The sequence below is a fragment of the Oncorhynchus mykiss genome, chromosome 12 (assembly GCF_013265735.2).
Source record: "Oncorhynchus mykiss isolate Arlee chromosome 12, USDA_OmykA_1.1, whole genome shotgun sequence".
Classification (NCBI taxonomy): domain Eukaryota; kingdom Metazoa; phylum Chordata; class Actinopteri; order Salmoniformes; family Salmonidae; genus Oncorhynchus; species Oncorhynchus mykiss.
In genome coordinates, this window is record NC_048576.1 from 62859063 (window position 1) to 63147420 (window position 288358).

The following is a 288358-nucleotide window of genomic DNA, read 5'->3' on the forward strand; positions in this document are numbered from 1 at the left end:
TACTATCAGAAATCATTTCAAATACTTGAGTTGTGCTTGATTGAGCGTGCTTGGCTCAATGGACCAATGCAATAGGCCGGAAAACAAAAACCCTGCCCACTTGGCACTCCAGGCTGGCTAGAGTGAACGGTCAAAGTATTTGAAAGATTTCAAATCATATTTGAACCCACGTCTGTTATCATGCAGTGCCATCCTTGTCTGATGTCTCAAGCCAAAGTCTGCACATCTACAGCCGTCTCAGGCATAATGAACATGAAGCTCCGTAAGGGCCATATTTAGGGGGATATCCGGGTGATGAAAAATGCAGAGAACTGTATTTGCAGTGTGTACATACACCTATGTGTACAGGCGCTCACACACACACACCCTCTTCCCCCCACCACTATAGACACCTGTTTCCAGCAGTCAGTGCTCCCAGCCTGTCCTCTCCAGGTCCGGGGGGTGAAGGGTCATCTAGGATCCTCTGGATCTGGTACTCTATCTCTCTAGGGGAGAGGAGACGCCCCGCCTTGTAGACCCACAGCCTGAAGTAGCGCCCCCGGTGGTAGACAGTCACAAATTCACTGTCCTGCCAGTGCTGCAGCACATCTGGAGAGGAGACACACGTCGAGAGAGAGAGAGAGATGCAGAACACTACGCATTTGTATTTTATTTCACCTTTATTTAACCAGGTAGGCCAGTTGAGAACAAGTTCTCATTTACAACTGCAACCTGGCCAAGATAAAGCAAAGCAGTGCGACACAAACAACAACACAGAGTTACACATGGAATAAACATGTGTACAGTCAATAACACAATAGAAAAAAAAAAGAGTCTATATACAGTGTGTGCAAATGGCGTGAGGAGGTAAGGCAATAAATAGGCCATAGTAGCGAAGTAATTACAATTTAGCAGATTAACACTGGAGTGATAGACGAGCAGATGGTGTGTAAGTAGTGATACTGGTGTGCAAAAGAGCAGAAAGGTAAATCAAAACAATAAGGGGATGAAGTAGGTAGATTGGGTGGGCTATTTACAGATGGACTATGTACAGCTGCAGCGATCGTTTAGCTGCTCAGATAGCTGATGTTTAAAGTTAGTGAGGGAAATATAAGTCTCCAGCTTCAGCGATTTTTGTAATTCGTTCCAGTCACTGGCAGCAGAGAACTGGAAGGAAAGGTGGCCAAAGGAGGTGTTGGCTTTGGGGATGACCAGTGAGATATACCTGCTGGAAGCGTGCTACGGGTGGGTGTTGTTATTGTGACCAGTGAGCTGAGATAAGGCGGAGCTTTACCTAGCATAGACTTATAGATGACCTGTAGCCAGTGGGTCTGGCGACAAATATGTAGAAAGGGTCAGCCGGCTAGAGCATACAGGTCACAGTGGTGGGTGGTATAAAGGGCTTTGGTAACAAAACGGATGGCACTGTGATAGACTGCACCAGTTTGCTGAGTAGAGTGTTGGAAGCTATTTTGTAGAAGTTGTAGGATCGGTAGGATAGTCAGTTTTATGAGGGTAAGTTTGGCGGCGTGAGTGAAGGAGGCTTTGTTGCGAAATAGAAAGCAGATTCTAGATTTGAGATGTTTGATATGAGTCTGGAAGGAGAGTTTACAGTCTAGCCAGACACCTAGGTATTTGTAGTTGTCCACATATTCTAGGTCAGAACCGTCCAGAGTAGTAATGCTAGTCAGGCGGGCAGGTGGGGGCAGCGACCGGTTGAAAAGCATGCATTTGGTTTTACTAGCATTTAAGAGCAGTTGGAGGCCACGGAAGGAGAGTTGTATGGCATTGAAGCTTGTTTGGAGGTTAGTTAACACAGTGTCCAAAGAAGGGCCAGATGTATACAGAATGGTGTCGTCTGCGTAGAGGTGGATCAGGGATATATACAGAGACAAGAGTCCGCCCGAAAATTGAACCCTGTGGCACCCCCATAGAGACTGCCAGAGGTCCGGACATCAGGCCCTCCGATTTGACACACTGAACTCTGTCTGTAAAGTAGTTGGTGGACCAGGCGAGGCAGTCATTTGAGAAACCAAGGCTATTGAGTCTGCCAATAAGAATACGGCGATTGACAGAGTCGAAAGCCTTGACCACTTTTATCAATGGCGGTTATGATATCGATTAGTACCTTGAGCGTGGCTGAGGTATACCCTTGACCAACTCAGAAACCAGATTGCACAGGGGAGAAGGTACGGTGGGATTCGAAATGGTCAGTGATCTGTTTGTTAACTTGGCTCTCGGAGACTTTAGAAAGGCAGGGCAGGATGGATATAGGTCAATAACAGTTTGGGTCTAGAGTGTCACCCCCTTTGAAGAGGGGGATAACCGCGGCAGCTTTCCAATCTTTAGTGATTTCGGACAATACGAAAGAGAGGTTGAACAGACTAGTAATAGGGGTTCCAACAATGGCGGCGGATAATTTTAGAAAGAGAGGGTCCAGATTGTCTAGCCCAGGTGATTTGTACGGGTCCAGGTTTTGCAGCTCTTTCAGAACATCTGCTATCTGGATTTGGGTGAAGGAGAAGCTGGGGAGGCTCGGGCAAGAAGCTGCGGGGGATGTGGAGCTGTTGGCCGGGGTTGGGGTAGCCAGGAGGAAAGCATGGCCAGTTGTAGAGAAATGCTTATTGAAATTTTCGATTATCATGGATTTATCAGTGGTGACCGTGTTACCTAGCCTCAGTGCAGTGGGCAGCTGGGAGGAGGTGCTCTTGTTCTCCATGGACTTTACAGTGTCCCAAAACTTTTTTGAGTTAGAGCTACAGGATGCAAATTTCTGCTTGAAAAAGCTAGCCCTTTGCTTTCCTGACTGACTGCGTGTATTGGTTCTGGACTTCCCTGAAAAGTTGGATATCGCGGGGACTATTCAATGCTAGTGCAGTACGGATGTTTTTGTGCTGGTCGAGGGCAGTCAGGTCTGGAGGGAACCAAGGGCTATATCTGTTCTTAGATGTCATTTTTTTTTGAAAGGGTGCATGATTATTAAAGATGGTGAGGAAATTACTTTTAATGAACAACCAGGCATCCTCTGACGGGATAAGGTCAATATCCTTCCAGGATACCCGGGCCAGGTCAATTAGAAAGGCCTGCCCGCAGAAGTGTTTTAGGGAGCGTTTGACAATGATGAGGGGTGGTCGTTTGACCGCGGACCCATAACGGTGGCAGGCAATGAGGCAGTGATCGCTGAGATCCTGGTTGAAAACAGCAGAGGTGTATTTGGAGGGCAAGTTGGTCATACGGTTTCCTTTATGGTCGATGCTAACAAATAAAGATTCCAAAACTGACTTTCTTTTGTGTGTGTGTATTACCAGTCTCCTCTCCTGGAGTGCGAGTAGTGTTGAACATCCTCTCACACTGAGCTGCACAGAGAGGGATGACTGTACCTGGAACACGACTCTGAGAGAGTGAGTGAGAGAGAAAGAGAAGAAAAAAAAAACTGTTCTGTAGTTCGCATTGTTTAGCCTCAAATGCCATTCATTTCATCCATGACAATTTGAATTTATTTTACCTTTATTTAACCAGTTAAGTCAGTTAAGAACAAATTCTTATTTTCAATGACGGCCTAGGAACCTAGTGGTTTAACTGCCTGTTCAGGGGCAGAACGACAGATTTGTACCTTGTCAGCTCGGGGGTTTGAACTTGCAGCCTTCCGGTTACTAGTCCAACGCTCTAACCACTAGGCTACCCTGCCGCCCCATGAGAGAGAAAGAGAGAGGAAGTGGAATATTCAGATGCATAGTTCCTTAAAAAAAAAGACCACATCAGCGGAAAAATTCTAGAACTCGATTAAAGGTCCTTCAAATGACACTTTCACACAGTTGCTTCGATGAAATAGCCAACTAATGAGTAAATATACCAAAACAACCCATGTTCAACTTCAGTATCCTTCATAAAGTAGGAATTGAGAAAAGGAGGATAATGAAGAACTAAGAGAAAAGGGTGTTTAACAAAGTTGGCTGGCTATTATTCATTAATTTATTTGACATATTTGTTATAAGAATAATTATTATCATCTATTATTAATGTATATATTTGTTGTTGTTATTATCGGACTCATAACTCAGTGCTCCAGTTTGGTAAGATACTGTAGCATTCCTGTCACCGATGTCAACAACACCAAAGATTATGGATATTCTAACAAGATGCATGTCTCTCCACCCTAACAATGGGAGTTGTTTACCACAAAGCTGCACGCTGGGCTTTCTAGCTCCCACCTATCCTTTCTTTTGATTGGTGGACACATCTCACTATTGCAATACTTTTTTGAATATTCAATGAGGGTTGTTGACGTCAACCGCATGTATTCAATGGAGAGAGATGTTATGCTACTAGCCTCATACCATGAATATGCATAGCCATCGAGACCAGTCTGATATAAAGTGTTTTTTTCTCAAAGTTGCCGGGATATCCCGTGTCCTACTTATATCAGTACACTCATCACAACTTAAGCGTCACGAAACTTCTATTAGATTTAATAAACCTCACGTAGCAAATATGCCATACATTTGTTCGTTGACCAAATTCAACACTCTCATTGACCTCCAAACAAAAATCCCTTGCTTGGTGGGCAAAACAATGAAAAAAATCGCCACCTGCTGGAGGGAGACAGATTTTGCGCCGAATTGGGTCTCTCTCCTCCTCTCTGACAACACCCACCCACATCTACAAACTGACACAGTGCTGTAAACGACAGTTAGACAGAATCAGGTTTGACCAGCCACATAATGACTTCAGTTCTATTCATATAAACTATGTCTGCAGCAACAGCAGTCCAATACAGACAGTTAGGGGAGTCTCACTCCTATTCCAATGGGTTCCCTGGATTGTTAACTTGATACATTTTCCCAGAATAATAACGGGCATAACCAGGTCAGCTCAGTACAGCTTAGTAGTTAGAAAAGGGTAAAGCTCTTCACACTGTACAGTGGGTATAGAAAGTCACCACCCTCTTTCAAAATGTTCACCTTTTGTTGCCTTACAGCCCGAAATGAAAACACATCAAATCAGACTTTTTCCAGCTGCGAATTACACTTAAAAAAAAAAAAAAGTACTAGTAAAATATCCTATTTGGATAAGTGAACACCCTCCCCTGAGTTAATACTTGGTGGAACCACCTTTTGCTTGAATTACAGCCACGAGTCTCGTCGAATACGTCTCTACTAACTTTGCACACCTGGACTGCGCAATATTTGCCCATTCTTCCTTGCAGAATTGTTCAAGCTCAGTCAAATTGCATGGTGACCGCTCATTGACTGCAAGTCATTCCACAGATTCAATGGGATTTAGGTCGGGCTCTGACGAGGCCACTCAAGGACATCTACCTTCTTGTCCTTCAGCCACTGTACGGTTGCTTTGGTGATGTGCTTTGTGTAATTATCACGTTGCAACGTGAACCGTCTTCCCATTTCCAACTTCCTGGCAGAGGGCTGCAGGTTCTCCTGCACTGCTGAAGAGAAACACCCTCACAACAGGATGCTGCCACTGCCGTTCTTTACTGTAGGCGTGGTGTTCTTTACCGTAGGCGTGGTGTTCTTTACCGTAGGCGTGGTGTTCTTTACCGTAGGCGTGGTGTTCTTTATCGTAGGCGTGGTGTTCTTTACCGTAGGCGTGGTGTGCTTTACCGTAGGCATGGGGTTCTTTGGGTGGAAATATGTATTGGGTTTTCGCCAGACATATCATTTTGCATTCAGGCCAAAATGTGCAATTTTTGGTCTTATCTGACCACAGCACCTTTTGCCACTTGGCCTCGGAATCTACAATGCTCTTTTTTTTCATATCCATCCCCCGACTTTCCTTAACTTTATCTCGTAGATCTTTTGAAAGTACCTGTTCCGCCCAGTTGTAAAGTGGAGTCCTCTATGAACAACTGGTTTAATTAAGAACTAATCAAAGTCACTACAATTAAATCACAGAAGTAGGCTTGATTTGTGATCTGGAAGTTGGTTGGTTAAACCTCAGAAAGTTTGGGGGGGGGGGGTTCACTTATCCAAATAGGGCATTTTACTGTTTGACTTTTAATAAATTCTCAGATGAATTCCCCCCCCCCCCCCCCTCACTTGGATATTGTGGGTTAAATAAAGCTGTAAAAAGTAACATTTGATGTGTTTTCATTTCAGGCTGACTGTAAAGGCAACAAAAGGTGAACATTTTGAAAGGGGGTGGTGACCTTCTATACCCACTGTACATGTGTACTAGTACTGGTAGCAGGACTCACAGGCGTTAGCTGCTCACTGTTGACCTTGCGTCGGTAGAGCAGCAGAGCGGTGATGGTGTTGCCGGCCCTCGCTGCCTGGATGGGAGTGGGAGTCACATACAGAAAGTCCTAGTGGAGAAGAGGGGTCAGAGATGGAGGTGAGAGCGAGACAAAAATAAAACAGAAAAGGGAGTGTGAGACAGAGACAGACGAGTCAGCGGGAGGGAGAGTCAGCGGGAGGGAGAGCCAGCGGGAGGGAGAGCCAGCGGGAGGGAGAGCCAGCGGGAGGGAGACAGACACAGAAGAGACAGACAGACAAAGGTAAGGACATGTGGCACTACAGCAGGTTTCTGGGGGCAACATTTCCAGTATTTCCGGAAGTTGAGGAATTCCTGCCCCAGCCCTGTCTCAATAAGCAAATAGAGAGGGGGCAGGTGAGGGAGAGGGCACTCTAGGCTTTTGGACGGTTGGAGAACTGAAGGTCTGAGAACTGAAGGCATGAAGACGGGAAGCATATGTTGCGGGAGAGAGAGATGAAGAGTATCACATAGACAGTATAACAGTGCATTTAAAGTTTACACAGAGTATCCCAAACATTAGGAGCACCTTCTTAATATCGAGTTATACACCCTCAACCCCCCCATTTTGGCTTCAGAACAGCCTCAATTTCCAAAAAGGATGCTGGCCCATGTTGACTCCAATGCTTCCCACAGTTGTGTCAAGTTTTTTGTCTTGCCCATTCACCCTCTGAATAAAAAACATATACATCTCACTTGTCTCAAGGCTTAAAAAAAAAAAATATATATATATATATATATATATATATATATATATTTTTAGCCCTTTTTTCTTCCCAATTTTGTGATATCCAATTGGTAGTTACAGTCTTGTCCCATCGCTACAACTCCCGTACTGACTCGGGAGAGGCGAAGGTCGAGAGCCATGTGTCCTCCGAAACACGACCCTGCCAAGCGGCACTGCTTCTTGACACACTGCTTGCTCAGAAGCCAGCCGCACCAACATGTCGGTGGAAACACCATACAACTGACCACCGAAGTCAGCATGCATGCGCCCGGCCCGCGACAAGGAGTCGCTAGAGCGCGATGGGACAAGGACATCCCGGCCAGCCAAACCCTCCCCTAACCCGGACGACGCTGGGCCAATTGGGCACCGCCTCATGTGTCTCCCGGTCACTGGGTCTGTAGTGACACCTCAAGCACTGCCTTAGACCGCTGTGCCACTTGGGATGCCCCAAAAAAATGTTATTTAACCTGTCTCCTGCCCTTCATCTACACAAATTGAAGTGGATTTAACAAGTGACATCAATAATGGATCATAGCTTCTTTTTCTTTCTTTTTTTTAAACATTTATTTAACTAGGCAAGTCAGTTAAAAACAAATTCTTATTTTCAATGACGGCTTAGGGGTTAACTGCCTGTTCAGGGGCAGAACGACAGATTTGTACCTTGTCAGCTCAGGGATTTGAACTTGCAACCTTCCTTACTAGTCCAACGCTCTAACCACTAGGCTACCCTACCTACCCTTTCACCTGGATTCACCTGGTCAGTCTATGTCACAGAAAGAGCAGGTGTTCTTAATGTTTTGTAATCCCAGTGTATATCTATAGAGTATCGTGGGAAGAGCTGTACCATGCCATAGTAGTTGCTGTTGACCATGATGGGGCCTCGTCCTCGTAGGTAGATGTACTCCTCCCACCAGTCACTCACCTGACAGACAGACAGAGACAGAGAGAGAGAGAGAGAGAGAGAGAGAGAGAGAGAGAGAGAGAGAGAGAGAGAGAGAGAGATTAGAAGTGAAATCCTTACACTACAACAGCTATGAGCCTAAGTGAGTGAGCGAACTGTGGATGTGTTTGTGTGTGTGGGAGTGAGTGAGTGAACAAACAGTATGTGTGCAGCAGTGAGTCTACTCACATAGTTGGTAGCCCACAGAGCTTTGAGCTTGAGATAGCGCTGCAACCTGTTCCCCAGACTGTTCTCAAACTGAGCTGCCAACACAGTCATCCGCTGGAACCCCGGGCCACTCAGCAACGGACGCACTGACTCCAGGTACTAAGTGAGAGAGACCCACCACACACCTCGGATCAAACAGTGTACTGTGGTGTCTTCATTAGTTGTACGCCATAGCAAAACGTATAGCACCTTAGCAAAACATTCTGCAACGGAAACCATTGACTCCGAGCATCAATTTGGTTTGCAACAAAAACAAGAGAAGAAGAATTTTGGAAGTATATATTGGAAGAATTCAGCTAGGTCCTTCCCAGTTTCATTCTGTTTGCCTCTGTTTGATTCCACTCTGATTCAGTCCATCCTATTTAAAATGGCCAAGATAAAAATGGATGTTCAATCGTTGTCAGGTTTCAGGTGACAACCAGCCATTTCAATTATTCAAACTCAGGTTGGTTGTTGATCATCGCTAGACAGCCATTTTCAAGCAGATTTAAGTCAAAACTGTAACTACGCCATTCAACGGCAGGAATATTCAATGTCGTCTTGGTAAGCAACTCCAGTGTGGCCTTGAGTTTTAGGTTATTTTCCTGCTGAAAAGGTGAAAGTCTCCCAGTAACCACATATCCATCCACAGTTATGTGAGTAAAGTCACACCGTATTAAAAGCCCCGACAGCTGTGATAGAAACAGGAAGTTTCACAAAACAAAATCGGATACAACGCTGACACAATTTGTTCGTTCGACACGGCGACATCTTTGTGTCTCTGTCAAATGAATTACGCGAGAAATGGCGGTGCATGTGTTGCATTGGATTTGCCCCAAACATAATGCTTTGTATTCGATAAAAAGTTAATTTCTTTGCCACATTTTTTGCAGTATTACTTTAGTGCCTTATTGCAAACAGGATGGATGATTTGGAATATTTTTTGTTGTGCACAGGCTTCCTTTTTACATTGTCACTTAGGTTAGTATTTTGACGTAACTGCAACGTTGTTGATCCGTCCTCAGTTGTCTCCTGTCACAGCCATTAAACGGAGTAACTGTTTTTAAAGCTACCGCTGGCCGCATGGTGAAATCCCCAAGCAGTTTCCTTCCGCTCCAGGAAACGGAGTTAGGAAAGGCGCCTGTATCTTTGTATTGACTGGGTATATTGATAAACCATCCAAAGCGTAATTGATAACTTCAACATGTTCAAAGGGATAAGAATCCTGTTAACCACTATGATTGCACTTATTGAGTCCATGCAACTTATTATGTGACTTGTTAAGCACATTGTTACTCCTGTACTTATTTAGGCTTGCCATAACAAAAGGGTTTGATCATATTACTCCAGTGCTAGCCTCTATACACTGGCTTCCTGTTAAGGCTAGGGCTGATTTTACTGCTAACCTACAAAGCATTACATGGGCTTGCTCCAACCTATCTCTCCTATTTGGTCCCTATAGTCACAAGACGCAGGCCTCCTTACAGTCCCTAGAATTTCTAAACAAACAGCTGGAGGCAGGGCTTTCTCCTATAGAGCTACATTTTTATGGAATGGTCTGCCTATCCATGTGAGAGACGCAGACTCAGTCTCAACCTTTAAGTCTTTACTGAAGACTCATCTCTTCAGTAGGTCCTATGATTGAGTGTAGTCTGGCCAAGGGGTGTGAAGGTCAATGGAAAGGCACTGGAGCGATGAACCACCCTTGCTGTCTCTCCCTGGCCGGTTCCCCTCTCTCCACAAGGATTCTCTGCCTATAACCCTATTACGGGGGCTGAGTCACTGGCTTACTGGTGCTCTTCCATCCTGCCCCTAGGAGGGGTGCGTCACTTGAGTCACTGACGTGATCTTCCTGTCCGAGTTTAACGCATCCTCGGGTTCGTGCTGTGGGGAGGTTTTCGTGGGATATACTCAGCCTCAGTCTCAGGGTAGTAAGTTGGTGGTTGAAGATATCCCTCTAGTTGTGTGGGGGCTGTGCTTTGGCAAAGTGGGTTGGGTTATATCTTGCCTGGTTGGCCCTGTCCGGAGGTATCGTCAGACGGGGCCACAGTGTCTCCCGACCACTCCTGTCTCAGCCTCCAGTATTTATGCTGCAATAGTTTGTGTCGGGGGGCTAGGGTCAGTCTGTTATATCTGAAATATTTATCCTGTCTTATCGGGTGTCTTGTGTGAATATAAGTATGCTCCCTCTTAATTCTCTCCCTCCCCTCCAGGAGGACCTGAGCCCTAGGACCATGCCTCAGGACTACCTGGCCTGATGACTCCTTGCTGTCCCCAGACCACCTGGGCGTGCTGCTGCTCCTGTTTCAACTGTTCTGCCTGCGGCTATGGAACCCTGACCTGTTCACCGGACATGCTACCTTGTCCCGGACCTGCTGTTTTCAACTCTCTCTACCGCACCTGCTGTCTCTAACTCTGAATGCCCGGCTATGAAAAGCCAACTGACATTTTCTCATGAGGTGCTGACCTGTTGCACCCTCTACAACCACAGTGATTATTATTTGACCCTGCTGGTCATCTATGAATGTTTGAACATCTTGGCCGTGTTCTGTTATAATCTCAACCCGGACAGCCAGAAGAGGACTGGCCACCCCTCAGAGCCTGGTTCCACTTTAGGTTTGTTCCTAGGTTCCTGCCTTTCTAGGGAGTTTTTCCTAGCCACCGTGCTTCTACATCTGCATTGCTTGTTGTTTGGGGTTTTAGGCTGGGTCTCTGAACAGCACTTTGTGACATCGGCTGATGTAAAATGGACCTTATAAATACATTTGATTGATACATCTGATTGGTTTAATACTTATTGACTCAAGACATTTCAGCTTTTCATTTTTAATTAAGCTTTTCTTTTTTTAATCCATTTTGACATTATGGGGTATTGTGTGTAGATCAGTGACACAAAATCTAAATTGAATACATTTTCAATTCAGGCTGTAACACAACAACATTTGGAAAAAATCAAGGGGTGTGAATACTTCCTGAAACCACAATATCTCTGCCACTAGGGTAAACTGGGCACTCTTAGGTTGGTTATGCGTTTTGGGGAAGCGGATCCTGGATCTGTGCACACTCACCCTCTCCAGTGTGTCTTTTATGGGCGGGACAGGCAGGCAAGGAAGAGAGGTCTGATAGCTGTACAGGAGAGGCTTCCTGCCAGACAGCAGACGCACCAGGGTCTGAGATGAGATGAGATAGAGATAGAGATAGAGAGAGAGAGAGAGAGAGAGGGGGGGGGGGGAGTGGGAGAGAGAGAGAGAGAGAGAGAGAGAGAGAGATATAGAGAGAGAGAGAAGAGAGAAGAGAGAAGAGAGAGAGAGAGAGAGCATCAATGAATCTACTAAAACTACAACCACAGTACAAACAAATATTTGTTTTATTACTAAACCCAGATAGACCACAGCCTGTCGTTTCCAATGGGAACAAATGAGTCATAGTGGGCAGAACAAGCAAGGAGGTTGGCAGAGCCAAGCACGAGCTAGCGAGATCCTATTGGCGTTTTCTAGAATGCGTCTGCATGTTTCCGTTAGGGAACGCCTCCTCTGTGAAGTGCGCGTGTGCAATAACTCAATTTGCCTTTGCACTCCTAAACAACGCAATTTTTAAACACTTTGGCAAAGGTTAAAGTCTACAAAACTTAAGTCAGCTCTGTTCATAACAGATTTTACTTTTGGGAACAGAAACTGTACTGGCAAATGTTTCATCGATGAGAAAATGTGCAGAATGTCAGCCAAAAGTTTCCTCATTGAGCGAGAGAGAGAGAGAATACATAAAATGAATACATTATAGTAGTAGACTGGTTGTCAGTGCGGCTGCAGGTCTGCGAGAGACTCCAAGAAAACATCACTGGATAAAAGAAAAACAAGTAACAGGGGGGACCTCTATTGGTCAAACGGAGAAGATTACAGCCCTGTACTGGCATGAGTTTAAAGAACAGGCCCTGACCCATGTCAGCCAGTTATTGTCATGAGAGAGACGGCCAGTCTCACGGTAATCGACTGTTAATATAATCCGCTCACCACCATATTTGGCAGACGAGTGGAAACGCCAAGCGGATGCTTCACATGTATATGTCCAGCTGAAGACATTTGTCACATTGTTCCCGTCTGTGGTACAACTGCAGCTACTTCTCCTGTTCATGCTTTGGCCACCGCGTGTACCATTGCCACAACAAATACCATGACCAGCGTTTACAATATCACCATTATTCCATCCCGTCTATATCTACACTACTACAGGGGGGGAAAAAAAGGAACAAAATGCTAGAGTGAGAAGTTTCCTCATTAAAAGGTCTCCACCGTCTCTGGCATAGCATACATACCACCCAGACTTTGGTGGTGGTGGAGATGTGTCCGTGCTGCTCGAACATCCAGCGGTGGTAGGAGAGCAGCAGCTTGAGACAGAACCTCAGGGTCAGGATGAGCGACAGCCACAGCAGGGTACTGAACACCAGCACTGACAGCATGGTCTGGCCCTGGACACTCAGAGAAAGACTACTGGTGGGTGGGAGAGGAGAGAGGAGAGAGAGAATACCGACAATGAATGCATTATAGTAGTAGACTGGTTGTCAGTGCGGCTGCAGGTCTGCGAGAGACTCCAAGAAAACATCACTGGATAAAAGAAAAACAAGTAACAGGGGGGACCTCTATTGGTCAAACGGAGAAGATTACAGCCCTGTACTGGCATGAGTTTAAAGAACAGGCCCTGACCCATGTCAGCCAGTTATTGTCATGAGAGAGACGGCCAGTCTCACGGTAATTGACTGTTTCATTAATATAAACCACGTTTTGCATCTCCAGGCCTCCATTACAAGCCAGTGATGCGGGCCTCTGGAACACCTAGATCTAATTCATTCATTGAATATACAATGTCACAATAAATCCATTATTTTATTTTTGTCAAGTCTAAAGAAACATTATGATATGAAGAAAATGTATTTCCGAAGAACAGAATATGATCTGGCCTACTGTATGTTATCTGGCTGTGCTCCATACCATGGGCTGTAGGCGTGTTAATTAAAATCAGACAAGATGTGCTTATAAGTCCCGTGCCATTATTTTGTATCATATGATTTTATAGTAAGAAGAATATAATTTAACTTAGCTGAATAAAATAGAAAGGATATTTGTCCTGTTCCGGAGCGCATGAGAAGCGGCTATCTTGAGCGTAAAAGTGACCATTTGAAACAGGTCCTGTCCTATACACTATATTCAAACCTTAGAATGTCTTAGAAATCAAAACATTTATGGGCTGCATGGTGCGACTATAGGCTATTGATGATTTGAGAAAGTAGAAAAACAAAAACAACTTGTGCTCTGTTCCTTGCCTCAGGCTGTTCTCTCAAGTGAACATATTTTCACCTATAACGCTATTCTCAATTTAATCTCGTCTTTTCTAATACGTAAAATATGTGTTTCGATTTAGAATGGCCCATTATTAAATGGGCAGGAACAGGGGGAAAAATAAACACACACACACATAATGAATGTTATCATGGGAGGAGGGCGCAGGAACGTGAGTTTACATACAGTGGGGCAAAAAAGTATTTAGTCAGCCACCAATCGTGCAAGTTCTCCCACTTAAAAAGATGAGAGAGGCCTGTCATTTTCATCATAGGTACACTTCAACTATGACAGACAAAATGAGGAAAAGAAATCCAGAAAATCACATTGTAGGATTTTTAATGAATTTATTTGCATATTATGGTGGAAAAAAAGTATTTGGTCAATAACAAAAGTTTCTCAATACTTTGTTATATACCCTCTGTTGGCAATGACAGAGGTCAAACGTTTTCTGTAAGTCTTCACAAGGTTCACACACTGTTGCTGGTATTTTGGCCCATTCCTCCATGCAGATCTCCTCTAGAGCAGTGATGTTTTGGGGCTGTTGCTGGGCAACACAGACTTTCAACTGCCTCCAAAGATTTTCTATGGGGTTGAGATCTGGAGACTGGCTAGGCCAATCCAGGACCTTGAAATGCTTCTTATGAAGCCACTCCTTCCTTGCCCGGGCGGTGTGTTTGGGATCATTGTCATGTTGAAAGACCCAGCCACGTTTCATCTTCAATGCCCTTGCTGATGGAAGGAGGTTTTCACTCAAAATATCACGATACATGGCCCCATTCATTCTTTCCTTTACACGGATCAGTCATCCTGGTCCCTTTGCAGAAAAACAGCCCCAAAGCATGATGTTTCCACCCCCATGCTTCACAGTAGGTATGGTGTTCTTTGGATGCAACTCAGCATCCTTTGTCCTCCAAACACGACGAGTTGAGTTTCTACCAAAAAGTAATATTTTGGTTTCATCTGACCATATGACATTCTCCCAATCTTCTTCTGGGTCATCCAAATGCTCTCTAGCAAACTTCAGACGGGCCTGGACATGTACTGGCTTAAGCCAGCAGGGGGACACGTTTGTTACTTTGGTCCCAGCTCTCTGCAGGTCATTCACCATGTGGTTCTGGGATTTTTGCTCACCGTTCTGGTGATCATTTTGACCCCACGGGGTGAGATCTTGCATGGAGCCCCAGATCGAGGGAGATTATCAGTGGTCTTGTATGTCTTCCATTTCCTAATAATTGCTCCCACAGTTGATTTCTTCAAACCAAGCTGCTTACCTATTGCAAATTGAGTTTTCCCAGCCTGGTGCAGGTCTACAATTTTTTTTCTGGTGTCCTTTGACAGCTATTTGGTCTTGGCCATAGTGGAGTTTGGAGTGTGACTGTTTGAGGTTGTGGACAGGTGTCTTTTATACTGATAACAAGTTCAAACATGTGCCATTAATACAGGTAACGAGTGGAGGACAGAGGAGCCTCTTAAAGAAGAAGTTACAGGTCTGTGAGAGCCAGATATCTTGCTTGTTTGTAGGTGACCAAATACTTATTTTCCACCATAATTTGCAAATAAATTCATAAAAAAATCCTACAATGTGATTTTCAGGATTTTCTTCCTCATTTTTTTCTGTCATAATTGAAGTGTACCTATGATGAAAATTACAGGCCTCTCTCATCTTTTTAAGTGGGAGAACTTGCACAATTGGTGGCTGACTAAATACTTTTTTGCCCCACTGTAAATGGTAAAGTGAGTCAGCCATAACTATAGCCAACTAAGTCCAGGATGTAGCTTTAATAAGTGCATAGGTCATGTGTAGTATAACATTAATTATAAACTGGGTGGTTCTACTCTTCCTCCCTAGGACAGTGTATGATGTAGTTACCGCACAGGGAGAGGTAGTGAGTAATATAGCTAGTTACCTGACGGGCAGGTGCTCCTGGATTTTGGCAATGAGGCCCATGGAGGGGTCAGAGCGCATGTACATGGTGGCCAGGATGGCTATGACAACAAACAGCCAGGAGGAAGGGCTGGCAGGGTACACCCCTTTGATCACCCTGTTCTGTCACCACAGAAGAAGAAGACCACGGTGTGAATATACTGTACATAGAATATGAAATGGTAGGACTGGTAGAAAATAGAGAGGTCAGTGTACTGGATACTTGAAGACCAGTAGAAAAACAGTGTCAGTATATAGGATGAATTGGATATGGTTACCTGAGGAATAGTAAAGAAAGTAGTAAATATGCATAACGATGAAAGTGAAGGTGATATAATGTATATATACTGTACGTACACACACACACACACACACATTAATTCAAGGGTTTTTCTTTATTTTTACTATTTTCTACATTGTGAGCTGCATCAGATGACCTGGCCTCCACAATCACCCGACCTCAACCCAATAAAGATAGTTTGGGATGAGTCGGACCGCAGAGTGCAGGAAAAGCAGCCAACAAGTGCTCAGCATATGTGGGAAATCCTGCAAGACCGTTGGAAAAGCATTCCAGGTGAAGAGAGAATTCCAAGTGTGTGTAAAGCTGTCATCAAGGCAAAGGGTGGCTACTTGAAAGAATCTCAAATATATTTTGATTTGTTTAACACTTCTTTTTTTGGGGGGTCACGATATGATTCCATGTGTGTTATTTTATCGTTTGGATGCCTTCACTATTATTCTACAATGTAGAATATAGCAAAAACAAAGAAAAACCCTGGAATGAGTAGTTTGTGACCAAACTTTTGACCGGTACTGTATATAAATGTCAAGGACTGGTTTTAGAGGAAGACCTGGCACATACTGAACCCTTCATCTCAACATTACCCAATTCAAACTCTTAAACATGCCTGAGGCAGGAGTCTGAAGAGGAAGTGTTGCACAGAAAAAAGGAAACAATCCAACATTGGAGTTGACAGACAAAAACTTGAAGAATGGGCGTGGCTACGCTTCAAGTCAACGGCTCATGACAATGTCTGAGCATGCACAGGGGCACCATAGCAACCCGGTTGGGAGGCGTGTCGGAGTGAACACGAGTTCAATACTTTTGACGTACATGAAGGCCTAGCCATTATTGAGTCGCCTTTGCTTGTAAATATCATTTGATATCTGTTGATTTAAATGTGATTTTGTCCGTATGTAATGATTGCTGCAAAATGAATTGCCTCAGAGGACATTAAAGTTACCTAAACTAGTTGAGCACTACAGCATAGACAACATGAGGGAAGTGACATTGCATTAAAAAAAAAGCCATGCGACACAACTTCACAAAAAAAAAAAAACACTCATCAGCACAGCTGTACAGTGAGCAGAGCAAAATACTGTAAGTAATGTACTAACAAAAAGGTATTTGTTGACATATTTATACATCAAAGTCCAGCTCGTTTCCCTCTGCATCAGGCTCTGTAGCACCTACATATTGCATTTCACAGAACATGAACACACACATGCATACATTCTCTCATACATAGACACACACACACTCATGTTGTCCTATATACACTATATGTATACAGTACCAGTGTCAAATGTTTTGAACACCTACTCATTCAAGGCTTTTTCTTTATTTTTACTATTTTCTACATTGTAGAACAATAGTGAAGAAATCAAAACTATGAAATAACGCATATGGAATCATGTTGTAACCAAAAAAGTGTTAAACAAATCAAAATATATTTTAAATTATTAAAAGTAACCACTCTTTGCCTTGATGACAGCTTTGCACACTCTTGGCATTCTCTCAACCAGCTTAACCTGGAATGCTTTTCTAACAGTCTTGATGGAGTTCCCACATATGCTGAGCACTTGTTGGCTGCTTTTCCTTCAATCTGCGGTCCAACTCATCCCAAACCATCTCAATTGGGATGAGGTTGGTGATTGTGGAGGCCAGGTCATCTGATGCAATACTCCATCACTCTCCTTGGTCAATACCCCTTACCCCACCTGGAGGTGTGTTGGGTCACTGTCCTGTTGAAAAACAAATGATAGTCCCACTAAGAACAAAGCAGATGGGATAGTGTATCGCTGCAGAATGTTGTGGTAGCCATGCTGGTTAAGTGTGCCTTGAATTCTAAATAAATCACAGACAGTGTCACCAGAAAAGCACCATCACACCTCCTCCATGCTTCACGGTGGGAACCACACATGCAGAGATCATCCGTTCACTTACTCTGCATCTCACAAAGACCAAAAAAATCTCAAATTTGGACTCATCAGACCAAAGGACAGATATCCACTGGTCTAATGTCCATTGCTCGCGTTTCTTGGACCATTAGTAGTGGTTTCTTTGCAGCAATTTGACCATGAAGGCCTGATTCATGCAGTCTCCTCTGAACAGATAACATTGAGATGTCTGTTCCTTGAACTCTGTTTTGCATTTATTTGGGCTGCAATCGGAGGTGCGGTTAACTCTAATGAACTTATCCTCTGCAGCAGAGGTAACTCTGGGTCTTCATTTCCTGTGGCGGTCCTCATGAGGGCCAGTTTCATCATAGCGCCTGATGGTTTTTGCGACTGCACTCTTTAAATTTTCTGAATTGACTGATTTTCATGTCTTAAAGTAATGATGGACTGTCGTTTCTCTTTGCTTATTTGAGCAGTTCTTGCCATAATGTGGACTTGGTCTTTTACCAAGTAGGGCTATCTTCTGTATACCACCCCGACCTTGTCACAACACAACTGATTGGCTTAAATGCATTAAAACTTGTTGAGGATAGGGGGCAGTATTTTCACTTTGGATGAATTGCGTGCCCATAGTGAACTGCATCCTACTCTGTCCTAGATTGCTAATATATGCATATTATTATTACTATTGGATAGAAAAACACTCTGACGTTTCTAAAACTGTTTGAATTATGTCTGTGAGTATAACAGAACTCATAGGGCAGGCAGTCTTCCAAACAAGAAGTGAAATTCTGAATGAGGTTCAACTTTGACATCACCGCCCCTTCCTTTCCCAACAAGATATGGATCTGGTAGCACTTCCTACGCCTTCCACTAGATGTCCTCATTCAGTAGAACGTGGAATGGAGCTTTTGTTGTGAACTTTGACCGAATGGGAGGGGAAATAGTCACGGTCTTGGCAGAATGTAATTTCCCTGTGGCGCATTTCTCTGTGGGTGCCACCGTAGTTCCATTTGGCTGCAGCTGAAAACGTATGATCCGGTTGGAACGTTATTGGATATATATGAAAATAACATCCTGAAGATTGATTACCTACTTAGTTTGACCAGTTTATTCGACCTGGAATATATCTTTTTGAAGTTTTTGTGCGAGTTGTCCTGGACCAGCGTCAGTTTTTGGGCACGTGAGCTGAAAGTGGTAGCAAATGCAGCTAATTGAACACTAGTATTGGACATTATGGATCAAAACAACGATTTATTGTGGAACTAGGACTCCTTGCACTGCATTCTGATGAAAGATCATCAAAGGTAAGGGAATATTTATGATGTAATTTCGTATTTCTGTTGACTCCAACATGGCGGAGAAATAGTTTTACGTCTGAGCGCTCTCAGATTATTGCATGGTAGGCTTTTTTCGTAACGTTTAAAAAAAATCTGACATAGCGGTTGCATTAATAACCAGTGTATCTTTAATTATATGTAGAACATGTATCTTTAGTCAAAGTTTATGATGAGTATTTCTGTTATCTGGCGTAGCTTTCTATAATTCCTCCGGATATTTTGGAGTCATTTCTGAACATGGCGTCAATGTAAACCGAGATGTGTGGATATAAATATGCATATTATCGAACAAAACATAAATGTATTGTGTAACATGTCATCTGATGAAGATTTTCAAAAGGTTAGTGATTCATTTTATCTCTAATCCTGCTTTTGTGACTATCTTTGGCTGGAAAAAATGGCTGCGTTTTTCCTTTGATTTGGTGGTGGTCTAACATAAATATATGTTGTGTTTTCGCTGTAAAACATTTAAAAATCAGACATGATGGGTAGATGAACAAGATGTTTATCTTTCATTTGAGGTGTTGGACTTGTTAATGTGTGAAAGTTAAATATTTCGAAAGAATATTTTTGAATTCCCTGCGCCACCTTTTCAGCTGAATGGGGGGGTGGAGTTCCCCTCGGGGATCGCCTTGCCATAACAGGTTTTAAGGACAGAAATTCCACAAATGAACTTTTAACAAGGCACACCTGATAATTGAAACGCATTCCAGGTGACTACCTCATGAAGCTGGTTGAGAGAATGCCAAGTGTGGCTATTGTAAAGAATCTCAAATAGAAAATATATTTTGATTTGTTCAACACTTTTTGGGTTATTCCCTGATTCCATGCGTGTTATTTCATAGTTTTGACATCTTCACTATTATTCTACAATGTAGAACAGAGTAAAAATAAAGAAAAACCTTTGAATGAGTGAACCATTATCATGCACTTGTCTCTGCACAGGTACAGGGGGGAAAATACATGTCATCTATGCACGTAAATAGCAAATTGGAGGACGTGTTTAACGTGGTTCATTTCCATGCCAGCCAGGCAGGCTATACTCCTGTTGTAAAGTGGCTGTAGGTAATAACACAAGGTACGTTCTGAGCAAATATTGTAAGAAGTAACACACACTAAGAAAATACTGCAAAGTTGCCTCTGCACCATTTTGTTATCAAACACACACACCCCACAACTACCCCCCCCCCTCCCCTCTCCCCCTCGGTCCTTCTTTACCCTCATGCGGCTGATCCTCTTCTTCCAGGAGCGCAGGCCAGAGAGGTAGATCTGGGTTAGGGCCTGGTAGGAAAGGCGCAGGTCGATCCCCTCGGGGGTGATGGTGAACTGGAATGCCACTGCCTGGTGGGCCTCTGCCATCGCTACGGAAACAGGACCAGAGTCACATACAATCATCTATTAAACAGGAAAAGTTACAGTTACAACTACAGCACCATCAACTATAGAAACAGGACCATACAGTTACATAAAATTATTTTTTATTTTATTTTAAAAAATGTCATAACGCAATCATTGTACCAATACTTGCTTCTACTTCACCATTTTTTTTTTTTTAAATCGCATACAGAAGAAGTTATCATGTTTATTTGCAGCCTGTAGTACCCTTCAACTTGGGCTACTCAATGAGAGAGGGCAGCACTGAGCTAGCTTGCAAAGTCACTTCCTGGAGTAGCTCAAACTGCAGGTGCAACATTTCCAAAAACTCCTCCACGAAGCAAGATGGTGACATGCTAAAACGACACTTTCCGATGTTCAAATGCGCCACTGAGACCCCACATAGGAAACAATGGGGCGACGTCAATTGAGTCCCCTGACAATAACAATCCACAGATGATGAGACGATCTGTCTGTGACATTTCAACCATAATATTAGCATCTATCCAATAGGGTTCGGGAAAATACCAAGCATCTCGATACTTGTTAGGACACAAAACACGAAGCGGATGTAACTTCATTAGGAAAACAGCCCTGATGTTGGAAACAAACACCATTATGTTGTCATCCAGAGTCGCATGTATTTATTTTCCAAGCTGTAGCACACTATTTTACAGACAGCAGGTTTTTAAAGGACCAAAAGGGTTCGGTCAGCTCCGTGATACATTTTTGCCCGTCAAAAAATGTTGTGATGCTGGTATTGTCACAGCCTTTATCGAAGAGAAAGAAAAAACATTGGCATGTTCAATCAAGTGCCCACTGATTGAATCAAGTTTTGGTGAACGGCAATGTGCCGCTGTTCAGTATTAGTCTATTATCCAATACTTTCAGATCTACATAAAGAACCTGGGTACATTAGGTCTACATGACTACCTGTCGGTTCAGTTCTAGTCTCGGTCATTCCTCACATGGTTGAACTGGATCATTTCCAAACGTCAAAGCTATACTGTACTATACTGTAACTGTGCCCCGAAAAAAAGATGCACAGATGTGTGGGGGCACACACACACACACACACAACAGGGGTAAAGTTCACTGGTACAGCTTGCCACTGTTGTGTGACGGTTCACATCATACCAACGTGACTGAACCGATTCCAGTTGTAATAGCTACACACTGACACACACACACACACACACACACTGCCATGTACACACTGAACAAAACACACCCCTGCCATGTACACACTGACACACACAACATTGGCCCAGGATGTGATGGTTGACCAGCCTCCAGTACCCCGTTGGCCTTCAACTTGGGCAACTCAATGAGAGAGGGCAGCACTGAGCTAGCTTGCAAAGTCACTTGCTAGAGTAGCTCAGAGAGAGCGAGAGAGAGAGAGAGAGAGAGAGAGAGAGAGAGAGAGAGAGAGAGAGAGAGAATGTGTTGGAATGAACAATGCATATTTCTCCCTTCACTCTGATGGGGTTTGCATCTCTCTCTTTCTCTTCCCATATGTCTCTCTCACAACCAGAGAGAAAGGGACAGTAAGAAGAGCGAGAGAAAGAGAGAGAGAGAGAGAGCAAGGAAGTAAGAAGATTGAGAGGAAGAGAGAGAGAGGAAGTAAGAAGAGCAAGAGCGAGAGAGATTGAGAGAGATAGAGGGATTGAAAGAGTGGGTGTTTAAACTACGTGACACAGTAAATGACAAAGAATCCATGCACACACACACACACGTAGAGGTGTGCACACAGTCAGAAATACACAAAGAATGTGCAAGTGACACACACACACACAGAGAACAACGACAATCGAGGTATTGTGACAATGAAGGAGAGGATTGTTGTTCAGCGTAAGAGTCTTCCATGCTCAGGGCAAGGCAGCTGCCATGCCTCCCGCTCCTCTCCTCAAGTGAAAGACTCCCTCTCCTCTCTGCAAGTGAGACTACATGCCTGCCCTGCATCCACAAATCCTGAACAGGTTCAAACATTGATTTCACCAGCGTCCAAACAATCCAGATGAGTTACTGAGTTATTAGTCTACCTTCGCAAAGTCACTGGGGATAGTTTCAGAGAACACTGGTTCAATACGGTGTGTATAGCCCTCCAGCTATAGCTCTCTAGGTGGGGTGTTAAAAGCTTTACATGGTAAACAGCACTGAGTGAAACTATGGAAATACAACTATTGAGTAGGCTACGTTCCTCGCAAGGTGGTGAAACAAGTTTCAAGTTGACAAATAACCTTTGCACTCAGTAACCTGCAAACGGGCGTCTTGGAAATGAAATAGTATGTGGTAAAACAGGTTTGGCGTGATCATTGGGAGAAAGGAAAGAACTCGCTCTGGGAGTTGACTTGCACGTGAACGCGATGGTACAAATACACAATGTTACGAAATCACAAAGCGCAGACTCCAAAACAGCTGGAACATGTGGTGCACGCACATTCAGTTGTTTATACCGCATGTTAATTGATAATAAATGAAATCAATTAACTAATTAACTGTCTGTGTGTGTAGATCTGTATTATACAGAATATAAAGGATAGGTCTACTTTCTCCACCTATATCTGATTGCAGTGACATTAATTGTGCACGAAATGTAAGCCAAGGGAAGATGTATTTGACCATTTAGGGCTACACAGTCGCCCATCCACTTCCTGCTTGTGAGTAGGTCTATCAGCAAAGACATCTCGGTTACGTTATGACGTTTCTACAGGAAAACTACAGGTCTACTTAGGCCCTAGCCTACTTGTAGCCAATAGTCTAATCGTATGCAACATTCCTAGAAACTAGGGAATTATCATATGTTTTAGCCAACTATTATTTTTGTTGCAAACAGTGGTGGAAAAAAACACCCAATTGTCAAACTTGAGTAAAAGTAAAGATGCCTTAATAGAAAATGACTAATAAATGTAAAAGTCACCCAGTAAAATGCTACTTGAGTAAAAGTCTAAAAGTATTTGGTTTTAAATATACTTAAGTATCAAAAGTGTAATTGTTAAAATATACTTATACTATCAAAAGTAAAAGTATAAATCATTTCAAATTCCTTATATTAAGCTAATCAGATGGCATGACTGTAAAATATATATGCTTTTTTTTTTTACAGATAGCCAGGGGCACACTCCAGCACAGACATAATTTACAAACAAAGCATGTGTTTAGTGAGTCCGCCAGATCAGAGGCAGTAGGGATGATCAGGGATGTTCTCTTGATAAGTGTGTGAATTTGACCGTTTTGGGTGTCAGGGAAAATGTATGGAATAAAAAGTACACGATTTTCTTCAGTAATGTAGAGTAAGAGTAAAAATATTCAAAAATATAAATAGTAAAGTAAAGTACAGGTACACAAAAAAAATACTTTAGTACTTTAAAGTATTTTTACTTAAGGAGCCTTATATTACAGGCCCACTTAGACAAATGAAAAGTAGGCCTATAACAAAGCAATTAAAAGTTATGTTTTTACCTAACGACTCTATATATTCTTTCACCTGGCTGTTAGAAGTCCAAAAACATGCAACACTCATGATGCACTGACAAAGTAGACTACTGTTCCATTGGGATAAAATATATTGTTTAATTACTGTATCGTATATTCGTCAGAAACTGTTATGTTCCACGCGGGGTTGGATAGGTTACTTTCTAAATGTAATCCGTCACAGTTACATGTCCAAAGTTGTAGCCAGTAACGGAACTTCTGGATGACCCAAACTCAGTAATGTAATCTGATTACATTCAGTTACCTTTTAGATTACTTTCCCCTTAAGAGGCATTAGAAGAAGACAAACATGTATGTTACCAATTGAACGACATCTATTACAGGATAAATCAATGTTAAAGTTTGTTTTCATGGGTTGGTTATGTAGGCTTCTTCTAACCCACCACTTTTTCCTACATATACTAGTATGATTAAATGATAACTTCACATTAAAAACCAACGTCTATCAGAATTCCAGTCATGCCGTGATCTTCAAGAGGAGGATTTGGGAATATGGAATTATAGATGAGCCAAATTGTTTTACCTGAGAATAACCTCAAAACGAAGGACTTATTAGCCAGCCCTACTCTGTTGTTTACGATTTTGTTTTCATGGAGGACTGATGGCTCATTGATTAAAGTTGAAAAATAAATGCTGCCCTCATGGAATGGCATGCACTACTGAAAAGTGCTATTTACATGTGAAAAATGAATGCCATTTGCTATAGGCCTATTGTTTACCTTTTTGATGGTGACACTTTGATATCTTGATAATATGCAACAGTTTAAAAAGGCACAAATAGCTAAATGAGAGGCATTGTGATTCACATTGGGACGGCAGGTAGCCTAGTGGTTAAAGCTTTGCTGGATCGAATCCCCGAGCAGACAAGGTAAAGATCTGTCGTTCTGCCCCTGAACAAGGCAGTTAACCCACTGTTCTCCGGTAGGCCGTCATTGTAAATTAGAATTTGTTCTTAACTGACTTGCCTAGTTTAAATAAAGGTTCAAATATTTAAAAATGCGCCGTAGACTGCTGTCATCGTAGACTGCCGCCTCCAAGTGTTTATTCAAGTTGGATAATCTTTGGATGCCGATAGTTTGGCCTACACAGGTGGGCAGCGGCGCCTACTCTTTTCCAGCGATCCATCAAACACATTTGGTGTGTCATCATAATGGTCTCTGACTTGTGGTCAGGTGGCCCAAATGTAAACCTGGTCCAAATGTAAACCTTTTTTCAATGCTGATTTCAATGTCATTGAGAAAACAGAAGTGTCAAATATTATTTTTCGCAACATCCTTTCTGAAATGAAAAGTAATCCTCGAAGTAATCTAGTTTTTCAAAAGTATATGTAATCCGATTACAATAGTTTTGCTGGTAACGGATTAGTTACCATTTTTGTGTAATCCCTTACATGTAATCCGTTACTCCCCAACCCTGGTTCCGCGTCCCTTCGAACGAATGGTGGGTTCATTCAATATCGCACATCCATCGCTCGCTACACACAAAAGTCAACACACTAACTAGCAGCAGTGCACTGAAAACCACGCCCAAGGAAAACCACAACGAGTAGACAATAATGTAATAGAAATACCTGTATTAGTCTTGAAATGTCTTGCCGTAAAAGCACCCCAAAGGAGTTATTCAAACACCGAATCTCTTCTTTTTTTTTTTTGTTACATCCAACCACTCCTTTCACTCTCAGTGAAAACAGACTGGAGTAGGTGGGCAGCGGCGCCAGAGAGCCACATACATGGATGACATCACTCTCACAACCCCGCCTCTTTTTTTGTGTGTCACATGGGACGCGGTGAACACCCTTTCCGAGCGCATTTACCGATTGAGTCAATACAGTAAATTATCAATCAATATTACACATCCAAAAAACAGACCCGGGATCTGTCGTGTCGCTACACAGTGTAGTCTACATTTGGCAATATATATATATATTATTTTTTTTTAAATACTATTTTTGCTAAAGAAAATGCAGATGTTGAGCACAATTTATGGTCAGTAATCCTAATTAATAGAAGAGTAGGAATTGAGGCAGTTTCTTAACTTCTGATGTAGTTTATTGTTCTTTATTTATCACAGGCAATAATAATAATAATCATAATAGTGCACTTTCATTTTTTATTTTTTATATAATACAGACATTTCTTATTTAATCCTCCTCATCATGTTGTTTTCCCCCAAATTTCTGTTTTGAATTTTTAAGAATTGTTTTGTTCTACTGTGTATGAAGTGGGGGGGGGGGGGGGATAACAGTTTTACAATCTTGGAATGATCAATAATGATGACAACAATAATCATATTGTGAGTACAGGGTGAATAAAGAATCAAGACATGGTTTCATACTGTATACAATGGACAGACACATGGGGAGGGGTGTGATTATATAAGGATGGGCTGGGGTTGAGGTATTTTCATCTGGATAAGAGGATTGGGGGGGGTGGGGGGTTCAAGAAGAGATACAAAGAGATAATGAGGGTGTAGGAAGGGGGCAAGGAGGGGGTTGAGTTGGTTGGAGAGAGAGGGGGCCTTTTGTTGTAAGATTCACCCGCAATGGGGGTCAAACTTCTCCCCCTCATCCCATCATTTACTTTGAACGGTTATTTACACACAATGTCTAAGAAGGGTTTCGCTCTAGTTGTATCTCCAGACAGTTTTTCCCCTAGTTTCCCCTAGGCGGGGCGTCCAAGCTCTCAGTAACAGCAACGTCCAGGCCCTTTGGCCTCAACAACGCCAATTGAAACCAATAGAAGCCAAACTCTTTTAGACGTGGAGCAACAGAAATAGGCAGGGAGAGGTTTACCCCACCTATACAAAAGGTAGGGGTAACGCTGTCTCCCACTATCCCTCTCTGGTTTAAAGCACAGGGTAATGGAGAATGAAAGACTGTGGGGTCGTCTTGTGTCACATCTCGCTCCCATTCACATGACCCCTGACCTAGCATTAGAATGTGGCGGGGAGTAGGATGAGGGCTCGGAACAAAACGGACAGGTCGAGCAAATATAACAGGCATGTACCTCCCTCCGTACGCATCATCTTAAGGCGCCAAAACTCATTCCTGGCTATGCAAACTCTTACAACTACTATTCTGTGCAGGACGGTGCTGGATTCATATGCCACCTATATTAATGCAGTAAAAAAACAAAAACATTCAGTCATCACCCCCTACATTGCTTTCCAGTAGTGTCATGCAGCATTTCATTGGAGACTAGCTCGGCCAGCATGGTTACACATCCGCCATGCTGGAAAGGACAATGTGAAAGGAAAATATCCAAGACAGCACAGTACGGTTCGAGTCGGCACGATATTAGGAAAATGGGTACATGATTCCTGCCAAAAGGCCTTGAGTGAAGGGTGTGAGCTACAATGAGAGGTGAGCTACTAAAAGTCAACAAGCCATAATCGTGTTCTTTGCTGTGTTGGAAGGGGAGCAAGACGAGCCCCAGGTCAGGAAATAGAGGAAGACTGCCTCCCACTCTTTTCGTATTTCATGGTAAATGGCCGTTTCACACCAGGGAAGTATCCAGTAGACAGAGAGTACGCTAAGTAAAGAGTTACAATAACCTACTGTTCTACGTCTCCTAGCTACAGAACCGCCCCTGTTTGCTGTACGAGGAGTTGTGTGCTATGGTAGCAGCGTGTTGACTCGGACTGATATGAAGTGTGATGATGGCTGATGGGGACGTGGTGTGCCCAGTCTCAGTTACTGTGTCGTGGTCACAGCGGTCACGTGAGGCAGGGTGAGACTGATAATAGGGGCTTAATGGCGGTGGCATGAAACAACAAGGTGTCGACTGATGACGAGGGACTAGAGAGAGACTAGAACGAAACCTGCGTTTACTTTTGGTGCTCTTTGCAAGGGGAAGGGGTACGTGGGGGGTCGTAATGAAGGAAGTGGGGGGCAGTGGCCAAGGGCGAAAGGGATGGTAGGGGGAAACCACAACGTGTTTGGTGTCTTTTAGGACAGTGCGTTCCAATGTTAAGGTCCAGTTTTTAATTGTTGTTGTTTTTTTTTTCTCTGAAAGAACAGGAGGTTTTCTGTTTTTGAAGGGTCCGTGTGTGTGTGTGTGTGCGAATACTGTTTGTGTTCTGCACGTGGGGTTGGGCCCTCAGTCAGTGTTTTTATGTGGCGTGTCCATATCTTTGTCCTCTTAAGTAACAACATTCTAGCAGAATGTGACAGAGAAGGAATTGGAGATTACTACCCCCCCCCCACCCTTTCCTGCTCTCCTCTGCTTTTTCAAGTGTCTATGCAATCATTTTTTATTTACTTCATGAAAGATTTTCATTTTTATTTTTTTTTGCCATCCCAGAAATTCCCAAAGCATCAAATCTATCCTTGGCTCATTTCTTAAAATGTGTTTTGTTTTTGCCTTGTTTTGTTGCTTTAAAACTGGAAATGATCTTCATTATTACCAAACAAAGACAAATCAACAATAAAGACACAACATCAAAAAGGATCTGGAAGGATTTTTGCAGCATTGGTTTCTAAAACATTGAGGAATGATTGGACAAGAGGTTGTTTTCTGTCCTGCTCTGGAAACGACGGTTCAATCTGGTTTCTCCTGCAAGCAGCCATTTTTGTCCGTTTCAATGCTGTTCCAATATTCCAACAGAACTTTCCCCTCTATTCTTGTCAGCATCTTCCCTTTCCACTTTACAATATATAAATCAACAATTAAATACATAAATAAATATTAAATAAATCTATGACAAATGAAATAAAATACTTTTACAATAGTGTTTTTTTTCCGTTTTTGACATTCACTTGGTTAGCGTTATCCTCCATTTTGTTGGCGGCAAACATCAAACTCATTTGCGCTCAAATCACATAAACAAAAGGAAAAATGAAACAAAAAAACAAAATGGATTTCATTATTTTTGTGTGTGGTCTGTTTCTTTCCTCTCCTGGGAATGAGTGTGCATCAGTTTCAATGTCTTTCTCTCTGTCATCCTTAAGACAAAGTCTCTCTTTTTGTTTCTTGAAATGAGCTTTTCCACCTCCTCCCCTCCCTCCCTCTTTCTGCTCTCTTAACAGAACAAATCCGTCTAGGTGTCTAGGGCCTTTTCAAAAGCCGCATCATTCAGTGCCCCATGTCGGCCATATTGGGAACGTAAGGGAGGGAGGGTTGGTTGTTTTCTGTCGAAGACAATAATGGATGTGGAGGGCTGGGTCCAGTCCTCGCGGAATGAACACAACTGATGACGGTAACTTCCTGTGAACCACAACATCTTCATCTGAGCACCTCATTCTGAGGACCTGCTGAGGGCTCCAAATTACTCGAACGATTCCAATTATGTCGTTCACTCATCTGTTTGAAGTCTCTCCGTGTTCCAGATGTCAGTCGTAGTGGGAGGGGGGGGGGGGGGGGGGGGGGGGGGGTGCGTTGAGACATTCTTCCATGCCTTGTCCGTTCTTTTTCTTCAACTTGGGTGATATCCGTAGAGATATCCGTTTGCTGAATCCTCACTTCAAGGCAAGATGGTTTTCATAAGTTTGTTTCAATTGTATTTTAGGAATCGTACAATTGTGCTGTTTCGTTATGGAGACAAACAGGTATTTGTCTTTATTTTGTTCAAATGGCTGTATTGACGTCTTTGGAGCGACTTGGATGAAAAGATGCAATCGGACGCGTCACTCTGATTTTGATGCAGTCTTCCTCACCCTTATCTTCAATTCTACCATGTTTCTGTACCATGTTTCTGTACCATGTTTCTGTTCCAGGTTTCTGTTCTGTTCTCGTAACTTATCGTCACTGAGAATCCGGTGAAAGGACCCAACCTGTCCGTTTCCCCGACCGCCACTAAATTGACTTGACCCGTAATATTTCACTCTCACTGACCCCCCCCCCCCCCCCAAAAAAAAGGATGTTGGGTCAAACTTAAAAGTGGATCCACGCCAACTAGGAAACGCTGTTATAATTATTATTTCTGGAATTCCACAAAGGTTTTCATCTTATTGGTTGTAGACCGGATAACTTAAAAAAAACATCTATTTATCCTTTAACCATTCGGAGCCTGCCTTTCCCCGTACAAGTCTTCCTGATTATTTTACTGGCTCCATATTGTTGTTGACAGTTGCATGATGTGTTGTACTTCAAATGTACACTTAGACATTTTTCTGATCTTGGCTTCTCTTCTGAAGCAAGTCCATGAGTGACACTGCGTTTTCCTCTCGTCCTCTCTTTTCTTTCTTCTATCTTGGTGGCCAACTATCTGGTCGGGCCCGTTTCAGGTTGAAGCAGTGGTTTGTGATGATGATTGCTGGGTCAGGTGGTTCGGTAGATGTGACGGTGGTAGTGGTGATGGCGGTAGTGGTAGTCTGAGGGGTTTTTGTCTGTGTTGTTCTCTAATGTCATCCCTCTCTAACGGTCTGCCCTATCTTGTTCTGTTGATGTCTGTTTCCACAATGTTCCCTCAGGGCTGAGACTGTGTCCCGTTGGAGGAAAGGAGTCTGGTCTTGTCTTTACCCGAGCCCTTCCTCTGAAGCACGCTCCCGCTGCCCCCTATCCCTGCGTCACCACGCTCACACTTCTCGCCCCGGTCCCCGCCTCCTTCCGAACGTCGGGAGTTTTGCCGGGTCGGGGTGCCGGGCGGACGCGAGGTCAGCTGCCCATTCTTCTCATCTGAGGAGAAAAAGAGTTAAAAAACATGAGTTTGATGAAGACATATATAAATAAATAGTGTGTGTGTGGTGTGTGTATGTGTGCATGTCTGTGTGTGTGTGTCTGTGTGTCTGTGTGTGTCTGTGTGTGTGTGTCTGTGTGTGTGTGTGTATGTGTGTGTCTGTGTGTGTGTGTGTGTGTATGTGTCTGTGTGTGTGTGTGTATGTGTCTGTGTGTGTGTGTGTGTGTGTATGTGTGTGTGTGTGTGTGTGTCTGTGTGTCTGTGTGTATGTGTGCCTGTGTGTGTGTGTGTGTGTGTCTGTGTGTGTGTGTGTGTGTGTGTGTGTGTGTGTGTGTGTGTGTGTGTGTGTGTGTGAGGGGACCAACCAGCCAGTGCCTGCACAGATGGCTGATCATGAGTACTAAGTAGCTGGGCTTGAATCGTTTCCACCACTCTCTTGAACCTGCGACTTGGACCTAAGGAGTCAGACACAATAAGTTAGTAGTATTTGTACCATTAACATCAGTGATTTTACTGTACACATTAGCCATGTGAACACAGAAATAATAACTTTCGTATTCATTTTTTTATTCAGACCTTTTCTGCTGTTACAAAGCGTTACATTTTGTCGTTACTCGGTCAAGGTATACACTGCCCCGCATCAATATGGGGATGACTTTAAGATGAATTACCTACATGTATAATGAGTTCTGTTTAACTGTCTCCTGACAGTTTTGTGGTATATGTCAGGGATATTTTAACAGGATAAAATATAGGACAAAATCATGCCAAACATTGGTTACCAAACACCGACTACACATTTTTGCAAATGAAAGTCTCATAGACTAAATTAAACTGTAACTTCAAGCGAATCATAACTTCCACTTAAATCACATTTTCACTTGAAAATCCTACTCCCATTGACATCAATGCATAACTAAGTGGCAATTTGCCTTAAGTGGGTAGCAAGAACGCTTTAAAAAAAAGGTCTTAAACCTGTAACACAAACAAGTCTGGGAACCACTACCTGATATGAGAGTGAACGTCACGCTGTAGATGCCAGTTTCCCTCTTTCCTTCCCTCTCGGCACGCTCCCTCTCTCTCTCCCTCTCTCCCTCAGAGAAGGCGATGTCCACCTGGAACTTAACAGGCTTCTGGAAGACGGAGGGGCCACCAGAGGACTTATACTCGGCTCTGAAGCTGGTCTGGGAGATGACGCTGTGACTCAGAGACGGGATCTGAACAGATGCAATGCAACAACACAGCATTGGAAACAAGAGGTGGAAACCGCTTTACACGGCTTACAAGACTTTCCATCTATTGTTTATGTGTTCATGTTTTATGGAGGTGGTTGGTGTATCTTTGTATCATGGCTGTGCAGGCCTTTCACTGAAAGTAGGTGAAGGTACAGAGTTAAAGAGAAGGAGTTAGAGAGAGAGAGAGGATAGATAAAGAGAGAGAGAGAGAGAGAGAGGATAGATAAAGAGAGAGAGAGAGAGGATAGATAAAGAGAGAGAGAGAGAGAGAGGATAGATAAAGAGAGAGAGGATAGATAAAGAGAGAGAGAGGATAGATAGAGAGAGAGGATAGATAAAGAGAGAGAGGATAGATAGAGAGAGAGAGAGGATAGATAGAGAGAGAGAGAGAGGATAGATAAAGAGAGAGAGAGGATAGATAAAGAGAGAGAGGATAGATAGAGAGAGAGGATAGATAGAGAGAGAGGATAGATAGATAGAGAGAGAGAGAGAGAGAGGATAGATAAAGAGAGAGGATAGATAAAGAGAGAGAGAGGATATATAAAGAGAGAGGATAGATAAAGAGAGAGAGAGGGAGAGGTTAGATAAAGAGAGAGAGAGAGAGAGAGAGAGCGAGAGAGAGAGAGGATAGATAGAGAGAGAGAGGATAGATAAAGAGAGAGAAAGGATAGATAAAGAGAGAGAGAGGATAGATAAAGAGAGAGAGAGAGAGAGAGAGAGGATAGATAAAGAGAGAGGACAGAAAGAGGGAGAGGGGATAGATAAAGAGAGAGGATAGATAAAGAGAGAGAGAGAGGATAGATAAAGAGAGAGAGAGAGAGAGAGGATAGATAGAGAGAGAGGGGATAGATAAAGAGAGAGAAAGGATAGATAAAGAGAGAGAGAGGATAGATAAAGAGAGGATAAAGAGAGAGAGAGAGAGGATAGATAAAGAGAGAGGACAGATAAAGAGAGAGAGAGGATATATAAAGAGAGAGAGAGAGAGATAGATAGAGAGAGGATAGATAAAGAGAGAGAGAGAGAGAGGATAGATAGAGAGAGAGAGGATAGATAAAGAGAGAGAAAGGATAGATAAAGAGAGAGAGAGGATAGATAAAGAGAGAGAGAGAGAGAGAGAGAGGATAGATAAAGAGAGAGGACAGATAAAGAGAGAGAGAGGGTAGATAAAGAGAGAGATAGGATAGATAAAGAGAGAGAACGGATAGATAAAGAGAGAGAGGATAGATAAAGAGAGAGGATAAAGAGAGAGAGAGAGAGAGAGAGAGAGAGGATAGATAAAGAGAGAGGGCAGATAAAGAGAGAGAGAGGATATATAAAGAGAGAGAGAGAGGATAGATAGAGAGAGAGGATAGATAAAGAGAGAGAGAGAGAGGATATATAAAAAGAGAGAGAGGATATATAAAAAGAGAGAGGATAGATAAAGAGAGAGCGAGGATAGATAAAGCGAGAGAGAGAGAGAGAGAGAGAGAGAGAGAGAGAGAGAGAGAGAGAGGATAGATAAAGAGAGAGGACAGAAAGAGAGAGAGAGAGAAAGAGAGTTGTCCGAGAGAGATAGAGAGAAAGAATGAGTGAGGATAGAGGATAGACAGAGATACTCACAGACAAGAAGGCGTGGACTATATCAGCTTTGATGGAACTAAGCGGTTTGTCTCTAATGACAACAAATATCTGTTCCTCCTTTTCCAGGCTGATGAAGTTCCCAAACCACGACTTCTTGGCCAGCCTGCCATTCAGAAGCATTTTTTAAGTCACACATTCATATTTCAGCCATGTCAAATAGAGGTGCTTATAACAATTTCTGAACACTTATAAGCATGTGGAATGACTTATTCAAGGAAGTTGATATAAAGTGTTCCCGAAACATGCGGCATCGAAACGTGTTACAGGCTAGCAGATACGATAGCATTTCACATGACAGGCAGGACAGGATATAGATAGACTAACTGTGTGTGTCTAGGATTATCTACTTACTCTGGGCTTGATTCTGGAGTTAGACTGGACATGTCCTCCGGTGTTGGAACTACAGGAGAGCAAAAGGAGAGAGATGGAGAGAGAGAGAGAGAGAGAGAGAGAGAGAGAGAGAGAAAGAAAGAAAGAAAGAAAGAAAGAAGAAAGAGAGAGAGAGAGAAAGAAAGAGTCAGAGGGAGAGAGATGGTGAGTTATATATCGAGGGGAAAAAGAAAAAGAAGGAGAAAGCGAGAGAGGGTGAGGAGGGAAGGACTAGAGTGGAGAGAAGTAGAACTTGATGACGTCACTTGACGAGGTTCAGTTTCATTGATTTAATGACCAATCTGTCTAATACATTTGAGCACCGTATAGTACAGTACGGTCCTTCTGCAATGGTAGAAGAGACTGTGGCTACTTTGAGGACAGAATATGCACATACTGGTTACTTTAATAATCTTTGCATACTGTTTTACCCAAATCCTCTGTATATACTGTATTCTAGTCATGGCTCATTCTATATACTGTGCCTTCAGACAGTATTCACACCCCTTGACTTTTTCCGGCCTGAATTTAAAATGGATTTGGGGTTTTCACTGGCCTACACACAATACCCCATATTGTCAAAGTGGAATTGTGTTTTTAGACATTTTTGCAAATTAATTAAAAACATGTCAAGCTGAAATGTCTCGACTCAATAAGTCATCAACCCCCTTTGTTATGGCAAGCCTAAATAAGTTCAGGTGTAAAAATGTAAAAAGTGAGCAAAAACTCACATAATAAGTTGCATGGACTCACTCTGTGTGCAGAAATAGTGTTTAACATGATTTTTGAATGACTACCTCATCTCTGTACCTCACACATACAGTTATCTGTAAGGTCCCACAGTCGAGCAGTGAATTTCAAACACAGATTCAACCACAAAGACCAGGGAGGTTTTCCAATGTCTCGCAAAGAAGGGCACCTATTGGTAGATGGGTTTAAAAAAAAGCAGACATTGAATATCCCTTTGGGCATGGTAAAGTTATTAATTACACTTTGGGTGGTGTATCAATACACCGATTGAATGTAAAGATACAGGCATCCTTCCTAACTCAATTGCCGGATATGAAGGAAATCGCTTAGGGGATTTCACCATGAGGCCAATGGTGACTTTAAAAACAGTTACAGAGTTTAATGGCTGTGATAGGAGACAACTGCGGATGGACCAACAACGTTGTAGTTACTCCACAATACTAGCCTAATTGAAGCCTGTACAGAATAAAAATATTCCAAAACATGTATCCTGTTCGCAACAAGGAACTAAAGTAATACTGCAAAAATTGTGGTAAAGCAATTAATTTTTCAGCCTGAATACAAAGTGTTGTTTGGGTCAAATCCAATAAAACACATTACTGAGTACCACTCTCCATATTTTCAAGCATAGTGGTGGCTGCATCATGTTATGGGTATGCTTGTAATCGTTAAGGACTGGAGAGTTTTTCAGGATTAAAAAAAAGAAACGGAATGGCGTGAAGCACAGGCAAAATCCTAGAGGAAAACCTGGTTCAGTCTGCTTTTCACCAGACACTGGGGAATTAATTCACCTTTCAGAAGGACAATAATTTGAAACACAAATCTGAAACTGGAGTTGCTTACCAAGAAGACAGTGAATGTTCATGAGTGGGCGGGTTATAGTTTTGACTTAAATCTGCTTGAAAATCTATGGCAAGACCTGAAAATGGTTGTCTAGCAATGATCAACAATTAACTAGAAAGAGCTTAAAGAATTTAGAAAATAATGATTTACAAAAAATGTCTAAAAACATGTATTCACTTTGTCATTATGTGTTATTATTGGTAGATGGGTGAATAAATAATATATTTCATCCATTTTGAATTCAGGCCTTAACATAACAAAATGTAAGTCAAGGGGTATGAACACTTTCTGAAGACATTGTAACTTCTACTGTACACACCTTTCCTATTCATATACACACATATATATTTATATTCCGGACTCTTAACATTGCTCATTCTGAAATGTCTTAAATTCTTTCTTACACACACTCCCCCTCTCTCTCACCCTGCAGTTTGCGTCGGTGGAAGCGTGGCGAACCCAGCAGGTTGTTCTTGAAGGAGTTGAGGCGTGTCCTCCAGTGGGCGGAGCTACTGGCGGCCATCCCCCCGCTGCCTCCGGGGCTGGAGGGTGGAGTTAGGGAGAGGGATCCGCCCCCGCCCACACCCCCGCCGCCTCCCTCCGCCCGTGAGGAGGAGGAGGAAGAGGAGGAGGAGGGAGGGGTGGGCGGGGGGTGCTGGGGGTGGTGGACGGGGGTGCCCAGGGGGGTGGGGAGTGGAGACCCCTGAGGGGTGACCTGTGGCACAGGGGCAGAGTTAGGATAGACGCTCTTAGTGACCGACTTAAAGACGGAGGGGGCGGGGAAAAAGAAGAAGCGAGGGATGGGGGAGGGGATGGGGGAGGGGGACGCAGAGGGGGGAGCTTGGAGAGGTAGTGACTTCATGGACTGGAGGTGAGTGCGATCGGAGAGCCCTTTGGAGGGCAGGGTCTGGGTTTTGGGGTCGGGCACAGTCATCCGTTGTGACGGCCGGGGAGTGGTGGCACTTCCTGGTTTGGGGTCTTTGGAGTGGGTGGTGGAGGCGGAGGTGACTTCTGATTGGCTGAAAGTGAAAACTGGGCTCTGATGGGTGGGAAGACAAAGGACGGAGGGACGGAGAGGAGGGAAGGAAAGATGAAGAGAGCAATGGTCATGAGTTATGATTTATGAATATGCTGTAGTCTGATTGTACTTACATTTCTAATTGTAGAGATGCTGTTATTTCTCTTATTATGTTAATTCAATAGGGTCCATTTTGAATAAAGGTCCAGAGACCCTTTCAATTTGAGGGCTAATATGTGATCCTATCGGTCTGTGTCTCTTGTGTGCTTCTAGGCCCTTACTATTGGTGTGTGTGAGTAAGTGTGCGTGTGTGCGTGCGTGCGTGTATGTGATGGTATCTATGGTGTGGGTAATGGCTCAGAATGGGACAGTAGTGAGGGTGATGGACAGTCTCAGAAGAACATTTACAGTTACAGGAACACTTCAGTTCATTACAGAGAAACACTATCATATCACAGTAGCTGTGCAGTAGCACATTTCACCGCGAACAAAGATAGGTAGTCTCATCTGCATGTGAGTTCGGCATATCAAAGATATACTTATGTACAGAAATATACTGATATTACAGGTATGGTATTTTATCAATTCTACAGTAGAACCACCTCTATAATAATCATCAGGTGGTGTAAATGTGTGTCTTTTTGTAAAAGAGTTGGCCAAGCGTGACTTACCCTGGGACTGCTGAGAGGACTTGACGAGAGCCCTGTTGAAGCGCCACTGACTGAACGAGACCTGGAGGACAAAAATACCAGTATCAGACAACACCGGTACAGTAACACATAGCACGGTCCCCCTTATGGGAAAAACCACATGTGATCTGGCCATAGAGAGGCTTTTATTCTCTATTTTGGTTAGGCCAGGGTGTGTCTAGGGTGGGCATTCTATGTTCCCTTTTCTATGTTTTTGTATTTCTTTGTTTTTGGCCGGGTATGGTTCTCAATCAGGGACAGCTGTCTATCGTTGTCTCTGATTGAGAACCATACTTAGAACCATACTCTTGCCCACATGGGTTTTGTGGGTAGTTGCTTTCTGTTTTGTACCTGACGGAGCTGTTTCGGTTGTTCTTTTTTTGTTACTTTGTATTTAGTGTTCAGTTCTATTTAATAAATGACGAACACGTACCTCACTGCGCTTTGGTCCTCACCTTCTTCCACCAACGGCCGTTACAGATCTTATGTCAAGTTAATTTGACAACATGTGACTACATGTAAAAGCAACACGTGATCGCATGAAACGACACGTCACAACGTTTTTTTCACGTGAAAGTGCAAATTCCGCATGTGAGGTGAAAACATGTTATTCTCCTCACGTGTGAAAAGGTGGTGTCAACACGTGAAGTCTATGTCGTACACATGTGAACGACTGCCCTCACGTGTCTCTCATTTCTTCCATGGAAAGATGTCAACTCAATTTCAGCTTCACAATTTTTTTTGTTAAAGGGAAGCGGGGAAATGGTATGGGGGTTTTTTAAGGTCAGTGGTTCGCTGTTGAGCTAAAAACGTGTCATTAAAAAAAAGGTATAAAAATCTTTCATCTATGACAATATTTGACAAAAATCACTTAGTACGGACTTATCAATACATCCCCAGATTGGATTTGAACTCACAACCTCTGGATTTGGGGTTCAGCTGTTCTTGCTGCTGCGTCACAAAGTGTGTAGCATTCTAAGAAGTCACATACACATTCATTACCTACCTATAATACATCTCTGCACACAGGAAAAATAGTGCCATCTATACTGCTATCTTAGCTACGGAGGACCGAGCTCGCCCCAATTCTCATCGACAGGGCCGGGGTGGAGCAGGTTGAGAGCTTCAAGTTCCTTGGTGTCCACATCACCAACAAACTAACATGGTCCAAGCACACCAAGACAGTCGTGAAGAGCACGACAAAACCTATTTCCCCTTAGGAGTCTGAAAAGATTTGGCATGAGTCCTCAGATCCTCAAAAGAGTTCTACAGCTTCACCATCGAGAGCATCCTGACGGGTTGCATCACTGCCTGGTATGGCAAATGCTCAGCCTCCGACCGCAAGGCACTACAGAGGGTAGTGTGTACGGCCCAGTACATCACTGGGGCCAAACTCCCTGCCATCTAGGACCTCTATACCAGGCGGTGTCAGAGGAAGGCCCTTAAAATTGTCAAAGACTCCAGCCACCCTAGTCATAGACTGTTCTCTCTGGTACCACACGGCACGTGGTCCCGGAGCGCCAAGTCTAGGTCCAAGAGGCTTCTAAACAGCTTCGACTCCCAAGCCATAAGACTACTGAACATCTAATCAAATGGCTACCCAGACTATTTGGATTGACCCCCCCACCCCCTTCTTTTACACTGCTGCTAATCTCTGTTATTACCTATGCATAGTCACTTTAATAACTCTACCTAAATGTACATATTAGCTAAATTACCTCGACTAACCGGTGCCCCCGCACATTGACTCTGTACAGGCACCCCCTGTATATAGCCTCGCTATTGTTATTTTACTGCTGCTCTTTAATTATTTGTTACTTTTATTATTATTTTGGGGGTATTTTTCTTAAAACTGCATTGTTGGTTAAGGGCTTGCAAGTAAGCATTTCACTGTAATTCAGCGCATGTGACAAATACAATTTGATTTGATTTATCAGTTTATCTGACTATTCTCTCATCATTGATTTAATTGATTTATTTCAGTAATCTGAGGGTTTTCTGTATAGTTGTCTACTGTAGGTGAGACATATTATTCTGTTTTAAGGTTACTCCTGAATATAAATATTATAGTTTTTCTTGAGTACAAAGCTGAGATATACTTTGAAGTCCAGTGTAGGAATACAGGTGAAATCAGTCATTGACACAGACATGGTGGAGTAGCAGGAAGATAGTAATGCCATGAACCAAGAGGTTGTGAGTTCAAATCCCAGGTGAGGACCTAATGAATAATAATTACTGTATAAATAAACATACAAAATGTAATCAAGTGTGTCAAATATCTAAGTGGAAAATACTGCAGCAATTTTGTCACATTCCGGGGACATCCTGTCCTGTTTGCAGGGCATAATGTGAAAATTTGAATCCACATGTGAAAGGTTATGTGATCATGTGAAACTTCACGTGAAATATCATCACGTGAAGTGTTCCAAAACCACATGATTTCACATGTGCAGTAGAATTTTGCACGTGCAAAACATGTGGAACTTTCACAAGTGAAGTCATCAGACAACACTAGTACAACAACACAAAGCACGAGTGTGTGTGTGTGTGTGCCTGTGTGTATGTATGTGTGTGTGCGTGCATTTGTGTGTGTGCATATTCGGTGTGCGTGTGTGTTTATTTGTGTATATATCTACGTCTAACCTCTGGCTGTGTGCGGAGGTGTCCAGCGCCCTGCGCGTGGGTGTTGGGGAGCCCTGCTCCGTCACACTCAGCACCTCCAGGCTCTTCCTCTCCGGCCGGCACCGGCCATGACGGGTCAGCATGGGAGAGTCCACCCGCTTCCTAGGGGGATCTGCTGGGAGACCTTAGAAAGGTTAGAATCCAGGTCTCAGAGGTACACAGAAAGATTAAAGCACCTCTAACCTACGTTATTTAAAGCACTGGTGCATCAAAACACAAATATGTCGGGAGGTTTTGACATGCTGACGTGTCGGACAAAGAAACCGCAGACCTACATGAACTTGTTGTAAAGTTTTGTCACGGGACTTTTATTTAGAAAAGTTTCATTGCAGGACTTTTATTTTGAAACAGACTCGCCAGATGTTGCTTACTGTCGCTAGCTTCACAGATACCTATCAGTAAGTCAGGGTTGGCTAGAAATAGAATGTTCCAAATTATTTCTGAGAATGTTATGTTAGAATAGAATATGAATCGAATGTCTCTGGGAGAGATCAGAGTGTCCAATAAGTGTCGGTTAGGTTGTTGATTCTTTCTAATATATGTTGTCTAATGTTGTCTAAAGGTTTTCTTTCTAACCTATATCGTTCCTGGGCGGCAGGTCTTCATCCTCACAGCTGGGGTAACGCTCTTTCCTGTCCAAGAGGAGGTAGTAGATCATCTTCTCCTGGTTGTCTCTGAGAAAACGAGAGAGAGAGAGAGAGAGAGAGAGAGTGTGAGAGAGAGTGAGTGAAAGAGAGAGCGAGTGAGAGAGAGTGAGAGAGAGAGATAGAGAGAGAGAGAGAAAGATAGAGAGAAAGAAAGAGAGAGAGAGAGATAGTAAGAGACATTCAGGGATTGATAAAGACGGCTAAATCAGAACTAGAGCATAATGTGAATGTGAGAGTTGGCGAGACAACAGTAGAAGGAGAAGGAGCCATTGTTTATATCTGTGGTCGTGTTAATGCTTTGCCAGAGTGATGTAACATTTGACATGCCAAAAAAGCAGATTGGTCAGTCAATAGAGAGAGATTGTCTCTTTTTGCTGGAATATCACAATCAGTTCCCCTATCCCAATTGTTTTTATTTATTTTACCTTTATTTAAACTAGACAAGTTCTTATTTTCAATGACGGCCTAAGAACAGTGGGTTAACTGCCTGTTCAGGGGCAGAACGACAGATTTGAACCTTGTCAGCTCGGGGGTTTGAACTTGCAACCTTCCAGTTACTAGTCCAACGCTCTAACCACTAGGCTACCCTGCTGCCCCACTTCTCCACAAAGTCCTATTTCCTGGGTTGGATTACCTTTACTTCTCCAGAGAGAGACAGAGAGAAAAATACTAGGATAGAGAAAGGCAGGAAAACACTAGTTGGGAGAAGGGGAGCGAGAGAATATATAGAGAGAGGCTAGTAAGGAGGAGCAGAGTGAGAGAAACAGAGAGATAGAGAATGCTGAATGGAATTGACAGAGAGAGAGAGAGAGATAGAGAGCGAAAGAGAGCGCGAGCGAGAGGAAGAGAGAGAGAGATCAATAGTTCATTTCCACAGCAACCAGTGAACGGTGACACTACAGGGGCCACATCAAGGGACACTCACACTGGAGGTCCCGGGTCAGCTTTCCCCGGTCTCTCAAAGCAGCCCCGATAGTACTCACTCCTCACACTGCAGGTCCTGGGTCAGTTTCCCCCGGTCTCTGAAGCAGCCCAGCGAGTGCATGCTGTCCAGCACATCAGGGTCCAGCTCGGTCAGCGACACGATCCTCTTCACACACACACGCCTGGGAGGAGGCTGCTCCGGGCACGGCTCGTTACGACCACCACTGGCAGGGGGAGAGATACGGAAAGGGGGAAAAGCGAGAGATAGAGGGAAAGACAGACGGCGGGGAGAGAGGTCGGATGAGTAGAGAGTTCCGTGAAAACGGACACATACACGAGCAACATGTAAGAACTATCCAACAGACTGTCTTGGTTTTAGTCTCCTGTTCGGAGAGAAGAAGACGATGATGAAGTGGTGAGAGACAACAGAGTACAACGGGGTGAGTGTACTTACAGATACCAGGAGTGTTTTTGTATGGCTTCTAGCTGTAAAAGAACACAGACGCAGCCAGTTAGTTACCCACACAGTACGCCTACTATGTCTAGTCAGTACCGTGAGTCTCTCTCCTCCCCTCTCCTACTACGTCTAGTCAGTACCGTGAGTCTCTGTCTACCCCTTTCCTACTACGTCTAGTCAGTACCATGAGTCTCTCTCCTCCCCACTCCTACTACGTCTAGTCAGTACCGTGAGTCTCTGTCTACCCCTCTCCTACTACGTCTAGTCAGTACCGTGAGTCTCTGTCTACCCCTCTCCTACTACGTCTAGTCAGTACCGTGAGTCTCTCTCCTCCCCTCTCCTACTACGTCTAGTCAGTACCGTGAGTCTCTATCTACCCCTCTCCTACTACGTCTAGTCAGTACCGTGAGTCTCTGTCTACCCCTCTCCTACTACGTCTAGTCAGTACCGTGAGTCTCTGTCTACCCCTCTCCTACTACGTCTAGTCAGTACCGTGAGTCTCTCTCCTCCCCTCTCCTACTACGTCTAGTCAGTACCGTGAGTCTCTATCTACCCCTCTCCTACTACGTCTAGTCAGTACCGTGAGTCTCTGTCTACCCCTCTCCTACTACGTCTAGTCAGTACCGTGAGTCTCTGTCTACCCCTCTCCTCCCCTCTCCTACTACGTCTAGTCAGTACCGTGAGTCTCTGTCTACCCCTCTCCTCCCCTCTCCTACTACGTCTAGTCAGTACCGTGAGTCTCTCTCCTCCCCTCTCCTACTACGTCTAGTCAGTACCGTGAGTCTCTCTCCTCCCCTCTCCTACTACGTCTAGTCAGTACCGTGAGTCTCTGTCTACCCCTCTCCTCCCCTCTCCTACTACGTCTAGTCAGTACCGTGAGTCTCTCTCCTCCCCTCTCCTACTACGTCTAGTCAGTACCGTGAGTCTCTGTCTACCCCTCTCCTCCCCTCTCCTACTACGTCTAGTCAGTACCGTGAGTCTCTGTCTACCCCTCTCCTACTACTTCTAGTCAGTACCGTGAGTCTCTGTCTACCCCTCTCCTACTACGTCTAGTCAGTACCGTGAGTCTCTATCTACCCCTCTCCTACTACGTCTAGTAAGTACCGTGAGTCTCTGTCTACCCCTCTCCTCCCCTACTACGTCTAGTCAGTACCGTGAGACTCTCTCCTCCCCTCTCCTACTACGTCTAGTCAGTACCGTGAGTCTCTGTCTACCCCTCTCCTCCCCTACTACGTCTAGTCAGTACCGTGAGACTCTCTCCTCCCCTCTCCTACTACGTCTAGTCAGTACCGTGAGTCTCTATCTACCCCTCTCCTACTACGTCTAGTCAGTACCGTGAGACTCTCTCCTCCCCTCTCCTACTACGTCTAGTCAGTACCGTGAGTCTCTGTCTACCCCTCTCCTACTACGTCTAGTAAGTACCGTGAGTCTCTGTCTACCCCTCTCCTACTACGTCTAGTCAGTACCGTGAGTCTCTGTCTACCCCTCTCCTACTACGTCTAGTCAGTACCGTGAGTCTCTGTCTACCCCTCTCCTACTACGTCTAGTCAGTACCGTGAGTCTCTCTCCTCCCCTCTCCTACTACGTCTAGTCAGTACCGTGAGTCTCTATCTACCCCTCTCCTACTACGTCTAGTCAGTACCGTGAGTCTCTGTCTACCCCTCTCCTACTACGTCTAGTCAGTACCGTGAGTCTCTCTCCTCCCCTCTCCTACTACGTCTAGTCAGTACCGTGAGTCTCTATCTACCCCTCTCCTACTACGTCTAGTCAGTACCGTGAGTCTCTATCTACCCCTCTCCTACTACGTCTAGTCAGTGCCGTGAGTCTCTGTCTACCCCTCTCCTCCCCTCTCCTCCCCTCTCCTACTATGTCTAGTCAGTACCGTGAGTCTCTCTCCTCCCCTCTCCTACTACGTCTAGTCAGTACCGTGAGTCTCTCTCCTCCCCTCTCCTACTACATCTAGTCAGTACCGTGAGTCTCTGTCTACCCCTCTCCTACTATGTCTAGTCAGTACCGTGAGTCTCTGTCTACCCCTCTCCTACTACGTCTAGTCAGTACCGTAAGTCTCTGTCTACCCCTCTCCTACTACGTCTAGTCAGTACCATGAGTCTCTGTCTACCCCTCTCCTAATACGTCTAGTCAGTACTGTGAGTCTCTCTCCTCCCCTCTCCTACTACGTCTAGTCGGTACCGTGAGTCTCTGTCTACCCCTCTCCTACTACGTCTAGTCGGTACCGTGAGACTCTCTCCTCCCCTCTCCTACTACGTCTAGTCAGTACCGTGAGTCTCTCTCCTCCCCTCTCCTACTACGTCTAGTCAGTACAGTGAGTCTCTGTCTACCCCTCTCCTCCCCTACTACGTCTAGTCAGTACCGTGAATCTCTGTCTACCCCTGTCCTACTACGTCTAGTCAGTACCGTGAGTCTCTGTCTACCCCTGTCCTACTACGTCTAGTCAGTACCGTGAGTCTCTGTCTACCCTTGTCCTACTACGTCTAGTCAGTACCGTGAGTCTCTGTCTACCCCTCTCCTACTACGTCTAGTAAGTACCGTGAGTCTCTGTCTACCCCTCTCCTCCCCTACTACGTCTAGTAAGTACCGTGAGTCTCTGTCTACCCCTCTCCTACTACGTCTAGTCAGTGCCGTGAGTCTCTGTCTACCCCTCTCCTCCCCTCTCCTACTACGTCTAGTAAGTACCGTGAGTCTCTGTCTACCCCTCTCCTCCCCTACTACGTCTAGTAAGTACCGTGAGTCTCTGTCTACCCCTCTCCTACTACGTCTAGTCAGTGCCGTGAGTCTCTGTCTACCCCTCTCCTCCTACGTCTAGTAAGTACCGTGAGTCTCTGTCTACCCCTCTCCTACTACGTCTAGTCAGTGCCGTGAGTCTCTGTCTACCCCTCTCCTCCCCTCTCCTACTACGTCTAGTCAGTACCGTGAGTCTGTCTTCCCCTCTCCTACTACGTCTAGTCAGTGCCGTGAGTCTCTGTCTACCCCTCTCCTCCCCTCTCCTACTACGTCTAGTCAGTACCGTGAGTCTCTGTCTTCCCCTCTCCTACTACGTCTAGTCAGTACCGTGAGTCTCTGTCTTCCCCTCTCCTACTACGTCTAGTCAGTACCGTGAGTCTCTGTCTACCTCTCTCCTACTACGTCTAGTCAGTACCGTGAGTCTCTGTCTACCCCTCTCCTACTACGTCTAGTCAGTGCCGTGAGTCTCTGTCTACCCCTCTCCTCCCCTACTACGTCTAGTCAGTACCGTGAGTCACTCTCTTCCTCACCCCTCTCTCTCTACCCCTCTCCTCCCCTCTCCTCCCCCGTACCGTGAGTCTCTTGTCAGGGTTGACCTGGATCATTCCTTTGAGCAGGGCCTGGCAGTCTGGGGGGATGAAGTGGGGCATGTGGAACACCCCACTCTTCACCTTCTCAAGGAGCTGGCGCAGGTTGTCATGGTCAAAGGGTAGAGCTCCCTACACACACACACACACACACACACACACAGGAGAGGAGAGAGGGGAGTTACAGAGCGAGAGACATTGAGGGGAAGAAAGAGATGGAGGGAGAGGTTCTTACCACCAGCAGTGCAAAGAGGATGACTCCACAGCTCCACACATCTGCCCTGCGACCGTCATACTTCTCCCCCTGCAATGCAAGAGGATGGCAGGACACTCAAGGAGAATAAAACCGATCCACTGTTCATTCATGCAGTACAGAGACACAGAGATTGTGGGTGTACGTCTGACCTCCACAGACGCACAGAGAGAAGGGAACTTACTCGGATAACTTCTGGACACGCGTAGTGAGGAGATCTGTCATCGTTCAGAAGAAAGAAAAGACAGTTCTTAACATGTTTTATTTATTTAACCAGGCAAGTCAGTTAAGAACAAATTCTTATTTACAATAACGGCCTACCGGGGAACAATGGGTTAACTGCCTTGTTCAGGGGCAGAACGACAGACTTTTACCTTGTTAGCTCGGGGATTCGATCCAGCAACCTTTCGGTTACTAGTCCAATGCTCTAACCACTAGGCTACCTGCCGTCCCCAAAATACTGTACGTCTTACACACACACACACGCAGGAACACACACACACTGTACTCACCCACAGCTGGTCTCTAGCAGGCTGTCTCCCACCTGTAGGGAAGCCATGCCGAAGTCAGCGATGCGGATGTTGTTCTTCTCATCCAGGAGCAGGTTCTCAGGCTTCAGGTCTCTATGACTACACACACACACACACACACACACAGGTTAGAGAAACAGGTCTGTTCTCTTCATTGACGTTTTTCACCTCTCTAGAGTTTAAACTGGATTGATTTGACATAGTGGCTGTATATATATTGCTCTGACCATATAGAGTGACAGTGTACAAACAGACTGACCAGGTGAATCCGGGTGAAATCTATGATCCCTTATTCATGTCACTTGTTAAATCCACTTCAATCAGTGTAGAGGAAGGGGAGGAGACGGGTGAAATAATAATTTTTAAGTCTTGAGACAATTGAGACATGGATTGTGTGTGTGCACCATTCAGAGGCTGAATAATGGGCAAGACAAAATATTTAAGTGCCTTTGAACAGGGTATGGTAGTAGGTGCCAGGTGCAACAGTTCCAGTGTTCCAAGAACTGCAAAGCTGCTGGGTTTTTCACACTCAACAGTTTCCCATGTGTGTCAAGAATGGTCGACCACCCTAAGGACATCCAGCCAACTAGACAACTGTGGGCATTGGAGTCAACATGGGCCAGCATCCCTGTGGAATGCATTCAACACCTTGTAGAGATCATGCCATGATGTACTGAGGCTGTTCTGAGGCCAAAAGGTGTAGGGGGGCAACTCAATATTAGGAAGGTGTTTGTAATGTTTGGTATACTCAGTGTATATACTGCATTGCTGTAGTGTCTGACCATATAGAGTGACTGTGTACATATTGTTGTATACAGCATATTACTGTAGTGTCTGACCATATAGAGTGACTGTATATATTTCTGTAGTGTCTGACCATATAGAGTGACTGTGTACAAATTGCTGCATACAGGATATTGCTGTAGTGTCTGACCATATAGAGTGACTGTGTACATATTGTTGTATACAGTATATGACTGTAGTGTGTGACCATATAGAGTGACTGTGTATACACTTCTGTAGTGTCTGACAATATAGAGTGACTGTGTATATATTTCTGTAGTGTCTGACCATATAGAGTGACTGTGTATATATTTCTATAGTGTCTGACCATATAGAGTGACTGTGTATATATTTCTGTAGTGTCTGAACATATAGAGTGACTGTGTATATATTTCTGTAGTGTCTGAACATAGAGTGACTGTGTATATATTTCTGTAGTGTCTGACCATATAGAATGACTATGTACATGTTTCTGTAGTGTCTGACCATATAGAGTGACTCTGTATATACTGCTGTAGTGTCTGACCATATAGAGTGACTGTGTATATACTTCTGTAGTGTCTGACCATATAGAGTGACTGTGTATATATTTCTGTAGTGTCTGACCATATAGAGTGACTGTGTATATATTTCTGTAGTGTCTGACCATATAGAGTGACTGTGTACATACTGCTGTATACAGTATGGTGCTGTAGTGTCTGACCATATAGAGTGACTGTGTACATATTGCTGTATACAGTATATTGCTGTAGTGTCTGACCATATAGAGTGACAGTGTACATGTTGCTGTATACAGTATATTACCGTAGTGCCTGACCATATAGTGACTGTGTATATATTTCTGTAGTGCCTGACCATATAGAGTGACTGTGTATATATTTCTGTAGTGCCTGACCATATAGTGACTGTGTATATATTTCTGTAGTGTCTGACCATATAGAGTGACAGTGTACATGTTGCTGTATACAGTATATTACCGTAGTGCCTGACCATATAGAGTGACAGTGTACATGTTGCTGTATACAGTATATTACCGTAGTGCCTGACCATATAGTGACTGTGTACATAGTTCTGTAGTGCCTGACCATATAGTGACTGTGTACATAGTTCTGTAGTGTCTGACCATATAGAGTGAATGTGTACATAGTTCTGTAGTGTCTGACCACATAGAGTGACTGTGTATATATTGCTGTACTGTCTGACCATATAGTGACTGTGTATATATTTCTGTAGTGCCTGACCATATAGTGTCTGTGTACATAGTTCTGTAGTGTCTGACCATATAGAGTGAATGTGTACATAGTTCTGTAGTGTCTGACCACATAGAGTGACTGTGTATATATTGCTGTACTGTCTGACCATATAGTGACTGTGTATATATTTCTGTAGTGCCTGACCATATAGTGACTGTGTACATAGTTCTGTAGTGTCTGACCATATAGAGTGAATGTGTACATAGTTCTGTAGTGTCTGACCACATAGAGTGACTGTGTATATATTGCTGTAGTGTCTGACCATATAGAGTGACTGTGTATATGTTGCTGTATACAGTATATTATTGTAGTGTCTGGCCGTATAGAGTGACTGTGTATATATTTCTGTAGTGTCTGACAATATAGAGTGATTGTGTATATATTTCTGTAGTGTCTGACCATATAGAGTGACTGTGTACATACTGCTGTAGTGTCTGACCACATAGAGTGACTGTGTATATATTGCTGTAGTGTCTGACCATATAGAGTGACTGTGTATATATTTCTGTAGTGTCTGACCATTTAGAGTGACTGTGTATATATTGCTGTAGTGTCTGACCATATAGAGTGACTGTGTACATATTGCTGTAGTGTCTGACCATATAGAGTGACTGTGTACATATTGCTGTAGTGTCTGACCATATAGAGTGACTGTGTATATATTTCTGTAGTGTCTGACCACATAGAGTGACTGTGTATATATTGCTGTAGTGTCTGACCATATAGAGTGACTGTGTATATATTTCTGTAGTGTCTGACCATTTAGAGTGACTGTGTATATATTGCTGTAGTGTCTGACCATATAGAGTGACTGTGTACATATTGCTGTAGTGTCTGACCATATAGAGTGACTGTGTATATATTTCTGTAGTGTCTGACCATATAGAGTGACTGTGTACATATTGGTGTATACCGTATATTACTGTAGTGTCTGACCATATAGAGTGACTGTGTATATATTGTTGTATACAGTATATTACTGTAGTGTCTGACCATATAGAGTGACTGTGTGCATGTTGCTGTATACAGTATATTACTGTAGTGTCTGACCATATAGAGTGACTGTGTACATATTGCTGTAGTGTCTGACCATATAGAGTGACTGTGTATATATTACTGTAGTGTCTGACCACATAGAGTGACTGTGTAGATATTGCTGTAGTGTCTGACCATATAGAGTGACTGTTTATATATTTCTGTAGTGTCTGACCATATAGAGTGACTGTGTACATATTGCTGTAGTGTCTGACCATATAGAGTGACTGTGTACATATTGCTGTATACAGGATATTGCTGTAGTGTCTGACCATATAGAGTGACTGTGTACATATTGCTGTATACAGTATATTGCTGTAGTGTCTGACCATATAGAGTGACTGTGTATATATTGTTGTATACAGTATATTACTGTAGTGTCTGACCATATAGAGTGACTGTGTATATATTGTTGTATACCGTATATTACTGTAGTGTCTGACCATATAGAGTGACTGTGTACATATTGCTGTATACAGTATATTTCTGTAGTGTCTGACCATATAGAGTGACTGTGTACATATTGCTGTATACAGTATATTGCTGTAGTGTCTGACCATATAGAGTGACTGTGTATATATTACTGTAGTGTCTGACCATATAGAGTGACTGTGTATATATTGCTGTAGTGTCTGACCATATAGAGTGACTGTGTATATATTGCTGTAGTGTCTGACCATATAGAGTGACTGTGTATATATTGCTGTAGTGTCTGACCATATAGAGTGACTGTGTACATATTGCTGTAAACAGGATATTGATGTAGTGGCTGACCATATAGAGTGACTGTGTACATATTGCTGTATACAGGATATTACTGTAGTGTCTGACCATATAGAGTGACTGTGTATATATTGCTGTATACAGGATATTGTTGTACTGTCTGACCATATAGAGTGACTGTGTATATATTACTGTAGTCTCTGACCATATAGAGTGACTGTGTATTTATTACTGTAGTGTCTGACCATATAGAGTGACTGTGGCAGAAGTCCAGCGCTGAGATGATCTGTCTGAAGAACTTCCTGGCCTCTTTAGGCGTCAGTCTGCCCTTCTTCACCAGGTAGTCAAATAACTCTCCTCCTGAGACATGTTCCAACACCAGATACCTGGGAGGGAGGGAGGGAGGGAGGGAGGGAGGGAGGGAGGGAGGGAAAGGGAGGGAGGGAAAGGGAGGGAGGGAGGGAGGGAGGGAGGGAGGGAGGGAGGGAGGGAGGGAGGGAGGGAGGGAGGGAGGGAGGGAGGGAGGGAAAGGGAGGAATCAAATACTGTATGTTTCAGCATATAATAATAACAAACTAATTCCCCCACTGTACATGGTCATACTCTCACACACTTTGATGTGTACATGCTTAAACATGTATAGGCCTGTTCATAATGTCACACGTTCAGTACAGCACCAATTATCACTCACACATACGTGCGCGCACACACATACACATGCATGCACACACTCACGCACAGTATATTAGTATATTATTATATTATTGAGTTTTGGTATAGTAGAAGAGACAGGCAGAAAGAGAGGGAGAAAGAATGTGGGTGAGAAAAGAGGATAATATACTTACAGGTATTTGTTATTCTCATAAACATCATGCAGCTTCAGCACATGAGGGTGCTCTATTAGTTTTAGTATAGCTATCTCCCTCTCCACCTGGAGACAGAGAGAGAGAGAAAGAAGAGTTACGAACAGAGAGGAGAGAGAGAGAGGAGTTACGAACAGAGAGGAGAGAGAGAGAGAAGTTACGAACAGAGAGGAGAGAGAGAAGTTACGAACAGAAAGGAGAGAGAGGAGAGAGAGAGAGAAAGAGAGAGGAGTTACAAACAGTGAGGAGAGAGAGAGAGAGAGAGGAGTTGCAAACAGAGAGGAGAGAGAGAGAGAGAGAGAGAGAGGAGAGTTACAAACAGAGAGGAGAGAGAGGGAGAGAGAGTGCGAGAGAGAGGAGTTACAAACAGAGAGGAGAGAGAGAGAGAGAGAGAGGAGGTACGAACAGAGAGGAGGTAGAGAGTGAGAGGAGTTACGGACAGAGAGAGAGAGAGGGGGGGGGGGTACGAACAGCTAGGAACTAGAGAGAGAGAGGAGGTACGATCAAAGAGGAGAGAGAGAGAGAGAGGGGGGGTACGAACGGAGAGGAGGTAGAGAGAGGAGGTATGAACAAAGAGGAGAGCGAGAGAGAGAGAGATAGGAGGTACGAACAGAGAGGAATTAGAGAGAGAGAGAGAGAGAGAGAGAGGAGTTACGAACAGAGAGGAGAGAGGAGGTATGAATAGAGAGGAGAGAGAGAGAGGGGGGGTACGAATGGAGAGGAGGTAGAGAGAGAGGAGGTACGAACAGAGAGGAGGTAGAGAGAGAGAGAGAGAGAGAGAGAGAGAGAGAGAGAGAGGAGGTACGAACAGAGAGGAGGTAGAGAGAGGAGTTACGAACAGAGAGAGAGAGAGAGAGGGGTTACGAACGGAGAGGAGGAAGAGAGAGAGAAAAAGAGAGAGAGAGAGAGAGAGGAGGTACGAACAGAGAGGAGGTAGAGAGAGGAGTTACGAACAGAGAGAGAGAGAGAGAGGGGTTACGAACAGAGAGGAATTAGAGAGAGAGGGGAGGTACGAACAGAGAGGAGAGAGAGAGGGGGGGGTACGAACGGAGAGGAGGAAGAGAGAGAGAAAAAGAGAGAGAGCGAGGAGGAAGAGAGAGAGAGAGAGGGGGGAAGCACGAACAGAGAGGAGGTAGAGAGAGAGGAGGTGAGAACAGAGAGGAGAGAGAGAGAAAGAGAGAGAGAGAGAGAGAGAGAGAGAGAGAGAGAGAGAGAGAGAGAGGAGGTACGAACAGAGGAGAGAGAGAGAGCGAGAAAGAAGAGGTACGAACAGAGAGGAGGGAGAGAGAGAGAGAGGAAGTAGAGAGAGAGGAGGTACGAGAGAGAGGAGAGGTACGAACAGAGAGGAGAGAGAGAGAGAGAGAGAGAGAGAGAGAGAGAGAGAGAGAGAGAGAGAGCGAGAGAGAGAGAGAGAGAGAGGAGGTACGAACAGAGGAGAGAGAGAGAGAGAGAGGAGGTACAAACAGAGGAGAGAGAGAGAGAGAGAGAGAGAGAGAGAGAGAGGAGGTACAAACAGAGGAGAGAGAGCGAGCGAGATTGAGAGGAGATAAAGACAGCAGGAGCAAGTCCGGAAGCGAGAGATAGCAAGAGATCGATAGAGAGCGAGCGCCAGTGAGCGCATGTGACAGAAAGAGCTTGTGAACACACAGTGCATAGCCTATACACACACCTCTTCTACCCCAGAAGTAGAATACAAAAGAAGAACCAAAGAGGAAGAAGAAGCTGATGACATATTGGATGTCAAACTACATTCATTATTAACGACAGCACGCTGGCTGGTCTATATAATGTGCTCCTACAAATGCCTAATAGCAGGCTCATGGCTCTCTCTGTAGGCTACTGGACCTTCAGAAGGACAGACTCTGAGAGCCTCTGAGTCCCAATTGGCACCTTATTCGCCGTGAAGTGCACGCTGACGGGGAATACGGGTGCCATTTGGGACACAGGCAGCTTCTCTGGGCTCATACCTTCATGAGGACAGACTCAGACAGCTTCTCTCGGTTCACAATCTTTATGGCCACCTTCTGTCCCGTGATACAGTGGACTCCCAGCTTCACCAAACCTGAGAGAGAGAGAGAGAGAGAGAGAGAGAGAGAGAGAGAGAGAGAGAGAGAGAGAGAGAGAGAGAGAGAGAGAGAGAGAGAGAGAGAGAGAGAGAGAGAGAGAGAGAGAGAGAGAGAGAGAGAGAGAGAGAGAGAGAGAGAGAGAGAGAGAGAGAGAGAGAGAGAGAGAGAGAGAGAGAGAGAGAGAGAGAGAGAGAGAGAGAGAGAGAGAGAGAGAGAGAGAGAGAGAGAGAGAGAGAGAGAGAGAGAGGGCGGAGGAGGAGAGGAAATGGGGGGAGGGAGAGAGGGAGAGAGGGAGAGAAGGAGAGAGGGAGAGAGAGAGAGAGAGAGAGAGAGAGAGAGAGAGAGAGAGAGAGAGGGCGGAGGAGGAGAGGAAATGGGGGGAGGGAGAGAGGGAGAGAGGGAGAGAAGGAGAGAGGGAGGGCGTAGGAGGAGAGGAGATGGGGAGAGAGAGAAAAGCTTTGAGTTTGTCTCGTTCGTTTTGATTCTCCTTTACTTTCAACACGGCTCCATTCTCATTCACAACAAGTGAGCCAGAACCCATACAGGGGACACGGGTGGAGCATGGCCTCGCCCATACCATATCTACTTGACTAGGCAGAACCCAATGGCCTAATTCAGCGACTGCAGTCTACGCCGTCCTGTCTATGGTTCAACCAGTTCAATCAAACTAAGGCTACACCAGCCTGTTCTCAGCACTGACATCCGATACTCGCCAAAACCTCCACAATAAACCAAGCAATTTCAGTCTTCTCCATCGATGTCCATTCATGCCAGCTGGTCAGTCTACACAGGTCTGAACGAGTCTACCGAGGGACAGATTCCCAGACCAGGATTAAGTCTACTCCTAGATTAAAAAAGCTCCAGTGGGGAGAGAGTGTTGTTTTAGTCCAGGAATAGAGAACAGGCTCAATCTGAGCGCGGTACATCTGCCCTTATTAGATCAGTTCAATCTGCTAGTCCAAGTCTCCGCTGTCGAGGGGCCTACTTTACTCTGGCCTCCGCCTCCGTCACTTCGCTCCAATATGAAGGTATTTACCAGACACAAATGAAACCTAATCCTGGATTTAAAACGCTGTTTCAATGGAGAATGACGATTCCCTTTAGCCCTGGACTAGGCTTAATCTGTGACCGGTTAGTTAGTTAGTTAGTTAGTTAGTTAGTTAGTTAGTTAGACTTCAGAGCACCAGGAGATTAAAGATACCGAGATCGGCCAGACTGTGTCCAACCCCTGTACTGTTACTGTCAATGAGACGCACGCCTCAGAGACACATGGATTCATTCCTGAAGGACACAGACACCATACACAAACAAGCAGACAACACGCACACGGCTACTCTCACAACAACAAAAAAAAACATTACATGCAACATCATACACACGTAAAAGCTGTGATCGCATGCTTGACATTACTGATCCCGGATATTTGCAAATGGCAAGACTATCGGGGCATATCGGCCCGTTCGTGTGAGTTGCTTGCACTACTGTGACATACATCACATACACACACATATTAATACTGAGGACATCATGTCCAGGCGCACATAGAGCGGACTCTTTAGACAACCAATTGTATTTCTCGGCCTAATATACATCAATAGTTACAGACGTGACTATTTTAATCTACCATGCATTGATAATAACAGCTTTTGCGCATGGTGATGAGTTTAAAGGGAGCGGTGGAAGTACACTTACCCGTCTGCCCCTTCCCAAGGGTTTTCTCCAACCGGTAAGGCCCGACGTATTGGGCCGACTGGCCTACGGACAGCTCCTTGCTTGTCATGATGTCCGTGCGTTGAAAGCGAAATGATATGATGATAAGGAGATCAACTCACAGTTTTTTTCAGGAGGAATGTATAGCTGTCGGTCCTGGCGGCAGAACGGCTCCGCGGTAATAACATTACAGACGCCTAGCGATGTTGTCACAGGGAGGAATGGAGAGAGCGGTTGTAGTCGTGATGACAATATCGTGGCCTATAGTCTCGGCAGGGCTACTCCCGTGCACTTGCCCTTTTCTATGCGGCTATTGCATACATTTTCCGTCATATAAATTCGGTAAACTCAAGTTTATTATCAACGACCGTGAATTGACTAAACAGGAATGAAACAAGGGGACGTTAGAAAGTGGAAGAGGGAAACTCGTACGGAGATTTTGACAGGTGCATATTTGAGAAGTCCAAAATAACGGAAGTTATTATGAATTACAATTATTATTAACAATAGACGTAATAAATGTGTCCTATTGTTCATATTGGTATAGACAGATAGATGTAAGCAGCTGGAATAGCCTATCAAAAACTATTTCATCAGATAGGCTCAATTTAACGGCTAGATTGCACACAATTCTGCACCTCATAGCCTACACCCGATGCTGTCATAAGTGATCCTTATAATAACATAATAACGACATTTGTAAAGAATCTTATCATCGTAACATATTTGTGTCTTCCTCCACCTCTTTTTGTCTCATTTTGGTATGTAGACTATCTCTGCTCCGTCCTTCAGGCTATATGAATAGTAATTTTCCGTTATAGCCTCAGAGGGGTGGTTTTCCCAATATCCGGTGCACTCTTCGGATTATCCCAGGGCCTGGTATCAGGAAATAGAGGGTAACAGAGCGTCAAAACAGCCACCCTGCTATCCGCACCCGTTCGGACTAGCCTAGACTTCTCTCAATCTGTATTCCCCCAGTCAACGTCTGTCAACAATTTCACTTTGCGTTTCTGTTCAGACCAAAATGTTATTTTTCTTTCGAGAAATAATCGTTTTCTCTATTTATGTGAAACGCTCGATTGGATGGTTGTAATACATCGTGGTTCTACAAAAAAAAAAAAAAAAAGCATATTTAGCTGGCGTAGTACTCTCCTCCCTCCCTCTTTCTTTCCCGTGCACTCTCCCCTCCCTCCCTCGCCGTCTATGGACATATCACACCATCCCCGCTCGCGCTCCTGTCGCGGCTGGTTCCAAGAATCATCCTTCACCGGCGTCCTTGTGCAGAAAGATGCAGCTTCAAAAGCGATTCGAAAAATATCTGCTTGTCTGTCGAAGTTCTTTGCATCCACAATCCATCACGGGATAGCCTCCCTTCTGGCCGCAAAAAAACACGTTATTTTTTTCTCTCTCCCCTCTTCTTCTCCTCCTCATACGATACGGCAGCATCAGCATCCGGGTTCCGTTCCGCCCCCCCCCCCCCCCTTCTTTTCTCTCCTCCACCCCATCCTTTTCCCCCGTCTGCCTCTCCTTAAAATATGCTTTCCGTCGCCTCCTGTTCGCTCACCTACTTCTGTACTCAAACACACCAACTTTTGAAGGGCTGAGGGGGAAACACATGAAAATACCCTTTCCGACATCTAATAGTGTAAAGAAAAGAAGATGCACTTGTTGTTGAATGTTCTTGTAGAATAGTATAGAATAACAAACCGATTAATTTACTTCCTTTTAATAGTTTTTGTACGTCCCTCTTTGGTCCATTTCCACGTCTTTCTTATTTCATCCCAGGCAACACAAAATGTAATACGGTCATTTACAAGTGTTTAACTAAAAGTATGTTTCTCTTGATCTAGCCTATTGATTGGTCAAATCAGACAGATATATATTATTCATCTCACGCGTGTCTAGTTTCTCTCATTAGATGCATGAACAGTCTTAGCGAATGGATACCAATAGCCATTAATAATAGGCTAATAGGCATAGCATGTTGCCACACCGTCATGCAGTTCCGCGTTTGTACAAAGGGTGTAGTACTTGCTCATAGCGCTGACTTGGCAGAAAGTAATTTACAATATTAATTTCATTGCATGACTTAATGAGATAATTTTTTATTGATTTATTGGCCCAATTGTTATTATTTGAGATGATGGACTTATTATTAGTGACACAGTGGATCGTTTACAGTGTGTGAATATAATGATACTTTGTGTGAAATACATGGACTGACAACATCAAATTCCTACCTATACCATATGGCCTGTATACGTTTGAGTGGGCAGAAGGTGCACATTTATTTTTACTGCAGTTCTCTTCATAACCACCAGGAGTCAGACTATATGAACAGGCAGATGACATGAAGGTGTAATTCAGTGGTCACCAAATGGTCGATCTGCAGTTGATTCAGAAGCCCTGCGCACCAGGGCTGCATTCCCAACACGAATTAAATTATGGGGCGTTTCAGGTCCGAAGAGAAAATAATTGTACACTCGCAGACCCCGTTAAAAACGAGGGCTGAGGGGCTTACGTTGCAAACTTCCCTTGCTTGGCTAATCATTTGGACCGACGACAAATATGGCCACGGGGATTCCCCCAAGGGCTGAGGGTTTAGGCCCGAGGGCTGTCTACTTTGAGTTTGAAACGCAGCCCAGGTAGGTAAAGTGTCTCCATTTGGAACCATTCAATTTGTCTGAAAACACAAACTCGCCCTATCAGGCGAACCGGCAGATCTGTGGCTAAATCGAGTGCGCCTACTGTTGCTGGCCAATTGGATTGCTCAAATCACCGTGCCAACAGCTTCGAAGACCCGGCAACAGCGAAGTTTGATTTCATGACTTTTAAAAACATGACCAGAGAGACCGTCAAATAATACAGCAAATAGCTGCTGTTTTTATGAGTAAGTTTTGATTCGGCACTGTAAACACAGTTATTAATCACTATTACAAAATATAAAACGGCAGATGCAATGGATGAGTAGCCAAGTGTATAGATAGCCCAGCGTTTGTATTATTGTATTGTATTGTATTATAGCAGCTTATGTCTATTTTAATATCAATGAATATTTCACTTTCTCTGGTCATAGATGCGGCTCGAGTTTCGCCATCAGGTGGAAGACGGTGTCCGCTCTTTGCTCAGTCTAACGGGAGGAGAGGAACCGAAGGAGAGAGCAGTGACCGTCAGAGGTGGACCCTCTGCTGCTATCTCCCTACCTCCGCTGAGACTAATGCCGTGTTCAAAACTGGGCATTTTTTAAATCTTCTACTTCAGTGCGTTCAAGACAACTGGGTTCTCGGGAGAAAAAAAACTAGATCAGACTGGGAATAAATAGTTTTGAACGGTCATCCAACTCGGAATTTCAAGACGGAAACTCAGGCATCTTTTCTAGAGCTCCGCAAGGCACATCAGTCCGGTAAAATAAAAAATGGTCTGAGAAGAACATCGCTGGCATATATGGCCAATATGCTGTGTTAATCCGTTAGGCCTACTGCACAAACCGAATTCCTACAGAACTGATTGAGTTTGAGTTTATTTTTTACAGGGACAGTGCACATTAATCAACGTTTCAGTAAAAGTGCCGGTTTTAGTCAGCCTGCTAATTTCAACCGCAGTCCCTGGGCAGGTAAAAACAATTACAATATAGACAATCATTGAGCAGTGAGCACACGCAGAGCAACATAGGACAAGCAAGACATAGCATACACGCAGAGCAACATAGGACAAGCAAGACGTAGCATACAGATAGAGCAACATAGAACAAAAAGCAGCAAGACAAAATTCATAAAAGCAACAAAGTGTTTCCACACCTCACAGACAACAGACAACATGGAAAGTGGCAATACACAGCTAGGGATTATGATCACAAACCTGATTGACCTTTAGCAATGTCTTCATGCATTTTGTGAAAGTGTGATAGGTGGTGCAGTTATGTGTGTCTGGTGGCATAACTGTTTTATTAGGTTAATATAAATAATATGTAAGTCATGTTTTGAGGTTGGTGACCACTGGTGTAATTGATTGAAGTCTTCTTATTCCCTGTGTATCCACAGACAGTAATAAATTAATCCTGTTAGTGTCTTTACAACGAATCCTTCTCAACAACCGATAGAGTTCAGACTGTTGACCAGTCAGGTCAAGCAGCAGGTAACCTAGTGGTTTGAGCATTGGGCCAGTAACCAAAAGGTTGCTGGATTGAATCCCTGAGCGGACAAGGTAAAAATAACTGTTGTTCTAGGTCTGAACAAGGCAGTTAACCCATTGTTCCTCGGTACGCCGTCATTGTAAATAAGAATGTGTTCTTAACTGACTTGCCTAGTTAAATAAAGTTTTTTTTTTTTTAAGCTTGGTGTAGGCTACTACTATGTGCCCTAATAGACCAGCGGGGAGCTTAAAATGGTACCTACCACATACACTACCACCTCCCAGTAGGGCTGAGCAGTATACTGTATTTTACGATATACCAGTATTGACGCATGGATCGGTTTGAGTTTTTACTTGACCTTCTATAACGGTATTTGAATGTTTGGTTTGTTATATGTGATAAGCCGTGTTTAACGTCCATTTTTATAATTTACTTCGCTTACTTGAGTCATCCCTCTCCGCTCTCCCCCTATGCCGCTTTCCACACAGAACTAGCCCCGCCCCCTGTCACTCAACGAGCGCATGTGTTGCGCTCAATCTGCACCGTCAATGCAGCGCATTGCAACAATGTTGTTTTCGCTTTTCCCTCTTCATATAAATCCAGTAGTATTCTATAATTACACTATTAGTATGTTTCTTACATCTGCAAACAGCTAGTTTGTCTGTTCTTAGCAAGTTGGGCCTACATCTTGTTAGCCGATAATGCTAATCGCTAGGTAGCTAGCTAATACATGTACTGAGTCGGAGCAAACATAATTACTTATACAGCCTGATAATAGCAGTGATGATGTAGACCTAAATCAGCATGTTGTTTGCGCAACAGTACCTTCTAAATCAAAGAGGAATACAAAAAGCATTAATGTGTTAGCTACATGAACTAGCCAAGTGAAAACACACAATGTAGCCAAAGATTATAGGGTTCCCTAGGAAGCATTTATCAACAACTTGGTTCCTAAAAAAAAAACATTTTGGTTCCTACCCTATCACAATAACTCCTCCCTGGCATTTTCATTCGCCTTCATGTCAAACAACACTATTCAAAGTGCCCACTATCATATTCTAACTATGAATTAGAATAATAATTATATGTCCATGATTCCAACATTTCACCTAAGTTTTTGCTCCAAATCACAAGTCAAATGGCTATTGCAACATTAGGTACAAAATACGTTTGAGATTGTTTGCCCATATCGTGCAGCCCTACATGGCAGTGTGGAAATGATCTCAAATGAGTGCAGGAAATGCAGAAATGTATGAAAATGCAAAAAAATATATATATTGGGTTGAAGTTGAATTGAACAGTATAAAACAATCAGAATGGAGAAGGACCCATTGAAATCATGTAGAATGTATGTGTTGCCACCCCGAGGTCATGCACTACTTATAAAGACATTTTAGAAATGTTATAGTTTAAAAACATAAAATATCGTCAACATTTCTTTAAAATAGCGTGATATGATATTTTGTCCATATCGCCCAGCACTACCTCCCAGTAACGTGGGCTCCCCGCGTCTTTATCCCCAGTCAAGTCAAGCAAGTGTACTACTGTTTACCCCTATCCCTTTTAAAGTCCCGGGGGAAAGTTGACCAGCGGGCGGTTTAAATGATATTGTAATGAAACAGCAGGGAGCAGGTCTCGAACCCTCGACCTTCTAGCCCGAGGTCTGGCGCGCTATCGATTGTGCCGCAAAAGCATGCTCGTGCGGCAGAGTCGATTTCGTTACAGTATGTATCCCCGTCCACATAGACCATCCCACCCCTTCTCAACGCCCCCTTCCCATATGCCTCCCTGACACATAACTCTGGGATGAACCGAAATATCTCCTCCCTCAGTAAAATTCCATTCAGGCATAGGAGTCCCACTGAAGATCCAGGGGTCCAGTGAGGTTAGAGTAAATATGTCTGGATTGAGCGCTGTCCTACGGGGTATACGAAGCAAGTTAGATCTACTCAGGTTTTTTTTAAAGCTAACCAGCTTCAGTTAGCTTCACCTTCCAATTCAGGCTTCATCCTTACTACGACGGTGGATATTGCGCGGCCACCTGCCGCTAACCCTAGCATGTTGCACATGGCTAATCAAACGCCGAACTCTTCGTTGAGACAATGCTGAAACGTCAATCCATGGGCGAGTCAGTGCCACATTTTAATTTGTGCCGTAATTAAAACGAATCTTTATTTTATTTCTTATCCTTAATGCTGACTTGTCTGCTTATCAATGCACACCTTTTTTCCCCATTCCTTAAGTCATACTGTGCGTGAAGTTTAAAATGTATTCCGTCATTACTACATTTGCAAAGTTATATATTGTAAAAAAAAAATTACACAAAACATTTGATTAATACAATATTGAATCAGTCTTCCTCAAATCAAGGGTAGATGATGCAATCTTTGCAAGAGGGAGGCAATCTGATTTCAAATGGTTCTCAACTCATGGTCCAGACATTTCATTCAGGGTAAGTGGAGTTAGCCTGCCCCGGAGCTGGTTAGTTCTGAAGGATATGTTGCCATAGAAATTTACCTGGCTATCCCAAGTTGACCAAAGTTGCCTTGTTAACTCCTCAAACCTGTTTCATAGGATACCCCTCAGGGTGAGTGGTTTGTGTGTCAGGAGGGGGGGGGGGTAGTAAAGGTATGTTCTTTCACATGGAACATTCCGGGGAAAGAAGTTGTTACACACACACACCCTCTATCCCTCACATGCAAGTACAGTCCCACCACCTACATGGCAATATCTCCTCTCCCATACAGTTCACACATGCATACTAACCCTAATCCATAGCTAGTGTTTCTCCTTTCTCACACACGCCGTTCAGAGCATTTAACTCACATTTACAGATATCAAATCACAAGAGATAGTCTAAGACTTCATGGTCTGGCGTCCACATGTGGCGCTCCTAGTTATGTGTTGTGCTATGTCCCACTGCCCAGCCCCCTTCACACTCATACCTTCCTTACATCACACATTCCTTGCATGCGGTCCCATCTCTCTCCCCCATCAGCTGTCTGATTCTGGAGCCCCGTGGGTTAGATTGACACTTTCATGTACTCACACCCCAATTATCCTTGGAGTCTACTCACACACACACCATAGAAAGTGTGTGTCATACCTTCCTGAACCCAACCTCACCCACCTCTGGGCCTTCAGCCAATCTGCAGGACAAACACATATGCACTTAACCCTCAATGTCAGGACCCATTGATCCTGTGCAGTGTGTGGCCGAGTCAGTTCTACACCCTTTTCCAGAAGTGTACTTGCACTTTTCCCCAGCATGTTTTTAAAAGCATATGATTGGTACAAGCATTAGCTGGAGTCAGTTTACACCATTGCTCAATCCATACGAGAAAGAGCAAGTGTACAGTTGTGGAAAATGAGGATGCAGGCTCTGTGTGCCTAGTTCAGAGTGCGTTCATGTAATCCGTGAGAATTAAGAGTGCATCAGTCGCATTTGACAGATTAAGGCTTAACTGCATTAGTCAAATTAAGGGTTTATATCTCATCTCCTGGTCCTTTAAACCCATTACAAAGAGACAGAATAGTCCCAGGTTCAAACGCTTTCGGATTAAAGAGTTGAATCTTAAAGTGCAAAGAGCGACGACGTCTTCAAATTAGACACATTCACCAGCTTTTGATGGTCTGAGCCCGTATTCATGAAGCACCTCAGAGTAGGAGTTGTGATGTAGGATCAGGTCCCCCCTCTAATCTTATTCATTAGGCACTAAGGCAAAACTGATCCTAGATCAGCACTCCTGAGAAGCTTTATAAATAGGGGCCCTGGTCTGCAACAGGTCTAAAAACCCAAAGCCATAGCCCAATTCAGAACATGAAACTGTAGAGACGGGCTAGCCGACAACGGCAGGATAACAATGAGCACACTTCAGTGGGGAAGAGGTCTGTGTGTCGTGACTATGACAAGAAGCTGCCATGGGGGAGGGGAGGAATCGTCAGTGGCTCGTTTCACCTAGTTCTTGATTACCGTGGTCTTGTTTTGACTGATGTCACATCTATGCTAATATGGCTCAAATTCGCTAGCTAGCCAACCAGCAACTGTAACGATGTATTTAAGAGACAAGTGCTCATTAGGTTTTCAATAAACATTGGAGACTAAACAGATTGTTGGCATGGAAACTAAGCCAACAAAGTCTGTTTTGCCCCATAGTTTCGCAAGCGTCGCTTTTGTTGCTCAACAACCAACCTGTTGACGTTACAAAACCTGTTCAAAGAAACCAGAATGACATTTCACATCACATTTAAAAAAGAGAAGCAAAGCAAGACGCAAAATGTTATACCAATTTCTTTTAGACTTTATTATTCCATTTTAAATGTATGCATCTCAAGTGGACAACTTACATAAAACCCAAGGGCTATCTGGGAATTGTCTACCAATGGATGTACTCAGCCACGGTGGGAGCAGGGGATACAAATCGGAAGACACCATTTAAACTTCGAGGGGGGGGTAGGTAAGAGGTGGAGGGTTTCTGCCAGGCGCCGAACACCGCCAGTATCATTCAGCCCAGTGCTCGTTGTGCAGAAGGGAATACTGGTAAACATGGAGGACTCAATGCAGTGGACCTGGAGAGAGAGGAGTGAGGGAGAGAAAGTGTGCAGGAACAGAAAAGAGGGGGAGAGAAATTGGTTTCAGTCATACTGGCTTGACATCTGCCTTCCTGGCTAGAGTGGATAGACTGGCTGGCACACCATAAGCCAGGTCCTGCAGGCTATTCAAATCAAATTGTATTGGTCACATACACATGGTTAGCAGATGTTATTGCGAGTGTAGCGAAATGCTTGTGCTTCTAGTTCCGACAACTACCTAATACACATAAATCTAAGTAAAGGAATGGAATAAGAATATATATAAATATATGGACGAGCAATGACAGAGCGGTAAAGGCAAGATGCAGTAGATGGTATAAAATACAGTATATACATATGAGATGAGTAATCCAAGATATATAAACATTGTTAAAGTGATTAGTGATCCATTTATTAAAGTGGCCAATGATTTCAAGTCTGTATGTAGGCAACAGCCTCTTATTCAATTCACATTCCATGAGTGTGCCCCAATATTACAGAAAGTCCATTACTGGACAAAGGTTGGCTTTAGTGTTTTAGGAGTCTTATCAGGACACAGTGACTGCATGTGAACTTACATTTCCTGTGAGCCTAGCTCCTCCTCACGACGCCTCCGCCACACTCTTCAGACAGGCTGCAAACGCCTCCATCAGATCCTTACAGTCACCGCCCTCCTTCACACTGCAGAGAGAACACAACCACATGGTTAGGACCTCTGAGGTGGGGGACCTTGGATCCTCTCCTCCAATGCTAGTAACAGTTTGACAGATCTTTGAAGCATTTAGATAGGTTGGCATTGAGCTCAGCACCAAATGATCCCTGTTAACTCAGCTAAAGATGTTTTGGCGTCAAGCAGTCAGCCCTGAAGTTTCCTGGTCCTACCCTGTCCCAGTATGACCTTTTCTAAACAATGTTGGCATTCCTCAGATTGACTTGGTTCAGACTGGTCATACAGACAGACACCGCCCTCACTAAAAGGAGGAGTGAACTGGTTACATAGGTAGAGAGTGTTGGCAGACTGGTTGAGGGAGATTATTTCAGGAACTCGGCACCAAACTGCGGGCAGACACTGACACAACGCATTAGGGTGATGGGGCGAAAGGGAGCGAGGGAAAGAGGGCGGCGGTAGCGAGAGAGAGATAAACCCATCTGTGAGGGAGAGCGGACATCAGACGAAAAGTACGGGTAGGAGGGCAATGGTCAGAGACTGCAGTAGGGGATGGATTGACTGACATGGCTGTCTGCAACCCCACACTACCTCACCAGGGTGCATTTCAGGGTGCCCCCCCCGGTTCCATGCCTCCTCCCACCCCATCCCCTTGTCACTGGGCTGATCTCTATGATGTAACTCACAGCTGGTTTCTGCAGATTAAAAAGGTTTATGCAGCTGGTTGCTAGGGGGGGGGGGGAGAAGGGTCATTTGTGAATCTGTAGTGTGTGTCAAGTCACTGAATGCATAAGAGTACGTGTGTGTTTGGCAGAGGCATGGGGGAGGGAAGTGATGCGAAGGCAGCAGAGATGACCCAACAGCAGCAGCACAGAGGACCTGGCCCTGAGGCTGTGTGGCCAGATAATCCATCCACCATAAACACCCCCTGCTTTTACCACATAGAGGAAGTGCAAAAAAACAGATATGGCTGGACCAAACCTATGAGAAGCAGGAAGGGGGGGATAAACCCAAAACAGGCAGCCATTTTAATAATGAAATTACATTGAACTGTAATGGAGGGAGGGAAGGGAAAGAGGGATGGATAGAAAGACATTCATTCTGCCACTTGTGGGGCACAGCCCGGGGCCTCGTCAACCAAACCAATTAGGCTTCGTTATATAATGCTGCCTGAACAGAACATAACTCTCCTCTCTGTCCGGCTTCAGCGCCACAAATTATTGGGGGAATCCTTTGTGAATGAACCAAGGGGATAACTTTTGGGGTTTGAATATACTGTACATAAAAAAATAGTTTCAAGTTAAAATCTTGGGATTGAGTGATACACATGCAAGAGTCATCTGCCGCAGAGTGTTACCTCTGGGCATCATAGAGGTTGCAAAGGCAGCGAATGGTGACATCACCGTGATAGCGATCACACAACATGAGGGGGGTGGGAGGCATCAGTCACGTTACGGCACCGCCCCCATTTTGGCATGGCAATGGGCACCGACCACTTTAAGGCGCATCACAGAGCAAGTTAAAGAGGGTAGGATAGGGTGGCAAGGGCTGGGTTTGTATGGAAGGAAGATGACCGATCAGGTGGTTGGACTGGTGGAAACACAGCCTTTAAAATCATGAAATTAAGATGTGAATTATTTAAGGCAGTCGGCCGGCCACTAGTTGTGCATGGGTGAGCGGTTTGTTTATTAGCAATTGCTAATAACCCGTGAATTATTTAGGGCTGTCGGCCAGCCACTAGATGTGCATGGGTGAGCGGTTTGTTTATTAGCAATTGCTAATAACCCGTTCGATTTAGATACGTTTCTGCTTATAATGTCCAACATTTTGGTAGACTGTTAAGTCAACTTGTCTGTAATTAGATACATGCAGCTTCTTTTCTGTCATTAAACAGTTGAAGTCAGAAGTCATTAAAACTTGTTTTTCAGCCACTCCAAAAATGTCTTGTTAACAAACTGTAGTTTTGGCAAGTCGATTAGGAGAGTAGTTTTTCCAACAATTGTTTAGACAGATTTCACTGTATCACAATTTCAGTGGGTCAGAAGTTTCATACACTAAGTTGCATGTGCCTTTAAACAGCTTGGAAAATTCCAGAAAAAGATGTCATGGCTTTAGAAGCTTCTGATAGGCTAATGGACATCATTTGAGTCAATTGGAGGTGTACCTGTGGATGTATTTCAAGGCCTACCTTCAAACTCAGTGCCTCTGCTTGACATCATGGGAAAATCAAAAGAAATCAGCCAAGACCTCAGAAAAAAAAAAATTGTAGACCCACACAAGTCTGGTTCATCCACGGGAGCAATTTCCAAACACCTGAAGGTACCACGTTCATCTGTACAAACAATAGTACGCAAGTATAAACATGGGACCACGCAGCCATCATACCGCTCAGGAAGGTGATGCGTTCTGTCTCCTAGAGATGAAAAGTGCAAATCAATCCCAGAACAGCAAAGGACCTTGTGAAGATGCTGGAGGAAACAGGTACAAAAGTATCTATATCCACAGTAAAACAAATCCTATATCAACGTAACCTGAAAGACAGCTAAGCAAGGAAGAAACCACACCAAAACCGCCATAAAAAAGCCAGACTACGGTTTGCAACTGCACATGGGGACAAAGATTGTACTTTTTGGAGAAAGGTCCTGTGGTCTGATGAAACAAAATAGAACCGTTTGGCCATAATGACCTTCGATTTGTTTGAAGGAAAAAGGGAGGCTTGCAACCCGAAGAACACCATCCCAACCGTGAAGCACGGGGGTGGCAGCATGATGTTGTGGGGGTACCTTGCTGCAGGAGCGATTGGTGCACTTCAAAAATAGATGGCATCATGAGGGAGGAAAATTATGTGGATATATTGAAGCAACATCTCAAGACAGTCAGGAAGTTAAAGCTTGGTCACAAATGGGTTTTCCAAATGGACAATGACCCCAAGCATACTTCCAAAATGGTTTAAGGATAACAAAGTCAAGGTATTGGAGTGGCCATCACCAAGCCCTGACCTCAATTCCATAGAAATTTGTGGGCAGAATTGAAAAAGTGTGTGCCGAGCAAGGAGGCCTACAAACCTGACTCAGTTACACCAGCTCTGTCAGGAGGAATGGGCCAAAATTCACCCAACTTATTGTGGGAAGCTCGTGGAAGGCTACACAAAACGTTTGACCCAAGTTAAACAATTTAAAGGCAATGCTACCAAATATTAATTGAGTGTATATAAACTTCTGACTCATTTGGAATGTGATGAAAGAAATAAAAGCTGAAAGAAATAATTCTCTACTATTATTCTGACATCTCACATTCTTAAAATAAAGTGGTGATCCTAACTGACATAAAACCGGGAATTTTTTTATTTGATTGAATGCCAGGAATTGTGAAAAACTGAGTTACTGTATTTGGCTAAGGTATATGTAAACTTCCGACTTCAGCTGTATGTTACCCTAAGACTAAATACATCCTTGTTCACCAGAATGTCATAAATCAATATAATGAATGCTTTAATCTGGTTGACATTGGTAAAGTTCTGTAATCTCTGCATCTTTTGCAGAGCAAAGATGTTTAGGGACCGGGGAGAAATGACATTAAAATAAAAAGTGAAAGACTGCGCAAAATCTCCAAATCAGCTGTTTGATCAGTTTCAAGGGAATATACTGAACCAAAATATAAATGAAGCATGTAACAATTTCAAAGATTCTGAGTTTCAGTTCATGAGGAAAATCAGTCAATTGAAATAAATTCATTAGGCCCTAATCTATGGCTTTCACATGACTGGGAATACAGATATGCTTTTGTTAGTTACAGATAACTTCTTTTAAAAATGGGCCTCATTATCTCATCACGGTATTTTTGTGCATTCATATTACCAATCTATGAAATGCAAATTGTGTTAGTTTTCCACAGCTTATGCCTGCCCAATACCATAACCCCACCACCACCATGGGGCACTATTCACAATGTCGACATCAGCAAACGTCTTGCCCACACAATGCCATACACATGATCTGTGGATGTGGGGCCAGTTGTACGTACTAACAAATTCCTTAAAACGTGGTTGAATAGGCAGCTTATGGTAGAGAATACATTTTGCCTACATTTGGTGTATCATTTAACTGCAAGAAATGCTTAATTCTGCCAGAGTTAATAATATTCAGGCTATGTAAGAGGTTATATACCTATAGTCAGTATCCATATTTAAATTTCCATTTAACCCATCTGAACAGTAGGCTTCAGTTCAGTTGACGTACCATATGCTTATTTAAAGTCCCCATCTTTTGACTGTCAAATTTGTATAGCGCCTCACAATCAAACAGCATCTGCCTTTACCCTTCACTACATCTTTCCCTTGTTAGTATCCTAAAGGAACTCCTGCGCAATTCTGAGTATCAATCAAGACTGCAGAACTCAGACTAAAAAAAAAAGCATTGGTTTGGAGTAGAAGTCAACTGATTAATTAGGGCCGATTTCAAGTTCATCAAAATCGGTAATCGGCGTTTTTGGACGCCGATTACATTGCAATCAATGAGGAAACTGCGTGGCAGGCTGACCACCTGTTACACGAGTGCAGCGTCAAAAGGACCTTGTGGCTGCAATGAGCCAAGGCAAGCTAGCGTTAAACTTATCTTATAAAAAAAAAAAAATCTTAACAATCACTAGTTAATCACTAGTTAATGCTTGAAGCACAGCGCTGTTTATGACTTCAAGCCTATCAAATCCCGAGATCAGGCTGGCAATACTATAGTGCCTATTAGATCATTCAATAGTCAAAGCTATATGAAATACAAATGGTATAGAGAGAAAGTCGACGCGTCATAATCCCTATAATAACTACAACTTCTTAACTGGGAATATTGAACCACCAGCTTTCATATGTTCTCATGTTTTGAGCAAGGAACTTAAACATTAGTTTTTCTACATGGCACATATTGCACTTTTACTCTCCAACACTGTTTTTGCATTATTTAAACCAAATAGAACATGTTTCATTATTTAATTGAGACTAAATAGATTTCATTTACATATTATATTCAAATAAGTGTTCATTGTTCATTCAGTATTGTTGTAATTGTCATTATTACAAATATATAAAAATCGTCCGATTAATCGGTATCGGATTTTTTTGGTCCTCCAATAATCGGTATCGGTGTTGAAAAATCATAGCTAGGCTGTCCCAATGGAAAATAAGGGATGCTTAAAAAAGGGTACCAAAGCAGGGGGAACCATCCAGACCAGTACACTAAAGAAAAGAGAGTAGGGACATGAAACCAACATCATCCAGTTTGTGAGCAGCGCCCAACATTTAAACAGCTTTGAAGTTGGTTACTGGGCCTGTCTGAGTGGGGAACTAAGAGTGACCTAAAGTCACGACACGGTGAAGAGTTCAATGGCATTGGGACGCCTGCGAGTGAACAACTATGGAGGGAACTAAGGGAAGGCCCACAATGACAGGGATATCATTCTAGGACCAACACAAAACATTGTCTGAGTCTCAAATGGTTCACTGGGCTCTGATCAAAAGTAATGCACTATATAGGGAATAGGGTGTAATCTGGGACAGAATAATTATCTACAGAGCAGGAGGAGAAGAAAGATCAAAGCTGTGATAAAAATAAAGAAAATAACTGCAAATGACTTGGTTGGTTTCCAGCTGGAACCCCGTTGTAGCTACGGGGTCTCGAATTGCATTGACAGTGCATACCATCCACGTAAACCATACTTTCTGTCAAGCAGAGCAAGCACACACACGTCTACATACAAGCCATAGGCCAGGGTCTGTGTGGAAGGCTAGAGTGTTGGCTTACAGGTTACACACAGTTAAGGAAGACTACCAAAGTTACCACAGAACCACATTTCAAAGTACACAGCAGGACCCATACGGGGAGCAGACATCCTGCAACATTTTAATGCTTAAAGGGGCCGTTAGTTATCCGAGTCACATTCACACAGCTAACTTCTAGGTCTCCATGTCCTGACTATGAGATACACTACATACCGCGGGTAACAGGGAGGTCAGTAAGGCCCCTACAAAGCACACAAACACCAGGTTCAAAGGTCAGTCAATGCAGGTTCTAGAATGATAAGGCCGGGGGACACAAACTGAGCTCAGTGCTTTCCAGGGAACTTGTTTGGCCCAGTGCCAAACTGACCCCTAGACCCTACTTCTGTGTACTTCTGGATAACCAAGGATTATGCAGGTGTAACCAACATGAAATTTGTTTGAGTTTGAAGCCGTCAAGGTGACTCCAACAAATCCATGTCTTTCTAGGTGACATGTCTTGGGCACGTCAAGCCAGCCAAGAAGGCTGCAGTTAGCTGTGCATATAAGTTTATACAGTACGTTTGCAAGTTCCAAGGGAAGTCGGCAACATGATTATGATCTACGGCCATAGGACCCGGACATGGTATCCTGGACGTTTACACACCAATCCATGCATGACTATTTATGATTCACGAGTGGAAGCTCAAAATACATCGTCCTGGTATAGATTACTCAGTCAGCCCTCTGGTACTGCTAGCTACGCTGCCTTCAGCAGGTCCACTGCCGTCACGTGGGCCAGGTTACAGTACCATTTGGGCTCGTCGATGACAAAAAGCCCCAAGGACCGTGAGGTAAACAGTAGAACCCCCGGCCTGTAGGTTAGCAGTACAACCGTTGCCTGTAGGATTAACAAAGTGTCCTGAAAAATTGCACCAACACAGCACAGGGCCCTTGACTCATTTTCAAAGTAGATGTGATTTACTGTGGCATAGACCAAAGTGCTGTACACTACAAAAAAAATATAATAATTATAAAAAGAAATTGCAATATATGCCCTTGACCCAAGTGTTGAGAAATCCTTCATCTAGTTCCTAATGCAAAACGTACAAATTATAAAAGTATAAATGCTGAGGTAAAAGGGCACTTGAAGCAAAGTGAACTATAGTAAAGGCCTACAACATGCATCAACACTACACTCCATTCATAAAAGGTGCCATACCACAAACACAGGGAACTTAATGCAAGGACAATTCAATTCACCATGACTCAAGACCGCTATAGGCCCACTGAAAATGTTACTAAAACAAAACTTTACATCCAGCAGCCAACCTAGCCCATCCCTAGCATGCCCTGCAACCTACCACACCCTAAACCCTTATCTCATCCCTCACACCCATCGGGCAGGACGTATCTGGCCTATACAGCCTGAGACACTCCAGGCCCTAGCCTATCCTAGCCTAGCCTATCCTAGCTCCAAACCCTGCAACAACACATCCAAATACAACACCAAGGGTCAAGACGCATCTTGGTTTTGGTGCAAAGTCAATGTGAAGATTGACAGAGTTGAAAACCGCTGAAGGCTAGAGTAGACACGTTACATCAGCCATCGAACCAGGCTTTGACATTGCACTGTCATTGAGCCCTCACACACAAACACCCAGGTCTCCTGTGTCTACGCATTTCTAGAGATAAAACCAGCAATAATTTCACTCTGCACTAATCTTGCAGAGGGAGGACGGGGGGGTGCACACCTGTCGGGACAATGAAGCAGTGAGTTAGCGACGGCTAACGCTCACTCAGCGCGCTGTTGACACAGCAAGGCCAGGGAAGCTGAGCGGGGACAGACATGGCAACATAACGAGGGGGGTGGAGTGGGGCAGCGAGCGGGAGAGAACATGACGTAGGCAAATTCCCTGCCTTCGATCAGGCGTGTGCGAGAGAGACTGCCGTGCTTTGACCCCCAAGACCCCTACGTGCGGACCCCCCATTACACTACAATAGGACCCCCCACTCTCCTAACGACAATTTAAATTCAGTTACATTTAGAACATTGGAATTGGGATTCTTGCATCACCATGCACTGCATTACCCAACTGTTCCACCATTTTATCATGGCGCAACACAAGGACGCCACACGACATCAGCTCATCATGCACCACTTTAGCCTATCTCTAAACCTGCAAGTGACGGAGGTGGGGGGGATTCCACTAGCCGCTTCAAATAAACACAACTCGACACTGAAATCCACTTGGATACACTGGGAACCTCCAAGTGAAATGCACTTGAAGCACTGCGGCTTTGCCATGTCCATCCATGGCTTCCAACTCATTGGATGGACATCCCGGAGACGTTGGCCCCGGTGGCAATGGAGGACACGAACAGAGAAAACCACATCTGTCCGTACGGACACTCACCATTTGTCCAGGTCCGCCTTGATGCTTGCACATGCGGCAGGGACAGGGGCCTCAGCCGGAGCGGCGGTCTCGGAGTCTGACATGTCTGTAGAGTTGCTGTGTGTGGGAGTGTCTCCTCTGTACGCCTGTGGGTTGAGTGTTCCAGAGAGGAAGAGAGTGAGAGGAGAGGAGAGCAGAGGAGCGTGTTAGTGGGAGGGGCAAGTGAACACATGAGGGGAGGGGAGAAAAAGTAACGGGGCAGGACACATGTGAAAATAAGGGGCAGCTCAGTGACCCAGACAAAGTTCAGAGGGAAAATAAATCAAGTGGAAAGATGGAGTAGAGTAGAGAATAGTTCAATAGACTAAAAACGACACTTCAAATACCATGAAATGCCAGATGGATACCCTTAATGTTCATGTAGGCCTAAAATTCATTCACCAACGATGTGGCAGTTGGCAACCCATACCGACAACCGTCGATTAAAGCAGCGGACAAAGCAAAAGTACAATTTTGCGCGCACTTCGCAACTGTTGCGCACGTTTCGCGGCCCGTGCGCGCACACGAATATGGAGCGCTGAGCGCATCAGAAGGAAACATTTTTAAATCCATCAAAGCGAAAGGATCCCTGCACGACCCATGGACGAGTGCCACCTACTGGCCTGTTCAAGAAATGACGCACCCACTGTAGTAAATGCCCGAAAAGGTCACCCCAAATAATGATGGATAACGTATACCTCAGTTGGTAAGCAAAGCACGACTCCTACAATTAACCTATAGCTAAACTTTTTTTTAAAAACGAAGATTATAACTACTAGTAGTCCATACAATAGTTTTTTTTTAAATCAAGCATGTTTAGGCTATGGAACATAATGGGCGTGTTTGAGTGGTAAAGCGAAAGCAACCGACTGCCGAGGAGTGAAGTCAGGGAGGTGCATGTGAGAAATCCGAAAGTCAGACACTAATGTGGTTTTCAACCAGCAAGGCTCAGATCATTGTTCTTTATAATGTCGAAATAAACATGGCTCCAACCGCCACATCACACACAAACTGAACTGGTATGCGTGTGCATTGTACAATCAATGACAGAGAGAGACTAAACTATCACATTAAATGTATACATATTATCCCACTGTATAGCCTACGTGAAGTTAGTTCCTGTTTCAGTCTGGTCTTTGGTCACGTTGACTTGGGTCAAACAAACATCCTAATGATTGGTTGACAATAAAGCCTCCCACAATGCAGGTGATGGATGCAGGATGAAGTGCAGAAACTTGCAGTCACATCTTCATGACCTTTGATCATATGATTTCTGTAAAGCTCATGCAGTCCACTTGTCAACACACTTAAAAGCGGTGACCAACGACGGTCCCCGACCAGACAAAAGCGATCTGCTCGAACGCTCCCAATTTCCTCGGCCAAGGCGGCAGTGTCAGTCAGGCCCAATTCGCGCCCTTGCATGAACAGATCTATGGGGTTCTCAAGGGCACGGACATACAACCGTCATACAAGTTGTTATCTTCAAAGGCTACCGGCAGAAGTCAGTGCCATAGTTTGATAGCCAATGTTCAGTAACCAGCCACGTGTTTATAGAACATTAAGTAACCAAACCATTTTCTCGCCAACCATGAACAGTTACGAACCCATTTAATATTAATCGAGCCTGGGCAAGGATGCGAAATAAATCCAGATGAGTAGCCTACATCAAAGTAGACTACACATGTACAGGGTGGGGGAGACTACGGAAATTCATTTCAGTTCGTGTTCAAACTCCGTGGTAAACTTTCATAAAACTGTCATTATTTGGTTTTATATTACTCTGTATATTTTTTTTTTAATTGTTCATACATATTTTAAATAACTATCGTAATTAATTCAAACACACTACACTCCGAGGACATACAGCTAATACAATTTTTAGTGTGCACATTCTGCTACGCAAAAACCACACTCATTTTAAGTATACAAAGGCTAATAGCATTGACTCTATGTAGGCTACTACACAATTCGAAACGCACATTTACTGTCAAGCATTTGCATTTTGGCAGCTGTCATTGCGACCAGTCACATAAACCAAAAGCCTAACCACAGGTAACGTAACGGCTCGCATATCAGAAGAGCCGAATCTATTTTTTAAAATATATATTTTTTTAATGAACAATCAAAAGATTTAAATGAATAGAATTAACGAATTCAAAGAACGAAAAAATAAATACAATTCTATAGGCCTAAATGCTCAAGTGCACACACGTTCTTTCTGACTGTCTGCTCAGAATAACAGCCTCACCTGTTGTTCCTGTCAATCAGACACACCGAGCCAACTCCCTCACAGTCACACACTTAGCAGCAGAGGAGAGAGAGGAAGGACAGCTGTGAAAAAAACAGCTGGAAAATGAGTCGGAAGCACAGTAGCATTTGGATGCATTCTAATAATGTAGACAATGTTAGAGCACAGTGTAGAATTTTCCAAAACATATCCTCATATAAAGCCAGTTCTACGCACAACCTACACCAGCATATGTGAACTGTGCACCCAACTGTGGAGCTAGCTGTAGCGGAGCTTCGAGAAACTAGCGGGTCCTGCTAGTGATAGTGGTGGAGCCAGCACCTCCACACGTGGAGATGTATCCACTCAGTCAAGTCGGCCTACTCCGCGACCCACACCAACGCAGTCTTCTATGGACCAGTTTATACCAAAGTCCATGTCTGTATGGCAAAACAAAGCCAAAATGATATTGAATAGGCTAAAATGATTGCCACCGATTTCCAGCCATTTTCGACCGTGGAGTCCCGAGGTTTTAGAAATTATAGCAATAGTCTAAATCCAATGTACACAGTTCCAAGCAGGAAAACCCTTTCAAAATCACTTATTCCACAACTGTACAAGAGCACACAGGTTTCAGTGCTGGAAAGAGTCCAAAAAGCTACTGCAGTTTGCCTTACCACTGACTGCAGGACATCAAGGGTAACCACTTCTTACACGTTGGTTTCATGTCACTTCATTGAAGATTTTTTTATGTCTAGTTTGAGTTCAGCGACAGACACAACTCAGAGAACTTGGCAGAGGAACTGTTGAGAGTGGCAAGAGAATGGCAAGTAGATGGAAAAGTGGTCTGTTGTGTTAGCGACAATGCAGCTAATATAACCAAAGCCATGAAAATGTTAAAATGGACCCACCATTAATGTCTTGCCCACACAATCAACCTGATTGTAAGAGATGCTCTGAAGGTGATGAACCCCACTGTGGACAAAGTGAAAGCAGCTGTGGAATACTTCCACAGGAGCACAGTAGGTGCTGAACAACTAGTCTACACAACGCCAGATGGGGATGCCTGAGCTGAGGCCTAAACAAGACTGCAAATACAAGGTGGAATTCAACATTTAAATGTTGCAGCGGTTTCTTGAGTCAAAGGATGCCATCATCGCTACCCTGGCCATTGTCAATGCACCTGTTGATGCTCTGACCCAAGAGGAATGGGAGGTGGTGGTGGAGGGGGTGTGCAGAGTCCCGGAACCCTTTGAGCAGGTCACTGTGGAGATCAGTGGAGAGAGGTACAGTAATCAGTTATTACTACATCATTATTTAATACAGTATTATATATGTATATGAGCAGTAGATAAGAGTGTAGTATCAGTAGACAAAACATGAACCTGAACCAATAAGTTACTGTTCTCTCTTTTCAGCTATGTGACAGCCTCAAAAATGATACTCCTGGTTAAGGGTCTGCAGCGAATCACAGCCAGCCGCCAGAGAGAAGCAAATGTAACAACAGGACATGTGACAGAGTTGATGGACACCCGATGTTCAACAATAGACAGAAAGTTCCACAGAATGGAATATAATCACATGCTATCAGAAACCGCTGCACTTGACCCCAGGTTTAAGAAGTTAGCCTTCAGTGATGCCCGAGCGATTGATGAGGCTCATCAAAAAATAACCTCAGCAGCAGGGAGGGACAGCCCCAGCAGTCATCTGGCTCAGGCACCAGGGCAACAGGACGAAGAGGGAGCAGATGGAGTAGAAGCACCAGTAGTAGTGCCACAAATGTCTGCTGTTTGGATGCTGTTTGACGAGAGAGCAACTGGGGATGCAGCACGAAGGAGTCCCTCAGCCATAATGGAGGGCCGATCCTATTTGGAGGATCTCCTCTGAGCTGGCGAAGAACAAGGCCTCTGTCTACCCAAGGCTTACTAAAGTCATGACAGGGAGACTCTGCATAGTGGCCACATCCGTTCCCTCTGAGAGGGTCTTCTCGAAAACAGGACAAATAATTACTGAGAGAAGAAAACGCAACAGCCCCTCAAAAGTGAGGCAGCTTGCATTACTGAATGCAAATCTCTAATAAAAGCAAAATATGGTCAGCATTGCTGTGTGCTGCTGGTTATAACATGGAAATAAAGAAGAGAGAGAGAAAAAGGGACCAGTTTAATGTTTTAAGTGGGATGCTGCAGATTGGCACATTATTTATTTTTGTATTTTATTTCACCTTTATTTAACCAGGTAGGCTAGTTGAGAACAAGTTCTCCTTTACAACTGCAACCTGGCCAAGATAAAGCAAAGCAGTGCAACACAAACAACAACACAGAGTCACACTTGGAATAAACAAACATACAGTCAATAAAACAATAGAAAAAGTTTATATACAGTGTGTGCAAATGAGGTAGGATAAGGGAGGTAAGGTAATAAATAGGTCATAGTGGCAAAATAATTACAATATAGCAATTAAACACTGGAGTGATAGATGTGCAGAAGATGAGTGTGCAAGCAGAGATAATGGGGTGCAAAGGAGCCAAATAAATAAAATAAATAACAGTATGGGGATGAGGTAGTTGGATGGGCTATTTACAGGTGCAGTGATCTGTGAGCTGCTCTGACAACTGGTGCTTAAAGTTAGTGAGGGAGATATGAGTCTCCAGCTTCAGTGATTTTTGCAGTTTGTTCCAGTCATTGGCAGCAGAGAACTGGAAGGAAAGGCGGCCAAAGTAGGAATTGGCTTTGTGGGTGACCAGTGAAATATACCTCCTGGAGCGCGTGCTATGGGTGGGTGCCTCGTGCATGTCCATTAATAGCTCCTATAGATTCATATTCACCACGAGAGGCTCAACTCTAGTTCTAATTAAATTACCATTAACTGCCACCCAATTACCTTGTCCTGCAGCGGGACTGGATTTCACCGGAATGAACAGGGACTTCAGTTCAATGCATAACTGGAACAGGAACACCAATGTACTAAAAGCAGTAGGCGTACACTACACATAGTACACTACACTACACATAGTACACTACACATAGTACACTACACATAGCAGCAGTGCACCTCTCAGACCCTCTTGACATGAGAGTTACATGTACATAGCCCGTGTTTGAATCAACGAGAACACCTTGGAGCCTAAGCTTTTACAAAACATACAGAAACTTGGTCGAAGTCAGCGCATGGCTGTTGAAGTGTATTCCCAGGGCATCTGTTCTTTCACCTCTGTAGGTGATAGCTGTTCTTCCTCTGTCCATCCAAAGCCTTCTGCTTGTTACAATGAGCTACATAGCAAGGACATTACGGAGGCCGGAGACAAAGAGATCATGGTGGCACACAATAAAAGTATCCATCGTGCCAAAACTGACCACAGAACAGCTTTAATCCCAGTGTAAAGTATCAAATCCCATCTATCCGTGCAGATGTCTGATCGTAGTCTTGTGTGACAGCAGGTGTATTGAGGAATTGCGATGCTGAAGCCTCCAAACACCTTCAACGGTTTCCTAAGGTACCGGTGAATGTGATCCTATGGACAGAGGGGGTGTGTTGCAGTTGGGTCTGTGTGTTTGTGTCTGTGTCTCTGTGTGCACTGCACTACAGTAACGTATAGAGTGCCATAGAAGCCCTGGGGGAGGTAGTGGACTTTCCTTTACACAAACTAAGCAGAGCCAACCCCTTTCACTGGAGAGAGAGAATTCACAAAATGGGACAAACACCAAATTGAGACTCTGCATGCAGAATTCTGCAAAAATGTCCTCTGTGTACAACGTAAAACACCAAATAATGCAGAGCAGAAGTAGGCCGATACCCGCCAATTATCAAAATCCAGAAAAGAGACGTTAAATTCTACAACCACCTAAAAGGAAGCGATTCCCAAACCTTCCATAACAAAGCCATCACCTACAGAGAGATTAACCTGGAGAAGTCCCCTAAGCAAGCTGGTCCTGCCTCTGTTCACAAACACAAACAAATCCCACAGTTCCCCAGGACAGCAACGCAATTTGACCCAACCAAATCGTGAGGGAAAAAATATATAATTACTTGACACATTGGAAAGAATTAACAAAAAAACAGAGCAAACTAGAATGCTATTTGGCCCTTAACAGAGATTACAGAGGCAGAATACCTGACCACTGTGACTGACCCAAACTTAAGGGAAGCTTTGACTATGTACATACTCAGTGAGCATAGCCTTGCTATTGAGAAAGACTGCCATAGGCAGACCTGGCTCTCAAGACAAGACAGGCTATGTGCAGACTGCCCACAGAATGAGGTGGAAACTGAGCTGCACTTCCTAACCTCCTGCCAAATGTATGACCATATTAGAGATACATATCTCCCTCAGATTACACAGATCCACAAAGAATTTGAAAACAAACACGATTGTGATAAACTCCCATGTCTACTGGGTAAAACACCACAGTGTGTTGTCACAGCAGTAAGATTTGTGACCTGTTGCCACAAGAAAAGGGCAACCAGTGAAGAACAAACACCATTGTAAAAACAACCCATATTTATGTTTATTTATCTTCCCCTTTGTACTTTTAACCATTTGCACATCGTCACAACGCTGTATATATACATAATTTGACATTTGTAATGTCTTTATTCTTTTGGAACTTCTGTGAGTGTAATGTTTACTGTTCATTTTTATTGTTCATTTCACTTTTGTACATTATCTATTTCACTTGCTTTGGTAATGTTAACATATGTTTCCCATGCCAATAAAGCCCCTTGAATTGAATTGAGAGAAGTTGCAACAACCCCTTTTAGAAAGAGAGGGAGAGCAGAGGAGGGATAAGGACAGAGAGAGATATGATAGGCGCAGAAAGAGATATGATAGGCGCAGAGAGAGATAGAGGCTCTGCCAACCATTTTAGGTGAGTGAGTGAATGAGCAAGGGAGAAGAAAAAAAGCACAGTAAAGACAACTCTTTGAGGAAGAAAAGGAGGGAGAGAGAACAAGAGAGAGAGAAAAGGGTGGAGAGAGAGAGGCACCATGGTTAGATTCCACATGGGCAGGATATGACAAATAATTGTTTTGTCTTGGTAGGGGAGGAGTGTTTCAGATGGTTTTTCAGGTCCTCTCTCTCTCTTTCTCTCTCTCCCCCTCTCTCTCTACCCCACTACCCCTCACTCTCTCTCTACCCCCTCACTCTCTCTACCCCCCACTCTCTCTCTCTCTCTCTCTACCCCCCACTCTCTCTCTCTCTCTCTACCCCCCACTCTCTACATCCCTTTCTCTACCCCCCACTCTCTCTCTCTCTCTCTCTCTCTCTCTCTCTCGCTTTGTTGTCTCTTCACACCCTCCCTCTAATCGTTTTGTTTTCCTCATCTTTGTGGTTTCATCACTGGTTTGCATAAGATCAGGCTGGCCAACTCTTCTTCAGGCTCCTACAGAGATCACATCTACCTGAGTCTATCATCCATAGCCACACCCCTGGCCTGAAGCCACATCCCCCATTCCTCTACTCCACATCACATCACATCAAGCCAGCACAGCACAAATACAGCCACACCTAGAATTATTGTTTTAGTAACAGTAAGCAGTGGAACATTTTGAGAGAAAAAGACAAGCGAGAGAGAGAGAGAGAGAGAGAGAGAGAGAGCGGAGGAGGAGAGGAGATGGGGGAGAGAGAGAGAGAGAGAGAGAGTGGGGGGTAGGGAGAGGGATGTAGAGAGTGGGGGGGAGAGAGAGAGAGAGAGAGAGAGAGAGAGCGGAGGAGGAGAGGAGATGGGGGAGAGAGAGAGAGAGAGAAAGAGAGAGAGAGAGAGAGAGAGAGAGGGGGGTAGAGAGAGGGATGTAGAGAGTGGGGGGTAGAGAGAGAGAGAGAGAGAGAGAGAGAGAGAGAGAGAGAGAGAGAGAGAGAGAGAGAGAGAGAGAGAGAAAACAGTTTGGGAGTAGTTTTGTGTTCAAGTAGGGGTTGGTAAGGAAAGGGTTGGTAAGGAGAGAGAGCCAGTGGGAGTTACTTAACTCCAGGGGCACCTCTAAGGGGAAGTAAATTACAATTAAAGTCAGATGTATAGGTCATACTAGGGGGGAGAGGAGGAGTGTTTCATGTGTGTGTGTTGTATGTGTGTTAGTGTTCCTGTGTGTGCGTGTGTGTGTGTGGTTAGAAACAGCCACTGTGAAAGGACGACGTAGGGGGAGGGTGTCAGCCAGCAGCAGAGGCACATGGGTAATCTATAGGGTGAACGTCCATGCGGTGAGACCGGTTGTTGCACACATGTTGTCTTTGTGTACTGAAACCCCATATATAGGACCTTGTGTTTATCTCATAACCACCACCCACAGGGCTGGAGAGCAACTTGTGAACGATACACTAAATAGTCTACCCTCCATGCATGCACCATATAGACGCCTGCACACACACACACACACGCTTATACAGGGCACACACATAAAATAAAGCTATATACCTTAAATTCACACACACATAGATAGCACACATAAGCATACATTCGTTCTCATGCCAAACACACACACTGCTCTAGATTCATAAGGAGCAATGCTCTGGCTTGATGGCTTTCTATGAGCTTTCTATCATTTATTCACCAATAATGGCAGTTTTAGACCATTTCTTGAGGACACAGGAGCCCTTCAGTGAAGTTTAGGCCTAATAACAAACATATGAATTCTAGCCTGGGTCTCTCTCTGTCTGGAGAGAAGAGCAACCTCTGCTGGCTCAATAAGGTGTGACAGTCCTGAACAACTCTAGCCCAGTTCATGGAAAAGATAAATAGAATTTGTGCCATTAGGCTGGATTTGAGCCCACTGTGACACAATATATCGGTGCACTAACTGCATGCATGCACCATATAGACGCCTGCACACACACACACATGTAGATCATGTTTTTATTTAACTAGGAAAGTCAGTTAAGAACAACTTCTTATTTTCAATGATGGCCTAGGACCCGCTCAGGGGCAGAATGACAGATTTGTACCTTGCCAGCTCAGGGATTTGAACTTGCAAAATTTCGGTTACAAGTCCAACGCTCTAACCACTAGGGTACCCTGCCGCCCCATTATTGAAGATAATGTATTGATGTCAATGGGATGAAAATTCTAGACTACATTTTTATTTAAAAAATAAAAAAATACAAATTACAAATTTAACAAAAAACAGCCCTGAAACGAAACGTAGGCTGAAAATAATTTGCACGTCATCTTATAGGAAAAGACTCACAGAACCACCTGAAATCACACATTCACATTTGGCACTGCAAGCGCAACTATTTCATACTTTGACAAAAACGACGACTTATTGACTTACATAGTTGTGCAACACCATGGGGAAGCGTTGGCCATCGTCTTTCAGCCGGGAAATGTGGATTTCTAATGGTGTGGGCGTTTAACGTTCTCAAAACGGAAACTATTGGTTATTTTAAGGTAATTACAGTGTCTTCAGAAAGTGTTCACATCTGTAACGGTTTTCTGTATGTGAAGGAGAGTCGGACCAAAATGCGGCATGTCTATTGCAATCCATGTTTAATGAAGTAACACACTAAACACAAACACTATCAAAACAATAAACTTAACGAAAACCGAAACAGCCTATACTTGTGTAACCTAACACAGAACAATGACATCAGGACACTAAGGACAATCACCCACGACAAACTCAAAGAATATGGCTGCCTAAATATGGTTCCCAATCAGAGACAACGATAAACACCTGCCTCTGATTGAGAACCACTTCAGACAGCCATAGACTTAGCTAGAACACCCCACTAGCTACAATCCCCATAAATACACACCACATACAAAAACCCATGCCACACCCTGGCCTGACCAAATAAATAAAGATAAACACAAAATACTTTGACCAGGGTGTGACAGAACCCCCCCCCCTAAGGTGCGGACTCCCGAACGCACCTCAAAACAATAGGGAGGGTCCGGGTGGGCGTCTGTCCATGGTGGCGGCTCCGGCGCGGGACGTGGACCCCACTCAATCAATGTCTTAGTCCCTTCTCCTCGCGTCCCTGGATAGTCCACCCTCGCCGCCGACCATGGCCTAGTAGTCCTCACCCAGAACCCCACTGGACTGAGGAGCAGATCGGGACTGAGGGGCAGCTCAGGACTGAGGCAGCTCGGGACTGAGGGGAAGCTCAGGAGTGAGAGGAAGCTCAGGAGTGAGAGGAAGCTCAGGCAGGTTGATGAATCTACCAGATCCAGGCTGGCTGGTGGTTTCGGCAGATCCTGGCTGACTGGCAGATCCTGGTCGACTGGCAGATCTGGAAGAGTCTGGTCGACTGGCAGATCTGGAAGAGTCTGGTCGACTGGCAGATCTGGAAGAGTCTGGTCGACTGGCCGATCTGGAAGAGTCTGGTCGACTGGCCGATCTGGAAGAGTCTGGTCGACTGGCCGATCTGGAAGAGTCTGGTCGACTGGCCGATCTGGAAGAGTCTGGTCGACTGGCCGATCTGGAAGAGTCTGGTCGACTGGCCGATCTGGAAGAGTCTGGTCGACTGGCCGATCTGGAAGAGTCTGGTCGACTGGCCGATCTGGGAGAGTCTGGTCGACTGGCCGATCTGGGAGAGTCTGGTCGACTGGCCGATCTGGGAGAGTCTGGTCGACTGGCCGATCTGGGAGAGTCTGGTCGACTGGCCGATCTGGGAGAGTCTGGTCGACTGGCCGATCTGGGAGAGTCTGGTCGACTGGCAGCTCTGGCTGCTCCATGCTGACTGGCTGCTCCATGATGACTGGCAGCTCTGGCTGCTCCATGCTGACTGGCTGCTCCATGCTGACTGGCAGCTCTGGCTGCTCCATGCTGACTGGCTGCTCCATGCTGACTGGCAGCTCTGGCTGCTCCATGCTGACTGGCTGCTCCATGCTGACTGGCGGCCCTGGCTGCGCCATGCTGACTGGCGGCCCTGGCTGCTCCATGCTGACTGGCGGCCCTGGCTGCTCCATGCTGACTGGCGGCCCTGGCTGCTCCACGCTGACTGGCGGCCCTGGCTGCTCCACACTGACTGGCGGCCCTGGCTGCTCCACACTGACTGGCGGCCCTGGCTGCTCCACACTGACTGGCGGCCCTGGCTGCTCCACACTGACTGGCAGCTCTGGCGGCTCCTTGCAGACTGGCAGCTCTGGCGGCTCCTTGCAGACTGGCAGCTCTGGCGGCTCCTTGCAGACTGGCAGCTCTGGCGGCTCCTTGCAGACTGGCAGCTCTGGCGGCTCCTTGCAGACTGGCAGCTCCTTGCAGACTGGCAGCTCTATGCAGACTGGCAGCTCCTTGCAGACTGGCAGCTCCTTGCAGACTGGCAGCTCCTTGCAGACTGGCAGCTCCTTGCAGACTGACAGCTCCTTGCAGACTGACAGCTCTATGCTAACTGACAGCTCTATGCTAACTGACAGCTCTATGCTAACTGGCAGTTCTGAACAGGCGGGAGACTCCAGCAGCGCTGTAGAGAAGGAAGGCTCTAACAGCGCTAAACAGGCGGGAGACTCCGACAGCGCTGGAGAGGGCTCCGACAGCGCTGGACAGGCGAGGCGCACTGTAGGCCTGATGCGTGGTGCTGGCACTGGTGGTACTGGGCCGAGGACACGCACAGGAAGCCTGGTGCGGGGAGCTGCTACCGGAGGGCTGGGGTGTGGAGGTGGCACAGGATGGGTTAGACCGTGAAGGCGTACTGGAGATCTTGAGAGCGGTGCTGGCACAGGACGTGCAAGGCTAGGGAGGTGCACAGGAGGCCTGGTACGTGAGACTGGCACCATCTTCACCAGCCGACTAACACGCACCTCAGGACGAGTATGGAGCGCTGACCCAGGTGCCATCAAATCCCCGACACGCTCCGTCGGGCGAATTCCATGTTTAAAACACCAACACAGCAACTCCCTCATTTCTCTCTCCTCCAATTTCCCCATTAACTCCTTCACAGTCTCTGTTTCGCTCACCTCCAACACCGGCTCTGGTCTCCTCCTTGGCTCCTCACGATAAACAGGGAGAGTTGGCTCAGGTCTGGCTCCTGACTCTGCCACACTCTCCCTGAGCCCCCCCCCAAGAAATTTTTGGGGCTGACTATGGGGCCTCCGTCCGCGCCGCCTTGCTTGCTTCGCAAACTCCATTCTCCTATATCCTTCCGCGCACTGCTCCATCGAATCCCAGGCGGGCTCCGGCACTCTCCCTGGGTCGACCGCCCACCTGTCTATCTCCTCCCAAGAAGTATAGTCCATACTGTACTCCACTTTGGGCTGTTCTTGCCTGTTGACACGCTGCTTGGTCCCTTTGTGGTGGGTGATTCTGTAACGGTTTTCTGTATGTGAAGGAGAGTCGGACCAAAATGCGGCATGTCTATTGCAATCCATGTTTAATGAAGTAACACACTAAACACAAACACTATCAAAACAATAAACTTAACGAAAACCGAAACAGCCTATACTTGTGTAACCTAACACAGAACAATGACATCAGGACACTAAGGACAATCACCCACGACAAACTCAAAGAATATGGCTGCCTAAATATGGTTCCCAATCAGAGACAACGATAAACACCTGCCTCTGATTGAGAACCACTTCAGACAGCCATAGACTTAGCTAGAACACCCCACTAGCTACAATCCCCATAAATACACACCACATACAAAAACCCATGCCACACCCTGGCCTGACCAAATAAATAAAGATAAACACAAAATACTTTGACCAGGGTGTGACAACATCCCTCGAATTTTTCCACATTTTGTTATGTTACAGCCTGAATTTAAACTGGGTTAAAATGTGATTTTATGTCACTGATCTATACACAATTCCCCAAAATGTCAAATGAATTAAAAATGAAAAGCTGAAATGTCTTGAGTCAATAAGTATTAAAACCCTTCGTTATTGCAAGCCTAAATAAGTTCAGGAGTAAAAATGTGCTTAATTAACAAGTCACACAAGAAGTTGCATGGACCCACTCTGTGTGCAATAATAGGGTTTAACATGATTTTTTGAATGACTACATCATCTCTGTACCCCACACATACAATGATATGTAAGGTCCATCAGTTGAGCAGTGTATTTTGAAAACAGATTCTACCACGAAGACCAGGGAGGTTTTCCAATGCCTCGCAAAGAAGGGCACATAATTGGTAGATAAAAAAAAGCAAACATTGAATATCCCTTTGAGCATGGTGAAGTTATTTATTATTTATTTATTTGATTTATATTATACTTTGGATGGTGTATCAATACACCCCTCACTACAAAGATACAGGCGTCCTTCCTAACTCAGCTGTTGGAGAGGAAGGAAACTGCTCAGGTATTTCACTGTGAGGCCAATGGTGATATTCCAAAACATGGATCCTGTTTGCAATAAGGCACTAAAGTAAAACTGCTAAGAATTTGGCAAAGAAATTAATATTTTGTTTGGGGCAAATCCAACACAACACATCACTGAGTACCACTATTCATTTTTAAAAAACATGATGGTGGCTGCATCATGTTATGGGTATGCTTGTCATCGGCAAAGACTAAGGAGTTTTTTAGGATAACATTTTACAGAATAGAGCTAAGCACATGCATAATCCTAGAGGAATACCTGGTTCAGTCTTCTATCCAACAGACAAATTCACATTTCAGCAGGAAAATAACCTAAAGCACAAGGCCAAATATACACTGGAGTTGCTTACCAAGACAACATTGAATGTTCCTGAGTGACCTAGTTACAATTTAGCCTTAAATCAGCTTGAAAATCTATGGCAAGACTTGAAAATAGCTGTCTAGCAATGATCAACGACCAACTTGACAGAGCTTGAAGAATTTTAAGAATAATGCACAAATATTGTACAAATCAGGTGTGCAAAGCTCTTAAGAGAGTAAGCCAGAAAAATTCACTACTGTAATTACTGACAAAAGTGATTCTAACATGTATTGGTATTGATATAGATATTTCTGTATTTAATTTCAATACATTTGCAAAAGATTTCTAAAAATACGACACGTGTAAATTCATTTGCTTAGGCAAAACATATGTATTTGTTTTATTGTGGCATGGTGTCAGTGAGATTTGAACCTATTTGCTCTCTATCCATGGAATTAATCCACTATGCCACCAGAAAAACATGCCATGTTTTTTTATCTCAGAAAAAGCTGTTCATTTTTAGTCTATTCACACAGACTCTGTTTCAAATGAAACAGGCCCTTATTAAGATCAGATGTGGCCAACTAATGGACAAACTTAACACATTTAACAAGATATAATTTTTTTGTTGTTGTTGATGCCGAGAACGGAATGTATACGTTTTAAATACTTTAAAAAAAAAACATTACTAAGGTTTTCTTCAGTTTTTTTATGGAAAGTTTTCTTAAAGTTCCGAGAACATGACTTTAAATAGAACCATGAGGAAACCTGTAGAAAATGTATTGCTGAAGTTCTGAAATTCCCATAGAAGAAAAGTGTTTGTTAACATTCTCTGAACAATTTGAGAACATTACTTTCAATAGAACCATGAGGAAACATTATGGGAAGGTTGTATGCAAAATAACCATAGGACCACTACGCTCTCACCAAATTCTAAGAAACACATGGTTCTCAGAATGTTATGTGCCAACTGGGGTGTGCTTCACAACGGTAATGTTACTCATTCATTGACACATTGGCATCATTGATGCTGATAGGATGTGTGTGAAGACAGTAATGGTACAGGTACAAGGTTGGAATTATGCACTGACACTTGAGGTTTGTCCTGTAAAGATAATGGTCTGGGCTAACATTTTAAACACATATGGGGTCATCTAGGCTGCCTGTGTGAGCAACTAGGTTTGAACCCAGGTAATCTGTGTGCAACAAGACTGTGCTAGCCTGTTGAGCTAAAGTCTAGGCATTCGCTTAGGGAGATAACACAAGTCTTCAGGACTCAGGAAACTGAAAAGTGCTGCATCAGATGACCCAGCCTCCACAATTGTCTGACCTCAACCCAATTGAGATGGTTTGGGATGAGTTGGACCGCAGAGTGAAAGAAAATCATCCAGAAAGTACTCAGCATATGTGGGAACTCCTTCAAGATTGTTGGAAAATCTTGCCAGGTGAAGCTGGTTGAGAGAATGCCAAGAGTGTGTAAAGCTGTCATCAAGGCAAAGGGTGGCTACTTTGAAGAATCTCAAATATAAAATATATTTGGATTTGTTTAACACTTTCTTGGTAACTACATGATTGCATATGTGTTATTTCATAGTCTTCACTATTATTCTACAATGTAGAAAATAGTACAAAATAAAGAAAAACCCTTGAATGAGTAGGTGTGTCCAAACTTTTGACTGGTACTGTATGCATTTTTGAAGGGCATTTTTACTTTTAATTAGACAGATAAGATTTAGAATCAACAGGGGAGACAGATTAGGAGGAGACAAATTTGGGAAAGATGGAGAGGGGGATTGAACCCCAGGTTTGAACTCCAGGGTTGAACCCCAGTACCAGGTTTTCCTGTATGTGGGCCTGCATAAAGGATTGTTGAGAGGAGTTACATCGCTGTGGGAAAGTTTGTGTAAGTCACCCCGTGATTGGTGGGACTTATTCAACAGTCATGAAGAAGCTTCCAGATCTAGACCAGGATCCAATATTGTAGTCAGCCTTCTGGAATATTCTTAGAACATTCTCGATGTAGCGGAGGTGAGTCGGACTCACGTTCTTGTGATGAGGTAGCCCTGCCTGCGACTTCAAAACCAGTGTCACCATCTAATGCATTGATATTCATAGTCGGAGTCCCTGCAGTTGGGTTGCCAAATGTATTTATTTATTTTGGGAACAAAACATTTACACTACAGATTATTGTATGGGACAATATACAAACGTTTTTGAGAAAGATCATTTGACAAATGTAATTTTATTGAGTAAAGGTATTTATAGGTTTCTTTTCAATTTGATAAGAGATGATAATGCAATTAATAAAAGGTTGTGTCATTAGATTTGGAGTGGAGTTGCAAGAAATTCTGGTGGGAAAAAAAATGAGGTCCCTGCTGAAAAAGTTTGACTACCAATGCTCTAATGGTTAAGATGTTAGTTACCGAGCGGGAGACTGGGGTTCAGATCTCAGGTCATCAGTGGCAGAGATGGAAGGTATTACATCACCACACATACTAGTCTGCCAGAGGACAATAGAATGGTTACTTTGCTCTCTGTTTTATATTTTTGTCAGCTATTTAATTATAGACAGTATATAGAAGGGAAGAGAGGAGCTGGTAGCAGTGATTCCTGGATTCAAACCTACCACATGCGGTCACGAGCATACGCGTGCTGATAGCAGTGGTGTTAACCACTAAACCACTCCAGTCCAGGCCATGTGGAAAGATTACTTGTATGGAATACAAACTGGGTGGCAGTGTGGCTGACCCGAGGCTCATTGAAAGTGGTTTATTTGTATTTACATTTTTTGGGGGTGTATTTTCTCTCCAATTTCGTGATATCCAATTGTGAACTTGACGAGAAAGGCGAAGGTCGAGTCATGCGTCCTCCGAAACATGACCCGCCAAACCGCGCTCCTTAACACCCGCCCGCACCAATGTGTCGGAGGAAACACAGTTGAACTGACAACCAAAGTCAGCCTACAGGTGCCCGGGTCACCACGAGGAGTCGCTAGAGCGCAATGAGCCAAGTAAAGCCCCCCACCTGGCCAAACCGACCCCTAACCCGGAATACGCTGGGCCAATTGTGTGCCCCCCTATGGGACTCCTGGTCATGGCCGGTTGTGACACAGCCTGGGATCGAACCCGGGTCTGCATTGACGCCTCACGCACTGCGAGGAAAGTGGTTTTAGTGAGAGAGAATGAGACAGTGCAATAATGATATGATAAGAAAGATGGTCATTTATCAAATTTAGCTGAATATACCTACAGGGTGCCGTGAACACTGGTTACACTGGCCAAACTAAAGGGAAGAAAGAGCCAACAGCACACTAACAACACTATCAAATACTCAGCTAACACTATCAAATACTCCGCTAACAACACTATCAAATACTCAGCTAACACTATCAAATACTCCGCTAACAACACTATCAAATACTTCGCTAACAACACTATCAAATACTCTGCTAACAACCCTATCAAATACTCTGCTAACAACCCTATCAAATACTCTGCTAACAACCCTATCAAATACTCTGCTAACAACCCTATCAAATACTCTGCTAACAACCCTATCAAATACTCTGCTAACAACCCTATCAAATACTCTGCTAACTACCCTATCAAATACTCTGCTAACAACACTGTCAAATAAACAGCTAACAACAGGAAAAAGACCAGATGTGGTGCTCTCTCAAATCTGGGAATAACACATGACAGTTAAAGAGGCTGTACAGAATTTCTGACAGAAACAATTAGTAACTTAGCTTCCATTGTGTACTGTGTATTCAAGTTACACGAATACAGACGATCCCACCTTGTAGGACGAGTCAATGATTCCATTCAAAACTCATACTAAATGGAATCTAATTGCCCTTCAACCACCCCCCCAGCCCCCCTCTCTTTTTTCCAAAAGCTTTTATCCACCTCACTATCTCACCTTAAAAAAATACCATGGGTATTGATGAGTACATGCCTAAGGGACAGACCCCCCCCAAAACAATGTTTCTCATTAGTGATCAGGAGAGAACTAGTTCTGAACAATACGCACAGTCACCAGACTTATGCATTCACAAATGAAGAAGACAAGGGCATTATATAAGGGGGGCGAGAAGGAACAACAGCCAAAAAGCAGGAGAAGAAGGACAAGAAGATAAGGAGAGAACCGAAAAGAAGGAAAGATGGCTCGCCGATCCCAGGGTACCAAACTCCACTTAGCAGGTGAGATGAAATGTGTGTGTTTAGTCCGTGTGTGAGTTTTTGATGGAGGCAAATTGACTAAAGCCAAACCTCTCTCTTTCTCTCTCACCTCTAGTTCTGTGTCTAGTTGTGTCCTGTCATGCCATTGGCCTTAGTGACCTAATGGAGAGAGCTTCCCAGCGATCAGACAAGCTTCACTCACTCAGCACTTCCCTCACCAAGGACCTGGTCAGTAACAACCATCCCAGCTAGCACATTTGGTTCCTTGGAAGTTGTGGGAACGTATGATTTTGGTTTCACATTGGTTGTGGGAACGAAGTCATACGTTTCCTGACCGGTAAAACTGAACGCTTTTTAAATGTTCTGAGAACAGAGGTGAAAATGTTGCCTTTTCTGGGAACATTCATCTTTAGGTTGCAGGGACGTTCAGAGAACATTTTTGCTCTGGTTCCTTGAAAGTTTTCCTGGGAGGTTTTATTAACGCTCTGAGAACTAAAATGATAGGTTATTTGTAGGATTTTGAATAACTTCCTTAAAACTTTCACTGAATATTTCAATAACACTTTCAGATTATTTTGGGTAAACTTTGTTTTAGCTCCAATCCCAGATGTGGCACATGGAAATGCATTTCCTTTGGCATTCATCATGCAGTACGTTTCAAACCTATAATCATCCGTCCTCTATCTGTGGAATTTGTCCACTGCACCACCAGGATGGAGATAATATGCCATGTTTTTTTTTACGCATACAACGCTGTTAATTTTAGTCTATTCAAACAGAACCCATTTCTAAAGGAAACAAGCACTCATTAAGATCAGGTGGGGACAATTAGTACGCGCAGCAAACCCACCTGAACATGATTTTAAATAGACCCATGAGGAAACCTGTAGGAAACGTTATGCTGAAGAACTGAAATGAACATTCTCTGAACTATTTGAGAATATTCTCAATGCCAAACCAGTTTAAGAATGATAGAACATTTCAAAAAGGAAAATTAAATGTAACCACGTTTGAACTTTTAGGAAACGTCCTGTTAAAGTAATGAAATACCAAGAAATTATTGTTTTTTAAAATTCAAATCAAATTTATTTATATAGCCCTTCGTACATCAGCTGATATCTCAAAGTGCTGTACAGAAACCCAGCCTAAAACCCCAAACAGCAAGCAATGCAGGTGTTGAAGCACGTTGGATAGGAAAAACTCCCTAGAAAGGCCAAAACCTTGGAAGAAACCTAGAGAGGAACCAGGCTATGAGTCCTCTTCTGTCTGTGCCGGGTGGAGATTATAACAGAACATGGCCAAGATGTTCAAATGTTCACAAATTACCAGCATGGTCAAATAATAGGTCTGGGACAGGTAGCACGTCCGGTGAACAGGTCAGGATTCCATAGCCGCAGGCAGAACAGTTGAAACTGTAGCAGCAGCACGGCCAGGTGGACTGGGGACAGCAAGGAGTCATCATGCCAGGTAGTCCTGAGGCATGGTCCTAGGGCTCAGGTCCTCCGAGAGAGAGAAAGAAAGAGAGAATTAGAGAGAGCATACTTAAATTCACACAGGACACCGGATAAGACAGGAGAAGTACTCCAGATATAACAAACTGACCCTAGCCCCCCGACACATAAACTACTGCAGCATAAATACTGGAGGCTGAGACAGGAGGGGTCAGGAGACACTGTGGCCCCATCCGATGATACCCCCGGACAGGGCCAAACAGGAAGGATATAACAATAAAACAATAATAATTAAATAATTAAATGTGCTGAGAATGTTCCAAAGCCAAACAACTATCCTGCACCATTCCCAGAAAGTTGTGAGAAGGTTAATAACCATGGACAACCATGCACGTGTACTTGGATCTGTGTGCGCATGTGTATCTGTGTGTATACCTGGTCTGTTTGTGTTCAAGATGTATATATCGTGCGTTACATTATGTTCAGAGTATTGTGTCAGAGCATGTTCAACTTGAGTTAACTTTATGACCACTTTTGTGCCGTTCTCTCTCTCTCTCTCAGGACTCTCACTTCCCACCAATGGGACGAGTGATGATGCCACGCCCGTCTATGTGTCACACCTCCTCACTCCAGACACCCAAGGACAAGGAGCAAGCACTCAAAGTATCGGTCAGTAGAGCTCTGTGCTCTCCTCACTCATCTCTTTCACCTCTCTATTTAGTTATAATCTCTCCCCCTTCTCTCTTTACCCAATCTACCTGCTTGAGTACTTCATTGATAAAATCTACAGCCCTGTCCAGCAACAACATCTAGCACCTAGGCACAGATCTGAGAGGATTGGAGAGCTGGGAGCAATATGCATCCAGCAGTCTTAGATTAGTGGAGTCGTGGAGATGAAGGAAAGGAGACAAGGAGAGGAAGCCCCCTAACTCAGATGTACCCTTCCTCTCCTCTCACTCTAGATTTGTCTCCTCCCTGTGGTGTATCTATGTTAGTATTCACTCCGTTCTAAAAGAGCAGCGCATTTAACAACCTGCACAAGGCCTTCCTTGACTAAACCCCCAATGCCTAGTCCCTACTCCTACTCCCTGTCATGCCCTGACCTTAGAGAGCCTTTTTTATGTCTCTTTTTGGTTTGGTCAAGATGTGATTTGGGTGGGCATTCTATGTCCTTTATTTCTATGATTTGTGTTTCTATGTGTTGGCCGGGTATGGTTCTCAATCAGGGACAGCAGTCTATCGTTGTCTCTGATTGGGAATCATACTTAGGTAGCCCCCTCCTCCCCCCTCCTTTCAGTGTGGGTAGTTGACTTTGTTAGTTGCACTATAGCCATCTTAAGCGTCACGGTCGTTTCCTTGGCTACATTTTCTATAAATAAGAGGAATATGTACGCTCACCACGCTGCACCTTGGTCCGCTTCTTATGATGCTCCCCTTCGTCGAGCTTGATTAAGACCTTTTGTGTTGGAGCGTTGCACTCAGTAAAACTGCATGAGCATTCTACAGCGTGCAGGATCTATCTTTCTTTCATGACTGTGTTCGTCAGGAGAATGAGCTGATCTCCCTGGCTCGCTCCCTCCTCCTGGCCTGGAACGATCCCCTGCTGCTGCTCTCCTCAGAGGCGCCCACTCTGCCACACCCCTCCAATGGCGACATCAGCAGTAAGATCAGGGAACTGCAGGACTACTCCAAGAGCCTGGGAGATGGACTGGACATAATGGTCAACAAGGTGGGTGACTCATGCTGTGTATCTGTTTTTGTGTGAAGCATACCAAACTGTTTATGTACTAGTGGGTTTAGTTCAACAATTGAACACTGTGTGCAAGGTGACAAACTTGTGGCACTATCTTCTGCTTTAAAAGAAAATGTATCTTTCTCTATAGATGGGACCCTCCTCCCAGTACATTTCTTCAATCCCCTTCAAGGGTGGAGACCTCGGCAATGACAAGACCTCCCGCCTCATCAACTTCCACTTCCTCATGTCCTGCTTCCGCAGGGACTCCCACAAAATCGACAGTTTCCTCAAGGTCCTTCGATGCCGGGCCACCAAAATGCGACCAGAAGCATGTTAGGAGAAAATGGCAGGCATTTTGGTTCTGGATTGTTCCATTTTCAAACTGATAGTGAAAATGGGGTAGCCATTTGAAGGAGAATTCAGGGGATTGTTTGTTGAGTTTGATTTTGTGAAATGACTAATGCTGCCATCTACATCACATTTGGACTATTCATTGACTATACGTTGTATTCAACCTGTTATCTGAACCACATTTTACCATACAACTTAAGGTTGTTTTATGTTCGGTAATGCATTTCATCAAAAATATGCAACCTAATATTGGCACTTATCATATTCAATGATTTATATAGATAACAAAGGATCCCTCCAAGTCATTCTTAGTAGATACAGAGGGCTGATAGTTGACCAATGACCGTCATGATAACATTTTAGAATATGATTTCTCAAGTCACTTATATAACTTCTCTTATACTATACACAATGTACTGTTTCACTAAATACCAAATAAAATCTTTATTGCATTATAAAACATGAATACTTGCAGTCCAACCAGAGCTGTAGATCACTTCAAACCGTGAAACAGGGTTCGAACTTTCTGCGGCCCGTCTGTGTGTCCTTGTTATTACTGTCGGTGTATGATGAGAGAGATGTGAAAAGCTGACTCCTCTCCTGGCCGCTCCGTAACCTGACACCTGCTCGCCATATTTGACAGCTCTGCTCTAGTCAAGAGGATGAAGCAAAACCAGAGCGCAGCCTACCGTGCCAGCGCGAGTTGACATGTCAGACTATGACGTGTCAGTGCAGCAGCTCAATGATCTGTGTGCCAACGGTGACGGTTACTACAGCATGCCAATACACCGTGTCGTCGAGGTGTTTCCCCGAGAGATATGTTGGAAACGCATGCGTTTCATTTGCGTGAGTTCAATGTGTCAATGAAATGTTCATTCTAAACTTTATAGATGGGTATAAGGCTATTTGATCAACTTTGGTCTTGGCAACACTTATCTGAAGCATAGCCTAAGTGCATCCACACTGATTGTACAAAACATTAAGAAAACCTGCTCTTTCCATGACAGCCTGACCAGGTGAATCCATAATCCCTTATTGGAGGTCACTTGTTAAACCCACTTCAATCAGTGTAGATGAATGGGAGGAGACGGGTTAAAGGAGGATGTTTAAGCCTTGAGACAATTGAGACTTGGATTGTGTGTGCCATTGAGGGTGAATGGGCAAGACAAAAGACTGAAGTAGCTTTGAACGGGTTATGGTAGTAGATGCCAGGCACACCAGTTTGTGTGTCAAGAACTGCAATGCTGCTGGGTTTTTCACACTCAATGGTTTCCTGTCTGTAATTTGAGGGCATGAAACAAATCTATTTAAGCCATTTTTAATTCAGGATGTAACACAACAAAATGTGAAATAAGTCAAGGGGTATGAATACTTTCCGAAGGCACTGTACCTGCCTGTATACAGTACCACTCCAGGTTCGTGACAGTTATGACACCTACGGTACTTTGTTGCACACGAGTTGGTGAAGTGCAGGCCGATGGAACAAAACACTTTGAGCGATAGTGTCTAGCCACCTCTTTCTTTTAAAATAAAACAAAGATGGGAAGGGTAAGGTAACAGTGTATTGTTGTGGCGTCCGCCTCTGGATGAGATCAGTGGAATAGAATACAATGCATCACAGTACATGACATTATCGAGCGAAGATGATGAAGAAGGGCTTTTGTGGTCTAATGGGATGACTCCGTTTCAACACGATCACTCTAGGGATGGTTGCAGAGTCGACTTCAGAAGAATCAATTATTTTAATAGATTTTTGGCAGCGTGCATTTAGAAACTGGAAATTTAGTTGAATTCAAAATGCAGAATTGTCTCAACTTAGAAATAAATTAAATACATTTTGATGCAACATTTTATCCCGGTATGTGATGTAATATTTTATCCTTATTTGTTGCAATATTGCATCCTATTAGTTGATGCTATATTGTGTCCCGTTCTCTCTGACCTCTAGCCCCTCTCCCCGTCCCTCAGGTAAAGTGTATGTCTACTGCAGAGAGGGCTACAGCCGCTCCCCGAAGCCGGTCATCGCATACCTGATGCTGCGCCACAGGATGGACGTTCTCTCCGCCCAGTCCATGGTACGACTGAAGAGAGAGATCAACCCTAACAACGGCTTCATGCGGCAGCTGTGTCGCCTCAATGAGACGCTGGCGGCCGAAGGAAAGTTCTAGAACCAATTCCAGTTTTGGCCGGAGGGGGTTTCTTTCCCTTGTACCCTTACCTTACAAGTATATACAAATAAACAGACACGTGAAAGTGTGTAGGTATTCAGGACATCTGAAAAGTATGTACCTGTAGATGTACACAGACACACACATTCACTGTCTGCCATCCTTGTTTTGTAGGCTGGCTCAAGCATGACTTGTCCTTTGATTTCTATTCAGACAGGCATTGTATACAAGTGGATCCTCGCACTCCGGAACAATGCTGCTACCATTCCTACAACTCCCCCTCAGTCTCTCTCCATCCAACCTTGACCCAATTCCTTCAGTCAGTCACACTGCCAGTCTTGTCTAGCCTCTGTGCTGTGTAGCTTCCATCTACTCGTCAAGGTGATTTCTAGCGAACCATTGAATGGTTATGTTGTCAGGTTTGCTTTTCCTCCTGTTCCATCGAGTGTCTAAAAGAGAAATAGTTCTCATTTTGTTGTAGCATGTATTTTTTTTTGCACACATTTATGAGAAACTGTGTGATGGTTAACATAGTGAGGCCTACAGTCTTACTGAGATCATGCTATATTCTTACACACACACACACACACACACACACACACACACACACACACACACACACACACACACACAAGGACTAAACTAAGACCCCTGGCCAATTGTTTGTATGACAGACAGAACAGATGGGAGTGGGAGGACTATCATATGTGAGCTTCCCATTGCCAGTAACACAGATCATGTGAAACACCAAATGAATGATCTAGCCAATTCACTGTATTCACCGTTTTTTTATGTTCTACGATGTAAACACTGCAAGAATGGTAAACACTACCAGATATTTGGTTACTTCTTAGTTAGAGACTTATGTAGTTAACCTATGAACTGTATATTAAAATGTACAATTTTGATGTCTTATTGTATGTAGGCTATGAAATATGATTGAAGATAAACAGAAATGCATTTGTTTTTGTATCTGCACGTGATTGACGTGTTTTTCTCCATTACTGAATCTTTATGCAAAGTAAGTGCTGTGTACATATCGGTTCTTGTGAGCACAGAAGCGCAATTTTTACTGACAAACACTGGTCCGTGCACTTTGTCCCAAACAAGGTCCTGTCGTTGTTCTCTCTTTTCACGATACAGCGCCATAGGGCTCTGGTCAACGGAATAGGGCGCCATTTGGGACAAGCCTAAAGATGAGCTTCCATCATATTGTCGTCACCCGTATTTTTCAAACATTGCAGATGAAGGGGAGGAGACGAGCAGAGGGCAGTAAGTAAATTAAGTCATTTGGGACATTCATCAGTTTGTCCTGGTGAGGGCGCTGTGGTAAGATGACAAAAGAGCAGCTGCATATTATATCTCAGGTTTAATAGTTTGCGCCAACTGAACATAGTCAAACTGTTATTTAGCTGTTTTTGTTTAATTGCCTGTTTTGTTTGAAAGAAGAAACCAGAAATTACAGATAGTATTTCTTATTTAGTTTGGTTGTTATTTTTTCAAATTGTAATTCTTCAGTGAATACCAGGTATACTGACAATACTTAAACAGTTGTGGAGAGGTTCTGTTATTGACCAGCATGGTATGGAGTCCACTATACCTTTATGAGAGCAGCAGAATATCAGGCTGGACAACATTTGGTGTTCTCCGTCTGTATCAACTGGGGCTGGCTCTGCTGATACTCATGTAATGCCTGCATACCGTTAGGAATGGGATAGGATGAGGGTAACTGGACCTGTATTCAGCAAGCGTCTCAGAGTAGTGGTAGGTAACAACACACCCGCCACGCTGATCCTCAACACAGGGGCCCCTCAGGGGTCTGTGCTCAGACTCTGGGTTCGCGCCCAGGCTCTGTCGTAACCGGCCGCGACCGGGAGGTCTGTGGGGCGACGCACAATTGGCCTAGCGTCGTCCGGGTTAGGGAGGGATTGGCCGGTAGGGATGTCCTTGTCTCATCTAGCACCAGCGACTCCTGTGGCGGGCCGGGCGCAGTGCGCGCTAACCAAGGTTGCCAGGTGCACAGTGTTTCCTCCGACACATTGGTGCGGCTGGCTTCTGGGTTGGATGCGCGCTGTGTTAAGAAGCAGTGCGGCTTGGTTGGGTTGTGTATCGGAGGACGGATGACTTTCAACTGAAAATTTGTGGGTAAAACTGAAAAAGCATGTGTGAGCAAGGAGGCCTACAAACCTGACCAGCTCTGTCAGAAGGAATGGGCCAAAATTCACCCAACTTATTGGGTCAAAACATTTCACCCAAGTTAAACAATTTAAAGGCAAATACTAATCTAATCTGACCCACTGGGAATGAAATAAATAATTCTCTACTATTATTCTGACATTTCACATTCTGAAAATAAAGTGGTGATCCTAACTGACCTAAGACAGGAATTTCTTTACTAAATTTCTTTACTAAATGTCACGAACTGTGAAAAACTGAGTTTAAATGTATTTGGCTAAGGTGTATGTAAACTTCCGACTTCAACTGTAACTCTGCAAAGTTGGTTTGCATTGGAGAGAGTCTCAGTCTTAAATCATTTTCCACACACTGTCTGTGCCCGTATTTAGTTTTCATGCTAGTGAGGGTTGAGAATCCACTCTCACATAGGTCTGTGGTTGCAAAGGGCATCAGTGTCTTAACAGATTGAGGTGCCAAGGCAGGATACTCTGAGTATCCCGCCCAATCCAGAAATCTGGCGGTGGCTTCTGATTACATTCAATTTTCACAGAACCGCTTGTTGCAATTTTGGTGAGGCTCTCTTTGTTCAGATATCGCTAAGTGGACTGGAGACAGGGCATGAAAGGGATAACGAATCCAGTTGTTCGTCTCATCCGTTTCGGGAAAGTACCAGTGTAATTGTGCACCCAACTCACTCAGGTGAATCGCTTTATCACATTTGACATTGTCCGTAAGCTTGAGTTCATTTGCACACCAAAAAATAATTCAATGATGGAAAGACCCGTGTGTTGTCCTTGTTATGCAGACAGAGAAGAGCTCCAACTTCTTAATCATAACCTTAATTTTGTTCCGCACATTGAATATAGTTGCGGAGAGTCCCTGTAATCCTAGATTCAGATCATTCAGGCAAGAAAAAACATCACCCAGATAGGCCAGTCGTGTGAGAAACTCGTCATCATGCAAGCAGTCAGACAAGTGAAAATGGTCAGTAGAGAGAACTTTTAGCTCATCTTTCAATTCAAAACATGTCAATACTTTGCCCCTTGATAACCAGCACACTTTGGTATGTTGTAAAAGCGTTACATGGTCACTGCCCATATCATTTCTGCATAGCGCAGAAAATACACAAGAGTTCAGGGGCCTTGCTTCAACAACGTTAACCATTTTCACTGTAGTGTCCAAAACAACTTTCAAGCCGTCAGGCATTCCCTTGGCAGGAAGAGCCTCTCGGTGGATGCTGCAGTGAACCCAAGTGGCATCAAGAAACAACTGCTTGCACACGCATTACAGTACCACTCCACTATGTCTCCCTGTCATGGCTTTTACGCCATCAGTACAGATAAACACATCTTGACCACCAAAGTCCATTTGATGTCACAAAGCTGTCTAGTACTTTAAAAATATCCTCTCCTGTTGTCCTGGTTTCCAGAAGAGGATGTCTTCCTTAATTGGCCCCCCATAAACGTACCGGACATATACCAGGAGCTGTGCCAGGCCCGCCACGTCTGATGACTCATCCAGCTGTAACGCATAGAATTCACTGGCTTGTATTTGAAGCAGTAATTGTTTCAAAACATCTCCTGCCATGTCACTGATGTGTCATGAAACAGTGATGAAGGCATTGTCTGTATCCTGTTTTTGACCTTTTCCCCCAGCATTGTTCCAGCCATATCCACGGCAGCAGGAAGAATTAAGTCCTCCACAATAGTATGGGGCTTGCCTGTCCTAGCCACTTGGTAGCTCACCATATAAGATGCTTCTAGCCCCTTCTTAATGTTATCTGTTGCTTTTATAAGCGTCTTACTACTCAAAAGTAATTCATTCCCGCTCCAAAAATTCCTGTGGCTTATTTTTCAAATGGGCATGTTTTGTTTCTAAATGCCTGCGAAGGCATTTCATCGAGTTGTGAGATAGTACTTTTGCACATATCACACACTATGGCTGAGGAAAGGCACTACTCCCAATATAAGTGAACCCCAAATCAATGTAATTCTCATCATATTTGTGCCTCTCCGATGGTCCAATGTCCCTGTCTGTTGTTAGGTGCTTTCCCGGGTAAGGGGGCAGTAGCTCTTCGGCTGCATCAGATTCACATCCGTCAGTGTCCATGCTAGCTGGGCTAACAACAAATGTAGAATTACTGATGCTAGCATTGGATGTGCTTGTGGAAGCAGAACAGCTTGTGTTGTCATCAGGTGCAGGTGTAGTACTGCTGGTAGTAGCAGTACTACCTACCAGTAGAGCTGGTATGTGTCTCTATGGACACAAGCCTTTTTTGAACCATTTATCCCTTTTCGAGCAAACGGAATGTAGCTGCTGGCTACATAAGGACCGTTAGTGAAATTCCCGCGAGAGAGTAACGGTTAATGTGATTGATGTTAATTATTTGACTAGGCTACCTGTTTTTGACATTGTGTTATTTCACTGAACACTAGATTATTTTAGGCAGTGAAACGAGGCTACACAGGCGAGAAAGAAAAGAAAAAAAAATCACCCAAATGTATCACCCCGTTGGAAAATGTAAATAACTGTTTGAAAACGTGATTTCTTGTTTGTTACATCAACATAGCTCAGGCAGTAGGAAGCTCTCATCCATTTATATGCAGATGATAATCTTCTACACAACTGGCCCCTCCCTGGATTTTGTCTTAAAACGCTCTAAAACTAACTTTTTAGTGTCCAACAAGCTTTCTCTGCACTTAAACTTGCTCTGAACACCTACAAAACAAAGGTCATGTGGTTTGGTAAGAAGAATGCCCCTCTCCCCACCGGTGTGATTACTACCTCTGAGGGTTTAGAGCTTGAGGTAGTCACCTCATACAAGTACTTGGAAGTATGGCTAGATGGCCTTCTCTCAGCACAAAATTACATCTAGACTTGGTTTCCTCTATCTTAATTGCTCCTCTTTCACCCCAGCTGCCAAATTAACCTTGACTCAGATTACCATCCTACCCATGCTAGATTATGGAGACGTAATTTATAGATCAGCAGGTAAGGGTGCTCTCGAGCGGCTAGATGTTCTTTACCATTCGGCCATCAGATTTGCCACCAATGTTCCTTATAGGACACATCACTGCACTCTATGCTCCTCTGTAAACTGGTAATCTCTGTATACCCATCGCAAGACCCACTGGTCTTGTTGCTCATTTATAAAACCCTCTTAGGCCTCACTCCTCCCTATCTGAGATATCTACTGCAGCCCTCATCCTCCACATATGACACCAGTTCTGACAGTCACATTCTGTTAATGGTCCCCAAAGCGCACACATCCCTGATTCTTTTCAATTTGCTGCAGTTAGCGACTGGAACGAGCGACTGGAACGAGCTGCAAAAAAACCTCAAACTGGACAGTTTTATCTCCATCTCTTCATTCAAAGACTCGATCACTCTTACTGACAGTTGAGGCTGCTTTGCGTGATGTATTGTTGTCTCTACCTTCTTGCCCTTTTGCTGTTGTCCGTGCCCAGCAAATGTGTGTACCCTGAGTTGTGCTGCTCCATGTTGTGCTGCTGCCATGTTGTTGTCATGTGTTGCAACCATGCTATGTTGTCGTCTTAGGTCTATGTAGTGTTGTGTTGTCTCTCTTGTCATGATGCGTGTTTTGTCCTATGTTTTTTTTTAATTGATTTTTATTTCTAATCCCAGCCACCATCCCCGTAGGAGGCCGTTCGCCTTTTGGTTGGCCGTCATTGTAAGTGAGAATTTGTTCTTAACCGACTTCCCTAGTTAAATAAAGGTTCAATAAAACTCGGGTCTGAAAATGTTGGAAACATTAACTTGCTTGACCTTGCTGTAGGTCTGTTACTGTACCTGCAATATGCTTAGTAGACTTCACTAGACAGTTTGCCATCTGGCTTTGTGATAAAACAAAAGGTTGTGGTTGAATTATTTCTGCCACTGTGTCTTCTTATCGTCTCGGCCTTTAGGCCTACAGTATATATCACGGTGACAAGGCATATGAATTAACATGTTGTAGAGCAAACACCACAATTATCACAACACATATGGCCTCGGCTTCCCCAGTGATTCTACCCATGCACCGCTACTGCTTATGTAACACCGTTTTGCATGTGTGTGTGTGTAGAGGGGGTTGGGCGGTATTGTTGTATGAGGCGTGAACGGCAGGCTATTTAGATTTGCAGAGTGAAGGAACTCGTGCTTGAATTAACCTGTGCCCAGGCACGTGCGCAAACACTGTACTGATGCCATGGACACTTCACTTTACTCAAACACTGGTTTCATTTTAACTACAGTCTCATACAGTACCTGCAAGGTTTCTAAGTGTGTGTTTGAGCACTAAGTAGTGTCCTTTTTTAATGTAATGCAATTTGATGTGTGTGTGTATATGTGAGAGCGAAAGTGTGTGTGCGCTATTTTTGTGCCCTTGTGGTGCTGCAAGCACTCTCCTCTCCTGAGCAGAAAAATCTGTAATGGATGTCTGAGTGAGGCTGTCAGCCTGTGTGTGTGTGTGTGTTTGCATTACTCTGTGAACTCAGATGTTTGCAATCTGTCTGACGTGGTGAGGAGCCGAGAGAGCAGCTCTGTTTGCACAGTGAACAAGGGCAGGGAGCGAGGTGGGAAAGACAGGCTGGTGATTGGTGGAGAGGAAGACTGCCTTTATGACATCATCTCCTCCACAACAAATCTAAAGCAAACTCCCACCGAGTTCACAGGGCTGTACTTACTCAGGTTCAAGTTCAAAACAGAACCTGTATCAAGACAGATAAATACATACTCTTTATTAGATAAATATATTGCGAATAGACTAGCCCCAACTACCATACAAATATATAATTTTAAAACAAAACCTAATTTTATTTACAACTGTGCTGGTTGATTGTTTGGACCAGTCAGCCCAACACATATCGGACATAAGATAACACCCTCCATCAATAGAACATATGCAACGTGAACAGAATACTGGCTTGAGCAGCTGGTAACAGCAATCACATTAACTGAATTGTCTTGTGTGTTTGTGTCGTAGTAGTACACTGCTTGTACAATCCAATTTGATACTTAATTATTATTATTATTTTTTTAACATTTTAGTCTCTGACGACAACCCCTGAATTTTTATTTTGACTAAGAACCTTGGCACATTATAGCCACATGGGTTAACAACAGTAACGTTTAAATAACTGTAATACTTGTAGGACCTAGGCTGTGAAACCCTGATTACCGCATGAGGACACAAGAAAATAAGCAACGGCCGGTCTTGCGACCGGCATACAGAGAAGACCAGTTTACAGAAGCACCCAGTGCTTTCACTTGAGCTAAAATTGCGGTTTTATAAGAGAAAAAGTGTCAACAAGCGGCCATCAAAATGGAGGGGGAGAAAAAGATGAAAAACCACTAAAGTGCATCAACTTGCATAGTTATAACAAATGCTCGTCTCAAGCAATGATACCATAGGAAGAGATCATCTGTCCAAACGTTATGATTTTGTCGGCCATCTTGCACGTATCAAAGCCCAGTTAGGTGGCGGATATGGTGTAGCAGTAACACTCAACGCACGCCGGAGACCTGGGTTCAACCCCCGAGTCGTCCCTTCCAACTTCCTCCCTTCTCTGCCTCTGTATCACATTGTCATTTCTAAAACTCTTGGAATAAAGCTTGAAAAAAAGCTTAAGTTAAACACACTGAGGGGTACTGAATCTATAACCCGACAACCTACGGTCACATTCACTATCAAAACCTTTCTCTAAGGGAAAACCAAAATGAGAACTAATTAGAAAAGTAATTATATTAGGCTACCTCGATTTTTGAAACAGCATCTCCCGTTTTGTGCCTTCGTTAGGAACATGACCATAGCCGTGGGACGTAGGAATGCTGAACGTGCTGCAGCATCAACTGGTACATTTCCAAAATCAAATAATTATTCAACTAACCAAAATGAAACAAATAGTCCTGTTTGTACATAGGCCTAAATAAATACAATTATTCAAAATACTACACCAGAGAGGATAATGTAGCCACAGAGGATCAATATCTTAAAAAAAAAAAATTTAATAGCTGTGAATTGCTTTAATCACAAGCGTAGCAGTGTGCTTAATATCAAACCGCTGATTTTTAGCTGCTGTTTCCTGACAGCCGCAGCGCCACATTGGCCTTATATTTCAGAACAGTTTTGAAATCAAATGGTTATGGCTGAAAAGAGAAGACTCTAAAATCGATCTGTAGTTAGGCTACCAAAACCAATAGGCTCCCAATATTGAGAGACCAGCGGAGCGCATCTGCCATTAACCGTGAGTGGAAGCTATTCCCAGAAGCCCAGGCTTCACTAACGTCATCATTGGGGAGTTTGTGCCTCTGAATTATGATTTTTTAAATTTTTATATTTTGATTGTGTATTTTCTTTGTGTATTTCCTATGCTGCCTTGATTGTGTAATTGCTTGTCATGCAGGGCTGCCTTGGAAAAGACACCTTGTTCTCAAAATGGGACTCCACACTGCCTAAATAAATTACACTAATAGCATGTCAAATGAAGCAGATTTCCTGATCCCAAACCCCCGGCCTTTCATGATCACTTAGGTGAAAACAAAATCCTTTGTTCCCGGTCAGTAGATTCCAAATTCAAAAAGGCACTCGCACATCTGAGCTATCTTTGTTGGAGGTGCATGGTAACAATTGAATAAGATGAGAGAGGGAATAAATAAATAGCCCGCACACTGCTCTTTATTTATTAAGCTTTACGTATCGACCTTCGTCAGAGGTGACAAAGGCCTCGAGGCCGATAAGTAAAGCTTAATAAAGAGCAGTGATACCAGGAAGAGCAGTGTGCGGGTTTCCTCTTTTTCATCACCCTGTCAGTAGACTGAAATCACAAGACTATGATTTATGTACGCAGGCTATTCAATTAGCACAGGCAGACCAATTCCTAACTTAAACATTCAGATTGAATGCATATTTAACCATTGAAATTGGACATTCATGGACCAGGGTTTGGAGATCTGACACTGCATTGAGACAGAGCTTACTGCGTCAATATGACAAGAGTATAAAAGTTGTGTTTACCCCAGCTTGAGCCAATCGCGACACTAGATTGATCCGCATTCAACACTGTCATAGACACACCCACTTACCTCTCATCTGCCCAAGACAAGGCACAAACACAGACAGTCAAAGACGCGTGAAGGAACAATGGTTTGAGTCTAAATAATCATTTATTAAAGTGAAAAGGTCATTGTTTTCTTATATACCTGAGTTCAACCACCTCCTGCTGCTTTCCACTCCACAATGACTGCATGTGAAAGTGTGCACGGGTTTGAGTGCAGGCTCCAAATTGTCTTATTTTACTTGTCTTTTACTAGGATAAATTCTCTGAAAATAGATTGGCCTATACTTTAGATCGCCTGGTGTGTCTAAACGTGATACCTTTGCTGATGGGACCTTCCAAATGCCCCTGTCACCATATTTCAGTCATGCCTTCTACGGTATCCAAAGTGACATTCAGAATGGACTTCCATTTTGGATCTACCTGGGGAATTTCAGGCATCCTCGCTAATACTTAGACTATTTGTCACCTTTTGGCGCGACATATGGCATGTTTGAATACAATGTGCTGGGGGGGGGGGGGGGGGGGGGGGGGGGGGGTATATAAAAAACAGTGAAATCACATTTATGTCTAGGAGCAATGTAACAAGTGGTCACAACCACATCCCACAAACACAACATTCTGTAGCCTCCGTTCACCCCTCTACATAACATTGAGTCAGACCTGAGTGAATTTGTTAACACATCTACACAGTTTGTCTCATTGGAAATTGCAGACGTTTTTCATTTTTAATCAGAACCAATATGCTGCATACAAATGGTTTCCCCAATCCTGGTCCTTGAGTTGAGTATAGAAACCTCCCCATCCCATCTCCAAATCAGACATGCTCTACAGTACACCATTCAACTGGTGGGAAGAGCAGATAACTGTTCAACTGAAAAAACTCAAGAGGGTCATTCACTTGTCAGCAATAATAGGGGCAATACCCTTGCCTTGCCAACCCAAAGACCAGGATTGAGAAACACAGGAGTAGTTCATGGACTGCTCCCTCTGCCTATACAGTGTTCGCTCCCAGCTAACCCACAACCTCCCATTCTATATACCCTACTTGACTAATGGTTACCATTGGAAATGGACAGGAAATGGATGAGTTACCAGACTGCTTTCACTTATCTGGTCCTTTCAGATTAGTGTTCATGAAGGTAAGCTGAGAGAAGAGCAAGCACATAGTTAAATGGCCGATTTCAGAAAAATAATTGGCTCAAGAGCAGGTTGAGGAAGGGAAACGTACCCAAGTAAGAAACTGGACATTAACAACTTTTGACGTAAGTAAGTAACTTTTTAACAACACAAATAAAGAGCTCTGGGATGCCACCATCTCTCGATGTATGTTTTTTGTTGTTGTCATAACCTATGAAACCAAAAACAATTGATTGGTGAGTGTCTGAGCGCAAGAGCCACTATCGCATTCTGCAGAGCAGCAATGTCTATATGATTTGTCTAGCGTTAGAGGTACTGACATAGCCTGCCTCCAGACCGGTTTGTTCCATCTTGCCAACTGTGATAATGACCATAGGAGTTTACAAGACAGCCTGATCTGGGACCAGGCTTGGTTAGGCAGTTTTGAGGGACATAAACAAGAGTTATAGACATAGATCTTGTTGAGCTACATTTAATACTGAGCCAGGACATAACATCCCAATACACACTATGCAGAGGGAACCTCACCTAAACATCTCCTGATCCTGTGAGTCTATCTGAGCCTATTGGATTAAGTGGTTGTGAGAAACTGCATGATGTCAGAGCGATTATCAAACGCCTAAAATACCGCTTGAATTTAAGATAGGAACTGTACATAAAACGACACTGTCAAGAAGCTTCACACAAACGATGTGAGCGTACGATGCGGCGGCTGGCTATCCATGCATGTGAACCACAACTCCTTTTCATTCCGTTTCCAACTTCATTGTCTGAGGTATAAACAGTTGTTTAAATCAAAAAAAAAAAAAAAAATGGTTTCTGTTTTGTAATTTTTTGATTTTTTTTCTTTAAAAAAACATAATATTCCTGTTTACATTAAGACAGACAGACGGGCAAATTCATGGGTGACGTTTCCCCCAAGCTCTCAACTAAAGGTCCTTATATATAAGCAGAACACAGATCAGTGTTTTAGGGGCGTCTTCCACCTGGGGCGAACAGTACAAACCAGCTGAGATCAAAGTGAAGTTTCACGAAGACCTAGTCTGCGTCAGAAATAGGGGGTCATTTGGGACGCAGCCCGACACTGCACAGACGTTCAGAAAGTGTCTACAGCTGTTTGTTTTACACAGTAAAGCATCATATCAGTCAAGCGCCAACAACACAGACATTAACTTAGAAATTAAATCAAATGCTAAACAACAAACAATAATTATTTTAAAAAACAAAAAAAACAAATATCCAAGTTGTCTTTTCTTTCACTCCGTTTCTGGGCTTTCAGTTCTGAGTCTCTTTCTAAACAAAAAAAAAATCTTTATTGAGACCAATCTGACAGACAAACAGTATTTCAACCCAGAAGTATGACATCACAAATATGCAGAACGACACTTATTAGTGCACAACATTTTCAGTCTGGGACTTCTCCATTTCATTTAGTCTTTTTTTTAAACATTTTTTTTACAATCCTCACAACGACATATCATCCATGTACCTGGGCTTTCCGTTCCTCTCCAAGTTCTCAAAGTGCTACTTTTGGTTGGGGTTCGATTGGATGTTCAGAGGGGAGCGAGACAACCATGTTGTGGGGAGGAAGGGGTTATGGGGAGGTTAAAGCAAGTGAGGGCAAAGCATGAGATTGGCATAACGGGGAGAGGGAGATTGGGGCTAGTTTCCTGGACCCAGATTAAGTCTAGTCCTGGACTAAGAAGCATGTTCGATGGAGATTCTCCATTTAAAAGAGGTGAATGGGTGTCAGGGTAGAGATGTGTTGAGTTCCAGAATGTACATGATATCCCTGGTTTAGTAGTGTGGTTAGTTAAGGTGGTGCAATAGGAACAGTGTGGATAATGGGAGGTGTGGGGGTAGCGTGGAAGGACATACCTAAGCTAACATTTGTCGGTTGATTGTATCCACACTGTCCTGACACGAGGATGGCTAGCGAGAGCCTGAGGATCGATCTGCTGTGCTGGTGCGATTGATGGTGTCTGAAGGCAGTGTGCTCTTCGATGCTGGTGAGTCTGATTCTGTGTGAGATAGCCAGTGGTCCCTAGACTACTGACAATGTGGGAAAGCTCCCTTCTTCGACATGTTGTTAATCACGACCCCTCTGGGGAACATTTCCATGTCGTTCACAGCTAAAAAGCCAACCCTCTTCTACACCTGATCCAAACCAACCGTCTGGTCAAAGCCTGGCTCGTTCACAGTGACAAAGAGTTGATTATCATTATGCTGCATATTGTTTTATTTAAGTAGGAAAGTCACATTGAGATCGGCATCTTTTTCAATCGCGTGCACGTGTTTGAATGACGTCCTATTTTCCATACAGTTAACAGCTTCTAGGTTCCTTTAAATCCCCTTGTGGTAATACTGAGAGTGTGTGTGTGTGTGTGTGTGTGTTGTGACAGAATGTTAGGCACCGGGCTGAAGCTAGGGATTAGGGTAAGGAGAGGGGAGGTATTGTATTAGGAGCGATGGTGATCTGGATTGTATCGCAACACGGCGCATATATAGGGAAAATACAGGGGGAGACATCCCTTTAGTGCAAAACAAACAACTGTCAATGGCTTTGAAGGAGTGGAGGGGGACATGTAGAGAAAGCGCAGAGCTGGCTGGGTGTAGGATTGGATGTGTGGAGAGGACAGTCAGAGAATCATCTCAAAGGCTTTGTGGCTCTCTGGGGCAATCCTTTTTCCATACTTTAGGAGAAAGAGGGTTGCTACTGTGAACGGTGCTGTAAAAAGTACATTATGTGGCAGGTTGCATTGGCTGGGCCTCTCATTCTTGTCTCGTCTCTGGACCTGCCACATTGAGAACCAGGGTATCCATCCACAGGTGAATACTACTGAATTGAGTTAGAGATTAGAGTATGTTTGTTTACCACAATAACAACGTCTACAATAACAATGCTTTGGCCCATCCATCAAGTTCAGTTGGCTTCCAAGGTGTACAGTCTGTCTTTTCCTAAGAAAGAAAGTTTCCTTTGAGTTTGTCAGACACAGAATCTTTATTCCCGCCAGTGGGTTTGTTGTTTGTCTTGAACATAGATAGATGGGGGAATCCATTATGAGACTTGGTCTTGTGTGGTAAAAATACTTCAAAAAGAAAAGTGTAAAAGATAAAGACTGCTATGCATGTTGATCTGCAGCTTTCTCCCATTTCATGGGGTCTTACTGAACAGGGTAGTAGGGGGACCAAAAAGGTCCATATTGGCAACTGTGGAAGTATATGTGTTTTGCACTCAGAGGGGCATCTACACTGACATGAGAGGCGAGGTAGAATCTGTCAGTTTGGAGGTGGGGCCTGTGGTGTAACCACCGGCGAGGTAAGTGACACCTCTCCCCGTCTCTCAACCAATCCCACATCAGAGGGGGCGGGAGTCCTGTGTGATGGGCAGGGCAACATAGGAGACACACACAGTCTGCAACCAGGAAGTGCAGTGCAGTCCAAACAGGAGATGTAGTGGAGGTTTGGGACAGGTGAAGGTTTGGGACAGGTGGAATGACAACCTAGGTGAGGATCAACTCACCTCAACTGTCATACGAGGTAAAAGAACAGCAAACTATTGTTTTGTGTGTACACACAGAGAGAGGTATGTATAGATGAGAGGTACCCATATACACAGGCAGAAGGTTATGCTTACTGTATGTATATATATATATATGGTTAAAGAGGTATGGCTGTATTCAGGTAGACAGGTATGTATAGGATGAGAAGTACATGGAGGTAAACCAGTGGGTATATAATGCAGGTACAGAGGTATATGTGCATGCAGGTAGACCGGTGTACTGTATACATGCAGTAAGGTATACAGTACTTGTATGTATGAGGGTAAAGGGTTGTGTATATACATGACGGTACACTTGCACCTTTGCACAACAAATTGGATATTGTTTGTATCCATTGTCATAAAGGGAGGTTTATGTGTCACTCTGTGTAAGGGAGGTATGTAAGGTACAGGGAGGTAGGTTCACAAGTACACGCCTTGGTTAGGAGGAGTTTGGGCTGCACATCAGGGGGTGGAAGGTGAAGAGTTCAAAAGGGAGAAGTGTGGGGGAACACTTGGTGACTGTCCCAGTGGAGGACGGTGAGGAGGCCGAAGAGGGGAGCAGGTTGGAGGGTGGAGGCTCTGATGGAAGCTCGATTGTGGGACAAAATACAGCAGCTATCTGCCCTGCTCGAGTGACGGGCGGCTCTGAAAAGCTACGTCAGTCCCATGTATGAATATGTGTGTCTATAGCAGTGTGTGTGTGTGTGTGTGTTAGGTGAATGTAGATGTACATCAGTGGCTTTAGGTGTGAGGTTTGATTTTGTAAAGTAATTGTCTGTGAATGTACGCATGTATATGTTTGTCTGCCTCTCAGAGCAATTGCCTTCCACTAACACAGAGCTCCACCAGTACCGCTACCCCAACCAGACCTCAGGGGTTTGGGTTTGCATACATGTGCACCTGGTGTATAACAACACAGGAGCAGAACACCGCTCAGGGCTGCTAGCCTCTCTGTTAGATAGACGCACAGCGCAGTCAGAGAACCACACTTTAGGAGGGGGGCCCCACATCCCAATTCAAAGTGGGGCCCAGCAGCCACAAGAGCGGCCAGAAACGAATCATCAAAACGGCTGGCTACGCAAAAGAAAGCCTTTGGTTTTCTGAGACTTTTTTCTTGGTGACTATCCGTGTTGCTGGTGGTGGTGATATTGTGTTTCACAAAAAACAAAGAAAGCGACCAATTTCTTTACCCTTTTTCTTTTCCCCTAATAATTCCCCCCTCTCTCTTCCATCTCTTCCAGGTCAGAAGTCAGTTCATACTTCCTGGTCCTCGAAGACCTCCAGGAAGAGCGGAGGGAAGAGTTCGTTGGGACACTCCACCTTCATGTGGAGGAAGCGGCTGGCGTGGCACGCCCCGATCATCCTCAGGTCCGTTACCTTCATCAGCAACTTGGGCCAGAAGTGGGGAATGTTGTGCTTGCGGTGGTTGATGTAGTGCTCGAAGGCAAGCAGGTACGTCTCCTGGCACTTCTCGATCTTATCTACTGACGTCAGGCCCGAGCGATCTGAGAGGAACGCACAAATACATGCCTTTTAAAGACCAATAATAATACTAGAGAAATGGTAGATATTGAAGCTTGTTCATAAAATGTTACCAACATAAGGAGAACTTCAGTGTGTTCATACAGCTGTTCTTTGTTCATAAAGATGTTATGTCTGTTCTTAAAGTGGTTATGATCCTGATGTCCTTCCATTGATTGACTGTTTTGTTTGTTTATAGAGCAGCTGTGTCTGTTCGTTAAGATATTATGTCTGCTCATAGAGTTGTTATAACCTTTCCACAGCCTCCTGGACCCTCACCTGAGCTCATGAGGAGCACAGCCTGCAGCAGGGCCACCTCCGAGTCGTCCAGGTTAAACTGTGCCAGACTCTTGCCCAAATCAAAGATGGCGTCCGACACCACGCCCAGCCCGCCATTCTTCAGCTGCTCCCTCTTCACCGCCATCTCGCCGCTCAGGGTAAGCGTCTCGCTCTCTGGGTCATAGCGCACGGCGGCACGCAGCGACATGATCTCCATACAGCAGCCTTTCAATAGGATGATCTGGTCCTCACAAGGCAGCTGGAGGGAGGATAGGAGAGGGAGACTGTTAGAGTGTACACCAAATAAACACAATAATGTCATCCCATGGCAGTGAGGGGCCTGAGAGGAAACCTATAGTCAGCTGCGGTAGATTGCACTAAAGGTCAAGACACACACACACACACACAGAGATATACAGTCATGCACACTGCAGTCCTCACAAAGCAACTATAGGGCACATGTACATTATACACACATACACAGCCTGGGAACAAACTGAAAGATCCAGTTACTAAATATCCAGTAATTCTAGCAGCTACCACAACATTATTCCTCTGCTGGCCAGTGAGACTGCGTTGATGTTTATTTGTAATGATAGTCCAGCTACAGATTACATAACTGGTAAATCACAATCTTTCGGGACTGTCTGTCGGGGACCGTGGATGAAGGTGAGTTCTGTGCACCCTAGTCTGAGTACTGTGTGCATGCGCACGCGTGTGTGAGAGAAAGTGAGTGAGTGTGAAACAGCAGCATTATGTCCTCATTATATAGCATATTGAGTCATATGCAGGAGGCAGTGGTGAATATACAGTATAACAAGCACGCACGCAGGAACGAACAGACAGACACCATGACAATAAGTTCTGCTGAAGGAGGAGAAAGAGGAGGTAATCACAGTCAAGTGTGTGTTGATGAGCCCCATTATAGACTCACAGGGACAAATGAGGACACAGGACAGAGACACACAGGAACTTACACACACACATGCACAGTGCTTTAAACCCACCTCTGAGAACATGGGCAGTTTTTTGGCAAAGTCGACGACGCGTGTGATGGCAGGGGTGATGATCTTGGTGAACTCGCTGAAGGCCTCCAGGTCTACCTTGTCTCCGTCTGGGGTGGGAACCCCGGGGGACTGACCTATGTCCTCAGGCTGGGGAAACAAAGATGATGTCTAATGAATAGTCCCACCGGGCAAACAGTCAGATCAACCAACATCCACATCTGGTTTGATATTTCATTTCGGTTGTTCACCAGACCTGGGTTCAAATGTACAGTGCCTTGCGAAAGTATTCGGCCCCCTTGAACTTTGCGACCTTTTGCCACATTTCAGGCTTCAAACATAAAGATATAAAACTGTATTTTTTTGTGAAGAATCAACAACAAGTGGGACACAATCATGAAGTGGAACGACATTTATTGGATATTTCAAACTTTTTTAACAAATCAAAAACTGAAAAATTGGGCGTGCAAAATTATTCAGCCCCTTTACTTTCAGTGCAGCAAACTCTCTCCAGAAGTTCAGTGAGGATCTCTGAATGATCCAATGTTGACCTAAATGACTAATGATGATAAATACAATCCACCTGTGTGGAATCAAGTCTCCGTATAAATGCACCTGCACTGTGATAGTCTCAGAGGTCCGTCAAAAGCGCAGAGGGCATCATGAAGAACAAGGAACACCAGGCAGGTCTGAGATACTGTGGTGAAGAAGTTTAAAGCTGGATTTGGATACAAAAATATTTCCCAAGCTTTAAACATCCCAAGGAGCACTGTGCAAGCGATAATATTGAAATGGAAGAAGTAATCAGACCACTGCAAATCTACCAAGACCTGGCCGTCCCTCTAAACATTCAGCTCATACAAGGAGAAGACTCATCAGAGATGCAGCCAAGAGGCCCATGATCACTCTGGATGAACTGCAGAGATCTACAGCTGAGGTGGGAGACTCTGTCCATAGGACAACAATCAGTCGTATATTGCACAAATCTGGCCTTTATGGAAGAGTGGCAAGAAGAAAGCCATTTCTTAAAGATATCCATAAAAAGTGTTGTTTAATGTTTGCCACAAGCCACCTGGGAGACACACCAAACATGTGGAAGAAGGTGCTCTGGTCAGATGAAACCAAAATTGAACTTTTTGGCAACAATGCAAGACGTTATGTTTGCCGTAAAAGCAACACAGCTCATCACCCTGAACACACCATACCCACTGTCAAACATGGTGGTGGCAGCATCATGGTTTGGGCCTGCTTTTCTTCAGCAGGACAGGGAAGATGGTTAAAATTGATGGGAAGATGGATGGAGCCAAATACAGGACCATTCTGGAAGAAAACCTGATGGAGTCTGCAAAAGACCTGAGACTGGGACGGAGATTTGTCTTCCAACAAGACAATGATCCAAAACATAAAGCAAAATCTACAATGGAATGGTTCAAAAATAAACATATCCAGGTGTTAGAATGGCCAAGTCAAAGTCCAGACCTGAATCCAATCGAGAATCTGTGGAAAGAACTGAAAACTGCTGTTCACAAATGCTCTCCATCCAACCTCACTGAGCTCGAGCTGTTTTGCAAGGAGGAATGGGAAAAAATGTCAGTCTCTCGATGTGCAAAACTGATAGAGACATACCCCAAGCGACTTACAGCTGTAATTGCAGCAAAAGGTGGCGCTACAAAGTATTAACTTAAGGGGGCTGAATAATTTTGCACGCCCAATTGTTCAGTTTTTGATTTGTTAAAAAAGTTTGAAATATCCAATAAATGTCATTCCACTTCATGATTGTGTCCCACTTGTTGTTGATGCTTCACAAAAAAATACAGTTTTATATCTTTATGTTTGAAGCCTGAAATGTGGCAAAAGGTTGCAAAGTTCAAGGGGGCCGAATACTTTCGCAAGGCACTGTATGTGCATTTAAGTATTTTGTATTTATATACTTATTTTCTGTGCATTTGAGTATTTTCAAATAATGTGGCAGAAATAAACTACTTATATTTGAAGTATGAAACTATTTTTAATTAGTAAGCTATTTGTAGGAAATCATTTAAGAATTTTTAAATATTTGTTTCTAAATACATTTTTTCAAAAAACCCTAGGACCAAACAGACCTGGGTTCAAATGCATGGAGTATTTCATTATTTGTACTAGAAATGTATACGAGTACTTTCACATACATGTCAAACTTTCCAAGTGTATTTCCAAATACATTCCAATATTCCACTACCTGTATTTTCAAATATACAGTACAAGTCAAAAGTTTGAACACCTACTCATTCAGGGGTTTTCATAATTGTTTACTATTTTCTACATTGTAGAATAATTGTGAAGTCATCAAAACTATGAAATAACACATGGAATCATGTTGTAACCAAAAAAGTGTTAAACAAATCAAAATATATTTAGATTTTTACATTCTTCAAAGTAGCCACCCTTTGCCTTGATGACAGCTTTGCACACTATTGGCATTCTTTCAAACAGCTTCACCTGGAATGCTTTTCCAACAGTCTTGAAGGAGTTCCCACATATGCTGAGCACTTGTTGGCTGCTTTTCACTCTGCGTTCCAACTCATCCCAAACCATCTCAATTGGGTTGAGGTCGGTTGATTGTGGAGGCCAGGTCATCTGATGCAGCACTCCATCACTCTCTTTCTTGCTGAAATAGCCCTTACACAGCCTGGAGGTAAGTTGGGTCATTGTCCTTTTGAAAAACAAATGATAGTCCCTCTAAGGCCCAAACCAGATGGGATGGCGTATCACTGCAGAATGATGTGGTAGCCATGCTGGTTAAGTGTGCCTTGAATTCTAAATAAATCACAGACAGTGTCAACAGCAAAGCACTCCCACACCATCACACCTCCTCCATGCTTCAGATTTGGACTCCAGACCAAATGACAGATATCCATTCCTGTCAAATATCCATTGCTCGTGTTTCTTGGCCCAAGCCAGTCTCATCTTCCTATTGGTGTCCTGTAGTAGTGATTTCTTCGCAGAAATTTGACCATGAAGGCCTGATTCACGCATTCTCCTCTGAACAGTTGATGTTGAGATGTGTCTGGTACTTGACCTCTGAAGCATCTATTTGGGCTGTAATTTCAGAGGCTAGTAACTCTAATGAACTTATCCTCTGGGTCTTCCTTTCCTGTGGCGGTCCTCATGAGAGCTAGTTTCATCATAGTGCCTGATGGTTTTTGTGTCTGCACTTGAAGAAACGTTCAAAGTTCTAGAAATTTCCCGCATTGACTGACCTTCATGTCTTAAAGTAATGATGGACGGTTGTTTCTATTTGCTTATTTGAGCAGTTCTTGCCATAATATGGACATGGTCTTTTACCAAATAGGGCTATCTTCTGTATACCACCCCTACCTTGTCACAACAACTGACTGCCTCAATCAAAGCCAAGAGTGTGCAAAACTGTCATCAAGGCAAAAGGCGGCTACTTTGAAGAATCTCAAATCTATTTTGATTTAACACTTTGTGATTGCATGATTCCATGTGTTATTTCATGTGATGCACCGAGTGAGTGATTGAGTGAGTGTAGTGATGCACCGAGTGAGTGAGTGTGGTGTTGCACCGAGTGAGTGAGTGAGTGTGGTGTTGCACCGAGTGAGTGAGAGAGTGAGTGTGGCGATGCACCGAGTGAGTGAGTGAGTGTGGCGATGCACCGAGTGAGTGAGGGAGTGAATGTGGCGATGCACCGACTGAGTGAGTGAGTGTGGCGATGCACCGAGTGAGTGAGAGAGGCGATGCACCGAGTGAGTGAGAGAGGCGATGCACCGAGTGAGTGAGAGAGGCGATGCACCGAGTGAGTGAGAGAGGCGATGCACCGAGTGAGTGAGAGAGTGAGTGTAGCGATGCACCAAGTGAGTGAGAGAGGCGATGCACCGAGTGAGTGAGTGAGTGAGTGTGGTGTTGCACCGAGTGAGTGAGTGTGACGATGCACCAAGTGAGTGATTGAGTGAGTGTAGTGATGCACCGAGTGAGTGATTGAGTGAGTGTATTGATGCACCGAGTGAGTGATTAAGTGAGTGTAGTGATGCACCGAGTGAGTGATTGAGTGAGTGTAGTGATGCACCGAGTGAGTGATTGAGTGAGTGTGGCGATGCACCGAGTGAGTGAGTGAGTGAGTGTGGCGATGCACCGAGTGAGTGAGTGTGGCGATGCACCGAGTGAGTGATTGAGTGAGTGTAGCGATGCACCGAGTGAGTGATTGAGTGAGTGTGGCGATGCACCGAGTGAGTGAGTGAGTGAGTGTGGCGATGCACCGAGTGAGTGAGTGTGGCGATGCACCGAGTGAGTGAGTGTGGCGATGCACCGAGTGAGTGAGAGAGTGAGTGTGGCGATGCACCGAGTGAGTGAGTGAGTGTGGCGATGCACAGAGTGAGTGAGGGAGTGAATGTGGCGATGCACCGAGTGAGTGAGTGAGTGAATGTGGCGATGCACCGAGTGAGTGAGAGAGTGAGTGTGGCGATGCACCGAGTGAGTGAGATGGTGAGTGTGGCGATGCACCGAGTGAGTGAGTGAGTGAGTGAGTGTGGTGTTGCACCGAGTGAGTGAGTGTGGCGATGCACCGAGTGAGTGATTGAGTGAGTGTAGTGATGCACCGAGTGAGTGATTGAGTGAGTGTGGTGTTGCACCGAGTGAGTGATTGAGTGAGTGTAGTGATGCACCGAGTGAGTGAGTGAGTGTGGTGATGCACCGAGTGAGTGAGTGAGTGTGGTGTTAAACCGAGTGAGTGATTGAGTGTGTGTAGTGATGCACCGAGTGAGTGATTGAGTGAGTGTAGTGATGCACCGAGTGAGTGATTGAGTGAGTGTAGTGATGCACCGAGTGAGTGATTGAGTGAGTGTAGTGATGCACCGAGTGAGTGATTGAGTGAGTGTAGTGATGCACCGAGTGAGTGATTGAGTGAGTGTAGTGATGCACCGAGTGAGTGATTGAGTGAGTGTAGTGATGCACCGAGTGAGTGAGTGAGTGTAGTGATGCACCGAGTGAGTGAGTGAGTGTGGTGATGCACCGAGTGAGTGAGTGAGTGTGGTGATGCACCGAGTGAGTGAGTGAATGTGGTGATGCACCGAGTGAGTGAGTGAATGTGGTGATGCACCGAGTGAGTGAGTGAATGTAGTGATGCACCGAGTGAGTGAGTGAATGTAGTGATGCACCGAGTGAGTGAGTGAGTGTAGTGATGCACCGAGTGAGTGAGTGAGTGTAGTGATGCACCGAGTGAGTGAGTGAGTGTAGTGATGCACCGAGTGAGTGAGTGAGTGTAGTGATGCACCGAGTGAGTGAGTGAGTGTAGTGATGCACCGAGTGAGTGATTGAGTGAGTGTGGTGATGCACCGAGTGAGTGATTGAGTGAGTGTGGTGTTGCACCGAGTGAGTGAGTGAGTGTAGTGATGCACCGAGTGAGTGAGTGAGTGTAGTGATGCACCGAGTGAGTGAGTGAGTGTAGTGATGCACCGAGTGAGTGAGTGAGTGTAGTGATGCACCGAGTGAGTGATTGAGTGAGTGTATTGATGCACCGAGTGAGTGATTGAGTGAGTGTGGCGATGCACCGAGTGAGTGATTGAGTGAGTGTGGCGATGCACCGAGTGAGTGAGTGAGTGAGTGTGGCGATGCACCGAGTGAGTGAGTGAGTGAATGTGGCGATGCACCGACTGAGTGAGTGAGTGAGTGTGGCGATGCACCGAGTGAGTGAGCGAGTGTGGCGATGCACCGAGTGAGTGAGAGAGGCGATGCACCGAGTGAGTGAGTGAGTGTGGTGTTGCACCGAGTGAGTGATTGAGTGTAGTGATGCACCGAGTGAGTGATTGAGTGAGTGTGGTGATGCACCGAGTGAGTGATTGAGTGAGTGTGGTGTTGCACCGAGTGAGTGATTGAGTGTGGTGTTGCACCGAGTGAGTGATTGAGTGTGGTGTTGCACCGAGTGAGTGATTGAGTGTGGTGTTGCACCGAGTGAGTGATTGAGTGAGTGTAGTGATGCACCGAGTGAGTGATTGAGTGAGTGTAGTGATGCACCGAGTGAGTGATTGAGTGAGTGTAGTGATGCACCGAGTGAGTGATTGAGTGAGTGTAGTGATGCACCGAGTGAGGGAGTGAATGTGGCGATGCACCGAGTGAGGGAGTGAATGTGGCGATGCACCGAGTGAGTGAGAGAGGCGATGCACCGAGTGAGTGAGTGAGTGAGTGTGGTGTTGCACCGAGTGAGTGAGTGTGGCGATGCACCAAGTGAGTGATTGAGTGAGTGTAGTGATGCACCGAGTGAGCGATTAAGTGAGTGTAGTGATGCACCGAGTGAGTGATTGAGTGAGTGTAGTGATGCACCGAGTGAGTGATTGAGTGAGTGTGGCGATGCACCGAGTGAGTGAGTTAGTGAGTGATTGAGTGAGTGTGGCGATGCACCGAGTGAGTGAGAGAGTGAATGTGGCGATGCACCGAGTGAGTGAGTGAGTGAATGTGGCGATGCACCGAGTGAGTGAGTGAGTGTGGCGATGCACCGACTGAGTGAGTGAGTGTGGCGATGCACCGAGTGAGTGAGATGGTGAGTGTGGCGATGCACCGAGTGAGTGAGATGGTGAGTGTGGCGATGCACCGAGTGAGTGAGATGGTGAGTGTGGCGATGCACCGAGTGAGTGAGATGGTGAGTGTGGCGATGCACCGAGTGAGTGAGTGAGTGAGTGTGGTGTTGCACCGAGTGAGTGAGTGTGGCGATGCACCGAGTGAGTGATTGAGTGAGTGTAGTGATGCACCAAGTGAGTGATTGAGTGAGTGTGGTGTTGCACCGAGTGAGTGATTGAGTGTGGTGTTGCACCGAGTGAGTGATTGAGTGTAGTGATGCACCGAGTGAGTGATTGAGTGAGTGTGGTGTTGCACCGAGTGAGTGATTGAGTGTGGTGTTGCACCGAGTGAGTGATTGAGTGTGGTGTTGCACCGAGTGAGTGATTGAGTGTGGTGTTGCACCGAGTGAGTGATTGAGTGTGGTGTTGCACCGAGTGAGTGATTGAGTGTGGTGTTGCACCGAGTGAGTGATTGAGTGAGTGTAGTGATGCACCGAGTGAGTGATTGAGTGAGTGTAGTGATGCACCGAGTGAGTGATTGAGTGAGTGTAGTGATGCACCGAGTGAGGGAGTGAATGTGGCGATGCACCGAGTGAGGGAGTGAATGTGGCGATGCACCGAGTGAGTGAGTGAGTGAGTGTGGTGTTGCACCGAGTGAGTGAGTGTGGCGATGCACCAAGTGAGTGATTGAGTGAGTGTAGTGATGCACCGAGTGAGCGATTAAGTGAGTGTAGTGATGCACCGAGTGAGTGATTGAGTGAGTGTAGTGATGCACCGAGTGAGTGATTGAGTGAGTGTGGCGATGCACCGAGTGAGTGAGTTAGTGAGTGATTGAGTGAGTGTGGCGATGCACCGAGTGAGTGAGAGAGTGAGTGTGGCGATGCACCGAGTGAGTGAGGGAGTGAATGTGGCGATGCACCGAGTGAGTGAGTGAGTGAATGTGGCGATGCACCGAGTGAGTGAGTGAGTGTGGCGATGCACCGACTGAGTGAGTGAGTGTGGCGATGCACCGAGTGAGTGAGATGGTGAGTGTGGCGATGCACCGAGTGAGTGAGATGGTGAGTGTGGCGATGCACCGAGTGAGTGAGATGGTGAGTGTGGCGATGCACCGAGTGAGTGAGATGGTGAGTGTGGCGATGCACCGAGTGAGTGAGTGAGTGAGTGTGGTGTTGCACCGAGTGAGTGAGTGTGGCGATGCACCGAGTGAGTGATTGAGTGAGTGTAGTGATGCACCAAGTGAGTGATTGAGTGAGTGTGGTGTTGCACCGAGTGAGTGATTGAGTGTGGTGTTGCACCGAGTGAGTGATTGAGTGAGTGTAGTGATGCACCGAGTGAGTGATTGAGTGAGTGTAGTGATGCACCGAGTGAGTGATTGAGTGAGTGTAGTGATGCACCGAGTGAGTGAGTGAATGTGGTGATGCACCGAGTGAGTGAGTGAATGTGGTGATGCACCGAGTGAGTGAGTGAATGTGGTGATGCACCGAGTGAGTGAGTGAATGTGGTGATGCACCGAGTGAGTGAGTGAAAGAGTGTAGTGATGCACCGAGTGAGTGAGTGTAGTGATGCACCGAGTGAGTGAGTGAGTGTAGTGATGCACCGAGTGAGTGATTGAGTGAGTGTATTGATGCACCGAGTGAGTGATTGAGTGAGTGTGGCGATGCACCGAGTGAGTGATTGAGTGAGTGTGGCGATGCACCGAGTGAGTGAGTGAGTGAGTGTGGCGATGCACCGAGTGAGTGAGTGAGTGAGTGTGGCGATGCACCGAGTGAGTGAGTGAGTGTGGCGATGCACCAAGTGAGTGAGGGAGTGAATGTGGCGATGCACCGAGTGAGTGAGTGAGTGAATGTGGCGATGCACCAAGTGAGTGAGGGAGTGAATGTGGCGATGCACCAAGTGAGTGAGGGAGTGAATGAATGTGGCGATGCACCGAGTGAGTGAGAGAGTGAGTGTGGCGATGCACCGAGTGAGTGAGAGAGGCGATGCACCGAGTGAGTGATTGAGTGAGTGTAGTGATGCACCGAGTGAGTGATTGAGTGTGGTGTTGCACCGAGTGAGTGATTGAGTGTGGTGTTGCACCGAGTGAGTGATTGAGTGAGTGTAGTGATGCACCGAGTGAGTGATTGAGTGAGTGTAGTGATGCACCGAGTGAGTGAGTGAGTGAATGTGGTGATGCACCGAGTGAGTGAGTGAGTGAATGTGGTGATGCACCGAGTGAGTGAGTGAGTGAATGTAGTGATGCACCGAGTGAGTGAGTGAGTGAGTGAGTGAGTGAGTGTAGTGATGCACCGAGTGAGTGAGTGAGTGAGTGTGGTGTTGCACCGAGTGAGTGAGTGTGGCGATGCACCGAGTGAGTGATTGAGTGAGTGTAGTGATGCACCAAGTGAGTGATTGAGTGAGTGTGGTGTTGCACCGAGTGAGTGATTGAGTGTGGTGTTGCACCGAGTGAGTGATTGAGTGTGGTGTTGCACCGAGTGAGTGATTGAGTGAGTGTAGTGATGCACCGAGTGAGTGATTGAGTGAGTGTAGTGATGCACCGAGTGAGTGATTGAGTGAGTGTAGTGATGCACCGAGTGAGTGAGTGAATGTGGTGATGCACCGAGTGAGTGAGTGAATGTGGTGATGCACCGAGTGAGTGAGTGAATGTGGTGATGCACCGAGTGAGTGAGTGAATGTGGTGATGCACCGAGTGAGTGAGTGAATGTGGTGATGCACCGAGTGAGTGAGTGAAAGAGTGTAGTGATGCACCGAGTGAGTGAGTGTAGTGATGCACCGAGTGAGTGAGTGAGTGTAGTGATGCACCGAGTGAGTGATTGAGTGAGTGTATTGATGCACCGAGTGAGTGATTGAGTGAGTGTGGCGATGCACCGAGTGAGTGATTGAGTGAGTGTGGCGATGCACCGAGTGAGTGAGTGAGTGAGTGTGGCGATGCACCGAGTGAGTGAGTGAGTGAGTGTGGCGATGCACCAAGTGAGTGAGGGAGTGAATGTGGCGATGCACCGAGTGAGTGAGTGAGTGAATGTGGCGATGCACCAAGTGAGTGAGGGAGTGAATGTGGCGATGCACCGAGTGAGTGAGTGAGTGAATGTGGCGATGCACCGAGTGAGTGAGAGAGTGAGTGTGGCGATGCACCGAGTGAGTGAGAGAGGCGATGCACCGAGTGAGTGATTGAGTGAGTGTAGTGATGCACCGAGTGAGTGATTGAGTGTGGTGTTGCACCGAGTGAGTGATTGAGTGTGGTGTTGCACCGAGTGAGTGATTGAGTGAGTGTAGTGATGCACCGAGTGAGTGATTGAGTGAGTGTAGTGATGCACCGAGTGAGTGAGTGAGTGAATGTGGTGATGCACCGAGTGAGTGAGTGAGTGAATGTGGTGATGCACCGAGTGAGTGAGTGAGTGAATGTAGTGATGCACCGAGTGAGTGAGTGAGTGAGTGAGTGTAGTGATGCACCGAGTGAGTGAGTGAGTGTGGTGTTGCACCGAGTGAGTGAGTGTGGCGATGCACCGAGTGAGTGATTGAGTGAGTGTAGTGATGCACCAAGTGAGTGATTGAGTGAGTGTGGTGTTGCACCGAGTGAGTGATTGAGTATGGTGTTGCACCGAGTGAGTGATTGAGTGTGGTGTTGCACCGAGTGAGTGATTGAGTGAGTGTAGTGATGCACCGAGTGAGTGATTGAGTGAGTAGTGATGCACCGAGTGAGTGATTGAATGTGGTGATGCACCGAGTGAGTGAGTGAATGTGGTGATGCACCGAGTGAGTGAGTGAATGTGGTGATGCACCGAGTGAGTGAGTGAATGTGGTGATGCACCGAGTGAGTGAGTGAATGTGGTGATGCACCGAGTGAGTGAGTGAAAGAGTGTAGTGATGCACCGAGTGAGTGAGTGTAGTGATGCACCGAGTGAGTGAGTGAGTGTAGTGATGCACCGAGTGAGTGATTGAGTGAGTGTATTGATGCACCGAGTGAGTGATTGAGTGAGTGTGGCGATGCACCGAGTGAGTGATTGAGTGAGTGTGGCGATGCACCGAGTGAGTGAGTGAGTGAGTGTGGCGATGCACCGAGTGAGTGAGTGAGTGTGGCGATGCACCAAGTGAGTGAGGGAGTGAATGTGGCGATGCACCGAGTGAGTGAGTGAGTGAATGTGGCGATGCACCAAGTGAGTGAGGGAGTGAATGTGGCGATGCACCGAGTGAGTGAGTGAGTGAATGTGGCGATGCACCGAGTGAGTGAGAGAGTGAGTGTGGCGATGCACCGAGTGAGTGAGAGAGGCGATGCACCGAGTGAGTGATTGAGTGAGTGTAGTGATGCACCGAGTGAGTGATTGAGTGTGGTGTTGCACCGAGTGAGTGATTGAGTGTGGTGTTGCACCGAGTGAGTGATTGAGTGAGTGTAGTGATGCACCGAGTGAGTGATTGAGTGAGTGTAGTGATGCACCGAGTGAGTGAGTGAGTGAATGTGGTGATGCACCGAGTGAGTGAGTGAGTGAATGTGGTGATGCACCGAGTGAGTGAGTGAGTGAATGTAGTGATGCACCGAGTGAGTGAGTGAGTGAGTGTGGTGTTGCACCGAGTGAGTGAGTGTGGCGATGCACCGAGTGAGTGATTGAGTGAGTGTAGTGATGCACCAAGTGAGTGATTGAGTGAGTGTGGTGTTGCACCGAGTGAGTGATTGAGTGTGGTGTTGCACCGAGTGAGTGATTGAGTGAGTGTAGTGATGCACCGAGTGAGTGATTGAGTGAGTGTAGTGATGCACCGAGTGAGTGAGTGAATGTGGTGATGCACCGAGTGAGTGAGTGAATGTGGTGATGCACCGAGTGAGTGAGTGAATGTGGTGATGCACCGAGTGAGTGAGTGAATGTGGTGATGCACCGAGTGAGTGAGTGAATGTGGTGATGCACCGAGTGAGTGAGTGAATGTGGTGATGCACCGAGTGAGTGAGGGAGTGAATGTGGCGATGCACCGAGTGAGTGAGTGTAGTGATGCACCGAGTGAGTGAGTGAAAGAGTGTGGCGATGCACCGAGTGAGTGAGTGAGTGAGTGAGGCGATGCACCAAGTGAGTGAGGGAGTGAATGTGGCGATGCACCGAGTGAGTGAGTGAGTGAATGTGGCGATGCACCAAGTGAGTGAGGGAGTGAATGTGGCCATGCACCGAGTGAGTGAGTGAGTGAATGTGGCGATGCACCGAGTGAGTGAGTGAGTGAATGTGGTGATGCACCGAGTGAGTGAGTGAATGTGGTGATGCACCGAGTGAGTGAGTGAAAGAGTGTAGTGATGCACCGAGTGAGTGAGTGTAGTGATGCACCGAGTGAGTGAGTGAGTGTAGTGATGCACCGAGTGAGTGATTGAGTGAGTGTATTGATGCACCGAGTGAGTGATTGAGTGAGTGTGGCGATGCACCGAGTGAGTGATTGAGTGAGTGGGGCGATGCACCGAGTGAGTGAGTGAGTGAGTGTGGCGATGCACCGAGTGAGTGAGTGAGTGAGTGTGGCGATGCACCGAGTGAGTGAGTGAGTGTGGCGATGCACCGAGTGAGTGAGTGAGTGAGTGAGGCGATGCACCAAGTGAGTGAGGGAGTGAATGTGGCGATGCACCGAGTGAGTGAGTGAGTGAATGTGGCGATGCACCAAGTGAGTGAGGGAGTGAATGTGGCCATGCACCGAGTGAGTGAGTGAGTGAATGTGGCGATGCACCGAGTGAGTGAGAGAGTGAGTGTGGCGATGCACCGAGTGAGTGAGAGAGGCGATGCACCGAGTGAGTGATTGAGTGAGTGTAGTGATGCACCGAGTGAGTGATTGAGTGTGGTGTTGCACCGAGTGAGTGATTGAGTGTGGTGTTGCACCGAGTGAGTGATTGAGTGAGTGTAGTGATGCACCGAGTGAGTGATTGAGTGAGTGTAGTGATGCACCGAGTGAGTGAGTGAGTGAATGTGGTGATGCACCGAGTGAGTGAGTGAGTGAATGTAGTGATGCACCGAGTGAGTGAGTGAGTGAGTGTAGTGATGCACCGAGTGAGTGAGTGAGTGTAGTGATGCACCGAGTGAGTGAGTGAGTGTAGTGATGCACCGAGTGAGTGAGTGAGTGTGGTGATGCACCGAGTGAGTGAGTGAGTGTGGTGATGCACCGAGTGAGTGAGTGAGTGTGGTGATGCACCGAGTGAGTGAGTGAGTGTGGTGATGCACCGAGTGAGTGAGTGAGTGTGGTGATGCACCGAGTGAGTGAGTGAGTGTGGTGATGCACCGAGTGAGTGAGTGAGTGTAGTGATGCACCGAGTGAGTGAGTGAGTGAGTGTAGTGATGCACCGAGTGAGTGAGTGAGTGAGTGTAGTGATGCACCGAGTGAGTGAGTGAGTGTAGTGATGCACCGAGTGAGTGATTGAGTGAGTGAGTGTGGCGATGCACCGACTGAGTGAGTGAATGTGGCGATGCACCGACTGAGTGAGTGAGTGAGGCGATGCACCGACTGAGTGAGTGAGTGAGGCGATGCACCGACTGAGTGAGTGAGTGAGTGGTTGAGTGTGGTGATGCACCGACTGAGTGAGTGAGTGGTTGAGTGTGGTGATGCACCGACTGAGTGAGTGAGTGGTTGAGTGTGGTGATGCATCGACTGAGTGAGTGGTTGAGTGTGGTGATGTGGTGATGTACCGAGTGAGTGATTGAGTGAGTGTGGCGATGCACCGACTGAGTGAGTGAATGTGGCGATGCACCGACTGAGTGAGTGAATGTGGCGATGCACCGACTGAGTGAGTGAATGTGGCGATGCACCGACTGATTGAGTGAGTGTGGCGATGCACCGAGTGAGTGATTGAGTGAGTGTGGCGATGCACCGAGTGAGTGAGTGAGTGTGGCGATGCACCGAGTGAGTGATTGAGTGAGTGTGGCGATGCACCGAGTGAGTGAGTGAGTGAGTGTGGCGATGCACCGAGTGAGTGAGTGAGTGTGGCGATGCACCGAGTGAGTGATTGAGTGAGTGTGGCGATGCACCGAGTGAGTGAGTGAGTGAGTGTGGCGATGCACCGAGTGAGTGAGTGAGTGAGTGTGGCGATGCACCAAGTGAGTGAGGGAGTGAATGTGGCGATGCACCGAGTGAGTGAGTGAGTGAATGTGGCGATGCACCAAGTGAGTGAGGGAGTGAATGTGGCGATGCACCGAGTGAGTGAGTGAGTGAATGTGGCGATGCACCGAGTGAGTGAGAGAGTGAGTGTGGCGATGCACCGAGTGAGTGAGAGAGGCGATGCACCGAGTGAGTGATTGAGTGAGTGTAGTGATGCACCGAGTGAGTGATTGAGTGTGGTGTTGCACCGAGTGAGTGATTGAGTGTGGTGTTGCACCGAGTGAGTGATTGAGTGAGTGTAGTGATGCACCGAGTGAGTGATTGAGTGAGTGTAGTGATGCACCGAGTGAGTGATTGAGTGAGTGTAGTGATGCACCGAGTGAGTGAGTGAGTGAATGTGGTGATGCACCGAGTGAGTGAGTGAGTGAATGTGGTGATGCACCGAGTGAGTGAGTGAGTGAATGTAGTGATGCACCGAGTGAGTGAGTGAGTGAGTGAGTGTAGTGATGCACCGAGTGAGTGAGTGAGTGTAGTGATGCACCGAGTGAGTGAGTGAGTGTAGTGATGCACCGAGTGAGTGAGTGAGTGTGGTGATGCACCGAGTGAGTGAGTGAGTGTGGTGATGCACCGAGTGAGTGAGTGAGTGAGGTGATGCACCGAGTGAGTGAGTGAGTGTGGTGATGCACCGAGTGAGTGAGTGAGTGTGGTGATGCACCGAGTGAGTGAGTGAGTGAGTGTAGTGATGCACCGAGTGAGTGAGTGAGTGAGTGTAGTGATGCACCGAGTGAGTGAGTGAGTGAGTGTAGTGATGCACCGAGTGAGTGAGTGAGTGAGTGTAGTGATGCACCGAGTGAGTGATTGAGTGAGTGTGGCGATGCACCGACTGAGTGAGTGAATGTGGCGATGCACCGACTGAGTGAGTGAGTGAGGCGATGCACCGACTGAGTGAGTGAGGCGATGCACCGACTGAGTGAGTGAGTGAGTGAGGCGATGCACCGACTGAGTGAGTGAGTGAGTGGTTGAGTGTGGTGATGCACCGACTGAGTGAGTGAGTGGTTGAGTGTGGTGATGTGGTGATGTACCGAGTGAGTGATTGAGTGAGTGTGGCGATGCACCGACTGAGTGAGTGAATGTGGCGATGCACCGACTGAGTGAGTGAGTGAGGCGATGCACCGACTGAGTGAGTGAGTGAGTGAGGCGATGCACCGACTGAGTGAGTGAGTGAGTGAGGCGATGCACCGACTGAGTGAGTGAGTGAGTGAGGCGATGCACCGACTGAGTGAGTGAGTGAGTGGTTGAGTGTGGTGATGCTTCGACTGAGTGAGTGGTTGAGTGTGGTGATGTGGTGATGTACCGAGTGAGTGATTGAGTGAGTGTGGCGATGCACCGACTGAGTGAGTGAATGTGGCGATGCACCGACTGAGTGAGTGAGTGAGGCGATGCACCGACTGAGTGAGTGAGTGAGTGTGGTGATGCATCGACTGAGTGAGTGGTTGAGTGTGGTGATGTGGTGATGTACCGAGTGAGTGAGTAAGGCGATGTACCGAGTGAGTGAGTAAGGCGATGTACCGAGTGAGTGAGTAAGGCGATGTACCGAGTGAGTGAGTAAGGCGATGTACCGAGTGAGTGAGTAAGGCGATGTACCGAGTGAGTGAGTAAGGCGATGTACCGAGTGAGTGAGTAAGGCGATGTACCGAGTGAGTGAGTAAGGCGATGTACCGAGTGAGTGAGTAAGGCGATGTACCGAGTGAGTGAGTAAGGCGATGTACCGAGTGAGTGAGTAAGGCGATGTACCGAGTGAGTGAGTAAGGCGATGTACCGAGTGAGTGAGTAAGGCGATGTACCGAGTGAGTGAGTAAGGCGATGTACCGAGTGAGTGAGTAAGGCGATGTACCGAGTGAGTGAGTAAGGCGATGTACCGAGTGAGTGAGTAAGGCGATGTACCGAGTGAGTGAGTAAGGCGATGTACCGAGTGAGTGAGTAAGGCGATGTACCGAGTGAGTGAGTAAGGCGATGTACCGAGTGAGTGAGTAAGGCGATGTACCGAGTGAGTGAGTAAGGCGATGTACCGAGTGAGTGAGTAAGGCGATGTACCAAGTGAGTGAATGAGGTGATGTCCTGAGTGTGAGTGAATGAGGTGATGTACTGAGTGTGAGTAAGAGAGAGAGACATATTGTACCAGTACTCCTTCTGTTATGCCTGTTTTCGAGGCTGTGGTTATCAACACCTCAGACATGCACTGGATCAATCCATTCTGAGCAGATCCACATCAACTTTACTTTCAACAATAGAACTCTTCATACTGCGTCTCATTTGCCTGGTTGCCTGGCAACAACTTAGTCTCACTTAGCCCTAGCCTAGCCAACTTTAGATTAGCCTAGCATCTCACCAGGAACTTGCGTTTCTGTTTCCAGTGGGAGCCCTGCGCGTTGGTGTGGCGGTGGGCCTCTGTCACATGGCGAATCAGCTCCCACTCCGAGCTGTCGGGCTCCGGACGGGTCTGCAGTGTCTTCACAATCTCGTCTTTCTTCCTCTTCTCCCGGTTCTCCTCAATCAGACGCCGCTTGGCAACCCGCTTAGAGTCGTCCAGCACCACTAAGGACACAGAGTTGTTTTGTGAACCTACTGTATTTCAGTACTAAATGTAGAGGTAATGGGAGTGTAAAGCAGTGAGAAGGTAGGTGTGATATATATGATTGCCACTCATGGTTACACACTCATGGAATGTGTGTGTGTCACTCACAGTCCATGGCCATGCCAACTGCGATGCATTTCCTGAAGCGACACAGTTGGCACTGGTTCCTTGTGATCTTGTCGATGATGCAGCAGCCATCGTACTTACAGGAGTAAGCCGGGTGAAGGTTCTTCTGGATGGTGCGCCTGAAGAAACCCTGTGGACATTGGTAGCGTCAACTTAGTTACGTCAAAGTACGTTATCAACTTAATGACTAATCAACCACGTTGCTAGTTTTTTAGCTTAGAGACTAAGTTGACAAAAAAATACAATTGGTTCTGCAATGTTGAAAATCCGATGTGTGGAGACCAAAGTTTTTTTTTTCAATTTCAATGCATTTTAGAAGAAATAGGGAACTTTTTTCTTTAAGAAAAGTGCAAGGGTGGCAATATATGCTATTTGGACAAAATTGTATACATTTTTTAAATGTCACTAGTATAATATGTCAATAATTTTGCAATAATTCTCGATAGTTAAATCAGAAATAACAATAACTCATTTGATGCATATACGAAGGAAAATCAGGTTATTCCCTAGTAGTTACTGTGGAATGCCTAGGTCATATAACATTTGACCAAACCAGTCCTTGAAGTCCCACAGGCCAGTCATGGGCCATGTCTCTCACCTTGCAGCCCTCGCAGGTGATGCAGCGGTAATGGTAGCCGGTGGCCTTGTCTCCACATACCACACACGGCTCATCCTTCTCCAAGTAGCTGGGGATGTATCCTTGGACAGAGAGGCTCAGTGCTGAAGGAGAGATGGAGAGGAGGAAAAGGAGAGGAGGAGGAAGGAAGAGGAGGAAAGAGGAAGAGTAGAGGAGGTAGAGAGAGTACAGGAGGAGGAGGGGAAGCAAAGGAGGAGGAAAGACAGTGGAAGAGAAATGAAGAGGAGGAGGGAGGAAGAGGGAGTACATGAGGAGGAAGAAGGAGGAAGAAGAGGAGGAGGGAGTAGAGAAGGAGAGAGAGCAGAAGAAGAGAAGAAGGAGGAGAAGTGTTAACACAGGAGCAACAAAAGCACATGTAGTGTGTATGTGTGTGTGTTTGATTAGGTCTGTGTGTTTCCTGTGTGGGCACACACATGCACACATACAGTTTAAGTCAGAAGTTTACATACACCTTAGCCAAATACATTTAAACTCAGTTTCACAATTCCTGACATTTAATCCTTGTAAAAAGTCCCTGTCTTAGGTCAGTTAGGACTACCACTTTATTTTAAGAATGTGAAATGTCAGAATAAGAGAGAATGATTTATTTCAGCTTTTATTTCTTTCATCACATTCCCAGTGGGGCAGAAGTTTACACACACTATTTGGTAGCATTGCCTTTAAATTGTTTAACTTGGGTAAATTGTTTTGGGTAGCCTTCCACAAGCTTCCCACAACAAGTTGGGTGAATTTTGGCCAATTCCTCCTGACAAAGCTGGTATAACTGTGTCAGGTTCGTAGGCCTCCTTGATTGCACACGCTTTTTCGGTTTTGCCTACAAATTTTCTATAGGATTGAGGTCAGGGCTTTGTGATATCTACTCCAATACCTTGACTTTGTTGTCCTTAAGCCATTTTGCCACAACTTTGGAAGTATGCTTGGGGTCATTGTCCATTTGGAAACACCCATTTGCGACCAAGCTTTAACTTCCTGATTGATGTATTGAGATGTTGCTTCAATATATCCACATAATTTTCCTGCTGCCATCTATTTTGTGAAGTGCACCAGTCCCTCCAGCAGCAAATCACCTGCACATTATGATGCTGCCACCCCCGTGCTTCACGGTTGGGACATTGTTTTTCGGCTTGCAAGCTGCTCCCCCCCTTTCCCCCAAACATAAGTGGTCATTATGACCAAACAGTTATATTTTTGTTTCATCAGACCAGAGTACATTTCTCAAAAAAGTACAATCTTTGTCCCCATGTGCAGTTGCAAACCATAGTCTAGCTTTTTTATGGCGGTTTTGGAGCCGTGGCTTCTTCCTTGCTGAGAGGCCTTTCAGGTTGTCGATATACAACTCGTTTTACTGTGGATATAGATACTATTGTATCCGTTTCCTCCAGCATCTTCACAAGGTCCTTTTGCTGTTGTTCTGGGATTGATTTGCACTTCATCTCTAGGAGACAGAACGCGTCTCCTTCCTGAGCAGTATAAATGCTGCGTGGTCCCATGGTGTTTATACTTGCGTACTATTGTTTGTACAGATGAACATGGTACCTTCAGGTTTTTGGAAATTGTTCCCAAGGTTGAACCAGACTTGTGAAGGTCTACAATTATTTTTCTGAGGTCTTGGCTTATTTCTTTTGACTGTCCCATGATGATGTCAAGCAAAGAGGCACTGAGATTGAAGGTATCCACAGGTACACCTCCAATTGACTCAAATGATGTATATTAGCCTATCAGAAGCTTCTAAAGCCATGACATCCATTTTTTAAAAATTTTCCAGGCTGTTTAAAGGCAGTCAACTTAGTGTATGTAAACTTCTGACACACTGGAATTGTGATAACAGTGAATTATAAGTGAAATAAACTGTCTGTAAACAATTGTTGGAAAAATTCCTTGTGTCATGCCCAAAGTAGATGTCCTAACCGACTTGCCAATAATTTGTTAACAAGAAATGTGTTGAGTGGATGAAAAACTCCTTTTAAATCACTCCAACCTAAGTGTATGTACATTTCTGACTTAAACTGTACAGTATACACACGCACATACACACACCACTCTGACCTAATATCACTCCAGGGGAAATCCTAAAGTCACTTACTTTCAAGTCCTCAGAGCAGAGAACCACATTTACCGCATGGCGGTGCCAAGACCACACAGCTGAAACATATTTATTCCTGACAATTCTAACTTGGAGTCCCCTCTTTGCAAACGACCTACTTAAAATTAAAATTATTCTCCAATTCATCCCCTGAAACGCGTGCCTGCGTCTTTGTCTAAAACACTGAAAGCAATTTGGCAGATACTCCACATACTGTAATACACCATATGGTTTAAGTAGAGAAAATAAATACTAACCATCTGACCACCTAGGAATGCTGTCCCGCCCTCATAAAAATAAAAAAAAAAGCTTTATAGAAGGGTATCCAAAGTATGTGGCTGAGTGGCTAGAGTGTAAGTGCTTAGAACAGCTACATGATACAACCATTTGTAAATGAGCATCGACTTGTCCTTAACTGAGGAATGGTGGCCAATGGCTTTGTACACAAACTTACCAGACATGCTCTTCACCGAACATGTGCTGTTCTTTCTCTTCCTTTTTGGACCATCAGGCCACCTGGAGAGAGAGGGAGGGAGAGAGACAGAAACAAAGAGAGACAGAAACAGACAGACAGAAGGGTAGGGAGAGAGAGGAGGATGGATAAAGAGAGTGATAGAGACAGAGGATAGATAGAGAAATGGAGAATGTAACTTTTTCCAATCGAACACACAACCAGCACCTTTAAATAACATTCCACCAACCAATCTGCCCTGTAACTAAAAATCCCAGCACCAAAACAAGACCACTACAAAGCAGGGCAGCCATACAAATCTCTTCACAAGCCGATTACCATTTCATTGACAGGACAAACTACCTCCCATCCCCCGAACAACATATTATTCTGAAAATTGCCTAATGCTATTCAGTTACTAGGCTCACAGTAACCTGGTTCCTATATGTAATCCACATGACATGACCATTTTAGTGACCTCACAAAACATACACCAGGCATACAACATCTGGACTACTGCCTGAAAAGACATGAGGGAGAGGTACTGAGGGAGAGCGAGAGTGTTAGAGAGAGACCATAGAAACAGAGGGGAGAGCTAGAAAGAGAAAGGTGTGCAACTGGATCACAAAACTCACTTCCACTTAGAAAACTGAGGTTTTTCCTAGCACACGATACACACATTACCATCAGTTGATACCCAATGTTACAACACATCTATTTGGGTATTTCGGTTTCATTTTAACATCAAAGTCATTGACGTGTGTTGCTGCTCCCCTTAGGAGGCTGACCACTGTACTCACGCTTCCTTTCACAAGATAAGCTAATCGCGGAATCAGGCTGCTTTCATAAGGACATGTTTTCTTGGAATCAGAGAGCTCTTTCACTTTGCTGGACGAAGTCCCCGTGTCTTTCTCTACGCATATCCTCTCTGACATGGTGAATGTGATACGGTCACTCCCTAACACCACCTAACCACCACCATTCGCCCAGCCTCAAGTGTTCTGTGGAGGGTACAGCGCCAGGGCATTCATTTAACCACACACGCACGTACAGGCGTCACAAGAGACTAATTCCCTTGACACCATCATTCGTACATGTATGACAGTTTTACAGATCAACTTCCGTCAAGCATCCTCTTAAATTGTGCTTCATCTAAATGACTGGTCTATCGTTATATAACATCAAGTTACAGTTGGAGTCATTAGGATTGGCTTAGCACATTGCCTTCAATGTGAGTTCAGTGATAAGAGATTCTCCGTCCTCTCTCCTCTATACTCCTCTACTTGTCCCCTCTCTACCCCTTTTCTCCATTCAATCTCTCTCCCTCTCCCGGTCCCCGCTCCCCTTCTCCATCAGAGATATGTTAATCCCAAAATGGTCTCTCCTCCTTTTCAAATGTGATGATGCAATCTAGATTGTCTTCCATTTCTTTCACAGTAAAGGTGCGCTTAAAGCAAGAACGTTCAACTACATTTCAAATACACTGTGGTCAACTTGGCTTTTGCTGTCATAAGCTCACACACACAGAGACACACACAGAGACACACACAGAGACACACACAGAGACACACACAGAGACACACACAGAGACACACACAGAGACACACCTGTTGATGCAATAGGGCTGCAGAATATGCATGGCTGTCGTCTGTATATCCCCCTGAGAGATCTGTATAGTATATCTTTCCAGAGCGATCCTCTCGGTACAGTATCTGGGATGCTGTGATGTTCGCTGGGTGCTTCAGCCCTCAGTACTCTCTCTCTCACTCCCTCCTTTTCTGGCAGGGAGTACGTTACTTTGCTTTCACTTCCCAACCTCTCGCTCGATGCTTCCCCCTCTCTCTCTCTCGCTCATGCTTTCATCTGTTGACGACCCCCCCCCCCCCCCCCCGATGACAGCCAATTAGTGATAACTATCACCTCATGTGACAGAGGTTTAGAAGACACCTCTCCCTGTTCCATCCCTTCTCAAAATCCCTCAGTCCTCCTCCTCCTCCTCAGAATGACTTGTTCTACAATCCCAAGTCACAGAGGCTTTGCTTATATAATCATGGAGATTGTAGAATACAATGGGACCCACAGCTAACATGTTGTGACTTTATTATGGTAACACTTGGTAAGTATTCCAGTGAGCTACATCTAAATGACTGGTTGTCTTTTAATGGTGTTACAAAGGAAAATAAAGATAGGTAAATGTGTTTGTTTGATCAATAATATCAATGGGTTTAATCAATGGCTCTTCGTTTTCAGTGTTTTGAAGCTCACTGCCGGGTTGAATTTAGGGAAACCACAAACTGAAACACAAGCAGATTTTTATATACACACTGAACAAAAATATGACGCAGCGTGACAATTTAAGATTTTACAGAGTTACAGATCATATAAGGAAATCAGTCAATTGAAATGAATTAATGAGGGCCTAATCTATATATTTCACACGACTAGGAATAAAGATATGCATCCATTAGTCACAGATACCTTTCAAAAAAAAAAGGAAGGGACGTAGATCCGAAAACCAGTGACCACTATTTGCCTCCTGCAGCGCAACATGTCTCCTTTGCATAGAGTTAGTTAGCGACATGGGGACGAGCATTATGCTGAAACATGAGGTGATGAGGCGGATGAATGGCATGACAATGGGCCTCAGGATCTTGTTAGGTTCTCTCTGTGCAACAACGGCTCAGGTGCGAAGTGGTAGGTCACACAAGCTCACAGAACGGGTCCGCCGAGTGCTGAAGCGCATAAAAAAAATTCTGTCCTCGGTTGCAACAATCACTACCGGATTCCAAACTGCCTCTGGAAGCAACGTCAGCAAAAAACTGTTTTTCAGGAGCTTCATGAAATGGGTTTCCATGGCCAAGCAGGCGCCCACAAGCCTAAGATCACCATGCGCAATGACAAGTGTCGCTGGAGTGGTGTAAAGCTCGCCGCCATTGGACTCTGGAGCAGCATAAATGCGTTCTCTGAAGTGATGAATCACGCTTCACCATCTGGATGAATCTAGGTTTGGCAGATGCCAGGAGAACGCTATCCGCCTGAATGCACAGTGCTGACTTTAAAGTTTGGTGGAGGAGGAATAATGATCTGGGGCTATTTTTCATGGTTTGAGCTAGGACCCTTAGTTCCAGTGAAGGGCAATCTTAACGCTACAGCATACAATGACATTCTAGATGATTCTGTACTTTAATTTTGTGGCAACAGTTTGTGGAAGGCCCTTTCTTTTTTCAGCATGACAATGCCCCCGTGCACAAATCGAGGTCCATACAGAAATGGGTTGTCGAGATCAGTGTGGAAGAACTTGACTAACCTGAAATCAACACCATCGAATATCTTTGGGATGAATTGTAACGCCGAATGCGAGCCAGGCATCAATGCCCGACCTCACTAACGCTCTTGTTGCTTAATGGAAGCAAATCCCTGCAGCAATGTTCCAACATCTAGTGGAAAGCCTCCCAGAAGAGTGGAGGCTTTTTTATAGCAGCAAGGGGGGGAGGACCAACTCCATATTAATGCCCATGATTTTGGAATGAGATGTTTGACGAGCAGGTGTCCACATACTTTTGGTCATGTAGTGTAGATATAAACCACATCAGGGAACAGGACATACTTTTTAAGGCCTTACAGTTGCTTAGATACCTTTATATGTAATGGGTCTAGTCAAGGTTTAAGATGGTTGTCAAGACGTATCAAACGACTGACTGGCCAAACATTTGTTTCTTCACTGTACCTTTCATTACATTGAGATCAGGTTAACGGTCAGCTGGCTGGTTCCTTTTCACAGATCCTCTTTACCTTATGCATCTAGTCCTGTCCCTGAGCTACCTATTCACTCATAAGTCCGGTGTGTGTGTCTGCCTATTAACTAGGCTGGGTTCTTGGACTGCACAGCTTTCGGTAATCAAGGCTGTGATGACACACACTGGCATCACTGATATGACTAGTAGCTGATGTCACTATCTGGCTGTGATGTGCTCTGCGATAAAGTAAACCATGTTAAACATTTAGTAAACTAACATGCATAAACATTACAATATTCTCTCGGTCACTGACCAGCCCATCAGGTCAAACATTTGTCAATAAACGAGCACGCACGTGTACACGTGCACACACCCACGGACACACGGTGCTAGGACGTCACCCTTGCAGGAAAAAGCTTGTGAATAGTAAACAGGCTTGTTGTTGCAATTCAGAACATAGTGTTTGAGGACCGAGTCTGATGGGAAGACAACCTGGTCTCAGAGCATTGTGTGCATCAAGTTAAAACACTGACCCCATTTTACAGGACACGTGAGGTCATAGTCTAGGAAGGCAAGTTGAGTATTGAGAAATGTAATTATTTTACTTCACTTATCTAGATAATAGATATGAATATTCGATAATGCATTATCTAAAGCAGGGCTCTCCAACCCTGTTCCTGGAGAGCTACCGTCTTGCAGGTATTTGCTCCAACCCTAATCTAGCGCACAAGACTAATAATTAGCTGGTTGATAAACTGAAATCAGGTTAGTTACAACTGGGATTGGAGCGAAAACAGACAGGAGGGTAGCTCTCCAAGAACATGGTTGGACAGCCCTGATCTAAAGTGATGCTGAAAGAGTATATTGATCAATGCATGAAGTTACTGTAGATACCGACCCTAAAATCAATGTCCACTTGTACCTGAAGTTAACGAATAACAAAGGTTTGAATTTGAAACAGCTTGAGGACTCTTTGGTTCCGTTGTTGATCTTCAGAGTGGATAAGCAAGGCCCCTGAATAGATTTGAATTCATCACCGCTTCATTCTTTTTCACACTCCTTATTAAATTAAATCTGGTAAGTGAATTTATGTGGTGGGCGCCAAACCTCCCTGAGAAGAGAACTCTAGACTGCTGCTCTCTAGAGTTAATCCTAATGTGCACACACGCATGGGCACACACACAGTAGCGGCGTCGCTGTGATTGCCCCAGGGCTCTTGTGTGTGTGTGTGTGTGTGTGTGTGAGAGACCAAAAAGCTGAGTGACTCAGAGATCACAGGGGGGGGGGGGGGTGCATGAGGCAGCTCACACAAGGACACGTGCACAGACATCCTCCACACACACACAAAACAGCAACTCACACACACACAAACATACACAGAGACATAAATAGCGACATGCCAGAGACAATCCCCTGCTGGCGTCACATATTGATGTGTCCTGAGTTGTCCTGAGTTTGCTTTCCTGCCATTCCATCTGCCCCCACACTCCTAATCCTACACTCTGTTCTGTTAATCCCTGCACAGTGGACACACACACACACATAAACACCATACACCTTCACCACATCCTCTGTAGTATAGACCTATAACCAATACATCCCTTCACTAACATATAAAATACAGTACATTCGACACACACAGATTTAACATCTAACGTGTGCATTTCTCTACCGCCGTCTGTGCTCATTTAAAAACGGGACTCCAATTCGCTGGATAAATTCAGCATCTTCACATTTAATGAGAAGGAAGGCGCCGCGCATGTGAGCGCACGTGTTGGGCAGGAGGCAACGCTTCCCTACAACTCCCTCTACATTCCTCCCCTCATTTTTACATTGTGTTTGCGGTAGATCCATGGTGTGGGTGCGTCCATGCCAGTGTTTGTGTGTAGAACACCTCTTTACAATGACAATGGTGAGACATTTGCTTCGTCTCTAGATTTATACATGAAATTGCATTATATAACGTCTAACTCGTCCTCTGAACATAGGACACACTTGTATGCAATCCCCAGAGGCAGTGTTAAAAAATAATTTGGGATGAACTAAGTGGTGTATTGTGTATCTGAAATGTTATGGACAAACCCACACACAGAAATCCCGCTCGTACACACCAGGGAACAGGGAGGAACATGGACTGACCGTTTCTCATCTCCCTCTGATGAGTTGGGGTCCTCGACGTTGGAAATGGGCTCCATTCACCTTAATTCCATCCAACAGCCAATGAGCGGAGACTGAGGGCGGGCCCCAACCTCACTAGCCTGCTCAGCATTCGCAGTTGGCCCCGTCAAACGACGGCCATCGATGGACGGCAGCGGTGAAGCGTTCCCCGGAGATGGTTGTGTGGAACATCGGCGGGGCAGGCCCACCCCTGGTTCTAGAGGCTAGCACGTGATGTGCTGAGAAGAGGAGACCCAGCTGAAACCTGTGAGGGGACAAACAGAGAAATTAGAGACATAAAATATACAACATATAGTAGGGAACAAATGCATTATGAGACCACTGGTAACCTTTTATGAATTTATAATAGCTGTAATATCTAAAAGGTTTATTAATAGCTGATCAATTCTACTGAAACCATTCAACTGAAAGGATGGCTTTCAAATGTTTTGGAGAGCAATAAATAATTCATGACAGTTGTCATCCCCTCTAGTTAAATACACTGAACAAAAATATAAAACGCAACATGTAAAGTGTTGCTCCCATGTTTCAGGAGCTGAAATAAAATATCAAAATGTTTCCATACTCACAAAAAGCTTATTTCTCACATCTTGTGCACAGATTTGTCTACATCCCTGTTAGTGAACATTTCTAATTTGCCAAGATAATCCATCCACCTGACAGGTGGCACATCAAGAAGCTGATTAAACAGCATGATCATTATTACACAGGTGCACCTTGTGCTGGGGACAAAAAAGGCCACTAAATGTGCAGTTTTGTCAGACAACACAATGCCACAGATGTCTTAAGTTGAGGGAACGTGCAATTGGAATGCTGACTGTAGGACTGTCCCCCAGATAATTTAATGTCGTTTTTCTACCATAAGCCGCCTCCAACATCGTTTTAGAGAATTTGGCAGTGCGTCCAACCGGCCTCGTAACCACATACCACGTGTAACCAGGCCAGCCCAGGACTTCCACATCCGGCTTCTTCACCGGTGTGATCGTCTGAGAACAGCCACCCGGACAACAGATGAAACTGGGGAGCATTTCTGTCTCTAAAGCCATTTTGTGTGGAAAAACTCATTCTGACTGGCTGGGCCCGGCTCCCCAGCGGGTGGGCCTATGCCCTCTCAGGCCCACCCATGGCTATGCCCCTTCCCAGTCTTGTGGCATCCATAGATTAGGGCTTTTTGTGAATTTATTTAAATTGACTGATTTCCTTATATGAACTGTAACTCAGTAAAATCTTTTTTAATTTTGTATTTATTTATTTCACCTTTATTTAACCAGGTAGGCTAGTTGAGAACAAGTTCTCATTTGCAACTGCGACCTGGCCAAGATAAAGCGTAGCAATTCAACACATACAACAGTGTTCCACATGGAATAAACAACACATAGTCAATATTACAGTAGAACAAAAGAAAACAAAAAGTATATATACAGTGAGTGCAAATGACGTAAGTTAAGGAAATAAATGGGCCATGGTGGCGAAGTAATTACAATATAGCAATTAAACACTGGAATGGTAGATCGGCAGAAGATGAATGTGCAGGTAGAGATACTGGAGTGCAAAGGAGCAAAATAAATAAATACCAGTATGGGGATGAGGTAGGTAGATAGATGGGCTGTTTACAGATAGGTTATGTACAGGTGCAGTGATCTGTAAACTGCTCTGACAGCTGGTGCTTAAAGCTAGTGAGGGAGATTTGAGTCTCCAGCTTCAGAGATTTTTGCAATTCGTTCCAGTCATGGGCAGCAGAGAACTGGAAGGAAAGACGACCAAATGAGGAATTGGCTTTGGGGGTGACCAGTGAGATATACCTGCTGGAGCGCGTGCTACAAGTGGGTGCTGCTATGGTGACCAGTGAGCTGAGATAAGGCGGGGCTTTACCTAGCAGAGACTTGTAGATAACCTGTAGCCAGTGGGTTTGGCGACAGGTATGAAGCGAGGGCCAACCAACGAGAGCGTACAGGTTGCAATGGTGGGTAGTGTATGGGGCTTTGGTGCCAAAACAGATAACAGATGGCACTGTGATCGACTGCATCCAGTTTGTTGAGTAGAGTGTTGGAGGCTATTTTATAGATAACACCACCAAAGTCGAGGATCGGTAGGATGGTCAGTTTTACGAGAGTATGTTAGAGTGAAGGATGCTTTGTTGCGATATAGGAAGCCGATTCTAGATTTAATTTTTGGTAAAATCTTTGAAATGGTTGCGTTTCTATTTTTGTTCAGTATAGCTACAACTCAGTTACAGGAGGTATGACTAAAAGCTGGTGACAGTGCAGGCCATGTGTGTATGAGAATGTTCTAGAAACCATTTGTCTAGGAAACTTTTCCTTTGAGCTTTTCTGGAAACCGCGTCCTGAGTGAGCGGCTAGTCCCTGGCTAACGGATTTACAATGCTTAGCCTCAAAAAGCCACAATTCTGAGTTTGTGTTGCAGCCCAACTGCAGTCCCTCAACTTGGTTAACTTTCATAGATGGCGCTATGGAGCCAAGGACTGATAGCTCATGAAATCAATATGATAATACAAATAAATATTTTAAAAGCTATACATAGTTTCTACACAAAATCAAATGACAAAGAGTAAAACAAGCTTATATTTTGGTTTATGATAGTGTAAGACAGTTGAACTAAGCTCATGTGACTTTAATAAGTTATATTCTTCAAGAATCAATGGGTTTGTATCTTCAACTGAAATGACCAATGAGCAGCAGTAAATATCCCAGATTGCCCCTTTAACCTATGTTAAGTGTGTGTCCTGCCTGTGTTGTGTGTGTAAACTGGTTTGCCTGCATACAGTGTCACGGTCAGACTTGTGTCATCTAGGATCAAGGTATTGCGCAACATCACACGTCGACTCAATATCCAATGGCTCCATTGCTGATCAATGCATTAGTCAAACACTGAACAAGCTAATGTTTAGTGACCTATACCTAATTTAATCAATGCTTTGAAAGAGATGAAACATCTGGAATGGAAAAAGGGGGGTGTGGCAAGACAGGTTCATTGAGAACACTGGACTAAATATATGTATGTATGTATGTATGTATGCATGCATGCATGCATGCATGTACGTACGAACAGTCGTGGCCAAAAGTTGAGAATGACACAAATATTAATTTTCAAAGTCTGCTGCCTCAGTTTGTATGATGGCAATTTGCATATACTCCAGAATGTTATGAAGAGTGATCAGATTAATTGCAAAGTCCCTCTTTGCCATGCAAATGAACTGAATCCCCCAAAAAACATTTCCACTCATGTCAGTGATTCTCTCGTGACAGGTGTGAGTGTTGACGAGGACAAGGCTGGAGATCACTCCGTCATGCTGATTGAGTTCGAATAACAGACCGGAAGCTTCAGTTATGGCTACCTGCACGGAAACGTGCCGTCATCATTGCTTTGCACAAAATGGGCTTCACAGGCAAGGATATTGCTGCCAGTAAGATTGCATCTAAATCAACCATTTATCGGATCATCAAGAACTTCAAGGAGAGCGGTTCAATTGTTGTGAAGAAAGCTTCAGGGCATCCAAGAAAGTCCAGCAAGCGCCAGGACGGTCTCCTGAAGTTAATTCAGCTGTGGGATCGGGGCACCACCAGTACAGAGCTTGCTTAGGAATGGCAACAGGCAGGTGTGAGTGCATCTGCACTCACAGTGAGGCGAAGACTTTGAGGATGGCCTGGCGTCAAGAAGGGCAGCAAAGAAGCCACTTCCCTCCAAGAAAAAGATCAGGGGCAGACTGATATTCTGCAAAAGGTACAGGGATTGGACTGCTGAGGACTGGGGTAAAGTCATATTTTCTTATGAATCCCCTTTCCGATTGTTTGGGGCATCCGGAAAAAAAGCTTGTCCGGAGAGGACAAGTTGAGCGCTACCATCAGTCCTGTGTCATGCCAACAGTAAAGCATCCTGAGACCATTCATGTGTGGGGTTGCTTCTCAGCCAAGGGAGTGGGCTCACTCACAATTTTGCCTAAGAACACAGCCATGAATAAAGAATGGTACCAACACATCCTCCGAGAGCAACTTCTCCCAACCATCCAGGAATAGTTTAGTTATGAACAATGCCTTATCCAGCATGATGGAGCACCTTGCCAAAGAGCAAAAACATCAATATTTTGGGTCCATGGTCAGGAAACCCCCCAGACCTTAATCCCATTGAGAACTTGTGGTCAATCCTCAAGAGGTGGGTGGACAAACAAAAACCCACAAATTCTGACAAACTCAAAGCATTGATTATGCAAGAATGGGCTGCCATCAGTCAGGATGTGGCCCAGAAGTTAATTGACAGCATGCCAGGGCGGATTGCAGAGGTCTTGAAAAAAAAAAAAAGGGTCAACACTGCAAATATTGACTCTCAAATATTGCATCAACTTCATGTAATTGTCAATAAAAGCTTTTGACACTTATGAAATGCTTGTAATTATACTTCAGTATTCCATAGTAACATCTGACAAAAATATCTAAAGACACTGAAGCAGCAAACTCTAGAAATTACTTTGTGTGTCATTCTCATAACTTTTGGCCACGACTGATTGATATAGATATAGTAGATCTCTACTGTATCAATGTTGCAAATGAGATTACTGGTCAGGACAGCTCTACTAAACAAAGACAGAAAATAGACCGTTTCCCCAGTAATCACTTCACTTCTGTTGCTTTGACAGTAGATGGCGCGTGTGTGATTTCAGGTCAAGCCTTGCTCACTCTCCATAGAACATCACTGCCGGGAGAGAGACATGGAAGATTTGAATTGACCGTTAATTTGAGAAATTTACCAGACCCATATTCGTTGGGTGCGTAACCCATTAGGGCCGTCTACTCAGGATGCTCAGAATGTCATCAATCACATTTAGATTATGGTAATTCATCTTAACAGAAGTCAGGCTATCAGCGTGTCTCCCACATTACAATGTGGGCTGGAGGCAGAAGGCTATGCATTTTGAAAACAAAGACAATTGTTTGAAACCTGAATGTTTTACTACATGAAGAGTAACGAAAATACACAAGTGCCAATTTAATTCCACTAAATTATGCAAATGGACCTATAGACTTTTAAGTATGACCATCAAATGTATTTCCATCAGCGAATTAACAAAGTTTCTCTCCCATTTAATGTGGATGGCAACAATTTTATTTATTAGCTTTTCATATTTTTTTTTCTGGCCAAAATCTGTCATTTACCAACTAACGGAAACATTGACACACACACAAGCGATGCGCGGGTTTGACTCGATGTCCGCGTGGCGGGCGGGTTTAAGTCATGAAATATTGTGTGGATGAAGGACGGGCGGGATGAATAAAAATAAAAATGCATTTAAAAACCCAGAAATGTATTAGTCTTGTGCAATTCATATCTGTAGGCTACATTGAGGTTTTTCTTTCATTCTTTTTTTATCTGGCGTTAGGCCCTAAAGCTTAGGCTACGCACTAACTGTAGCAGTGTAATTGCCAGATGCTTTTGGGAACTCGGGCAGTTCAAAAAGAAGTAAAAGACAATACAAGTAAGTTGTGTCTAGTAAAAGTTTAATGCCGAGTGCAGGAGTCTCTCCATTTACAAACATCAGTATCAAACCCATCTGTCAGTCTGGACTTCATCACATCATCTTACAAAGTCTCCATGTGCTGGCTCCATAGATGCATCTGTGAACACATACACTGTCAATGTTCTATTACCAATGGCAGTTAGGATAGGTGATATCTGACAAACAAACAGTTTCAACAGTTCAGACTAAACCTACCTAATTCTGGTCTCCCCATCGACGACCGTTGGTGATACTGGTCGGTCCCACACAAACACAGAGCACTGATTTCCTTAATAAATGGTGGTTATGATTACGATTTGGAGGCACAGTTGAAAAGGTAACGCACTGGATTAATTAGAAAATGATTGCAGTCATTTTGTCAATGCGTGATAAATAAGAGGTGTGGCTTATGAGTGTGAGAAGAGGGTCAAATTGCATGTCTCACACCCAATGCATGAGAGTTGGCAGCACCGCCTCAGTCATCAGTGCAGTAACTCGGTCCAAGCTAAATCTAGGTCATCACTTCATACCACAGCCACAAAGTCATACAGGGCAACCATTTCTACAATTAGCTTTTAAACCTTAACCCTAACCTTAACCACACTACTAACCTTTAACCTGATGACTAACCTTAAATTAAGACCAAAAAGCTCCTTTTTGTTTTCATGAATGTTTACGATATAGCCACTATGTGGGTGTGGTAACTTTCTATGCGTTACAGATGTAGACTGACTCTAGCGCCAAATTGTTGTTCCTAGTTCACTGTATTAGTCAGACTCAAACCTGAGTTAACTGCCACCATTATTTTGTTTTGCCCTAGGCAATACAAATTGTATAAGCTACAAATTAACTTGCAAATCCAACTTGTAGGGTAGTGTTAGCTATCTAGCCAACATGACCTAGCCTGTAGCTAGCTAGCTAGCTAGCTAGCAGTATCTGGACAATACACAAACTTGTATGAGCTACGACCTAAGTTGCAATGCGGTAGCTAGCGCTAACTAAAACGTTAGCTAGCCTGCCTCGCTAGCTAGCCAGTAAATGGAACAATATTTTTTATGTTGCACATCTTTAAGTTGCCTCAAATTATTTATATATGTTTTATATGTATTCATACACTTTATAGTTGGTTTGAGTTAAGTCATAGAAATTGCGATATTGACCTTGTCCCATGTACGTTGGGTAATACTGATGGTCCTAAATAGCCCCATAGGGATATCGAATATCTATCCAAATTGACCATGGGAATTAAGATCTGGTTGCAAGGAGCTGCGCTCCGAATTGATGATTACTTGGATGCTGCCAGCTGTGGGCATGATTAAAATAATAAACTCGACAATTTATCTTCCAACACTAGTCTTTCTGGCTATTGTTTCTCAATTATTTTATATTCTTTTCACTAATCCCTAGCCTTTACATGTCTCTTCTGTTCACATTTCTTTCTCCTCTCAATTACTATGCTGTGATTTATTGCTGAGAGAATTACTAATATTTCGGTGTACATGCCTCGGGGCAGGGAAATTTAGTCTACTGAGTATTACCGAGGCAGAAATTTCATACATTTTCTGTCTGCCGATCTTTCTGACTTGATTAATAACTAGTTTATTTTCTTTCCTGCTTAATTGCATTCTCTCTGTGTGTCTTACTCTACTGCACACACACACACACACACACACACACACACACACACACAGGGGCAAAAAAAGTATTTAGTCAGCCACCAATTGTGCAAGTTCTCCCACTTAAAAAGATGAGGCCTGTAATTTTCATCATAGGTACACTTCAACTATGACAGAAAACGAGAAGAAAAAAAATCCTGAAAATCACATAGGATTTTTAATGAATTTATTTGCAAATTATGGTGGAAAATAAGTATTTGGTCACCTACAAACAAGCAAGATTTCTGGCTCTCACAGACCTGTAACTTCTTCTTTAAGAGGCTCCTCTGTCCTGCACTCGTTACCTGTATTAATGGCACCTGGTTGAACTTGTTATCAGTATAAAAGACACCTGTCCTCAACCTCAAACAGTCACACTCCAAACTCCACTATGGCCAAGACCAAAGAGCTGTCAAAGGACACCAGAAACTAAATTGTAGACCTGCACCAGGCTGGGAAGACTGAATCTGCAATAGGTAAGCAGCTTGGTTTGAAGAAATCAACTGTAGGAGCAATTATTAGGAAATGGAAGACATACAAGACCATTGATAATCTACCTTGATCTGGGGCTCCACGCAAGATCTCACCCCGTGGGGTCAAAATGATCACAAGAACGGTGAGCAAAAATCCCAGAACCACACGGGGGGACCTAGTGAATGACCTGCAGAGAGCTGGGACCAAAGTAACAAAGCCTACCATCAGTAACACACTACGCCGCCTGGGACTCAAATCCTGCAGTGCCAGACGTGTCCCCCTGCTTAAGCCAGTACATGTCCAGGCCCGTCTGAAGTTTGCTAGAGAGCATTTGGATGATCCAGAAGAAGATTGGGAGAATGTCATGTGGTCAGATGAAACCAAAATATAACTTTTTGGTAGAAACTCAACTCGTCGTGTTTGGAGGACAAAGAATGCTGAGTTGCATCCAAAGAACAACATACCTAATGTGAAGCATGGGGGTGGAAACATCATGCTTTGGGGCTGTTTTTCTGCAAATAGACCAGGACGACTGATCCGTGTAAAGGAAATAATGAATGGGGCCATGTATCATGAGATTTTGAGTGAAAACCTCCTTCCATAAGCAAGGGCATTGAAGATGAAACGTGGCTGGGTCTTTCAGCATGACAATGATCCCAAAAACACCGCCCGGGCAACAAAGGAGTGGCATCGTAAGAAGCATTTCAAGGTCCTGGAGTGGCCTAGCCAGTCTCCAGATCTCAACCCCATAGAACATTTTGAGGGAGTTGAAAGTCCGTGTTGCCCAGCAACAGCCCCAAAACATCACTGCTCTAGAGGAGATCTGCATGGAGGAATGGGCCAAAATACCAGCAACAGTGTGTGAAAACCTTGTGAAGACTTACAGAAAACATTTGACCTCTGTCATTGCCAACAAAAGGTATATAACAAAGTGTTGAGATAAACCTTTGTTATTGACCAAATACTTATTTTTCACCATAATTTGCAAATAAATTCATTACAAATCCTACAATGTGATTTTCTGTTTTTTCCCCCCTAATTTTGTCTGTCATAGTTGAAGTGTACCTATGATGAAAATTACAGGCCTCTCATCTTTTTAAGTGGGAGAACTTGCTCAATTGGTGGCTGACTAAATACTTTTTTGCCTCACTGTGTATATATATATATATATATATATATATATATATATATATATATATATATATATATATATATATATATATATATATATATATATATATATATATATATATATATATATATATATATATATATATATATATAGCATTTGTCTCTCTTGATTGTGTAGCTCTATATTTCTCTCGCTCTAATATTGTACTCTGTATTCTGTTTTACCGTGTAGCGCTCTCTCTTTGGTTATTGCTTAATGGAATGGTCTTTGAACAGGGCACCTATGTCTCCCTCTAATGCACGTGGGTCATTCTCACAAAACTGACATTTAACCCAAACATTCTCAAGTGTCATTTTTCAAGAAATTTCCCCTTGGATCGCTGAGATTAGGATCTGTACTTATCCATTTCAAAATTATTACTATTTGATTAGATATTGTACCACAAATAAGAAACAGTCCAGCAGGCATCAGCAATGTAGCCAAGTGATCATATTGTCCAGGGGTCAGCAGTAGATGGAACAGGGAACCCGCCACGTGTGTGTGTGTGTGTGTGTGTACGTACACACACACACACACACACACACACACACACACACACAGTGCCTTGCGAAAGTATTCGGCCCCCTTGAACTTTGCGACCTTTTGCCACATTTCAGGCTTCAAACATAAAAGATATAAAACTGTATTTTTTGTGAAGAATCAACAACAAGTGGGACATAATCATGAAGTGGAACGACATTTATTTGATATTTCAAACTTTTTTAACAAATCAAAAACTGAAAAATTGGGCGTGCAAAATTATTCAGCCCCCTTAAGTTAATACTTTGTAGCGCCACCTTTTGCTGCGATTACAGCTGTAAGTCGCTTGGGGTATGTCTCTATCAGTTTTGCACATCGAGAGACTGACATTTTTTCCCATTCCTCCTTGCAAAACAGCTCGAGCTCAGTGAGGTTGGATGGAGAGCATTTGTGAACAGCAGTTTTCAGTTCTTTCCTTGGATTCAGGTCTGGACTTTGACTTGGCCATTCTAACACCTGGATATGTTTATTTTTTAACCATTCCATTGTAGATTTTGCTTTATGTTTTGGATCATTGTCTTGTTGGAAGACAAATCTCCATCCCAGTCTCAGGTCTTTTGCAGACTCCATCAGGTTTTCTTCCAGAATGGTCCTGTATTTGGCTCCATCCATCTTCCCATCAATTTTAACAATCTTCCCTGTCCCTGCTGAAGAAAAGCAGGCCCAAACCATGATGCTGCCACCACCACCATGTTTGACAGTGGGGATGGTGTGTTCAGCTGTGTTGCTTTTACGCCAAACATAACGTTTTGCATTGTTGCCAAAAAGTTCAATTTTGGTTTCATCTGACCGAGCACCTTCTTCCACATGTTTGGTGTGTCTCCCAGGTGGCTTGTGGCAAACTTTAAACGTCACTTTTTATGGATATCTTTAAGAAATGGCTTTCTTCTTGCCACTCTTCCATAAAGGCCAGATTTGTGCAATATACGACTGATTGTTGTCCTATGGACAGAGTCTCCCACCTCAGCTGTAGATCTCTGCAGTTCATCCAGAGTAATCATGGGCCTCTTGGCTGCATCTCTGATCAGTCTTCTCCTTGTATGAGCTGAAAGTTTAGAGGGACGGCCAGGTCTTGGTAGATTTGCAGTGGTCTGATACTCCTTCCATTTCAATATTATCGCTTGCACAGTTTCTCCTTGGGATGTTTAAAGCTTGGGAAATATTTTTGTATCCAAATCCGGCTTTAAACTTCTTCACAACAGTATCTCGGACCTGCCTGGTGTGTTCCTTGTTCTTCATGATGCTCTTTGCGCTTTTAACGGACCTCAGAGACTATCACAGTGCAGGTGCATTTATACGGAGACTTGATTACACACAGGTGGATTGTATTTATCATCATTAGTCCTTTAGGTCAACATTGGATCATTCAGAGATCCTCACTGAACTTCTGGAGAGAGTTTGCTGCACTGAAAGTAAAGGGGCTGAATAATTTTGCACGCCCAATTTTTCCGTTTTTGATTTGTTAAAAAAAGTTTGAAATATCCAATAAATGTCGTTCCACTTCATGATTGTGTCCCACTTGTTGTTGATTCTTCACAAAAAAATACAGTTTTATATCTTTATGTTTGAAGCCTGAAATGTGGCAAAAGGTCGCAAAGTTCAAGGGGGCCGAATACTTTCGCAAGGCACTGTATATATATATATATATATATATATATATATATATATATATATATATATATATATATATATATATATATATATATATATATATATATATATATATATATATATATATATATATATATATATATATATATATATATATATATATATATATATATATATAGGGCTGGTATCTGTGCAGAAGGTAAAAAAAATATATATATATGTATTTCAATTTTATTTTCAATCTCTTTTCGATTTTTAATTCGATTCTACCTTCCGGTAACCTGCCTCACCCAATGTGATACGGTATCGCTATTATTTTTAATTTTAGAACACATTCAAGAACCTCCAGAAGCTAACCAGCTAATTAGCTATTCAGTCATTGTTAGCCACTGCTAGCGGCTTTTACCTTCTGCACACATACCAGCCCTGTTCTTAGCCTGGATAATACTCGCCAGTCTACTAGTATCGGACTGTCTCTCCACAACAACGCCGGATTCCTGCCGTAATCCCTGGACCACTACTTCTGATCTTCACAGCTAGCTTGCAGCTAGCTAGCTCACCGTGGCACCCAGTACCAAAGCTATCCCTGAGGCCCACCTCCCAGGCCTACTCAGCTGTTCACCCGAACCCCACTCATACACGGCTAGAGCCCGATACTCCACCGGATCCCTGCTGTAAACTCTGGACCTTGGCACCGGATCACCGCTGCTACCGATTGGCTATAGTGGCTAACGCCACTGCTACGAAGCTAGCACCAGTTAGCCGTTATTATCTCGGCCAGCAAACTAAACTAAATTCTACATTACCTCTTTCGCCACCATCTGGCTTGGATTCCCTTTCGACATGGCACCCCGCCACCACGACTGGTCTGCCGACGAATACTCCATCCGCTGTGCCTTCTACCTGCCTCCGTCGTAGGGCCACTAACTTTAAACGCCTTGTCGCCTGCTAACGTAGTGGCGGGTTCCATCTACTGCTGCCCCCTGGATACTATGATCACTTGGCTACATAGCTGATGCCTGCTGGACTGTCCATTAATCACGGTACTCCATTCTGTTTATTTATATTTTTATCTGTCGGCCCCAGGCGCGAACTCAGGCTCTGTGTGTAGTTAATCCTTCATCGCCATTTCACCTGCTGTTGTCGTCTCACCTGTTGTTTTAGCTAGCTCTCCAAATCAACACCTGTGATTACTTTATGCCTCGCTGCATGTCTCTCTCAAATGTCAATATGCCTTGTATACTGTTGTTCAGGTTAGTTACCATTGTTTTAGTTTACAATGGAGCCCCTAGTTCCACTCTTCATACATCTGATACCTCCTTTGTCCCACCTCCTACACATGCGGTGACCTCACCCATTACAACCAGCATGTCCAGAGATACAACCTCTCTTATCATCCCCCAGTGCCTGGGTTTACCTCCGCTGTACCAGCACCCCACCATACCCCTGTCTGCGCATTATGCCCTGAATATATTCTACCATGCACAGAAATCCGCTCCTTTTATTCTTTGTCCCCAATGCTCTAGGCAACCAGTTTTGATAGCCTTTAGCCGCACCCTCATACTACTCCTCCTCTGTTCCGCGGGTGATGTGGAGGTAAACCCAGGCCCTGCATGTCCCCAGGCACCCTCATTTGTTGACTTCTGTGATCGAAAAAGCCTTGGTTTTATGCATGTCAACATCAGAAGCCTCCTACCTAAGTTTGTTTTACTCACTGCTTTAGCACACTCTGCCAACCCTGATGTCCTTGCCATGTCTGAATCCTGGCTTAGGAAGGCCACCAAAAATTCTGAGATTTCCATACCCAACTATAACATTTTCCGTCAAGATTGACAGTTCTAAGGGGGAGAAGTTGCAGTCTACAGCAGAGATAGCCTGCAAAGTAATGTCATACTTTCCAGGTCCATACCCAAACAGTTCGAACTACTAATTTTAAAAATGACTCTCCAGAAATAAGTCTCTCACTGTTGCCGCCTGCTACCGACCCCCCTCAGCTCCCAGCTGTGCCCTGGAAACCATTTGTGAATTTATCGCCCCCCCCCCCCCATCTTGCTTCAGAGTTTGTTCTTTTAGGTGACCTAAACTGGGATATGCTTAACACCCTGGCAGTCCTACAATCTAAGCTAGATGCCCTCAATCTCACACAAATCATCAAGGAACCCACCAGGTACAACCCTAAATCCATACAAGGGCACCCTCATAGACGTTATCCTGACCAACTGGCCCTCCAAATACACCTCCGCTGTCTTCAACCAGGATCTCAGCGATCACTAACTCATTGCCTGTATCCGCTATGGGTCCGCAGTCAAACGACCACCCCTCATCACTGTCAAACACTCCCTAAAACACTTCAGGCCTTTCTAATCGACCTGGCCCGGGTACCCTGGAAGGATATTGACCTCATCCTGTCAGTTGAGGATGCCTGGTCATTCTTTAAAAGTAACTTCCTCACCATCTTAGATAAGCATGCGCCGTTAAAAAATGCAGAACTAGGAACAGATATAGCCCTTGGTTCACTCCAGACCTGACTTCCCTCGATCAGCACAAAAACATCCTGTGGCGGACTGCAATAGCATTGAATAGCCCCTGCGATATGCAACTGTTCAGGGAAGTCAGGAACCAATACACGCAGTCAGTCAGGAAAGCAAAGGCCAGCTTTTTCAAGCAGAAATTTGCATCCTGTAGCTCTAACTCCAAAAAGTTCTGGGACACTGTAAAGTCCATAGATAACTACAGCACCTCCTCCCAGCTGCCCACTGCACTGAGGCTAGGTAACACGGTCACCACCAATAAATCCATGATAATCGAAAACTTCAACAAGCATTTCTCAACGGCTGGCTATGCCTTCCTCCTGGCTACTTCAACCTCGGCCAACAGCCCCCCCCCCCCCCGGCAGATACTTGCCCAAGCCTCCCCAGCTTCTCCTTTACCCAAATCCTGATAGCAGATGTTCTGAAAGAGCTGCAAAACCTGGACCCGTGCAAATCAGCTGGGCTTGACAATCTGGACCCTCTATTTCTGAAACTATCCGTCGCTATTGTCGCAACCCCTATTACCAGCCTGTTCAACCTCTCATATCGTCTGAGATCCCCAAGGATTGGAAAGCTGCCGCAGTCCTCCCCCTCTTCAAAGGGGGAGACACCCTGGACCCAAACTGTTACAGACCTATATCCATCCTGCCCTGCCTATCTAAGGTCTTCGAAAGCCAAGTCAACAAACTGGTCACTGACCATCTCAAATCCCACCGTACCTTCTCCGCTGTGCAATCTGGATTCCGAGCCGGTCACGGGTGCACCTCAGCCACGCTCAAGGTACTAAACGATATCATAACCGCCATCGATAAAAGACAGTACTGTGCAGCCGTCTTCATCAACCTGGCCAAGGCTATAGACTCTGTCAATCACCATATTCTTATCGGCAGACTCAGTAGCCTCGGATTTTCGAATGACTGCCTTGCCTGGTTCACCAACTACTTTGCAGACAGAGTTCAGTGTATCAAATCGGAGGGCATGTTGTCCGGTCCTCTGGCAGTCTCTATGGGGGTGCCACAGGGTTCAATTCTCGGGCCGACTCTTTTCTCTGTATATATCAATGATGTTGCTCTTGCTGCGGGCGATTCCCTGATCCACCTATACGCAGACGACACCATTCTGTATACTTCTGGCCCTTCCTTGGACACTGTGCTATCTAACCTCCAAACGAGCTTCAATGCCATACAACACTCCTTCCGTGGCCTCCAACTGCTCTTAAACGCTAGTAAAACCAAATGCATGCTTTTCAACCGTTCGCTGCCTGCACCCGCACGCCCGACTAGCATCACCACCCTGAATGGTTCCGACCCAGAATATGTGGACACCTATAAGTACCTAGGTGTCTGGCTAGACTGTAAACTCTCCTTCCAGACTCATATCAAACATTTCCAATCTAAAATGAAATCTAGAGTCGGCTTTCTATTCCGCAACAAAGCCTCGTTCACTCACACCGCCAAACTTACCCTAGTAAAACTGACTATCCTACCGATCCTCGACTTCGGCGAGGTCATCTATAAAATAGCTTCCAATACTCTACTCAGCATACTGGATGCAGTTTATCACAGTGCCATCCGTTTTGTTACTAAAGCACCTTATACCACCCACCTCTGCAACCTGTATGCTCTAGTAGGCTGGCCCTCGCTAGACCCACTGGCTCCAGGTCATCTACAAGTCCATGCTAGGTAAAGCTCCCCGTAGCACCCGTAGCACGCGCTCCAGCAGGTGGATCTCACTGATCATCCCTAAAGCCAACACCTCATTTAGCCGCCTTTCCTTCCAGTTCTCTGCTGCCTGTGACTGGAACGAATTGCAAAAAAAAATAAAAAATAAAAAAATAAAAAAAATCGCTGAAGTTGGGGACTTTTATCTCCATCACCATCTTTAACCTTTCTGATCCCGGATCCGGGATCGTGAATACAGACTCAAGCTCATTACCATAACGCAACGTTAACTATTCATGAAAATCGCAAATGAAATGAAATAAATATGCCATCTCTCAAGCTTAGCCTTTTGTAAACACTGTCATCTCAGATTTTCAAAATATGCTTCTCAACCATAGGAAAACAATAATTTGTGTAAAAGTAGCTAGCTAGCGTAGCATTTAGCGTTAGCATTAGCGTTAGCATCCAGCACGCAACATTTCAACAAAAACATAAAAGCCTTCAAATAAAATAATTTACCTTTGAAGAACTTCAGATGTTTTCAATGAGGAGACTCTCAGTTAGATAGCAGATGCTCAGTTTTTCCAAAAAGATTCTTTGTGTATTAGAAATAGCTCCGTTTTGTACATCACATTTGGCTACCAAAAAAAACCGAAAATTCAGTCCTCAAAACGCGAACTTTTTTCAAAATTAACTCCATAATATCGACTGAAAACATGGCAAACGTTGTTTAGAATCAATCCTTAAGGTGTTTTTCACATATCTCTTCGATGATATATTGTTCGTGGAAGCATGGTTTCCCCTCTCAATCAAATGGAAAAATACTTGCACATGGCTTTGCGCACCAGTTTCGACGCAGGACACCAGGCGGACACTTGGAAAATGTAGTCTCTTATGGTCAATCTTCCAATGATATGCCTACAAATACGTCACAATGCTGCCGACATCTTGGGGAAACGGCAGAAGGTCTAAGCTTATTCCTGTCGCATTCACAGCCATATAAGGAGACATTAGAAAACAGAGCTTCAGAAATTCTGCTCATTTCCTGTTTGACGTATCATCTTGGTTTCGCCTGTAGAATGAGTTCTGGGGCACTTACAGACAAAATCTTTGCAGATTCTGAAACTTCAGAGTGTTTTCTTTCCAAAACTGTCAAGAATATGCATAGTCGAGCATCTTTTCGTGACAAAATATCGCGCTTAAAACGGGAACGTTTTTTATCCAAAAATGAAATAGCGCCCCTAGAGATGCAACTGGTTAAACATCTGCTATCTGAGCAGCTAACCGATCGCTGCAGCTGTACATAGTCCATCGGTAAAAAGCCCACCCAATTTACCTACCTCATCCCCGTTTTTATTCATTTACTTTTCTGCTCTTTTGCACACCAGTATCTCTACCTGCACATGACCATCTGATCATTTATCACTCCAGTGTTAATCTGCTAAATTGTAATTATTCACCTACCTCCTCATGCCTTATGCACACAATGTATATAGAGTCTTTTTTTTCTACTCTGTTATTGACTTGTTTATTTCATGTGTAACTCTGTGTTGTTGTCTGTTCACACTGCTATGCTTTATCTTGGCCAGGTCGCAGTTGTAAATGATAACTTGTTCTCAACTAGCTTACCTTGTTAAATAAAGGTGAAAAAAATATTAAAAAAATAAAATCCCAAACGCAAAAAAGGTCACAACAGTTTTCCAAGTCCAAAAAAGTAAAAAAATCAAATCCAATTCTAATATATTTTTTTAACATTGCATTCAGGCCAAAGAGATCAATATTGGTTTCATCAGACCAGATAATCTTGTTTCTCATGACCTGAGAGTGCTTTATGTGCCTTTTGGCAAACTCCAAGCAGGCCGCCATGTGCCTTTTTCTGAGTTGTGGATTCCATCTGGTCACTTTACCATAAGGGTCTGATTGGTGGAATGCTGCAGAGATGGTTGTCCTTCTGGAAGGTGCCCCCCATCTCCACAGAGGAACTCTGGAGCTCTGTCAGAGTGACCATCGGGTTCATGGTCACTTCCCTGACCAAGGCCCTTCCCTCCCGATTGCTCTGTTTGGCCGGACGACCAGCTCTAGGAAGAGTCTTGGTGGTTCCAAACTTCTTCCATTTATGATGGAGGCCATTGTGTTCTTGGGGACCTTCAATGCTGCAGAAATTTTTTGGGTACCCTTCCCCAGATCTGTGCCTCACCACAATCCTGTCTCGAAGCTCTGCGGACAATTCCTTCAACCTCATGGCTTGGTTTTTGCTCTGACATGCACTGTCAACTGTGGGACCTTATATAGATAGGTGTGTGCCTTTCCAAATCAATTGACTTTACCACAGATGGACTCCAATCAAGTTGTCGATCCATCTCAAGGATGATCAATGGAAACCAGATGCATCTGAACTCAATTTCAAGTCTCATAGGAAAGGGTCTAAGTTCTTCTGTAAATCATTATTTATAAATTTGCAAACATTTTGAAGTCTGTCTATTTTCCGAATGTACTGTATACTAGAGGTTGACCGATAATGATTTTTCAACGCCAATACAGATTATTGGAGGACCAAAAAAGCCGATACCGATTAAAATCGGCAGATTTTTTTATTTTTGTTTGTAATAATGACAATTACAACAATACTGAAATAACACTTATTTTAACTTAATACATCAATAAAATCAATTTAGCCTTAAATAAATAATGAAACATGTTCAATTTGGTTTAAATAATGCAAAAAAAGTGTTGGATAAGAAAGTAAAAGTGCAATATGTGCCATGTAAGAAAGCTAACGTTTCAGTTCCTTGCTCAGAACATGAGAACATATGGTGGTTCCTTTTAACATGAGTCTTCAATATTCCCAGGTAAGAAGTTTTAGGTTGTAGTTATTATAGGAATTATAGGACTATTTCCCTCTATACCATTTGTATTTCATTAACCTTTGACTATTGGATGTTCTTATAGGCACTTTAGTATTGCCAGTGTAACAGTATAGCTTCCGTCCATCTCCTCTCTCCTCCCTGGGCTCGAACAAGCAACACAACGGCCACCATTGAAACAGTGTTACCCATGCAGAGCAAGGGGAAAAACTACTAGAAGGCTCAGAGCGAGGGACGTTTGAAACGCTATTAGCGCGCGCTAACTATCTAGCTATTTCACTTCGGTTACACCAGGCTCATCTCGGGAGTTGATAGGCTTTAAATCATAAACAGCGCAATGCTTGACGCACAATTTAGAGTTGCTCGCAAAACGCACGAAAGTGCTGTTTGAATTCATGTTTACGTGCTTAATTCTGCCTACCACCGCTCAGTCAGATCCTTGTATGCTCAGTCAGATTATATGCAACGCAGGACACGCTAGATAATATGTAGTAATATCAACCATGTGTAGTTAACTAGTGATTATGATTGATTGTTTTTTTTATAAGATAAGTTTAATGCTAGCTAGCAATTTGGCTTACTGCATTCGCGTAACAGGCAGTTTCCTTGTGGAGTGCAACGAGAGAGAGGCAGATCGTTATTGCGTTGGACTAGTTAACTGTAAGGTTGCAAGATTAGATCCCACGAGCTGACAAGGTGAAAATCTGTCGTTCTGTCCCTGAACAAGGCAGTTCACCCACCGTTCCTAAGCCGTCATAGAAACTAAGAATGTGCTCTTAACTGACTTGCCTAGTTAAATAAAGGTATAAAAACAAAATAAAATAAAAATAATAAAGGCAAATCGGCGCCCAAAAATACCGATTTCCGATTGTTATCCGATTGTTGACCTCTACTGTATACCCTCTAATATATCAAGGGAAAGCTTACATTCACAGCTAGCCATTAGACATTCTTGGAATGTTCAAGTCAACAGAACCTTGACCTTTGACCTCTAGGGTATACATCGCTTAAAAAAGGAAACCCTGATACATTAACCTTTGTTTGACAAGTGGTTCTGAAAGGTCATTAATTTACATTTGAAATTATATATATATATAGATATATAAAACCAACTTTGAAAGCACCAGCTACAACTAGTGTTTAAAAATAGACCATATTATACTATTAACGTTAGAATGTTTGAAGCTTAGCCACAGAATTCTATGTAGTGGGGCAGATATGTTTTTGGATTGTAACTTTGATGATGGAGGCACCACATTTCACACACACTGCTAGAACGGGGTTTTAAAAAGATGGAAGAAGATACAGGGCCATCACAGGATTCACATATTAACCCCACAGAAGCCTTTTTCCAATATGGCCACCAAACAAGTTTTGGGCTCCCGAGTGGCGCAGAGGTCTAAGGCACTTCACCTCAGTACTAGAGACGTCACTACAGACGCTGAATAGATCCCGGGCTGTATCACAACCGTCTGTGATCGGGAGTCCCCATAGGGCAGCACACACTTGAATTTGCCACATTTGAAACTACCTATTTCTCAGCCCCAGAAACTAGAATATGCATATAATTGTCATATTAGGATAGAAAACTCTAAAGTTTCCAAAACTGTAAAAATATTGTCTGTGAGTATAACAGAACTGATATTGCTGGCGAAAGCCTGAAGAAAATTCAATCAGGAAGTGCCTCTTATTTTGAAACCTCTCTGTACCTATGCAAGCCTATCCTCCATTTAAAGGGATATCAACCAGATTCCTTTTTCTATGGCTTCCCTAAGGTGTCAGTCTTCAGACATAGTTTCAGGCTTTTATTTTGAAAAATGAGCGTGAAGGATCACATTGCGTAAGTGGATAGGTGGGGGCTCTCAGAGTGAGTTTTTACGCAACTGAGTAAAGCCGCCATTGTTCCTCCCACTGTTATTGAAAAACCTACACACTGTTGATATATTATCGAATATATATTTTAAAAACAACATGAGGATTGATTATAAAAAACATTTGACATGTTTCTGTGGACATTATGGATATTATTTGGAATATATGTCTGTGTTGTCGTGACCACTCTTTCCTGTGGATTTCTGATCATAACGCGACAAACAAACGTCGGTATTTTGGGTATAAAAATAATCTTTATGGAACAAAAGGAACATTTGCTGTGTAACTGGGAGTCTCGTGAGTGAAAACATCCGAAGATCAAAGGTAAACAATTAATTTGATTGCTTTTCTGATTTGTGACCAAGCTTCCTGATGCTAAGTGTACATGATGTTACGCTATGCTTTCGATAAACTTACAAACGCTTGGATTGCTTTCGCTGTAAAGCATAATTTCAAAATCTATGACGACAGGTGGATTAACAAAAGGCTAAGGTGTGTTTTGCAATATTGCACTTGTGATTTCATGAATATGAATATTTTTTAGTAATATTATTTGACTGTTGCGCTATGCTATTCAGCGGTTGCTGACGAAAATGATCCCGCTAACGGGAGGGGTAGCGCCAAGAAGTTAACTGACTTGCCTAGTTACAGTGCCTTGCGAAAGTATTCACCCCCCTTGAACTTTGCGACCTTTTGCCACATTTCAGGCTTCAAACATAAAGATATAAAACTGTATTTTTTTGTGAAGAATCAACAACAAGTGGGACACAATCATGAAGTGGAACGACATTTATTGGATATTTCAAACTTTTTTAACAAATCAAAAACTGAAAAATTGGGCGTGCAAAATTATTCAGCCCCTTTACTTTCAGTGCAGCAAACTCTCTCCAGAAGTTCAGTGAGGATCTCTGAATGATCCAATGTTGACCTAAATGACTAATGATGATAAATACAATCCACCTGTGTGTAATCAAGTCTCCGTATAAATGCACCTGCACTGTGATAGTCTCAGAGGTCCGTTAAAAGCGCAGAGAGCATCATGAAGAACAAGGAACACACCAGGCAGGTCCGAGATACTGTTGTGAAGAAGTTTAAAGCCCGATTTGGATACAAAAATATTTCCCAAGCTTTAAACATCCCAAGGAGCACTGTGCAAGCGATAATATTGAAATAAAAGGAGTATCAGACCACTGCAAATCTACCAAGACCTGGCCGTCCCTCTAAACTTTCAGCTCATACAAGGAGAAGACTGATCAGAGATGCAGCCAAGAGGCCCATGATCACTCTGGATGAACTGCAGAGATCTACAGCTGAGGTGGGAGACTCTGTCCATAGGACAACAATCAGTCGTATATTGCACAAATCTGGCCTTTATGGAAGAGTGGCAAGAAGAAAGCCATTTCTTAAAGATATCCATAAAATGTGTTGTTTAAAGTTTGCCACAAGCCACCTGGGAGACACACCAAACGTGGAAGAAGGTGCTCTGGTCAGATGAAACCAAAATTGAACTTTTTGGCAACAATGCAAAACGTTATGTTTGGCGTAAAAGCAACACAGCTGAACACACCATCCCCACTGTCAAACATGGTGGTGGCAGCATCATGGTTTGGGCCTGCTTTTCTTCAGCAGGGACAGGGAAGATGGTTAAAATTGATGGGAAGATGGATGGAGCCAAATACAGGACCATTCTGGAAGAAAACCTGATGGAGTCTGCAAAAGACCTGAGACTGGGACGGAGATTTGTCTTCCAACAAGACAATGATCCAAAACATAAAGCAAAATCTACAATGGAATGGTTAAAAAATAAACATATCCAGGTGTTAGAATGGCCAAGTCAAAGTCCAGACCTGAATCCAATCGAGAATCTGTGGAAAGAACGGAAAACTGCTGTTCACAAATGCTCTCCATCCAACCTCACTGAGCTCGAGCTGTTTTGCAAGGAGGAATGGGAAAAAATGTCAGTTTCTCGATGTGCAAAACTGATAGACATACCCCAAGCGACTTGCAGCAAAAGGTGGCGCTACAAAGTATTAACTTAAGGGGCCTGAATAATTTTGCACGCCCAATTTTTCAGTTTTTGATTTGTTAAAAAAGTTTGAAATATCCAATAAATGTCGTTCCACTTCATGATTGTGTCCCACTTGTTGTTGATTCTTCACAAAAAAATACAGTTTTATATCTTTATGTTTGAAGCCTGATATGTGGCAAAAGGTCGCAAAGTTCAAGGGGGCCGAATGCTTTCGCAAGGCACTGTAAATAACTTTTTTACATTTTATTTTTTAACTCAATAGGGTCTTTATTAGATAAATTTTGCATTCTCATACCTGTATGAAATATAATTGTAGCATGCCCAATATCATAACATGTTCATAGTGACGTAGAACACACTACCAAATGAGCAGGCTGTGCAGATATAACGATTATTCACAGAACTGTAAGAATGTGCCCAAAAAACTGTCCGAATCACTGATTTCTAAAGACGTCACGATCAATAACTGCAATGTTTTCTCTTCAAACATGTCAAATGGATATGTACAAGTGAATAGTCATGGATGTGAGCCCCGACTCAAATGATATACGTTATCCTATTAACTGTCGCTGGTTGCTCAGCTCCGAGAGGAACTCTTTGTCCAAAACCATCTAATAGAAACGCGGAGGCGTTGTTCCCCGGTGGGGAAAAGAAAAGGAAGTCGCCCTGGATAAGAGAGTCTGTCAAATGACTAAAATGTAAATGTTACATGAGATAAGGAGGCGGCAGGGTGGACGAGAAGCAGAAGAAGGGGTCTTGATTGTAAAAGCGGCAGATGCATGGCCTCCTAAGCGAGGATCGAGGGAGGGGGGGGGGGGGGGGTTAGAGGGAGTGGAACCACTCACATCTCATCAACACTCTATAAAAGATGGAAGTTCTACCTTCTTCATATCCCCCTCCCCTTTAACCAGAAGGCAGTCATGTTGTATATGTCGAGCTATATTAGAGAGTGTGTGTGTGTGTGTGTGTGTGTGTGTGTGTGTGTGTGTGTGTGTGTGTGTGTGTGTGTGTGTGTGTAGAATGGTAATGCAAAGCCTTATGTGGTGCAGCCATCTGCTCATGGTGGGAAGTCTGTGGCTTAAGCACCAGCTATCTTCATACTAACGGTCTCACGTTACATCTACTGTACATCGCGTGTAGGTGCTGTTTTTGGCCCTGTGTTTTGCTGGTCTGCCTAAAAACAGGGTCTCGATTCAATCAAAATCATAGGACATAAAGACCTAGCTACTTCTACCAGGTGCTTCCTCACAGGTACACGTTTGTGTGTGTGATCGAATGTGTGTGCGCATTCCTGCATGTGTGCGTTGAGCCACAAGTGGGAAGTCTAGTGTTAATTCTGATGAAGCATACTCGTCACACTAATACCTCCAGAACAGGAGCAATGACTTCCCAGGCAGCTGCCCTGGCCAAGGGGTTGGTTTTGCGGGTAGTCAGTCCACTCAGCCTGCATGCCTGGCAGCTTTTATGAACGGGCATGCCCAAAACCCCTGCCTGGCTGCGTCACCACCCAAAACACACAGCACAGGGAATCCTCTTCCCCTAGCTGCAACCAGAGTGTCTGTGTGTACTGTGTTTGTTTGAGACTGTGACAAAAGCGGGCCCTGAGCCACAAGCACTCTGGTAAGAGCAGGAGCCCAAGGTGAGAGTGCTACACACAGCTGCGCGCGCACACTTCCCTTTGCAGTGAGGCTGACTGAATTTGCATTCCAGTGTTCACAGTAAACCATCAAAAAATTTGATCGTTTCATATACACCAACCAGAGATGGAGATCAATGTTGCTGCTGAGAAGGGAAATGAAACCTCTCCCTCCCTCTCATGAAAAAGGAAGCTGGACTGTTGAACGTGCTGGGAAATCGCATAAGATACGGTTGTTACTGTAATGAATGCTTCAGAAAGGCCACAGTGTTAAAATAGCAACACAGAGCATACCTATGGGGAGTGACAGATGGGTCTGCGTCCTAAATGGCACCCTAATCCCTTTATAGTGCACTTCTTTTGATCAGGTCCCATAGACTTTAGTCAAAAGTAGTGCACTATATAGGAACTTGGGTGCCATTTAGGATGCAGACAGGGTCTACGGTAGATACCTGTATTGTTCTCCAGGGAGAGGAGACTGGGAGAAAAGGGGCAGAGGTGGGGTGGTGGAGGGTCTCTGGTTTCCTTTTAGCCATAATCTTGCGTGACTGCGAACAATGTACTTCAAAAGGTGAGACGGCACTGGCCTTCTTTAGGGCCCCTGTAAAACCAAGCCCCCCCTACAATATCAATGAACATGAAAGACCCTAAGGGTACACAGTGATTGCAAAAGCAATAACGGCAGTAATATGGGGATAGGTGTGTGAGGAGACACCCAAGTTCCAGTATGGGAAGCAGAAAGCACACCAGACCTCGGAGCTAACCTTGCATGTGAAAGAAACCCTTTAACGGTGAATAGATTTTTAAAAAAAAACATGGTCTCTCTCTCAGGTCTTGGAGAGAAAAAATAAAATAGAACCATGACACTCAAACTTGACCCATACACACCTCTAACACCCAGGTCCAGTCAGAGTGTTGACATGAGCCTAACCATGTCTAAGATTCTCTACTGCACTTGGTCTGCCTTCCACATCTCATTCACACAGATAAGCAGAGGTGGAATGTGTGTGTGTGTGTATATATATAATATATATATTTGTAGTTGAGTACTCAACTTGTGTTAGTTTATTAAAAAAGGTTAAGGCATTCCAAATGGGTTAAAGAACAGACAATATATTCATTTCTATCAGTATTTATCAGTGAGAATTAAGGACAGGTTAGTAGACAGGCCTTTGTATCTGTATCAAACTTTATTTACTGTATAAAGCTGAGACATTACTAAAAAGGCATTTAAAAGCGGAGATTTAAAAGCGGAGAAGGTAAAAAAAAAAAAAAAAGAACAGTCACTGGTCGCCCCAGGCGCATTTGTTGTTCTATTTGTATTTATTTTTATTTTTTGTATTTTTTTTAAAGAGGTGTTGAGCATCCAGTGACATAACAGAAAAGACTAGTGGACATCAATTGCAGACTTCCTAACTTGAAGCTGAAGTTTATCATGTGTGATGTGTATGGAACTGGAGCTTGGAGGGAATAGTAAGGCAGACCTGTTGGCTGGTGCTAAGCAGACCAGGCCTGTTATTAAAATATGGGCTGCTTTCAGACTTGATATACTGTACATGCTGCTTTCTGACTTCATATACTGTGCAGGTGTGAATTCTTGTTCTCCATGCATCCAGCCGTCTGTCTGACAAGTCGACAGAGCATTGAAGCCTGCCACGTGAGGCTTACATTTGCTGGACTTCCCCGTGAGTATCTCAAGTCCCTTTATGGCTCCTTAAAAGGATAGTTCACCTCCAAAATCAACATGTTTTTCAGGCGTTTTAGGATCTCAAATATGGTCAAAATGTTGAGATGAGTCCCACACCATCTGTTGTGTATATCCAGCTATAAGCCTCAATCCCAAATAAATGGGAAAGAAAGGCACCACCCGAAATGATGACATAAGACATCCAGCTACATCTATACAACAGATGGCATGGGTCATGCCACAGAGTCATCTCAAACATTTGACCACTTTCCGGGCCTGAGCAACAACATCAATAAATACAATTTGTGTGTGAATTTGTGTGTGAATTGTTCCTTTAAATCCGGAATCTGACTGACAACAGGGCAAAGGTTGTGATGGAGCATGAAGGTATACTTTATCAATACTGTAGGTCTACCTGTGGAACAACCCAGTTCTCGTGGACGTGGCCACGACCAGGGCTAGTCAGTATTATTCCAGAGCAGTGGTGTGGTGGGCGGAACGTTCCGCAGGGTTCCGGAGTGTTACAGAGTGCATCTGGCCTGGAACTCCCCACCAGCAGCAGGGCAGTAGGCCCCAGGTGGGATTTATGAAGTGTTAAGAATGTTTTGATCTCAAAACCTGATGCAGGCCATCTGGGAGCAGTCTACACCTCACTGGCGCCTCGTCCTCCATCCACCCACTCCCCCTACAGAAAACACTCAGTGTATCTAATATACAGGGAGGTAGCCTGGGTAGGGTAGGAGAGTTAAAAAGTTGGAGACCATGCCCTCTTTTCCCAAGCCACAAGGCCCCCACAACCCCAACAACCCCAACATCAATCTCCATCTGGCACAAGGCAGGCTGTCACATTCCTTCCCCAGAACACCCTACCCAACTCGACCAAATATGGACTGGGCTGATACATTCGGTACTGCTGACAAATGTGTCTCAAGTGATTGAGCAGATTAAGTCTATCAGCACAGCCCTTTTATAGGGTGAAGAGCAAAAGCATCCACTTGCTCATTCATTTCTAGAGCTGTCTGAGCTGCAATCGCTCCCAAGACCCCATGCATGCTTCACAGAAGTTTACACACTTGAATAATGCAACACAGCATGTAGAAATGTTGAGAATGTTCATTACTGTTCGCAAAACAATGTCCATACAGGCTAGAACACTATCCAATGCAAGATGATACATACCACCACAGACCGATGCTGGCACTAATACCGCCATAAGCAAACAGGAAAACGCTCATCCAGGTGGCGCTCCTAGTTGCCAGGGACTTTAATGCAGGGAAACAAATCAGGTTTTACCTAATTTCTCCCAGCATGTTAAATGTGCAAGAAGGAGAGAACTTTTAAAAATTATAATAATAAAAAATAATTTAAAAAATAAAACTCTTGACCACCTTTCCTCCACACACAGAGAGGTGTTTACAAAGCTCTCCCTCTCCCTCCATTTGGCAAATTTCACCATAATTCTATCCCCCTGATTTCTACGTACAAGTAAAAATTAAAAGCAGGAAGCACCAGTGACTCGGTCAATAAAAAAAGTGGCCCAGATGAAGCAGATGCTAAGCCACAGGACTGTTTTGCAAGCACAGACTGGAATATGTTCCGGCATTGAGGAGTACACCACATCAGTCACTGGATTCATCAATAAGTGCGTCGATGACATCGTCTCCACAGTGACTGTACGTACATACTAGGGATGCACGATGTAGTCAGTGAACATATCGGAATTGGCCGATATTAGCTAAAAATGCCAACATCGGCATAGGCCAATATCTAGTTTAACGCTTGATGTGCAAAACCAATTTCAAAGCTGACGTGCATACCTATATAAATAAGGTACATGATATAATTACACCACGTAAAAGTTTGCGCTACACGTGCAACACAGAATTCCTAAGCAAGCCCACAATGTCTGCTGTGTGGATCGAGCAGTCAACAAGTTGAGCGGTCATTTGAAAGAGTAGCAAAATTTCAGCGAGACAACAAAGGTGAAATCCATTAAAGCCAGGATAATGGAACTCATTGCCCTTGACAATCAACCGTTCTCTGTCGTGGGTGATGTTGGCTTTCGCCGACTGGTCGAGCACCGGTTAACACAAAGTGAGCCATTTTTTCCGATGTTGCCCTACCGGAGTTACACAGTAATAGCTTCACTGCTATTAGCTTCACGACATACACTATGGAGCCGCCGTTTGGGTCTATGCGTGTCAAAAAAAGATACAGTAGTACTGTCAGATATGTATAAAAATGTCAGCAAACACCTGTGTGTTTAGAATACCGCGTTGGTAATAAAGCATCATTCGATAGACCGCTACATCTGGGGTAGCTAGCTTTAGCTTGGTACCTAGCTAGCACCAATATAACCAGCCTGAAAACAATGACCAGTAAAAACTGCAGTCATTTTTATTATTCTTAGCAATGAGTTAGGAATACTTGTAAGTATTAGCAAATAGTAGAATTATGCCATACTTTTATTTTGAAGGCTAATTGCAAAGTCCACTATTAATCAAATAAGAACTGTCTTGTAAATTAGGGTTATTTTACATTATGACACATAGCTACAGTGGGGCAAAAAAAGTATTTAGTCAAATAAATGATTACCATTATGCTGTTTTGTAGTTTGATAGATTTTTACCTAAGTAACATTTATTGTAGAATTGATTCAAATAATGCATAAGCATTTGTTTCAAATGTAATGACAGAGCAGTAGCTGAGTTTATCTGCTTGGATCAAGTGCCATTCTGGCTTTGGCTAATGAGCCTTCTTTTTTTGTGTGGTCTCGTTTTGGTATTGAGATAATAAACCTGGTATCGGTATTCAAGTCAAAATGCTGGTATCGTGGCAACACTAGTTATAGGGCTATAGGCAAGAGTCATAGATTCTCCAGCCGACCTTGTGCGTCGTCTCTGACTGGTAACATATTGATCTGCATGATGAAAGCATCTACCTTCAACTCTGTTTGCACTCTGTAGTCTGGACACACGCTGAGCTTCAGCAGGCAGGGAGGGAGGGAGGCACGCAGGCACACACACCGGTTTTGACAATACCAGTGTTAAAATATATTTTTTTCCACGGCAAAAATGTAAACACGAAGCTCTCTTGGTCCTTTAAAAACCTGCTGCCTGTAAAATAGTGTGCTACAGCTTGGAAAATAAATACATGTGACTCTGGATGACAACATAATGGTGTTTGTTTCCAACATCAGGGCTGTTTTCCTAATGAAGTTACATTCGCTTCGTGTTTTCTTTCCTTGCCACGATACGAACAAGTATCGTACAGAGCACACACAAAACGCACGCATGCTAGCACGCACACCAACACTCACACAAACGCATAGCTTCCACAAGTTCAGTAAGGTGAGCACTCCACGGCAGGAGCCTCTGATTGGACGGCCTGGGGTTCTGGTTTCTATACATCAACCTGTTGCTCAGCTGTTCCCGTGCAGCATGTGCAGGGAAGGGAGGACATTACCATGGCAACACAAAGTGCAGGAAAGGGGAAGGTGTTATGGTGCTAGTATGATGCGTGAGACGATTATCAATAGAAGTTATTACAAGTGACATTTTCACAGCAGAGGGAGTAGGGAATGCTGAGAGGGAAAAAAAGGGGGGGTCCCTGAGGACGGGGTCAAAGATACGAGTGTTTTGTCACACAATGAGGAATATGGAAATAGCATTGTTATTGTCAAATAAAGAATGGAGCCTTGGGAGCAGCAGGTAGCCTAGCGGTTAGAGCGAATTCCCGAGCCGACTAGGTGAAAAACATCTGACTATCTGCCCGTGAGCAAAGGCCTAAAACCTTAATTGCTCCAGTGTCCCTGGCCGTGACCCCGCTGTCCGCTGGGGTTTTAGGGGAGGGGGATGTGCAACAAAACACAATTGTTACACACCTGTACATGTGTGAAACAGAACAAATATCAGCACTTTCGGTATTGATACGTTCCTAACCCAGAATCCCATTGAAACACAGGGATTGGTTCAATCCTGACTTTACCCCTCAGGCATCATAATGGAAGACATTAGATCAAGGGGATCAAAAGGGGACATGAGATCTGTTTGATCCAGACTTATTTGAGCTAAACACACAGGGAGGGAGATCCTCATCTTAGACTATGAAGCACAACAGTCAAACATCAACCTCGAGGTGTGTCCACACCAAATGTGCCACATTATTGTCAGCAGTGGGATATAGCCATAGCCCCACAGTCAAACAATCCGGAGTGCACTAGCACAGTCGTGTTAAAAAGGCATACAGAAAAGGGCTCGGCCGAAGGAGGACCTGATCCTCCATCAGCACTCCTACTCCGAGATGCTTTTTTAACATGGGCCCTGTTCAGTTGGATCAGTCACTTCGATCTCTGACAGTCTAGCTCCCTCCTCCACTTCGACTCTCTCCCCCAGAAACTCTCACGCCACCTGGAGGGTCACGGAGGATTAGCCAATCAAAAAGGTCAGAGGTACACGGAGCTTCCAGTGGATTAACGCCACAGCCAGACAACACACAAGAGGCAGTGGACTGGTTTACTCAGGTTACTCATGTTGGGAAATAAGTTAGTCGACCGCGTTTAGAACAATTCCTTGACTCAAGACCACCTTTAGAGCACCCTAAATCTATACCTTAAACCTTGAGATAACCTTGCCTCGCCTTCTTAAATTCAATGTGCAGATATGGATATAAAAGAGCTGAAGCTCTGAGCTATCCAATCAGGCCCCAGTCTTACTACTCCTGTTGTTTCACCCACTGCATCATAAGGCGGAGAGAAGGGGCCGAGTGGGAAGGAACCAGAGAACTCACCTGTGGATTGTTCTTCTCACCCTCGCTCTGCTGGGTCTTACTGTTCTTCTTACAGCCTTTGCCACCTGGCGGGCTATTATCGGCTGATAATAGGCTCCCCTTTCAGTCCCTCTCAGCCCCTAAGGCAGCGCGCTGCTCTCAGGGTCCCCACACCATTCAGGCTTGCCGCTGTGCTGTTTAATGTAAGTGACTGACCCCCAAGCATGCAGCCTTCTGGTTTTGACTGCCTCCCAGGTGGGCCATTTTCCAGATGTGATTCTGCCACCCAGGCAAACTGTTTTCAGGCTCTCTCCGTGCTTTTTTTTGCAACAACTCGCTAGCTCGGCTAGCCCTGGGTCTGAAAGCCTCAGACGTGCTCCACTGCTCGGTCCTTGTCTACCTCCCAAAAAGGTGGTCTCCAGTGGATCAGTCAGCCTGCACCTGTAAGACACACACAGAACAGAAGGGTTCGACATAAACACAGAGAAGCCAACTAACGGAGTACAAAAAAAACTTCAAACTCACAGGGTAGATTATCAGAGGACTGGTTTCCGGAACACAGATTACGCCTAGACAAACTCACAGGGTAGATACTGTAAAAACAGTCAAAGCCTTGATTTTACTGGTGTGTCTATGAGTTTGGTCTGCCTTGCTGTTGTGGTATTGTGGAGTTGAGGTCAACATTATTTTAGGAAGGTATTACTTGAGGACAACATTTTATGGAGGTATTACTTGAGGACAACATTTTATGGAGGTATTACTTGAGGACAAGTTCAAGTAGGGAGAATAGCATTTTAGAAAATCTATAAATTGCTAACTCAAGAGACTGTTTCACATACAGTGCAAGTAGGAAATAGTATATTCTGCAAGTAGGAAATAGCCTACTATGGCCCAATGCAAGTGGAGTTTGTCAAAAGGCACCTAAATGACTCTGACCATGAGAAACAAGATTCTCTGGTCTGATGCAGCAGGGACTGGGAGACTAGTCAAGATCGAGGGAAAGATGTACGGTGCACAGTACAGAGAGATCCTTGATGAAAACCTGCTCCAGAGTGCTCAGGACCTCAGACTGGGGCGAAGGTTCATCTTCCAGCAGGACAACAAACCTAAGCACACAGCCAAGACAATGCAGGAGTGGCTCGGGACAAGACTCTTGAGTGGCCCAGCCAGAGCCTGGACTTGAACCCAATTGAATATTTCTGGAGAGACCTGAAAATAGCTGTGCAGCGACGCTCCTCATCCAACCTGACAGAGCTTGAGAGGATCTGCAGAGAAGAATGGGAGAAACTCCCCAAATACAGGTGTGCAAAGCTTGTAGCGTCATACCCAAGAAGACTTGAGGCTGTAATCGCTGGTCAAAGGGGCTTCAACAAAGTACTGAGTAAAGGGTGTGAATACTTATGTATATGTGATAAAGTTATTTATTTTTAATACATTTGCCAACATTTCTAAAAACCTATTTTTGCTTTGTCATTATGGGGAATTGTGTGTAGATTGATGAGGGAAAAAAACGATCAATTTTAGAATAAGGCTGTAAAGTAACAAAATATGGAAAATGTCAAGGGGTCTGAATACTTTCCGAATGCACTGTATCTTTAAGCATGGTCAAGTTAATAGTTATGTTGTGGATGATGCATTAAACCACCCAGACACATAAAAGATGCAGTCATCCCTCTGAACTGAGCTGCAAGACAGGAAGGAAACCGGCTTAGGGATGTCAAGAGGCCTTTGGTGATTTTAAAACAGTTAAGAGTTCAATAGCTGTGATGGGAGAAAATTGAAGATGGATCAACAACATTGAAGTGACTCCATAATAAATGACCTAAATGACAGAGTGTTCTTTTCACTCATATACAGAATACAAATATTCCGAAACATTCAAAAGTACACAAGGCACAGAATAAAAAACAAATACTGTATAATTGCTGTTTAGCAATGATCCCCAACACCTTGACAGAGCATACCCAAGACGACTCACATCTATAAATCAGGCGTTTCTAACATGCATTGACTCGGGGGTGAATTCTTATCTAAATCAAGATATAATCAAAATATTATAATATATATATAAAATATTATAATATATATATAAAATATTATAATATATATAAATATTATAGTATATATATAAATATTATAATATATAAATAAAAAATAAAAAAAATAAAAAAAAATAAAAAAAAAATACAAATATAAAAATAAATAAAAATAAATATATAAATATATAAATATATTACACACATATACATACCACGTTTTATTTTGTATTAATCTTTTTTTTAATTGAATTTTTCTTACAGTTTGAGAGTATTTTGTGTAGATCATTGACAGAAAATGACAATGAAATCCATTTGAATCCCAGTTTGTAACACAAAATGTGATGAAATCCAAGGCAGACATTCTATAGTCACTAAGTAGGGCTGGAAAGAGTCGGAAACCTTCCGGGAAATTTCAGGACATTTTTCATGGGGAGGTTAAGCCCGGGAATTTTGCTTAAACTCATCAAAAATGTTAGTTTATATCAGTGAACCTTTTTTTTGTGGGATACACAAGGCAATTCTAGGTCTTGTGGCATGTTTTGGTTAAACTATCCCTAATTCAATGGAATTGCAACCCTTTGCATGCACAGTGTACTTCCTCATCACATGTACAGCTGATCCTCAAGATCTTGCACAGGAATGAGATGCTATTGAGCCCACACTACTACACTGTCTGAGCCAAGGACTACAAGCTTTCTGGTATGTTTTGATTACAATACTGGGTGGGGTGAATATATTTTATATGACATACAATATTTTTTGTGAACTAGTAAATAGTAGCCTACAGCAAAGTGTGTTTAAATCATTTCTAACTTGTTAACAATTTCTGCTAGTTAGTTTTTGCTACCATGTGGGTTTTAGCTTGATTGAGCCTGTTAATTGAGTGTTAATTCACCTGTTTCCATACATTTCATTTAAAAAAAATTCTTACAAATGAGTTGTTTAATCTAACTGCTTAACTATTTATCTGTACATGGAATTGTATTATTTTTTTTTTTACTCATTTGTTTTCTTATCTTTACAGGAAAATGCCACGGGCACTATCTGACGCGTGGAGACATTTCACAGCAACTAATGTAGAAGGAAAATCTGTGTACATTTGCAAACACTGTGCTAAATCATATGTGAAAAATGCAACAAAGATGCAGAAGTTCCCTCAGCGCTCACAACAAGCAACCTCTGACAAAAGTTCTGTTCGAGGTGAAAATTATGAATCAGACACCTTACTGATAGCAACAGCTCATGGTCCTCCTGGAATCAGAAGTTTTTTTTTTACTCAATGGAGGAACGTAGTCAGAGAAATGCTGATGAATGTCTTGCTCGAGCTGTGTATGCAACTGGTTCATCTGATGCTCACAGGCAATGTGTATTAGAAGAGATTTCTGAATGTTCTTCGCCCCTCCAACCAGACATGCTTTATCTACTAATTTGCTGGATGCAGAGTTCAAGTGAAGGTCAAGCAAATCATAGAGAAAGCAGATTATTGCAATCATCTCTGATGGGTGGTTGAACGTTTGTGGACAAGGAATAATTAACTACATTATCTCCACCCATCAACAGTCTGCAGATATGGACATCCCCATCAAGAGGATCCTCCTGTATGATGTATTTTGGGAGAGAGTGGCAAGCAGCCTGAAACTCCTTAAACCTATAGCAATAGCCATTGCACAGATTGAGGGAGACCGTGCCATCCGGTCTGATGTTCAGACTCTGCTTGCAGATGTAAGAGAATACATCCATACTGCCCTGCCCACTTCACTGTTGCTCCAAGCAGAGGAAACTGCAGTTCTGAAATACATCAAAAAGCATGAAGACTTCTGCCTGAAGCCCATACATGTCGCAGTGTACATGTTGGACCCCAAGTATGCTGGCAAGAGCATCCTGTCTGGTGCAGAGATCAACAAGGCCTATGGTGTCATCGCTACCATGTCTCGCCACCTTGGCCTGGATGAGGACAAAGTTCTTGGCAGTCTGTCGAAGTACACTTCCAAGCAAGGGCTTTAGGATGTAGGTGCAATGTGGCAGTCGTGCCAATATATCTCATCAGCAACCTGGTGGAAGGGACTTTGTGGATCTGAGGCTCTTTCCCCTTTAGTTTCTGGACTATCATTTTACAGATGTATGTTGAAAACGTTTTTGGGAGAAGCGATGGATCATTGGGGATCATTCAATATTCCCTTTTGTTGTTCAGTGAAATCATCCCGTGTGAAGAGTCACAAATTTAACTTTAATTAAAATGAGTTGACTAAATAGTTGTTTTTTTCTATTGGAAGGATTTAATCATTTGCAATTATGTCTACTTATGACAAGGTAAAATGTTTATGTTTCGGTCTCCATATGATATGTAAATATATCCAATGCAAAAAACACCTACATTTAAAAATGGTACTAATATTAATGTGCATATATTTCCGTTAAATCCCATATATTCCCGTTAATTCCCACGGAAAGTTTCCACCTCTGAATATTCCCCAAAATGTGCAACCCTAGCTGTAAGTAGTGGCCACCGGCAGCGCTAACACCTCTACTGTAGAATTGAGGATACAGCTATTGTAAAATAAAGAAAATAAGTACTCTGGGGGGAAAATGTGCCATTCAAGACTACTTCATGCTCTATCATTATTTGTGAATTACAGGACTTCAGTTCCAGCGTCAGCTAGCAAGCATCAAAAACCCCAGTACCCAGCTCCTCTGTGAGACATTATGAACAGCATGAACTCATTTCCAGTACTCTTACAGCCCAGCCCGGAAGGCCTACTCAAAACTGTTTAAGGCAAGGACATATTTTCACTGTGTTACTTTGGTAACGGCCTTGTGATTTTTAGCCATTGAACAAACAAGGAGAGGGTGACTCAGATCGACTCCCTGGCGCTTGAAAGAGTGACAGAGGGAGCGCAATCACAAACAAAACATCAATTAGTTAGTTAATTTCATTAATGTTAGCAATCAGTGACTATCTGCCAAGGACACACTGACAAGGAGGGATGAAAATAACATATGGCATTGGCAAGACTTCTGTCAGAGACTGCCTTCCCTCCTTTCCTTTTTCCACATTTTGTTGTGTTACAGCCGGAATTTAAATTGATGACATTTAGATATTGTGTCACAGATCCACACACAATACCTCAATGTGAAAATGGGTTTGTTTGTAGAACATTTTTGAGATTAATATAAAATGTAAACCTGAAATGTCTCGAGTCAATAAGTATTCAACCTCTTTCTTATGGCAAGCCTAAATAAGTTAAGGCGTGAAAATGGCCTTCACAACATAATAAGTTGCATGGACTCATTGTGTTATGACTACCTCATCTCTGTACCCCACACATAGATAATTGTCACACCCTGGCCTTAGTTATCTTTGTTTTCTTTATTATTTTGGTTTAGGCCAGGGTGTGACATGGGTGATTTATTGTGTTCGTCTTGTCTAGGGGTTTATTAGAATATGGGGTTCTGTTCAGTTTTGTTGTCTAGGTAAGTCTATGATTGCCTAGAGTGGTTCTCAGAGGCAGGTGTTTATCGTTGTCTCTGATTGGGAACCATATTTAGGCAGCCATATTCTTTGGGTATTTTGTGGGTGATTGTTTCCTGTCTGTGTTTTATGCACCAGTTAGGACTATTACGGTTTTCACGTTTATTGTTTTGTAGTTTGTTCATGTTTTGAGTTTTCTTATTAAAGAACCATGAACTTCAACCACGCTGCATTTTGGTCCACCTCTCCTTCCCAGGAAGAAAATCGTGACAATAATTGTAAGGTCCCACAATCGAGTAGTGATTTTCAAGCACAGATTCAACCACAAAGACCAGTAAGGTTTTTCAATGCCTCGCAAAGAGGGGCATCGATTGGCATATGCAAATATCCCTTTGAGTATGGTGAAGTTATTCATTAGGCTTTGGAAGGTGCATCAATACAACCAGTCACTACAAAGATACAGGTGTCCTTCCTAACTCAGTTGCCGGAGAGTAAGGAAACTGTTCAGGCATTTCACCATGAGGCCAATGGTGATTTTAAAACAGTTACAGAGTTTAATGGTTGTGATATGAGAAAACTGAGAATGGATCAACAATGTAGGTACTCCACAATACTAACATAAATGACAGTGAAAAGGAAGCCTGTACAGAATAAAAATATTCAAAAACATGCAAAAACAAGGCACAAAAGTAATACTGCAAAAAAATGTGCCAAAGAAATTAACACTTTGTATTCAGAACAAAAAGTTATGTTTGGGGTTAATCCAATTCAACACATTACCGAGTACCACTCTATATTTACAAGTGTAGGGGTGGGTGTATCATGTTACAGGTATGCTTGTAATCGTTAAAGGACTACGGAGTTTCAGGATTAAATTTTTTTTACCCGAATGGAGAAAAGCACAGGCAAACTCCTAGAGAAACACCTTGGTTTAGTCTGCTTTCCAACATATACTAGGAGACAAAATCACCTTTCAGCAGGACAATAACCTAAAACACAAGGCCAAATCTACACTGGAGTTGCTTACCAAAACGACATTGAATGTTCCTGAGTGGCCCAGTTAGTTTTCACTGAAATCGGCTTGAAAATGCATTTTAAAAAATGTAAATGGCTGTCTAGCAATGGTCAACAATCAATTTGACAGAGCTTGAAGAATTGATTAAAGAATAATGGGTAAATATTGTACAATCCAGGTGTACAAAGCTCTTCGAGACAAACCCAAAAAGACTCACAGCTGTAATGGCCGCCAAAGGTGCTTCTACAAAGTATTGACTTATCATGTTAAATGAAGAGTCCCTTAAGGATGTTAGGAAAGAACATCATGGGGTGCATGCTCACACGCACCTTCCCCAAAACACATGTAAATATTGTTCGATAAATTACCTGCACAGGATCGGTACATCCGAACATCACACCTGCAGGGACAGGTACAGGATGGCAACAACTGCCCGAGTTACACCAGGAACGCACAATCCCGCCATCAGTGCTCAGACTGTCCGCAATAGGCTGAGAGAGGCTGGACTGAGGGCTTGTAGGACTGTTGTAAGGCAGGTCCTCACCAGACATCACGGGCAACAGTGTTGCCTATGGGCACAAACCCACCGTCGCTGGACCAGACAGGACTGGCAAAAAGTGCTCTTCACTGACGAGTTGCGGTTTTGTCTCACCAGGGGTGATGGTCGGATTCACATTAATTGTCAAAGGAATGAGCGTTACACCGAGGCCTGTACTCTGGAGCGGGATCAATTTGGAAGTGGAGGGTCCGTCATGGTCTGGGGCGGTGTGTCACAGCATCATGGGACTGAGCTTGTTGTCATTGCAGGAAATCTCAACGCTGTGCGTTACAGGGAAGACATCCTCCTCCCTCATGTGGTACCCTTCCTGCAGGCTCATCCTGACATGACCCTCCAGCATGACAATGCCACCAGCCATACTGCTCGTTCTGTGCGTGATTTCCTGCAAGACAGGAATGTCAGTGTTGTGCAATGGCCAGCGAAGAGCCCGGATCTCAATCCCATTGAGCACGTCTGGGACCTGTTGGATCGGAGAGTGAAGGCTAGGGCCATTCCCCCTAGAAATGTCCAGGAACTTGCAGGTGCCTTGGTGGAAGAGTAGGGTAACATCTCACAGCAAGAACTGGCAAATCTGGTGCATTCCATGAGGAGGAGATGCACTGCAGTACTTAATGCAGCTGGTGGCCACAAGCTTATATTCTGGGTTCTAATGGGGTACAACAGTTGAACAAAGCTCATAAGACATTTCTAAAAAGTTTTATTCTTCAAATGCGTACGTAATGAATTTATAAGTCCAAAAGTAGATGTAGCAATTGCTGATTGCCCCTTTAAAAGATCCCCTCCTGCTATTTTGTTTTCTTACTTGAAAAGTGATATCCCTGACAAACAACCTTTAGATAGGAGTATATCTACACAGTGTACAAAACATTAAGAACACCTTCCTAATATTGAGCGGCACCCTCTTTTACCCTCAGAACAGCCTTAATTCCTCGGGGCATGGACCGTATAAGGTGCCGAAAGCGTTTCACAGGGATGCTGGCCCATGTGTCAAGTTAGCTGTATGACTTTTGGGTGGTGGACCATTCATGATACACATGAGAAACTGTTGAGTGTGAAAAACTCAACCGCGTTGCAGTTCTTGACACCTGGCACCTACTACATACCCCATTCAAAGGCACTTCAATATTTTGGCTTCCCCGTTGACACGCTCTCTGAATGGCACACATACACAATCCATGTGTAAATTGTCTCAAAGCTTAAAAATCCTTCTGTAACCCGTCTCCTAACCCTTTATCTACTCTGATTGAAGTGTAGCATTCACCTGTATTCAACAATCTGTCAAGGAAAGAGCCGGTGTTCCTAATGTTTTGTACACTCAAAGTATTCACCTCCCTTGACTTATTCCACATTTTGTTGTGTCACCGCCTGAATTTAAATACATGTTTTTTTCCCCCCTCACCCATCTACACACCCATAATGAGAAGGTGAAAATGTGTTTTCAGAAAATGTTTGTACATTTGTTGAGAATGAAATACAATACTGAGTCAATACTTGGTAGAAGCACCTTTGACAGCGACTACAGCTGGGAGTCTTTCGGAGTAGGTCTCCAAGAGCTTTCCACACCTGGATTGTACACTCAATATTTTCACTCATCTACCAATAGGTGGCCTTCTTTGTACAGCATTCAAAAGCTTCCCTGGTCTTTGTGGTCGAATCGGTGTTTGAAATTCACTGCTCGACTGAGGGACCTTACAGATAATTGTATGTGTAGGGTACAGAGATGAGGTAGTCATCCAAAAATCATGTTAAACACTATTATTGCACACAGAGTGAGCAAATGCAACTTATTATGTGACTTAAGGACATTTTTACTCCTGAACTTATTTAGGCTTGCCATATCAAGACATTTCAGCTTTTTATTTTTATTTCGAAAGACAAAATTCCACTTTGACATTATGGGGTATTGTGTGTATGCCAGTGACAAAAAAAATCTCAATTTAATCTATTTCAAATTTAGCTGTAACAAAAAGTGGAAAACATCAAGGGAGGTGAATAGTTTCTGAAGGCACTGTTAATGCGTTGCAAAATAATGGGTGTAATGACCAATGACAATCCCCATGGTAATGATAGGTTCATCCAACAGGCCAATTGCGTGTTCCCTTGGACTCATCTGTGTCTCACTATTTAGCGAGCTGAACTGGTAGGAGTTCAGAGTAAGTGAGAATATTCCGTGCCCTTGGCCTTCTGTTGATATGCCTTTTTGGCAAACAAGTAATGTAGTAAGAGTTGCAGCTGTCATGACACACACAACTCTGCCTTTCTAATAAAATGCAAATTAATTACTTAAAAATCATAATGTGATTTTCTGGATTTTGTTTTAGATTCCGTCTCTCACAGTTGAAGTGTACCTATGATAAAAATTAGACCTCTACATGCTTTGTAAGTAGGAAAACCTGCAAAATCGGTAGTGTATCAAATACTTGTTCTCCCCACTGGAGTTTCAGGCTTTTATTTTGAAAAATGAGCCAGAACGATAACATCGCGTCAAGTGGTTACATGAGTTTGGAAAGGTATTACTTTTCCCTCTCCTACTGTGAAAGACATTTGCGGTTGATATATTATCGATTATATATTTTAAAAACAACCTGAGGATTGATTATAAAAAACATTTGACATGTTTCTGTGGACATTATGGGGAAACTATTTGGAATGTGTCTGCGTTGTCGTGCCCACTCTTTCTTCTGGAATTCTGAACATAACACGCCAAACAGAGGTATGGATATAAAAATAATCTTTATGGAACAAAAGGAACATTTGTTGTGTAACTGGGAGTCTCGTGAGTGAAAACATCCGAAGGTAAACAATTCATTTGATTGCTTTTCTGATTTGTGACCAAGCTACCTGATGCTAAGTGTACTTAATATTTTGTCGTGCGATCGATAAACTTAAACAAACGCTTGGATTGCTTTTGCTGTAAAGCATAATTTCAAAATCTGACACGACAGCCTTTAACAAAAGGCTAAGCTGTGTTTTCCTATATTGCACTTGTGATTTCATGAATATAAATATTTTTTGTCATATTTATTGAATGTAGAGCTATGCTATTCAGCGGTTGTTGATGACAGTTATCCCGTTAGTGGGATTGCAGCCATAACAAGTTAAGTGCCTTTTGGTGTCACGTCTGTAGGAAACCTGGCACCATTCCTACGGTGAATCATGGTAGCAGCATCATGCTGTGGAGATTTTTTCAGCGGCAGGGACTGCGAGACTAGTCAGGAAAGAGTGAAAGATGAAAGGAGCAAAGTACAGAGAGATCCTTGATGAAAACCTGTTCCAGATCACTCAGACTGGGGTGACGGTTCACCTTCCAACAGGACAACAACCCTGAAAAGACAATGCAGGAGTGGCTCGAAAGTCTCCGAATGTGGCCCAGTCAGAGTCTGGACATGAACCCATTCGAACATCTCTGGAGAGGCCTGAAAATAGCTGTGCAGTGACGCTCCCCATCCAATCAGACAGAGTTTGAGAGGATCTGCAGAGAAGAATGAGAGCTACTCACCAAATACAGCTGTACAAAGCTTGTAGCGTCATACCCAAGAAGACTCGAGGCTGCAATCGCTGCCAAAGGTGCTTCAACAGCATAATCATTACACAGGCAAGTGTGTTAGGGTGGATTTTGCAACTTACAATATTGCTCCATTGTTTACATTTGTTGATGGGCCCATTTGATTGTGGCTTTACTTTACTATCACAGCAATGGTGCATTGTGTAGCCTAGAGATTAGTGATACAGGTTTAAACTCAACAGCCACGTGTACAGTGTACATACCAAACGTACCCTATCAGTAAAAGAACAGCACATCCACTGCTGTGATGTCACATCAGATATTGGTCAGTAGTTACTGACAGCTTCCTTTACCGCTGAAAGAGAAGGAGGCCGCCAGGAACAACTAGTGAGCCAAGAAAGAAAGAAGGAAAGAAAGAGGAAGAGGAAGAGAAAGGCACCAGACATGAGAAATTGAAACTAGATTAGATGGAGAGAAATAGCAGGAACAGAGAGAGAAGTGAGAGAGAATTTCAGAGAGTGGAAGAGAAAGTTAGTGTGAGAGAGTAAAAGAAAGAAAATGTAAGACAGGCTGAAAGAGAGGAGAAAGGAAGTGAGAGGGAGCCTAAGGCAGAGTGAGTGACTATGCATTCTGTGCAGCATTACCCCTGAGGGGCCCCTTGCTTCATTGGTTAGCTGAGGGTATATGAGGAAAGGAGAGGTCAGTACTAAACCTAACCCAGTCAGCCAGTCAAAGCACAGAGGCCTGCCTGAGCAACAACTAGGGTGGAACTCTGCATATAACCTACATGGTATACATCTTCCCTCTCGACCCCCTCCCCCCCCATCCACCTCCGTTCCCCACCCTGTCTAAAAAGGCACGCTCTCCATACATAACTTATTTTATACCCCCCTCCCCCATCTACAACTGATAAGGTGGTCAAAGATAAGGTGAGATTGAGGATGGCGAGGGTCTGCTCCAGGCCTGATTTAGGTCCCTTAGAATGTGCCCAAACATTCCTGAGATGGGAACATAGTGAGCAGGACTGATGGACAAAAAAAACACGTTGAGCCAGCAGAGTAGAGGAGAGCATAGAGAGCTGAGCAGAGAAGACGGGCTGCCTTCTGAGAATTCGCAGGCTGCCATCCATTCTATTGGCCAACATGCAATTATAGGAAAAATAAAATGGATGACCTACGATCAAGATTATACCGAAGGGACATTAAAAACGAACATCTTATGCTTCACCGAGTCGTGGCTGAACGACGACACGGATAATATAGGGCTGGCGGGAGTTTCCATGCACTGGCAGGACAGAGAAGCTACGTGTCTATTTGTCAATAACAGCTGGTGCACGTTGTCTAATATTAAAGAAGTCTCGAGGTAATGCTCGCCTGAGGTAGAGTACCTTATAATAAGCTGTAGACCACACTATCTACCAAGAGAGTACTCATCTATATTATTCGCAGCCGTCGAGTTACCACCACAAACCGATGCTGGCACTAAGACCGCTCTCAACCAACTCGATAAGGCCATAAGCAAACAAGAAAATGCTCATCCAGAATCGGCGGTCCTAGTGGCCCGGGGACTTCAGACAAACTTAAATCAGTTTTAGCACATTTTTACCAGCATGTCACGTGCAACCAGCGGGGGACAAAAATGACAAATACTATTTAAAAATAAATAAATAAATAAATAAAGAAAAAAAAAACTCTGGACCACCTTTACTCCACACACAGAGATGCAAACAAATCTCTCCCCTGTCCTCCTTTTGGCAAATCTGACCATAATTCTATCCTCCTGATTCCTGCTTACAAGAAAAAACTAAAGCAGGAAGTAACAGTAACTCACTCAATACGGAAGTGCTCAGATGACGCGGATGCTACAGGACTGTTTTGCTAGCATAGACTGGAATATGTTCCGGGATTCATCCAACGGCATTGAGGACTACACCACCTCAGTCATTGGCTTAATCAACAAGTGTATAGACGACGTTCCCACAGTGACCGTACATACATATCCCAACCAGAAGCCATGTCTGCACCAACAGGCAACGTCTGCATCGAGCTAAAGGCTAGAGCTGACGCTTTCAAGGAGCGGGACACTAATCAGGACACATAGAAGAACTCCCGCTATGCCCTCAGACGAACCATCAAACAAGCAAAGCGTCAATAAAGGATTAAGATTGAATCCTACTACACCGGCTCTGAAGCTCGTCAGATGTGGCAGGGCATGACAACTATTACAGACTGCAAAGGGAAACCCAGCCGCGAGCTGCCCAGTGACACAGGTCTACCAGATGAGCAAAATGCATTTTATGCTCGCTTCGGGGCAAGCAACACTGGAGCATGCATGACAGCACCAGCTGTTCTGGACGACTGTGTGATACATTGGCTACCGAGAGCATTAAGACCTTTAAACAGGTCAACATTCACAAATCCCCAGGGCCAAAAGGATTACAAGGACGTGTACTTAAAGCATGCATGGACCAACTGGCAAGCATCTTCACTGACATTTTCAACCTCTCCCTGACCGAGTCCGTAATACCTACATGTTTCAAGCAGACCACCATGGTCCCTGTGCCCAAGGAAGCGAAGGTAACCTGCCTAAATGACTACCGACCTGTAGCACTCTATAGCCATGAAGTGCTTTGAAAGGCTGGTCATGGCTCACATCAACATCACCGTCCCGGAAACCCTAGACCCACTCCAATTCACATACTGTCCCACCAGATCCGAAGCCCTTTCCCACCTGGACAAAAGGAACACCTATGTGAGAATGCTGTTCATTGACTACATTCAGCGTTCAACACCATAAAGCTCACCACTAAGCTAAGGACCCTGCGGCTAAACACCTCCCTCTCCAACTGGATCCTGGACTTCTTGACGGGCCGCCCCCAGGCAACAACACGTCTGCTACAGTGATCCTCAACACTGGCGCCCCTCAGGGGTGTATGCTTAGTCTCCTCTTGTACTCCCTGTTCACCCATGACTGTGTTGCCAAACACGACTCCAACACTATCAATAAGTTTGCTGACGACACAACAGTGGTAGGTCTGATCACCGACAATGATGAGACAGCCTATAAGGAGGAGAACAGAGACCTGGCAGTGAGGTGCCAGGACAACAACCTCGCCCTCAATGTGAGAAAGACAAAAGGAGCGGATCGTGGACAACAGGAAAAGGACCCATTAGCATCGGGGCTGTAGTGGAGCGGGTCGAGAGTTTCAAGTTCCTGGTGTCCACATCACCAATAAAATATCATGGCTCAAACACACAAAGACAGTCGTGAAAAGGGCATGACAACACCTTTTCCCCCTCTGGAGACTGAAAAGATTTGGCATGAGTCCCAGATCCTCAAAAAGTTCTACAGCTGCACCACCGAGAGCATCCTGACCAGTTGCATCACTGTACTGGTTTGGTAACTGCTCGGCATCTGACCGTAAGGCGCTAGAGGGTAGTGCGTACGGCCCAGTACATCACTGGGGGCAAGCTTCCAGCCATCCAGGACCTATTTACTAGGCAGTGTCAAAGACTCCAGTCACCCAAGTCATAGACAGTTCTCTGCTACCACACAGAAAGCGGGAATCAGAGCGCCAAGTCTAGGACCAAAAGGCTCCTTTAACAGCTTCTAACCCCAAGCCATAAGACTACTGAACAATTAACCAAATGTTGTGTAGTGCAGTGGTTACAAAACTGTGAGTTTCAACCCAGCCAGGGCTCTAGGTGGGTTGCGGGATAATAGTTTGTGAAGAGCAAATTATTATTTACTTAACTTTCAGTCTGGGAAAACGCTTTCAGTGTAAACTTAAACCAAGTATATATTTTTCAATAATAGCCTATAACCTTTGAGAATTTACAAACAAAATCAAAGCTAGACAAAAATCAGGCCCCCATTTATATTTGAGCCTAAGAACACAGCATTAGCCTCGGTCAAAATGTGTTACATTTTAGGGAATGAAGCTTAACTGCACAATTATCTTTCAGCTCCATGGCAGGATGTGTGGAATTTCAGGAAATTACTTCTGAAACTACAACATTCTCTTCGCTGCCAAGATGATATTTTCTACTTATTTTTGGTCTGTGTATATTTCTTTCGCCACGCAACCATTATGGTGGGTGGCGGATCAAAAGACACCTCAATTGGTGTGTCAAAGCAATAACGTTTGGGAACCCTTGATGTAGTGTAAAGGGACAAAAGGACAATTACACTCAATTTACACAACAGCGAGTGAAGTGGTTGACATGTGAACACGAGTACATAATGTCCTTTCCGAGACTCTAAGAGATGCAGACAGCGTGTACACACACACTAACTCAGCGAGTGGATTAGAGGTCACTGATAAAAGTGTTTGCTCAGAGCGAAGCCTTTGCAGATGGGTGAGGCGATAAGGGAGTTCAATGGGGGTGGCCTCGGGTGTGTTATGCAAACGAGGAAAGAAGACACACACACACACACACACAAAGAGAGCGAGACACCAATGATCTATATATACACACTAGATGACTAACAGGGGGGGGGGGGGGTACTGTAAAGCCACTGTGCCTCCATCTTGACACCACCCCACCATCGTACTTTTTTTTTTACCAATAGAAATGCATTTATTAATGTCTACATTAGTTTCCCCATTTATTATATTACAGACACCTTAATGTGCAGAGCTGTCATCAAGGCAAAGGGTGGCTACTTTGAAGAATCTCAATTATATTTTGATTTGTTAAACACATTTTTGGTTACTACATGATTCCATATGTCTTATTTCATAGTTTTGACAGCGTCACTATTATTCTACAATGTAGAAAATAGTACAAATAAAGAAAAACCCTGGAATGAGTAGGTGTGTCAAATTTTGACTGAAATATTTTTGTGTGTATTATTATTATTCACCATAGACTATAAAAGCACCAGCTGCAAGTTATTTTAATTTAGGCAATCTGTTCAAGTATTTCCAAACATAATATAGAGAGAGACATGTGATCGTATACAAATGTAAGCACAGTTTGAAATGATTATGTTTGTCAAATATATGTGTTTGGGCTTCTTGCAGTCAATTTGCGGTGTACAAACTATTTGTAATTATGTTTTGGCCCCCCGACCATCCATTCAAGAAAAAAATTGTCTCGTGGCTAAATGTAGTTGATAATCCCTGCCTTAATACTTTATCATATAAAACTTATTTTTTTATTCCTGAAAATCTATTTTTTTAGATTACTAAATGTTAGTGTCCCCTACCACCACAAAACAAATACTTTTGAAAAATGTAGAAAAACTGTAGGATTGGACGACTGCCAATCAGTGGCTTCAAAGCTTCTCCATGGTCAATACAGAGCATCACCGCGTCCACACACAGAGACATACAGTACACACGGACGCAGAGACATACAGTACACACACGTCGCCCCAGATGGCACATCGAGGGGCCTGGTATGTGTGATTGACCTTGGCTGCAGTGGCAATAGACCAAGTGGGCACCAGGCAAAAACAACCGCAGGAGGAGGGAGGGCTGTTGTCATTTTCGGCAACCCTTTAGTTACGCAATACTTGCAACTAAGCATAACCAAAAGCCCAGCTGAGGACAACAAAAAGGAGGAGAAGGAGCATGTGTCCATGTGTGTGTTCATGCATGTGTCCATGTGTGTGTGCACTAGTGTGTGTGCACTATATCCACGGGGCGGGTGGGTTTTAGGGCCATAAAATATTGTGGATGAAGGGCGGGTGGGTTGAATAAATAGAAGAAAATGCATACATTTAAAAAATAATAATAATTGAATACAGCAAAAGTATAATTATTGTGCAAGTCATATCTGTAGGCTACATTTATCTGGCACTAGGCTCTAAAGCTTAGGCTATGCACTACATGTAGCGCACCAAATACACCCCAATTGCTAAATGCTTTTGGGAACTTCGGTAGAAAAAGTTAACACTGATCCAACCGAGGCAAAAAGGACAATGTCGGAGTTTAATTCAATAAGAAAAAAATTAAATAGAAGGGAAGGCCAGAAGAGTAGGCTATTATCTGGAAAATATTTGGTGAGGTGGCAAAAGAGGAGGATAGCAGTGCCAGCACTGGGGACTTCAAAATGGCACGTCAAGGGAACTGTACTGTTCAGATGGGTTAAATGGAATAGTAGCCTAACTGAAATCTGAACTGTAGGTCTATAACCTCTCACATAGCCTAATATAATATTAACCCCTGCAGAATTAATCATTTCTTGCAGTAAAATGATACACCAAATGTAAATTCTGACTCAGGAACAGGAGTAGAGAAATATGATTGGTTTCTTTCAGAATCTTGAGAAAATGAATGTGCGGTGCTGCTGCTGCTCTGTCAGCATCTTAACAGCTGATAGTAGTATTTCAAAACATACAAAATATGCATCCTAAATTCTGTCGTTTGATAGATTTCAATTTCCTTCAAACCGGTGAAACTGATGCCATTTGGTGATTTTACACTGAAAATCTTTCCTGTTTTTTTTTGGTTTTGGTTGAGTTGTTGCATTTTCTCCCCAGTCCCTAAACGTCTTTGCTGCATGAGAGAAGCAGAGATGAAAGAGGAAAGAAAACAAACCTTACCGATGTCAACCAGATTGAAGAATTCATTCTATCGATTTAGAAAATTCAATTAAATGTTATTGGTCACATACACATATTTAGCAGATGTTATTGCGGATGTAGAGAAATGCTTGTGTTTTTGTGACATTCTGGTGAGCAAGGGTTATATTATAAGCAGAAACATATGCATATCTAAAAGGCCTGTCAAAAAAAAAAATACTCCATCTTTGACTATATTAGTGGGTTAGGGTCGGGTGCGGACCTCACATCTTTAATTTATCACATATACGTCGGGCAGTTGCGGATGGGTTATTAGCAATTGCGGGAGGAACAAACAGCTGACCATGCATCACTAGTGTGTGTCCGCATGCATGTTTATATACACGTGTCTGTGTCCATGTACAGTGGGGCAAAAAAGTATTTAGTCAGCCACCAATTGTGCAAGTTCTCCCACTTAAAAAGATGAGGCTTATAATTTTCATCATAGCTACACTTCAACTATGACAGACAAAATGACAAAAAAAAAAATCCAGAAAAACACATTGTAGAATTTTATGAATTTATTTGCAAATGATAGTGGAAAATAACTCTTTGGTCAATAACAAAAGTTTCTCAATACTTTGTTATATACCCTTTGTTGGCAATGACTAAGGTCAAATGTTTTCTGTAAGTCTTCACAAGGTTTTCACACACTGTTGCTGGTATTTTGGCCCATTCCTCCATGCAGATCTCCTCTAGAGCAGTGATGTTTTGGGGCTGTTGCTGGGCAACACGGACTTTCAACTGCCTCCTAAGATTTTCTATGGGGTTGAGATCTGGAGACTGAGTCAATCCTGCAACTTACTGTGCAATGTGCACTACACATTTTAATGTTACCCTGGTATGCTTGTACAGACCATTTTATAAGCATTGTATTATAACCTAATGATAAGGTTTATGATCAGGACAACTCTTCTCTCACAGATTCACTGTGACTCCTTTCCATTGAACCCAACTGACCCTTGTTGCTCAACTTGCAATTGAAAAATAGAGAAACCGCAATAAAGTAGATTTCATAGCAATATGCATTACATTTAATCGTACGGGCCAGACAAAATGAGCTGTCTGACTCTTCCTTACCTTTGACTCTGGCATCTTGCCTAATTAAATAAAGGTATAACTTGTATTTTTTATTCTACAGTACAGTAGGTTGAGGAAAGTTACAGATGGTTTGGTCTCCAGGGTAAAAATACCCTTTTGACATTTAACCTGTGATCTAACGCCTCACTCATCGCTTAATTGGAGATCATCTGCCTCCAGATCACTAGAAACCATTCAGGGAACATTCCCATTATTTAGTATGGTCAGCGCGTGAGTGGGGTGGGCAGTCTGTTGGTTTTTCTATGTTTTCGGCCTAGTATGGTTCTCAATCAGAGGCAGGTGTCATTAGTGTTCTCTGATTGAGAATCATACTTAGGTAGCCTGGGTTGCACTGTTTGTTTGTGGGTGATTGTCTATGTCAGTGGCTTGTGTCAGCACAGGTCTAATATGTAGCTTCACGGTCGTCATTTGTTTATTGTTTTGTATGCAGTGTCAGTATTTTCTTGATTAAAGATTTACCATGGACACTTACCACGCCGCATTTTGGTCTTCCGATCCATCTCGCCTCTTCAGATGAAGAGGAGGACGACCGTGACAATATATATTATATTGCATGTATGTACACCTAGATAATGAACTTCTTTCAATAAAGCGTTTCACATTCTCCACTGGTTGAAAATAAGTATCTCATTGAAATACTATCCTGTGTCCTCAGATTAACAAAGAGGAAGGGAGTTAGTTAGACATGCAAAATCATGTTTCTAGTCTATTGCATAGTTACAATGTATAATCATTGATGTCCCAGGAGCAGGAGTGATAAACAAGTGTATAATTATAATGCATAAAAATCTGCATAAAAAGAGACGTCCCTTTTTCAGGACCCTGTCTTTCAAAGATAATTCGTAAAAATCCAAATAACTTCACAGATCTTCATTGTAAAGGGTAAAGGGTTTAAACACTGTTTCCCATGCTTGTTCAATGAACCATAAACAATTCATGAACATGCACCTGTGGAACGGTCGTTAAGACACTAACAGCTTACAGACGGTAGGCAATTAAGGTCACAGTTATGAAAACTTAGGACACTAAAAAGAGGCCCTTCTACTGACTCTGAAAAACACAGAAAGAAAGATGCCCAGGTTCCCTACTCATCTGCGTGAACGTGCTTTAGGCCTGCTGCAAGGAGGCATGAGGACTGCAGATGTGGCCAGGGAAATGAATTGCATTGTCCGTACTGCGAGACGCCTAAGACAGCGCAACAGGGAGACAGGACGGACAGCTGATCGTCCTCGCAGTGGCAGACCACGTGTAACAACACCTGCACAGGATCAGTACATCCAAACATCCCACCTGCAGGATAGCAACAACTGCCCGAGTTACACCAGGAACGCACAATCCCTCCATCAGTGCTCAAACTGTCCGCAACAGGCAGAGAGAGGTTGGACTGAGGGCTTGTAGGACTGTTGTAAGGCAGGTCCTCACCAGACATCACGGGCAACAATGTTGCCTATGGGCACAAACCCACCATTGCTGGACCAGACAGGACTGGCAAAAAGTGCTCTTCACTGACGAGTCACAGTTTTGTCTCACCAGGGGTGATGGTCAGATTCACGTTTATCTTCGAAAGGAATGAGCGTTACACCGGGACCTGTACTCTGGAGCGGGATCGATTTGGAGGTGGAGGGTCCATCATGGTCTGTGGCGGTGTGTCGCAGCATCATCGGACTGAGCTCGTCGTCATTGCAGGCAATCTCAACACTGTGCATTACGGGGAAGACATCCTCCTCCCTCATGTGGTACCCTTCCTGCAGGCTCATCCTGACATGACCCTCCAGCATGACAATGCCACCAGCCATACTGCTCATTCTGTGCGTGATTTCCTGCAAGACAGGAATGTCAATGTTCTGCCATGGCCAGCAAAGAGCCCGGATCTCAATCCCATTGAGCACGCCTGGGACCTGCTGGATCGGAGGGTGAGGGCTAGGGCCATTCCCCCTAGAAATGTCTGGGAACTTGCAGGTGCCTTGGTGGAAGAGTGGGGTAACATCTCACATCAAGAACTGGCAAATCTGGTGCAGTCCATGAGGAGGAGATGCACTGCAGTATTTAATGCAGCTGGTGGCCAGACCAGATACTGACTGTTACTTATGATTTTGACTCCCCCAACTATGATAGCTGAGGTTCATAGATTGGTATGAATATTAGTTCAAAACCTAACGTTTTAGGGTTCATACAAAGATCGGCTACAGTATGTAGCTTGCTACACATCCATAGACATAGTTAATTTTATCCTCCACTACACAATAAGCAAGTAAACAGTTAGCTAGCGTTGTTACTTCAGCTGCATTGCAAGGCAAGCTTACACAATTGTACATTAAATTTGCAGTAAATGCTTTAGCTAGCTAGAATCTTTACAACCATTGGAATCACTCAAGATTGGTCATATAAAAACCTTGGGACCCAAACACATAATGAGTGCTCTAACTCCCCCTTGTGGTGGTCTGGAGCAATGAAGCCGTGGCGCTGGGTACATCCAAGTCCCGCAGTGCAAGCTCACAACTTTTAAAGGAGGAACCACTGTACTGTATTTTATACCATCTACCGCACCTTGCCAATGCCGCTCGGCCATCGCTCATCCATATATTTATAATGTACATACTATCATTCACCCCTTTAGATGTGTGCATTAGGTAGTTGGGGAATTGTTAGATTACTTGTTAGATATTACTGCACTGTCGAAACAAGAAGCACAAGCATTTCGCTACACTTGCATTAACATCTGCTAACCATGTGTATGTGACCAATAAAGTTAGATTAGATTTTTTTTGTGCACTATATAGGCAATAGGGTGCCATTTGGGACTTGGCCTTGGTCAGTGTTGAACGGAAACCGAATTTAGGGACTTGGAGGGAGTGGGAACACATCTAAGGACTGGAGGGAGTTAAGAGATTGTTCCTGGTTAAGACTTCAGTCAACAGGTCTGGTTGGGTTCATGTCCTTATGGGATTAACTAAAGTTAATCCCATAAGGGAGCAACATGGAGGGATGAAATAGACCGGTGATTGAAGGTGAGGGAGACGAGATCCTTCAAGACTAGGCCAACTTGAAAAAAAAGAAGCTATTTCTAATGTTAAAGAATTGAATAGAGAAAGCTGATCCGAGTACAGCACTGCCTTAGGACAGAAACAATCAGTATCAACAAGAGCTGTCAAAATTAACGTGTTAATAGTGCGTTAAATCTAACGGCATAAACAAAATTGCCACCAATCATCTTTTCACCTTACTGACCCTTTTAAGCGCAACACACAACACGTTAGTGTTGCATGGTGTACCGAAACATCTATTTTTGCGAGACTAGAACATGGTTTGGAACTATATTTAAAAAATAAAATAAAAACTTTTGGCGCTTGTGTCAAATGTGTATCAGCGCAGCCGATGCACCCCGTATGGCGCGAAAGCACCGTGCCTGCTCCACTTAGCCCCCACTGGGAGTCTGAGCTGTATCACGTTAACTTCTGTGAGGCATGAGTGTGGAGCTAACACACTAGAATAATGCAACACGGCACGTAGATATTTTGAAACGGTTCATTACTGTTCGCAAAACAATGTGCCTATAGGCTAGAACACTACACTGCAAGAAGAAAACGGTATCTTCCAGCTTTGTAGGCTAACTTTTCTTGGTAGCTTACAGCTAAAAACTAACATCAATTCACTACCATAGTACTTTGTATTTTTTAGGGGGTAGTTTTAATATTGCAGATATATTGTAGCTTCCATCAATGTAATCATCTGCATCACTTCCAATCGCCCATCACTCAAACATTCAAAAGTTTGGGGTCATTTAGAAATGTCCTTGTTTTTGAAAGAGAAGCAAATTATTTTGCCCATTAAAATAACACATTGATCAGAAATACAGTATAGACATTGTTTTTGTTGTAAATGACTACTGTAGCTGGAAACTGAACATTTTTTTATGGAATAGCTACATAGGCGTACAGAGGCCCATTATCAGCAACCATCACTCCTGTGATCCAATGGCACACTGTTAGCTAATCCAAGTTTATAATTTGCAGGGTTAGCTCTAGGTAAATATTGCAATTCTCCAGCCATTCCTGGACCTGTGACCAAAAACAAGCTACATATAGCCTCTTCGCACCAAAATCTGCAGAGCTGGGAAGGTTGTATCCCCCATACAAATAACATTCTGTTGGTTGCAAGAACACTAAATAATGATTTAAATTGAAAACATTGTTTTGAATCCGGCGTCGTTGTGTGTATCAGTTCATAAACCACGTGCCATGGAATTGGTACGTCAAATCTTCTCCCAATTATTTCGTAACCTACAGTTGAAGTTGGAAGTTTACATACACCTTAGCCAAATACATTTAAACTCAGTTTTTCACAATTCCTGACATTGAATCTTAGTAAAACATTCCCTGTCTTAGGTCAGTTACGATCACCACTTTATTTTAAAGAATGTGAAATAATAAGTATTATTTATTTCAGCTTTTATTTCTTTCATCACATTCCCAGTGGGTCAGAAGTTTACATATACTCAATTAGTACTTGGTAGCATTGCCTTTAAATTGTTTAACTTGGGTTAAGCGGGTTGGGTAGCCGTCCACAAGCTTCCCACAATAAGTTGGGAGAATTTTGGCCCATTCCTCCTGACAGAGCTGGTGTAACTGAGTCAGGTTTGTAGGCCTCCTTGCTCGCACAGACTTTTTCAGTTCTGCCCACAAATTTTCTATGGGATTGACATCAGGGCTTTGTGATGGCCACTCCAATACCTCGACTTTGTTGTCCTTAAGCCATTTTGCCACAACTTTGGAAGTATGCTTGGGGTCATTGTCCATTTGTAAGATCCATTTGCGACCAAGCTTTAACTTCCTGACTGAGGTCTTGACATGTTGCTTCAATATATCCACATAATTTTCTTTCCTCATGAAGACATCTATTTTGTTAAGTGCACCAGTCGCTCCTGCAGCAAAGCACCCCCACAACATGATGCTGCCACCCCCGTGCTTCACGGTTGGGATGATGTTCTTCAGCTTGCAACCTTTTTCCTCCAAACATAACGATTGTCATTATGGCCAAACAGTTCTATTTTTGTTTCATCAGACCAGAGGACATTTCTCCAAAAAGTATGATCTTTGTCCCCATGTGCAGATGCAAATCGTAGTCTGGCTTTTATATGGAGGTTCCTTGCGGAGCGGCCTTTCAGGTTATGTCGATATAGGACTCATTTTACTGTGGATATAGATATCCGTTTACTCCAGCCTCTTCACAAGGTCCTTTGCTGTTGTTCTGGGCTTGATTTACCACTTTTTGCATGAAAGTATGTTCATCTCTAGGAGACAGAACGCTTCTCTTTCCTGAGCGGTATGACGGCTGCGTGGTCCCATGGTGTTTATACTTGCATACTATTGTTTGTACTGGTTAACGTGATACATTGAAGCATTTGGAAATGTCTTCCAAGGATGAACCAGACATGTGGAGGTCTACAATTGTTTTTCTGAGGTCTTGGCTGATTTATTTTGATTTTCCCATGATGTCAAGCAAAGAGGCACTGAGTTGGAAGGTAGGCCTTGAAATACATCCACAGGTACACCTCCAATTGACTCAAATGATGTCTATTAGTCTATCAGAAGCTTCTAAAGCCATGACATCGTTTTCTAAAATTTTCCAAGCTGTTTAAAGGCACAGTCAACTTAGTGTATGAAACTTCTGACCCACTGAAATTGTGATACAGTGAATTAGAAGTGAAATAATCTGTCTGTAAACAATTGTTGTCATGCACAAAGTAGATGTCCTAACAGACTTGCCAAAACTATAGTTTGTTAACTTCACTAGGGTAGGGGGCAGCATTCGGAATTTTGAATGAAAAACATACCCACATTTTTCCATTCGCTTTTCATCCAAACACTGCCCCCTTTCTTGTTTACCTTTTATATTGACAAAGTTATTGTTGAAGTTTGAAAAGTTTCTACGAACTTTACGGATATTATTTGGATTTTTTGTCTGCCTGTTGTGACTGCGTTTGAGCCTGTGGATTACTGAAGAAATTGAACAAAACTGGGGGTTTTGGATATAAAGAGACTATCGAACAAAAAGGAACATTTATTTAATAAATTAATGTCTTCTGAGTGCAACCATATGAAGATCAAAAGGTAAGTGATTAATTTTCTCTATTTCTGACTTGTGTAAGTAACTCTTCTACTTGGCTGGTTACTGTTTGTAATGATTTGTCTGTTGGGCTATGATCTCAAATAATCGTACGGTATGCTTTTACCGTAAAGCATTTTTTAAATCTGACACCGTGGTTGGATTCACAAGAAGGTAATCTTAACCTATCTTTTCGGAATTATTATAATATTTCTGTATTTGAATTTGGAGCTCTGCAATCTCACTGGATGTTTGTTTGAGACAATTCATTTCTGAACATAACACACCAATTTCAAAATGTGTTTTTTGGACATAAAGATGAACTTTATCAAACAAAACACATTTGTTGTGTAACGTGAAGTCCTGTGAGTGCCATCTGATGAAGATCAAAGGTTAGTGACGCTATTTCTGACTTTTGTGACACCTCTCCTTGTTTGGAAAATGGCTGTATGGGTTTCTATGGCAAGGAGCTGACCTAACAATCGCAAATTGTGCTTTCGCCGTAAAGCCTATTTGAAATCGGACACTGCCTGGATTTAAAATTGTGTAAAATACTTGTATGTTTGAGGAATTTTAATTATGGGATTTCTGTCGTTTTGAATTTGGCGCCCTTAATTTCACTGGCTGTTGTACCAGAGAGGTTAACAAGAAATTTGTGGAGTGGTTAAAAATTAGTTTTAATGACTACAACCTAGGTGTATGTAAACATCCGACTTCAACTGTAGATATGCCGATAGTGGACAACCTTGTTTTGCTCTTCTTGACAGTTTAAAAGTAGCCATAATTTACTACTTTACACCTAGGGTTACTATACATGATTTTAACCCATTTTTATATGAGATTCTCCAAAATTGAAATGTTCCAAGCATTTATATATAAACTCCAGTCATACTTTATCAAAAGCCCTTTCAAAGTCCACTATGAATAGCAGGCCTGGTTTCCCAGATTTCTCATAGTTTTGTATGTGATAACCAACCATAATGCAAAAATGCTGATTTACATTTAAGCCATTTGGCAGACCCTCATATCCTGTGTGACCTTTTTATTTTATTTTTAATTTTTTTAAATCCAGAGTGATTTACAGGAGCAATAAGGGCAGAAGCAGATATTTTACCTAGTCAGCTCAGGGTTTCGAACCAGCAACCGTTTCGGTCTCTTAAAATTGGTCTCGCTCTCACGTTTCTCCCAAAGATGTTCTATTGCCTCAGCGAACCGACGATCTGTAAATAGTGCTTTGATGGGCCGCCCCCCTTTTGCCTCGTGAATGACATCATTTCTGGTTAAAGAGACAGTCCGCCCTTTAATAAAATAAGTAACTTATATACAAATGTTATTGATCAGTACAATAAAATAAGTCCCAAATGGAAGGGAAACAGAATGTCATCTGTAGCCCCATCAAAATCAGCCAAAACAAGATCAATAACTCAAAATGCATGCAAACACCCCTATTGAATATGCATGCAACTGTATTGTGAATAGACCTAGACTACATCTTCATTTAGCCAGTTTATTGATAGATGTACCATTCAAATAAATGCTTACAATTATGTTATGTAATTAGTTTGGTAAAACATCAAATTGATTGTATGACTGTACAATTGATTTGTTAATGCACACACGGCCACCTGAAAAATGTTCATGACAAAAAAATGTCATGTAATGATATTGAACTCAAAAGAAGCCCATTGAACAGAGCAGTCACGGGGTTTACGTTCTGTAACTTTGATTAACATGGCTTGTTTGTTTGCTGTGGTATCGTTTTGGTATTAAGTATCGTGATGGTATTGAGAATCGTGATACTAAACCTGGTATCGAAGTTAAAATTCTGTTAAGGTGACAACACGCTTGGCTGACCGTTCATACCGGGTATATACAGTACCAGTCAGAATGAGAATGCCAAGAGTGTGCAAAGCTGTCAATGCAAAAAGGGTGGCTACTTTGAAGAATCTTAAATATATTTTGATATGTTTAACATTTTTGGGATTTACTACATGATTCCATGTGTAATTTCATAGTTCTGATGTCTTCACTATTATTCTACAATGAAGAAAATAGTACAAATAAAGAAAAACACTTGAATGAGTAGGTGTCCAAACTTTTGACTGGTACTGTAGCTCAGTGCTCTACACTATGCGCACAGGTTTCCACAACACATTTGAAAGAAACCTTGCAGAAAGTTCAACCATAAACACATTCCCAGACGTTTCTTTAGTAACAGCAAACATGTAATTTGCACAGAAGTAGCTAGGTAGTTATGCTAACTAGCTAACCAAAACGAAAAAGGTTTGCAATTCCATGTCTAAATGACTCGATTCAACTCAAATTTCCCACAATGATTTTAAAAAGCAGAACAGGATATCCATTCCATTTAGCTACGGTTTTTGTTGTAGATCTCAGGTAAAATGATTTAAGTAGATTATCCCAATTCTAGTAGCAGCTTATGACTAGTTCATGTTGAAGAACATGGATAAGTAGGCTAGATCTAATAACTGTACGATATTTTACATGAACTCACACCTGGCGAATCTGTTATTGTCTTCTGTGGAATTCATAACATTGTTGGATAGGTTTAAAAGCTCTTTGTATCGATAGATTCAGTTATTTTTTCCAATAGTAAACACGCCAATCATACATTGGGAGAAGACTCATTTATAATGCCTGAAGCTTTAACAGTACTTGAGCACGTGTGTTAAAACTTTAAGAACATCCATAAGAGGGAGTAGGCCTACTTAAACTTACAGTGTTAATAGCTGTATGTTAGTGATTTTGTGTTAAAAAACATTCTGATATACTATTTTGTGTTTGTCCATTACAATCAAAGTAACCCTGTAACTCAATGCACTTCTTTATTTAAATGCAAAAATATTTATTTAGGGGCAAATTTGAGCGAATGACATTGCATTAACTACAGAAGATAATGTGATTAATCGCGATAAAAAATAATGTATAATTTGACAGCCCTGGAATCAACACATGCTCCAACGCCAGACATAGCGAACATTCTCTCAGCGTCTTGTTTTTTGAAAGGCATATTTGGTCTATAGTACGTCTTCGGCCGTTGTAGGAACAATACATCATTAAAACACTCGTAAGCCTAAGTTTTATCACTTTTGGGAAACCGGGCCCAGGGAGTTACTTAATGAGTCCGAAATGGCATCCTATTCCCTATATAGTGCACTACTTTTGACCAGAGCCTGTTTCAAAAGGTAGTGCATTATATAGGGTGCAATTTCAGCCTTACATTGACTTACTACCAACCCCTTCTCCCCCAGCCTGCCCTCCTCTCTCCCCCCACCATGCCCTGCATGGGTCTACCTCCTCCTCCCAGATGATGCTGGGGGAGATGGGGCACAGGACAGTTTGCGGCTGTAGTCAGCCCACATTATATACAGCAGAACAGTACCTTTCAGTTCCCAAACTCAGGTAAACTCAAGCAGCCTGACTGTGGGTTTGTGGGTCAGGCCATGCCCAAGAGTCCCCTGCTGTCCCCCAGGATGGCCCACACCCAGTCTCCCATGATGCAACAGCAGGGCCAGGGCAAAGCCGCCTTCCAGGCCTCACCTGACAGTAACGGCTGACTGCCGCAGGGGAATATGTTCAGTACCAAGTTCACGCAGCAGCAGACCAACGATGGGGGAAACCATGTTCAACGGCAACGGAATGAACCTCAACGTCTCCATGGCTACCAATGCCAGCGACATGGCCGCTGTGAGTCAGATAGCCGGAGAGATGAGCGACGACCTGGGATTACCTGGACAGGAACAGAAATACTGTTGACCCTTGTGGAGCATTCAGCCAACCAGCACCTCAATGTTAATACCCAGGAGCCAATGAGCTCGCTGGTTTATCGTCACCCAACCAACCAACAGCTTGAATGGCTCCTTGATGGTAGCCACCGTTAAGAGAATTGGGTCAGTAAATGGAAGGTCGATGGTTCAAATCCCCGAGCAAACTAGGTGAAAAATCTGTCGACGTGTCCTCGAGCAAGACACAACCCTAATTGTTCTTGTAATGTCGCTCTGGATAAGAGCGTCTGCAAGATGACAAATGAAGAAAGAAAAGCGTAAACTTGTAACAAATAATTAGTGAATTATGCACTACCTCTGCAGTTGCCCTATAGCAGGCCTATACCCTGCTACATCCATAATTTAATCAGCCAATAGGGGTTGCACAACCGACCAGTCGCTAAGGTTACTATTGTTATTGTAAATGATGAATTATGGTTATGATTCCACTGATGATCTCGATGTTGTTTATCATAGCTGTTACCTTTGCTGTTTTGCATGTCGTTGTGTTCAGAGACTGAATGCCTTTTTAGCATTTTAGCATTTTAGGCTATGATGTAAAAGTATAGTTATCAGCAAGTAAAGATAAGTAACAGCTTACACATTAGGACATATTCACCAACATCCGTAACATGCATGCATGCCCCCTTCTCAACTGAGAATGTATTTTTCAGCCTCCATCTTGTTTGAGGGGCGCAAAACCTTGTCACTTACATCTCACTCGATTGATTTTCATTTTACTCCTGCGACCCTTTCATACTCTTGCATGTACCCATTATTTTTCCCCCAGTTAATGTTACGACTGCGGAATGTTTTTTAATGACCTGTCAAACACATCCAGGTAATGGCTGAAACGGGCTCAATGGAATACATCGTCTTTCCGTTGAATCAATAAGAACGCCTCGTCTGTGATTTAATGCCTCAGACAATTACATCATAATAAAAATTGATTTTTTTTTTTTGTTTTGTTTGTTGGGTGCTCATTTTTTGTGGAATTGAAAAAAATTGCCAATTTAACACAATGGAAATGTTTACAAATTAGATACGAAAGCAAATTCCAAAAATGAACACTCGGATTATAGTGATATTATGTCCGAACTCGCAAACAATGTAATGTATGTATAGATAGGTGTAATCTAGAGCCAAGCATATTGATTGTGTAAATAGCAAGATACCTTCGGATTAACAATCAAATTATGGAACAGAACGTGACAATAACAGTAATTAATGAGTCAGTCTAGACAGCGCAGGTGAGTGCAGGTAGGCCTAGACAGAGCAAGTTTTTGGTGTTTGCAGCCCTGTAACACCCCTTTATGTTAATCTATTCATACAGTGGGGCAAAAAAGTATTTAGTCAGCCACCAATTGTGCAAGTTCTCCCAATTAAAAAGATGAGGCCTGTAATTTTCATCATAGGTACACTTCAACCATGACAGACAAAATGAGAAGAAAAAAATCCAGAAAATCACATTGTAGGATTTTTAATGAATTTATTTGCAAATTATGGTGGAAAATAAGTGTGGTCACCTACAAACAAGCAAGATTTGTCTCTCACAGACCTGTAACTTCTTCTTTAGGAGGCTCCTCTGTCCTCCACTCGTTACCTGTATTAATGGTACCTGTTTGATCTTATTATCAGTATAAAAGACACCTGTCCACAACCTCAGTCACACCTTAAACTCCACTATGGCCAAGACCAAAGAGCTGTCAAACGACACCAGAAACAAAATTGTAAACCTGCACCAGGCTGGGAAGACTGAATCTGCAATAAGTAAGCAGCTTGGTTTGAAGAAATCAACTGTGGGAGCAATTATTAGGAAATGGAAGACATACAAGACCACTGATAATCTCCCTCGATCTGGGGCTCCACGCAAGATCTCACCCCGTGGGGTCAAAATGATCACAAGAACGGTGAGCAAAAATCCCAGAACCACACGGGGGGACCTAGTGAATGATCTGCAGAGAGCTGAGACCAAAGTAACAAAGCCTACCATCAGTAACACAATACGCCACCAGGGACTCAAATCCTGCAGTGCCAGACGTGTCCCCCTGCTTAAGCCAGTACATGTCTAGGCCCGTCTGAAGTTTGCTAGAGAGCATTTGGATGATCCAGAAGAAGATTGGGAGAATGTCATATGGTCAGATGAAGCCAAAATATAACTTTTTGGTAAAAACTCAACTCGTCGTGTTTGGAGGACAAAGAATGCTGAGTTGCATCCAAAGAACACCATACCTACTGTGAAGCATGGGGGTGGAAACATCATCCTTTGGGGCTGTTTTTCTGCAAAGGGACCAGGACGACTGATCCGTGTAAAGGAAAGAATGAAATGGGCCATGTATCGTGAGATTTTGAGTGAAAACCTCCTTCCATCAGCAAGGGCATTGAAGATGAAACGTGGCTGGGTCTTTCAGCATGATAATGATCCCAGACACACCCCCCTTGGCAACAAAGGAGTGGCTTCGTAAGAAGCATTTCAAGGTCCTGGAGTGGCCTAGCCAGTCTCCAGATCTCAACCCCATAGAAAATCTTTGGAGGGAGTTGAAAGTCCGTGTTGCCCAGCAACAGCCCCAAAACATCACTGCTCTAGAGGAGATCTGCATGGAGGAACGGGCCAAAATACCAGCAACAGTGTGTGAAAACCTTGAAGACTTACAGAAAACGTTTGACCTTAGTCATTGCCAACAAAAGGGTATATAACAAAGTATTGAGATAAACTTTTGTTATTGACCAAATACTTATTTTCCACCATAATTTGCAAATAAATTCATTAAAAATCCTACAATGCGATTTTCTGGATTTTTTTCTCATTTTGTCTGTCATAGTTGAAGTGTACCTATGATGAAAATTACAGGCCTCTCATCTTTAAGTGGGAGAACATGCACAATTGGTGGCTGACTAAATACTTTTTTGGCCCACTGTATATGAAAATACACCCAGTGTATTTATGCAAATAAGGCACATATAAATTCTTTATTTTAACACAAAATATATATTTTAAATACCATTAGAAAATATGTGCACAAAAAAGTGCAACTTGGCAATAAATTGAATACTTGAAGTCCATTCATTATTTGTCCATGCCAGTAAAATTTTTTCATGTGCTATATTTCAGTCAATATCTGATCGAATAAACCATTTCTAAAAAGGTTTGGAGTGTATTCATCCATTGTCCAACAGTTGCATTTCTTAGAATTGTTTTTAGAACCTTTTGACAACTGATGACCGTTTGTACCAAAACACACGAAGGCCACGGACATATATTTCACAATCTACTATTGCACATTCCCGAATGAGAACAAACTGAGTTGAGCACATGGGAGGAGTCTGTTATTTTGTTACTATTGGTAGTGGTGGAATGTGTGCGTAGTGGGGGGGTTAATGAAAGGTGATGCCATGCAGTGTCCCCGTTCCTAAGAGAGGAGTGAGACAGAATCCTGCTTACAGAATCCTGCTTCAGACAGAAGTAGATGGGTTGGTGTGTGTGTGTGTGTGTGAGTGTGTACCTCCCTCTGTGCACCTACCCTGCTCCTCACCACAGTACCGGTCTCGGTGGTAACAGAAGTGGATCCTGACCTTGGACCTCCATGGGGTTCACACTAGAGGGCATCGTGCTGGACCTGCGGCTCCAAACAGAGATCTTGGCATGGTTGTCATTTTTCATACTGCAGGAGTGGGTGGTCAGAGACAACTTTAGGGTGCATTTTTTTTTGGGGGGGGGGGGGGGGGGGAGTAGAAACTCATCGTTCTGCTTTGTATGCGTTTGCCTACCTATTGTATTAAAAAGTACATATTTGTTGCATTATTCACACACATAGAATTCACTGTTTCAAGTCTAGTAGCCTACGTCTCCTCTCCGAGTTGGATGTGCGAGGTCAAATTTGTGGTCTCAATGAAATCGAGTAGGCTGCCTATGCATGGGCAGAGAATTAAGTGGCAGCTAGCTTTCCACGGAAATTAACTTCAATATGATTAGGCTATAGTTTATTTTACAGACACTCAAGTGAATAGCGATAACGGAAAGAAGTGACCTCCACAACAAACAAAAAGTGTGATCATTGAAAAGGAAAATGTGCAACGCGCATACATTGGTGAGCAAGTGTTGCGCCTATTCCTGTTCAATAAACCCATGTATGCCTCTGCCTGCAAATCCTCCTGCTCCTAAGAATTAGGCTATATCCTATATGAAAGAGACAGCTCAAAAAAAAGTGCAAGTGTCTGCCCTCATCATTCATGCTGCTTTAAATTCAGTAGCCATACATCTCCTCTCCTAGTTTGGCGCGCGAGATCAGGTGCGCATGTGGTCTCAATTAAATAGAGTAGGCTATAGCTACGCATGGGCGGAGAAGCACGGGGCAGTTATCGTTTTCAATTAAATTAACTTCCTAAATATGATTAGGCTATAGACTTCATTGCATAGAAATAAATATTGATCACCAATATTTCTCTCCGTCTGAAAATCGCCACGCTCCTTAAAAAAGGTAGACTATGCAAAAAGGTAGCCCAAAATAAGTGTCCGTCCACTCTCTCCAACTGTACTCTATTCAAACTGCGGTATGTCTAGCTGACATATATCAGTATTACAGGACTAGCCAAGCCTAATATAATGGGCCACTTGAGAATCTCTGGTAATTGAACCCATTTCTTAGGTTATTTTTGCGCATTCTGATTTTGCCTATAGGGTGCAAAATTTATGGGACCATGGACATGGCCGAAGTGAGCTGTGTCACATATGCCTAAAATAACATTGCGGGACTGCGGTTGGTTTCGGGACCAGTTCTTGAAGGAGCAGGTGGGAGTCGGAGAGAAAGCCAGCAGGAGCGGGTGCGGAATGAAAAGCTGAGGGTGCAGGCAGGAGCGGGACAAAGAAATCAGTCTCAAACCAGATGACTTAAAACCATTAAAGCCTATGTCAAATTCATATGGACACTGCATGGTATCAGAGTGTAAAGATGCGTTTGTGAATGTTCAAACGTACACATTTGTTCTAGGTTAGATTTAGGCCCTATCCATTTGTAACTGAACAGCGTAAAACATTTGTATATTCGTTCCAAAAGGCAGTGCCACACGTGAGTCGGTTTGACGTGTCTCAAGTCTGAAAAGCACAAAGCCAAACAAAAACGTAGCTACACATGCAGCCTGCAACGACAAATAGCCTAACCTACCAACTTTGTCACCCAACTACATGGAGCACCATTTTACTGACCCCATCACACTGACCAAATAAACGTGTATGAGAAACTCCACATGCCTCCATAATGACAAATTACTTCTGTCCAGAAGTACAGTTAAATTAAGTGCATCTATGCCTGAAAGCATAGATCAAAATAGCCCAATCAGCAAAGGGCTATCTCCAGATGGCCCAACCACGATTTCTTTGATTAGCTTCAACAAAACGTTCTTGTATTTAAAACCTCCTTATGATCTAGGATACATTTTAGCTTCACAAAGAGTAATGTCTCATCTCCTCTAGCCCGAGGGAAGGGGGGAGGAGGTTAGTTCACCAGGATATTGGAGTATTTGTCCCTTCTTTGTGTGTAGGCAGGAAGACATGCGGATCCAATTTTGGCTGCCATTGCCGGGAGGGAAGGGAAAAGAGCGAGGAAGCATTTTCAATGGAGAGATACATAGTTTTCCAGAAGCATGTCACTATCATTTCATTTCTGGCAATTTGCTAAACCTCCCAGAAAAATACTATGGAACATCTTATTCCGAACAAAAAAATGTACAAAAGTGGCTCATGCAGAAGATTCGTCAACTGACCGCTCAACTTGTTCTCGAAACCAGACAGACAGTGGCGCCATGCAGAAAGTACAATAACTAAAGCCATCAGAATCTCACATCACATCGTAAGCTATCGGTTCTCAGCAGCATCCAGTACTTTAGGCAAATGACACTTCTGTCAAACAGAGAATCTATAGGCCTATTTAGCAAACAGAAAAACTAATCCAGACAACGAGTCCTGCTGGGACAGTGGTAACGTAAACTCACCCCATTCCGTACAAATGTGCGTAACCGCGACATTCAAACGAGGCTACAAAGAAAACTAATGGGACTGTAGTGACTGTGTGGACTTCAAAATCGGGAGTGTGAACTAGGTTTCTATTCAAGCGTTGATCGACCTGGTAATGGCTCTATAGTATTGGAGAAAAGTTGAAAAAAAACGGACCCTCCTTTACATCGTGTCATAAGGTACAGCACACATAATGTAACCATTTCTGTCTTACAATCTCTCTCCACTTCTCTCATCCTTTAAAAACAAGAAATGGACAGTGATGGGGTAAGGGGGAGATACCTAGTCATTTTTTGCGTCATCATTGCATGCGATCATCATTCTCAAAGCCGCTGTTTACTTCTAAGATCACTTCAACACCGCCCTAAAAACCTGATTCAAATTCGACACAAAACTTCAAATAGGTTTTTAATGACACATTATATAAACTCTTTATAGTGTTTTACTTACATTTTAGAGGCGATAAGGTGATAGGTTGTACAGATCGAGTGAAAAAAAGTTCCCACACAAAATCTCTCCTTCTCACTATCCCGCATTAGTTTCGCTTCCCCATTGGCCATTTTTAAAAATACCTGATGGGGCTCGTTGCCTGCTTGAATTATGCAGAAATGGGCAGCGTTTAGGTCATGTAATTGATTTTGTTGGAAATGGGAGAAATTGGGCTTTACAATGGTATTGACATTACAGTTCATCTGGAAGTATTTGTACGGACCAAGGCGATGTACGAGTTTACGTGAGTTTACGTTAAACATATCCTGGGTTTGCACGAGGTCATCTGACCCTTTATGACGCGATAACCTCAAAAACGCCACTCACTTGGCGGCAGAGGTGAGTTCAGTTCATCTGGTGAGTCCCTAAATGTAACTACTCAGATATAGAGCAGTAGCTATAAAGATGGGGAAGTTGACCCACTTCACCAGCCAGCCCAGAGGAAAACCTTGCACTGTGTAACTGCATCTTACGGGGTTGTCCTATCCCACCGTAGAGCACACAACACTGATGGTGGTACCATGGCTGCATTTTAATTACCTAAAGTAGCCTCCTCACCTCACATCACCTTCATGTGCACTGAGCTGGGGGGTGAAAACTGGATAAGGGCATTTCCATCTAAAAAGGATCCATGAGCGCCAACGTGAAGTTCATAGGAGTAGTGCTGTCGTGATACCAGAATTTTTACTTCGATATCAGGTTTAGTATCCCGATACTCAATACCGAAAACAATACCACGGCAAAAAAATAAGGCGTATTAGCCAGTCACAGAATGGCACTTGATCCAAACAGAAACTCCGCTACTGCTCGGTTCAATCGTTGGGAATCTTTTGAATTCAATATCATTCCATTAGACATTTTTTCGAGACAGCAATTGTATGCATTAATAAATCAGTTATAGCCAAATTGATTGTATGAGGGTGTGTTTTTAACAAGAGGTTGACCGATTATGATTTTTCAACACCGATACCGATTGGAGGACCAAAAAAAGCCAACACCGATTTAAAAAAGATATATATTTGCAATAATGACAATTACAATAATACGTAAAATTCTGGCAAATTAGTTCGCAAATGAGCCAGGTGGCCCAAACTGTTGCATATACCCTGACTCTGCGTGCAATTAACGCAAGCGAAGTGACACAATTTCCCTAGTTTAATATTGCCTGTTAACCTGGATTCCTTTTAAAAAAATATGCAGGTTTAAAAAAAATATACCTCTGTGTATTGATTTTAAGCAAGGCATTGATATTTATGGTTAGGTACACATTGGTGCAACGACCGTGCTTTTTTCGCAAATGTGCTTGTTAAATAACCGTTTGGTAGGTAGGCTGTGAAGTAGGCTGTGAATCAATGATAAATTAACAGGCACCTCATCAATTATATACAACGCAGGACAAGCTAGATAAACTAGTAATATCAACCATGTCTAGTAAACTAGTGATTATGTTAAGATTGATTGTTTTTATAAGATACGTTTAATGTTAGCTAGCACCTTAACTTGGCTCCTTGCTGCACTCGCATAACAAGTAGTCAGCCTGCCACGCAGTCTCCTCGTGGAGTGCAATGTAATCGGCCATAATCCGTGTCCAAAAATGCCGAGTGTTACGAAAACTTGAAATCGGACCTAATTTAAAATTGGCCATTCCGATTAAAATCGGTCGACCACTAGTTTTTACCAATCTAACTACATGACACTATATAAGTGTACCAGTACAGAGTCGATGTGCAGAGGGGTACAAGATAATTGAGGTAGATATGTACATATAGCTAGGAATAGAGAACTGACAGATAGTAAAACAATAGCGTATGTGTGTGTGTGTGTGTGGGGGGGGGGGGGGGGGGGGGGGGGTTGCAAAGAGGTCAATGCAGATAGTCCGGGTAGCTATAACTATTTGGCAGTCTTATGGCTTACGTGTAGAAGCTGTTCAGGGCCTGTTGGTTCTAGACCTGGTGCATCGTACCGCTTGCCATGCAGTAGCAGTGACTTGGGGGGCTGGAGTCTTCAAAAATGTTTAGGGCCTTCCTCTGACACCGCCTGGAAGAGAGGTTCTGGATGGCAGGGAGCTTGGCCCTCGTGATGTACCAAGCCCAGTCAGGATGGTCTGTAGTACAACTGTAGAACGTTATGAAGATGTGATGGCACATGCCAAATCTTTTCAGATGCTTTTTATAGCTAGCTGGAAGAGATAGTCAGCTAGCTCCTCCAACAATGACATAAAAAGCTTGCTTAGCTCATTTAAAATTACCCTGAAGTTGTAGACACAATTAAGAGGAACTTTTAACAGAATTCAGTCCATAGATCAGCATGTTTCTTCGTGATCATATCATTGGGTCAGCTGAGCAAAGCAGTCGACTTGGGAGACTACTGCAATGACTTGTGGCAGAAGAACAGCAGCTTCATGAAACCGCATAATAAATGTAAGCATTAGCACTACTAACTACAGTAGCTTGCTAGCTAGCTTTTGTTGGAAGATTCAACATTGAGTGTGCAGCACTAAGTAGGTAGCTGGTTGGTTAGCAGCATTGTTCAGTCAAAGATGACTAGCTGAGCCAGTCATTGAAATCAAATTTCAGAAACACAGCTCAATGAAGAAGAATCCTTGATTAGCTAGATGGAAAAAGGTGGCAACTAAAACATCCTCCCCCCAAAAAACTCAACATTGACTTAGTTTTAGCATGGATTCATTCAGACATTTAAGGCAGAAATTGTAATATTTTCTAATGTTATTCCAGCCCATTGTAGCTGGACAACTTTTGATCAATCCCATTACCCTTTGTGAGATACATCAGATACTGCACGGATCTGTCTCGTAAGACAATGGGCATGTCGGTGATGGACATTTCCTTTCTCTGATAATGCTTGCTCCTTGTGACAAGGAATTGTGGGCAAGGAATGTGGGTTCGCCTTCTGTGTAGTAATAGACACTCTGACCTGTCAATCATGCAGTTTGATAAAGAAAACAGAATGGAGGGTGTTGAAAAAATTATTGTTTAGTGGTCTCCCCATATGATCTGATTGTCAAAGCATTGGTCAAAGGTCCAACATAACATAGACCTACTCTCTAATTCAGTGAAAATGCACACAGGGACGGGACTATGGATGTACCCTCATTATTGTGTCAATATTTAAAGCTCCAATCTGGAATCTGTGTTTCAGTCCAAATGCAGCCAGCAGCCCCCACCACTTGGTTTGAAACAGAATGAGCTAGGCTACATTGCTGGGAAATGGTCTACAAATTTGAGGGTAGTTCTGAGCGAGTGATGCAAGGACTGACATTAGATCAGCATGCTATTTTGAAACCGTATTTGAAAAAGGCCTCTACATTATTCGCTTGCAAAAGACTCAAAACAACGGCATAATATCCTACAAGCTAAATATTTGGTGTTAAGACATTCCTACTAAGCCCATAAAGCATAGGCTAGTTTATAGACCCACTCCTCAGAATCAATTGAAGTGACCATTAAAAATGGCAGGAAAAGTTATGGTTTGTGGCAACTTTACACACCAGTGATTTTTGCAATCACATTGATGGATCATTTATTTTCAGATGGTGCTTTTTCATTAGGTTCAAGAGTGATAGTTGTCTATGGGGGTAACTAACCACCACAACAACCAATTAACACACCCACCTTCCGAAAAGGAAAATACACAGATTAATTCCCTAAAAAAAAAAGGCTTAAATCTGTTGGTTTGTCAATCTGTTGGTTCAAGAACACAGACTGAGTTGATCGTTAGTATGCTGGTACCATCATTATCATGTCTGTCTTTATGAGTGATGGCAGGTACACATTGGCAGGTACTAGTACAAAATAGACCAAGAACACATTGTAATTCAAGGCAAATCTCTATGCTGTAATTCAAGCCATATGAGTGCATAATGGAATACCATATTACTGTGTAACTGGGATTCAAAATGACCAGCAGGAATGTTGTAATGATGTTGGGGGTTTGAACAAACCAAGTTCCTACTCTGCAGTTTGTGGACAACGACACACATACAGTATGCATGCACACACACTTGGAAACACCCGCCTGCACTCAAGCGCAAACTGATCATGAGGGGCCACAGTTGCTCGCGGATCTGCATACCCACATCCATACTCACACAACATGCATTTTTACTAGAGGTCGACCGATTATGATTTTAACGCCGATACCGATTATTGGAGGACCAAAAACAGCCGATACCGATTATTGGAGGACCAAAAACAGCCGATACCGATTATTGGAGGACCAAAAAAAAAGTCGATACCGATTAAAATCGACCGAGATATGTATATAATGACAATTACAACAATACTGACTGAAAACGTATTTTAACTTAATATAATACATAAATAAAATCAATTTAGTCTCAAATAAATGTTTAATTTGGTTTAAATAATGCAAGAACAAAAAAGTGTTGGAGAAGAAAGTAAAAGCGAAATATGTGCCATGTAAAAAAGCTAACGTTTAAGTTCCTTGCTCAGAAAATATGAAGCTGGTGGTTCCTTTTAACATGAGTCTTCAATATTCCCAGTTAAGAAGTTTTAGGTTGTAGTTATTATAGGACTATTTCTCTATACCATTTGTATTTCATATACCTTTGACTATTAAATGTCTTACAGGCACTATAGTTTTGCCAGCCTAATCTCGGGAGTTGATAGGCTTGAAGTCATAAACAGCGCTGTGGTTAAAGCATTGCTAAAAGTTGCTGGCAAAAACGCAGTAAAGTGCTGTTTGAATGAATGCTTACGAGCCTGCTGCTGCCTACCACCGCTCAGTCAAACTGCTCTATCAATTCAGACTTAATCATAATATAATAAAAACACAGAAATACGAGCGTTAGGTCATTAATATGGTCAAATCCGGAAACTATCATTTTGAAAACAAAATGTTTATTCTGTCAATGAAATACGGAACCGTTCCATATTTTATCGAAAGGGTGGCATCCAAGTCTAAATATTACTGTCACAATGCACAACCTTCAATGTTATGTCATGATTATGTAAAATTCTGGCAAATAAATTAGTCTTTGTTAGGAAGAAATGGTCATCACACAGTTCGCATCGAGCCAGACGGCCAAAAATGCTGCATAAGAGAAGTGACAATTTCCTTAGTTCAAAGAAATTCATCTTAGCAGGCAATATCAACTAAATATGCAGGTTTAAAAATATACACTTGTGAATTGATTTTAGGCATTGATGTTCATGGTTAGGTACACATTGGTGCAACGACAGTGCTTTTTTCACAAATGCGTGTTAAATCACCTGTTTGGCGAAGTAGGCTGTGATAAGATAGATAAACTAGTAATATCATCAACCATGTGTAGTTAACTAGTGATTATGTTTAGATTGATTATTTTTAATGCAGTTTAATGCTGGCTAGCAACTTACCTTCACTCCTTGCTGCACTCACCTAATAGATAGTCAGCCTGCCAAGCAGTCTCCTCGTGGAGTGCAATGTAATCGGCCATAATCGGTGTCCAAAAATGCCGATTATCAATTGTTATGAAAAATTAATTGGTCGACCTCTAGTTCAAAGGCACTTAAATGTTGCCATTCCCATTCACCCTCTAAATGGCACACATACACAATCCATGTCTCAATTGTCTCAAGGCTGAAAAATCCTTTCACCTGTGGATGTAACAAGTGACATCAATAAGGGATCATAGATTTCACCTGGATTCATCTGGTCAGTCTGTCATGGAAAGAGCAGGTGCTCTTAATGTTAGTACACTTTGTGTATTTATATCATTATTTTAATTTAACTAGGAAAGTCAGATAAGAACAAATTCTTATTTTACAATGACAGCCTACCCCGGCCAAACCCTCCCCTAAACCAGACGATGCTGGGCCAAATTGTGCGCCGCCCTATGGGACACCCGATCATTGCTGGTTGTGATACAGCCCGGGATCGAACCAGGGTCTGTAGTGACACCTCCAGCACTGAGATGTGATGCATTAGACCGGGAGCCACTCGCCGCCACCTGCTGCGCCACATTTATATTACATTGTCTTTTGTCAAATAGTGAAAAGATTCTGCCTGCACTGATTGGTCTCGTATCTTGCAAAGAGTAATAAGCTAGAGCAAAAGAAGAAGTTCAGCCACAGATTCCTTAAAGTATCCCTGGTTCGGCTACAAATGTGCAGTCTAACATTTGAAATGTTTACCTAGGTGACTTCGTATGCTCCCTAAAATGAGTTGACATGAATCTAAGATAAAACAATACACAGGCTGTCAGGCAAGTTTTGTTGATGAGGAAGTCTTATTTTACACCTAGCTAAGGATTACCGTGCTTCAATAAACAGTATTTCTGAAGTTTGACTATAGGTATGAAAGCTAGCATTAACTTGTCCATTAACTTGCCAGCTGAGCCAGTCACTGAAATGTTGATAACAAACAGCTGCCCACACACACACACACACTGACTCAAAATCTAGATAGTAAGCTACTGCTACCAGCTAATGCTTACATTATGAGTTTCATGAAGCCGCCATTGTGCCACGAGTCATTGCACTAGCCTTCCGAGGTGCGTCAACAAAGTACAGAGTAAAGGGTCTGTATGTAAATGTGAGATTTCATATATATGTTTATTTAAAAATGTGCACAACTCCTAAAAACATGTTTTTGCTTTGCCATTATGGGGTATTGTGTATAGATTGATGAGGAAAAACATGTATTTAAATCCATTTTAGAATAAAGCAGAAACGTAGCATAACTTGGAGAAAGGGAATGAATACTTTCCAAATGCACTGTATATACACACACTAAACAAAAAATAAATGCAACATGTGGTTTCCATGTCGCATGAGCTGAAATAAAAACGAGCCCAGACATTTTCCATCTTCACAAAAAGCTTATTTCTCTCAAATTTTGGGCACAATTTGTTTACATCCCCGTTAGTGAGCATTTTTCCTTTGCCAAGATAATCCACCCCCTGACAGATTAAACAGCATGATCATTACACACGTGCACCTTGTGCTGGGTACAATAAAAGCACTCTAAAAAGTGCAGTTTTGTCACAACAAAATGCCACAGATGTCTCAAGTAAATATATTGACCACAGGAATGTCCACCAGAGCTGTTGCCAGATAATTGAATGTCAATTTCCCTAAGCCACCTCCATTGTCATTTTAGAGAATTTGACAGTACGTCCAACCGGTCTCACAACCACACCAGCCCAGGACCTCCACATCTGGATTCTTCACCTGAGCAATCATCTGAGCTGATGAAACTGAGGTGTATTTCTGTCTGTAATACAACCCCTTTGCGGGGAAAAAAACAACACATTTTGATATGCTGGGCCTGGCTACCCAGTGGGTGTGCCTGGATCCCCAGTGGGTGGGCCATATATTAAGGCCATTTTATTTTAAATGTCCGATTTCCTTATATGAACTAACAGTAAAATCATTGAAATTGTGCATGTTGCGTTTATTATGTTTGCTCAGTATACTTGTGGGCGTCCTAGAGCAAAACAGCCGACATGTACACTACCGTTCAAAAGTTTGGGGTCATTTAGAAATGTAATTGTTTTTTAAGAGAAAAGCAAACATTTGTCCATTAAAATAACATCAAATTGATCAGAAATACACTGTAGACATTGTTAATGTTGTAAATGACTATTGTTGCTGGAAACGACATAGGCGTACAGAGGCCCATTATCAGCACCCATCACTCCTGTGGTCCAATGGCACGTTGTGTTAGCTAATCCAAGTTTATCATTTTAAAAAGGATAATTCATCATTAGAAAACTATTTTGCAATGATGTTACCACAGCTGAAAACTGTTGGTCTGATTAAATTAGCAATAAAACTGTCCTCCTTTAGACTAGTTGAGTATCTGGAGCACTAGCATTTGTGGGTTCGATTACAGGCTCAAAATGTCCAGAAACAAAATAACTTTCTTCTGAAACTGTCTATTCTTGTTCTGAGAAATTAAGGCTATTCCATGCCACAAATTGCCCAGAAACTGAAGATCTTGTACAACGCTGTGTACTACTCCCTTCACAGAACAGCGCAAACTGGCTCGAACCAGAATGGAAAGAGTAGGAGGCCCCAGTGCACAACTGAGCAAGAGGACAAGTACATTAGTGTGTCTAGTTTGAGAAACAGACGCCTCACAAGTCCTCAACTGGCTGTGCATTTTTCGCCAGTCTCAAGGTCAAGTGAAGAGGCGACAGTTCCTCTGTCCGGTGTCTGCATCTTTTAAAACTATTGAAACTTACCTCGTGTCTTTATAATAGGAATGAGAATATAAATCAAAAACATTTTCTGTATCACTCCATCTCTCCCATTTGTCCCCATTTTCAATAAAAAAAAATGTGCATAAGAGATTCACAAGACTATAACATTGGAATGTTTCAAAGTGCTGCCCAACCCTGGCTGGAGAGGACACTTAGTTGGAGCCATTGAGGATTGTTGAAACGGTTCAAGTTCAATGTCTAATTTCACAGATAAATGCTTATTATATTGATAGGCAAACACTGCCATTAATACAAGGATCGAACAGTGTTTTATTTCATATGATAAGTGAAATAGTATTCTAAAGTATTAACATTTTACTTTCCCATGATGCCCGGGAGACTGTTCTAGTTTTCGGTCATTCTTAAAAATGTAAAATAATAAGAGGCACACAAACTAAGACAGACTATTTTAGTATTTGATTAACTTAAGATTCTCACCAAGACAGGCAGACAAACAGTATGCTATACATTGCACAAGAAGAGTATACTGTAGGCTATTTTAAGAGATTTAACAGAATGAATGCAAATGTACGCTGCTCTCTGTGCATGGAAAAAAAATATCCTGGCGCATGAAGGCTACACCGACAGACGGGAAGGACAGTTCACAAATAAATCCTTCTGGAAGCGCACCGGATATGATGCTTTCGAATGATGAGGTCGCAGAACCCTCACTGGAGAACACAACCATACCTCGGACAATGCTCTGATTCTGATCCAAAAGGTGATGACCTGAAAGAGAGAAGCCTGGAGATCCAGGAAGAAACCAACCAAGTTGTGGACTGTGGTACACATGGCTTCCTGTGTCTATTTGGGGAGAAATGTCCTCTGAAGAAAAGGAAGATGTTCTTTTGTCAATGCTTCTGCAACAACACGGCACCCCCTGTACCTACATCCCTCTCTGAACTTGGGCGAGACATAATTCTGATCTTCACAACTACAAGCAAATTGGAGTACCTGTGCGACTCAAAGGGACTGGTTTGTAGATGAAACATTCAAGACAACCCCTCCTTTGTTCAGCCAGGTGTACACCATTCACAGGTTGCAGGAGGGGGACATGGTTCCAACAGTTTATGTTGCTGCCCAATAAGACTAAGGTATGTATCAACAATTACTATTGACGTCGTTTTATTGAAGTGTTCATTTTCAACAAGCCAGGAATGTGCAATATCTAACTAGGAGAGCGAAGGTAGGAAGAAGTTATGTTAGATGTTATGCACATTTATGGCTTGATAGCAAATATCACCACCATTGAGCTAATGTAGTTATTCGTTATCCGTTATTGTCTTTCCCGGAGATAAACCACAAAGCACAGCGCTCTCATCCACTCGCATGAAAACACTACAGCCAAAATGGGAGCCACTTAGGAAAACTACAAATTCTAGCTAATTTTTCCAAAAACAAGCCTGAAAATCTTTCTAAAGGCTTGAGTGTTTTCTATCCAGATCTACCAATTATATGCATATCCTAGCTTCTGGGCCTGAGTAACAGGCAGTTTACTTTGGGCATGCTTTTCATCCAGACGTCAAAATACTTCCCCTTAGCCCAAAGAGGTTTTAAGAGTTGCGTCCTGACAGCAAAACAAACAAAAATAAAATCCCGATCACAGAAGATGACTAAAAATACTACTTTTAAAAACATCCATGATCACAAATCATGACTTAACGTTAGACCCATTTACATTCTCAAACAAAGAGCAGTGCCTATAATGATGTCCTTCCATACAGGCGTGACATGCTGGAGGGATGCGCCTATGAAATTGTTGATGATCAGTAGGCTATTACAGAGGACCTTCAGAAAGTATTCAAACCCCTTGACTTATTCCACATTTTGTTGTGTTAGAGCCTGGATTCAAAATGGATGAAAGAGACTTCCCCACCCCCCCTCACCCATCTACACACACACAAAGTTCACATGACAAAGTGACAACATGTTCAGTAATTTTTACAAATGTATTGAAAATGAAAATGAAATATCTAATGTACATACAGTACCAGTCAAAAGTTTGGACACCTACTCATTCAAGGTTTTTATTTTTTTAAAGACCAAGTTCATATTATGGCAAGAACAGCTCAAATAAGCAAAGAGAAATGACAGTCAATCATTACTGACTGAATTCACTGAACTTAATGTCTTAAAGTAATGGACTATCATTTCTCTTCGCTTATTTGAGCCGTTCTTGCCATAACATGGACTTGATCTTTTACAAAATAGGGCTGTTCTGTATATCACCTGTACCTTGTCACAACACAACTGATTGACTCAAACCCATTAAGGAAAGAAATTCCACAAATTAACTTTTAACAAGGCACACCTGTTAATTGAAATGCATTCCAGGTGACTACCTCACGAAGCTGTTTGACAATGCCAAGAGTGTGCAAAGCTGTCATCAATGCAAAGGGAGGCTACTTTGAAGAATCTCAAACATATTTTGATTTGTTTAATAGTTTTTGTTGGTTACAACATGATTCCATGTGTTATTTCATAGTTTTGATGTCTTCACTATTATTCTACAACGTAGAAAAAAGTAAAATAAAGAAAAACCATTGAATGAGTAGGTGTGTCCAACCTTTTGACTGGTACTGTACATGTCATGTGTGAGAGAGCATGCTGTCATTTCCCAGGGTCCAACATCTTGTACATTGCCAGAACAGGCTCTTAAATATAACATAATTCAGGATGGAATGTAGCTTACTGCGGTAAACATATTTCCACACACAACTGAGCTTGAACACACACACACCAAAACAGTTACCCCTCGTCTTTGGGTAGTAAATCTATGGGAAACGATTTTTAAAACACCCACAATTTTGGCCAAACTCAATGCATAGCCAACGCCCCTGTGTCCAGAAACTTCAAAAGATCCATACACATTTAAACAAAACAATAGGCTACAGCTTCAGAAAAATTATTTGTCAGCTGCAGAGGCGCCATGAAAAAAAAAGGAAAAAAAATTGAAAGACTCACCTTCCTTGGAATGGAGTCAAGAGTGGCAGCCTGGTTTGCTTGGCTCTTGTGCACATTTTACTGCTATGCATTCATTTAAAGCGTTGAGAAATGTACAGCCCTGCCGCTGACCAATCAGGTGTTAACCCCACCCTAAACAGGAAGTGAAGCCATTACACGGCGACATTAGTGGAGGTTTGCCCCTTCATTGCCGGTGCCCAGGGACACAGTACTGTTGGTCCTGCATCTGCTGATTGGGAATATCCTTTTACCATTAATCACATCAACCAAATCATCCATCTACTAGGCTATACGCTGCATAGAGATCATTTGAAGGATTATGTCTCGTTTGTTCAGCTTCAGAAAACGTAACCAGAATTTGTTTTTTTTTTAAATCAACAATCAAAAAGACCCAAACATGATAAAGATCATTTGTGTGTGTGCCGCCTGATGCATATGTGCATCTCGGAGTTACATCACAGTGACCGCAGCAAGGAAGAGAGAGAGCCGAGGGCCTGTTTGTGGGAACAGCTCCAGGAGGAGGCCGATACTAAGTCAGCCATCTGCGACAGACGGGCCCCACTAATCCTCCACAAGGAGAGGAGAGAAGAGCCATGCAGTTACACCACTGAGCACTCTAGCACAGTGACAGTCAGGCTCAGCTGTACCAAGCCCCGTGGAGAACAGAGGCACAGCTACAGATGCCGCATCTTAAAATGTGATCATCCTGGAGTTTTAGGATGTTTCCTGCGCAACAGAAAATGCAAACTTGTAGTTTGTTCTAGGTCATAAAAAGGCTTCTAAAATGTTGGTCATTTCCACTTTAACGCGTACGAACACACAAGTGGGCTCATTCTACTGTGGTCCCTGCAGTGATTAGAACGTCTAGTTACAATCGACACAACAGTCGGCGTTTGAGCTGGCCACTTTCTCCTCCCCCCCCCCCCCCACACAAGTGTTGTGCAACATGTACAAAGTTATGTCCTCAATGGGAGTCAGCTTACTTTTGGATGCAACGTTCACACATTCACAGAAGTAGCAACAGCCTAACAACAATTCTCATCCAAACCCGGGAAACGTAGGCTACATTAGTCCTAGCGCTAACGGAGGAGACAGAGCCAACACAAGCAGTCGTATTTAGCCTCTCCTCTCCCTCATCCTCTCCAAACTGCATGTTGCTAGCACGCAAAAGCAATCATCAATCTCAGGGAAGAAAGATGTCCAATTCCAATTAGGTTGGCAAGTCATATTCAATACTGTGTGTGTGTGTGTGTGGTTTCTGAAAGTACAGAATAAAGAGGATTTAGTAGTCAGAATAAAATCAGGATACAGCAATACACTGTTACAATGAAGTAACATGACTGAAGAGCTCCACAAGGGGGGGCAGGGCAGAGCTATGCTAAAGAAGCTCAATTAATACACAGGCCAATGCAATGGTCATGCTAAGGCCAGGGCAGCTTCAAATGGATACGACAAGCTAAATACTTCTTTGACACAATTAGCAATGTTTTACAGAAGTTATAGAAAAATGTAACTAGATAAGCACAATTGAGCATAACACCATTATGAAAATCAGTACCTAGCGTGTCCACGGTTAAAGGAAAAAATGCAGAATACATTATGCAGCATACATAAATACAGGGGGGGGCTACAATAGAAAAACACGATATACATAAACTGTATTACGATAAGGGTAATAAGGCACTTACTTTAATAAGAACACACACAGTAAATATTTGTAAGGGAAACAACAATGAAGACAACGCAGGCGCCAGCCGGAAAATGCGGCCAGGTTCTATCCTAACTGGAGAAGTGCAAATGTCTGCAAACTTGGCCTGAGGGAACACTGGGGGAGTGCTTGAGCTCTCATCGAAGAGAGAAGTTTGTCCGGCTCATCTAGCTAATCCTTGCCTTACATTAGCATAGCATGCCTCAAATGTAAAATTGTCCACCACAGTGAAATAGGCTACTTCTATGTGAATTAGTGAGGCGGAATGCACCCAATTTCAAACGGTTGTTTGAAAATCATAGAAAATGTACAAGTTGATACATAATATATATATAGATATATTAGCAGGCAGTGCCTTGATTTGAGGGCAGCCCAGGTTAACGAATCCCCGAGCTGACAAGGTAAAAATCTGTTGTTCTGCCTCTGAACAAGGCAGTTAACCCACTGTGCCCCGTTTGGCCGTCATTGTAAATAAGAATCTGTTCTTAACTGACTTGACTAGTTAAATTAAAAATAAAATAAATAAACTGTCATGTTGCATAACAATACATTTTGGAACAGTGAGCGAATTCTGACATCACTCTCATAAGAAAACTCAAATGGGGAATTTGGTCGAGATGCCGAAAAAGTTACATATTGCAGCTTTAAGTAACATCAAACCAAATAGAAAGTTGATTTCAGGTGATTTGGACATTATTATTATTTTTATTCTTTTTAAAACATGCTTACCTCACTTCCATAGATTTTTAGCTGGAGGTGGCTAAAGTTAGCTGAAGTTTGTAATGACTGTTTAAAGAGAACCGAACTATGGATTTCAGTTTCCCCTGGCCCATAGACTACTTTCAGAGTGAGGAACCATCTATCAAGTTGTAAAATAGTGAACTACTCCTTTAAATCTTATGACCTGGCTTGAATCTATATAAGCTGGGCAAGCCGAGCAGAGCGGGGAAAACAGGGTTTACCCAATCAAGAGATTTCCTCCACTCCAATTACTCTCCATGCAAAACAACAGATTTGGGATCAATTGTCCCTGTGTTCACCCTGTATATGAGAAGCTGGACAGCATTGAATCTGTGTAAGCATGATGATAAGAATTTATTTTCACCATGCTTCTTTCGCCAGTCATTCAATTTTAAATCCATGAGGAGGAGTGGAGCGATCAAGTGTATCCTTCAGGGGAGAAAGAGAGCTAGAGAATTGGCCCTCAGCTCCTATAGCACCACTCGTGGTGGAGCGGCTGACCGCGTCTTTTAATATCTTCCCCGGGCAGACGGGCCACTTTCTCACGTGGGCCACGCCTGACGGCCCTCCCTGGTAGGCCCAGCAGAGTGGAGCTTGTTAAGTCCTCCGACCCATCACAACACTGATGTGGGGGTTTCCCGTTTGCCTGCCTTGGCTTTCTCTCAAAACAATGCCAGTCCTCAGAGAGTTAATACTGATCCAGCCTTAAAGGGATAGTTCTGGATTTTGGCAATGAAGCCCTGTATCATAACCCAGAGTCAGATGAATGTGTGGATACCATTTTTATGTATCCGCGTCCAGTATGATGTAAGTTAAGAGGTAGTTTCACAAGGAAATGCTAGCTAGCGCTAACACAATTACTAGAAGTCTACAGGAACACCTAGCATACTAGAACTTTATCAGAGGCTTGTGTTTGCAATCATGTCTGGAAGTCTAGGTCTAAAAATGGGGCATTGCCTTTAAAACAGCCAGAAAGGCTTATTTATAAGCTCACCATGGTAACAAATTTGAAATAGGTCAATGTCACTGTTTAGGGTCGGGTTAATATGATGATTTAACTGTCAAATTGCTCCCAAATGGACGACTATGAGAATTGTTTTTATTGTAACATAAAAATAGATTTGAAACCAATACTATTTACAACATAGGCACTACCCTCTATATGAAGTCATTACCGTTTATTACACCTTGTTCCCTGTCTATAGCAGCTATACCATGCATATAAACTGAGAAGGGTGTAATTATGGCCTACTCCTGCATGTGGGCAATTTATACTTCTATTGGTCCATTTTTAAGCAAGGGACTCCAGTACACAGGTGGGAGGCAGGGCACTCCAGTATAGTAGGTGGGGGTAATGCACTATAACGTTGGATGCCAACTAGAGGTCGACCGATTAATCGGAATGGCCGATTAATTAGGGCCGATTTGGCCCCCAAATTGTTTTTACCACCTTTATTTAAACTAGGCAAGTCAGTTAAGAACACATTCTTATTTTCAATGACGGCCTAGGAACGGTGGGTTAACCGTCTCGTTCAGGGGCAGAACAACAGATCTTTACCTTGTTGCAAGATTGAATCGCCCGAGCTGATCTTACAGTTAACTAGTCCAACACTAACCACATGATTACATTGCCATCCACGAGGAGACTGCCTGTTACGCGAATGCAGTAAGCCAAGGTAAGTTGCTAGCTAGCATTAAACTTATCTTATAAAAAAACAATCATAATCACTAGTTACCTACACATGGTTGATGATATTACTAGTTTATCTAGCGTGTCCTTATGACATAACATTGAAGGTTGTGCAATGTAACAGGAATATTTAGACTGATGGATGCCACCCTTTAGATAAAATACGGAACGGTTCCGTATTTCACTGAAAGAATAAACGTCTTGTTTTCGAGATGATAGTTTCCGGATTCGACCATATTAATGACCCAAGGCTCGTATTTCTGTGTGTTATCATGTTATAACTAAGTCTATGATTTGATAGAGCAGTCTGACTGAGCGATGGTAGGCACCAGCAGGCTCGTAAGCATTCATTCAAACAGCACTTTCGTGCGTTTGCCAGCAGCTGTTTATGACTTCAAGCCTATCAACTCCTGAGATTAGGCTTGTGTAACCGATGTGAAATGGCTAGCTAGTTAGCAGGGTGCGCGCTAATAGAGTTTCAAACATCACTCGCTCTGAGACTTGGAGTGGTTGTTCCCCTTGCTCTCGTTGTGTAACGCTGCTTCGAGGGTGGCTGTTGTCGTTGTGTTCCTGGTTTGAGCCCAGGTAGGAGCAAGAAGAGGGACGGAAGCTATACTGTTACACTGGCAATACTAAAGTGCCTATAAGAACATCCAATAGTCAAAGGTTAATGAAATACAAATGGTAGAGAGAAATAATCCTATAATTCCTATAACCTAAAACTTCTTACCTGGGAATATTGAAGACTCATGTTAAAAGGAACCACCAGCTTTCATATGTTCTCATGTTCTGAGCAAGGAACTGAAACGTTAGCTTTCTTACATGGCACATATTGCACTTTTACTTCCTTCTCCAACACTTTGTTTTTGCATTATTTAAACCAAATTGAACATATTTCATTATTTATTTGAGGCTAAATTGATTTTATTGATGTATTATATTAAGTTCAAATAAGTGTTAATTCACTATTGTTGTAGTTGTCATTAATACAAATAAATAAATAAAATAAAAATCGGACGATTAAATCAGTATCGGCTTTTTTGGTCCTCCAATAATCGGTATCGGCGTTGAAAAATCATAATCGGTCGACCTCTAATGCCAACCGCCGATAAACCCCACAGAAGAAGATGAGGCGGGGGGCGACAAAGGTAACTAGCTGGCTAGGATACCGGTAGACATTGTCTTTTACCCCTGCCTGTTGGGCACTGATTTCCCACAATTCTGTTAACAACAGTAGGTGTTCGGCAGGCGGGAACAAAGGACACTATGTTAGCTAGCTAGAACTCTGGTATACAGCAGGCGGGATAGGTAGCTAGCTAGGACAATGTCCTCCTTCCCGAAAAACTCTGAAAATACTATTATTTCCCTTTTGGACACCCATTTTAACCGCATAGACAATCAGGGGAAAATTGGCACATCAGCATGAAGATGGCATGCTCGAGGGGTGGGGCATTCATGCAGGAACCAATGGGATGTTTGAGGGGTGTGTGGGGGCGTTCTGAATTGTGAGCTTCAATCTCACACTATTGTGTAAATATCTTTTTTTTATTTCTCAGTTGATGAACTGCCATGCGTGACATATCGGGCTAAAATGTATGCATTGGTGGTGCAGTGTTGACCTGAGCAGACGGGGTTAACCTGCTGCCTTGTAGCTTCTGACATAACTGGTGCAATGATTTCAGACTATTGGGACAACAACTGAACTCTCATTTCCCACTGGTTAGCCCAATAAAAACAAAAAAATCATTCATTTAAATAATAGGATACTCATTCAAAGTCATATTCTTTCAATTCGAAGAGAAAATCATTTCTTTTTTTCTACTTTAAAGAGTAGGATAATATTTTATCTTTTTTTTAAATGATAGTAGACCTACAGTATATAGGCTACTTGGAAAAGTTCCAATGGACAGTAATTTCTTTTGTTTTATAAGATGTACTAACTATAACCCTACCAGGTGAATTACAGCCTTACTTATTGCCAGTGTAATTTACCTTTGAACAGTGTTTTTGCAGATCTACAACAGTGGGCTGGCTAATTCAGTGTTGGGGGAACTAGCAAATATCCAAAGGAACCAGTGGCGGTCAGTGCCATTTAAGATGTGGGAGGAGGATTTATTTTTCAAATGAGCATGGCCTTACTTCTATTACAGCATATTGGATGACTGTCATTCATTTTCCATTCACCCAGCTCATTGTAACGTCGATAGGTTTAGGCTACTGCATGATATTTGAATTTTCCTTGTACCCGTCATGGGGTTGCTACAACCTAGTCCATGAATTAAAGTTTACAACGTTAGTCAGTCAAACACAGTTCACTTTCATAGCAGCCATGTAAAAACAGCATGATCACTTTGCTCCTTATATATACATATAATTCCTTCTGGCAACTATCTACATGCTCTCCTCCTCTCACCGTTTCCCTTCACTTGCGGACTTCAGTGCAAAACACATCAGCTGTCTGACCAGGCGAAAAAAAAGCTTTCCAAGCCAAACTATCATGACTGCTAACCTATAGGCACAGCCTACATCGTGGTCACCTCATAGTCAACATATCTATTGAAACTAACGCTAGTAAACCCATTACAATCATGCAGTATAGTGTACAGTTTGTGCAGGCCCCGTTGGCACAAAAAAAAAATATATAAAAACAAAAGCTTACCTTGACTTGGAAGAGTTCAAGTGTTGGATAGACATAGCCTGCTAGCTAACATCTTTTTTAAATGTTCCAATATTTATGAAAGTCACTTAGGATAGTCCTCCCACTCCTCGGAGGAGCCTTTACTGAAAGGAACCATGTGACAATCAACGTGGCTAAATTAACTTAGAAATGTAGGCTGGAGAGATTTAGGCTAATTTAGGCTATATGCCTATCATTCCACATAGGCCTTTTTGTAAGCTATTATAGGCTTCTAGTTACGCTAATAGACACAAGTGAATAATATAAAATGTTATTTATTTCTTTTTGGGGGGGGGGGGGGGGGGGCGGTGCAGTTCGTGTAGGCTAACATTGTTCTTCTATGAGTACCTGGGCTTTTCACGTTCAGAACAACCCCAATGGCTGTTGTGTACGTTTTTTCTTTTTTTTTATGTAGTTCTATCCTTGAACTGTTCTTGTCTATTAAGGATCTGTAATATGTTATGTTTCATGTGGACCCCAGGAAGAGTAAAGCAGCTTATGGGGATCCTAATAAAATAACAAAACTGCGGATGTCATTCCAAAGGAATGTTTACTTTGACCGCGCAAACCAGAAACACATTTCACTGGGAAGACATTCATATGAAAAGTACTGCATCAAAAATAACTAGGCTTCTAAAAACTCTCATTACGACTATGGCAAGATCAGACGCCCCCTGTGACAAAACAGTTTCACAATGTTACAGTAGCTACGCAAGTTGCATTGCTACCAAGTGATTAAGAGCTCAATTCACATGGCTACAAAACGAGGCCAAACTGTGTTAGCAAAGTGTTGCCTCGCATTCCAGATTATGTCTGACTGCACAGACTGACCTTGCTGCTAAGAATTGGGGTAATAGTAAATGAACGGACACCATTCGTATGGGCTTTACAGCTCGAGTTGACATGAGGACAGCAACACTCACCTTGCCGCAGACGAATAGGTAAGGTGCCTTCTCGGTGACAGTCACGGACGGATACAAGTGTCAAATCCAACCAGTTTCCTGGCTACCGGTGGTAGTCGTACGATAGCTCACCGTTAGGAATGTAACGCACAGCGCAGTTTAGAACTTATCAGACGTTAAACGTTAACTAGCCATCTGTAAACATGCTGCGTTGAGCAGACCATTTCAGAAAAGGAGTAAATGAGCGCTTAATACTCGACTTTTCCACTCTGGATATATTAGCACCGTTCACGTTCCACTGCCACGACTGGGAAATGTAACAGACAGCAATAATACATAGGTCCCTCCCCTTTAAAGTATGGGTGCGTGCAGTGTGCAGCCAAGAGTTTTATCGAAATGTCTACTGCTCTCTATAGGGCAATGTTAAAGCTGCAGTTCAACCCTATAGAGCAGGGTTTCCCAAACTCAGTCCTGCCCCCCCCTGGGGCTATTGGCTATTTGAAATGTGCACCCAGGGGGGCCCTAGGACAGAGTTCAGAAACCCTGCAGCCCGTTTTATCTCAAAATCCGAATCATTTCTTGGTAACAATTAAGTACATTACTGTAAAAGAAAATGTATTAAACTAGTCAACAAGAAACAAAAATAGCTTCTTAGCAAATAGTTTTAGTTTCAAGCAAGAATTTTGCTAGGACTGTCTTAATTAATTGCCTGGCGATGTCACCAGGGTGGGCCAAAATTCCATCCCACCAAAACAGGCTGCAATTTCAGGTGGCCTTTCCAAACAGCTCTTACACTAAAAGGGTATTATCATCATTTTCACAATTGTGGAAATATATATAAAACACAGGAATATCACGTTTTTGACTGCCTTTAAACAATAGTGTGACAGGGTAGGAAATAAAAAGTTTGCCAGTGTTTCCAAATAGACCTTTATTAGCAGGGAACATTTAAAATGGTATAAAATCATGCCCTTACAGTGTACACCTCTCCAGATCAGCGCTTTGTCCCTGAAGGTCATGTGTAGGCTAAACTGTGCTGTGAAAGTTTGGGGTGTTTATTTGTGTCAGTACTTTGTTTAAATTTGACAATATCCAAGTGTTTGTTTAATCTCAGTTACGGGTATTGGGAAGAGATGACCTTCACACAAACATTTGGGACAATGTATATTGTACAGTACAACAATTTAAACATTGTAGCAATCGACTGCAGGTTGTTGACAATGCGGTTTTTAAAGGCAATTTTCGATTGAGCCGACATATGCAGCGTGAATGAGACCTCCCTGCGAACACGGGAACATTGCCTTTAAAAGCTGCATTGTCGACAACATGCTGTCGGATTGAATCCCGGCCTAGGTCTTGACTTCAACTGTATCCTCTCTTACAAGTTGTCAACGTTGCTGAATGTGGAACTCGTTGGAATGTATGAGTTTTCCGGCGCCGACAGAGATGGCCGCCTCGCTTCGCGTTCCTAGGGAACTATGCCGTATTTAGTTTTTTTACGTGTTATTTCTTACATTGGTACCCCAGGTAATCTTGGGTTTCATTACATACAGTCGGGAAGAACTACTGAATATAAGAGCAACGTCAACTCACCATCAGTACGACCAGGAAACTGACTTTCGTGAAGAGGATCCTGTGTTCTGCCTTCCACCCAGGACAACGGAAGGGATCCCAGCCGGCGACCCAAAACAACGAAGTCGTAAAAGTGGCAAACGAAGCAGTCTTCTGGTCAGGCTCCGGAGACGGGCACATCGCGCACCTCTCCCTAGCATACTTCTTGCCAATGTCCAGTCTCTTGACAACAAGGTTGATGAAATCCGTTCTTTGCTTCACGGAAACATGGCTCACTGGAGAGACGCTAACGGAATCAGTGCAGCCAGCTGGTTTCTTCACACATCGCGCCGACAGAAACAAACATCTTTCTGGTAAGAAGAGGGGCGGGGACTTATGCCTTATGATTAACGAGACGTGGTGTGATCACAACAACATACAGGAACTCAAGTCCTTCTGTTCACCTGACTTAGAATTCCTCACAATCAAATGTGGACCTCATTATCTACCAAGGGAATTCTCTTTGATTATAATCACAGCCGTATATATATTCCCCCCCAAGCAGACACATCGATGACCCTGAACAAACTGTTACGGTGCGTGAATGAGGACCCAAAAGCGAATTAACTTAAACAGAGCTTCTTTAATTACCAAACATAGGTAGGCTCAGACGGACCGGCAGATTCCGACAGGACAAGACAAGGTTACAGCAAACATGACGACAGTCTGGTTCAGGCATGAAACACAACAAACAAGAATCCGACAAGGACAGGAGCAGAAACAGAGAGAGATATAGGGACCTAATCAGAGGGAAAAAGGGAACAGGTGGGAAAAGGGGTGACGAGGTGGTTAGGAGGAGACAAGGCACAGCTGGGGGAAAGAGGGGGAGAAAAGGTAACCTAACAACGACCAGCAGAGGGAGACAGGGTGAAGGGAAAGGACAGAGACAAGACACAACATGACAGTACATGACAGTACCCCCCCACTCACCGAGCGCCTCCTGGCGCACTCGAGGAGGAAACCTGGCGGCAACGGAGGAAATCCTCGATCAGCGCACGGTCCAGCACGTCCCGAGAGGGAACCCAACTCCTCTCCTCAGGACCGTACCCCTCCCAATCTACGAGGTACTGGTGACCACGGCCCCGAGGACGCATGTCCAAAATTCTACGGACCCTGTAGATGGGTGCGCCCTCGACAAGGATGGGGGGGGGGGGGGGGGAAGACGAGCGGGGGCGCGAAGGACGGGCTTGATGCAGGAGACATGGAAGACCGGGTGGACGCGACGAAGGTATCGCGGAAGAAGAAGTCGAACTGCGACAGGATTAATGACCCGAGAAATACGGAACGGACCAATGAACCGCGGGGTCAACTTGCGAGAAGCCGTCTTAAGGGGAAGGTTCTGAGTGGAGAGCCAAACTCTCTGACCGCGACAATATCTAGGACTCTTAGTTCTACGCTTATTAGCAGCCCTCACAGTCTGCGTCCTATAACGGCAAAGTGCAGACCTGACCCTCTTCCAGGTGCGCTCGCAACGTTGGACAAAAGCCTGAGCGGAGAACAGCGGAGGCTGGTACCCGAGGCTACTCTGAAAAGGAGATAGCCCGGTCGCAGACGAAGGAAGCGAGTTGTGGGCGTATTCTGCCCAGGGGAGCTGTTCTGACCAAGACGCAGGGTTGCGAAAAGAAAGACTGCGTAAGATGCGACCAATAGTCTGATTGGCCCGTTCTGCTTGACCGTTAGACTGGGGGTGAAAGCCGGAAGAGAGACTGACGGAAGCCCCAATCAAACGGCAAAACTCCCTCCAAAATTGAGACGTGAATTGCGGACCTCTGTCCGAAACGACGTCTGACGGAAGGCCATGAATTCTGAAAACATTCTCGATGATGATTTGTGCCGTCTCTTTAGCAGAAGGAAGCTTAGCAAGGGGAATGAAATGAGCCGCCTTAGAGAACCTATCGACAACCGTAAGAATAACAGTCTTCCCCGCTGACGAAGGCAGTCCGGTGACAAAATCTAAGGCGATGTGAGACCACGGTCGAGAGGGAATAGGAAGCGGCCTGAGACGGCCGGCAGGAGGAGAGTTACCGGACTTAGTCTGCGCGCAGACCGAACAAGCAGCCACGAAACGACGCGTGTCATGCTCCCGGGTGGGCCACCAAAAACGCTGGCGAATGGAAGCAAGCGTACCCCGAACGCCAGGGTGGCCGGCTAACTTGGCAGAGTGAGCCCACTGAAGAACGGCCAGACGAGTAGGAACGGGAACGAAAAGAAGGTTCCTAGGACAAGCGCGCGGCGACGGAGTGTGAGTGAGCGCTTGCTTTACCTGCCTCTCAATTCCCCAGACAGTCAACCCGACAACACGCCCCTCAGGGAGAATCCCCTCGGGGTCAGTGGAGGCTACTGAAGAACTGAAGAGACGAGACAAAGCATCAGGCTTGGTGTTCTTAGAGCCCGGACGATAAGAAATCACGAACTCGAAACGAGCGAAAAACAGCGCCCAACGCGCCTGACGCGCATTAAGTCGTTTGGCAGAACGGATGTACTCAAGGTTCCTATGGTCAGTCCAAACGACAAAAGGAACGGTCGCCCCCTCCAACCACTGTCGCCATTCGCCTAGGGCTAACCGGATGGCGAGCAGTTCGCGGTTACCCACATCATAGTTACGTTCCGACGGCGACAGGCGATGAGAAAAATACGCGCATGGGTGGACCTTGTCGTCAGAGAGGGAGCGCTGAGAAAGAATGGCTCCCACGCCCACCTCTGACGCGTCAACCTCGACAACAAACTGTCTAGAGACGTCAGGTGTAACAAGGATAGGAGCGGATGTAAAACGATTCTTGAGGAGATCAAAAGCTCCCTGGGCGGAAACGGACCACTTAAAGCACGTCTTGACAGAAGTAAGGGCTGTGAGAGGAGCTGCCACCTGACCGAAATTACGGATGAAACGACGATAGAAGTTTGCGAAGCCGAGAAAGCGCTGCAGCTCGACGCGTGACTTAGGGACGGGCCAATCAATGACAGCTTGGACCTTAGCGGGATCCATCTTAATGCCTTCAGCGGAAATAACAGAACCGAGAAATGTGACGGAGGAGGCATGAAAAGTGCACTTCTCAGCCTTCACAAAAAGACAATTCTCTAAAAGGCGCTGGAGGACACGTCGAACGTGCTGAACATGAATCTGGAGTGACGGTGAAAAAATCAGGATATCGTCAAGGTAAACGAAAACAAAGATGTTCAGCATGTCTCTCAGGACATCATTGACTAATGCCTGAAAGACAGCTGGAGCGTTAGCGAGGCCGAAAGGAAGAACCCGGTATTCAAAGTGCCCTAACGGAGTGTTAAACGCCGTCTTCCACTCGTCCCCCTCCCTGATGCGCACGAGATGGTAAGCGTTACGAAGGTCCAACTTAGTGAAAAACCTGGCTCCCTGCAGGATCTCGAAGGCTGAAGACATAAGAGGAAGCGGATAACGATTCTTCACTGTTATGTCATTCAGCCCTCGATAATCTATGCAGGGGCGCAGAGACCCGTCCTTCTTCTTGACAAAAAAAAACCCCGCTCCGGCGGGAGAGGAGGAGGGGACTATGGTACCGGCGTCAAGAGCTACAGACAAATAATCTTCGAGAGCCTTACGTTCGGGAGCCGACAGAGAGTATAGTCTACCCCGGGGGGGGGTGGTTCCCGGAAGGAGATCAATACTACAATCATACGACCGGTGTGGAGGAAGAGAGGTGGCCCTGGACCGACTGAACACCGTGCGCAGATCGTGATATTCCTCCGGCACCCCTGTCAAATCACCAGGCTCCTCCTGTGAAGAAGAGACAGAGGAAACAGGAGGGATAGCAGACATTAAACATTTCACATGACAAGAGACGTTCCAGGAGAGGATAGAATTACTAGACCAATTATTGGAAGGATTATGACAAACTAGCCAGGGATGGCCCAAAACAACAGGTGTAAAAGGTGAACGAAAAATTAAAAAAGAAATGGTTTCACTATGATTACCAGAAACAGTGAGGGTTAAAGGTAGCGTCTCACGCTGAATCCTGGGGAGAGGACTACCATCCAGGGCGAACAAGGCCGTGGGCTCCTTTAACTGTCTGAGAGGAATGTCATGTTCCCGAGCCCAGGTCTCGTCCATAAAACAGCCCTCCGCCCCAGAGTCTATTAAGGCACTGCAGGAAGCTGACGAACCGGTCCAGCGTAGATGGACCGACAAGGTAGTGCAGGATCTTGAAGGAGAGACAGGAGTAGTAGCGCTCACCAGTAGCCCTCCGCTTACTGATGAGCTCTGGCCTTTTACTGGACATGAAGTGACAAAATGACCAGCGGAACCGCAATAGAGACAGAGGCGGTTGGTGATTCTCCGTTCCCTCTCCTTAGTCGAGATGCGGATACCTCCCAGCTGCATGGGCTCAGCACCCGAGCCGGCAGAGGAAGATGGTAGTGATGCGGAGAGGGGGGCAACGGAGAACGCGAGCTCCTTTCCACGAGCTCGGTGACGAAGATCAACCCGTCGCTCAATGCGAATAGCGAGTTCAATCAAGGAATCCACGCTGGAAGGAACCTCCCGGGAGAGAATCTCATCCTTTACCTCTGCGCGGAGACCCTCCAGAAAACGAGCGAGCAAAGCCGGCTCGTTCCAGCCACTGGAGGCAGCAAGAGTGCGAAACTCAATAGAGTAGTCTGTTATGGATCGATTACCTTGACATAGGGAAGACAGGGCCCTGGAAGCCTCCTCCCCAAAAACAGATCGATCAAAAACCCGTATCATCTCCTCCTTAAAGTCCTGATACTGGTTAGTACACTCAGCCCTTGCCTCCCAGATTGCCGTGCCCCACTCACGAGCCCGTCCAATAAGGAGAGATATGACGTAGGCGACACGAGCAGTGCTCCTGGAGAAAGTGTAGGGCTGGAGAGAAAACACAATATCACACTGGGTGAGGAACGAGCGGCATTCAGTGGGCTCCCCAGAGTAACACGGCGGGTTATTGATTCTGGGCTCCGGAGATTCGAAAGCCCTGGAAGTGGCCGGTGGATCGAGGCGGAGATGGTGAACCTGTTCTGTGAGGTTGGAGACTTGGGTGGCCAGGGTCTCAACGGCATGTCGAGCAGCAGACAATTCCTGCTCGTGTCTGCCTAGCATCGCTCCCTGGATCCCGACGGCTGAGTGGAGAGGATCCGAAGTCGCTGGGTCCATTCTTGGTCGGATTCTTCTGTTACGGTGCGTGAATGAGGACCCAAAAGCGAATTAACTTAAACAGAGCTTCTTTAATTACCAAACATAGGTAGGCTCAGACGGACCGGCAGATTCCGACAGGACAAGACAAGGTTACAGCAAACATGACGACAGTCTGGTTCAGGCATGAAACACAACAAACAAGAATCCGACAAGGACAGGAGCAGAAACAGAGAGAGATATAGGGACCTAATCAGAGGGAAAAAGGGAACAGGTGGGAAAAGGGGTGACGAGGTGGTTAGGAGGAGACAAGGCACAGCTGGGGGAAAGAGGGGGAGAAAAGGTAACCTAACAACGACCAGCAGAGGGAGACAGGGTGAAGGGAAAGGACAGAGACAAGACACAACATGACAGTACATGACACAAACTTTATTTGACTCTTTGCAAACTGGAAACCACATATCCTGAGGCTGCATTCATTGTAGCCGGGGATTTTAACAAGGCTAATCTGAAAATAAGACCCCCTAAATTGTATCAGCATATCGATTGCGCAACCAGGGCTGGTAAAACCTTGGATCATTGCCATTCTAACTTCCGCGACGCATATAAGGCCCTCCCCCACTCTCCTTTCGGAAAAGCTGACCACGACTCCATTTTGTTGCTCCCTGCCTACAGACAGAAACTAAAACAAGAAGCTCCCGCGCTCATGTCTGTTCAACGCTGGTCCGACCAATCTGATTCCAGGCTTCAAGACTGCTTCGATCACGTGGATTGCGAGTTCATTAGAAAGTGCATTGACTATGTCGTTCCCATAGCAACGATTAAAACATTCCCAAACCAGAAACCGTGGATTGATGGCAGCATTAGCTTGAAACTGAAAGCGCAAACCACTGCTTTTAACCAGGGCAAGGTGACCGGAAACATGACCGAATACCGCAAGGCAATCAAACAAGCTAAGCGTCAGTATAGAGACAAAGTAGAGTCACAATTCAACGGCTCAGACACAAGAGGTATGTGGTAGGGTCTACAGTCAATCATGGATTACAAAAAGAAAACCAGCCCCATCACGGACCAGGATGTCTTGCTCCCAGGCAGACTAAATAACTTTTCTGCCCGCTTTGAGGACAATACAGTGCCACTGACACAGCCTGCAACCAAAACCTACATACTCTCCTTCACTGCAGCTGACGTGAGTAAAACATTTAAACGTGTTAACACTCGCATGGCTGCAGGCCCAGACGGCATCCCCAGCCACATCCTCAGAGCATGCGCAGACCAGCTGGCTGGTGTGTTTATGGACATATTCAATCAATCCTTATCCCAGTCTGCTGTTCCCACATGCTTCAAGAGGGCCACCATTATCCCTGTTCCCAAGAAAGTTAAGGTAACTGAGCTAAACGACCACTCACTTCCGGCATCATGAAGTGCTTTGAGAGACTAGTCAAGGACCATATCACCTCCACCCTACCTGACACCCTAGACCCACTCCAATTTGCTTACCGCCCAAATAGGTCCACAGACGACGCAATCTCAACCACACTGCACACTGCCCTAACCCATCTGGACAAGAGGAATACCTATGTGAGAATGCTGTTCATTGACTACAGCTCAGCATTTAACACCATAGTACCCTCCAAACTCGTCATCAAGCTCGAGACCCTGGGACTTGACCCCGCCCTGTGCAACTGGGTCCTGGATTTCCTGACGGGCCGCCCCCAGGTGGTGAGGGTAGGTAACAACATCTCCACCCCGCTGATCCTCAACACTGGGGCTCCACAAGGGTGCATTCTGAGCCCTCTCCTGTACTCCCTGTTCACCCACGACTGCTTGGCCATGCACGCCTCCAACTCAATCATCAAGTTTGCGGACGACACTACAGTGGTAGGCTTGATTACCAACAACGACGAGACGGCCTACAGGGAGGAGGTGAGGGCCCTCGGAGTGTGGTGTCAGGAAAATAACCTCACACTCAACGTCAACAAAGGAGATGATTGTGAACTTCAGGAAAAAGCAGAGGGAGCACCCCCCTATCCACATCGATGGGACAGTAGTGGAAAGGGTAGTAAGCTTTAAGTTCCTCGGCGTACACATCACGGACAAACTGAATTGGTCCACCCACACAGACAGCGTCGTGAAGAAGGCGCAGCAGAGAGCATCCTGTTGGGCTGTATCACCGCCTGGTACAGCAACTGCTCTGCCCACAACCATAAGGCTCTCCAGAGGGTAGTGAGGTCTGCACAACGCATCACCGGGGGTAAACTACCGGCCCTCCAGGACACCTACACCACCCGATGTCACAGGATGGCCATAAAGATTATCAAGGACCACAACCACCCGAGCCACTGCCTGTTCACCCCGCTATCATCCAGAAGGCGAGGTCAGTACAGGTGTATCAAAGCAGGGACCAAGAGACTGAAAAACAGCTTCTATCTCAAAGCCATCAGACTGTTAAACAGCCACCACTAATGTTGAGTGGCTGCTGCCAACACACTGACTCAACTCCAGCCACTTTAATAATGGGAATTTATGTAAAATATATCACTAGCCACTTTAAACAATGCTACTTAATATAATGTTAATATAATGTTTACAAACCCTACATTACTCATCTCATATGTATATACTGTACTCTATATCATCTACTGCATCTTTATGTAATACATGTATCACTAGCCACTTTAAACTATGCCACTTTGTTTACATAACCTACATTACTCATCTCATATGTATATACTGTACTCGATACCATCTACTGCATCTTGCCTATGCCATTCTGTACCATCACTCATTCAAATATCTTTATGTACATATTCTTTATCCCTTTACACTTGTGTGTATAAGGTAGTAGTTTTGGAATTGTTAGGTTAGATTACTCGTTGGTTATTACTGCATTGTCGGAACTTTCATATCGTCTGAGATCCCCAAGGATTGGAAAGCTGCCGCAGTCATCCCCCTCTTCAAAGGGGGAGACACCCTGGACCCAAACTGTTACAGACCTATATCCATCCAGCCCTGCCTATCTAAGGTCTTTGAAAGCCTAGTAAACAAACAGATCACTGACCATCTCGAATCCAACCGTACCTTCTCCGCTGTGCAATCTCGTTTCCGAACCGGTCACGGGTGCACCTCAGCCACGCTCAAGGTACTAAACGATATCATAACCGCCATCGATAAAAGACAGTACTGTGCAGCCGTCTTCATCAACCTGGCCAAGGCTTTCGACTCTGTCAATCACCATATTCTTATCGGCAGACTCAGTAGCCTCTGTTTTCTCTAATGACTGCCTTGCCTGGTTCACCAACTACTTTGCAGACAGAGTTCAGTGTGTCAAATCGGAGGGCATGTTGTCCGGTCCTCTGGCAGTCTCTATGGGGGTGCCACAGGGTTCAATTCTCGGGCCGACTCTTTTCTCTGTATATATCAATGATGTTGCTCTTGCTGCGGGTGATTCCCTGATCCACCTCTACGCAGACGACCCCATTCTGTATACTTCTGGCCCTTCCTTGGACACTGTGCTATCTAACCTCCAAACGAGCTTCAATGCCATACAACACTCCTTCTGTGGCCTCCAACTACTCTTAAACACTAGTAAAACCAAATGCATGCTTTTCAACCGTTCGCTGCCTGCATCCGCACGCCCGACTAGCATCACCACCCTGGATGGTTCTGACCTAGAATATGTGGACATCTATAAGTACCTAGGTGTCTGGCTAGACTGTAAACTCTCCCTCCAGACTCATATCAAACATTTCCAATCTAAAATCAAATCTAGAGTCAGCTTTCTATTCCACAACAAAGCCTCCTTCACTCACGCTGCCAAACTTACCCTAGTAAAACTGACTATCCTACCGATCCTCGACTTCGGCGATGTCATCTACAAAATAGCTTCCAATACTCTACTCAGCAAACTGGATGCAGTTTATCACAGTGCCATCCGTTTTGTTACTAAAGCACCTTATACCACCCACCACTGCGACCTGTATGCTCTAGTCGGCTGGTCCTCGCTACATGTTCGTCGCCAGACCCACTGGCTCCAGGTCATCTACAAGTCCATGCTAGGTAAAGCTCTGCCTTATCTCAGTTCACTGGTCACGATGGCAACACCCACTCGTAGCACGCGCTCCAGCAGGTGTATCTCACTGATCATCCCTAATGCCAACACCTCATTTGGCTGCCTTTCCTTCCAGTTCTCTGCTGCCTATGACTGGAACGAATTGCAAAAATCGCTGAAGTTGGGGACTTTTATCTCCCTCACCATCTTTAAACATCTGCTATCTGAGCAGCTAACCGATCGCTGCAGATGTACATAGTCCATTGGTAAATAGCCAACCCAATTTACCTACCTCATCCCCATACTGTTTATATTTATTTACTTTTCTGCTCTTTTCCACACCAGTATCTCTACCTGCACATGACCATCTGATCATTTATCACTCCAGTGTTAATCTGCTAAATTGTAATTATTCGCCCACCTCCTCATGCCTTTTGCACACAATGTATATAGACTCTTTTTTTTCTACTGTGTTATTGACTTGTTTATTGTTTACTCCCTATGTAACTCTGTGTTGTTGTCTGTTCACACTGCTATGCTTTATCTTGGCCAGGACACAGTTGTAAATGAGAACTTGTTCTCAACTAGCCTACCTGGTTAAATAAAGGTAAAATAAAAAAATAAATAAAAATCAAACTATAAGCACAAGCATTTCGCTACACTCGCATTAACATCTGCTAACCATGTGTATGTGACAAATACATTTGATTTGTTGTGTAGTATGTAATGAGAGAACTATGAAATATTGAAGAACCTATCACAAGTACCCAGTTATTACACAAACATATGCCTATAGCATGATTTAATTTACATACTGCCCAGCTGGAAGGTATGTTCTGAGACCTGGTAGCTGGCAGCGATTACAGCTGAAAGTTAATTCCTCTCCCAGTGCCTGGTGGAAAGCAGACTGAACCAAGTTTTCCTCTAAGGTTTTACCTGTGCTTAGCTTTATTCAGTTTATTTTTTATCCTGAAAAACTCCCTAGTCCTTAATGTTAACAAGCATACCCATAACATTATGTAGCGTGAAAATATGGAGAGTGGTACTCAGTGTTGTATTGGATTTTCCCTAAACATAACACTTTGTATTTAGGACATAAAGTTAATTTCATTGCCACATTTTGTACAGTATTACTTTAGTGCCTTGTTGCAAACAGGACTCATGTTTTGTAATATTTTTATTCTGTACAGACTTCCTTCTTTTCACTCTGTCAATTAAGTTAGTATTGTGGAGTAACTACAATGTTGTTGAGCCATCAGTTTTCTCTTATCAATGCCATTAAACCCTGTAACTGTTTTAAAGTCACCATTGACCTCATGGTGAAATTCCTGAGTGGTGTCCTTCCTCTCCGGCAATTGAGTTAGGAAGGACACCTTAGGAAGGACACCGTATCTCTGTAGTGACTGGGTGTATTGTTACACCATCCAAAGTGTAATTTATAACTTCACCATGCTCAAATGGTTAATCAATGTCTGTTTTTTTACCCTTCTGCCAATAGATGACTTGTTAAACACTAGTATTGTGCACAGTTTTATTCTATCCAAATTATTATGTGACTTGTTAAGAAACAAAATGACTCCTGAACTTATTTAGGTTTGCCATAATAAAGGTATTGAATACTTATTGACTCAAGCTTTTCATTTTTTATTCATTTGTAAATAAATGAGTAATTCCACTTTGACATTATGGGGTAGTTTGTGTAGGTCAGTGACACAAAATCTCAATTTAATACATTTTAAATTCAGGCTGTAACACAACAAAATGGGATACTTGTTATTTGGCCATTGGCCCAGTTTTATGGCAAGGAATTCTAATTGGCCAACCACAGGCTAGGGCTGGGAGAGAATCACCGGAGAGAATCACCGGAGAGATGGAAGAAATGACCATCTACCATCTACTTCCAAGCAGGATTTGTCCCCTTTGAATAAACCTATTTTCCTCCCCTGATTTGCTTTGGGGTCTGTGTTATTGTAGAGTGACATCAACTGCTAACACTTGGTGTCGTAACCCGGATGAATTGGTCACGAACAACAACAAGAAAACTCATCAACTGTGTTGATCCAGAAGAAAGAGAGAAGGCTGAGCGCAGCCCACTTTGGGAGTCAACTCTTAATCTCCTGATTGATGGCATAAGTGCTGAGTGAGTCTAGACCAATATCGTTTTAAAATAAGCAAATCAGGTTAAAATTAGTGTGTGCCATGAGAGATACATATCTGTGCTGTATAAGGTTCAAGTCCTTTTTTCTATTTGTTAAATCTCTATTATAGGGGTTCAAGTCCTCTATTAAAAGGTCACAGAGTCATTTTTGTGAAACCTTGTTGCATAGAAGTGAGTTGCTAGATGAGTAGCAATTTGTACAGGTGTGGGTAATGTAAGCCTTCAACAAGCTTTTGAAGTGAACACAAGTTTTATGGGTCACCAGGCCCTGCAGAAACAATTTGTGTTCTATAGATAGGAGGAGGTTTGAGTCCTCAAGGGGTTGTCTTTTGAGGTTAAATAAATAAATAAACATATAGATATTTATCATGAGTGAGAAAACCACTCTGGAGAAGGGAGTAACAGCTCCTCCGGATGTGAGCATGAAATATATTTTAAATTCACTGTCTAGTGGTATAAAGAACCATTTCACAGTAGAAAAGTGTAGGCAAGAGATAAAGAAATATTCCATCATTGTTGACAAAGATGGAATATGGAATCTGTCTGATATACAAAAAGCTTGGGGGAAAATACAGAGAGCGTCTAACTCGTTGACAAAAATAAGACGGTCTTTAACGGTATTAGCCGAAGTAAGGAAGAGGGATGAGAAAATCTGTCTTGATAACTGTGATAGGACATTGCAGTGAGATAAAGATAGTTGGGAAGATCTTGGTAAACAGATAAGAACCTTGAAAGGCAAAATTCAACAATTTACAGGAGGCAAGGGTGGAAGACTTGACCCTCACCTGTGGACCCTTTGTTCCCCCAATCTACCTTCAGGCTGAGTTGCGCAAGATGATTGGGTTTCAAGCATCTAGTCAGCACTGCCTGGGTTTGAGTCAACAGATACTGATAGCAGTGATGAACAATGTCTTAGGCCAACCAGGACACAGATTGTAAAAGGAAGAAAAGACAAACCTCCAGTGACAGTAATCACACATAAATCAGCATCTCCAGAACAGTAGGATGAATGGTCAAAAATGTTGAAACATCCACGAGAAGTGGGTATGAAAACATGAGACCATTTGAAGCGTTATAAGAAGCTCTACAATCTACATCCTTATGATGGGTTCCAGTTATTAGCCTTTGTTTTGAACAACCGTGAACATGGTGTACTTGAAGAAAAGGTTTATAGAGCTGTGGGTGGTGAAGAGCAAGATGTGGCCGATGGATGGAGAGCCATACATGTTTTCCTTAATTAGGGATAAAGTCTAGTTTCCTGAATTTCTGCCTGACTGATATGACCAAAGTAAACTGACTGTTACTCAAGCCCAGAAGCCAGGATATGTATATACTTAGTAGTTTTGGATAGAAAACACTTTGACGTTTCTAAAACTGTTAACATAATGTCTGAGTCTATAACATAATTGATATGGCAGGTGAAAATCCAAAGAAAATCCAACCAGAATTTTATTTTTGAGGTCCCATGCTCTAATTATGGAAACTTATTGTTTCTATGTAAATCTGTCTCCCAGATTGCAATTCCTATGGCCTCCACTAGATGTCAACAGTCTTTATTCAAGGTTTCAAGCTTGTTTTTTGAAAAAAACGAGTTTTGGTGAGAAGAGCACCGGAACAATATCAGTCTTTCGGCGCGCGAAGGAGAGGGCGTGCACTTACTAATTTTGCTTTCCTATTGAACATACTACTTCCCCTATGAAATATTATAGTTTATTTACATTTTAGAGTACCTGCAAATTAAATAGAAACGTTTGACTTGTTTCGATGAAGTTTAGCAGTAGCTTTTTGTGCTCATTTGTCTGCATGTTGAACGAGTGGATTACTGAAATCGATGGCGCCAACTAAACAGACTTTTTGGGATATAAACGATTTTATCTAACAAAACAACCATTCATGTTGTAGCTGTGACCCTTGGGATTGCAAACAGAGGAAGATCTTCAAAAGTAAATGATTTATTTAATCGCTATTTGTGATTTTATGAAGCCTGTGCTGGTTGAAAATTATTTTGAAATCGGAGAACGCAGTTAGATTAACAAGAAATGAAGCTTTTAAATGATACAAGATCATGAATTATGTTCATGAATGTTTCATATTTATTTGAATTGCGGCCCTCCAATTTTTTCACCGGATGTTGTCGGCTGGTGTCCCGCTAACGGTGACCAATGCAACCACCAATTGGGGAGAGATAACCAAATGTGTTCAAAAACTGAAAGGACCCTTTGTTGAATTTAAAGAAAGGTTTAGAACAGAGGAAGTTAGACACAGTGGGTTACCCGACATGGAAGATGAAGATGCACTCAATTCCTACAAAAATGGAGCAATCACTCATCAACTGACGCAATCCGTACATGATGATTTGCAAAAAAAAAACGTTTGTTTCCACAACTAATGACTGGGAGAGACATCATCGACAGGTTGTCACGGCTGGACAGAGACACCAAACAACATAATCAACTCGCTGTTATCAAGAGTTGTGCAGGTTTCCGAGTGAAACCAATAACATTATTCATTCAGCAGAAGAGAAACCTGGTCTATGTCATTATTGCGGGATTTATCGTTGCCAGTGACGTCGTTGCCAGTGGGGAATAACTCCAGAGGGGAGACATGACGTACTATCAGGACAGTGGGTGATGGTAAAAAAAACATGTCACAGACACATTAGGGCCAAAACAGGAAGGTCCTTATCGAGTTTTGCTCATAACGAGGGCAGCAGTAAAGGTCCAGGGAAAAAATCACAATGGATACATGTCACTCATTGCAAGGTTGCCCTTTTTAATGACAAAGCAGAGCCTGGAGCATAAAGAACTGATTGATTAGCTATCGGGGGCCAGTCTCGGGTGAAGAGGCACAGTAAGATGATCAGAACCTGATAAGCTTCTATGTTGTACACTTCAGTCATCGTATTAGGGATATCTCGGTGAAATGTCCAATGTTTTCCTGAAATTTGGGACATGCTTACTATGTTAAATATCAATTTCTCTTGAAACCAGGACATGTTACTTTCACTTTTTTTGTTTCCTTCGTTACAGATCATGAGAGTCTACCATCTGAAGCTGAAGCGATATCCCTTGATCCAAGGACTGTACTTGAAATGGTACAAGATCACCTGTGCAGTGTTAATTAGAGAAGTCCTTTTCAACCAGTGGAACGGAAGAAGAATTCCTCACTACCGGGAAACGGTCAGAACCACTGGAGAGAACCACTGGAGAATCACAGAGGGCAGGGTAGAAATGACCATCTATTTCCAATGTAGATTTGTCCTCTTTGAATAAACCTATTTTCCTACCCCCGATTTGCTTTGGGGTCTGCGTTATTGAAGAGTGACATCAACTGCTAACAGCACTGTACAGCTCGAGCTGGTTTTGACAATTAACCTTCTTCACACAAACAGCTAAACCAAAAATGGAGACTTAGAGGTAGGTGTTGTTCTAACCTTGTGTATCTGTGCTTTTATTGCAATAACACATCGGCATGTTGACACACACGGTCAATTCACAGAACATAAAAATAGCTTTTGACAACAAGCACTGTTCACATAAAGCAATAAATGAACAAACACATCACAACAACAGACTGGTAAAATTTGGATGAAATTACACACATACTGTACTTGCGCACAGACACAAACACGCTCACTCTTACAGGCATACACAGAAGCAATGCGTGTTCATACACACACACACACACATGCACACACAAAATATTGAAATCACAGTCACACATAGAGCTGATTTGATAAGTAATAAACGTTTCTTTGTAACATATACCATTTCCAAAAGTGTTGAATTGTTTAACACTGGTCTCGAACACACCCACGGTCTCTATATTAGACAGACTACAACCAAGCTATAATCCAACACCACAATCTTCAAGTTTGGAGTGAGATCAACAACAATACTGATATATTACTCAATAATAGTCAATAGAATGATTTGAAATCAGTCATGATATACTGTATCTTATATATACTATGTACAGAAAATAAATAACATAGGGGTGGGATACATTTACACCCGAAACGACACATCTCACTTCCACCACACTGTCTATGTTATCATCGGAATATTCAAATCGTTGCGATGACTTGCGCTTCATATGAATCTATGTATATATAGAATACAGATATCATGTTTTCAAGACTGATATATCTTACTGGTCTGCATAAATATAGATAGCAAGACAGATACGCAGCACTGTAAATACAGGAAGCTAAAACATACGTGGCTAAATATACGCACAATGCACAAGACAGCACTTTTGCAATCCATATTGCGTTTCATACGGATAACATATTGGAACAGTACGATTTTCAATAGGTTTCTGTGAGGTGATATGTCGATAAGTGTCGGGCGGATGGATGATGACGCCAGTTGCCTCTGAAACATGCGTGGGTGAGAGGGGGCGGGGCGACTTCTTCTCCCGCTCGGATTGGTTGGATGAGAATGGATGGAAAACAGAGGGTGTCCTCCTCTCCTCCTCTTGTCTCTTGGTCAGACGCTCCTTCAGCTCTAGTCGAACTTGTAGCTGCGGTCATTGCGGTCAGTGCGTTCACTGGAGAGACAGACGTGTAGAGAGATGACGATAAAACGGATTCAGGTGACAATGATTTACCAGTGTCCCCCCCAACTTAAACGCATGACACATCGTAAAACCACATTCGACTGTACTACAGCATGTACTCACACAACAACAACAAAATGTCAGAAACAAATGTTGAACAGGACTTAATAATAATAATAATAATAATATGCTATAAAACAAGAAGAAAAAATATATGGTTAACAGTAATTTTAGCACTTAGAATGTCTATTCAAAATGAAAGCAAAGACTTCTTCCTCTTGTCGGCTAGCTTGAAGCAAAAATGCTTCAGAACTATTCGTAAAGAGAAACTTCCCGAACCCCCCCCCCCCCCCCCCCAAAAAAAAATAACAGCAATCTAAGACAAGGGTGCACAACTGTGGAAGAACTAAGGTTCTTCCACAGTCTTGCTGCTTTTGTTTCTCCCTGGTACTCGATGGAGTCAGTCTGTAGTTCAAAGGGCTTGAGGACTGAGGCTATGCACCCCTAATGTGGAATAAGTGGTGTCCCATTGTCAGAGACTATCACAGTAGGGTCAAAGCAGCCTCTGAATGACAATCTGGACAAAACGTCATGGTAGGTCATGACATAGGGAGGGAATGATGATAAGGTTGTCGTATGTAATGTTTCTATTGCATAGACATGATTGAGGCACAGGAATGGCAGGTACGTCATGCATAAAATGTCTGGACAGCTGATGTCAGTTTACCTAAACAATAGGTGTGTCATTGGGTGATAATGTGATCATTGTAATGTATAATTTGGTCGCTCAGAGCACAAGCTGGCCAGAGGGTATTTCCTGTAAAGGTAAATAAGACATAGGAACGATCTCAGAAGTGATAGCAGGGGCTTCTAGAGCTCTAAAACATTGGCATCATTGTAATGAAGCTGAATGAGGGAAGCTATTCCCTAAAGCTAGAGGAGGTAGCTAGGGAAGCTAGTTAAATGTCTGGGTAGCTAGCCTCGTAGCTAGCCCCGTAGCTTCTACTGGTGCCCTTACCCTCGGCGACAGCTTAAATTCGGATGTGGTTGGCGTCATCCAACCTGGTGATGACAAGATGAGATCACACCGGTCAACGACTGATACTCTGACTGCATTGGCAGCCAGCGGGCAGGTAAAGTGAGTGTGACAACTTTATTCATACCCCTCTTCAAGAACATAAACAAGCGTGTCACAGGGTTTCATGTTCATAGGATCCCATGTGTGTCGGTGTGTCAGTTAAGTAACACTGATATACTAGTATTACTACTATACTAGTTATACTACTAGTAAATCATGTTCTTTTTAAACTTTAGCCTGGTGCCTGTTGTGTATCATTGTCGTAATATTCACAGAGATAGAAATGGAATAAAGGATATGCAGGAGAGGAAGGCAGGGTTTTAAAGTCAAAGAAAGGAAGCGGTTGGGAGGCCGTGATTGAGTCGCATGCAGGCAGGGTGAGGGTGATTGTGTGGGCGGGAAAGGGGGGAGGGGCCGGGGAGTACTCACGCCCCCTCATCTCTAAGAAGCTGCAGGAACTTAGTGACTCTGTACTCCACATCCATCTGGAGGAAGGAAGCAGGAAACCAAAGATTAACAATACAGAAGAAGAAGACACACTTTGACAGTGCATATGTGGCATTATGCAGGCTCTACCATAGAAAGCCATTTGCCACTTGAGGCATGAAACCTTTCTAGCGAAGATAGCTACTAGACGACGATTGTGGTCGACTGTTCTGCAGCTGAACGATGAGGAGGAGGATGAGCGCTGACTGCCACTGACCTGCAGGGACATTTCGATGAGCATCAGGAGCTTCTTGATGCCAATCCAGACCCTCTTTCCCTTGACGTGCTGGCCGATGGTCACACGCTCTGCGTCCGTGAAGCTTCCCAGTAGCTGCAGTGGATACCACGTCAATGAGTAAACACATGGCACACGAGACAGGACAGCAGCATTAACTACTGAAACTCTTCGTCAATATGTATATCGTGTGTGTTCACTTGTTTGTTTGCGGGAGTGTGCTTACCTCTAGGGCTTCCACCAGGTGTTCTCCAGTAGAGATGTTGGGGACGTGGATGGTGGTACTGAAGGCGTCCAGCATCTCCATCTCCCGCAGCACCTCCTTACGGCTGGTGGTTCCGATGATCAACAGCTTACGGCCCTGTAGGCAGAGTAAAGGACAGACAGAGTTATGCACATGCACACGCACACACTTATACGCACACGCACACACACACACAGGCCGGTGTAACTAAACACATTAGCATAACGCAACACCTACATTCAGTAATGCAGCCATGCCCGTGTTGTACTGAACAGTGAACACTCACTTTCGGAGGAGTCTTCTTCAGCAGCACCAGCAGGGCCTGGAGAACCATGTTGGAGAAGCGAGGTCCAATGGGGACGTAGTCTAAAAGGAGCGGAGCACAAAGTAATCAGAACGGTACTTCGGACCGGAATCACTAGTGTTGCCGCCGACTCCCTTAGCGTGGAAGAAACGGGCCTTGGCTTTTAGACACAGCTCTTTGCTAGGCTGCGGCGCCACTGGAAAGTTTAAAAAAAGAGAGAGATACCAGTTTGTTGCCCCACTAGAGACGGATCGGGGAGGCCCGCTAGACTAGAAGGAGAAGGAGGTTTCAGAGGAACGAGGAGGTAGACAATCACCTAGGAGACGCTCAATGTCGTCCACCACCACACAGCTCAGCTGAGACTTGTAGGCGTCCTCAAAGATCTGAGGGAAGGAAGGCAGGGGATACGGAGTTAAATGACACAATAGGACTGCATAATAATGCCATACAGGAAGTACTGGTAATAATCTCTTTCTTCTGCTCTCAGTTATTATTGTTACGTCAGATAGGAAAAGGGAAGGAGAAGTCGCTAGTAAAGAAAGCGGTGGACCCAGGGATCGCACCCCTAACTCTGTGGGGAAATGCGTGGTCCAGAGTCAGCAGTGCCACATCTAGTCTACCATTCGACCAGATTCTGGCACAGTGGCCATCTCTTTCTATGGGCATGGTGCCAGCTTTACAAAGACATCGGGGTCAAAACACTTAATAAAACTGCAGGAGAAATTCAACAGTGTGCAGGTATCCATCTTTCTGTCATGGTGCCAGGCTTCACACCCACCTTCTTGATAGCCAGGCACTTGGAGTTTTCGGAGAAACCGATCATCTTGTCCGGGGAACAGATCTTGATGAAGGGGAACTCTGAGCTCTCCGAGATTTGGGCAGCCAGGGCCGTCTTTCCACTGTGAGGGGGTCCTAAGAGGACAGATGGACAAATAAAGACTGTTAGAGAGAGAGTGTGTGTGTGGGGGGGGGCTGTTATTCAACTGTGTGTGTGCGCTTAAGTGTGTGACCTCCACCTGCATGTGCCTACGCTCACTTGCGTGTGTGTGTACGTGTGTTCTCTCACACGCGTGTGTGTGTGTGTGTGTGTGGTCAGGCCTACCCTCCAGTAGCACGGCCACCAGTGGTGTGCGGTCGCTGTTCTTGGTCTGCTGCACCAGCAGCTCCCCGTCATCCAGCACACAGGTCACCGGGTCGCCCCACTTGATGATGCCGTTCATGATGTAGCTGGCGTAGTCCTCCTGGTTGGAACCAAATGCCTGGGGGAGGAAGAGAGAGAGGAGGATAAAGAGGAAGGGGAGTGGGCAGAACTTTTCAGGATTGGAATGACAGTCTTAAGGGTCCATCTGAAATGACATCCTGTTCACTTTGCCGCCTGTCCTTCGTAAAATACACATATAGAGATGCCTACTGGTTTAATGTCGTTGTTCAGGGAGCCCATGAAGTCGCTTCTGGTGACCTGCAGCTTCTCGGCTCTCTCTGTGTCCACCTCCACTGTGGCTGTGGCCTGGACACACAGAAAGAATTAGCAGTCTGATCTGACTGTGGTATACAGTAGACCTAAAGGACAGCATTAGCCCCTCAAAGCACCTTGCTAAGGGGTGGGGTCTAACCATGTCATGGGTGTTCAAAGGTGCCAATTGGATAGTCTAACCGTATCAGGGATGTTCATGTTTGTTGATTGGCTGGACTCTAACCTTAATGTGGCGGTTCATGGCTGTTGATTGGGCAGCTCTGACCAGCCCCTCCAGTTCAGCACCACTGTAGTTCTTGGTTCCGGCAGCCAGCTCCTTCACGTCCACATCAGGAGCCAGCAGGCCGAAGTCACGCATCTTATTAGTGTGAATGTTGAGAATCTGAACACGCCCCTTCTCATCCGGAAGACCTGAGAGGGAGGGAGGGAAGAAAGGTACAAATGCATTCAGTGAGGGAGAGAGGTCACTACAATAACACAAAGGGTGGCGGAACACATGAAAAGGAACAGGCCAGGAGATAAGAGAACATGTGGGATTCTTACCGATCTCCATCTTGACCTCAAACCTGCCAGGCCTCATCAGGGCATCATCTATCAGGTCAGGCCTGTTGGTCATCCCTGTGGGGAAGAGAACGAGAGAAAGGGGGATGCAAAGTTAAAGATGGAGTTACTAGTTAAACCAGAGTCTTGCATTCATCTCTAGTGCTATGTGAGGCTTAGGGTAAGATTGGTATCTATACCTCAAATCTAACCATCTATGACCAGTATGTTAAGGAAGAGTGTACCTACTACCTACCTATGACCAAGATGTTGTTGAGCTGCTCTACTCCGTCTATCTTGGACAGCAGCTGGTTGACCACCGTGTCGTGGACTCCTGTACTGCCCTGGCCAGTACCTCTCTGCTTACAGATGGCATCCAGCTCATCAAAGATGATTATGTGCAGACCACTGTTAGCACCCAGCTAGGACGAGAGGAGAGAGGGGTGAGTAGGAAGAGTGGATGAAGAGAAAGAGAGGGAGACAGTCAGTCATGCATGTACGTATAACATTTGTTTGTGATCTTATCCCCTTGGATGGATTTTTTTTTTAAAACACATTTTTTTACCCCTTTTTCTCCTCAATTTTGTGATATTCAATTTGGTAGTTACAATCTTGTCCCATCGCTGCAACTTCCGTAAGGACTCGGGAGAGACGAAGGTCGAGAGCCATGCATCCTCCGAAACACGACCCCGCCAAGCAGCACTGCTTCTTGACACACGGCTCGCTTAACCAGTAAGCCCGCCGCACCAATGCATCAGAGGAAACACTGTACAACTGGTGACCGGGTCAGCTTGCAGGCGCCCTGCCTGCCACAAGGAGTCGCTAGAGCACGATGGGACAAGGACATTCCGGCCAGCCAAACCCTCCCCTAACCCGGACGGCGCTGGGCCAACTGTGCGCCGCCTCATCGGTCTGCCAGTCACGGCCAGCTGAGACACAGCCTGGGATCAAACCCGGGTCTGTAGTGACGCCTCGAGCACTGCGATGCAGTGCCTTAGACGGCTGCGCCACTCAGGAGGCCGTGGATGGATTTTTTTAGTTCGATTAATTACTTCTGGTCATCAAAAAAAGATGGTGGTTGGCCACTCACCCTCTTCTGCTCCTCTTCTGCATCTGCGAATAGCTTGCGGATGTTGGCCTCAGACTCTCCAACAAACTTGTTGAGGATCTCAGGGCCGTTGACGATCTTGGGCTCGCGGGAGTTGAGCATCTTGCCAATCTGCCTGGCCATCAGAGTCTTTCCACAACCAGGAGGCCCGAAGAGAAGAATTCCCTTCACGTGCTTACAACCTGGGGGGCAATGGAACAACGACTGTCTATAGACCTCTGAATATTTGAAATCACAGCATGCTTCAGTTGTGTACACAGACAATTTAGTTTGTGACAAATTATCACTAGGAGGCACCGAGAGGCGCAATGTTGCACATGCAATGCGGCAATTTTTCTGCCAATACCGCGGCTCGACCTTACTTTTTTTGTGCCCGCCACTGTAGGTAGTACCCGCACGATCTAACTAAGACCAAGGAGTAGGGAGCCTTACCCATCTGTTCCACGATGTCAGGAGGGAAGACACGAGAGGCGAAGGCTCGGCGGAAGATGTCGGAGAACTCCTTGTCCAGACCACCAATGCCCATGCGCTCAAAGTTCCAGTCCGGGTTGATGATGGACTGACGCTGCTCTTTGGTCTTGGCCTTGCCTGGTGGGCAGAGAGGAATCAAACAAAACTTTATTTAAAATGCATTAAAAACATACTCAATTAGACTTTACAATGAAAAATGTGTAACAATGGATAAAGACGGGTTCATTTTCCCATGGTTGAAGGATTCGATCAATCTTGGTCGACTTCGTCTAAATCAAATCAAAAAATCGAAATCACAGTTTATTAATTGCGTAGACAAATTTGTAGATGTTATAGCAGGTGCAGGTAAATGCCCGGGTTACTAGCTCCAACAGTGCAGTAGTACCTAGCAATGACAAAGAAAAAAAGGAACAACACACATAATCCAAATAAAATTTGATTTGATTTGATTTGAAATAAAGAAATATCGGAAAGAGCAAAGTCAGAGACCGGAATATATATGAATGGAAATAGTGTGTACAGCAGTAGTTATATAGAATGAGACATGACTACAATACAGTATATAGATATAAAGTGGGTAAAACAGTATGTAAACATTATTAAAGGGATCAGTGTCCAATGACTATCTACTGTATGTATATAGGGCGGCAGCCTCTAAGGTGCAGAGTAGGGTACCGGGTGGTAGTTGGCTAGAACAGTGACTAAGGCTAGTGGTGACTGATAAACAGGCTGATGGCGTTCAAGAGGGCCGAATACTTTCGCAAGGCACTGTAATCTACCTGTATTCTGTATGTACTACTCTGTAACTTACCAACTAACGTGAGGGAGGAGCTCTCTGCTTTCTCGAAAACCACCTGGCTGTTCCCCACCAGCAGCCCAATGTCAATCTAAGGGAAACATGAATTGTTGGAATTATTACCAACTACTGGTTATTACAAATACCTGTTCCAAATAAACTCGTACAATTCTGCAGAGTTCCTTTTGGACTTCGACCAGCTCCCTTGCAGTACGTTCCCTCGTCAAATAGAGACCCCGTTCGAAATGAAGTGGCAGGTAAAGCAAGGGCTCCACCCCTTGGCATTCACCTGTCCAGTCATTTCTAATCATGGATTACTTCAAGGAAGGGGGGTAATTCCGACGGGGGCCCATATCATGAAGGTTTGAGTTGTTACAGCAGTAGGTCAATGGTAACTCTGGGTACCTTCTGCTTCTTGCCTGATGCTGGCTCTCCCTTGAGGATGCTGGCGTCCATGGCTTCAATGTCTTTGATCACCAGCCCAAAGAGCTTGTCGCAGAAACTAAACACCATCTGTGGGGGGGATGGGGACAGGAAGAATAATAGATGAAAGGAAGAGAGAGGATGAAAGGAGAGAGGAAGGCTGTGTGAGGTTGCATCCCAATTCTCCCAAGTTTGCACTCCTACCCACATCTAAAATCAATTTGATTGATGTAAGCCACCAGTCTTTTTCCTTGTAGCTCCAGGGAAGGGAAGTGTGCAGGAAAATTGTGAAGAGTTGTGACCGGCTGTAGTGTTTGTTGTTCTGACTGACCTGCTGGGTGACAGAGAAGCCCTGGTTGTTGAACTGCTGAATGAACTCGCTGGCCATCTTGTCTGAGTCGTAGGGGCTGGTGTCCGTGCTCTTCTTCTGGAGGAAGTCAATCTCTATAGTCATGGCACCGATGCACTGCTGGGACTTGTCAAAGTTGTAGTTGGCCACTATGAGGGGAGAGGACTCGTGTCAGATATGTTTCTAGTACCGTATAAGTTGTACTCGCAGAAACACTGTACCGTCAAATGATATAGGTACTGTATGTTAAGGTGAGCTATGGGCTGTGGTCAAGGTGTGAAGGTACAGTATATTAGGGACTGTGCAGGGTGCAGTGTCAATGAGGCAGTGCTGTGGTCATAGCTTTCTTTTCCTCAGACTCATTCATGAAAGGGAGTGAATTACCTTCCACCTCCTGTCCAATGGACAGACCGGCCCATTTCCTCTGAGAGCGAGAGAGAGAGAGAGAGAGAGAGAGAGAGAGAGAGAGAGAGCGAGAGAGAGAGAGAGAGAGAGAGAGAGAGAGAGCGAGAGAGAGAGAGAGATAAGTCAGCCAAGAATTGCAGGGAAGCAGAGAGAAGTATATGTATGCTATCAAATATTAGAATTGTAGTTTTGCAGAAAATTTGTTAAGAGTATAAATAGATCTATGGGTATACTGTACAATAGATTGAACATTCAGTACAGTATACAGATCTGGAGTATGTGTGTGTTTTTTTACCTGTGGCAGACTGAAAGCGATAGTGCCAGGGACTATGGCGTGGTGGGTTTTTGTGGTGAACACAAACTTGTGAGTTGGCGTAGTCTTCACAGTCACATGTCTGTAGAGAGAGGGTTAGAGAGACTCGTGGATGTCTGTTCCATATATGCAGGCAACGGCATGACCTCAATAGAATATCATATTTAGAACTACTCCCCCCCCCCCCCCCCCGATTTTTTAGAATGATGATTATAGAGTATAGTTTGTAGTATGAAATCAGAAAAAGACAGTACCTTCACAGCAAAAACGGTGCACTAATTATATGACAATAGAAAAATGAATACACATATTTAGACCGCTGTGCACTAGTTCTGCAGAGAGGAAACAGAGGAGATGCCAATCTCAGTAAAAACCCCCCTGTAATGGAGTGACTATAGTGTTCAAAACAACATATTTATATTTGAAAATATAATTTCATTGTGGGTAGAACAGCCATGTAGGAAAAAAAACGAATCCAACATTTCCCAGGAATAGAGGAGAGGGTAGGTGTCAGGGCTATATGTCCAAATCAACAACATGATCCTAAATAACACTCCCTCCCTTCCCCCTTTGAAAACCAAGAGGATTCCATGGCTGGAGGACTAATCTCAAATTAGCAAGAGATTATACTCTGTGGTCCCTACCAATGAGCAGAAAAGAGACAAAGAGAAATAAGGTGGGAAAAGCTGCTATTGAATTCAACTATTTATCGATTCCTATTTATTATTTAACAACTAGTTATAATATGGAGTACCACAAGGTTCAATGCTAGGACTGTTCAGTTGTATACTTTCAACTCGTGCTAAATTAAGATATTCTACTGAATTAAATCAACCAGACTCCGAGGGAAACTTCAACATGTCTTTGTTCCATCACTGTCCGTGTAATCCCTCACATTCCTTCACTGACGTGGTGACGTCCTATACACAACATCCCCCCCTTTACTTGGATATGAACTTCAATGTCAACCTGACCTACCCAACAGCACATATTCTTTATCTGTTCAGCAACCTTTATGTTATTAATAAACAACTGACATCTGTTCAATGTCTTATTATTTCTGTTCTCCTGATGGACTTTTCTTTATTTTCGTTCGTAACAAAACATTCTGCACTTTTTTTCCTTCACAACGTAACTCAAAACATTCAGAGTCTTCGCATTAGTCCTTTTATATTGGTCATTTTTCAGTTTATACTGGTTCTCTTTACCCCTTTCAGTACAGGATCATCATTTAATTAATTTGTCTGTGAGGCCTGACTTGCTCAGGTGTCTGTGATCTTTGTGGTGATCCCTCACAGGTGGTCTCTGGCTTGGATTCAGTCTCTTTCAGTTGTGTGTGGTCCTTTGATTGTGGATCCGGCTCCTCAAATATATGAATATATACCTCTTCAGCGAATGTTTTATTCTTTGAATACCTGGCTCCAGTTGGAGATTGAACAACCACATTGTTTCCCTCTTTATTGACCACAGTGTGTGCTCTTGTTGAAAGTTGTTGTGAACTGTTTTCTGTTTTCTCCTGTTTTAGGAGAACCTGATCTCCGACGTCCACGTCGGAGGGTTTGGCTCTGCGACGGCTGTCGGCATAGATCTTGGATTTCCCTTTCTGCTCGACATTATTGTCCCGTGCCTCCAGGTCACTCTGCTATATCTGGAAGCTTTCCCTGTCACACCCTGACCATGTTTTGCTTTGTATGTTTCTATGTTATGGTTGGTCAGGGTGTGAGCTGAGTGGGCATTCTATGTTTGGCCTGATATGGTTCTCAATCAGAGGCAGGTGTTCGTCATTGTCTCTGATTGGGAAACATATTTAGGTAGCCTGTTTGGTTTTGGGTTTTGTGGGTGATTGTCCTTGTTCCCATCTCTGTGTTACTTTGCACCAGTATTAGGCTGCTTCGGTTTTCGTGTTACGTTTATTGTTTTTGTATTTGATTCGTGTTTACCCTGTTTTATTAAACATGGATCGCAATAGCCACGCCGCATTTTGGTCTGACTCTCACATACAGAAAAGCGTGACATTCCCCTTGGGACTAATTGTCCGATTACACACAGTTCATTTGCTATGGGTGCAAATGCCTGGCGTGTCTCATAACACCCATTCTGAATAGCATTTCTCACCTCCCTTAGCTCTTCATCTGCAGCTGACTTCCCTTGTGGTCATTGCATTTGGAGTCGCGTTCACAGCCGCAAATCTTACATAGTCCTCTGTTCTATGTGTGTGTGAGTCTTTCACTGCACTCTTCCCAATTAGACGAGACAGAGGGTCAGCGGTGTTGTTTTTCCCCGGCATGTCATAGGGTCGGAGTCTCAGCACCCACCGTTCGATGCGAGCGCATGGCTTTGAGCGAGGACTGTAAATAGCCTCTAAAGCCTCGTGGTCAGTCACTAGATCAAATTCCTTGCCGTGTACACACCGGTGAAGCCTTTCACAAGCCCAAACCAATGCAAGGGCCTCACGTTCAGTGTGTGAATATCTATGTTCACACTCTGACAGACACTTGCTCACATAACAGACTGGAACAATGTATCCTTGTTGTTCTTGCACACGAACAGCTCCTAGGCCCACTGGTCCTGCATCTGCTATTACTTTCGTGGGCGCGTCTTTGTCAAAGTATGCGAGTGTCGCGGCTTCAGCCAGTTACTCTTTTAAATGTCCGAAATGCCTTCTCCTGTTTCCGGTCCGAAGTGGAATGTTGTTTCCTTCTTGGTCGACTTCCGCAGAGGCTCTGAGAGTGTAGAGAACTGGGCAATAAACCTACTGCTGCAGCCCACTGAACCTAGAGAGCAAGGAACCTCTGATGCCGTCTCAGGCTCCCTGGCCTCGACCACTGCTCTCACTCGTTCAGCTCTGGGCCTTACGCCTTTCTATGAGTGCAACATGGAACATAAACAACCAATTTGTCCATGTTGACCTGACATTTCTCTGAGTTGAGAGTCAGCCCACAGTTCCCCAGCCTGTTGAGGACAGCTGGTCATGGGTCTCCTTGTCTGGGGCCTGGACGATGATATCCTTGTCTGGCGCCTGGACGATGATATCATCCGATACCCCCCCCCTCCCCCCCATTTGATCAACATGTAGGTTGATCTGCTTTGTGTTTAGCTTACCCACCCCGTCAAACAACCTGGGGTATTGCTGTTATATCGGAGTTCATACATCTGTCACTGCTGCTATGTCAACACCCACTTCTAGCGCACCCAATTGAATGGCAGTCTCTTTACCTAGCAACGGTACTCCCGCGTCCACATATTACAATGAACTCAGGCTGTGTGCTGCGCTTTCCTGTCTTTGTTTGGCACGTGAAAACCCCTTTTACTGATAATGGCACGGCCTGATGAGTATGCATATAGCTGTTTATCAGTCCGTGATGAACGGCGCCTTATTTTCGATATTTCCCCATGTGCTCGCCTCTACTATATCACTCGTGGGCCCCAGAGTCAATTAGCATGAGTAAACTGTTCCCTCCCACTGAGAATGGGGTCAGTTACAGAGTTACAGTTCTCATTTTACTGGTCTTTACCTTTTTCATCCTGTCTCAGCCGTTTTTTCTCTCCTTTTTGAAAACATGATGCACGGTCTCATTATCTTTAGCATCTGTACTCGCATGCATGGCGTCCATTTGCACTTGAATTCTTTCACATTGTGCTAATGTTAGCCCAGGGCCCTCCTCCAATAGTTTTCCTCGCACATATTCAGTATTACACTTGCTAAGTATGGCATCTCTAATCTGATTGTCCTTATCTCCAGCAAAGTCTTTAGCTGCTTGTCTAAGACGAGAAACACATTGCTTAACTGTCTCACCAGTGTTCTGTGTCAGTTGATAAAATGTCTGTCTCTCACGAACGCTGTGTTCACCTGTGGCACGAAGTATGCGTTTAACACAACCACAGCCCTGACGCTTAGAACACACCGACAGTGTCTTTTGCATTTTGGTACGCCAGAATTACATTCATGTCCAATGAAACTCTGCGTTCGCCTTGCAGCATTGCGTTGCAGAGGCTGTTGCAGTAACGTATGCTTCAAACTAAGCGTGGACGGCTTGACAAAAATGGTAGCAGCTGATGAATGTGGAACTTTTGTTGCATACATATCTAGATGATGCTGCGTCCTATTTTTCGCAACTCAAAGTCGGTGTGTTCGAGGCATGACGTTGTCCGTTGGTTCTCCGGTGTCTGCGAGTGTGAAGAAAATGTCCTGCACATCTGTCCCAGCATGACGTAGAAGCAAAGCTCTCCTCCGTTGTTTTGTAACCGGATCAACGTCACAGGACAGTATTAATCCTTTACCATCCGCCATCAACCACCTGGTCCAGCGTGGACCTAGCGTAACAGGCTCACTGTAGCTGTCAAAACTTTGGCACAGTGTTTTCCATCTCCACATCTCCATCTCCATCTCAACTCTAACTCACTTTTCAGATTTAACTATCGTTTTCAAACGTTATCCTTGTCGCAACTGTTCAATTGTATACTTACAACTCATGCTAAATTAAGACATTATACTGAATTACATCAACCAGACTCATGTCTTTGCTCCATCACTGTCCGGGGCGGCAGGGTAGCCTAGTGGTTAGAGTAACCGCAAGGTTGCAAGTTCAAATCCCCAAGCTGACAAGGTACAAATCTGTCGTTCTGCCCTGAACAGGCAGTTAACCCACTGTTCCTAGGCCGTCATTGAAAATAAGAATTTGTTCTTAACTGACTTGCCTTGTAAAATACATTTAAAAGATACCTCACATTCCTTTACTGACGTCCTATCTCAGTACGTCACACCAATACACCGCAAGGACCTGTGCTCTTTTTTTCAATGGCTTATTTTGTAAATGCCCTTACAGAGTCGATGTGAACAGCATTTCTCCTGTTGTTACTTAGGCAACATTAGCCACACCTATCTGCTCCCTGGACTCCACCTAAAGTAAGAATAAATCTAGGGAGAACACTGAAATAAATGCTAAGGCACAATCTTCAACATTTTGAAACACCTGATCTCCTTTGATATATATATATATATAGAGAGATATATATATTTTGACGGTACATTGGGAAGATAGTGTGACAGTGCAGAGAAGCAAAGGCAGAGTGGCCAAAACTGTGCTCAAACAGGGCTCGTACATACATTATTGTAAGGCATGTGAGGTCCCAAGTGGTAAACGCTACACCAGACTATAGCATGTCGACCAGGGATCATCAACTAGATTCAGCCAGGGGGCGATTTTATCTTGAGCGGATCATTTGGGGGCCCGGAACATTACAATTTGTAGACTGCAAATTGACCGCAAGAAGCCCAAAAATATATCATATTTGACAAAAATATAATCATTTTAAACCTTGCTTACGTTTGTATCCATTCACGTGTCTCTCTATTATGCGTAGCAATACTTGGGAACAGATTTCCAAATTGAAAATCACTTGGAGCTGGTTGTCTGGTGTTTTTACAGTCTTTTTATGTCCAACAATGAAAAAAACAATCTTTAAAAAAGCTCAGAAAACTGCCAGTTGGGGAACCCTGATGTAGTGTGATTTTCCAGACTACAGAGAGCTACACTGCATAGTGTGATTACTCACTGTCCAGACTGCAGAGGGCTACACTGTATAGTGTGATTACTCACTGTCCAGACTGCAGATCCTTCTCGCTCACCACAGCACAGTTTGTCAACGACAGGTCATCTGTCGGGCATCGTGCCGCTTGCATCGTCTGCAGTGGAGAACAGAAAGAAAGAAGAGAGAGAGAGAGAGAGGAAAAGGTAGATAAACAGAGAGAAGAGAAGAAGGGAAGAAGGACGTGGGATAAGTTGAAGGGGAGATATTACTCCAGTAGTTGAGTGGTGACGCAGCATTTCCTTTCCATTTCCCAAAGGAAAACTCATTTGACATTTAGTAGCATCATCAAGCAACTTGGGTTTCCTTGTTGAGACTGAGGCTAAGAAACAACCAGGAGACACTTTGACTTTCATCAAAAATCATGAAGAAACATCCAGTTCAATTCTGGTAGTTCACACTATGGTGTTTGGGTATATAATGAACCACTCAACTTTGTTGCAATGCAACAGTATCCTGTAGATATGTCACAGAATGTCTTTGGGTGGAACATTGATCATGTTTAGTTTCTCTCCATATTCAACATATCTCAACTCATTAGGCAACAGCAATGTTTGTCCAACATCACAAGACAGTCAAATGCATATATAAAACCAGCCTTGAAACAGACAACGCCAGAGAGCAGCAACAAGCAGCCGATAGATACAGTTAGCTAGTTAGTTCATTTGTTAGGATCTGTTACAGTCGTTACAAGACTGTGAATGAACGAATGGACAGATGACAACCAAAATACAATGGAACCAAAGGCAAATTCAAAAGGCAAGACAAAACAAAAGAACACTTCTTTCTTGGTCGCGGCAACTTATCGAAACACAATTCTTGTTGGCGAGTTTCTACACTCTTATGTCAGACTATTGCACGGATCTACGGCATTGACATTCTCTTCCGTAGCTCTGTTCGCACAATTCACGGAGCGAAAAGGTTACAGAGTGAAAATTAATCTCGCCGATCTTTGTTTGCTGCTAAGAGCACAGCTTCCAGACCGCCTGAGAACTGTCACAACATACCAAGGACACTATGCAGTACAGAGCCTTCCCTTTGGTACACAAGACAAACCTCTGAACACTTTCAGTTAAAAGAGAAAAGATGAGAAAAAGAAAGAACATATTGTTCCAATTAAAAATCCCAGAGAAGGCCATGTTACAAAAAGGTTGTTGTGACGACAAAATATACTTTTCAGGGCGGCGGGGTAGCCTAGTGGTTAGAGCGTTGGATTAGTAACCGGAAGGTTGCAAGTTCAAATCCCCGGGCTGACAAGGTACAAATCTGTTGTTCTGCCCCTGGACAGGCTGTTGTCGAAAATAATAATTTGTTCTTAACTGACTAGCCTAGTTAAATAAGAAGACAGAATGTGATCTGGATAATGATGCAATACTTACTCCAGCTTTTAAGACAAATCAGGGGAGATTTAGACTAGTCTAGACCATTTAAAAACAATCTTGGTCTGGGCTGATGGCCTATGATGAGACGGCAGTCTTTGTTTATTTTCAACGCATCTTTGAATACCATCTTGTCAGTTACATGTGGCCATGTATGGTAAAAAGGGTAAAATAACTTGTCAGAGCCAAGTTGGACTAAAATAACAACTGGTTTGGTCTGGGTCTAAATAGGTTGCATCTTCGTCTGGGTGTCTGGGTGACCTTCAGTTCGATTTTATACAATCCTATACATTGGTTGTGAACATACCCTGTGAAGATATGCTTGCCATAGCCATCTCTGATTTAGCTTATTCATAGTTAGACACAGGCCTGCCATGTACGCTTGCTTGTCTGACATTTGAGCGCTGGCGGCTGGGGAGCGGAGAGCGAGGAGAAAGGGCAGAGGGTGTCGGGAGTCGCAATGTTTGGGAGCAAAGGGAATGCTTGGGTTGTGGCAAGTTATAGAGAGGTGCGTATTGCACTGCAGTGCTGGCACACTGCCCTGCCCCATTTCTAAAATCACCACATGCAGTCTAGCCTACCCCTTCATCTACCATACCAGCGCTCGCTCAGCCAGAAGACAAATAAATAAGCTTTTCCGCTTGACCCTGGGCTCAAGCGTAGGTCTGAACACTCTTAGTGAAACTGCAGTGGAGGAGTAATGGATGATAATGAATTGCTTGTGCACTCAATCAATTATCTTCCCTCTCTGCATTTGCAACTCTGTCAATGGATCTGCAATGGCAGATGATATGTACCATATCGATATAGTTTCTCCTGAGACAGTCACTACCAGGGGTGAGAGCAGCGGCAGTGGCGGGGGGGGGGGGGGGGGGGGGGGGGGGCTTTCGATAGACCCTGGGAGTTGACGAGGCGGATAAAGCTACTTTCAGTAAAGCCGACTGACTGTCCAATTAAGCTGTTAGACGTATAGCGGGTGGCGTGGGAGTTCATACATGAGGAAATGACTTACATACATACCTTGAAAAATATTACGACCTGGGGGCCAACGTACGCAAGCAAAGAGGGAGGGGAAGAGGAGGACATGAGACAGAGAATTGAGACAGCCAGGACCACTGTCTGTCAAAGGGCTGAAGCAGCATCGGGTGCATTGGTTCACAATCGAAGGAATGCCACTTTGACAGTGGCAAGTGGCAAGCGCATGCAGAGCGGGGCAGAGTTGTTATTCTTATCATTTATTTCACTCACTTTAGTTTTGTTCCCATCCTGAACTGCACCAAAGCATGTGGACATTTTGACGTCAGGGAATTTACACTGCCCAAATAAATTGGTCTTTGGCTAGAGTCTTGTTTATGAAATGTGAGTTTTTAGCAAGCTAAGCGTCTACTATAAACTATACCCAAAAATCTGGTAGCATTGTCATTTGTCGGTCATACATGCTTAACTTTCTTATGTAGATCTTACATAAGGAAGAGATTCATTCTTCACATTGTAAACAAATATTGTCTTAATGTGAGAACTAATATGAATTTCCATGAGAGCAGAAATCTTCCGTATTCTTGGTGAGTTTATGTGATGAATGGATGGAACCCCAGGGTTACTGTCATGTATGGCTAATTAAAATGGTAATGGGAGCTGTATTATGCACAAACAAGCAAGACATGACATGGTTTTGAAAATGTAGTAAGAATAAAACCCTTAACAAATACCTTCATTCATAACAGAATTCAATGCATTTAATGAGACACCATTTGGATTCAAAGTTGTCACGCCCCACAAACCCCGAAGACTGTATTCAAAACATATATCACAAATGGCTCATTGGTGGTGGTACGCTGCAGTCAGGACTAAGAATAGAGGGTGTTCACTGATCCGTCTTATGATTGCGGTATAAACACACACACACACACAATCCTAAATCTTGATGCCCCGCTCAGCCCTGCAGTCTTGTAGGACAGAACACTCCGGGCTTTTTCTCCTGCCTTATTTCAGGAATCCCTTGTCAATATTCCATCAGCTGGAGTCCTGGGGGAGGTATCCATTCAGATGTCTGTGCTGGAGATCGATATGCATGGATGCAACCAGTAGGAGGAGCCATTCACCTATGCCTCTAGCCAGCTAGTGCATCAGCTTCACCCAATGATGTATTCAGTAGAAACAGAATTAAACTGAGTATAGAACACATTAAGGAAACCTGCTATTTCCATGACAGACTGACCAGGTGAATCCAGTATTAAAGCTAAGATCCCTTACTGATGTCACTTGTCAAACCCACTACAATCAGTGTCGACGAAGGGGAGGAGAAAGGTTAAAGAATGATTTTTAAGCCGTGAGACAATTGAGACATGGATAGTGTATGCGTGCCATTCATAGGTTGAATGAGCCAGACGAAAGATGTAAGTGCCTTTGAACGGGGTATGGTAGTAGATGCCAGGCGCACCGGTTTATGTCAAGAACTGTGAAGTTGCTGGGTTTGTCACGCTCAACAGTTTTCCATTTGTATCAAGAATGGTCTACCACCCAAAGGGCATCAAGACAACTTGACACAACTGTGGGAAGCATTGGAGTCAACGTGGGCCAGCATCCCTGTGGAACACTTTCAACACCTTGTAGAGTCCATGCCCTGACGAATTGAGGCTGTTCTGAGGACAAATGGAGGGTGCAACTCAATATTAGGAATGTGTTCCTAATGTTTGTTATTCTCAGTGTATATGAATATACTATATATGCCTACGGACCAATATTTTATGTTTACAAAACCACAATATTTATGCAATAATTTCAAATGAGGCGTTACTTTTTCTATGGTAGTTTGGCAATCTTACCAGTATATTATGTCTACAAATCAGTTATTCTCATAATGGCACCAGAAAAAGTGCATACACAATCTATTTCACAAACTGATTTGGGATCAGTTCTCCCTACACCAATCTTTACTTGAAACTATTGTAAGCGAGTCAACAGGTCAGATTTTGAAGGGCATTTAGAGTCAGCACAGGGATACAGTTTACATACACCTTAGCCAAATACATTTAAACTTTAAATTCCCTGTCTTAGGTCAGTTAGGATCACCACTTGATTTTAAGAATGTGAAATGTAAGAATAATAGTTGAGAGAATGATTTATTTCAGCTTTTATTTCTTTCATCACATTCCCAGTGGGTCAGAAGTTAACATACAATCAATTAGTATTTGGTAGCATTGCCTTTAAAGTGTTTAACTTGGGTCAAACGTTTCGGGCAGCCTTCCACAAGCTTCCCACAATAAGTTGGATTAATTGTGGCCCATTCCTCCTGACAGAGCTGGTGTAACTGAGTCAGATTTGTAGGCCTCCTTGCTCGCACATGCTTTTTCAGTTCTGCCCAGGAACTTTCTATAGGATTGAGGTCAAGGCTTTGTGATTACCACTCTAATAGCTTGACTTTGTTGTCATTTTGCCACAACTTTGGAAGTATGCTTGGGGTCATTGTCCATTTGGAAGACCCATTTGCGACTAAGCTTTAACTTCCTGACTGATGTCTTGAGATGTTGCTTCAATATTTCCACATCATTTTCCTGCCTCATGATGCCACCTATTCCGTGAAGTGCACCAGTCCCTCCTGCAGCAAAGCACCCCCACAACATGATGCTGCCACCTCCGTGCTTCATGGTTGGGATGATGTTCTTCAGCTTGCAAGCCTCCACCTTTTTCCTCCAAACGTAACGATGGTCATTATGGCCAAACAGTTCTATTTTTGTTTCATCAGACCAGAGGACATTTCTCCGAAAAGTACGATCTTTGTCCCCATGTGCAGTTGCAAATCGTAGACTGGCTTTTATATGGAGGTTCCTTGCGGAGCGGCCTTTCAGGTTATGTCGATATAGGACTCATTTTACTGTGGATATAGATACCCGTTTACTCCAGCCTCTTCACAAGGTCTTCTGCTTTGCAAGCCTCCTCTTTTTTCTCCAAACGATGGACATTATGGCCAAACAGTTCTATTGTTGTTTCATCCGACCAGAGGACATTTTGCCAAAAAGTATGATCATTGTCCCCATGTGCAGTTGCAAACCGTAGTCTGGCTTTTTTATGGTGGTTTTGGAACAGTAGCTTCTTCCTTGCTGAGAGGCCTTTCAGGTTGTCGATGTAGGACTCGTTTTACTGTGGATATACTTTTGTACACGTTTCCTCCAGCATATTCACAAGGTCCTTTGGTGTTGTTCTGGGATTGATTTGCACTTTTCGCACCAAAGTACGTTCATCTCTCCTTCCTGAGAGGTATGATGGCTTTGTGGTCCCATGGTGTTTATATTTGCATACTATTGTTTGTACAGATGAACGTGGTACCTTCAGGCGTTTGGAAATTGCTCCCAATGATGAACCAGACATGTGGAAGTCTACAATTTTGTTTCTGAGGTCTTGGCTGATTTCTTTTGATTTTCCCATGATGTAAAGCAAAGAGGCACTGAGTTTGAAGGTAAGCCTTGAAATACATCCACAGGTACACTTCCAATTGACTCAAATGATGTCAATTAGCCTATCAGAAGCTTCTAAAGCAATGACATCATTTACTGGAATTTTCCACGCTGTTTAAACGCACAGTCAACATAGTGTATGTAAACTTCTGACCCATTGGAATTGTGATACAGTGAATAATAAGTGAAATATTCTGTCTGTAAACAATTGCTGGGAAAATGACTTGTGTCATGCACAAAGCAGATGTCCTAACCGACTTGCCAAAACTATAGTTTGTTAGCAAGACATTTGTGGAGTGGTTGAAAAACGAGTTTTAATGACTCCAACCTGGAGTATGTCAACTTCCGACTTCAACTGTATGTGTTATGAATTCAGAAGCAGCTAAAGACATTGAGCTAATACGGTAGGTTTGAAAGCCAATTCCTTTTTCAATTTCAGATAAATCACTTTAAGTTAGTTCTTGGCTGTCTTCCCCTACTGGAAAGTAATTCCATTGAAGTTTGAGAGATTTAATGGCAGGGAGAGACGTTGCAGACACATCAAACCTGCAGGGTATGTCATGTTTTGTAGAGGAAGATTCAAAAATGTAATGTGCTTTTATTTGTTCTGTGCAATTTGGCTACGTTGTGCAGTAGGGAATTTCCCATCCTATATTTGAGTGACAATTTAGCTGACAAATGTGAAAGATGAGAGAACTGCAACATGATTATTATACTTTTTAATATATTTTTTTGCATATGTCCAGCCGGGCAATGAAGCTTCAAGCTTTTCTAAATATATCAGGCAGATTTGGCTACCAAGGATGTCTATGCCTCCTGGTTCCATTCCAATACAATTAAACTCACATGAGTTCTTTTTTTGCTTTGTCCTCATTAGCTGACTCTGCTGCAAGCTCTTTGTTTGACGCCTCCGGGAGAGATAGAGGAACGCACCACTGCTTAGCGAGTGAACCAATCACAGCAGGGCAAGAGGACACATCTGAAGGTTGCTCTTGTCCTATACAAAACCCCCTGCTCATCACCCTGCTCAGAATCCGAGAGAATACCTCAACTCAACTACGAGGTCTTCTTGTTTTGTACAGTCTAAGCATAATTACATCACAACTGTCAGATGAATTGTGTGTCTGATGAAAAGAGTGTTTGAACTGTTCAAGCCTGGTCCACTGCAATGACCCCACGGCACATAGTGGCACTCTCTCTAAATATAGCTGCAGCTCAACACTCACACAGATGAAGGCCCTACACCAACACAGGGATTACATATTACACAGACACCCACTGTACACTCATACACATGTATATGTGCATATAGGAAAATAACATATACATATAGAGATGTGGCTATAATTCAGCAATGATGTGGGGGGGGGGGGGGGGGGGTATGGCCAATATACCACGGCTGAGGGCTGTTCTTAGGCACGACGCATGGCAGAGATATGGCCATAAAGACACAACCCATGTTGTTATGACATTTTCAATATATGCAGAGAGATATTTGGTGCATAAGATCATAAAAATATAGGCCTATAGAAATATTAGTGAGGCTAGTGTTTTTGTAGTGTGACATATCTGAGGTTTAAAAAACATGGCTGCAGACTGAATAATTAAATGAGACCAATTTTATACGTCAGAGACAACAGTGCTGTGTATTACTGAACACGTGACTAACAGCGAGGGAGATGTTTGATGTTTGACACTATGCTGTTCTGAGATAATTAGTTTACCAGAAGCCTAGCTAAATTAATTGTGAAGGGCTAAAATGCTCTCATCAATAAACCCTCCTCTGGTTCATGTTCTTGTTATGTTTAAACTGGTCTTGGTCTCATCATGTTAGTGCTGAGCGATTAGTGATTTTCGATTTCGGTTTGGTTTCGGTTCGATTATGAAAAACATTATCCCGGTTTTATGATTTCCGTTTTCTTTTTTCACATTAAATGCACAAAAAATTATGACATTAAAATAATTTGAGATTTTTTTATGGGGATTGCCAAAATATTTTAAATATCCCATTGTCTCCGTCAGGTCCACATTGGGTAGACAAAATAGGAATTTACTATGAAATAATAAAATATTTCAATTGTGTATATTACTTAGCTTTTATTTGATGACTTTATTATTTGTATTCCTTAAAGTCATCATCTCATCTCTGCTCAGGCAGTAGCAGCCAGCCAACATTATCTCTGTTCTCTCCATACTGTACTGTCCTTAGTCATCCTATTTAGCTAAGCTAAGCTAGCCTGCCTAAGTATGCTGCAAAGTTTTCATTTAACTAATTCTTCAAAGTAGATTAGGCATACTTCCCCAAACAGTCTCTATCCCTCACTCTTGTCGTTGTGCTGTGCACATTCCTCAATGTGGTCTATGCGGTCTGTGTGCATCGAACCCGTGGTTAGAGCTACTTTCCAAAAATGAAACATGTCCTGAGCTACTTATTTTGTTATAACTTTCAAATAGGCACATTCTTCTCCTCTGCCCTGCAACTCTTTGGTGTACAAGATATGTGTTTTCTGTCATTATACCTGGTAAAATAATGGTTAACAAACAGAACCAAAAATCTCACATTTGGACAATCTCAGATCAAAGGACATATTTATACCGGTCTAATATCCATTGCTCCTGTTTCTTGGCCCAGGCAAGTCTCTTCTTTTTATTAGTGTCCATTAGTAGTAGTTTCTTTGCAGCAATTTGACCATGAAGGCCTGAGTCACACAGTCTCCTCTGAACAGTTGATGTTGAGATGTGTCTGTTACTTGAACTCTGAAGCATTTATTTGGGCTGCAATTTCTGAGGCTGGTAACTCTATTGAACTTATCCTCTGCAGCAGAGGTAACTCTGGGTCTTTGCTTATTTTAGCTGTTTTTGCCATAATATGGACTTGGTATTTTACCATATATGGCTATCTTTTGTATACCTTGTCACAAAACAACTGATTGGCTCAAACGCAGTAAGGAAGGAAAGAAATTCCACAAATTAACTTTTAACAAGGCACACATGCATTACAGCTGTGTCACGTTCGTCGCATGGAGGAGACCAAAACGCAGCGTGATTAGAATACATTATACTTTTAATAAAGATAGACACTTAAACTATACAAAACAACAAACCGACCGTGACGCTATAATAATACTAGTGCAGACACAAGCAACTAGACAGACAATAACCCACGAAATACCCAAAGAAGATGGCTGCCTAAATATGGTTCCCAATTAGAGACAACGATGAACAGCTGCCTCTAATTGAGAACCAATCTAGGCAACCACAGACATACATAAACACCTAGATGGTAAACAACCCCATAAACCTACAAAAAAAAACCTAGACAGTACAAAAACACATACATCACCCATGTCACACCCTGACCTAACCAAAATATATAAAGAATACAAAGAATACTCAGGTCCAGGGCGTGACAAGCTGACTACCTTATGAAGCTGGTTGAGAGAATCCCAAGAGTGTTCAAAGCTGTCATTAAGGCAAAGGGTGGCTACTTTGAAGAATCTCAAATATAAAAATGTATTTTGATTTGTTTAACACTTTTCTGTTTACTACATGATTCCATATGTGTTATTTCATAGTTTTGATGTCTTCACTATTTATCTAAAATGTAGAAAACAGTAAAAATAAAGAAAAACCCTTGAAGTAGTGTGTCCAAACTTCTGACTGGTTCTGTACACAAACTAAGGTTATTCTCTGACAGCCATCTACGGTATACATTCCCTAGGTCTACTCTTCATAGTGACTGCATCCTTTCTTATGTTTCACTCTTAGTAAGAACATTTTGTAAGGGGTATTCATGTAGGCTATTTCCCTCTGTTGTAAAATGTCCGCTGTGTGCTGTCAGTCTGTGATACCATCTATGTCCCTCTCAGCAGCTCTGACACTCTAGCCCCTGCAACAATGTGCAGTGCACTCTGCAAGGGCGAGGGAAGGAGGGAGACCAATGCCAGTGGACACAGTTGACTCATGCCTTGCGACTGACTAAAAATGTATCATCAGCTGCCTTAAACAAGTCTGTCGACTGAAACGAACTGCCGAGTCCAGTAAACTAATGTACAACAGCTAATCATTGCCTTGACACTTAACGGCAAGAAGGAGTACAATACTATCTTCAAGAATGTAATTTCTGTTATTTTCATAGTGTAAAGATTGCATGTTCAATACTGCCTTGTAATTTCATTCGGGCCATTACACTAGAGCACTGGAGGGGGAAATGTTTGGTTCACCCAAAAAATGCCTTGTCATGTAACTCAGCAGTGCATAGGGCCCTGGAATTTGTGACAGACACCTCTGGCGGATGTGTTTAAAAAGAACACAACAGCGCTAGTCAGACTTTGACAAATTGCACCTCTGGTCTTGTCTGTGTGCCCACGGTGCCCTGGCTGGATGCAAACCCTGCTGACAAAGCAAAGCTGTCTTGTTGTAGACAGGCCTATATTTCAACAGAGAATCCACTGAGAATGGAAAGGTGATCCTCGTGGTTTTCAGTCCTTATTCTCAAACCACAGAGGGGTATTGCCAATGATGTCTTCTGGATACAAGTTTGGATAATGCAGGCGGGCAACAACATCAACCAATGGAATAGGCCTTGATTTGAAAACCTCATGCTATTATGCCACGCCTATATTACAATTTTGCCTTGAGCTATGTAAATTCAATGGGCAAGCTTAGATCTCCACGACATGTAATGGTTTTAAACTGGGAGAGACAGGAGAAGAACTTCAATCAGCAATAGTGATGGGCCTACATACATACAAGGTGCGGTGCATAAATTGACAGTCGACCAGCTCTAAACTGTGCTCCATCCTGTGATTAAAATCCAGTGATATAAGATATTTCCAATAGGAATTTGGCAGCACACTGGCATCACTCCATATCAGCAGGGCAGGCAGGGCAAAGCTGACCTAAGAAATGCATCAGCCAGGTGCTGTCTGTTCAAGTTGAGCATAGCATATATACCTGCGGCACTCCAGGAACAGGGTTGTTTACCCCTGTTATAGGTTGTGGCTGCCTGGCTGGAATGCATCTCTATCGGCAACAGGTTGTTGCTTGTCATGCACTGCTTCGTCTTAATTAGGGACAGGCAACATTGATGTGGGTGGAGGCCTCGAAGAAATTTGGTGGCCATAGGTTATTTTTGTGGGGGCCTTTTTTGTTTTAGAGTTAATTTCGTGCAATTCTACACATTTTGCCATAGAGTGGAGAGAAATGTTTGCAGTTTTTAATATGATATCTGAGTGAGAGTGACTAACAAAATCAATGGGGAGACCAGGTCGGTAATTCGACCATGATTACTACACGTTTAGATAGCTGGCAAGACTAATTTACCAAACAAATGCAAGCTGACACGGGCTAATGAAGTGACTGTCAGTGACTGACATAGGCCTAACAAGGGAACAACTGATGATCCCCAACCTCGTGTTGAAATTACACCTTGTTTCTTCTACCATTCTAACTCTCAACAGTAAGTTGACCCTGACTGAGTCCCCCCCCCCCCCCCCCCCCCCCCCCCAACATTTTTTAAATTGTTTTTGGAAATTGATCCGTGGGCATACAAAAGGGGGTTTGCCCAACCATGATCTAGATAGCACAAAAATAGCTTTCCAATGCAAGAAAGCATAGATTATACTACGGACTCACAAAACTGCCATAGGCTACTGTATATAGGTCGTGCTATGGACAAGGAGGTCGTTCTATGGACAAGGACGCATGCGTGCGCTGCTGTGATATGCTTTCCACAAAATTATTACAAGCACTTTTTGCACAGATATCCTATAAAATGTTTTAATTGCCCATTTAAGCATTCTGTCGGCTAAAGGACATGTCAAATCCAGGATTATAGCTTCAACCGATTCACTCAGCTAATGCAGTGGCTAGCTGTAGAGGCCCATAGCTTCCTAGCGCTGACTGTAGGATGATTCTACAAGACAGATTAATTATTTCTGCGACCCGTCAAAACCAGATTGTGCGGGTGCCTATCAAGCTGAATGTCAGGGCGTAAAAAAACATTCTGCATTGAAATAGCAGAGCGGACGTCGAATTTGACATTCAGGCGCGACGTTGCTGCAGCTAAATTCTTGCCATTTGAAAGCTGGCGACCTCCTTCCTTCGCGTATCTGGAAGCCATACATCACACTCTGAATTGTATTCTATTTACAACGAAAGAAAATGTTTATTTCGACAAAGAGATATTGAACAACCGAGAAAATATCTTACCCGGGCCGCCATCTTCGAGTTTGGTGATGTTCAGAGGTGCAGCTCTGAATGGTAATTAATATGGCAGTCGGCAGCACTGAATGCGGACGGCAGAGGCAGATGGACTGTATCCTACCTATCTAGCTGCGCAGGAGGAACCAACGCTTCACGCACTGCATACTACACAGACGAGAACAACGCATTCGATTTTGATTGGCCGAATTCAGAGGAAGCCCTAGATTAACGTTCTTCTTCCTCGTCAATGATCTCGTTGCATTGAACGTCCCTCACGTTGCACGATTGATGGATAGGGAATCTTAGGGAATGGCTTCCTCCTGATCCCATGTGTGTGTCCCCTCCCACTCTCACACACTATTATCCATGTAGCCTATTCTCTGTTTAATGTTGAGAATTCTCAATAAAATTATTTTGTTAAACCAAACTATGGCCTTAACGTGACATTGTGTGTAGCCTAGTTTACCAGTAAATAATATGTGCTAACGAATTACGCACACAATGTAGCTATTGGAGTTTATATATGTAGTTTATAGATTGACACAATGTAGTTTATAGATTGATATTATGATCTGCAATTGTGAATAAGCAGCTAGAATCCTGATTCTAAACTGTGCTGGGTGGGTGGTATCTTGCGAAGGCAGTAATTTCAGCTCTGCAGGCAACGCCACTACATTGGTCAGGACCAGGGACAGCGGTCCTCACACGTACAAACAGCTAGCTGCCCGTTCAGCACCACCAACCGTGGACAGCTCATCCTAAACACTCCACCACTTCCGAGGCCATACGGCTCTGCAGTTGTCCACCCCGCTGCAGATTAGCGTTTGAGCATGGCAAAGCGCTCTCATTGTTTTTAAGGGGGTTCCCTTTGAGCGAGACAAGGTGCAACATTGCTAATCTTAATCACATAGTGAGTAGTTATTTGGAAGGCAAGGTTATTTGTAGATCTGTGATTATCCGCAGTTCGACTGCAATGTAGTCATTCTCAAATCGGCCTGCCATGGATAGTAGAGGCTACCTAGATACAGTATCTATCCTCTCAAATCTCCAAGCTGCAGGTTGCTCAGCATTCCTTATGACGAGCAGCAACTCTCTACTGCCTCGTTGTGGCTAGACTGGGTAGCGCAGGCTCATGGGAAGTGAAGTTCTTTTTACGGGGGGCATCCATGGAAAGGGGAAGGCAGATACCTAGTCAGTTGTACTACTGAATGCATTCAACTGAAATGTGTCTTCCGCATTTAACCCAACCCCTCTGAATCAGAGAGGTGCGGGGGGCTACCAAAATCGACATCCACGTCTTCGGGGCCCTGGGGAACAGTGGGTTAACTGCCTTGCTCAGGGGCAGAACAACAGGCCTACAGATGAAGGGATTTCCCTCATATTGTTTATACAGTGCTTTATATGGCTAGGAGGTGGAAAGTATTTGGCCTGTCTGCATTATGGATTTATAGTGTGAGGTCCCTGGGACAGGATTGGTCTATCCAATACAATGACAATTCCACCAAGTCTATCTGTGTAAGATGGAGTTCCTATTGCCTCAATGTTCAACATTCATTCACAAGATCAGTCACAAAGAAACAGAACATTTCAAAAGGCTTGCAAATGTATTTTTTTTTGAATATAAAGTCTCACTCACATACATAGTCATACATCCACATACATTAGTCACAGATTGCCTCATCTTTACTCCAATAACACTATTTTGACTTTAATTGTTCAACAAAGTTGCACACAATAGGATTCACAAATGAAAAGGGGGGAAAAAATGAAATAACCCCATTAACTTTGTATTGTACAAATGTGTTGTCTTGTTTGTGTTGCAAGTGAAAACATGGCACATAGTTATGACTTAGTCAAAGAAAGAAGAGGATACAGGGTGAACTTCGCCCCTCTCCATAGAGTTCCATAGAGTCCCAGGCTGTGTTCCATTCCAAACAGGCTGAGTGTTCCATTCCATACAGGACGGATGTTCTATTCCAAACAGGCTGGGTGTTCCATTCCAAACAGGCTGGGTGTTCCATTCCAAACAGGCTGGGTGTTCAATTCCAAACAGGCTGGGTGTTCCATTCCATACAGGACGGATGTTCTATTCCAAACAGGCTGGGTGTTCCATTCCAAACAGGCTGGGTGTTCCATTCCAAACAGGCTGAGTGTTCCATTCCATACAGGACGGATGTTCTATTCCAAACAGGCTGGGTGTTCCATTCCAAACAGGCTTGGTGTTCCATTCCAAACAGGCTGGGTGTTCCATTCCAAACAGGCTGGGTGTTCCATTCCAAACATTTGTTTCCTTCCCTCTGTTCTTTGCAACTTGCCCTTCGCTGAGTTGAACAGCAACAGCAAAGAAAATGTCTTGATAATTATAATTCCAATTTTATCTGAAAGTTATACATCAGCTACCTTCCGTCCAATCCATCCCAAATATATCATACAGGATGAACAAGTACGCTGACTCTGCAATCTGATTTTCATATGCAGATTTTTCATTAGGTTTGAGACCGTTGATAATATCAATGGCAGTTTAAATTGAGAGCTACATGGCCAAGTAGGTGGAGATTCTGAAATGGACAGATAATTCCTATTTCTCTTGTTACATGTGGCCACTGAGTTACATTGGTAGAACACAAGTCACTGGCTCTGTCAACTCCAACATACATACACAATAATATAATAGTAACTAATGAAATGTATAGGATGATTGCATGAAGAAGTCTTTCTTGTTCTGCATAATGATCCAAGACTTGGGTTGTTGTTTTTATAAATCCTAATCTTCAGAACGATATGACACAGGACTCTCGAAATCCCAACCTTGCAGGAGGTGGGATTTCATCAAAACAAAGACTTAATCAGTAATCATAATATCATAATTATTTAAGGTAAGGGCAGCATTGCAGCATACTGCTCTCAGTCTAAAATAATGTGGGGGTATGTCCCAAATGGCATGCCATTCCCTATGTAGTGCACTACTTTTGGCCAGAGAAGCCCATTACATAGGAAATAAGGCGCCACTTAGGACGTAGCCGTGGTGTGCGAACACAAAGCAGCATGCTAGGAACCCATAGAAGCACACATGCATGTCAACACAAGTCGTTACATAAATAACCATCAGTGGGGAGGGAAGCGTCTCTTTAAGGGTGATGACTGAATGGAGAATCCATTTTGTTCTGTCCTCAATGGAAACCAAGCAATTGGACACATCACATGAAGTGCCACAATAATAGCCTCCTGTAGTTCTCGACTAGTGTTGTTTTGTAAGTCAATCAACTCAGCAGCATGTTCTACTGGCATTCCATATCACTTTCTAGTCTCCTCTCCACACCAAAACACAAATCAGGACTGTGGTGGAGGATGAGGTTTGGCAATGTTCCACTCTTATCTGTAAATGGTGAAATAAAACCAGGCATGCTTGTTGTGGGAAGAAGTGCAATGTTGTGGGGGTAGACTTGGGCAGGCTATTGTTGGTGGTGAGGTAGGGGGCATTGGCAATTGGTGATTGTGTGGAGGACATTAGGAAATGAGGACGTGAGAAGACTTGAGAGGACGTGTGAAGACGTGAGGTCTTGAGGGGACACGTGATGACATGGGACGTGATCACATGCGTAGTGGAATCATGATGTTTCTTGTGCCCCCACATTGCCTTGGTGAATCCACACGGATCCTCTCCTTAGCTCTGCTTTTGGTTGCTTTAATGACTCTCTTATAGTTTATTCGTTCTCCCCCCCTCCCCCCTAAGTATGTACAGTACACAAGCAGACTACTACAGTGAAGTTGTCTGGTGTTTCCACTGTCTGTGTTAATATTTAGGGTCAGTAAGGATGCCGATGCAGCTTCAAGAGGGGGAAAGGGATGCAGTGGCCTCACAGCTTTCTGAAGTCCCTAAAGTGATTCTCTTGACTCTGAATCTGGACACATAAAATGTATCTGTCTTTTACTCAGCCATTCTTCTTTTTACTCAAGTCACTGACATTTGATGACCTGTTTTGGGTTTGTGAGGGGTCATCATTTTCTATCAATGTAATCTTGTCAGGTTTGGCTGCTGTTGAAGTAATATGTAATATGTGTCCAGCCCTAGACCAAGCTGCATCTCTGTTATCAAATATCCTGAAGGCAGTGTTTTACTGTTCACTCAACATAAAGGTTATCAGTAATTTTATCTGTGTGATTGTCTGTAAGTACTATAATGCCCAAACATTGGCCTTGTTAACATGATATATGACACCAGAGCCTCCTGATTGGCCATTATGGGCCTCCAGCTAAATCAATTTCCTACTAATACAAGATGGGAACACCAGACAACATTTGTGTTCTGTTTGTAGTTGTGCGTGCCACCCTGACCCTATCCACATCCCACCCGTCCCACTTCTCCCCTGATCCTCCCTTTACCATCTTCCCACGGTTCCTCTTATCGGTCGAGGCCTATCAACAACCTTGTCTTCTCTTCCTCCTTCTTGCTCTCATTTTTGAGGTCGGCGAACACCTGGGTGAAGTAGTGCGGGTCAGAGTTGATCTGCAGCATCTTGCCACTCATGCGGTTGATGATTTCCAGGCAGCGGTCCCAAAAGGCCTCCTTCTCAGCCTCCACCAGGAAGGGCTTGAGTGGGTAGGAGATCTCGTTGCCCATGTAGGAGTAGGACAGGTAGAGGCAGGTGAGCAGAGAGGCTTGCAGCTCCCGCTCGCTGGCAACCTCGGAGGAGACCACATCGCGGCACAGCATGTAGAGGAAGACCACGTTGGCCGGGGTGATGAAGCCCTGGTCCTGCCAGCCCTGGAGGAGGAGGGAGCGGTCCACGCTTCGCAGCCACAGCACCGGGTCGGTGGGCGACAGGCGCTTCAGCCGGTAGCAGCGCCGGCACAGGAACTCACCCAAACTACGCATTAGCTCACTGGTGGAGGCCTGGACGATCACCCGCTTGGGCGTGCCCGCGTTCGTTGCCTGGCCCCCAGTGGAACCGGTCAGCGAGTTCTTCTTGGTGGCTGCGGCCACGTTGGAGACGGTCTTGGAGGTGGGGATGGTGGCAGCTATGGTGGGTTCCTGCGTGGTGAAAGAGGACAAGTTGGCGCAGGACTGGGACTTCTTCAGCTTCTGGCTGTTGGTGATGGTGTGCTCAGTGCTGACCTTCTGCCCGTCGTCGGGTGGGAGCTTTTTGGAACCTTTCCGTTTGGCCGATACCGCCACAATGCGTTTCCATGGCAACACGCTGATGAGGGACTGGCGCTTGAGGCTCTTGGCGTCCTTGGAGTTCTTGCTGTTCTGGACGGCCGTGTAATGGCCCACAGTGGCCGGGCCATCTTCGAACAGGGACGCTTTCCGGTAGCTGGGGGAGAGGGACAGTACAGTACCCATGGTTCCTCTGGGGGAGAGAGTTATGGATGGAGTGTTGGTTCTCTTCTCTGAGGGATCTGACAAAAGTGATTTTAATGGGAAGAACCAAAGATGCTTGTTCTCTGAGAGGGGAAATGGTACCTGTCAATAAACAGAAGAGAAAGTGCATTACAAAGTAGTATGCTACAGCGTTTTGTGCATCGTAAACATTTGGTATTTGGATGACAATTGTATCGAAGACGAGCTGTACATTGATTACTGAATGCATTTTCAACAGTTATTAAAACAACAACTGTTGATCTTGGAAAATGTAGGAGGTAAAGTATTGTATTATTTGTATTAATTGGAAGGCATTAGATATATTAAACACTACATTTGAATAGTATTAATATTTAGTGTTTATTTCAAACACATCGTTTTTAGTTTGTTCGGTTGACATACATCAGACGCAAATCTGACTTCCTATCTTTAAAACTGAAGTAATCAAAATGTCCAACTTATAACCAAATCAAATTCCTTTACAGCTTGGTTTAGAATAATCAATCAGTTCCTTATATGTGTGTTAATTGGCCTATGAATAATTATCACGTTTCTTAAATAGCCTGTGTTTACAGGAGGTTCATAGTTGCATGTTTTTTGTGTGTGTTAGTCACAGATGAATGAATAGACCTTGGACTATATAAAACACCCCAGAGACCGTTCATTCATAACGGCCAAATCTCGCAGCATTCACTATACCATTTTGAAATTAGGACTTGTTTAATATTCATATCAATCGTGATGTTAATATCATTTATTAGATGGATTATGTTCCATATCTCTAATTTCGAATGCGAATTTGAATGAATCTAACCAGGCAAAACATTACATCATTACTATGCATTTTATATAAGGAGCAGGATAAGGCCACCGAAGCATGATAAAGAAATGTGCGCAAGCATCCATCTTAGCTTCAAAATGGAAGCCTTGAATGAAAACACCATCCACTTTAGCACAAGACAGCTTTGATATAGATATAGATGTTACAGTTGTTGATGTTACATATTTTTTGTATTTGGGATATTGATAAATATTGTTTATTGATGACACATGACCCATTATTGAAGACATTTTCTCTCTCAGTTACCAAGATATGGAATGCAAGCAACCAATTCGCACTGTAATTTTAAAATGGTTGCTTAATTGTGCCCAATAAAGACAAATGCAGTGCAATGATAAAGACACCGAATATACTGTATTGTTTATAGCATGTTGATTAAAACACTTGATAATGATGCTGACACAAGCTGCAGAATAACAACTGCTCATAAAGTCACAATGTCTTACCTTGAAATCAGTAGAGTCTTCTGGTTTAATCCATATAGAACCACGGCTTGTAATCTTTACTTTTAGTCAATTCTTGAGTATCACGTTATGATTGTGATTAACCGATAGGCCTAATAGTTGTTTTTCACACCGAGCTGCGGCCACTGGCACAAGCGCTGTCCACGGTCCTGGGGTATCTAGGGGGGAGCAAGACAAGGCGCTATGGAACTGAATGCTCTATGAATGAACGTTTCCCGGTTCTTGTTATGTCTATGTGTGGTGTCTCAATCTTCAGCTAAGAGTAATGGAATAGTCTCTTTCTCATAGAGGGCAATACCGGCACACAGCAGATGCGAAATGTATTGCCAACACTCGCTATTAGAGTAAAAATGTGTTCCATTGAAGAGCAAAAATCAATAGCACGGCTGTTATCGCAGTCCTCGCGATGAAGCAGACAGAGGGGGGTGTTTCTCTCAAACACGCCGTAGGGAATGTCGAGAAAGAAGAAAATGAAGATTTAAACATTGAAAATAAAACGATAAAATGTATTCTAAAAATAGAGGGCTTATCCTTAAGCAACCCAGCAAAAATCTCGACGCGTTGATGCAGGCATCTGCAGATACTCGGGTTGGCTGTGAACCTGATATGCAGCCATCCCATTGGTCCACGCTGTAGGCTGTTGTTTCTGCTATGTCGCTCTCGCAATCGTAGCGCTAGAGACTGTATTGTCTGTGGATGTGTGGGTAGCCAACCGCTGGGTGCTCGGTCCGTGGTGCTGAATCCGCTGGATCCAGAGGTGCCCTTCACTCCACTGACAACCAATACAGTTATGCCATACAAACTAGTTGGATACCCTCATGTAAACTCAAACCCCATTGGCAGATCAGGGTTCTATATCTATATATATAGGCCTATATCTTTTAGATAAACATGCATTTGTAACTTATTCTGAAATTCTGCATCGTGCATTTCCAATGGACATGGTTTTTTAACAATGCGGAATAGCCTACACTTGAAATCCTTAATCAAAAGGATAATTTAGAAATTTAGGACATTAGCCTTTCCATGTCACCAGAAAAATACCCTCAATATTTATTGGAAAGTAACATCAAGCTCATCACCTTGCACTTTCATCATCCTGTGAAGTTCATAACTTATTTCATCTGTAGCCTAATAAACTGCATGCTTTCCTGACGAGTCGTAGTGGGAGGACCAATGTGTTTCCATCGCATTTCCAACTCTACGGATAGCTTTGTTACAAAAACTGTTGCGTTAAATAGCAAATGTACCTACTCTGGTCTTGGCACGTGTGCACTGGCCAACAGCTTGCAGGTACAGTGCGGGTAGGCTGTGAGGCCAGGTAGGCTAGTCTACTTGGTGAGATTGTTATGAGTCCAAGTTTGCTTCAATATGTTTGCTGTTATATAAATAATTGCGCATAAAGGCGTTTCTACTGCCATTTCTTGCATAATACATTATACAGACACAAAAAGGTCCCACCATGTCGAACGAACAAATGATCTGTTGGCATTTATAAAATTGTTCTGAAACTTCCTGTTTCCATCACAGCTGTCTTGGTTTTATTTTAGACTGCATGAATTTACTCACACAAAAACGGTCGATGTCAACGTGGTTTCAGTATTTATTTTAGACGGTATGAATTTACTCACATAAAAATGATAATAATTATGTTTGGGTTTAATCGGGCAGCTATCTCTAACATGTGTCCACATGGTTGAGTGATGGACCAAAAAATTGCTGGGTTAAAAGCAATTCAATTTGGGTAAATATTGAACAGAACACATGTTGAGTTATTTTGAGCCAGCAGTTGGGTCACTTCACAATCCTTTGCCAGAGCCAGGTTGGGTTGTTGATGCTTGGTTATCAGAGATGGTAAGTATTTATGTTACATGGATTTGAAATAAGTATTTGAATGACTTCTGAGTATTTTGTATGTTGTATTACACTGGGCTGAACTACAGTCCAATGTATTTTGTAACAAGATACTATTGAAAGCTGTCATGTGTATTTTCAAAATACAAAATACTTTTCTATACCATTTCTTTATAGTTGTTCACAATTTTGTGGCCCCCTTTCACTCTACATTGGTATCAAAATGGTGATGGCACTATGGTGCGATAAGAGCGTCTGCTAAATGAACTAAATATACATGTACAGTATATGTGAAGATGAATAATGGCAAAGCATGCTGAGTATTATTCTAATAAGCTCTGCTTGTAACAAGGCCAATGAAAATACCCAGTGTGCTTTGCAGTTGTTCATTTCCACATCTACATTTACATTTTGGTAATTTAGCAGACACTCCTATGCAGTGTCAATGCATTCAACTAAGTTAAATAAACAACAACATATCACAGTCTTAACAAGTAAAATGTTTCAGTAACCATTTCTGAGAATGTTGTTGCCGGCTACTTCCACATTTATTTTTTAATTTAAAATTCAAAACAAAATACATGATTTTGATGAAATAGGACCTGTGGAAGGAAGCAGGCCCCCTGATCATCTCGTGTCTGCCAGCAGGGGAGGACCTAACACCTCAGCTCGTGCTGTATGGGCCGAAGGCCAATTCCATCGAAGGCCTTCACCAAGCTCTGGTCCACCCTCACGTGCCTGAAGGAAGCACTGTGGTCCTCCCGCAATCTGCTGGTAGCGAAAAACGTAGAGACCACCCCCCAGGCAGTGGCCATAGTAGCCACGGAAGCCCTGGGGTGGTACGGAAGGAAGAGGGCCTCGACCCCAGGCGAAGGGTCCCCCACAACACCCTAGGTCCCGGCGGCCACGGCCTGACAGCGCTGCGGCGCCTAGGGCGATGCGCCTAGGGGAGGGATCTCTTCTGGGCCCCGAAAGACGGGACGATGATCTATTCAGAAGAGCAGGATGAGGTGAGCTTGATAAAGGACTCACCCCGCTCCTGTACAAGGGACCGAAGACAGCCTTTTAACAAAGTGACTTTTTAACATGTTTTTCATGTCTTAAAAATGTTTTACCTTTGTTAGATCATTAGTATACATTTTAAATGGCTTTTACAGATTTGATGTTTTTACAAGGAAAGTACTTTTATTCATGGTTGTTTTCATTGGTTTTAACAACATGTACTTTTTAACAAATTTAAATGTAACTTTCAAATGCTGTGTTTTATGCTGTGTTGCCGTTTTTATGTGTATCAATGATGTAAAAAATGTATGAGCTGTTTTTAAAGGAATTGTGTCAATAAAACTTTTAAAAAATAAAAATAAAAAACTATACTTTTACGTTAGTATATATAGTATATTTATATATATATATATATATATATATATATATATATATATATATATATTTTAACTTTAGGATATTTTGTAGTTGTAATTGTAATTTATGCCCATCCCTGGCTACAATCCACCGGGATTGGAGGGCGTTAGCAACATAAATAATCTACAACTGTCCACAAATGCTGCATTCATAGCCAAGTGGGAAGTGGAATTTATCACATATGACTGGGAAAAATCCACTTGAACTGGTAATTACTAGTGGGAAATTCATCAATCATCCTGAACTCACTTATCCCACATGCTGACTTCTGACTCCATCTTACAAAGGAAATTACCTCGATAACAGCATTTTCGACAGTTAAATGCAACAACAAAACATTATTTATAAAAAGCTATCTATTAATATGGTTTTTGAACACTATAATATGTTTACAAGCATGATAGCTGTACTTTTAGTTTGCGGTTTAAGCAAATGTTAGCCATTAGCAAATCTGCGCTTCTCAACAAGTTCAAAGCACGTGAATGCATCCAACTGGTATTTATGACTTCACAACAGGTAAATTCCCACCTCCCACTTGGTTATGAACACAGCATAAGCATAAACCGCACTTGTCATTTTCCCATTCTGGACCTAAGCAATATGTTTCATGTTCTGTTATTGTGTATATTGTGTCCCATTTGTTGTTGTCTGTTGTTGTTTTTCCAAAACCAATTTTGTTTTCTACTAGTAGTGTGAAAGTCTTTATTTTTGTATCAATGCAGCTTCACGTACAAATGCAGCTCATTTCCCCACCCCTGCACAGGACAAAGATTTAACATCAAAAGCCTGATTACCTGCATGTCCACCAATGTTATTCACATGTTGAAATGTCCTTGTGGTCTGTCTTACATAGGGGAAACCCGTAGAAGCCTTAAAACCTCTACGGGATCAGTGTCCCCCCGCGGGACGGTTGAGCTAACGTAGGCTAATGTGATTAGCATGAGGTTGTAAGTAACAACAACAACAAAATCCCAGGACAACCCGTAGAAGCCTTAAGACACGGATCAGTGAGCACCGCAGCCATATACGGACAGGTGAGACAAAAAAAAAGCAGATTACTGTTCATTTTATACAAGCTGGACATCCTATTAGTTCTCTGAGATACAGTGGAGTAGAAATAGCCAAGATGTCACGCAGGGGAGGGGACATTGAGAGGAAACTTCTTCTTCTTCTTTCTGGATTCACAGGCTCAACACAATGCCTCATCTTGGCCTTAAAGAGGAGTTTGACTTGAAACCTTGTTATAGTTTCAATATGTCCAAATTGTGGGGGTTTTTCATCCTAATTTAATATTGTATGTGTATGTATATTACTGTAAATATTGATCCTATTGACTTTGTATGGTCATATATTTTGATACATATTAATATTGTGAAACTATGTTATATATTTTTTCCCCTGTTTCAGGAAGTGATGTCACTGAGTACTGGCCCTATATATATATATATAGGACCTTCCACCCCCACCTGGGATATGGATGCCTGATGAAGACCTATGGGTGGAAACGTTGTTGTTAATAAATATCACCTGGGAGCATGAGCAGCGTGCTGCATTTTCCATGAGTTTGCCTACAACTCCAGCGCCTGCGGAAAATACCTGGAAGTGAGTATGTTCTTCAGCTTTTGGATTTTATTTTACCCGTATTTTACCAGGTAAGTTGACTGAGGACTCATTTACAGCAACGACATGGGGAAGAGCTAATTGGAGTCAATTAAAGAATGTAATCGTGGTTTGTCTCTGAAAATCATAGAAAACGCCCAACGCTCTTAAACTACACAGAAAATTTGCTAGTTTTAAATCAACATCAAGATTGTTAAATTTAACACGGGTCCAGTGTCTATATGGCGCCACACTTTTCACTATTAAATTAACACATTGCTTAGTGTAAAGCCTTATTTGCATATTTCCTTGCCTTTCAAGTGAATTGTTGCGTTACCACCTACAGTGGGGCAAAAAAGTATTTAGTCAGCCACCAATTGTGCAAGTTCTCCCACTTAAAAAGATGAGAGTCCTGTAATTTTCATCATAGGTACACTTCAACTATGACAGACAAAATGAGAAAAAATAATCCAGAAAATCACATTGTAGGATTTTTTTATGAATTTATTTGCAAATTAAAATAATAATAAATTATGTATAAGCATAAACAATATGTAAAACAATAAGTAAAACAATCATAACAATGAAGATTGGTATAGTAGGACTATATTTATGAGTTTGGGCAATTTCCGACTAAATATCTTCATTTGAACATTGATGTATTTCTCCTAATTGTTGGTTTGTTCCCTATGAACAAGATGATAACACTCCGTCGTGAGTTGCTTCTACTTTTCCATCTCTAGAATCTTAGTGAAAATGTTTTCCAAAAGTTCTACTTGAGGAAGAAATTCATATCCAGTGTTTGTGTTTAGTGGTGACCTATTGTTTCTTCTATTGCTTGACATTTAGCTCCTTCAAGGCATCTTCCTTTGATATTTGTGTCCTAGCTTATGCAATTGCATCCTGGCATCCATTCTCAATGTGTGTTGTTCTTCCAATTGCTTCTTGAAGGTACAGATGAACCACTTCCTGTAGCATTTCCGAAGGTACAGATGAACCACTTCCTGTAGCATTTCCGAAGGTACAGATGAACCACTTCCTGTGGCATTTCTGACTTCCATCTGGAGTGATTTGCCATTTGTCAAGGGGGTGACCAGACTCTTCATATTTTCTGTAGGAGACACTATAGAGTCCTGTGATGGAAAAAAGGCGATTCTCGCTTGATACATCAAACTGGTGACAAACTGTAGGCGAATGCCCCCAGTGGAGGGTGTTAGCAACATGAATAATCTACTACTTTCCACAAATGCTGCATTCATAGCCAAGTGGGAAGTGGAATTTACCACATATGGCTGGGAAAAATCCACTCGAACTGGTAATTACTAGTGGGAAATTCGTCAATCCTACATGCTGACCTCTGTCATCACCTACTAAGGAAATTACCTCTAACTGCATTTTCGACGGTTAAATGCAACCACAAAACATTGTTTATAAAAAGCAATCTATTAATATGGTTTTTGAACACTATAATGTGTTTACAAGTATGATAGCTGTGCTTTTAGTTCACGGTTTACGCAAATGTTAGCCATTAGCAAATCTGCGTTTCTCAACTAGTTCAAAGCACGCAAATGCATCCAACTGGTGGTACAAAAATCAACAGAAAATATATCTCTGTTCTTGTACTGACTACCACTTAGAAAATTACAATGATGAAATTTCACACTGTGGAGACTGGTATTATTAGAGAGCTGTGCAAAAGGGACACTGCTCCCAGCATCCACTCAACTGATTGCATATCATGTCACTTGCTCTGTATATCATGTTAGATCTCTCAACAGCTAGGTTTCCATCCAATTGGCGACAGATTGTCCATGAAATTAACTTGTTGCAGATAAAGGGCTGTGCGTGATGACGTAGGGCACATAAAAATACATTTTGCGGTTAAATGGGTTTCCATCGCATTTTCAACTCTACTGATGTTGCATTATATAGGGAGTGTGTCCACGCTGGTATTGGCCTGTGCGCTCTAGCCAACAGCACGCAGGGTGCAAATACAGTACTGTATCTGCATTATGTTGGTTGGAGCACACATAAAGCCTACATGATGTGATTATTATGGACAAAATAAGTCATTTGTATTTGTCAGATGGCAGCCAGGCATCGATGATCATGTCAACGGAAAAATACCCTCAATATTTATTGGAAAGTAACATCAAGCTCATCACCTTGCACTTTCATCATCCTGTGAAGTTCATAACTTATTTCATCTGTAGCCTAATAAACTGCATGCTTTCCTGACGAGTCGTAGTGGGAGGACCAATGTGGTTCCATCGCATTACCAACTCTACGGATAGCTTTGTTACAAAAACTGTTACGTTAAATAGCAAATGTACCTACTCTGGTCTTGGCACGTGTGCACTGGCCAACAGCTTGCAGGTACAGTGCGGGTAGGCTGTGAGGCCAGGTAGGCTAGTCTACTTGGTGAGATTGTTATGAGTCCAAGTTTGCTTCAATATGTTTGCTGTTATAAAAATAATTGCGCATAAAGGCGTTTCTACTGACATTTCTTGCATAATATATTATACAGACACAAAAAGGTCCCACCATGTCGAACGAACAAATGATCTGTTGGCATTTATAAAATTGTTCTGAAACTTCCTGTTTCCATCACAGCTGTCTTGATTTTATTTTAGACTGCGTGAATTACTCACATAAAAACGGTGGATGGAAACGTGGTTTCGGTATTTATTTTAGACGGTATGAATTTACTCGCATAAAAACTGTGGATGGAAACGTGGTTTCAGTCTTTATTTTAGACCGTATGAATTTACTCACATAAAAACTGGATGGAAACTTGGCTTCTGTCTTTCTTTTCATTTCCTCGTCTCATTTCTTCAAGATTCTTTCTCAATAGTTTTTACATCTTCCTCTGAGATTGACGTTTTTTGCTGAGTTGTGAACATCGAGGTAAAGACAGATTCAGGTTGGAAATTCGACGGATATTCGCCTGTAGTTTTCCTTATGTCCACCAACAGCAGTTAGGGACGTAAACAGAGTGTGACAAATCAAAATGTTCAAATTTCAATAGCTCTTTAACCATTACTTCTAAAACTTTCAAACCCGATGGCATAGACACACATTGCACATACTTTTTTGTTGTTGATTTACATCTTGCACTATTTTAAATTATTTATTTACATATTTGAATTTCAATAGCTCATTGGTCATATCACCGACTGACTTCATACAAGGTTCAGAATGTCCACTGACTACCCTTCTTTTTTGCACACTCTTTAGTTTGTCCATTTTCATCTCACATGATTTCACATGAATTTTTCCAAACGTCAAATTTCAATAGCTCCTTGGTCATGTGACCTAATGACTTCAAACAAGGTTCAGAATGTCCAATCAGTGGGCCTACACATTGCACACTCTTTAGTTTGCCCATTTTCATCTCAAATGATGTTACATAAATTTTTCCAAATGTAAAATTTCAATAGCTCCTTGGTCATGTGACCTAATGACTTCAAAGAAGGTTCAGAATGTCCACTGACTAAGCCTTCATATCACACACTCTGATGTTTGTCTACTTTCACCTCACGCTATTAGACTTAAATCTGTAAGCCTGCGACCCAGTAGATGTGGACATTGCTGTACAGTGGACACCCACACTCAGAAGTCATTTGGAGAAAAAAGAGAGCATCTGACTGACAGAGCAGTTAACAGTGATTCATATTATCTGTCTGAACCCCTTGTACCCTCAAACCCTTCCAGGACATGACAATCTCACAACGCAGGATATTCCATGGTCCCTAGGCTCCTTTCTAACAGTCCTCAAGCTTCAATAGGATAGTCAATGACTGTGTAATAGTAGAAATTCAGAGTCAATGGTATAATTTTGGTAAGTCTTATGGTCGGTCGGGCATAAAATGTTGTCTTCGGTTTCTTGCTTTCTCAGGTCCTGCTGAGTGGACGGTATTGATGCCTTTTCAGTCTAGCTCCAGACAGGTGTCGTTATGTTATAAGCACCACACCACCCCAATCGGGGGTCATAACACCCTCTCACCTTCTACCATTTGTCTACACTCCAAGAACCATGAGAGCCCTCCAAGCTGTAGACGCCCCCAGATTTATGACAACTGAGATTCCCATATCCACAGCCGCCTTAGCTTGTAGCTTGCAGGTCTAAAAGCGTTTTTTTGTCCTTGCTATGTTGAAATATCAAAGACTAAGCTTTTTTTGTGACTCTGGTAAGTCATTTCAAGTCAAAGCCTTGTTTTCCCTGGTACATAAATGTATACTACTAACTAGTTCTGTTTATTTAGACTTTGCAGCATACAAATCTTGTCGGGAGCTGAAGAATACTTTCACAGCTGTATGTTAATGAAGAAATCCTACAGCTCAGTGCAATTGTAAATGTTAAGTCAGCTGTGGGACATGGACAGTCGAGGAGGAGGCTGTTGGAGTGACAGTAGAGTCATCACTATTTTCAGGACTTTTCTTTTGATGAGGGTCACAGCACTGGAGAATAGCCTGGTTCTGGGCCAGATGTACCGGACTCATTGGCCTCTAAAACAGTAAATCAAGTTATATTTGCTTGTACACTGGTCATCCTTATGTACTCCATGCAATACTTGCTGTTTGTAATAGTTGATGTCATGTTTTTGTCCACATTTGTTTGGAAATACGTATAACTGTCATTTGTCGTTGGCATACCGCTGCATGGGACTGTGATATTAGTTTCCATGTTGTCCACTAAGCTGGTTGTTGTTAGTCTAAAGCATATGTTTACAAGGTTGTTTAATATTTGCATTTGTCACCCAGCTCTCTGCCTCAAGAGTCCTTTCACAGCCTGTATTTCAAAGACGACATTGTAATTCATTTACTGTCCCGTCATTTTTTTTGTTGAAAATGAAAAAGTATTAATAGTCATTTCTTACAAATAAGTGCTTTTGTGCAGGGTGGATTTTTCATATCGTGATTATCTGTTTTCGTATTTTAATATATTGTAATAAGCAACTAGAATTAGATAGTGGGTGCTAACATGGCAACCGTTTAACCCTGCTGCGCCTTTACCTACCTATTGACAAAAAAAAAGCTTTTTCACATATTTTTATTGGCTATTTTAGTCCATAGTATTTAAGCCTTGACAATATACATGCGCCACAGCTAATTTGCCCAAATAAAGATGACAATGGGAAAGGGAAATATTGATGATGGCCAGAAATTCAGTCAACACCAACTAGATCATTACTCCAGAGACAGAAGGTGAGGCAGAGACTCTAGACGACAGGAACGATAACATACAAGCACAAAGTGACAATGTTTTTTTTCTTCAAATGTTAAAGGATTGTGATAGTTTGTTTTCAGTTCATATTTAAGAGGACAATGACTCTTCTAAATGTGTAACATTTGCATATTGCAGGTCACAGCTCTGTGGCCAAGAAACAATTGTGAGGTGGTGGTTGCTGTTGTGAGGTCAACAGACAAAAAGTCCTCCTTAATTCTCCAACATTCAAAGTTTAAAACTCTGCAGCCCCACAAATGCTTGTGGGTGAGGTAATAAATACGAGTCATAACATGACTAAGCATTTGTTTTAAATCCCAATTCTAAACATAGTGTAAAAAGATTCATACAGTATTAAGGATGAACATAGAAGCACATTAGATGTGCACCTAGCCAAGTCTAAGGACATGTAATATCATTATGTAGCAAACTGGAATGGGAGTAGAATGTTTCTGATGAAGTACACTTGAATATTTATGGCCCTTATTCTGTCACTTTAAAGTAAATAGTGAAGATGTGTCATCACGTAAACACAGTATTTTCAGCAATAACACACTTTTTTGACTACATAACACATTATGTATGATACTTAATCTCCCTAACAAGGCAGATATACAGTTGAAGTCGGAAGTTTACTGCCAATATATTTAAACTCAGTTTTTCACAATTCCTGACATGTAATCCTAGTAAAAAATTCCCTGTCTTAGGTCAGTTAGGATCACCATTTTATTTTAAGAATGTGAAATGTCAGAATAATTAGTAGAGAATTATTTCTTTCAGCATTTCTTTCTTTCATCACATTCCCAGTGGGTCAGAAGTTTACATACACTCAATTAGTATTTGGTAGCAGAAAGAGGAGGAAGGAAAGCGCTACTAAGGTACACAATAGTACATTTTAAAAGACAGAAGGTGCTCTTTGGTAAATTGGTAATCAAAAAGAAAGGAGGACCAAGGCACTCTTCATATAATTAATTAAAATGCCTTTATTAGTATGGCATGTTCAATAGAAACAAAGTTTTAAAGATCTGACGTGTTTCAGCTGCATGGCCTTCGTCAGGGAGTACAAAAAAAGAATACAATGTCCTCTTTTGATCAGCTTTTCCAAACAACCAGCTTAGTGGACAGCTTTTCCCTAATTAGAAGAGGGAGTGGTTACAAAATTGATTGGACACACCTAGTAAGCAATACCATACACATCAAAAAGTGAAATACTGCAGCTATGTTATCATAAAAATACAGCTCCAAGCTAGAAGTATCAGGACACTTAGAAAGGTAATTCTAACCTTTAATATGACTGGGAGAAGTGTCAAGAATAAGAAAGCAATATATTCCATTGTACACTAGAACACAGCAAAACATGAACAACAACAGTCTAAACACAGCTGAGGGCAATTGATCAAAATGTCCACTAGATGGCAGCAAATGGACCTATCACGACCCTACAGGAAGGGTTCATTTAAACCAGGGTATTTAGTGGCCTGTAGTGGCGTACTTGTGTTCCACTAAGCGGTCTTGAAGGCGTCTCTTTGTCCGTCCAATGTAGAACACCTTGCACTGTGGACATTCTAATCTATAGATGACATGAGTGGTTTTGCAGTTAATGAAATGCTTGACGTAATACTCTATGGCAAGGCACTACAAGTCATTACACCATGGCAACCCTGCCTCCCTACAAGCTATGGGTATTGATTAGAAAAGGGGACCGTCTTAAACAGTTAAACAGTTATTGCTAACTTACAGTCACATCAAAAAAGAGCAGCCAGAATAATAGCAAAGTAGCCACATTTGCATTTGTTTAAGCAGTTTTCTAGTGACATTTATTTGGATACATCCATAACAATGAGCTGAGGCGCGATTTCGCCTGGCATAGAACATTTTCTCACACGTCAAAACAATGTTGTTCAGAGGAGCTAGCCAACAACACAGCAAACACAATCACTTCAAACTGAAGCTGGAAAGACTGCAAATTAACTGCACTTCATTTCGTTTGACCTTTTTTCAATTTACATTTCTTTGTATATATCCATAAAAATTATGCCAGTAGATTCATGATTTCGACTGGCTGGGAAACGCTGCAACTGGATCCTGGACTTCCTGATGGGCCGCCCCCAGGTGGTAAGAGTAGGTAACGGACATCCGCCACGCCGATCCTCAGCACGGGTGCCCCTCAGGGGTGCGTAATCAGTCCCCTCCTGTACTCCCTGTTCACTCATGACTGCACGGCCAGGCACGACTTCAACACTATCATTAAGTGTCACAGTCTATCTAAAAGATTGCGAAGGAGTCAGGCCCAGGACACAGATAAGAGTAACAATCACTGATTTACTCAATCCAAAATGTAGCAAAATCCCATTCCAAACAAGGACAAAACAGGACTCAAAATACAACACACCGGAATACACAAAATACAATCACGCACAAAACAGAAAGGGAAACCAGAGGGTTAAATAAGGAACATAATTATGAGATGGGAACCAGGTGTGTAAACAGACAAAACAAAAGGAAAAATGAAACATGGATCGGTGGCGGCTAGAAAGCCGGTGACGTCGAGCGCCGAAAGCCGCCCGAACAAGGAGAGGGAACAACTTCGGCGGAAGTCGTGACATTGAGTTTGCAGATGACACAACAGTGGTAGGCTTGATCACCGACAACGACGAGGCAGACTATTGGGAAGAGGTCAGAGACCTGGTTGTATTGTGCCAGGACAACAACCTCTCCCTGAACGTGATTAAGACAAAAGTTATGACTGTGGACTACAAGAAAAGGAGGACTGAGAACACCCCCGTGCTCACCGACGGGGCTGTAATGGAGCAGGTTTAGAGCTTCATGTTCCTTGGTGTCCACATCACCAACAAACTAACATGGTCCAAGCACACAGCACGACAAAACCTATTCTCCTAAGGAGACTGAAAAGATTTGGCATGGGTCCTCAGATCCTCAAAAGGTTCTACAGCTGCACCATCGAGAGCATCACTGCCTGGTATGGCAACTGCTCGGCCTCTGACCACAAGGCACTACAGAGGATAGTGCATACGGCCCAGTACATCACTGGGCCAAGCTTCCTGCCATCCAGGACCTCTATACCAGGCGATGTCAGAGGAAGGCCCTAAAAAATTGTCGAAGACTCCAGCCACCCTAGTCATAGACTGTTCTCTCTTCTACCGCACTGCAAGCGGTACTGGAGCGCCAAGTTTAGGTCCAAGAGGCTTCGAAACAGCTTCTACTCCCAAGCCATAAGACTCCTGAACATCTAATCAAATGGCTACCCAGACTATTTGCAATGCCCCCCCTTTTACGCTGCTACTACTCTCTGTTAATATCTATGCACAGTCACTTTAATAACTTTACCTACATGTACAGTACATATTACCTCAATTACCTCGACTAACCGGCACATTGACTCTGTACCGGTACCCCCTCTATATAGCCTCGCTATTGTTATTTTACTGCTGCTCTTTAATTATTTGTTACTTTGATTTTTGATATTTGAGGTATTTTTCGAAAAAAATGCATTGTTGGTTAAGGGCTAGTAAGTAAGCATTTCACTGTAAGCTCTACAACTGCTGTATTCGGTTCATGTGACAAATAAAAATTGATTTGATATTGAATTTGAATATTGAAACAAATGTTTCAGACAGACAGCAAGGTTTATTCAAATCTCTGCTGTTGAAAACTAAATGTTTGTTTAAAAGAAATGTGAGATAATGTCTAGATGCTTTTTATAGTGGAGATCAAGTTGATAAATTGCTTGGCTGGGCTGATGAGACATTGGATTGCGCAGTCAGATGGAACAGAGTAAATAGGCATTTTAATGTCATAGATTTAGCCTGTGGTAACTTGTGGAATACATACCGGCTGGAATGCGTTTTTAACCAATCAGCATTTAGGATTAGACCCACCTGTTGTATAATGTTTAGCAATTCCTCACATTGCTTCTGTGTATCATCAATAAGTTCCTCCTTCAGGTTTTGGACTGTTATGTCAGTGTTGCTCTGCCAGTTCTCCGGGAGCTGTGTATGTTCCTCATTCTAAAAATATGTCTCTATTACGTCTTCAAATTTTACACTTAGACTTGATTTGTGCTCAACCTGTAGCTTGTGGCTGTTGATTTCCAAAATGTCAATTGTGATCATGGTCACAGTTCAATCACAAATGTATAATTCTCCACATTTACTGTCTGGACTGAGGGACGCCTGGACTGAGGGGCAGCTCCGGACCGAGGGGCAGCTCCGGACCGAGGGGCAGCTCCGGACCGAGGGGCAGCTCCGGACCGAGGGGCAGCTCCGGACCGAGGGGCAGCTCAGGACCGAGGGGCAGCTCAGGACCGAGGGGCAGCTCCGGACCGAGAGGCAGCTCCGGACCGAGGGGCAGCTCAGGACCGAAGGGCAGCGCCGGACTGAAGGACGACTCTGGCAGCTCCCGGCTGACTGACGGCTCTGGCAGCTCCCGGCTGACTGACGACTCTGGCAGCTCCCGGCTGACTGACGACTCTGGCAGCTCCCGGCTGACTGACGGCTCTGGCAGCTCCCGGCTGACTGACGGCTCTGGCAGCTCCCGGCTGACTGACGGCTCTGGCAGCTCCCGGCTGACTGACGGCTCAGAACAGACTGGCGGCTCTGGAAGCTCAGGACGGACTGGCGGCTCTGGCAGCTCAGGACAGACTGGCGGCTCTGACAGCTCAGAACTGGCAGGGAGCACCTGTAGGGAGTAGACGGAGAGACAGCCTGGTGCGGGGGGGCTGCCACCGGAGGGCTGGTACGTGGAGGTGGCACCGGATAGACCGGACCGTGAAAGCGCACAGGAGGTCTCGAGCACCGAGCCTGCCCAACCTTACCTGGTTGAATGCTCCCCATAGCCAGACGAGTGCGGCGAGGTGGAATAGCCCGCACTGGGCTGTGCTGGCGAACCGGGGACAACATGCGTAAGGCTGGTGCCATGTACACCAGCCCGAGGAGACGCACTGGAGACCAGATGCGCTGAGCCGGCTTCATGGCACCTGGCTCGATGCCCACTCTAGCCCAGCCGATATGAGGCGCTGCAATGTGCCGCACCGGGCTATGCACATGCACCGGGGACACTGTGCGCCTCACGGCATAACACGGAGCCTGCCCGGTCCCTCTCTCTCTCTGGTAAGCACGGAAAGTTGGCGCAGGTCTCCTACCTGCCTTCGCCACACTCCCCGTGTGCCCCCTCCTAATCGTTTTTTGGGGCTGCCTCTCGGGCTTCCAGCCGTGCTGCCGTGCTGCCTCCTCATACCGCCGCCTCTCCGCTTTCGCTGCCTCCAGCTCAGCCTTGGGGCGGCGATATTCTCCAGCCTGTGCCCCTGTGTCCCTTGCCGTCCAGAATCTCCTCCCAAGTCCAGTTCTCCAAGTATCGCTGCCGCCGCTGCTGCTGCCCGTTACCACGCTGCTTGGTCCTTTGGTGGTGGGTGATTCTGTAACGTTCTTCGTCGGGCGAAAGAGAGGAGGACCAAAATGCAGTGTGATGATTATCCATTTTAATAGAATACTTTAACAACGAACAAAAACAATAAACCGACAAAATGAACGAAGACGAAACAGTCCCGTAACGTAAACACAGGAACACTGGAAACAGGGACAATCACCCACACCCCAAAATACAAAACAGGCTACCTAAATATGGTTCCCAATCAGAGACGACTAACACCTGCCTCTGATTGAGAACCGTATCAGGCCAAACACATCGAAACAGACAAACTAGACATACAACATAGAATGCCCACTCATATCACACCCTGACCAAACAAAACACAGAAACAAACAACGCAAACTATGGTCAGAGTGTGACAGAATTGCAATTATAAACACAGATTTTAGGCAGTAGCCTATGCCTATTGAAATAACAAGTAGATCTCGCAAATGGACATTTGTAGTTTTAACATCTGGCTCATAATGAAGGCACAATTACCAGAAAATAGCCTATCAATAATTTTTTGACGTTCATCCAAGTGTTTCTTGCACAGATTTTGAGATCCTCTGTCCAACTTTCATCACTCAAACTCTCCTGTTGGATTTATCTATAGTTGTGCACATGCACAAACAGGATTTATTTACAATTATAAACTGGGTGGTTCGAGCCCTGAATGCTGATTGGTTGAAAGCTGGGTAAATCAGACCATATACCATGGGTATGACAAAACATTTATTTTTACTGTTCTAATTAGGTTGGTAACCAGTTTATAATAGCAATAAGGCACCATGGGGGTTTGGGATATATGGCCAATATACCACGGCTAACACCATACCCAAACCGGCTGCGCGCGTGCGCCATCGTGCCCAAATTGATTTTGTCCCCCCAAACCAAACGTGATCACGACACGCAGGTTAAAATATCAAAACAAACTCTGAACCAATTATATTAATTTGGGGACATGTCGAAAAGCATTAAACATTTATGGCAATTTAGCTAGCTAGCTTGCAGTTGCTAGCTAATTTGTCCTATTTAGCTGGCTTGCTGTTGCTAGCTAATCTGTCCTTGGATATAAACGTTGAGTTGTTATTTTACCTGAAATGCACAAGGTTCTCTACTCCGACAATTAATCCACACATAAAACAGTCAACCGAATCGTTTCTAGTCATCTCTCCTCCTTCCAGGCCTTTTCTTCTTTGAACTTTATATGGAGATTGGCATCTCACAGTTACCACGACGGGTGTAACCAGTTCATCTTTCAATCACCCACGTGGGTATAACCAATGAGGAGATGGCACGTGGGTATCTGCTTCTATAAACCAATAAGGAGAAGGGAGTGGCAGTATTTGCATCGCAATCAGCGTCACAAATAGAACTGACTTCTATTTTAGCCCTTGGCAACGCAGTCGCTCGTTGGCGCGCACGAGCAGTGTGGGTGCAATAATTGAATAACATGTATGTTTAAATTTATTTTGCAACGCTCGCGCATGCGATGCGAGTGGTGTGGTCAGCATGTAAGGGCTGTGTCCTAGCACTCCACGTTGTGTTGTGCATAAGAACAGCACTTAGACGTGGTATATTGGCCATATACCACACCCCCCGGGGCCTTATTGCTTAATTATACACTACCGTTCAAAAGTTTGGGGCTACTTAGACATTTCCTTGTTTTGTAAAGAAAGGCACATTTTTTGTCCATTAAAATAAC

The 288358-nt window shown here is 43.6% G+C and overlaps 6 protein-coding genes and 1 long non-coding RNA gene across 11 annotated transcripts in view; 1 reads left to right on the forward strand and 6 right to left on the reverse strand.

The window, feature by feature from the left end:
* Positions 1-25496, reverse strand: part of cpt1cb (carnitine palmitoyltransferase 1Cb) — a 58050-nt gene extending 32554 nt beyond the window's left edge. The window contains exons 1-10 of one of the 2 annotated variants that reach the window (XM_036938031.1): positions 25341-25496; positions 20120-20262; positions 15364-15503; positions 12433-12604; positions 11189-11290; positions 8103-8240; positions 7818-7895; positions 6191-6298; positions 3285-3372; positions 393-588 (exon numbers count right to left, since the gene is read on the reverse strand). In XM_036938031.1, the coding sequence (XP_036793926.1) occupies positions 393-588; positions 3285-3372; positions 6191-6298; positions 7818-7895; positions 8103-8240; positions 11189-11290; positions 12433-12604; positions 15364-15503; positions 20120-20260 (1163 nt within the window). In that variant the 5' untranslated portion in view covers positions 20261-20262; positions 25341-25496. Of the gene's footprint in view, positions 1-392; positions 589-3284; positions 3373-6190; positions 6299-7817; positions 7896-8102; positions 8241-11188; positions 11291-12432; positions 12608-15363; positions 15504-20119; positions 20263-25340 lie in introns of both variants that reach the window. The other variant, XM_036938030.1, reaches the window with a different exon arrangement.
* A 304-nt stretch (positions 25497-25800) lies between these two features.
* On the reverse strand, positions 25801-55620 carry si:dkey-16p21.7 (serine/threonine-protein kinase BRSK2). Of its 3 annotated transcripts, none has more exons than XM_036938034.1 (19): positions 54147-55620; positions 52356-52450; positions 50371-50456; positions 49771-49911; positions 45714-45830; positions 45386-45419; positions 45184-45252; positions 44934-45080; positions 41617-41648; positions 41222-41386; positions 40168-40265; positions 39553-39703; positions 36892-36952; positions 35629-35917; positions 33592-33640; positions 33220-33343; positions 31392-31602; positions 30751-30840; positions 25801-30384 (listed from the first exon to the last, which is right to left on the reverse strand). In XM_036938034.1, the coding sequence occupies exons 1-19, from the start codon at positions 54232-54234 to the stop codon at positions 30176-30178; spliced, it is 2256 nt and encodes a 751-aa protein (XP_036793929.1). In that variant the 5' UTR covers positions 54235-55620; the 3' UTR covers positions 25801-30175. The 3 variants fall into 3 exon arrangements, with proteins under 3 accessions (XP_036793929.1, XP_036793928.1, XP_036793927.1); XM_036938033.1 differs by having other exon boundaries at positions 39553-39706; XM_036938032.1 differs by having other exon boundaries at positions 39553-39715.
* A 6954-nt stretch (positions 55621-62574) lies between these two features.
* Positions 62575-71910, reverse strand: LOC110537963. Its single transcript, XR_002475690.2, has 3 exons — positions 71699-71910; positions 63447-63549; positions 62575-62865 (listed from the first exon to the last, which is right to left on the reverse strand). It is a non-coding gene; the product is annotated as an uncharacterized LOC110537963 (long non-coding RNA).
* Positions 71911-89643: 17733 nt separating this feature from the next.
* On the forward strand, positions 89644-93671 carry prl (prolactin; the record flags this gene model as incomplete). The annotated part of the gene is given in 5 exon segments (NM_001124733.1): positions 89644-89699; positions 89794-89906; positions 91691-91798; positions 92676-92858; positions 93013-93671. Coding segments are annotated over 5 exon segments (633 nt in total). The 3' UTR covers positions 93202-93671.
* An 11032-nt stretch (positions 93672-104703) lies between these two features.
* LOC110537966 (thyroid hormone receptor alpha) lies at positions 104704-221446 on the reverse strand. Its single transcript, XM_021624454.2, has 10 exons — positions 221125-221446; positions 167569-167988; positions 137502-137784; positions 131629-131690; positions 129053-129174; positions 128437-128584; positions 128083-128288; positions 112105-112251; positions 111098-111356; positions 104704-110802 (listed from the first exon to the last, which is right to left on the reverse strand). Exons 3-10 carry the CDS (start codon positions 137555-137557, stop codon positions 110552-110554), a joined length of 1251 nt encoding a protein of 416 aa, XP_021480129.1. The 5' UTR covers positions 137558-137784; positions 167569-167988; positions 221125-221446; the 3' UTR covers positions 104704-110551.
* Positions 221447-237463: 16017 nt separating this feature from the next.
* Positions 237464-264713, reverse strand: LOC110537965 (vesicle-fusing ATPase). 2 transcript variants are annotated; one of them, XM_021624453.2, is made up of 22 exons: positions 264464-264713; positions 252429-252514; positions 246811-246910; positions 246495-246534; positions 246093-246259; positions 245744-245851; positions 245354-245429; positions 244504-244659; positions 244054-244253; positions 243220-243385; positions 242967-243041; positions 242647-242834; positions 242361-242456; positions 242052-242208; positions 241728-241861; positions 241266-241332; positions 240932-241011; positions 240628-240762; positions 240384-240497; positions 240110-240165; positions 239621-239664; positions 237464-238593 (listed from the first exon to the last, which is right to left on the reverse strand). In XM_021624453.2, the coding sequence occupies exons 1-21, from the start codon at positions 264473-264475 to the stop codon at positions 239634-239636; spliced, it is 2244 nt and encodes a 747-aa protein (XP_021480128.1). In that variant the 5' UTR covers positions 264476-264713; the 3' UTR covers positions 237464-238593; positions 239621-239633. The 2 variants fall into 2 exon arrangements, with proteins under 2 accessions (XP_021480128.1, XP_021480127.1); XM_021624452.2 differs by lacking the exon at positions 239621-239664 and having other exon boundaries at positions 264464-264710.
* Positions 264714-266050: 1337 nt separating this feature from the next.
* LOC110537968 (cyclin-dependent kinase 5 activator 1-like) lies at positions 266051-271810 on the reverse strand. The gene is made up of 2 exons (XM_021624457.2): positions 271107-271810; positions 266051-269921 (listed from the first exon to the last, which is right to left on the reverse strand). The coding sequence occupies exon 2, from the start codon at positions 269799-269801 to the stop codon at positions 268860-268862; it is 942 nt and encodes a 313-aa protein (XP_021480132.1). The 5' UTR covers positions 269802-269921; positions 271107-271810; the 3' UTR covers positions 266051-268859.
* Between the last annotated feature and the right edge of the window lie 16548 nt (positions 271811-288358).

Bases quoted from the DNA above. Each gene is read 5' to 3' on its own strand.
- LOC110537965 (XM_021624452.2), bottom strand. The intron at 244,660-245,353 runs GTAAGTTACAGA...TCTGCCCACCAG, and splicing joins CTCCTCCCTCACGTTAGTTG to GCAAGGCCAAGACCAAAGAG. The intron at 240,763-240,931 runs GTGAGTGTTCAC...CTCTGCCTACAG, and splicing joins TGAAGAAGACTCCTCCGAAA to GGCCGTAAGCTGTTGATCAT.
- si:dkey-16p21.7 (XM_036938032.1), bottom strand. From the start codon at position 54,234: ATGACAAGCAAGGAGCTGTCCGTAGGCCAGTCGGCCCAATACGTCGGG. The intron at 35,918-36,891 runs GTAAGTCACGCT...CCTGTGCCACAG, and splicing joins GTCCTCTCAGCAGTCCCAGG to GTCACCCCTCAGGGGTCTCC. The intron at 30,841-31,391 runs GTAGTGGTTCCC...CTGACTCCTTAG, and splicing joins GACGTTCACTCTCATATCAG to GTCCAAGTCGCAGGTTCAAG.
- LOC110537968 (XM_021624457.2), bottom strand. From the start codon at position 269,801: ATGGGTACTGTACTGTCCCTCTCCCCCAGCTACCGGAAAGCGTCCCTG.
- LOC110537966 (XM_021624454.2), bottom strand. From the start codon at position 137,557: ATGGAGCCCATTTCCAACGTCGAGGACCCCAACTCATCAGAGGGAGAT. The intron at 111,357-112,104 runs GTGGGTTTAAAG...TCCTCCCTCCAG, and splicing joins AACTGCCCATGTTCTCAGAG to CTGCCTTGTGAGGACCAGAT. The intron at 110,803-111,097 runs GTGAGGGTCCAG...CGTTCCTCTCAG, and splicing joins TGTGCTCCTCATGAGCTCAG to ATCGCTCGGGCCTGACGTCA.